Below are 231,764 nucleotides of genomic sequence, written 5' to 3'. Positions count from 1 at the left end.
ATTTTATGTTTTTTTATATTATGTTTGATTTAAAGAATAAATTAAATTTAAAATTTGTTGTTATAAAGCATTCTGGATTAGTTAATTTTTATTATTATAGATATCTTATTTATGTTACTTTTCATATAAATTACTTAAAAATAAAATCAAAGACACTTTTTGTTTCGTATATTTATAATATATGTGTTAACGATGAGTGTTTTTTATATGTGTGTGTATATATATATAATTTTTTTTTAATCTTAAATTTGCTTCAAGTAAATTTATATATACATATACACTGGTGTGTCCAAAAATAACTTTACTTTCTAAATAGCATGCTGATACAGTGACTGAGTATCTTTCTTATTACTGAGAAATTTACGGCTTAGAAGTAAATCTTGTTTAGTCTGTTCACTGCAACAATGTTTTTACTTGACTGAACAATGAGGTTTTTTAAAATGTTTTTCTGAATCGGTTTTGATGTTTATCCATACAGTTACGAATTGTTTAAATGTAGAACAGAATTAGATTTTATTTCCATTTAATGAATTTTAGACATTTTGTCTCTTAGTGACTGTACCAGTTAAGATAACTTTTATCTTATTTGATGGAGTTCATAAGTTAAAACCTGATTGTCATTCAAAACTTTTTTATGAGTAAAGGTGTGTGGAACAAAATATCAGATTAATTTTTTTTTTAACTTTTAATAGATAAATTTAGAATGATGTGTAATAGTATCACATTTCTTGGCAATTATCAAATTAATTAAAGAAAAAAAAGAATGAAATTTAAGTGTGAACTCTGTTATCATGAGCAGCATTTTTTGCCTTGAGAGTCAGCCAGGACATAAGTAGCTGTTGTTTGGCTTCCTTTAAAGTTCCATAGTTATCATTGAGATGAGCTCCTACCTTACTTAAATTAAATAAGTTTAATTTAAAATATTGGTGACTGTAATGTGTGTCATAACCTTCAAAAATGCTTCTAAAAGCCGTTAATAACATTGCCATTTCCAAGCAAAATAAAATTATTACATTATTTAAATTTGTTTTATTAACTCATCCTTCGGGTATGTGTATTTATATTCACAGTTAGCTTATATTTAATGTCTTCTTTAGATGCTTGTTCATATTATTATGTTATTAATTAATGATTGAAAATATATTGTAAAATTAAATATATTATTAAAATTTGGAATTTGAACTAATTTATTCTTTTAGAGTAAGTGGAATGTATAGAAAAAAAAATATTTTATTAAAATGTGATATATTTTATTTGTAAGTAGTAGAAATCTAAATGAAGTTATTTAGAAGAATATAATAAAGAAGTATCACTTAATTTAGTGATTTATATATATTGCCTTCTTTCCCATTTCATTGGAAAATCAAATTTTCCAACATTTTTAAGCGATTGAATTTTATAAGATTTATATGTATTTATTATTATGTTTTGTCTTGTTTTATAACAAAAGTTAGATATTTTTTTTTATCTAGGTTATTTAAATAAATGTTTATTGAATAAATGTAGCTTGCGTTTGGAGGAGATTGGCAACATGGAACTTTTGTTGTCTTAAGTTATAATTAACTATATTATACTAAATAAATAGTATTAACATTTATATGTGTCTGTAAATTAATGTTATATTGTTTATATTTCATTATTATTGTTATTATATGGAAGTTTTTTTATTATTATTTGTCTATCAGGAGGAGTATATTTGTATAGAAGAAATTATATTTATATCTGATTAAAAGAGAAAGAATCATTGTTCAAATTCACTTTATATATATTGTGTATATTGGGTTATTAAGTTGGAAATATTTTATTATTATTACTACATATTTGTAGGTTTAAAAGAACTATCTGTATCGTAAATAAAATTATGTATATTACATAAGATATTTAAGTATTTTAGATTGTCTGGTTTTTCCTTGTGAGATAAAAGTTTTTTGTAACAACATTAATTTTTTTATTTAAGGATTTTTTTTAAGTAAGATAAATTTGTTACAATGTGGAACAACGTTAAAGCAATGATGTATATAGATGTGTAAAATGTAATTTTTTCGTAACAAAAAATGTATATTTTTATAAATGTAAAATTTATTGATGACAAATATGGTCTATGTATAGGTATTTTCTTATCTATAGTTGAGTAGATTTTTTTTAATTGTAGTAAGTAAAGAGTTTACTTTTTATAAAAAAAAATTTGAATTTTCTTGTTTTCTGTCATTTTTCATTTGATATAACAGTAATAAAAGTGTTTCTGAGTGCTAGTCTTGAATGTTTCACTAGAATACATGCATGTTATCTTAAGGTTTGATTTTTTTATTTTAAATTATTTTTTTTATTATTAAAGAACATTCTGTATAAATAATCTGTTGTATTTTATAACATAAACATATAAGTACGACATCTGTCATATTTTGTCAGTATATTCTTAAAAAACTTTTATTTAACCCATTTCTACATGTTCAATTTTAGGATATTTTTGTAATTTCTGATATCTTTGCATTTTCAAACTGATTAGTTAATAAAAAAATGTAAATTAAACAGAAATTGGAAACATATTTATATTATTTTATTAAAATGCAAACATCACTCTAGGATGAAAATAAAATATATTTTCATCCTTAAGTGACCTGACAAGAATTAATTTCAAAAGCTGTTTCAAAACAATTTGAAATAGTTTTAATTGTGTTTCTATCACTCAGTCATGTATTTATTGTATTCTCTTTTTAAGTAAAAGAGAGTATAACATTTAATTTTTGATTTAGTAGAACATTTAACTACATTTTTTATGTAATATTATACACATTTTTGAACAGACATATATACACACAGTGTATTTAAAGATGGAGAAAGAAAAAAAAATTTCATTCAATACATTCAATTCTGCATATTTTATTACAGAATAAAGAGCTAACAGTAGAGACATAACAATATTAATGTACAGGTGGTGTTTTATATAACATGCGCTTTACCATTTTTGCTCTACCATCTATTATCACATCATAATAAGCTTCAGTACCTTTCCTTCTACTCTTCCTCTATCAGGCGGATATTAAAATAAAATTCATCTTTAAGTGTTGTACCTGTTTTTGTATAACCTCTCATAATCACAGTTATATAATATATGATACTAGCTTTTAAAATAATATTTTATGAACACAACTTTTGTTTTTTTTTTCATGAGCTTTTTCCTAGTTGTGAATCAGTTTTTTAAAATTGAAAAGTGGTTTGTATTAGAGGAAGACAGTTTAAAGAGAATTTAAACTCTAGCGAATTTGAACTTTGTGAAGATGCAGATTTTTCATGTAGTGAATTATGAGGACAAAGCAGATGTCGAATGATGATAATGTGGATGATGATCTTTTTCAGTATCTTTTTCAGTAATAAAAACTCGATTATATTAATTAAAATAAGACCCGCACTCTGAAATTTTAAATAGGAAATCATGAAAAATGCTGCGGGGCTTGTGTGAATAAATACAGTGTATGTATATATATAAAATTTTTTATTTCACAATCGATTTACTTTTCTTCAAAATTTCTTTAAATCAAAACATTAAAATAGCTATCAATTAATTATTTCATTCTGTTGTACAATTATGAATATGTTAAATTATAGAAGACAAGACAACAGATAATCAATTTTAATTCCTTAGTGGTTTCTGCTATATTTATGGAAAATTTTGTTATGTACATACTTAAATCATAAATCAATTCATTGTTATTATGGAAGACAGTATTCACTATCTGTTCACCATGGAAGACAGTATTTTGAAATAAAGTTAACAAAAATGTACACAAAATGCTTAGATAAATTTCTAAAGGTAATGAGACAACATGATTTGTTTATTTAGAAATTGTTTAATACATTGTTATAAAATATGTTATTTAACTAATATTAAATATGTCATTTAATTAATTTATAATAATATTTGTAGAAATTATATGCAAATAATTGAATATAACATAAAAAACATGTCAATAGTTAGCTAAGTTATAATTTTAATGTGTATATATTTTTGTCCATGATGTTAACAAAAAGAACTTTCAGTCTGTGGCCCTTTTAATTTTTTAAAGTCAAATATGTTTCGAATTGCTAAGGGATAAAGTTATATCAATTGATGAGAATTAGTTACTGGGTTCAGCTGTTATTACAAAAATAATAAATTGTAGCTGTTCTTGTTATTTTATTTTTAATTAATCTTTAAATTATCAGGTTATGTGGAAAATGATTTATAGCATCATGATTTTGTAAAATTGAATGAAATTTCCTGCGTGTAAATAAACCATTATGCGTGTGTGTATAATATTTAACATTGAGTAATAATGATGATTGTTGTAAGTACTTACAATACATTTGAAAATGACTATGAGAAGTTACATATATTTTTTTAGCAATAAAGATAAGATATAAACTTGTTTTTGTAGCAACAGTTCCTGTAATTATATGTATTTTATAATAAAAATAGGATGTAAAGTGATTGTATTATTTTTCATGTTGTGTAGATAAATTTTTAATGGTTATTTTTTCATTTAGATGTTATTATATATGCATTAAATGAATACAAAAGTAGACGAGCATTTATAAATCTGTATTTTATAGTTTTATCTATTATCATACATGTGATACATTAATGCGTCTAGCAGTAACCTTTTTCAGTTTGTTCTAAGCTGTTAACTGGGTCTATAATTTAATCATGTATTTTTGTTATTTATATCAGTTAATAAAAAAATTCCCTGTAGCAATCATGGCTTTTAGTTAAAAAATTTTATCATGTTAATTATTATATGTCGCTTATTGAAATTTTGTGGTTTTCGAGTGTCAAATAATATTCATGTGAACTCAGTATACATACATATCTTCTTTTTTTTTTTAAATAAAAGTTTAATTTACAATAATTACCAATGTTTTAATAAAAAATACTACAATTTGTTTATATTAATTTTAATAAAATATAGAAAAGTAACAGTTAAAATATTTTAAAAACAAAATTCAAAAATTTCAAATTAGTAGAAAATATATTTTAGATTTTGTGATGTATTTTAACATAAATGATGACAGTTTGATGATATAATTTGATATTTTTCTCTTTTATAATATTTTATTTCAGAATCATATACATTTCTTTTATAAATTGCAAAGTCTTATAAGATATTTCTTATGTTGCAGATTTTCTTTTTGTTCTGCATTACAAAAGTCTATTATTATTATTATTATTATTATTATATACTTGATATTACAGTGATTTAATTATTGTGAAGAAATAAAATAACAAAAATCCTAGATTTTATGACTTTGCATTTCCAATTTATAACTTTCATAATAATAAATGTACAAGAATCATAATAATAAATTTACTCATACTATCCAGTTATTTTAATCATCATTAAAAATCATTATTATGTTTTATAGAAAAATTATGTCGTTTTTTCCCCGTCTTTATCAAAAGTAATTTTATATAGATTTTTCTTCTGATTTCTGTTTCAGTTACTGCAAATAAAATCATCTAGTCACTTTGGTAAATATACTCTGTGATACATACACTTACCCACACACATGCACATATATACAAACACATATACATACATACACACATCCATACATATACATATACACATACATATACATATGTACATACACATATACATATACATACACACACGTAACACATACATATACACACTCACTCACACCTGCTGTCATTTTTTCACCCTCTGTCATCTGTGTGTTAATGTATTTACAGATTCCTCCTATAAATGTGATATTTTACTAAAATTTTGTTGACCACATTAGTGTATAATCTCTCTTACAATAATATATTTAGACTTGTGCTCATTACAGCAATTGTTTTTCTAAAGTGGGTGTTGTGTTCATCGACAAAATATGATAGATCTGTACTGTCAATTGAAAACATGCACAGATATGAAAATTAAAGGAATATTATGTTAATTTATTTTTTACTAATAATAACATAATTTTCTTTGTATCATTATTTTTGTAAATGTGCGTGTGTGTGTGTGTGTGTGTGTGTGTGTGTGTGTGTGTGTGTGTGTGTGTGCAATAAGCATATAATAATAATAGTAATGTTTAGTAGAAATTGTCCCTCATTAATTATAATTATACATGTATATATTAATTATATTGTATGTATAAAATATAACTTATGTGGTTTAGATAAAAATATTATTTATATATTTTAACACATTATGTAAATATATAGATTACTATTATATGTTATACATGTTTGATGTTAGTTTTGATTTTGATTTTTATTATAGTAAAAGATCCAACAGCTGATTTTGGCAGGTATTTGTTTTTTTAATGAAACTCAATTTAAATGAATGATTAATGATAATTTAATACATTACTGCCAGTTTGCACAGCAAAAATAAGCTGCAATTACCATTAATTATATATATTTTAATTTATTTATTTTAATGAATTAAATGTCATTTGAAAGAGAATTATGCAAAGAATGGAAAAAAAAAATTATTGCGACCACGACCTCCAAGTTGCCAGGTGTAAACAGGTATGTTATTGCTAATTATTTATGTTCATCATGTTTTTCAAAAAAAATTATATACTAAATTGAAGTTAATTTTTCTGTACATGATAACATATGGTTGCCTGTAAAAAAATGGCTGCAAGTAGTGGTTTCCATTATTTGACAGTCTGGATGAGTATGAATAAGAGGGAAGGAATGTGCATGCTGCTTCTTGTTGTAAACAAGGACACAATGTGGTATAGTTAAAGTAATGTTTTTTAATTTAACATGAAGCAGCATGTACACATACCTTCTCTCTCTCATTTACACACACAGACTGAAAGTAATTAGTTCAAATAATGGCAACCACTACTTGCAACAATTTTTTTACAGGCAAACCATCTGTTGTGTACAAATCAAAACTTTAGTATATAATTTTTTTTAAAAACACGAGTGTAAATAATTAACAATAACATACCTGTTAACATGTGGCAACTTAATGGTTGTGGCTGACTGAGAGCTGGCAAAAATATTTTTTTCTTTTTACATTCTTTACATCATTTTCTTTCAAATGACGTTTATTCATTTTAAAAAATATAGTTTCAATTTGTTAAAGTAAATTAATTACAATATATTTAATTAAAGGTAATTTGTGGCTAATTTTTGCTAGGCAATCCGGCATGTATTTATCATTAAGCATTCATTTAAATCAAGTATCATTAAAAAAGATATCTGCAGGAATCAGCCGCTGATCTTAGACTATTAAGAATGGTTATTTTTTTACCTCAAATCTTTTTAAATAGTAGTTAGTATGCTTTGATGCTGTTTTGAGTAGATAACATTTAAATGTGTGATATCTATTATTTCTTACAAGTTTTTATATCTATTTGCTATAAGAAAAATTACTTTTTCAGATTTTGAGTATATTTAGTTATTCATTCATTCATTCACTCATTCAAATAACATCACTATGGATCACAGTGCAATAATACAAGTGATAAATTTTATTTTATTGAACGTTTTTTTTTTTTTTTTATATAAATGTCTACAGTGTTCATAAAATAAGAAACATTTATTTTATTTAACACACTCTTGTTCATTACCTAAATTCTGGATTGTGGGGCATGTAGGTACGTAAGGAAATCCCAAAGGAATTTGCTACATGCACCTCTTTCCTGGTGCCTTTTTTCTTGGACATTCCTGTGTTGATTGCCATTAAAAGAAAAACCTATCAAAAAGTTAATTTCTTTGTTTGATCATTTCATATGAATATTTTTGATGATGCAAAAGCTGTTTATGATGCAAAATACTGTGTGGGAGAAGATCTTGAGTTTCAGCTGTTAATTTATTTATCATTTTTCCTGCGGCTTACTAGATAAAATTTATTTAAAGAATGTAATACTAACCTTATTCTAATAGTCCACATATCCACATAAGAAAGCTCTCACATTAAGTTCTTTTATTTGGGTTTTAAAGATTTACTTAACTACTTAAGGATCTCTGTAGCTAAAACATAAAATGGTCAGATTGGAATTTTTATTTCTTACTACATAGAATTAAAAATTCCATTATAGGAGATACCTAATTTGTCTGTATTTCTTCAATTTTCTGTGTTCCACATTTTCTTCAATTTCTGAGTTAATATTGTTTCTCATACTAAAGCACCATTATTACCATTTTAATGGGTAAAATAAAATGTGAACAGTAAAGTGTATTTGATGGCATCCCACAAATCCAGCTATTCAATGTCTGTGTCATTTAAAATACTAAATGCACAATGATTTTATTTTAAGACCACAATATACCAAAACTTACAATGGCCTGTAGATCTCTATCCTTGTTGGGAATATAAATTTTATTTGATTTTTATTCACTCGAAAATCACAAAATCCTTATAAATAATTTTGGAAATAACATTTAAAAAATTTTATGAAATCATTAACTGATGTCGTCTGGAAATATTGTTTTCTGCCTCATGTAAAATATGTTTGTTTCAAATATGGATTTTTAATTTTGTTTAACTACATTTTGTCGATAAGTACTGTATTGTGAATAATGTTTACTATAAATTGTGAATTTATATTCTAATCAGGAATATAACTTTTTAAAATTATTTGCTAAGCATTGTAATGTGATAATTCATCTATATTTGTAAAATATTCATCTAAAATGTAACTAAACTGGGAAAATTAGTATCATATGTTGTACTATATTAATATGCCGTACTATTATGCTGTATTAAAAAAAAAATGCAAACTTGTGTTTACTTTTTCATAGGATTAATTTTTTCTTTTTCTTTAATGATGTCATTTGTTATGAAAGTAATAAATATAAATTATATGAATAAATGTATATAAAATTCCATTTACTGGAAATACCGTCAATATAAAAGAAAAGATTTATAAAAAAACTATTATTGAATTTATTTTGTTTACAAAAAATTTATGTTTGAAAATTCTTCATTCATATAAAACATGTCTGTTAATTTATATACCATATTTCAAGCAGTACTTCAGACAGTCAACTTCTGTTTAAATCGATCACAAATTGCACCAACTGATGCATGTCATTTCTACAACAGGACAGATATCTATCTTTCAATCTGATTTAAAAATTGAAATGGAAAAAGATTTCTAAATTAGAAAGATAGAAATAATTTGTACCTCAATTCTTTTAAACCTATTTTTTCTCAGTAGCCTTAACTATTCTAACCTTTAAGCTTATCTTTGTGATCGTTTGCTCACCTGAATTTTTTTTCATATCAGTCTGCAGTTATATACACTTGATTCAGTTTAATTATGTATAAACTTTTTTGTTATCAAATGGCTAAAATGTCATCTGTCTTTCACCCTACATCAAGTTTGTTAATATTTAAAAAAAAAAAAAACTTAACTGCTAAAAACTAGCTAAATAACGGTAGAGCTGAAATACTAAATTTCATTTAAAAAAAAACATATACAATAAAACCTAAAATAATAAAAAATTCTCTAATAAAACACTATGCAACAAGAATTAACATTATTGATATAAGATGACTGAACTCGTAATGTACTGATAGCATTTTGATATGACCCAGTGAACTGCAAAAAGAAATTTCTTTTGTAAATAAATTATCATTTTTCGTAATGCAAAACAAAACTGGGCAAAATTCATGTGCCATTCATAGTCAGGACCTATTTTATTTTGCTGATAGCTGGAATTGCAGAATAAATTTTGATATAATGTATATATACATATACCCTAATGAAGAATTAGTCAATTAGCAGAGGTGATTCAGATTTCATTTTATATTAAATCAATTTACTACAGTTTACGTGAAAAAAATATACTAGTTATTATCTTTAGAAGCACCTAAATACGGAATAAATTTATTGAAATCAAGTTGTAGGAAAAAGGTGAAGAATATGAACTAGAATTATAAATACGACCAATCCAGGAACATTTTACAATTGCCCAAACGCTAAAACACTATTGCTCATCTGTAAATTGCTATTCATTAAGAATGAATGGATAATCTTTTCCTAAAGTTATATTTTCAGTTATATGACCTATTGAATTTTTTCAAATTAACTAGATTTTTTCTGTAATGATAATTGTATAAGATAATGTATAAAGCTAACTTACAGTATAAACTATTATTATAAAAAGGTATCTCTTTATCAAGTACAACGTATAATACATTCTCATAAGTGGAAAGCAAAATATATTATTTCTAAAATATTTTTGCAAGTTGCTTGCATACCTTAAAAGCAGTTTTAATCTTGATTTTCTCCCTTTTTTAAAAATATAATTATGTAGAATAAATGTAGCTTTACTATTTAAAAAAAAAATTGTGATAAAACCTGATTAAAAACTTAATTTTTCGTATAAACTGAAAAGAACCATTTAGTAGCTTTCTTTTTTTTTTAATTGTAGTTTTCCTTTAAGATTGTTAAATTTTTTTGCTGCAATTTTTGAATTAAAATATTAGGATTGTTTTATTTTAACTAGAATAATTTATATTTTATCTGTAACATTAGTAACTAAAAAAAAAATGGTTAACATGAATATTTGTTTTTGTTGTGTGTTTTTTGTTCCTTTTTGATGTAAGAAATATTTTTCTTCATAGTAAAATTTATTTATTATTTTATATTATTATTAATTATAGATATACAGGGTGATTTAATGTAATTATAAATTATTATGCTTTTATTTTCTTTCCTTTTTTGGTCTTGTGTGAAAATTATGTACGACCAACTTGAAAAATTAACTATATTATTAAAAAATTAAGGGAAAGATTAACTTCCATCACTTCATTGAATTGCACAATGATTTTTCTATAATTTTAAGTAACTTTTTTTTTAGCATTTCCTATTTTGATTCCATATAGCCTGATGTTTGTTAATTATATTGAAATTAAAACCAGTAGAAAAGACAACAAATTTTTGATTTCTTGGTCCTAAGCAAGGCAATAAACTACACAATGTTATCTATCACTTCTAGGTGAATTAACCAGAATTCTATACAAGTGAACAACTAATATTATTTGTAAGTGAACTTACAAATATATACATAAAAATAAAATTTTTTTTTACCTTTTAAACATTATGTTTGAAAGTTAAAAAATCAGTAACCGATATATAACAGAAATTTCTTATTGGAAAACATAAAATGTGAAAGTTCTATTTGTACAACGTTTTTTTATTTTTGTTTTACAAATATCGCTCGGTTTATAATTTAACGTAATGAATTTCTTTTTATTCTTAAAAAAAATTCAGTTTGAATCTTATCAATGTATTACCCCTGTACCTCCAATTTTTTATACTCTATAAATTTATGCAACATGCTTATCTTCCTGGCTTTCCTTTGTCTGTAAAACAGTGGATTTTCTAGTTGCAAAACTTCCTCACTCGTGCTTGTAACGGCTTACTTTTGTCAACTTTTTATCAGCCTTAATGAAGAAGAAAATAACTTGAATAAGTAAAGTTAGTATTTTTTGGTTTATTATTTTATTACTTTTTGATTTTTTTACATATATAAAATTAAATTTTTCTCTAGCAAAGAGTCCATGATGTTTTTGTTTTCTTAGTTAAAAAAAAAAAACCATTTCATTAATTCTTTAGTGAGTCCTCGCATTATTTTTATTTCCCTTCTGAGTTTTATGAATTTTCTTTGGTTTTACTGCTAACTGTATGCAATTTAAAAACAATTGTAAAAAGTGTATTTACTGTAAAAGAAAACTCATTTACAATGAGATAAGTGCAAACAAGTTAGGTTTTTGTGTTATTACTATTATTATTTTGTATAAAATTTTTCTTGATTCAGTTTGGTGTTAATTTTTCCCCCAACAGAAAGCTATTTTTTATTAATGTTTTGAATGATTAAATCACTTTGTATAATAATTTATAAGTAAATATTGTAATGTAGTCAATGTGTATGCTTGCATGTATGTTTGTTATTCATTATAATATAATATTATTATATATAAATGAATCATGTTGCACATGTAATTATATAATACAGATTATATTAATCACTTATGTATAATTTTTTGGTAAAAGGGGACGTACATATTGTATTGTATGGAGGATATTACTATTATTATAAAATGTATATACATATAACTATTATTACAAAATAATATATATACTTATATATTATATAAGATTATAACATTGCATGGTCAATGATAGTTTTAACGATTGTTGTCAAAATGACTGATAATTAAAATTAATTACTTTAAAAAAAAATGTTAGTCGTTTATATTACCCTGTTGCTTCCTTCTTTTCTTTAATCTTAAATCAATTCCAAAAGATTCACAGATTGTGGGCCAGCTTCATAACTGGAACATGCCTGCAGGCAGCACAGGCTGAATATTAATACCACAGATCTTAAAGGAAACATTTTGAACTTATATTTTTGCTAACTGGAATCTACACAGTCATTCCAATATAGATTGTGATCAATTATACCTTAGAATTTCATTAATGATTAATGATAACTGTTCTTTAAATTTATTGATAAAAGAAAATCATAATTATTTTAAATGAAATGGCATAACTACATTTATAATTCATTAGATATATGAGCATGTTTCATGAACATAAAACATATATATAACTAACCTTCAATTTTTTTTTTCTGAACTAGTTCAAAAGTATATTCTGTTCATGTTCTTCGTGTGATTTAATTATTTATAACTTTGGACATAAAGTTACTAATACTGAGGATGAAATATGTATTAAATATGAGGGTTATTTTTTTCAAGGTCCGATCGGTCGCGAAATAAAAACCCACGTAAAAATCTGTTGAACCTTTGCGCATATGTGTTGTGCAGCATCTCTAGTATGGCCTACAATTACGCCGCATCACTTCGTTTAGTTCTGAACATGCAGCTAGCACGTAAACATGTCTACAACAATAGCATCTCCCGCCAAGTGTAAAGTGCGTGCGGTAATTCGATTTCTTCAGGCTGGGGGGTGTAATGCAGCTGAAATTCATCAACGAATAAGTAATGTGTATGGTGTAACTTCAGTGAGTGACAGCAAAGTGCAACAATGTTGCAGTAACTTTAAAGCAGGATGTACAGATGTTCATGGTGCAGGCGGTCAGGGAAGGAAGCAAGTTGCAATCGATGATATCGTTTAGCAAGTGGATGAGGCAATTCAGTTCACAATTTCTGTATTGAGTGATTCGTTTCCTGAAATTTCAAGGTCAGTGCTCTATGCCATTGTGAGTGAGAGACTTCAGTACCGCAAACTATGTACAAGATGGGTTCCCAAGATGCTGTCCGACCATCACAAAACAATGGGAATGCACTCCTCCCTAACGTTTCTACAGCACTACCACAATGAAGGAGAAAATTTTTTGAATAAAATTGTCACAGGGGATGACACATGGGTCCATTTCGAAACTGAAGAAACAAAAGAACAATCCAAACAGTCATTGTCATTCTCCCAGTAAACCAAAGAAGTTCAAGCGAACCTTTTCCAACAGAAAGTGTATGGCTACTGTGTTCTGGGACCGGAATGGAGTTCTCTTGGTGGAATTCATGGAACATGGCACAACCATCACTGTAGCCTCATACTGCGTAACTCTTCAACGTCTACGAAGGGCAATTCAGAATAAGCGGAGAGGAATGTTGTCATCAGGCATTGTCTTTCTCCATGACAATCGTCAGCCGCACACTGCAGCTGTAACAAAAAAGCTCCTGCAGTGTTTTCGTTGGGAAGTGTTTGATCACTACCATACAGCCTGGACCTGGCTCCATCCGATTTTCACCTCTGCTCACATGAAACGCTGGCTAGGAGAACAACATTTTGGCACAGACATCGAGCTGCAGACCAGCGTAGAAACACAGGCGGCTCCGTTCTATGATGAGGGTAATGGAAAGTTGGTACCATGCTATGACAAATGTCTAAATTGGAATGGTGACTATGTAGAGAAATAGCGTAACTATGAAAGTACTTGTTACAAATAAAAAATTTTTTATTTTCACTCTGGTTTTAATTTCGTGAGCGATCAGACCTTGAAAAAAAAATAACCCTTGTAAAAATGAGTTACAGAATAACATAATAATCTATTAAGCAGTCTTTTACTTAATTTTAGAAATTATACTATAACAAATAATTTTTAGTCATTGAATCTTAGTTTTTTAAGTTAAACTTAATTTTAAAGGTGCAACAGTCTTGACATTGTATCACTTACGCACTAATTCATATCTCATACTGTACCTTATGTGATAATTGACAATAAAAAGAATTCAGTAAAATAAAATCATTTATAAATAACTTGTATGTTTTTGATAATGCATTTTTAAATTAATTTATTTTTATTTATTTAATTTTAATGAGGAACATCATGCCTTTGGAAACCACTCCCCCTATTCACCCACCCTTAATGACAAAGTATGTAAAACACTTTTATTCCACGTGTCGAAATTTCTTTGGACAGCTTATACTCTGTTTTGCGCTTTTCCTTCTATGTTCTCTATAGAGTTCATCTCGGTGTAACATTTAGCATAGTCTGCCATCATTGTAGTACTCTGTTAAATGTACAGAAACTTGGTTACTACGTCTATGAAGGCTCCCCCCCCCCCCCAGCCTACTATTTGTTTCTCAAAATTATCACCTTTGAGAAGTTTTCTAATGTCAGGATCAGTACACCCGTTTTTAGTTTGGTGGTTTATAAGACTGGAAATTTATCAAAGATATATTTAAAACATTTACTTTCTTTTGGTAATGCTTTGACAATTGCTTCTTCAAGCCTAACTTGATATGCACAGATGGAAGGAGAACTTTATTCAGATCTATGAGAGCTTTTTGTAGCACATTTTTGGTTCTAGGTTCTAATGAAGCTCTTTTTAGCAAATCTTTCCTTATCCAATGATTTTCTCTGTCTCTGCCTCTGCTATACCATTCACACAAAAAACAAGGAGACATTTTTTGAATTAATTAAATAGTAGTACACACTGATGGGAATGACATTTGCATTGGTAGCATTCTGGCTAAGGCAGACTGGAATATGTCAAAAGCTGAGGTTTTGAAGATGACCGCCGGTAAAGCTCATAAGGGTTAGGAACATATAAGGTGTCTTCCCCTAACGGGGTCAGGATGCCCTAGGAATATCAATATTATTTTGAGATGCTGCATGTAATCCACTTATGATTGTCGTATTTAATTTTATCAAGAACTAATTCCAAATTATCGTAACCCTCTTTTAAATGTACAGAATGTCTGACCTTTATTGACAGATATGTATTCCCATTGTGAAGGTCAACTTTGAGGCTTCTTTTGGACGAATCTATGAACAGTCCCCAATTGGTACGTTCATACGGAATATTAAATTGAGTCAAAAGTGCACATTCATCAGTGCAGAAGAGACTAGATCTCCTTCCAGAAAATGTGGAAAAAATCCTTTTCTCTGTATCTGAACCAGGAAAATGAGGTTCCAGCTGCTAGCAGGTTCTTGTTAAGCCTCGAACCAAGCAATTCTGAATTTTCTTTGGTCAGAAGTTTCAAACCAAATCGTTTAATTCAGACTGTGAGTAAAGCTCTGGTGTGCAGTTACCAACCAGTTCATATGCCTCGATGTTAGCTTCATTTAGATCACTTGTGGAAATATCTATTTGGTAAATTTTCTGGTGGAATTGGCACTGGACCATGAGGAACCAGACTTAAAGTGGATGGCATATTTGGATAGACGATTTTTTTTTATTCTTCGGACTAAAACTGTGAACACCAGCCGAACAAAAGTAACAATTCAGTGTGATTTCATGGATTTCGTCACACCATTGGAACTCCAAATCTGAATGCTTCTTGTTCACCTTTGACCACCATGTAAGTCCTTCAATACATGTAGTGGGAGGCCCAAGTTTTTTCTTGATCTCCCATTTTTACTCCAAAATACGTGATGTACACTTGTCGAATGAAACGTGTTATATTTCTTTTTTGCCTTTACACGATTCTCACCACAAATGTAACAAAAAGAATCTGCAGAATTTTTGCAGCCTCTTGAAGCCATTTTGATAACGGAAAGTTTGCTTTATGGCCTGAAAATATATTTTCCACCAACAAAATCTCTTGATCAAATAGGATGGAAAAAGCTCAATTTACACATGCCGATGGTTGAAACAGCAGTTAGTAGATGCATGAGTGGCACGGATAGCTGCCAATAAACATGTGACATCTTGATAAGTCACAACCTGTTGGCTAAGTTCTTTCACGGTCTTATCACCCCCCTCTGCTGTCCTCTTCAAACCACTTAACTGTTTAGGTATAAGAATGCGTAGTATAAGCCAAAAAAGTGAATATATTAATGTATTATTAAAAAAACCATTTTATGCCTATTTTATAGTATTACATTTTTACAATTTTTTACAAACTTTGCGATTTGTGAAAAATCCTGATGTGATAGAAAAATGAAGGTTATTTTCAGATTCATTGCTAAAAAATGCATAGAAATCATTTATAAAAGTTAATATTCCAAAACCCAAATTTGACAGGCTTGTGTGATTAGATTAATAAAACATGCTTGTCATCATTATTCAATATCTATCATAACTGCATTATAGTCGTCAATCTGAAATATAATGAAATCTGTTGAGGCTCCTTAAAAAGTGATTGACTTTTTAAGATACAAGTATGGGATGTAAGATCTTGTTTCGTATTCGTAAATATTAATCTTGTAGATTGATTTTTAGTAAATAAATAAAAGTTTTTATATAGGTTTTTATATTTATGAATGGGCTATCTTTGAAAATTTTAATTATTTCTGAAACATAATATCTACCTCTAACATATTATACTAACTTTATGACTTTTCATGTAATCCACCTCAATGCTCAACATTGATAAAATTATCAAGAGATAGTTTTATTATGCTTAAGTTAATTATTTTTAAAAAATAATGACTAAAAGTCTTTCTTTACTAATGTCAATGAATTTAAAAAATAAAAAATAAAAGCCATGAATTTTGTTCATCCTACTAAACAGTATAAATGTTATGAATGCAAACATTTTCTGTTGTTGCCTTTTCAGCTGTTATGTTTTGTATTTATTTTAATTATTTTGTATCTTCATTTATTTACTTTACTATTATTTCATACACCTTAGTTACATATACCTCTCCCTGTTTTATTTATAATTAAAATTGTGCGTTTTATGATATTTCACTGATCAAGAAGTTTTACCAACATGGTTTCCCTTGATCCATCCAAGCAAATACTGGTGTAATTTCATTTTGTTGTCTGTAGAATAACGTACCTATGCATTCCAGGCTACAATTGGCATGTGTATCAGTCTCAGTAAAATATATTTAGTATTTTATTGTTTTATATGTTTCCTTGTAAATATTTTTTATATTTATTGAACCAGTTTTACAGCTATTGCTGGGTCTGGATATGTGTGTATAGATAGATGCAATTACTGCTACTGGCTTGCCAGGCCTGATGTAACTGGGGATTAAGTGCGGTGTAAGTGTAAATGTACCGGTTGTAAATGTAAATGTACTACACTCAGGTTGCTTAACACACTTGTCAATTCACCTACATTCCGTAGAGAAATATTACACATTCATAAGACTTGGCACAAACACCAATTACATAACCACATATGAGGTGTGGTCAAAACATATCTGACATTGGCCCACAAAAATAGAAATACTTAACCTGTTTACTTCAATTATTTGGTCCCTTCTGATGTAACACACTTATCCTAGCAACTTTTCCATTGATGGAAGCATTTTTCAAAGTCATTTTTAGTGAGCACCATTAAGTCCTCTTATTGAATTTCTTTTGATCTTCAAATCTATTTTCTTTAAGCAGAATTTTAAAACTAGAAAAGAGTTAAAAATCGCAGTGCCGTGTTTGATCTGCTGAAGTTCAATCCTGTGTTTTGTCAAGAATTTTGGGAAAGGTTGTGTTCATTGACTGGAGTGATGATGAATTTTCATGACAGCATGAAGATCATGCCAACAGTGTTTTTTGACTGTCAAGGTGTAGTTCATTGTGAGTATGCACCTCAAAAACAGACTGTCAGTAAAGAGTATAACATCTTCGACTGAGAGATACAGTTTGATGCAAAAGATCACAGCTTTTGGAAAAATTCATCATGACAACGCTCCAGTCCATGCATAACTACTTATCCAGATATTCTTGATAAAATATGGGATTGAAACACTATTGCAAGTTTGTTTTTATTACCAGACAGGCTACCTAAAATTTTTGTCTCTTTCCAAGTTTAATCTTTAGATGTGTTTTGTTGTACAATTATGGCAGTGAAAATTCAGTCCCACAGTATTTTGCCATAATAGTACGCTTTGTGTATTGCTATCAGCCACTGCTGTGAAACATGACTTAGGCCCAATTTATTCCCCTACAGGGGAATAGTATCATTATGCTGTAAAATATTACTCATAGGCCTAATTTCTGTAACAATTCCTTTAGTGTAGTCTATTACTCCCAACACACTGCCATCATTCTGATTTCTGCTGCGTCGTTTAATGTTGTTACTCAGTTTACAGTTACATTTTTGCAATTTTTGTTATAAAAACATTTGTTTACAGTATGTTTTCTTTCCGTAACATAATTTATATTGTTTTTTTAGTAATGTTGTTTATATAAATTTTTTTAAATGTAGTTATAAAAACATTGTGTTTATAACGAGTTTTCTTTCTTCACCGTATTTTTTTTTTAAATTTAATACACTTGATTTCTTGCTTTCAATTTGTGTTTTAAGGATATTTCTTGTAGAAAGTAAAATAGTTCAAACATGGCAGAAAATAGTGCTTATTTGATTGATAATAAAGTAGCAAGGTTATTAGCGTACAGCATCAGACTCTGATTTCTTCAATGCTGAACATTTAGATATTGTTACATTAAATGAGACTGATGATGAGAATGAATTTGGTAGTATAAAGCATAATGGCTCTGGGGTGATGTAGTAGACCTGAAAGATGAAAATTTTTATAGAATGACTAATTTATTTTCTGGGGTTGCATTACAAGTCACTGATAACTTGGGATTTAAGTTTGATGGCTTGTTTAATTGTGAAACTGGCTTGTGCATAGATCAATGTTTTGAGATCTAACACTTTTTATTTTTTTTTGTCTTAAGTCATTTGACTGGTTTGATGCAGCTCTCCAAGATTCCCTATCTAGTGCAACCTGTTTCATTTCAGTATATCTCCTACATTCTGCATCCCTAACAATTTTGTTTTACATACTTCAAACGTTGCCTGCCTACACAATTTTTCTCATCTATCTGTCCCTCCAATATTAAAGTGACTATTTCAGGATACCATAATATGTGGCCTATAAGTCTGTCTCTTCTTTTAACTATATTTTTCCAAATGCTTCTTTTTTCATCGATTTGCCGCAACATCTTTTCATTTGTCACTTTATCCACCCATCTGGTTTTTAACATTCTCCAATAGCACCATATTTCAAAGGGCTACTAATCTTTTCTTCTCAGGTACTCACTCCGATTATCCAAGTTTCACTTCCATATAAAGCTACACTCCAAACATATACTTTCAAAAATCTTTTCCTGACATTTAAATTAATTTTTGATGTAAACAAATTATATTTCTGACTGAAGGCCCATTTTGCCTGTGCTATTCGGCATTTTATATTGCTCCTGCTTCGTACATCTTTAGTAATTCTACTTCCCAAATAACAAAATTCTTCTACCTCCATAATTTTTTCTCTTCCTATTTTTACATTCAGTGGTCCATCTTTGTTATTTCTATTATATTTCATTACTTTTGTTTAGTTCTAGTTTATTTTCATGCAGTAGTTCTTGCATAGGACTTCATCCATGCTGTTTATTGTTCCTTCTAAATCCTTTTTACTCTCAGCTAGAATTACTATATCATCAGCAAATCGTAGCATCTTTATCTTTTCACCTTGTACTGTTACTCCAGATCTAAATTGTTCTTTAACATCATTAACTGCTAGTTCTATGTAAAGATTAAAAAGTAAGAGGGATAGGGAACATTCTTGTCGGACTCCCTTTCTTATTACTGCTTCTTTCTTATACTCTTCGATTATTACTGTTGCAGTTTGGTTATGTAGATGTTAGCAAATGTTCTTCTATTATGGTTGCTATTGATGTCTGCTCCTGAATATGCTTTGCAGTCGATGAGTTGATTTCTAAATCTTTGCTTAATCTATCTGATACCTTACAATGTCATCCATCTTTTTCCATATGTATATTCTTCTATTATTATTTTTAAACTGGGTTTTGGCAATTATTAAATTATACTTTGTGCAAAATTCAATAAGCTGGTTCCCTCTTTCATTTCTTTTGCCCAGCCCGTAGGCATATTTGTCCACTTGTAGGCATATAGATGTTAACAATCGTTGTCGGTTTAGGTTTCGATTTTATCCTTATTACAATGGTTCTATCGTTATACATTTTGAAATACTCTACTCTCTTCCCTATATCTTCTTGTTCGTTACGAAACCTACTCCTCCCTACCCAATATTTGAAGCTGAGTTAATTATTCTAAAATCACCTGACCAAAAGTCGTTTTTCTCTTCCCACCAAACCTCGCTAATTCCTGCTATATCTACATTTATCCTATCCATTTCCCTCTTTAAATTTTCTAACCTACCAACCTTTTTAGACTTCTAATATTCCGCACTCTGACTCGTAGAATGTTATTTTTTAATTTTCTGGTGACCCCTTCCTTAGTAGTCCCCACCCGGAAATCTGAATAGGGGACTAGTTTACCTCCAGAATATTTTACCAAGGAAGGCACCTCCATCATTCTTATATGAAAATGCAGAGAGCTACATTTTCTTGGAAAAAAGCAGCTGTAGTTTTACATTGCTTTCAGCTGCGCAGTACTCAGAAGAATGAGTGATGTTGATATGGCCGTTTAAGTCGTCCTGACCTACACCCTTAACAACTACTGAAAGAGCTTCTGCCCTCTTTCAGGAATCATTTCTTAGTCTTGCACTCAACAGATACCTCTCCAATATGGATGCACCTTTGGTCCAACTATTCTATATCACTGAGCACTCAAGCCCCATCACCAACGGCATGGTCTCATGATTCATAGAGGGAGAAATCACATTAACCAAACCTTTTAAGCTAAGTGTGTACTTCCTTTTTCATGCTAAAACATTTATTAATCAGTATTCTAGAATGTTTATATTTAAGTTTGAAATATTAGATACATATCTTAAGCAGAATAAAGTTAATTCAACTAACATGCTTGTTTCTGTACTTTTATTTAAGAAACATCCCACATAGATAGGGGGGGGTCACAGTTATCTGCATAACTAACACATTAAGGGGTTAAACCAATGATCAGAAGAGATGCAATAACAGGACTTATGCTCACAAAAAATGCTTCCAATAATGGAAACATCACTGGGATAAATGTTACATCAGAAGGGAGCATACTTTGTAGGGGACAATTCATTGATCTTAAGTAAAGTTTTTTTTTTTTATGAGCTAATGTTGGATACCTTTTAATTCCATCTCATACTTGTTTATCAAGAATAGTTTTTCAAAATCAAGTAAGATATGCTCAGATCAAATAAGAAGTGTTGGAAGAAGAGAAAGAGGTAGGGTGTAAAACATTGAGGGAACTGTTTTGGTACTGAGATGTCTTGGGCACTTAGAGAAATGCCAAATTAAGTTTGGCTATGAGATTTTTAATCTAAAAATAATTAAAAAAATAACTAAAGGAGGATCAAAAAAATAATTTTATAAAGTGTGGATTGAAACAAAAAACATTAGTGGTAAAGTTTTTGAGGAGAAATCATGGAAAGAAAAAGTAGATTCATGATCTTCAGCCCAAACCAATGAGAAATGGCGCAAGTTTATAACATACAAAATAGTATCCCTTTTATAAGGGATAAAGAAAGATATGTGGCTGCTTTGAGATAATTTTCCTTATATATATATTTTTACAATATTTTATATCTATAATTCTTATTTTTGCAGCTTAAATAGAACAATTTGATCACAAATTCAAAAATTAAATTTTTGTAACTTACCATAATAGTTTTCAATATGAGAATGCATTAGTGTCTAGAAATGGCCTGGATATTTCTGGATTTATAAATACATATGATGTGATCCTGCTATGAAAGACATGTATGATTTTTGAATTAGAGGTTATAAAAGTTGAAGGAAAGTGCATTATTAATTTAATTAATAAATGAAACCTTAGTAATTTGTTTTTTGAATGAAGGACATAGGAGTAAACAGATAATTTTTCTAATTACAATGGTTAATTATATCAACACAAATTGATAAATAGAAAATCAATTTTTTCTTTTATGTGAACTGCACAATGACTTCAAGAGTTTTTGAAAACCCAGCATTTCTTCTAGAAAGTATCTTTTTAAATGTAACTAAAATCTTATATTTACTTTGAGTAAGTAGAGCGCACATTGCAACTGAGGTGTTAAGAAAATTATACTCTGAATGTAGGAAAAGGACTTAAAGAAAGATTTTCAAAAAATTTGTGTCAACAAATAAATATTCTAACGTCAAATCATTTTCAGTGGGCACCTGGCTGACTGTTTCATAATGCAGTTAGAAACAGAAGTATCTATAAACGAGTTTGTTATGTATCATCCATGCCATAATTCCACAGAGTACAATTCTGGGGATGGGTGGGGTTGTTTTTTTTTTAGGAATCCTATCTTTTTTTCTTTAATTTCTGAAGAAAAGGTATTTTATTACTTTATAAATTTTAGCTAATTATGCAAAATCATTTATCAGTAATCCACTTCTGATAAAAAAAGATTTTTGGAGGGATTGTCGATGGGATGGCAAGTACTGCCTAAAGGGAACTTTGATTTTTCTTTTAGAAAGGATTGTGAGTCTCTTATTGCAGTTCTTGCTGGGGTTGATCAGCCAATACATTTTCTTGCCCTAAAAAATGAATTCTGTATTTTTGGTTTCTAAAGGTGTAGGTCAGGTTTTGCCTAGGTCCCTGCTGCGTATTCTGGGGCTTAGAACCAGTGTATCCTTGGGTGCTTTAGTGGAGAAGCCACCTGTTAAATGGTTGTGTTTTTTTGTAAGATATGTACACCATAAACCTAATAGCTGAAGTTCTATTAGGAAAAACAGAGCTCTTAAAATACAAAATAGTTTTGAAAATACAAAAATAGTGTTGAAATTATCCTGAAGATTTCTAGTAAAAAAATCAACAAATTTATGAAGTATAAACTATAAATATCTGAAAACGTATTGAACGTATAAAAAAGTTACTTAATAAGAAATTTTTAACTTTTGGTCTGAATTATTAAAACTATAAATTTTGACAACTTAATAATAGCATGTAGTTCCATAAACTTAAATGAATTATTTTATGGAATCTGAATATTACAATTCTAAATCAAAAGTGGAATTAAAAACTGTTCCTTCAAGATAAAGGTTTATAATTCAAGATAAGGTTATCTATATTTAAAATTTTCAGAAATTCTGGTAGTACCCGCAATAATAATCTTAATGTTTGTCGAATTTGCTGTGCATTTACAATGTTTGTCAACTCTTAAGAAAACATTTTATGCATTCATTATTAATTTGTTTTCAAATAATATTAATTAAAATTAATGATCGGTGTCAAAAGGATTTTTAGAAGAAAAGTTTATTATTTTGAAAGTGAGTCATTTATTAGTAACTATTTTAGACAGTTTTCAGGGAGATTACTTTTCAATGAAAAATATGGGTTGGAATAACTGGTTGGTCATCAAATTCTGTTGGGTTGTATACGTAGAATTTCTCTGTACCTTAAGAATTTCTTAAGTTGTTTTTTTCAATTATGTTTTGTTTCATTATAAATTGTGAATCTTTTAATTTTTTTAAACTTATGTTATTTTCAATTGAATGTTTGATTTTTTCTTTTAATTGTATTTTGGCTGAAACATTTTGAAGATGAGTCAGAAATAAGAAGCCCAGCCACCAGTATTATCTTTACAACTGACCTGCAAAAGGTAGTAAACAAACTCTTATCAATATTTTATGGAGTTCCTTGTTGTGTGATTTGCTTTTATTTTTCATACAAATGTTTAATGTAAATGGAGACTTTTATTTGTTTAGACTTTTTGTTAGTTATTTAATAAACTGTTTTAGGCTTTTTAACATTGGAATTAATCTTTCATAGTGTCCTCTTTTAAATTCCTTAAGCACGTGTATGGTAACGCTAACTATAACCGAACAGCTAAATCCATATAATTTCCGAATTTAAGCATTTTGTTTTATTAGGAATGTTTTGATGATTTTTTAAAATATTTTCTATCTGTATTACTTGTAGGCTAGTATTGAGTAAAATCTTTTACTTTAGAGAAAATGTAGTTTCATTTTAAACATTTCTAAAAATTATTTACAGAGTGATTAGGACTATCGTCTCAAAATTAAACATTTAATGAACAGATAACCACTATTTTCTTAAAGTATTTTTAAATTTTTCCAGCGATTATATTTAGAAAATTTACCCAGAGATGGCGTACAAATCGTCATATTAGAACATTGACCCATCCGTCCATTGTGCTATTTTGCTTTGCACCAGTAGTAATGCAGTTGCAGATCAAACCGAGTACGTCGTGGTCTGATCTGCGTAGCCTCCGGAAATGTTTTCGTTTAATCCATCATTATTTTTAATATAACTGTTGTTATATATTATTGTGCGTATAAATATTCATAGACAGTATTATAATTGTTCGACGGACGTTTAGTTTAATTTATTTCTCGTGTAAAAATGGTGAATACAGTAATAAGTGACGATCCGATTGTCGGTCACCCGCCGCATTATTTCCATGAACTTCCATTGGAAGATGAAGAACGGCTTGAAAAACTGTTTAAATCATTAGATTTAGATGGTAAAGGGAGAATTGATATACACGATCTTTCAGTAGCATTGAAGGAATTCGGAGTCCATCATAGATATGCCCAGGTAGGGACTGATTGGACACTGCACTTGGCAGTGTAGGTTAGAATATTCAGTAAATGAGGTTATGACTGACCTAGACCCTGTAAAATTTCGCGAACATTTTTAAATATAGGGACCGTGACCATTATCTATTGATGTATGATGTAATAGAACCCCCCATATGTTACGCTACAATTTTTTTTTAATCCCGCCATTCGCTCGAAAATTATTACTGTAAAGTATTTTTATTACATTTGAATACTGCGAATCGTGCTGGGTTATGTCTAAATATATACATAAGTTCTATATTGTTTGGCAGCGGTAGAAATAAAAAAATCTTATCAAGATAATGGTTGTATTTAATATAATATTAAAGAAAGTGAAAATATGTGTTTGAGCCGTTTGAGTTCAATTTGCCGTTTAAAATTTCAGTATACCACCAGTTTTATCTTAACTATTATAAATAAAATATCCATTTGTTAAATAAATGCATATTTATATTAGTAAAAATAATATTTAATTTGTAATTTTGAAGTTACATTTTTTTTAATGAAGCCGTTAAGCGTAAGCAATGATAGATTAAAAGTTATCTTACTGTTATAATTAATGTAAAATTATGGTTGACCAGTTAATGAAGCCATTTTTAATTATAATTTAATTAATTTTAAGTTTTCTTTAAAATCTTTTTTTACATGCATTAAAACGTGAGGTAAAGTAAGGTATATTTTGAAAGTATATGAAAATAAATATCTTCATTTTATAAAATAATTGTAGAAGGTATTATTACTAGCTGTACCAGTCCAGTAATTACTTTATGTAATCTTAATGAATTTTATAAGCCCGTAAGAAAGCATAAAAAAAGCAAATCCAAAGCTGAATAATAATAATAATTTATATGTTGTATTTTATTTTATTGTATTTTGGCCTCCAGTAAGGAGTATGATAGTACCACATTTTTATACTTGTTTGATTAAATTCTATTACATTGTGTATAATTTGTATGCTTGCATGCCATAATTTATAATCACTTTCTGTTATGATTAATTTCTATTAAGAGTAATTAGGTATCATTTCAATGAAAACAATATTATTATACACTGCTGTCTTTTATTATATTATTAAGCAACTTAGGAAAAATTAAGAAGAAAAAATTATTTTAAATGATCATCATTGATTTTGAAATATACTATGTTCTGGTAAAAATCCTAATTGTACTAGTTTAATGTTAATTATTCAACATAATTTAATTAAAAAAAATCTTGTATCAAAAATTTCAGACATCTGTAATTTTATAAATTTTGAATCTTTTTTGTTTTTAGGTGAATTCTTTTAGTAAACTATTTTTTATTTTTAGTATAATGACTTCAAATATTCTTTAATAATGCTTTTCAAAGAAGTGAGATGGATTAAAAGTAGATAAAATGCCATACTATCCTTAGAATTTAACCTAGCCTGTATAGGTAAAATTGCTTATATAGTTCCATGAGAAATTTTTTATTAACAGACATGCTTAAAGAAAGGTATTAAAGAGATATGCTTAAAGAAAATGTTTATTGCTAGCATAGTAAAATAGCAAGTAGATCATTTTCTACTTTATCAATAACTCTCCTTCCATGTAACTAAGGAATCCTAATCTTCATCCTCACATCTGAGGTACAGTTTGTTACTTTTTAACCTCTTCTGACATGTAATAGCTAATATACTGATTATAAAAGGATGAGAAATCTGTGTGTAGGTTTGCTGACACTGCTGTTAATAAAATCTTGCACAGTATATAACAATATTAATAATTTTTTGCCATATAAGCTTATAATATTTATTCCTAAGTGCATTGTTTCCTCCCAGTTTTTTAAATTTAAATTATAATTTTGCTTTCCATTGCTTAGAGTGATATGTCATGCGTTTATCTGGTGTTGTGAGTTTTGTTAAAATTGTAGTTTAAAATGTAAATTATGCAGCAAGTATATTTATTTTTTAGTGAAAAATAGAGGTATATATTAGTCAGTTTTAGTAACTTATTAGTGATTCTTAAAAATTTTATTTTGTTTGTACATGTGTAATTTTAATAATTTACAAATTACATTATTTATTTAGTAATTTTTAATTGGCAATAAATTGCAACAAGCCTATGCCCAACTAGTAAGAATTTTTCTTTTTATTAAAAATTTGAATGTACTTTTGAAAAAATGAAGCAAATATCTAATATAAAAAGTAAATTTTACCACTTTTTCATTTCACAGTATAAGAAAAAATTAACCAGCTGAAATATTTTTTGTAAGACCCCTAATTGGTTGATAGTTCTCGTGTTACATAGATTGTAATTTAGGTAGATGGTTCTTTGTTACCCACCGGGTTGGTCTAGTGGTGAATGCAACGCGTCTTCCCAAATCAGCTGATTTGGAAGTCGAGAGTTCCAGCATTCAAGTCCTAGTAAAGCCAGCTATTTTTACATGGACTTGAATACTAGATCGTGGATACCGGTATTCTTTGGTGGTTGGAGTTCAATTAACCACACATCTCAGGAATGGTCGAACTGAGAATGTATAAGACTACACTTCATTCACACTCATACATTTCATCCTCATTCATCCTCTGAAGTATTATCTAAACGGTAGTTACCGGAGGCTAAACAGGAAAAAGAAAGAAAAGATGGTTCTTTGTTATAGTTAGATTTGTTACAGATAGTTCTCTGGCTTTGTAATAGTATGTAATTTACACTTGAAAACAAGTGAATGTTTTTTATTCATAGCAAATTGTGTTTAAAACTGAATAAAAAGGATTATTTTTAAGTGATAAATTCAACTTTGGAAGTATTTGAGAATCAGTAGATTAAGTGGTAAAAATCACTAACTGATCATTTTTGGTGGAACCATTGGTGAGTGAGATAAATATTAGCTAGTTGATTAATCTGGAAAAAAAAAGTAACATTAAGACTAATCATTCTACCAATAAAATTCAGTCGCTTGAAAGAAATTTGCTTGGAAGAAGTGAAAGTTCCTAATTAAAAGTTAAAAGAGTTGTACTATTTCATGTAAGTTGTAAAACTAATTTTATTCCAGACTGTTTACAATGAGGAAAGGAAATTCAAATAATGTTGATTATAGGTAGATATACATATTTCTAAATTAGTTATACAAAAATAAACTTTAATAATGAAAAAAAGTAAATAACTTACGGAAATGTTTAATACAGTATATCTTCAAGTTTCATTTACAATTGTTCAGTTTGGCTACCTTTTGTAACATGGCTGGTGTCACATCAATAATCAATTTCCTGCCAAATCCTGAGAAGCAGTCTTGCTCTACGGTGGCAGCTGTTTGTGTTGTCTAGTGCTGCAGCTCTCTACATTTCCTGGAATTGGAAGAACAAACACTCTGTGTTTAACCTAACCTTATACAGAGAGGTCCGTTGAAATTAAATCAGGAAATTGTCCCACCGTGTCCAATCCAAGTCAGCACTTTGCTATTGAGATACACGACAACTGCATGTTGATAATGTGGTGTTGTATCATCTTGCTGGAAAATGAATTCTGTGTCCATATCATGTTGTAATTATGGCATTAGATAATGTTCAAGTATATGTTCTGGTATAGTATGCCAGTTACAGTTAACTCTGTAAAAAAGAAAGGACCGTAAATTTTATGACAGCTTACAACACAAAAAATATTTATCGTAGACGAGTACATTATGTTGATTTACTTTACTGCTGGTGTGGAAGATCGCTTAATCACTGAACACAATTTTATTATCAATTTAATTATCATCAATCTCAATTTTAACACGTTTAAAAACAATTCAGTTCATTTTTCTTTATTACCTTCACCCAAAGCTTGTATCAGTTATAATTTGTATGGTTTAAATGATACAGTTAAACAAAATCCTCCATAATGTAACCCTAGGAATATTAGATTTTAAGCTGGCACGTCTGATTGATTTACCTGGACTACCAATGAATGTCTGCTGTACTTGTTCAATTGCCACTTCAGAAATTGAAGGTATACCTGGATCTGGCATCCTATGTGTGATATACAACCTGTTTTAATGAAACGATTGTACCATGCAATAACAGACTCTTGGTTGCTTGCAATATTTTGTCATGAATTGTCCCCAAACAGTAGCCAATTTGGAATCATGAAACCATGAACGACACTAAAAATGTCCTACATTGTGATTTACTCATTCGTTCATGTCATCTAGTGATAACATCGGGAACTAACAGTGTTAGGTGGGAATGAAACTTGAAGATATATTATATTCAGTGATGTACCAAAGTTATTTACTTTTATCATTATTAAAGGTTATTTTTGTACAATTAATTTAGAAATATTCTGTATGTAGGGATGAATGTTTTCACCTGCATCTGGTGATAGGCTAGATGCAATTAATTTGACTTACTAAGTTCGATTGTTATCAACCGCCTTTTATTTTCTGTAGTATGTTTATTGGGGTCGTTTGACATCAAGACAGCAAAATGAATGAGTTATCATGGAGAGAACTTATCATTCATCGGTTAACCGACCATTTTACTGTATCTGTGTGGTTATTATTTTTTTTAATGGTATAAAATTGACTCTATATCAAATATGCACAGTCAAATGTCAACCTATGTGTGTGTTTGTGTGTATATTATGCAAAGTTTCTTTTATTTATATCACTGTGTAATTGTTCTGATAATAATATGGAAATTCACTAAAACAATAAATTAATGTTACGCAACTAATCCCCTTTTTTACTGTTAATTTATTCATTGCTTTGGTGTATTCATAATTCTATCACACAAACATTTTATTTTATTAATTGAAAAAAAGAGTATATGCATAATTATACTTTTTTCATGATTATTTTCATTCTGCCCTGCTACTTTTTCAGATAAATAATAATACACTTGTGTAACTGTTAAAAGTTTTTAAAATAGAAAAATTAGTACCTTCCCTCAACCATTTGAAAATAAATACAAAGATCACATCTATATTATTACATGATTTATAAAATAATAAAAATTATTTTATAAAATTTAAAGCATTATTTTTGTCATGTTGATATCTGAATAAACTTCTATTTTAATGTAGAAGATGCAGCATCGTAAATTATAAGTAATGAATGAAATGAATAAATAAATGCAAATTTCTGGCACTAAACAAATAGAGCTAAGTGTTGAAAAGATTAAGTATACAAAACAAATAGCTGTATGTAAATATATTAAAAAAAAAAAAATGTATTAAATTCATTAATAACTGAAAAAAGTTAATAATTTTTTCCTTTTTTATCTCATTTTGACATTCATTTTAATTTGTTTATTTTTCAAAATATTATTTTCCTGTAAGTATATAAATAAACAAGTAGTATGAAATTAAAATTACTTTTTTTTTAATCAAATTTTTTAAATGTAATATTAACTATCTATTTTTTTTTGTTTCTGAAAAGATGATTTAAAACAGAAGTGATCATCCAGAGGTGATTAGCAAAAGCTAAATTTTGTCATTAATGATATTCTTTTTTTTTGACAATTCTGGATAACTTATTCTAATATAGATCAAGTTTAAGTTTTATATATATTGCATTGCCATTTTTTTTTCTTTTATCCTGGACTTTGTGTAATGTGATATTTGAATTTGTAAAACTATCCCATTTCATAAAGCTTGATCACTACCATTATCATTGTCAGATTTCATTAAAATCAGATACCCTTTTCAAATGTAAAAGTGTTTGCAGTAATGATTATAAAAAAGACATAAGATTGAATAGATAGGCAGACAGATGTACATTTTTAATGCACACTATTAGAAAATTAATTATTGTTATTAATAATTTATTTATTAATTATTAATAATAATGTTAATTTTAATAAATTAATTATTAATGAAATTATTGTGGTTGCTGTACCATACTACCTATCATTTGATAAAGATTTGATAATTGTATAAGGATTTAATGTATACTCATTCTGGTGATGATACTCAGGTAAATCCTGTATTATGGGTTTTCTTCAAATCTGTATGTCATTGTTGTTTGGGTTTAGTAACATTCTCAGGTTCCCTCTCCAGAACCAAACTCTGATTTTCTCATCTGTATCTACCATGGTAACCGCTTAACCTACCACTAACAATTGATAAACCATACATTTGTCCAGTACATAACCTTTCAGAGACTGTTCAATCTGTCTAAAGTTACCAGGAAATATGGTGTCATTGGCTGAGGGAGATGAAGCTCTGTTGGTTTTAATCCACAAAAAAATCATTCCATTTCTGATTGGGATTCAATTTGTGTGTACAAAGTATTAACTTTAGAATTACCACGTGTATCCAAATAATTGATATATTAACTAAGGAACTACAGTTGATTTAATGAACCTACTGCTGTTTCACCTTGTTCAGCTTGTGCTGAGATTTCTTAGCTTTTGTGATACATATGACCACTGGCAGAATCAACCAGGGAACATACAAATTTTTTTTGTTAAGTCTAGATATTTGTTACATATTGCATAATTTATATCCTACAGCTGTGTTTCAATTAGATAAAAAGAATATGTTTTTATCCAACTGAAGAAGTATAATATCTTTGATAATACATAGATACAAGTGGAACAGTATCCATATATGTGTGTGGTTTATATGCATTTGCTTCTGGCATGTTCACTTCAGGAAATGGCTCCCTTAATTTTCAAAAAAATAGTTTCAAGTAGTTCATCTTCTTTCTATTCGTGACTAGATATATGTAGCAAGTTGAAAAAACCAAACTGAAGGCGTTAGATGGTATTTTTTCTTAACTGAGAAAAACCATTATTATTGTTTGAAATTTATCTTGTAGGGTTTAAATAAAAGTTGTTGAAAAGAGAATTTAAAAAAGCATTTGTATTACATGGTTACAGAACAGTGTTATATTATGAAAAATAGTCATAAATAATTTAAAAAATATATTTATAAAAATTAATAAATATTAAGATATGGTTTAAAACAAATTTAATTTGTTTGTAATCTTTTAGGAATATTGATTTTACAAAATTAAAAAAAAAATTGAATTATTTCTATATTAAGGTAAAGCTATTTATTCAATCCTGACTGATACTGGGTTCATTTGGATTTGAAGAATATCTAAAAAAACCATGAATATTCTTAATATATTAAGAATATTCATGGTATTCCTGTAGCCTACAGGAGCTAATTCCTGCAGTTTCTAATGAATCCTGCCAATCAAAAATTATGTGACTTTCTACTGTTCCTATTTCATAATGTTTTATTTAGTCTATTCTTTCTATAGATATGCTGACAAAATTATATTGGCATTAAGTAATTGATGCAGCATGTATTGCTGATCTCTGTGGGGTGGTAGCGAATCAGCCTTTCATGCAAGGTGTAACGTTCAAATCTGTTAGGTGCAGAATATACCGATTTCATGACAAAGATTTCTATTTATATTCCCACATGCAAACCTACTAGTGTACGTGGTGAATTAATATTCTTAAAAAAAAACTGATTCCTGTACCTAGGTATTAAAGGAAGGAAAGTAAATTGTATGAGATTTGCAGATTGCATGGTGTTTTTGGAAGATGAAGTGCAGGATATTCAACAGATGATTTCAGAATAAAAATATGTTGCGACAGAATGAAAGTTAATGTTAAGAAAAACAAAAATTATGAGGATGCTCTCGTCCAACAAGAAGCCAGTGAATGTACACAAAATAAGAAAAAAATTGAAGTATAACATTACAGGTGCTTAGTAAGAATGTTAACCAAAGCTTGCAAAAGCAGAATGAAAATAAAAACCAAAATGGCATTAGCTAAGGAAGTGCTTAATAAAAAGAAAAATTATTAATGTAGATAGCAAATGAATTTTTATTAGGATTGAAGAAATGTCTCATGAAATTTTTATGTCTGGAATCTTAAGGAAAAAGAGAAAGAAAGGTTAAAGATACTGAAATGTGGGCATGGTGGAAACTGGAGAAATATAAATAGATATAGTCAGAAAAAAAAAAGATAAAATAGAAGAGTGAATGAGAATAGAGTTTAATGAGAACAATTTAGAAAAAGAAATACAATCTGCCTGAACACCATGAGAGATATTTAATTAAAATAGTACCAAAAGATATTTTGGTGATAAAGATCCTCAGTGGAGGGAGCAAAGAAGAGAAGATGGAAAATATAAAAAATTATAGACATTCCAGAGCAAAGGAAATGGATCTGTCAGGAATTCAGTAGCGGGAATAGAAGAAAATGGTGTTGACAAGGTGAAAGGAATTGCCTCAGGGCACAACACTATGAAACTATTATGTTGTATCATGTGCAATGAATCACAAGATGTCAAATATATTAAAAAATGTTTCTGACAAAGGTTTTTAAAGATTTTATTAAAATTTAATGTTATTATAATTTTTTACACTTCAGACTAAGAAAAAGTGATGCTCTGATATATTTTTCTAGTGCTTCTCTTCAAATTTCATGCATTGGCTTAAGTTTTTATCAGGATGTAGACCAAATTATTCATTTTCCTGTACATTAACAGTTTAATCTTTATACGAACATACTGTATTGATTCTTCTCTTGTCATTTGCTCTTATATATTTATTTCTTACTTTGTCCATTTAATATTCTCCTTTCGCTAACATACTATAATGCCATATGGCTTAAAACCTTCCTCTTACTATCTCCTGTTTAGTTTGTGAATCGTACAAAGTAGTAATATATACTACGCACAGGCTCTTCCAAAAATACAAGTAATTTTGGGCACTCCCATTTCTTTTTGTTAATCTTCATTTACTCTCTATACTTATTTAAATTTATAATTAAAAAATTGATTCTTTGTTGATCTGTTTTCTGATATTTCAAGACTTATGAGAAACACTCTTAATAATATATATGTTTTAAAATTAGGTTGTATTAATGTGTATAATGCAGTGTGTCTACACCCATTGCTTAATTACTGTATTTCATCTAATTTTTTTTTGTGTGGCATGTATTTATATTTTATTTTAAGATATTGCTTTTCTTAAAAAAAGATGAAAGATTAATATTGATTATAGTTATTAGTGTGATTTTATCATTGATCAGTTCTTTTTTTGGTTTCAATTGAGAAGTTGCTGCCTTTTATTGTTTTTATGATTAGATTTTTAATGTTCAGAATTGGAATTTTGTGTATGTGTTTATGTATTGATTTTTAGTTGTTAGGGAATTCGTTCATTTTATTTTGTTATGTTTTACTAAAATTGTTAAAACTGTGTCTTCTTGTATAATGTTGGCACAGTTTCAGTTTGGCATTGTCATCATTGTTAACTGAACTTTGTATTTAGTATTTTCATTTTTATCATCGTCATTAGTATATAGTGTTACTTCTTTATAATTATTTTGAAATTAAATTATTATATTGAATTACTTTTAAATTAATTATTAAATTACTTTTATATTGTAATGAAGTACTTTTTTATTCATTAAAGATTGTAAATGCTTATGTCGAGGTTACAATTCATTTCACATTATCAAATTTATTTTTAAAATGTACAGATGCCTTGAAGGTGATATTGCTTGTCTTAAGTGATTTCTGAATGATCTGAGGATTATAATCGTTTTCTTTTTACTCATTTTCTTTCTGAAACCCAACTGCATTTTAGTACACCATCTGCAGTACATTATGTTTTATTTTTAAGTTATTTTAGTTTGTACTTTGAGTTTACAAGATTAAAAGATTATGTTAAAGTCTCATAAAAAATTAAATAATATTTAATTGCTTCTTCTTTCTTCAATGTTATACTTTGTTACTTATAAAATAATTAATAATCATAATTAATACTCATAAATAATGTTTAATTGGTTCTTCTTTTTGCGATGTGATAATGTTATACTTTTTTTTTAATTTAACAGCATAAATTCTGTATACCAATCTGTTAAATTTATTTTCTTAATCAGTGTAGTAATTATGGATGGTATATCATTTAACCTTCATTTTTGTTATTCACATTTTATATAGTTGTATCAAATTCTGGCCTTGTAAAATCCTCTTGAAGTAATCTTCTTTTCACCCTCTGCCACATTATCCAAAAATTTTCTCTACATTCTGTCTACTTCTATTAACAATTGCTCTGTAGCAGTGGTCTGCTGTTGTCACTACTTACTAATACATTTTGGCATCATTCTCCAAAATTATCTGATCTAAATTGTTATTGATTTCATGGTTTGTAATCTCTAAGAAAAGCCAATGAAAAATTCTTACTGCAGAGCAAGATTGAACTCTGCATGTTACCATGGCATAAAGTTAACTACCTTTTCAAGTCGTGTAAATATAAATATTTTACTTCTGTTAGTTCACTTTTGTATTATAGTTATTATGTATAAAAATTAACCGTATTATATGTTTAATGTAATGAAATTTACATGGCCTCCTTATTAACGTAAATTCTGATACTTGGGCAAGTATGTAAAAGAAAACTAACTATGCTAATGAACTGTACCCTGTACATGTCAGTCAAGTTGATTTCCAGTGAACTACTGCAAACTTATTATTACTGGAAGCTGTATGGGAATAAAAAAAAGGTCTGTATTATGTCTTGAGCAAATACCCTCTGACAATAACAGATGTTTTACTGATATTCGGCAGGCAGCAGTTGAGAATGTATACAAATGGATCAATAGATATAAAAATCAGTATGGAACTGGAATAAATTCAAAACTTGTCTCTCCTTTTCAGATTTTAATCTGGCCAGTTTAGGGAAGAATAAAATTTTTTTTTTTCAGAAATAGAAGCCGTCTTAGACTAATCATACTTAACTCTACTCGCACAACTCCAAAAAATTTAATATATTGAAAAGCAGCAATAAACGATTTCACTTTTGTGACAGCAACAAATTTGTTAAAGATATACAGTAAGCTATAAATATCATGCAAAACATTACATGTTTCACTAGATTGGAAAGTGTTGGATATGGTAGTATCAGTAAATGAAGTTTCATATGTATGAACCAGCCAAGGCCTCTCACTCCACCAAAATAAACATATCCAGTGACATGACTGCAGAAAATTACAGCCAGAAAAACAGTGATTAAAAACAATAATTAGTCAAGAGAAATGGAATTAAAAAAAAATACAGAAGTAAAAGGTAGATTTTAATTGGAAACAGAATAAAAATAAATCAAGAAAACATTCTCTCTTGCCTTCTTTTTGTCTTTATACTGAATAACATTGCACTGCCACTCATTGAGAAGAATTAATATCTGCACTTCTGATAAATGCAGATTCTGTGTATTCCTAACTCCAAAAATGAACACAAAGATCGCAGCCTTCTCTACCAAAAATTAAATGATTGTCACCATACCTCAAAAAACATCAGGGTGGACCTGAGGTCCACTCGAAAGGAATAACAACAAAAATATATTTTGGTACATTATTATTTCACAATGACATCATGCAGTGATATCAGTTATTTAAAGAAAATTTAAATAATTTTTTTACTAGTTTATTTATCATTCTAGAGCAGTGATTCTCAACCTTTTTTACATTCCCAAAAAATAAAAAAAAATTATAATGAATATTTCCCCTCGAACCACAATCCAATGAAACTTAGTTAAAACTATTTAGCTGTGTTGTCAGCAACGGATTTGAACATGCATTTATGAAGTGTACAAACATGAACCTGTAAATTGGTTTCAACTTGATGTGTACATGCTCCTTGTAATTTGGTCGGCTTGCATAATATTCACTGTGAGAGAGTCATTTCCAAACATGCATATGATACGTTTGAAATTTGAACCCATTGTACTCTCAGCAGTATAAGGTAGGTGTAAGGGATTGCTGAATGTCAGTTTAGTTTCGAATGTGAAGATTTGTCTAGTGCCTTTTAAGTTTTTAAAAGCGTAGTTTCATTGAAAATAATAGTTGAAGTTTCGGTTTTTTACTGTGCGATCAAACAGTGTAACTGTTTTTTTTTTTTTTCAATTAGATTCTTATGCAAAATGGATAAATTTGTGGAAAATCGAAGTGAACCACCTACATACAGTGAATTGATTGGTAAAAAGACAAGATTATATAATAGTTATTTAAATTATAGTTTTATCTCATTGGATGGAAAGCCACAGTACGTTTTTGCATGAAGCCATCAAAATTAATTTAACACTGAAAATAAAAAAAAAACATCCGGATCATAAAAGCAAACCCTTGGAATTTTTCGAAAGAAAATGACATTTGGAGATATCAACAAGCTCCTGTTTGTAAATCAAGCTGTTCTGATAAAAGTACACTTGAAGCATCTTATCTTATTGAATTAATAATAATAATAATAAGTTGTCCAAACCCTATACAATCTCAGAAAACCCAATATTGCTTGCTGCAATTGAGATATGGTCAATGTTTTAATAGGCATGGAAGAAGCCAAAAAATTGAAAAAAATTTGCTTTCTAACAACACAGTGTATCAAGACAAATCGATGATGTGACTGCCATTGTGATCAGATAATTCAGCAAGTGAGTTCAAGTGAATTTTTTAGTATTCAGTTTGATGAATGGTAACAGACGTGCAAACATTTTTCAGTTCTTATGTTTTGTGAAATATGAATGTGATAGGAACAGTTCATGAGAATGAAACCTGGTCATGCAGCAAGACATTCTTTTTGTTGTTTTTTATGAAGCTACTAAAAACTTGAATATAGATTGAACAAAACAAATGCCATTCTCAATGTTTTTACAGAATAATGAGTATATGTTGCTGTTGGCTTACTTAGCTGATTTTTTTCACATTTAAACGATTTGAATGTGAGTTAAGGATGTGATAAAAACAGTTTATTAATGACAAAGTTCATTATTTCATTAAGAAGCTAATATTTGGATTAATATTTGGCCTTCAAAGCAGAAATTTTGATATGTTTCCGCTCACTTCAAATTATATTGAGAAAGAATTTGGAAGTAGAAGACATTCACCACACTTTGGATAGCATGAAGATGCATTTGCATGAGCAAAAGGTTCAGTAGGCGGAGTATTTCCTGGAAGATGGAAATGATTTCTTGAAGAGGTGGGTACTGAATCCATTTAGTGAAAACATTGCAGCTGCTAAGTTACCAGTTGAGATTCACGACCAGCTCATCAAAATTTCTGCCGATAAAAATTACAACTACAATTCACATTGAAGATTTTGATATGTTCTGGCTTGCATGTTGAAGTGAATATGGATATTTAGTCGCAGAAGCATTGAAAATATTAATCCCATTTGCCACGTATCTCCTCTGTGAAAAGGATTTTTCGTCTATGGTTGCAATAAAAACTAAATATAGGAATCGTCTTTTATCGCCTGAAAACAGTTTGCTTTTGTTGTTTATAAGATCTACAGTGGAGAAATTTTTAATTAAAAAAACAAACCCAACCGTTTCATTAATTTATTTACTTAACATGTGTACTTATAAATGTAAGTAAATTAACAAAAAAAATTTTTCTCATAAAATAATTTCATTATTATTTATGGGTAAAGTTGTTGGCTGATTTCATAACCCCCCTTTCATATCACTGCGGGCCCTGTGGAGGTCGTCATCCCAAGGTTGAGAAACACTGTTCTACAGGGTATAATTTAAAATATTTGTTTGAAATGTGATATTTGCTACAGTACATAAGATCCTACCCTTTTATTTTAATATTACAATTTATTTTAATTACTTTTTATCTTTTTTTATTTTTTTAATACTATACTAACAGTATTTCAGAATATTTATGGGAAAAAAATTCCATATATAGTAGTACTTCATTATAAACCCCTTTTGCAATTAACAAATACATTTTTATTCAATTACCCCAAAGTAATGATCATATAACCGTCGTTATTGGAATACATTTTTTGTTTAAATGTTTTCAAGAAGTTTATCATGTTGGCAAATAATAACCAAAAAGTCTATTTAAGCATTTAAAAAAAGAAAACTATCACTGGATGCAGACAATTAAGAAAGTACTTGGCCGGCTAAGTGATGGTGGCAGTATCAGAGGAGGAACTTCGGTTCATTATGTAAATTATTGTAAGGATGCAGGGAAAGATTTCAGCAAGATAAAAAAAAGTGATGAGAAAAAGATTCATTAAAATATATACATATGGAATGAAAAATTATAGAACAGATAGAGGTATGAAGTGTTTGAGAATCTTATGACTTGAAATGTAAGCTGTAAGAAAAGATAAGAATTCAGTGAAAATAACTTTTTGAAAGGAAACAGAATTATTAGGATCCATATGTAGAATCCTAATTCAATTGAAAAAGAGGTTTGCCAAATGCACTGTGTGTTTACATACATATGGATCTGTGTTGCAGCCGATCAGAAAAAAAGGAAAGGAAGTAATAGTTTAAAATACAATTTTGGAGATGAATAGAAAAGATTAATCTGAATAGACAAAATGAGAAATGAAGAAATATTGAAATTAAGAGAAGGAACAAAATTTGATGAAGTAGTAAGGAAGAGGAAAATATTTTTGTTGGAGGACATCCTATATGAAAATTTTTTTCAGTTAAGGATAATGCAAGGAAGGAGAGAAAAAGGACTGGGATACTTAGAGGCATAAGGAAAGAAAGATTCTCAGGACTAAGGAAAATTTACTTTCTATTGAAATATTTCAAAATCAAATTCACCAAATTAGAAGGGTAATTATATACAATTAGTCTTAGATCTTGATGAAATTTGTAATATATTTTATTTAGGAAATATGTCATTCATTACAATTGGGAAACGCACTTCACCCAAGGTATGTCCCTCGTAAATTACACAGTACCGTCACCAAAACTGTTGTAATACAGCGATGTATAAATGTATATACATTATTTTTGTACTAAATGATCGGTTATTGTATATAAGAATGGACTCATTGTAACAATCGACCAAATTAATATTTAAGATAAACGGGACAAGGTTTGTGGCATTAGAGTATTTTGATATCGTACAGTAAATGGAATCGTTAGTTACATAAAGCTAAATAAATTCAATTAAATTTCACGAGAATCAAGTTATTTACTCCATAAATAATGTATGTTACACTTAATTGAAACTTTTGGTAAGGGTACTGTGTTACAGTGGATGTAACTCAGGTGAAAGGTGATTATAACAAATAATTTCAGTCGTAACGAATAACTTAAGGTTCTAATTAAGATATATTATAAATTTTATCAAAATTTGAGGCGAGTCCCTAATGTTATATAATTATCATTAGAAGAATACAGAAGTGTAATACGTTGTAGGAAGGGCTTAAATCAGTAATCAGTATTGCTTGTAAATGATTTGTAGCTGAGCATATGTATTAAATCCAGTGTTAATCGGTACTCATCACAAACTCCCCAAAACAAATTGTGTAGTATAAAAATACTACATATTCCATAGAACAAAATATATTCTGTTCAAAACATATTTGACCTTTTTTGTTTTTGGAAAGGAGTGGACAGGCATAACCTTTGAGTATCAGTGGTCAATTTGGCCTTATCATTAAAATCAGTTACTCCCCTACAGACATTGTGTTCAATTACGTTAAACATTAATGTATTGTTTTATTTTAAAACATTTGCTATATGGATTATTTATTATATAATCAATTATTAACATTTTTTACTATTTTACGAAAACAGAACTATTAAGTGATTTAAAATTTTTTCTGCGTGTAGGTTTGATACTTATAACCGTAAGATATTTTAATATTATAGTAGCGATTGTATTTAAATAATTAGATAACAGATTGGTTTACATATGTTTACCGGATTGGTTCTTCATTGTTTGTAAAATTCATTGTAAATCTATTGTTCAGATCGTGTCTGTTTTTAAGTGTTGGTACCCTTATTTACATTATGTGTTGCTGTTTATGTTTACTAGTTGTTCTTTACTTAAAATAGACTGCATAATTTATATGTTATTATCATGTTGGATGTTGCTATAAGATCAAAGTAAAAATGGACACACTTAAAACCCCAAAAACACAGATTTATTGAATTTCAAATTTATTGCCGGTAAATAATCAATGTTAGTGTCTATTGTTTGGTACTTGGTTAGGTGATAGAATTTCATTCTTAAACTGTCAATAACATTACATATGAATTAACAAAGTTTTAATGGTTTTTTTTATCAGAGATATTAAATACATAGAAATGTAGAGGATGGTGTGACGATTGGAATCGTCACAAGGTCTTATACTGCAGTATGTCTGATAACTAAATCGAAACAGAATTTATACAAATCTGATTGAATAACTGTATATAGTCACTAAAAAAAAAACTCTGGCTTTTGATAATCAAGTGGTTGTTACACTTCTCACCAATAAAAAATCACCGTTAGTAATATTTGAAAAAATGTATTATATGTTTTTAAAAAACGCTATTTATGATATTCATATCTTTATAGGAAAGCGAGTATGGAATTAAAGTTTTAGATTACCTCCTATTTTTATTTCATGAGTACTGTAGACTTATGTAGCTAGAGCAAAAGTATGATAAAAGTATACCTCTATACTTAAAAGTATTACTTATGTGGTGGTGATAGGGAAGATGGACGATAAGGACTGGTGGCTGAAAATGTATTTGTAAAATGGGCTGCTGTTATTGTAGGGAAATGTAGCGAGTTTACTGTAAACTTATTCAGTAAATATAAATTATTAATTAATATATATATATATATATATATATATATATTAGAAAGCCGAAATTTGGCGTTGTTCTAAAGAGAGTTTGCAATAGTAGGAAAAACTATTTTAACTGAAAACCCCTAGGAATTAAGTTTTGGTTTCAACTAGAAGAAATCTTAAGACGTGGTAGGGATGTTTTATACTAGATAGCAAGGTAACTTATCACTAAAATGCAATATTTTCCATTTACAGCAACGTAATACAGAGTAATTTCCGCTCGAAGTACAGGAATTTCGTTTAAAAAACACCTTTAAGCTAATTAATCGGAATTAAAGTCTTGATTATCTCCTGAACTTCTGAAAATCACAATATGTGATTTTTGCTTTAAGCCGCTACTAAAAGTGCGAATTTCCTGTAAATGTTTGGATTTAATTGTGATGGAAGTAGAATTCAGCAAAGAAAATTAAATCCAACAAGACAAAGGTTTGCCTTTCTTAGAAAATAGATTGAATTTCGTTTACCAAAATCGTATATCCTCTTTTCGAAATCAGATTACATCGGAATTTTTTTTTTGCATCCTTTTCTAGGTGATCGAAAGCTTATTGTTTTGGAAAAATTAAGTATAGTACAAAAGCGAATTCTTATTTTTTTACGAAAAATGTTTAACTAGGAAACTAGAACTTTTTTAAAAGAATTTTATTTAATAAAAACTGTTCTACAATTTTCACCGTTTCACATTTGCAATAGTGAATTAATTTTTCTTTACGATTTTACATTATCGACATTTTTACCCCTGCTCGTTACCATGATTGAAGCTTACACTCGGAAGTATATTATTCTCTAGTTATTGGCAAAGAGCTGTGGTTACAATTGTAATGTCTTACTTAAGAATTATTACCCGTGAAAAAGAAAATAGCTTTAATCATCGGGGTAAGATATGTTTACGATAATAAAATGCTTCTAACATGCTGTTTGCCTTGTATACTTATTTTAAGGTGGCGCCGGTTTTCTTAACAAGTATCGATCTCTATTTTATTAGCAAAATTTAGTTGTAGTAAACTAGGTATCACTTAAAATGATTTTTTTAAACCCAACATTTTATTTTGAAAAAGATTTAATGTTAAATTTTTCAAGTAACCTCCGTAATTTATTGAATTGTTCGTTTTAATACAAAGGCGTACAGTACAGTATTTTACAGCTTCGTTTCTTGTCTAGGGATATTAATCGTCTTATTCGCAGACTCGAAATATTATGTATAAATAGAAAGCAGCAAGATTACCGCGAAAGAAATTTTTACATTGTGAATTTTTTTATGGTCATTTTATTGATATCAGAAATTCAAAAGGAATTTTGTTTTATTTTTTCATTGTAGGTTGGCGGGTGACCTTTTTTTAACCCTAATATCTGTAACACTATATACATTACATTGTATATAATTACAGTTTTCGATAAATTTCAAAGAATTTATTTATTTTTTCATGTTATTTTTATTTCATATAAAACCGAGTAAAAGCCATATATGCACTTGAAAATGTCTCAGTACCGGAACGTTTGATTTTTTTATTGCAGACGGTAAGAATATGGTTCCACATCCAAAGGCGGCTGGCTACGTAACAATGTTATGAAAAATGCGCTTCACTATTTACATTAAAAAAAGTAAAACATTTGACATATTGAACTTTTCTTCGTAAGTTAGATTTGTAAGACTTATTTTGCCTAGGGATATCCAAAAACAAGGGCCATTTTCGTGCGGTTTAATTTTTATAATTAGGTTTTAATTTGTATTTGCTATAAGTTAAAAAAAATTTCATACGAAAGGATAATTTTTTATTTCTTAAAAAAAAACAGTACTAGAACGGCGTTCCGGTACTAGTGCACCCTTGAGTAAAAGTTCATGTCAATTTTTTCCGTTTGTAAAGAATTACTCATGAATGGCAGGATTTCTTTAAAATCAGTTGCAGAACGAAGTATTTTTCACCCATTTGCAGCAGTTTACTTAATTGTGAAATCTTGGCAGCATTTGCCAAAAAATATTGGTTTTGGCTATTGGTTTTTCAGTCTGAAAATATTTCAGGTGATTACACTTTAGCTAATTCACCTAACCTCAAACAAAAAATAGATTTCTGATATTTATTCATTGAGAAAGCACTCCTAAATGTAAAATTAATAGTAGAAATATTAAATATGCTCCCGTTTCGGTGAACCTTTTAATTGACATATTCAGGATGTGGTTTAACAAAAAAAAATATCAACTGATAAAATATCTGCCTACACGTTATTGGTTTAATTTAATAGTTATATGCATTCACATGAAATAATTATATTTTATATAATATATAGGTGATTCCAAATAGCATGGCAACCTCTTGGGAGATGATTCTATAGTCAAAAATAAGAAAAAAAGTTCATATAAGTAGGTCAGAAAACGGTTCGTTTAGCGAGTTACCGTACTATAATTCTTGTGGTACATTTGATGCTTCCTTAGGGTGTTTGATGTAAAAAATTGAATAAAAGTAGTTAGAAAAACGGGATAAAACACGAAAACGTGTTTTGTCGTAAAATACACATTTTTAGGTTTGGAATAAAATAAGTTTGTTAATTTACCAATAAACAAATAAAAATTTTTAAATAATATTTAATTTCTAATAGAGAATTTAATTCGGAGGATATTGATGCAAATAACGTTTATTAAAATTAAACACAATTTTGAGAAGTTCAATTTTAATCAGAAACAAAACATACAAACTCGATCGGAAAAGTGATACGATTATAAACAGAATATTTTATATACAAATGCTAAAAATAAATCTGAAAGAAATCCTTCTTAAACATATTAAACTTTTTTTTTACCATATTGTTTTTAAACATATTTTACATTTTTTTCTAGTATTTGAATATTCATCGAGCTGTGTTTGTGCTGTTATTGTTCGGTCAGTCATTCACAATGAGTAATACTACAAATTTATTTTCATTTGGAGAGTTGACAGACATGTTGTTAATTTATGGTAAAGTAAATAAAAATGGGTCGGCCGCTGTGCATAAATACCATGAAAATTATCCAGATGAAGAATACTGGATCATAAAACATTTGAAGCTTTGGAGAGGTGAGTTCGAGAAACACATTTGGTTAAACCACAACAATTCGATACTGGTCGTGAACATTTTGTGAGAAATGCCAATGCTGAAGAAGCAATATTGAATACGGTACAATTATCTACCATATCAAGCACCAGAAAGTTGTCACATTACTTTCATGTTTTGCAGTCAAGTGTGTGGGAATGTTATAAGAGTACCAATTATACCCATTCCATACAACATGTGTTCAAGAGTTATTACCACCCAATTTTGAATATCAATAACCATATGTTGACGGTTAATTAGAAAATGTGAACATCATCCCAATTTCCTAAGTTATATTCTAATTACTGATGAACCTTGTTTTACAAGAAATGACATTGTAAATTATTGAAACACTCACATTTGGGGAGAAGAAAATCCTCAAAAATTGCTATAAGTCATTTCCAACGCACTTTTTCACTTAATGTGTAATGTAGTCTACTCTGTGATAATCTGATAGGTTCTTTTTTCTTACCACTAAGGCTCAATGGAGAGTGGCAATTGCATTTTTCTGCAATCAAATCTTATGGGATACTAGGAAGATATTCCACATGCAGATAGAGCGCAGATGTTGTTTTTCAATGATGGCGCACTCGCTCACTACTGTGGTGATGTGATGAATCATTTAAATAACAAATTTAGTAAGTAATGGATTGGTCGACACAGACCAGTAGAATGACCACCTCGATCTCACAACAGCAGACTTTTTTCTTTGGGGGTTGGATGAAGTTTGTAGTCTTTTCCGCTTGTATTGGCACACAAGACGAATTGAGTCATTATATAATTGAAGCTGGAGCTACTATTAGGAATAATAATGATGCTACTAGATGTACTTGGCTAACATGGATTTGCTGAGCTGAACTATGCAACAGAACAGAATGGTGGCCACTTTGAGCAACTGGTTTGAAGAAATATTTGCAGCTTTATAAAGTAACTATTTTAATTTTTAATCATTTTTAGAAAAAACCAAAAAGTATGTGATTTTTATTTTTTTAAATCTATTTTTTATTCATTGTATTATGTTATTAATAAGTTTTCTATATATATATTTTTTTCATTTACATTATGTTTTCAAGCATTGTTCTGATTAAAATCATAACTTTTCTGATTGAGTATGTATGTTTTCTTTCTAATTAAAGTTGATATTCTCAAATTTATGTTTAATTTTAATTGATGTTTTAATATTATCTAGAAATCTTTATTTGTTTATTGGTAAATTAACAAAGCTATTTTATTCCAAACCTAAGTAAGTGTATTTTCTTACAAAACTTTTTCATGTTTTACCCTGTTTTTTCTTAAAAACTAAGTGAGATGGGATGTAAGTTGTCTGGGACACCACCTTTATTCAATTTTTTAGATCAAAAACCATAAGGAAGCATCAGGTTTACCACAAGAATTTTAGTACGGTTTAATTTCACAGAGGGAGCAGAAAGCAGGGATAAATGTTTCATGAGCCTGAACTTGCTAACAAACTGTTTTCTGACCTATGTTTATATGAACTTTTTTCTTATTTTTAGCTATAGAATTATTTCTCAAGCGATTGCTGTGCAATTTGGAATTATAATGTATATATATAATATATTTATTATTATATTTTACATATTATTTTTACCAAATTACTGTTTTTCATTAACTGATAAGATAAGAGATAAGATTATCGTAAAGTAATAAAATATTAATAAAAAGCTTAGGAACATTTGGAATCAGCAGAGCTGATTGCAGCTATTTAATCATGCCTTAAAGATTGACTATTAGCAATTGGTTGATGTTTCATCTTTTGGTGAGAGAATGAAGTCTGGTCCTTACTTTTCAAAGTAAGTTGTAAGATGTTCCAGCAGTGTCCTTGGTCTCTTGTTTTTTTTACATCTGTAAATTATCTGTCTCAAAATATCAGACTGTTTATTGTTACAGTTTTCCAAATGATAATATTATATATCTACATTAGGAAATAATTAATTTAACAGAAGTAATAGATTCTGCGATAGCAATACAAAACATTCATTTGATGGATTATATCTACTTTATGTCAAATAGGGATAAAACCAATATATTTGACTCAGGAATGTGTATCATTGATAATTGCATTAATAGGAATACTCTTATAAGTAATATTGATAGTATTTATATTGCCTGAAATATAAAATTTTTAGTCATCTTGATAAATATATTTTCATGGGTTGATTAAATCAATTTCATCCATAACAAGGTCAGACCATTTTTTTCTCTTTGAAAATCTTAAAGCTAAGCATTACTATTACTTAATGCATATATAATTCACATCAGAAATGTAATATTAAATCTTGGGGCTTTTGCAAACATCAGAAAACATTTTCAGAATAAAAGAGTGGGCTGCAGGTTTTAGTTTAATGCTGAATGATCATCCCAACAATTTTTGTAAATTAAAAATAAAATCTAATATTTCCATAAAAGTGATAAATAAAAATTTCATTTATGCCTTAATCATAACAAAGAGTTCTCTTGTATCAACTTACTTACATAATGTTTTGCATTTTTAGTATTATCAACAACCTTTCATTGGAAGGTTCTGGATTCAAATTCCGGTTTATCTGGCATTTTACATATGCTACAAAAATTAATCTTTATTGAGAAACTATAATTGGGCATCAACTCGTATCTGTAGATAAGTGAATAAATAATAGTTCTGATTAAAAGAAAGAATCTTATTATGCTTTACTGTTTTTATTAACTGGCCAACTATCTAAATGATCATCTGATTAATTTATTTAAAATGTAACAGAAATTTTCCTTCTACATAAATAACATTAATCTGTTATGAATGTTTAAGTAATAATAATAATAAGATAAACCTAATTTTCTAGACTTAATTTGTACTTAAAGTACTCATACACACTCAACTTTATCAGTTAATGAGAACAAAATTGTTATTTTATTTTGTACCAGTTTTATTTATTTATTTAAACTTCTCATAGTTGTACGTTATTAATATAAATTAATATTTATATTATTTGTATTTATTAATATTTCTGTTTTTTATTCATTAATTTTCACTTCCTTGTATGAAGTAAAGTGTTGTGATCACAAAAAATTTCGGTTTTCAAATTTCAATGGAAATATCCATTTCGACCATCCCTGAATCCATTTTAACTAGTTTTGGTGTGATCTGTACATATGTGTGTGTGTATCTCAAAAACGATTAGCTGTAGGATGTTGAAATTTTGGATTTAGGACTGTTGTAAAATCTAGTTGTGCACCACCCCTTTTGATTTCAATCGACTGAACCAAAAGTGTCCAAAAAAGTCAAAAATCCAAACAAAAATTTGGATTTTGGACTTTTTCTTAACTGCAGTAATAAGTCCTCATTGAGAGCTTTTCAACGATATATCGTAAGTGATACTTCTTTTCATTGCTTCCAGAGTTATAGCCAAATAACATTTTAATTAATGAAGTATTTGGATCTTACTAGGCACATCGGTTCGAATCAGACTTCATCTCCTTTTTTTTTATTTAAATATATTGATTTATTATTATAATAATTATTAACCTCTGATTGTAAAAGAAAGGTTTATGGTAATTAAGTATTCAACAAAAAAACAATAAAAAAATTTAAAAAAATGAAAAAATATCATTAGTTATTAATGAAGTAAATATTTATGTGCTTTTCATTTAAAAAAAATGTGTGTATGTAATTTAATAGGCGTACAAGGAAGTAGTCATGTGGTGTTCACATCAGATATTTTATTTTATAAAGCTGCTGTGAGAAAGATTTTTCAGTTTATCTTGATCCTTTCAGAAAAATGCTGGAGTATTCTGTTTTATTATGTATAGATTAGTACACTTTTCATTTCCAATGTGACCTGTAATATGTATAACTATGTTCTGAACTGAATAAATTATTTAATTGTATATCTTGGGTCAGTAGATAGGGTATGATGAATTAAAAATTAGGTCAAGGACTATAAAGAGATAATAGTGAAAAGTTTTTTTTGCTTGAAGAATTTTTAAATTTTGAATAGGCTTGACCTCCTCTGCTTATTGTAAACGTTTTTCTATGTGTTCACAGTGATTCATGTAGTAAAAGATCTCAAGGGCAAATATTAAAGTAAATAATTTTTGTAAGAAATTTTTTGAAATGCGAGCTGGAGTCTCACTAAAATTTGGTTGAAGATGTTTAATGTATTTTAGAAAAAAAACTGTTTTGCGCAAAAGAGAGACCGGAAGTTTTATTCATCTCAAATGTGAAACGGGTTCCAGCTACCTTTTGGAAAAACTTTTTTTGTTTTTATTTACTGGCTGAGAAAGGATTTTTTTGTGAAAAGTGTTAAAAAGAAAATTAATAGAATTTTAGCCTTCATAAAAATATTTATTTTTTTTTTTGCAATTTTAAACAGAAGTACCATTCCTCTTGTGGGAATGCATAATTTTTTTATATTTTTTTTACTGAAAACATTTATATTATTATTGCTAACCTTACCACAAAAAAAGAATTTTTTTTCCAATTATGATACTGGATATTCAAATCTTATCTTCATAGTTTTAAACTACTTTTTTTTACTATACATTGTTGTAGACACTAAAAAAGCTGTTCTTTATGTTTTGTAATATCTTTGTTGTGTTATCATCCAATTTTCTGTTTAATTCTAACGTTCAGATCTTCAATCTTTGTAAAGCATTAGTTTTCCTTAATGTATCCCTACGGGCAAAAACCAGCAAATGAAAAGTTATTGAGGATTCTTCAGTCCTCATCAAAGGGAAAGATCAAGTACCATCAAACATATCATACAGAACCTTTAACAGTGTGTGAATCTTTTGAGAACAAATACATCTTAACATATTCTGTAGTTACATTGAATATTTCTCAATGTTTGTAAAAAAAAAAATACTGGCCAGTAATGCTCTCTCTACTCTGGCAGCACACCAAAAAGTAATCTTTTCTCAATGCAGTTGTCTTTCAAGCAGATCTTTTTAATGTGTTTTACAAGAAAAATTTCTTTCTACTTTATAAAAAACCTTAATCCATGAATATTAGCCTTATCAGACATCAATATTGTGTCTAATAGAAATAGATTTGTTTGCATTAACTCCTTTTTTTTCTGGCAAGAATAAAAATAATTTAATTTATCACAACCAGTCAATTTTTCTAAATTTTGCTTTTGTAGAGCTGAAAAGTAATATTTAAATGATGGATGCCTTAAATATTGTGATGAATTAAAGTGCAGTTGTGTGTGCTTACTGAATAATTTGATCTTTGTAGAATGACAGCTTTTACACTTAAGTGCTCTCTAGTATATGCACATTCTTTCAGTGGCTATAACTTTTCATATCATGTACTGAACCTGTATACCATTTCATTTTTTTATCCAGAACAATTTTTAAGCAGGAAATAATCTCTGCATCAATTACCATAGTGTTGCTGAAATAATAAATATACTTTCATTATTTATAAAACAGTTTAGTGCATACATATGATGTTGAATACTCCACACTGTTTTTGTTTATTAAAACCAAATGTAATTGTAAAAACCTAACCTTAATAACTTTAGCTGTTGCCAATTTCAACATAAGTTACTTCCTTTATCTCGCTCTGTATGTTTTTATACGTGGTATTATTAGACAGTTGAGTCTGAACCTAGATATAGTTGCTGACCTGTTTTAATTCCTTAAAAGGGTATAAATGAATATATTTAATATCTATTTATACTCGTATTTTAGTAATTTTATGTTTTGAAAATGACTTGGAAATTTACAATGAAAGCATATTCTTTTACTGATGAATGATTCTGAAATTAATTTGACTGTCTTGATTGCTATTTAATTTATTAAAAAAAAGATATTATTTCACATTTTAATAAATATACCATTAAAAAATTATACATTCTGGGCAGGTTGATAAAATCGGTACATAACGTTCAGCATATAAAACAATAAAAATAGACATTTTTCTTTAAAATATCTTTGAATAATTCTGTAATGTATATTAAACGTTTTATGTTTGTTATAGCAGGACAAAGACAAAATCTCTCTATTGAACGTTTGAAATATTTTGTTAGTTTAAAGACGTTTCAAATTCCACGTTTCACAAATTTACTGCTTATTTTGTGTTTATACATGAATCTTGTTATTTCTGTTATAAATCTGTTTAATTTGTTTGAAGTAACATTTGCATATTGAATAAAGAAAATGAAATAAGTGAATTAGCTTATGAATTAATGCTTTTTATTTTGCTACATAATTAAACATTAAGAAATTATTTGGTGAAATATACCAAACATATTCTCAGTTTGTTATACGTTTCATATACATTATAAACATAATAATCTTAGGCTAAAAGGACACAGTTAAATAAAAAAAAATTCTCATTAGTACTGAAATAATTTTTATTGACATTTATATTAAACTGGTAGGTAAGGAATAGAAATAAAAAAAAAAACAATTTAATTGATATTATTCTAATAGTATTTCTGTGTATTTGAGGGATTTATAGATAAATTGTGTAGGCAGGCCACGTTTGGAATATGTAAAACAAATTGTTAGGGATGTAGGATGTAGAGGGTATACTAAAATGAAACGACTAGCACTAGATAGGGAATCTTGGAGAGCTGCATCAAACCAGTCAAATGACTGAAGACAAAAAAAAAATAGATAAATTATGTTATATGAATGATAAATATGAAATAAACTTTTAGAATTAGGAAAATGGAATGTAGCACTTCATCGGAAAAAGAGTTCAAGAAAACTGAAAAGTCTCAACTGAAGAAAACCTGTCTCTTAATTAAGGCATGTAGGATTGGTTAATTTAGTATTGGATAATGGAAGTGTAGTTGGTAAAATATATTAGAGAAAGGTTAGAATATACAGGTGCACTGTTATATGTAGAGAAACTTTGGGAATAGGTTTCTCACTTAATAATCACATGTCCAGAAATGTTTAGTATTCCACCTGTACACCATTTTGTATTTTCACAGTATAAATTCTTAAATAAAAATAAACAGATATCTTTATAAAGTTCAGTATACATGTTTAAAGCAACATTCTCAATAAGAAAATAAATTAAAAGATTTTTTGTTAGCTAATCTCAGAATAGTGGCCGTATTAATTTTTAATAAATAAAATTAATGGTCTTACAACACCTAGTAACAATAAACATTAATCTAGACTGATCAGAATAATATCCTATAGAATAACACAGGAGTCTAGTAAAACAATGAATTGGTGCCAGTGAAATCACCAATTCATTGTTTTTATGGCAATTACTCTGCATTTCTTATGATTACAACCATTTTATTCTAAAAAAATTGAATAAATATATAATTGAATAAATTGAATATTTTGATAGGAAAGACTGTACAAGACTGAATTAAACCAGTCCTAAAATAAAAGAATACATTCATGCATAATATTATATTAAACTTTAATTGTCTTTTTTTTAACCACTGTTAGATATTGTTTCAAAGAATGAGATGAAATGACAATTTTGTAACATGTGAAAATGCCATTCCTCACTGGGATTCGAACCCGGGTCCTCCAAATGAAAGTCCAAGACCTTACCATTTGCGCCTTGAAGGCTGGCCCACTGGCTGGTCTAGTGATTAACTTGTCAAATCAATTGTTTAACAGTTGATTTTCAAATCCTAGTATAAGTTAGTTGTTTTTATATGGATTTGAATACTAGACATTGGATACCAGTGTACTTTGATAGAGTTCGATTAATCACATGTCTCAGGAATGGTCAACCTGAGTCTGTACAAGACTACACCTCATTTACATGTCATACATACGTCCTCATCTCATTGGGTCCATGGGGTTGAGGTTTGATTATTGTTCACTACTTGAAGAGATCGCAACTTCCACATTAAGAAATTAAATATTAGTTTTAAAATAATTAATATATCGGTAACTGCGTATATTTTTCTAAATTTTGTTTTAGTAAAAAAAAAAAATTAAATATGAACTAAATGATACTTCAGTTTTAAAATTTAAAATTAATAGATTAAAAACAACAAGTTATGGCAGAGACCATTAATGTGAGCCGGTCTGAACTATGAGTGATATTTCATTTCCTCCATTAAGAAACAAATAATGCTGAGATAGAGACATTTACAAATATCAAATATTCGAGGAAAATATTATTTAAAAATAACAATTTCCTTAAGATAATTAAATACTGAAGAATTTTCTAATAAAAGCTTTAAAAAACATAGTTAAAGTTATATCACAAATTACTGATTGAAAACTTAAATTTGACCCCATTTTCAAATTTGTTTAATGAATAAATATCTTATTTAATTTTTTTTTTAAGAATGAAGGTTTAAACATGTTGTGTCAGCCTTTATTAAAAAAAAATTCAAACCACATTTCAATTTTGTATTTCAGTTTCTTTTTAGATGTAGATTTATACGCAAAAACCAAAATTTATGACAGACACAAAACTAAGCATTTTTGGACATATGATTATAGTGACTTTTTTTTTAATTTTAATGAAAGGAATTTATTATAAAAATTTCTTTACATATTTCAGTAAAACCTGCATAAACAAATAATTGAAAATGTTGGTTACAGATTTACCGAAATTAAAAGAATCTAGATCTAGAATCTTGGCTTTGAATTCATAAATAGTTTTAATTTTCAATTTGATTTAATGAACTTGCTGTAAGGACCTGTTTTTGGAAAAAAATTGTAAATTTTCATATATAAAATACTGCATTCATACTTTTTTTATTATTATTTTTTTTTAATATTATTTGGCATCAGAATTAGCTTGGTATTTTATAACTAGCCATTAAATCTCAACATTAAATGTGGTTTTGGTCGTTGGGATCTTACTTTCTTTACACCTTTCAAGTTAAATTATATTACCCCATGAAATATTACTACTTTGGAATCTCTTTTTGATTTAATTTTGTTTAAAATTTAACATTTGCCATCATATCTGTGGCATATAAATTGTATTTACTTAAAGATTTATTTGAACAATAATAAATATTTAAAGGACTCAGTGTTTTTTAAACCTATGAATTATTCCCTTAAAATCGTTATTAGATTAGTGATATCTAAATTATTGGACTGAGATTGATGTAAAAAGTAACAGTACAGAACCTTCAAAATCAAAAATTCAAGTTGAATCATTATCATTTTGAGTGAGCTGTTAATTTTAACTAAATTTTATTCTTCAATGTAGACGTCATTTGAGCATAGATGTCATTTTTAGCATAAAATTCGTAGACATTACTATTTAAAAAATAAAAATTTGAAATATACTAAAAGTTGAAAACTGAATTCAACATACCTATATATTCAACTGAAGCAGTCAGTACAAATAAAGTAGCAGCCTGCAACATATTGTTATATACATAAGTAAGTAATACAATATTCCCATTAGACTATGTGTTATTTAACAACTACCCACTAACAAATTTCAATATTAAGTGTGATTAAATTTTAAATATATATACCACAGTTGTGATTACAACCTAAACCCATTAACCATAAGATACTGTAGATATTATAAAAAACTTAACTTTGAACACCAATATACATTTTGTAATTTCATTTTTGCTTAAATTCAGAACACATTGCTGCATGCAAAACCATATTTCAATCACATGAACACACAGCAGCAAACATTTAAGACAACAGTAAAGTTTGTTGTTGCATACAATAACTATCGCTAGTTGACATGTAAAATTCCAAGCCCACTTTTAGAATTCAATCCAAAGAATGGTTTCAATCATTAACAGGCCTCGGCTAAAGTTCAGCTTTTGTTTAATAATGAACAGATGTACTTCACAGATAATTAACATCATTAATTTCACTCAATACCATAATGCCGACCTGTGTGGCAGAGGGGTAATCTCTCTTTCTTTCATCTGGAAGGTTCTGGGATTGAACTTAGCATTTTTCATACGTTACAAATTTCATCTTTCATAAATAACTGTTGCTAGTAATCGCAAAAATAAATAAATAATAAAAGCGTAACCATCTTACACGATCAAGCATTACTAAATTCTAAACAGTTACATACTCATAAATAGGCATAACATTTGAGAAAATTATCTAATAAGTTGTTTAAGAAGGAAAGAAGTGACGATTTCAAGGACTAATCCTACAATTTAAATCTGACAACGTATAAAAAGATTACAGCAAAACTGAAGTTATGAAAAAATTATAATATCATAATTATTATTTTAAGTAAATTAGGAAAAAATCTTAGAACTATCATTGAAATATTCTTAGATTTCACAAATATTTTTATTATAAAAAATAAGGAAATATCAAAATTACCGCATTTTAAATTTGACATCTTGTGAATTGAAGTTTTCATATAGATAATTTATTCAGATCAGAATATAAATTATACATTATGTATATTATGCAAGGAATGGCAGGGTAGTGATTGAATGTATTCCATAAAGAAATTGCACCAACATTTGACTGGTAGGATCAAGGAAAACCTTGTTCAGAGCAGTATTACAACGTACAGGAAGAATAAAAAAGAAGTATTAATCCATAAAAATTATTGTATGAGTAATATTGATGCAACTGTGTAAGTAAAATCTGTACAGTATTAACAATTAAGACAGATAATTTAAAAAAATATTTTAGAACACATTAAGGAATACATAGAAATTCAGGTTTCCTCAATTACTCTAAGAACTCATCAACAGATTAATTGTTTTGGTAGAAGAAAAATCTTTCTTTCTATTAAATTTTAACTAAATGGTTGGAAAATTACTCAGATCACTTTGTAACTCACCAAAAGTGGCATCTGAAATCATAAGATTATAAAAAGGAAACAAAGATCTGAGACCCTGTTTTTTATAGTACTTTTCATTTTTGATCTACTTATAAACACTGTAATTTCTCACTTTGCATTGTTTACTCTGCTTCCAATTTTTTAATATTAATTTTAAAAAGTGAAAAATTTGAGAAATCTGCACATTGTGTTTGCATTTTGATTTTTAAAAATAAGTTATTAGAAAACTTTTCATGTTTACTCCTCAACTCTGCTTATTATTTTCCAAAATCTATTTTGTATTTGCAAGTTATCCTATTAATAATACTTTCTTAAAATGTCACTGGACGTGGTTATTTCAGCTTGAAATGATTTCCAGAATCAACTAAAAATGGTTTTTAGAAATCCATCATTTAATTTTCTTTTCTTGGGTTATACGTTGTTCAAATATTGCTAATGAAATGTTCCTTTCATTAGAAATAACCTCAAGAAGTATAAAATAACCTCAGAAAGTGTCGTACAGTTTATTTTTTGTTTTTTAAAAAAAAAATGTTTTCACTTAATATGTTGTTTACATGCAACACAAAAAAACTAAAAGAATTGCTGCTACAAAGTTAACCATCCTATCCTTCTTAATTGTTGTAGGCTGTTCTTCAAAAATATTATTTTGAAAGCCAAAAAACTTTTAAAAACAGTCTCTTGACTTTTCATAATTCAAAAGGTGAAAAGTGAAATCTTTTATAAAACAAATAACTTCTTTTTTTACCTTTTGCTTCATCCTACTTTTCAAGCTTTTACTTTTGTATTTTTTTTTACTTAAAGAAAATATCCGAAAAAAGTGTAATGTGCAAAGTACTTTCCAAAAATACGTCCCCGATATCTCATTTTTGTAATCTTACAACTCATTGACGTCTTGAAAATTAAACAATAGTTTTAAGTATTAAGTATAAAGATGAAAACCTTTCTGTTTGATAAAAACACAAAACAATGTGGTTTGATCGTGTTAAAAACTAAATTAATTTGAACATTCTAAGAAATTTGAATTAAATATTATCTTTTTCTTTTAGTGAAATATGAAATTTTAACTGCTTATTTATGTAGTTGATAAGGTATGCCAAACTATCCATAAGCAGCTTCACTGATTTCTTAATAATTAAATTTTACTTAGAAGTGTATTGTTTGTTATTTAAAATAATTTCTAAAAACTGGAAATAGCTGTTTGTTGAAAAATCTCAACCGTGGCCATACTGAAGGTTTATTTATCTGAAGAGATTTGAAAAATTATACTGCACCCTCAAAAGTTTTGTTAACAGAATCGTTGTTATGTAAGGAAACAACAATGGTAGTCTTTATAAATCACAAGATATATTTGATATTCTCTAGAAGATTCCGTAATTACATTTGATAAAAGTACAAAATAACATATGTGATTTCTTTTAAAATTATCAGAAATCTCGTTATGAACTGATATTTAAAAAATTTTTATAACCATAGTTCTAGTTTCATCCTAGGTATTAACTCATAAAAACGTTGAATCAACTCTATTATTCAAGGTCAACATACTTGTTGTAAGGGTTAATGTTATTATTCTTGGAAGTATCATAAAAGAATTTTAGCTTCCGCTACAAAAAGTAGAATACGTAACGGCAATAGTATAATAGTATTCCTGTAAATATTTTTTTTTGTGGTGTTTTACAAGGAATTTTATTTTATTTTTAATAATATCTTATATAGCTTTACGTTTGTTGTAGTCTTAGACTAAATCGTCAGTAGATGCCGTTATTTGAAACTAAATCATCAGAAATAATAATCTTTTAGCATTGCGAATAATTTACAGTTAAATTCTTTTGTAATATTTCAAGTAATTTTTATAACAAGTAGAATTAAAATCGGGCTGTTAATGATTTTAATTCAGCAGTCATTCTAGTTCGGAATAGAGCAACCGGCGCTGAAACATAACTTCAAATAACTATCTTCATTTACGACCTTATGATGGTCTTCGATTTCACAGAACGGTAAGCCGTTATTGGAATATTAAAGCAGCTGACATTTATCTTTTGACAGATTAATATTTATTAATAATATATTTTTAAAACGTATTACCGATTGATAAATAAAAAAATATATATTTAAAAGAGCCAGTTGCTTCTGAATATTTGCCCTTTCAAGATTTTTTTTTTTAATTTTAAGAATCGTGTTGAAAGATTTTAATCTGGATAAAATTGTGTTTATCGACTATACAGAATATTAAATTACTGTATTGATTTTACCGTACAGTACGTAGCAGTTAAATATTCTAAAGAGGTAGCAGTATGCAAATTAACTGTAGAAATATGAATTAACATCGGGTGAGGAAGGGGATTTATTCATGTGTTTTTATGTATACATTATGAAGTTCAAGGACAACAGACAAAAATGGGATATTTGTAAAATATTTTTTAAAAAATTGAAGTTGTGTTTTATTTAATTTGCCATGACGAATCGTAGAATTTTTGATGGTGACTGTTTCTACTATTATGTCTGCTTAAAATTCGGTAAGTAGCCTCCTTTCCAGAAACTAGACTAACCAACGGCTTTGGTCGTTGGTGCAGTATAATCGGCTCGTAATTAGCTCCCATTCAAGAAGTAACATCGTAGGAAACTATAGCATAATTATTTATAAATTAGGTTTTTTATCGTCTTATAAAATAGAAGAAACGTGTGTAAAAATATCCCCACTTTTAATTCCTTTTTTTTTAACTCTAGGGAATTTTGGACAGTTCTGTTTATTATAGTGTCATTTTCTAAACTTATTTCGTTAGTGTCATCTTTATTATTAAAATGAATGCATAAATACATGTATGAATTATTACAAATAAATTTAAAAAAAATTCAATTTTTATGCTCATTAAAATAAAATGTGTACTACTTTAAAAAGTTCAATAAAGTCTTAAATGTTACATTTTACTACAGAATCACATCTATTTAAAAAAAACCAGTCTATTTAAAAACCATTGTCATCCAGTCATATTTTATTGTGTTGTTTTGCTTAAAAGTAACAATTCAGATTTATGTCCTGAAACAGTATGATGAAAAAAATTGCATATGTAAATTGGCTGTTACACTCAACTCAGCTGAATATAGGATGCAGTTTTTGTGTTAATTGTATGATGCATAGTCTAATTTTGTTGTTGTTTTGCTGTAATGTTCATTCATTATATTTAAATGTATATTAAGAATACTGTAAAAAAAAGTTTGTTTTGTAGCAGCAGTCTGCAGCATCACCATTATGGCCTACTGAATGTAGTTTTTGTGAAAACTACTGCAGCTATTTTATTTATACTGTTAATAGAACGCTGGTTCTATTAGCTCACATTCCTTGGACTATCTATAATTGTCATATTTAGTGAGAAATGAGATTATTTATGCTTCTCAATCAATAATTGCTCATTACATTCCCAGTTAACATAGATAAAAGAATAGTAGGATAAAAATCTTCCATCTGAAGAACACTACTTTCTGCTTTCTTTTTCTGTAGCCTCCAGAATAACTTCAGAGGATGAATGAGGATAACGTATGAATGTAAATGAAGTGTAGTGTTGTACAGTCTCAGGTCAATCATTTCAGAGCTGTGTAGTTAATTGAAACCCAGTCACCAAAGAACACTGCTATCCACAATCTAGTTTTGAGATCCGTATAAAACTGTCTTTACTAGGATTTGAACCTCAGAACTCCATCTGAAGTACAAGCAGCACCTAGTCAGTATTGATTTATCTGGGAGTTGGATTTTCACATACAAGTACCTCCTGTGGTGAACAGAATGAAGGTGTCACTGTTAGAGTATCTCTTCAGTGTTGGTGGACTTGTTACATTGATGTGCAACAGTATATTAAATTCTGTGAAGAATTAATGTAAAACTGTTATACTTTTCTTATTTAATAGTAACCCTTGCGACTTATATTTCATATCAGGTCTCCTTCAACCGTTTGAGTAAGTTATCTAGTAATTTGATTTGGAACCAGACAATGAACTACTGATAGAAGTACTAAGACGTATAAATTGGAGAATTAATACATTTGAAAGAAATTGATTTGAAGGAGCTATTACAATAACATCCAAATTTGATAAGACTTTTAAAATATTAATAGTAAAATATTAATAGTTTTGAAGATGTGAAAACATTTTGTTATTTTATTAGAATTATTTTGCTGTTCAGGTAAAGTAATTCTATATACAGAATGCTAAAAAAACTCAAACCATAAGTTTAACATCTCGTGCAATAAAATTTCTATGTAGATTTATTTAAGAATAGAATAGGGTTTGGAATGAATATTAAATGAACAGTTAAAGTTATGGGCGTAAGTAATTTTAACCTTCATATTAATTTCAGAAACTGAATTGATACACAAACATAACATACCTTCACAGCATTGTAGATTGAGAATTTTTTCAGCATTAAAAATGAGTTTGTGTAATAACTATAAAAAAATTCACAATAATATATCTAATTTATGAAAAAAATCAGTTCAATTTTTCTTTTTTTTAAATTATTGTAACTGAAAATGATTTTAAGAATTTCTTTTGTGTTTTTTGCCTTTGTCTCTGTTCTGATAAATTGCTGAAGAAATGCTCTGGCAACAAAATTTCTTTGTTTTATATATTTGAATGAGGTGTATTGTTGATAATTTTTCTAAGTGTTTGTATACTTAATGCTTTTTTTATTGTTGTTTCAGAAATTTCTGGAGCGATCTGATTCAAACCAAAGTGGTGATGTCTCGTTGAAAGAATTTATACATTATGTAAAAGAACATGAAAAAAAATTAAGGCTTGGGTTTTCACATATAGATAAAAACAGAGATGGTATGTTTTAAAAAACAACTTCTTTACTTATATTTAGTAACTTCAAGGTAAAAATACTTATTGATTTTTAATAAAAAATAAATAACGTCATCACATATATTACAATGAAAAACATTTTAAAAGGTCTAAATTAATGATTCGTTTACTTCCAGATGATTATCCGTTGTTTGGTTATTGTTTAAAGTATTTAAGATTCTTGTAACAACTGTCTTGATTAGTTATCCTAATTTTAAAGAAACAACATTTTTTTTTGTCTTCAGTCATTTGACTAGTTTGATGCAGCTTTCATTTCAGTATACCCCCCACATCCTACATCCCTAACAATTTGTTTTACATATTCCAAACGTTGCTTTCCTGCACAATTTTTCCCATCTACCTGTCCCTCCAATATCAAAGTAACTATTCCAGAATGCCTTAAGATGTGGCCTAAAAGTCTGTCTCTTCTTTTAGCTATATTTTTCCAAATGCATCTTTCTTCATCAATTTGCTGCAACGCCCCTTCATTTGTCACTTTATCCACCCGTCTGATTTTTAACATTCTCCTATAGCATCACATTTCAAAAGCTTCTAATCTTTTCTTCTCAGGATCGTCCAAGTTTCACTTCCATATAAAGCTACGCTCCAAACATATACTTTCAAAACTGTTTTCTTGATGTTTAAATTAATTTTTGATGTAAACAAATTATATTTCTGACTGAAGCCTGTTTTGCCTGTACTGTTCAGCATTTTATATTACTCCTGCTTCATCCATCTTTAGTAATTTTACTTCCCCAAATACCAAAATTCTCCTTCCTCCATAATCTTTTCTTGTCCTACTTTTATATTCATTGCTCTATTTTATTTCTATTACATTTCATTACTTTCGTTTTGTTCCTGTTTATTTTCATGTGACAGTTATTACACGGGACTTCCATGTCATGCCATTCATTGTTTCTTCTAAATATTTTTTACTCTCAGATAGAATTACTTTATTATCAGCAAATCGTAGCATCTTTATCATTTCACCTTGCACTATTATTCCGGATCTAAACTGTTCAAATCATTAACTGCTAGTTCTATGTAAAGATTAAACAGTAACTGGGGTAGGGACATCCTTGCCTGACTCCCTTTTTTTATTACTGCTTCTTTCTTATGCTCGTCGATTATTACTGTTGCAATTTGGTTCCTGTAAATGTTAGCAAATGTTCTTCTATTATGGTTGATAATGATGTCTGCTCCTGAATATGCTTTGTATTCGATGAGTTGATTTATTTATCTTTGCTTAATCTATCTGATACCTTGCAGTATCACCTCTTTTTCCATATGTATATTCTTCTGTTATGATTTTTAAACTGGGTGTTGGCAATTACTAAATTATACTTCCTGCAAAACTCAATAAGTTGTTCCCCTCTTTTATTTCTTTTGCCTGGCCCGTATTCACCCGCAGTATTTCCTTCCTCGCCTTTTCCGATGCTTGCATTCCAATCTCCAACTATTATTAAATTTTCATCGCTCTTTATGTCTTTAATCGCTTCATCAATTTTTTCATATACCCCCTCTACCTCATCATCATCATGGGCACTTGTATGCATATAGATATTAACGATCTTGTTGGCATAGGTTTTGATTTTATCCTGATTACAAGGATTTTATCGCTCTGCTTTTTGAAATATTCTACTCTTTTCCCTATCTTCTTGTTCATCACAAAAACGACTCCTGCCTGCCCTTTATTTGACACTGAGTTAATTATTCTAAAAATCAACTTACCAAAAGTCATTTTCTTCTTCCCACCAACCCTCTTTAATTCCTACTACATCTACATTTAACCTATCCATTTCCCTCATTAAATTTTCTAACCTACCAACCTTTTTTAGGCTTCTAACATTCCACACTCCAACTTCTAGAATGTTATTTTTTTAATTTTCTGGTGACCCCTTCATTAGCAGTCCCCACCTGGAGATCTGAACAGGAGAGTAGTTCATCTCCAGAATATTTTACCAAGGAAGGCACTTCTATCTTTGTTAAATCTTTGAAAATTCAGAGAGCTACATTTTCTTGGAAAAAAAAAACAGCTGTAGTTTTCCATTGCTTTCAGCTACATGGTAGTAAGAAGATTGAGTGATGTGATATGGCCGTTTAAGTCTTCCTGATGTATGGCCTTAACAGCTACTGCAAGAGCTGCTGCCCTCTTTCAGGAATCATTCCTTATTTTGGCTCTCAACAGATACCACTCCTATATGGTTGTACCTGTGGTCCGTCTACTCTTTATCACTGAGCGCTCAAGCCCCCTCACCATCAGCAAAGTCTCATGATTCATGGAGGGGGGAAACAAACGTATATTAACATAATAAAACTCTTCTAGGTAATGTTGGGTAAACCCACGGGGTTGGTCTAGTGGTGAACGCGTCTTCCCAAATCAGCTGATTTGGAAGACGAGAGTTCCAGCGTTCAAGTCCTAGTAAAGCCAGTTATTTTACACGGATTTGAATACTAGATCATGGATATCGGTGTTCTTTGGTGGTTGGGTTTCAAATTAACCACATATCTCAGGAATAGTCAAACTGAGAATGTACAAGACTACGCTTCATTTACACTCATACATATCATCATCCTCATACATCCTCTGAAGTATTATCCAAACAGTAGTTACCGGAGGCTAAACAGGAAAAAGAGAGAGAGGTAATGCTGGGTAAAATAATGGGTTTAATTATTTAATTTATCATTTTTTTCTGAAATCTGAAAAACTAATTGTAGGAATTACCATAGAGTAAAAAAAAATATGAAAAAGCAAATTTATAATACAATTTATTTTCTAAGTACATGAATATATTGCTGGAATGTTTGTTAACTATTGTGGAGTTCTTTCATCTGTAGTGTTATTAATTCCTCAAATACAGTAGACTCCATTTTAACCAATACATTTAACCAACTCTGATAACGAAAATGAAATGAAATTGTGAAATTTATTATGTATTGTTCATTTTTTAAACAACTATATAGCTTAAAATGTTTGTACATAGTCAGTTTAATGAATTAAATTGCAATCTATTGTTCAAGTTGGTGAAACAATTAAAAGACTACAAAAGAGTAAACATAACCCACTAGCCTGTACTATTCCAGAAAATTTGAAATTTCTTTACACATTCCTGTTGTACACCAAAGAAAGCTAATTTGAAAATTTTGGATGATGCACTTCGCTATAGTTTATCCAATGGAGAAGGGTGAAATTAAGGTTTTTTTTGTTACTTTCCCAATAACATAATAGAAAGAGAAAGCATTACATAATGAAAATTCAAGGTTTATCTCGGGGTAAAGAAGATTTAATGTGTTTAAAAAAAATGAGTTAGCTATATGTTTTTAAAAAATTGTTAGGATATTAATCTGGAGCTGATTTGTTTTCAGAAGATTAAAAATAGTAATAGCAAATTTCTAGTTGTGTACAGATTAACTGTTTTGATGAAACAGGTCCAAATTCTAAATTACTAATACAAAAATCACTTCTGATTCAATGATTCACAACTGATTCAATAAGTCTTGGAAAATATTTGGCGTAAATTTATGTTTGTTAAAAATATGTACATGGAAAATAATGTTGATTGGTAGATTAATAAAAATGAAAATTTGTAAAGACAAATGAGTGATATAATAATTGAAACTATTATAAAATCAGATAGGGAAAATTCAATAATGAACTGAATGAAACTGTAGAAAATGTTTTGTACGCTAATGGATTTAGGCTTTAGAAACGGTTCTGTGATGTGTAAAACAGCCTTTTTCAACTTCATTAAATGACATTCTAATAAATAATATTTTAAATGTTAGTAATAACAAGTAGATGCATAAACTTTTAATAAATTTTAATAATATAATGATTAAACTTTATTAAGTGTTTACTTTTAACAAAAGTACTCTTTAGATAGACTATGAAAGTGTGTCATTGCTTGGTGTTGATCATTAACAGAAATAGATGCTTTAAGTTCTGTATGCAGTCATTAATTTATTCCAGTAATAACATTAATAATGAAAAAGTAAGTTTTGTGTGCTTGTACTGTGCATAAATAAATTTAATATGCCCTTAAAATCATAATTACATATATATATATTTTTTTTTTGTATTGTATGTTTTATATAACTCATTTAAAATATTGCATATAGGTGAGTTATATCAACTTAAGAAACTTAGATTTTATACAGTATCAGAAATAAATACAAGCTATCAAATGTGCACAGTGTGTTAAAACGTTGGAATCTAGTGTGTTCTAATACGAGTATTAATATCTAGTCTTGTATTTTATTAATCACTAAATTGTAAGGATAAAAGAAAAAAAATTGTTTTTCCACCTTCAGTTATTTTAATTAACTTGAAATGTCCTCAGATTAAAAATCTGTCACATGCAAAAGATTATCTTTGAAAAACGTTGTTAAGTATTATAATATATGGGTCAAAATCAAAAATGCATGGATTATGTTGTTTAAAAGCCTTTTCCATCCCTTTACAAATGGTAACAATACCATTAGCTCTTTTCACTTATTATAAAACTAACAAAATCTTAGAAGGTATACCTGAGATGTAAGCCTTTGAAGATGGGCCAAAAATCCTGATAAAAAGTGACCAAATTTAGTGATGAATTTCTCCTGACGTAAGATGCCAATTGATTTGAAACTGCAGGATCTCCTACACATAATTATTTCCTTTTTAAAATTACAAAGTCTTATTCCAATTAAATAATTAGATAAGGCAAAAGCTCAAACTTTGACTTCCAAAATGTTGTGACAAATTTTTGATTGAATTTCAGATGCTATATCTCAAAACCAGGTTCCAAAAGAAACTTGTGACTAACATATTCAGTTATAGCATAAAAATTTAACCAACAGTAGCAAAATTTGAATCTGTATCTTTATTACTGCCATCAAAATTGTTAGTCAAAGATAACAATTTTTATGTATGTCCACAAACTATAAGTAAGTACCCCTTTTTCAGGAGGCCACAAAAAATCAGCCATAACAGATAAAGGAGCTGCAATTTGGTAAAATGGCATTTTAGACCATGGGGAACCTCCACCCAAAATTTGATAATAATTGGAGATAGTCAACTGGGGACAATTTTCAAATCTTGACCACTTGACATGGATTGACCTATCCGTTATGTTTTATAGAACAATACGACAGATGTTATCCAATGTTTTGTTGTTTCTTAAGGGCGTGCATATTTGATTATAAGGGCACGTATTTGATTATAACTATAATGTTTCGCCCATGTATGCTGTTTATGTATGTTTTAATACTGTCTTTATTTGGTTTCATTTCACATTTAACATACTTTATAGGTGTTATAGATCTTTTAATTTCTAAGGTAAATTTTAGTTATTAATTACTACAGTAATTTTATGTCCGAGCACTGATAACTCTTTGCTGAGCACCAGGAAAAAATGTATTTAAAGATGTTGCTACAGTTTTAGTTTATATTCTCCTAAGTTCTATATTAATAAGCAATTGCTTTGTTATTATCTGATGTAATATTATATATTTTGTTTGAGGTTTTGAAAGTAAACATAATTTTTTTCCTGAAAATATTATTAATTTTGTATAAATCTTGGTTGATGAATGTTACCATCTGTATTTTAACCACTTGGTGTGTTTTTAATACTGTTTTATTATTTTTACATAACATGTTCTCAGCTGGGATGGTATATCTATTAAATGCCTATAACAAAAAAGGTTGTAAATGACCTGACCTGAAGTACAATTTGCTTTCCAAATATCATATCATTATCAATCTAGTAAGCAACCAGTACCAAACTAACTGTGTTTTATTCTGTATATTTTTGCATAAAAATTTAAATCATCGGATTTTTTAGTTTTACAATTTTGACTTTATAGCCAGATAACAGCCTGTGCTTGCCTCCTCAAGCACTACTTTTTTTAATATAAAAAGATCCATTTTCTCTACATACTCATATATTTTTTTGTGTGTTTTAACAGGCAAAATAGATTTGGAAGAATTAATAAGAGCATTCAAAGAGCTCGGTATAGAAATTGATAGAAAAGAAGGACTGAAGCTATTACAGAGGTTCGTTTAGTTTATTTTGCTTAACTCTGTCTGAGTTTTTTATTTATGTAATAAATTATCTAGTGCTAAATGTAGTTCTGTGTTTGTTATTAATATTTTTGTTGGCAAATTAAAATGTCTGTTCACAGCATCATGTTTTCTTTTTATATGCTTTTTTCTATATGTTTTTGTTGAGTTATAATATGTATATATAACTTTTGGGGTCTAAACTCATCAAATATTTATAGCTATTAATCAGATTACATGAAGTGTTTTATTTTTTATCTGTTCTCATCCTCCTTGGGGTTCTGACTGAATGGTTTATAGTTCACTTGAATACTTCCACATACCATACAATTGAGGGTATAGATGAAGAAGACCCACCTCTAGGCTTTGCCTTAAGGAAACCAAACCTTGTTTACAGACGGTTCTTCAGTATCTTGATGAAAATGAATTTTATTTGATTATACATTTTATAATTAACACAAAATTATAGATAAGTAAGGCTGCTTCCATCAAGGGTTAAAATCTCCTCAATCTCCTGAAGAAGTGTGGATGAGGTGGACATCCATTATCTGAAGGGGCTTTGAAATACTCCTTTGTGCTTTTTCTTGTCTCATTTTACACTAAATATATGAGTAAATTGTTACATTCTCACCATTCACCCCCCTTTCTCTAGTTCTTGATTACTTCTTATCTCAAGATGTTCTGTGAATTTTGGCTAAATGCGTATTAGATGTGCGAGTTGAGGATTGGCGGAATGTAGAAGTCCCTCCCAGTATTTCTACTGAATTTTTTGATTTCTTCTGTGTTCTTGATATTTGTGTAATTTATTAGGTTACCTGTTCCTATGAATCTGTCCAACAACTCTGTATCTTATGGCTGTATAAAAAATCTAATCTGGGACTGATAAATATCAGCTAAACTCAGGCCTCCTAATTTGTTAATAAGTATTTTGATGAATATATTTTATCGTAAGTTTTTTAACGAAAATTCCTTAACGTCATTTCCTTATTCTTTCTGACCTTATAGAAATAAAATCTAAACAGATCCTTATAAAAGAGTTAGGTGTCCCAGGTTAAATGTTTTGTAGATTTTTTCTTATGAAAGCCATTGTAAAGTTGATGGACTTGAAAAATTGTGTAGTTATAACATTTTTTAAAACTCATTCTAAATGGGAATCTAACATAAGAATATTTTGTAACTAGAGGTGCCACTATTAAAAAAAAGTTGGATAAAACTGATGCCAATTATAATGTCTTTTAATTTCAGTATTATCATTTCTTTTTAGAATGTTTCATGAGTGGAAAAAACTATCTATAAAAGTACATAATTTATATTTAATAACTTAATTGCTGGTGGATTAACACAAAGTATTCCAAAGGTTTTTATTTTACTTCTATTAAAAATAATTACTCATTTATATGCTCTTGATTCTACTATTATATTAAAAGGGTGAAATCATTTTATGAACACTATGTTTCTTGCAGTATACACGTTTATTTATTTTACAATCTCTGTACAGTTACAAGTAATGAAGAAGATACATAAATTATCCATAACTATGGTTAGTAAAATATTTGATTTGTAACTAGAGCAATTGTATATTCTAACTTGAATTTTGTTAATTATTTATGTTACATTTTGTTAATATCTAAGTTAATCTTTTTATAGTATAATTTGTAAAAGTTATACTTGCTTATCAAATTAGATGAAAAATTAACTTCCTTTACTATGCAAATTGTATGGTGGCTTTAGTTATCCATACAACATCAAGCTTCATGCTGCATCTTGTCTATTTAATGTAGCACAATGTATTATTTTAAGTTCATTTTATTGACTGAAGGTTCAGATACAATGAAATTTTATCTTATAGCTCGTTTATAAATTTTATGTAAGCATGGCTACTTTGAAGGATCTTATGCATGAGATTTAATAATAATAATCTTATTTGGTATTTATAGTAGTATATAGTGTATAGTATATATATATACTGCAGAAAATATAAATTGGCTTCTCTTAAAATTTTATCTTAAGCACATGTTTGTAAATGAATGTTGAATTGTTTAAAAAAATTCAAAAATAATTATTTTTTAAATATTTGATATACACAGAGTGATTCAGGAAGAAAGGGAGATAACTTGGAAATTGATTCTAGAGCTTGAAATGATGAAAAAAGTTCATACAAATATTGTCTGAATATACTTGCTTATCAAATTAATGGCTAACGAAAACGTTTGCCCGGATTTCAGTCCCCTGGTGAAATGAGGTCATACTGATATTTTTAAGGAGTAAACTTGATGGTATCTTTGACCTGAAAATTCAAATAAACAAGTCTAGAACTGTATCCTGTAATTTTCACGATATCCAATGTAAAACAGAAAAATTTGGTGAGAAAAAGACAATTTGATTACAGCATATGGATTTTCTTCAGATCACAATGTGAAATCCGTGTGTTGTTTATGCCATTACGAGTAAAAGTAGCTTTGTCAGAAAATAGTATGAACAGAATTAAATGGTAATTACTTATAACCCAGTAACAAAACTGCAGTCATCCGGCATGGTCTCAAAGTGCAGGTGTTGAACTTTCTGAACATGATAAGAACACAGTGTACACAGTGAACACAATATGGAGGACATGTAAATGTCCTCCAAATTGTATGTTGTGGATTGTTGAGTACTGTAAGAATCGTTTGCATGCTTATTGTAGGACAACCTGAACCATCTGAAGAATGTTTTCTCTTTCATCACCATGTACCTGTTGACATTCAGATGAAACATGAGTACTGGTAAGTGTACCATTCTCATAAAGATTATTAAAAATTCTACAAAGTATTTTACCGTTTGGAACTATTTGTACAAAAAACAGCTGTTTTTATTTTTTTCAAATTCGTAACATTTTTCTGTTCTATTTTGATTTTAATAATAAAAGTTGAATTTTTTTCTTTGTTTTTTATAAACTTTATTACATTAATTTTCTCAGAATTAAATTATTTACAAATCTAAAAAAAAAGTTTGTCACCAAATTTTTATTTTTTGTGTTGGATATAATCAAAACTATGGGAGATACAGTTCTGGGACCTATTTTATTTGATTTTTCAGGTCTAAAAACATAAGTTTGCCATCAAATTTACCCTCTTAATATAACACCCCTAAAATATCAGTATGACCTCTTTTTCACCAGGGGAACTGAAATTCCCCGGCCTTTTCTTTTTGCTAGCCATAATAATAAAGTGTTTTTCGACATATGTTTGTATGAATTTTTTCCTTATTTCAAGCTCTACAATCAGTTCCCAAATTTTTCCCTTTCATCCTGAATCATATTTAAATATTCTGAAAAGAAATAATTTAATGTTTTATTTCCTGAGCATACTTTTATCTGATTTAGTCGTAAATCTTAGAAGCCACTACCAGTCTGCCATCAGTGACATTTAAAACATCATAGGAGATTTTCTTTTTTTTTTTTTTTATTCATAAAGTTATCTCAATTATATTCTAAATCGTAAAAAATTCCTTTAAAACCCCAGATAATAGCTTTGTATCATTAATAAGTATGTTTATTTTATCAATGTTAAGTGTATTAAAAATTTTAACTTCCTATAAAACAACCCTTTTCTGTATTATGTTTACGTTTATACATAAAATGTAATTGTATGTATGTAAATATATTATATGTGCTATTATTGTATTATATGCATGATTTTAATAATTATTTTATTGCATTGCAGTTAGTAGAATATAATTCTTAGAGTGTGTTAAATAACAACCCATGTACAGATTAAAAAACATACAGATTCAATAAAATATACATTTTCAGTGAAATCTAAATGAAAAATGTTTCCCAAATAGAAGAAAGATGATACTGTATATAAAGGAAAAGTATTCAAATACAAGCACATGTGCACACACACACACACACACACACAGTATATTTGTATCTGCTTCATTTTCTGCCATATTTTTTTATCTTTATTTATTATTATTTTTTTTTATACCAAAATTTGCAATCAATGAATATAGTAAGATACACTAATAACGTTTGGTATACATGTTTATACCAGCAATCTCTTGTAAATTGTTAAATGCAGAAAATAATCTTGTTATTCCTAAAATGTTAATGACTTTATTGAAAAATGACATCTCATTTGTTTGAGTATCATATAAAGCAATTGAGTTAAAGCAGTAATTATTAACTTACATTCAAATTCTGAAGAAGAATTTTTAATTTTCAAGTTAAAAGAAAAAATCCAAAGACTTTATTATAAAACAATGTTTACCTTTTGTTTTACGTTAATTCTTTAATTGAGGAATCGAAAAATGAAAACTTAGAAATTTGAAAATGTATTTAAAAATTTGTTTTGTCTGACATAAAATTAAAATGTTAAATGATCTATCATTTTGTTCACAATAAAATTTATCATTTTATTCACTAACATTTTATCTAAAGAAGCAAAATTTATTAGAATTAACATGATTCCCGTATTAAAATTTAAACAGATTCTATTTATTTATGAGAGAATGTAAACCTATATTCATGTTGTATGTATATAAAATGTATTCCATGTATTATTAAAATGTTTTAAAGTAAAAATATTCATAAAGTTAATAGACTATTACAAAATAATAATTTTAAAAAATTAGCATTTAATTTCAGCGAAGCAACATCATCCAAATAATAAGTAAATGGCTTATGCTATAAATCATACAAATATTTATATAAGCCTTGATTTTTGTTTTAGAGTGGTGATTTCCATCTGGTATAAACAGTACCTGTAAAATCAAGACCAGCATTAAGGAATGCTGTAGATGGGTGAACTCTATGCCTGGGAAAATTTCTTGTAAACTGTAAATGATTAATTGATACTTAATTTGAAATATATTAGGCTTTAAACAAAATAATTTTAATCAAACATATTGTGGTAGGTATGCATTATTTTGTAGAAAGTGACTAATAATTTGGAAGATTATGTAACATTGTCTGATGATCATTTTCTATGATGAGAAATGTGAGATGTTATTTAGGAGGTAGGATAAAATGTTGTGATGTTTAATGTGAAGAGTAACTCTTCGTTTTGTTAACATTCTCAAACTCTATATTTTGCAACTATCAAGGAATGGATGTAGTTAAAAAATGTTTTTTTTTTAAATGCTAATTTCCCCAATATTATTCCAGTAATTTCTTTTGAATAAATCACATGAGCAAGTAAATTAAATATTGTTAAAGCAGCATCCAATTTGAAGGAAATAATTCTGAATAAGATTTTCCTCATTAAATATTATACAATTCCTAACTAATCTTGTGCAGTGATCAATGCTTCATTGTAATTTATAGAATTTTGTAAAACTTGAAATAATTATTCAATTTAAAACCGTTTTTTAGAATATTTGGTAATAAATAGATAAACAGAAGACTACTTGAATTCTAACCAAGGAATTTTTACACACATGCATCATATACCTTTTAAAATTTGCTTTTTAAAAGCATCTGAATTCTTAGAAAGTTTTAGACTATTAATAGTTGAACCATTCTTATCAATTGACATTTTATTAACTGAAGGGAGTTCATCATAAATACTTCTGTATTGTTCTAGTTGTCACAAATAGTCATCTCATTTGTGATAAATATGTTGCATAAATATTTAAAAAATATATAAAAACAATTGATTTTAGTCTAAGATGTCATAAATTGGATGAAATAACTGTCATTGCATAAGAATAACATTGAAAGAAATGTTTGAATTGCAGAAGCATCAGAAACTACTTGAGTTATTATTTAACATTAGGGATTTAAATACTGAATAATGTATAAGATAATGCAAGGTTTACCTTCTCTGGTTTAGCCAGTTACGTGTCCTAATATTTTGTATTCATGGAGAAATTATTAGACTAAACTGAAAATTGGATGTTGTTGCTCTATTTTGTTCCTAGAAATGTATGATTTAGAAAAAAAAATATTTCTCAAGTGCTTTCTTGAGGTAATGTAATTTGATGATGAAGTGAAAATTTTGACCTCCTATTATATTTTTAGAAAATATTTGTTAAATTTTCTCTTTGACAAAAGTTTTTTGTGTTACTTTTTTTTCAGGGACCAAACAAGCTTTTGCTTTGATGAATCATTTTTTATACATCATACACTGCTGCTTTGATCTGTTCAAAGTTCAGAGTTTTTTTTAGAACAGGATAACTTTTTGGATGTTAAATTTAGTTAAGATATAAAATTCTAATGATAACTTCTTCAGATTATTTATAAAGACTCAAATGTTGAAATATGTTGAGAGTTAGATTAGGGTTCAGAATCTGAGAATATTTTAGTGTATACAATTTATAGTCTTAGCAAAATCAGAATGATGGAATACTGTTAGTGTTTACAAGCTGCATTTGGATTCTGAAAAAATACTGTTAAAACATGATATAGAAAAGAAATTTCTAGATTACTTAAGCTTCAAACATTGAGTTCATTTTTCAGTAGCAATATTAAATTGAGAACTACAGTCTAGAATATGTGTAAACATTTTTAAAAAAAACTCGTGGTAAATTTCATAAGGACAGTTGCTTACAATATTTCTGTTTGCCTTATTTTATTATTGATTTGATTTCTTCTAATCATTTTTCTGTTTGTAGATTGAATAAAGTATTTTTGGTTAAAATTTAGGCTTGTATGATTAACAAATTATACTTAAAAATGTACTAGTTGTTTTTTGATTTATTATATCAAGGTTAAATTTTAGCAGTTAACATATAAATGTTTGTGTTTAACAAGATTAAATGATTTGTTTGGTGGTTAAGACAAACTTATTCGATTTTATTAATTATATAAGGTTTGTAATAACACAATTACTCAATATGCATGCTATTTTAATAGGTTTAGATTGGGGTTTATTATTTTGAGTGATTTGTAGTGATCATATGCCTCCATTTGCTAGGTTGTATTTTCTTCTCGTTAAAGAAATATAATTAATTGTGTTATTCTAGAAATTTGCAGATTGTGACAAGATGACAGTTTAAATGCAGATTGAGATATTGATTAATCAATTTTTGTATTAATAATAATTCTTCTAACGGAACAGATGTATGTAATACTTCTGTTGCATCTTTGATTAATGTTTAATTTGTTGATTAGATGTAATAATTTGGTTATCTTTTATTTGTATAAAGCAATGTTGAAGTAGCATTTTAACAAGCTCTCTAATAAAGTTTTCATTATTATAATGATGACACATTAGTTTTATAACTATTGATAAAATTGGTATTTGTTATTGAATTGGCTTTTTTTGATTTTTCTTTGAGTGAAGCAAAACGAAAGTGGATTTTTGGTGTACTCCTAAGTAATTATCACCTTATTATCTCCTAAGTAATATCACATTTTAAGTAGTTTTTTACTGAAATTGCTGCATGAATTCACTAGTTAGTGAGGATATTTTGATTTAAATAAATGAAGTTGTTTTAGTCTATGGATTTGTTTGTTTTAAAAACAGATGTTATTAAGAAGTGCAATTTAATGCAGTTGTTATTTGTGTAATTTTTAATATTTGTTCTGTTCCTATTAATAATTCTAATTTAGAAGAAATTGTTGTCTTCATATTTTATTCTGTAATGTGTGTGATCTTTTATGTTATTTATCTCTACTGTTTTGAATTTTGTCAGATTGTTGTTGATTTGTGGTAATCTTCTGTTGTTAGTGAATAATGTAACAAAGTATAAGATGATTCTGAGATTTGGTTATAATTATTGTCTTTAGTCTACTTAAACTGCTTTCAACTTTTCAATGTCTGAAATGAAAATTTACAATTTACTGATAATATGAATTTAAAAAACTTACATTATTAAAAAATAATAACTTAAACACAAGCATATATTAACATTTTAAGATAATTACTTCAGTAGTGGATAAAAAATATGTATAAAATTAAATTGATATCATGGAAAAATAATGACATTAATCCAAATGAATTATGAAACCTAACATAATAAAAATGTTTAAAATTATTTTTAGGATTGATAAAAGGAGTAAATACGTGGGGGTAATTTAGCTGAACATAAATTATTTACGTAAAGTTCATGTAGCAGCTATAAAAAGATTGTAACAAGTTGGTGATAAGCAGATGATGGGTATCTGAATATAAAAACAGCAGTATATAGAAACTGGAATTACTACTATTAATTTTTTTTTTAATGTGTAACAGTTCAGTGTTAAAATTAAAATTAACATATGTTAAGTACCACTTCAAAGTATTCTACAATAACTAAGAAAATAATATAACTCTGAAATTAGAACATGACAATCACCAAACACAACAATATGAATGGTGTTGTTTATACAATACGCATAAACAATACATATTACCATATAATATGTATTGTTTATGGATGAGCCAAAAACAATCTATATGTAAACTCAGTGTGAAACTTGATAAAAGGTTCAGATTGGTTGTTGTGATTAAAGTGAAACACTGATAAGATTTTATAATTTTTATCTTTATATATTGGAAAGTCTTTTAATAATATTGGTATCAAATAAGTAGATTTAAAGAAACCTAAGAAAGGGAACTATTAACTAATTTCACTTCACATTATTGTTTTTATTAATATAATTAATACATTTTCAATATGCTGTATGTAAAATATGAAATTTATATTTTGTGTATGACTGCTGAAAAATCTGGCAAATAAAACTTACACAGGGCTGCTTCATGACATTGACCGATTAAAAGATTATATTTTATTCCCCCCCCCCCCCCCCAGTGCTGTCAAATACTTCAACAAAAATTTAGTTTTTAAATTTAATTTAATTTAATCTTCCTCATTTTTTTTGGGAGAATTATTATTTAATAAAATAAAAATAAATACAATAGAATAAAAATGTATAGATCTTTAAAAATTGTTTTCTTGCTCATTTTTTAAAATATAATTTTTCTTATCATTTTTAATAATTTTTTCCTGAAATAAAATTTATTTTTAGAATTAGTTTTTTACCTTTTTAAAACTTGTTATAAAAAACTTAAAAAAATTTTTTTTTATGGTTAATCAGTTACAGTAAAACATCAGTTTATATTTTTAAAATACAATTTTGGTTTTTTTTGAGGGAATTAAAGTGACATTAATTACTATGGTCACTGGAAACTAAAAGTGCATGTGGAGAATTACACCCAGCATTCTGCTACACTCATCTATAGTAATTAATTTGTTAAATATGGCTGCGGTTACTGGGATTATAATCTTACTTTACTCCCTTATTATTCTAGGATGTTACTACCTGAGATTCTAGGTGTTGAACCATAATATTGAAAGGGATATAGTTTACAATCTGTTAATGTTATTTTATTCTGTCTTTCCTTTTCTTTTTTTGTGGATAGATATACTATATCAACTGTTTTTTTAAATTGTTTATATTTTAAAAAAAATATTTAAAAACTTCATTGTAAAAAGAAAGCTTATATTTTGTTTAATTGAATGTGTTTTTTTTTTTTGCTTTATTGTTTAAGAACAGTAGTGATGTTTTATAGTAAATCAATAATTTCGTACATAATTGATAATATAGAATAAATATTCAGCAGCTGTTATTTTAGGAAGTGTTATTATTATAGTAAATGTTGTGAATTTAAGATTCTTTTGTATTCTAAGTCAGATTATGAAAATGAAAATGTGTATAGTAATGCCACAAGAGATTGATGTATTAGTTAATAACTTGATTATAAAGAAACTGTTTAAAATTTATTTTTCAAAAGATGAATTTTTTTTAGCATTACAGTGATTTTTCTTTGCTGAGATTTTTGCATATTTGTTTGATTTCAAATTTTTCTATCCTTCAGACATCTGCTTCTGTACTATAACATAGAAGCTTACCTCCTTTAAAAAAAATTATGAAATAAGTGTGAAACAAATAGTTTTTTACCCATGTCAAAAAGCTGTAATAGATTTATTTATTAAATTAAACAATTATGATTTACTTTTATTTCTCAGTGTAGAAGATATGTTGAAACTGTTGTGCTGTTCCTTCATCAACCATTCTGGGGGTTCACAGCAACTCTTAATCTTTGACGATGAAATTGTTGTTTTTTATCGCCTTAGTTGCTATGTTACAAGAAGGAGGGGGTGATACAGTTATTGTCAACCTCAAAAAAAATTTGCTAACTGATTTTTTTCTTTCCACCCAAGATCACTTAGATACATGTTTGGTTGTTTACAAGGTCTGTTCACAAATAATTGAACATTTTTAATTACGCACCAACGAAGATATTTAGAGATGTGCAGTTAGCAGCATTGTGTTCTGCATAATCTTTGTAACCACATGTTCTTTTGGATTGTTGATATCTCATTTAGTTTTCGTGCTATTATTATTTGAGTGCAACTTGTTTAAGTGTTAGTAGTGATTTTTGTAATGTGCAATTTTCAGGAGAAATGATGCTATGTAAAATTTTGCGTGAAACTGGATAAAACTTTTACAGAAACATTTCAACTTTTGCAGCAAGCTTATAGAGGATGATGCTTTGGGTTGTATGCGTTGTTACGAATAGTTTTCACTATTTAAAATTGTCAGTTAATTGAATTTGACCCTCAACCAGGAAGGCCTTCGACTTCAACTGATGACACCCACGTTAAAAAAATCAGTGATCTGGCTATCTGGTGGTTCAGAAAATCACCAATTGACTGTCAGAGAATTTGCAGAAGAGGTTAGCATCTCGATTGAATCTGCCATAGCATTTTGACTGAAAAATTGAACATGCATCGAGTTGCAGCAAAGTTTGTTCTTCGTTTGATGATTGAACAGCAGAAAGAACATAGAGTGGATATTTGTTGGCAACATTTAAACATTTATGCATAGAATCATAACTGGAGATGAAAGCTGTGTTTATGGTTACGACATTGAGAAAAAAGTTCAATTATAATGGATTGGCAAAGGATCTTCATGCCCCAAGAAAGTATGCCAGTCTCTATCCATTGTCAAAGTGATGCTCTCTGTTTTTTCATTTTTAATGGAATTGGGCATTTTTAATTCTTGCCTCAAGATGAAACGGTTGACTGTGTGTATTATCAAGGCATTTTACAATGGTTACATGAAAAAAACGCGCAAAAAAGACCATAGTAATGGAAAGACAACTCATGGTTCCTTCTCCACGATGATGGGCTTGCAGACTCAGCTTTATCAGTTCATCAGAACTTTTGAGCTTTGTGCCAAAAATCGGATGATAGTCTTCCCTCAGCCTCCCTACTTGCCAGACCTGACTGCAATTTTTTCTTATTTCAGAACCTAAATAATGAAAGGACGCCATTTTGACACTATTGATGACATTATTAAAGCAAATTCTTCTTGGACCTTAAAGGCCATTTCAAATGAAGCTATCCAGAACTGCTTTGTGAAGTGGAAACATTGCTGGGAAAAGTGTGTGAATAGTGGATGGGAGTACTTTGAAAGGGACAAGGAACAAATAATCTGTAAAATTAATAATAAAGATTAAAAGAAATAAAGTTCAGTTATTTTCTGAACAGACTTGTACATCATTTTATGTGTGCTCTACTTCTGTTGAGAGTACTGACCATTATAATTTTGAAATATTGCTATGCAAAAGGTGACTGACTTGACTGAGTACAACTACATAAAAACTACTTTTTATATTTTTTGTTAAGATTGTATAAATCTAATAATGGTTTTAAAATTTTGGAATAATTACTTTTTTGTTATGTAATAGTTAAATGTTAAGCAATATTTGTGAATTAATTAATTTATACCGAAAAATTTAGTGTGACATTATTTTATAAACATTAATAAATTAATGTCGCTTTTTATTATTTTACAGTTTTTGTTTTTGTTGTAGATGACGACTGGGTTATGGACGAATGATACTTACACATACTATATTAAACGGTACAATTCTTATTTTTACTATGATATTAGCATTTTTTAAAAATAAAATATAGAATTTTATGTACATGATAAATGTAATTATGTGTGTGTTTAATGTTCAGAAATGTGACTTCATTCTATTTGAGTAAATGTCACTACAGTAGTAGTCCATCATTGAAAATATATCAACAGATGTGATTATTATTTAGTTTTACCTAAAATTTTAGTCAAAAAATCATAAAAAAATAAAATGTACTTGTAAGATGAAAATCATTTGCAGACACTATCCACTTTTTAAAAGTATATTATTGTTATTATTAAGCGTATAATGAATGAGCTTTACAGTTTTTTAATTTATAGAAGTAACTGTAATCTTTTAATTTTTATTTTTTAATTAATCGGTATATTATTTACTGAAATTAATTTTTTTAAAGATTCATATTATTCCTCTGTACTGAAAAATTATATTTAAAATTCTATTAGTATAAACCACCTAGTACAGAATATTGAGATGACACCTTAATTTTACCATGAAACTATTTCACAGGATCCCATATCCTTAGACGTGATTGAAGTATTTGATTAAATATATATTAAAAATTTAATTAAATATCTCATTCGTGACTGAGGAAACAGGATCCTGTGAAAGTACTTTTATGGTAATGTACTTTCATGATAATTAAGATGCGTTTTATTTCAATACTATGTATCAGGTTGTTTATACTAATATTATTTAAATGTAATCACTATATATACATTATAGCGTGTGCCGTTAAAGATAATGCTTGAGTTGAATTACATTATTTTGTACAAAAAATAAAAATGACAGACGTAGGTTCATTAATCCATTTTTTTATAATTTTATTAATTACATATTTATTATTATCAAAATATTAAGAATTGTGATTCGCACAGAAAATCTTTCATGTGTTTTGTTTATATTTTATTTATAAACAAGAGTTTTTGTACCAGAACCATCCTTAAACATTGTACAATTTATATGAATATTATTTTTACTGAATAAATATTTAAGAATGAGTGTTTGCTTGAAGGATAAAATGTGATATATGTATGTATACATTTTATCCTTCAAGCAAACACTATATATATATATAAATAAGAAGTTATAAAACCCTCATGCTGCTGTAAGAACAGTCACAGTCACAGTAATTATGTATTCTTTTTGTTTTCATTTTATCTCATGGGTTGGATCTTTCCAGAATCATCTGTTAGTTTAAATCCTTCTGTTAGTTTTCCTGAAGTACTCTCGAAAAAGCTCTTATCTCTTTTATATGAGACTGTGCGCCACATCCTTGTGGACTGCACATGTTATGCGGCCTTACGACACAAATTCAAATTACTGAGAAACATTCGTCATATTTTAGAAATTGATAAGCATGAACTAGACCGGGTACTGTTAGATCAAAGAAGAATCAATATATTTAATAAGACTTAATGATAACCATAAATTTTATTTTGTCATTCATGATACATATTTTATCCTAATTGTTACGTTTCTTCTATTATTTTAGTTTTAATCTTATTTATATCTTAGTTTTTAACTTTATTTTATTAGTATTTTAAGGCCAAGAAGGGGCCTTTTTATTACTTTTTGACCTGGGTGATGATAATGTGAAAACATTTTTTTCTCAAAGAAAAAATCTCATTATATCCTCTTTCATGTTTGTCAATCCATCTTTTCTGTAATCTTTTTGGCAGTCTTCCCTATTCCAATTCAACTAATATATTTTAAATATTACAGTTGCAAGTTACTTTATATTATATTAAGATTAAATATTAATTCCCTAATCTTAGTTATAGTTACACTGTTGTACAATTATTTTAAAGTTTTGATATTAACAACAATAAAAAGTTTGATAATAAGTAACTAGCATTGAATCTGTAAGAAATATAAATTGCTAATAAGTAAATAAATCAATTTTCACTTGTTAATACTTGTATAAATTAAAAAATCTATGGTTAAACTGTATAGTTAATTGTGTAGAAAAACACTTTGCCTCTTAATTTTGTTATTGGTGTAGAATGCTTATTATTCTTGACATAGAATATGGAATTTTTTAAAAATTGGCTTGTGATTCATGTCAGGTGAATTGTTGTGGTTGTGGCACTTAATGTACATGTTACATACAAGAACAAATCATAGTTTTCCCCCAGTGTTTTAAATTTAATATATTTTTTGTTTTTAAACTACCAGTGAAAATTATATGAATTTAAAAAGTAAGTTATCCTAAATATATTAACAGTATCTACAAAAAACCATTGTAGCCTCGTCAGCGATTTTTATTTGTTAATAAAAGTACTGCAGTTAGTTAAAAACATTATACTTAAATAGGTACTATTATTTATTTGTCAAATGTAACAGTTTCCATCCATAGTAATTGCTGTGAAGAAGTTAGTGGATTCTTATTTTATTTACGTTATATTTGAGAAGGTTCATTAATGAACCATTTGTACTTCAGTGCTATTGTCAGTTTATTTATTTCACAATTCCATTATAAAAAATTTCAATGAAATTTTTTTTTTTTAAATTTCAGTCAAATTCGTTTATGACATTAAACAGTGTCACTCTTTCTACAAAATATTCACTTAGTGAAAATTACACATACCAGTTTGTTATCTGTACTAGATGTAAAACATTTTTAGTTTAATTGATACTGGTTTAGTACATTTTGAATTATTGGTAGACAAAGATATAAATTGTACATTATACTAACTAAATTAAAAATTTTTTTTTTTTAATTTAATTAAATATTAGAATAATTAATTTATGCCGATTTGAATGATTGAATTGTCCTAATTACTCTTCTCTATTGCAGTGAAACTTTTATATGTTACATATAAGACTAATTGTTGTTTTCTCTTGTCAAATTCATTATTTATTTTTTTAAATTGATAAATCTATTTCAGATCCAATAAAATCCATTGCATTATATTATGGATCTGTACTGTTGGCACTGATTTTACATTTACCTTCTAATATTCCTAAAATTTATTTTTTCTGTTTTATATTTATTACAATATTGACTTTTAATTTAAAATGTAGGCAATAAATTTAAAAAGTATTACTCATTACTGTACAACAACTCATTGTTGTAGATTTTTCTTGTTGGCATTCTATTTTTATTTTATAGCTACTAAAATTTATAGCAAATCTTATAGCAGTTTCAGAGTATTCAGGTTCTACGCAAGTTAATTTTTTTAAAAAAACGTAGTTAATATGAAACACTTAACAGAATTTGACTTTAAAATGTACTCCATTAAAATCTTTGGTCAGTTTTAATGTCTCATCAAAGTATTTGATTATTAGATTATTCCTAATTTTTAACTAGCCAGTTTTAAGGAACAACATTGCATTAAGGTTAATTGTTACAAAAAGAGTCACATATTTTATTTCTATTTGTTACATTGGTGTATGTGAAATTATTAAGGGAAGGGGTAAAGAGGTTTTTCTTAATAGATTGCTCAGCCCCAGGATGGCTTCTTGAACAGCCTTCAAATAGGAAACAAAATTCCAGATCAGGTCGTAGATAGAGGCATCAACTTACAAACTACAGAAATATTATGGCTGCTGTCTTTTGCATATTCCCACGTTTTCTATCCTTTATATGGTTCCATTGGGGGTCTAGCCAAAACCCCAGCGAACAACCAAGGTTAAAAGGTCATGAGAAGGAGACAATTGATTGACTCAAATGTATAGTTTCTCTTCCTCCAGATACCAAAGTCACCTGGGGTCAGGGTCACGTGTCTGTAGGAAAAATTCTAATTCATCTCACAACTGTATGTTATGTGAAAAAATCCAACTGAACTGTAAACTGTTCAACCAGAATCCCTCTAGCGTTTTATCTGCTGTTAGTTACTTTATTCTTCTGAATCAATGGCTTGCAAGTAATAGACTCAAATTCTCATAGAATTTGAGCCATGTTACGGCTATTTCTGGGAGTTCAAAATTGAAAGTGCATTAGTATTTAAGTATCTCTGAGATAGAATTAAAACTATTTTATTTTAAAGAAATAATTAGTGAAATTTCTCCACTTACCTTACAGTTCTTTCCACTTTTTTGTTGTGGTGTGTTTTATGAATATTTTTCCCAATTTTTTCAGTTTTATTTTCAGTAGGAATGTAATGTTGAAATGAAGTTGCTCCTGTTAGCTGTTTTTTCCTGAATTTTTTATTTTTGCACTAGGATTTTGCAGCTTCCTTTTTATTCATTTCTAACAAAAAAATAAAAAAATATAATAAAAGTTGTGTGTAATATAAGCATATTATTTAAATTATTTTTTTATATTTTAAATTCTTTTGTGCAAATTAAGAAGTACAAATCTCTTCATGAAAATAAACAAATTTATATTGCTATTTTCTTGTAATTTTATAAAAGCTTATTCTTCTGTATACTGCTCACTACAAAAAAATATTTCTTGATATCATAAGTTTGTAAAGATAACCATCTGACCCAAACAGATCTTATTATAAAAAAAATACTTTAAATTTCACTTACCAAATTTGTAGGCTTCAGAAGTAAAAAAAATCAGAATTCTTCAAAATCAAGTTCATTTTGTATTTCTTCAGGTTATTTTTTATTTCATTGATTGCAGTCGAATGAGGAGACATTTCTGAAAAGAAATATAGTGGAGAGGGTTAAAAAATAAAAGAGTAAGTAAATATTAAATTTTAAAAAAATTAGTTTATTGCAAATTTTTTACTACCTATAAAAATATAAATATAAAAATAAAATGAGTTTATTGCATATCAAATCCTATATTCAGGATTGATCTAAGTGGAGAAAATGTAAGATATTAATTCATTATGTTTAGTTTTATGTTCTGCAAAATTTAAAGTGTAGAGTGTGATATTTGTAGAGTAGTACACTGTATTTTTCATTTTATACTTTTGGTATTGGAATATTTAACTTTATTGTTTATTAAAAATAACATAATCAAAAACAATCTTTGAGTGAAAATATATCCAAGTAAAAGTCAAAATTTCAGTTGCATATGTAACCATTTACTTAAATTAGATCTAGGATAGTTAAAATTAAAGCTGGCACAATGTGACTATATTTAAGTTCCTGCTCACTTTGCATGACTAAAAACAGGTCCTGGGTTTAGTCCCCTGCAATAGTCTAGATTTTTTTACTATTGTACACTTTCTTATCCAATAAAAAATGTTTTGTACTCAAACATAAAGCGTGTACATACTTTCTAACAAATTCAATTTTCAGATTCAAAATTATATTTATTCCAGTCAGTCAGAAATATTATTTAATATTACTTCTCAGGACTTCTTCAAAAAGTCAGAACAAGGTTTTTTAGGTGTAAAAATTGACTTATAGATTATTACTTTATATCCTTAAATACGAGTCATACAACCTCAATGGTAAAAACTACCATCAGTTAAGGTACAGAAATGGACTCTTAGAACACTGTTTGGTGCCCATAAATATGAATAATCTACATCACTAGTTCATAAATTAAATATTTAAAATTTTCTATGCATTTATAGTTATGAATCTACTACCTTTTTGAAAAAGAAAATCTTTTATTTCTAATAACCATATATATCTCCATCACACCAAACAGAGCTTTTTTCATGTAATACCATAATACTTTGGCTTTCAAGAAAAGACTTTTTAAACTTCTATTCCCATTTTTAATAAATTGCCCAACCCATTTGAAATAAAAGGACTTCCACACTTTTGTGTAAAATAAAATGAAAATATTTTCTTTTGACAGAGCTAACATTTTTCTGTAGATGAGTTTTTTTATTAATTTTTTTTGTATAATTTTTTTGTATTTACATAAGTTGAAGTAATGTCTATTAATTCAATTAATTTTTTATTTTATTTATTTAGTATATTTTAACATCTACTTCTGGTTTATAACTATTTCATTTATTATTATTGCTGTTACCTATGGAACACATTTTTTTTAGTTTATTTTGTTTTTATTTAGATTTTGTAATACTTGAAGGTTCTACCATGGTTTTTCTTGATCTGTCCAAATAGCATATAAACAAAACAGGATTATTCATTAATGGGAAATAAATATTCACATTAATATATCATTCATATCATTATATTAGCAGAAACAGTATTTCTGAGAAGCATTCTATTACTGCTGAGAAACACAATACTAAGCAAAGTATAAATTTATAAGTATGGCACTTCTAAACTTTTTAAATAGTGTAATTATATATAGCTTATATTAGTATCAAATGTACTTTAGAAAAGTATCGGAGAGGCAAAAAAATCATAAAAAATAAATAATACAATTAAATTTAACTTACTTGTTCAGAGTTAATGACGTCAATTATAAGTAATTGTTCACTAAATTTTTAAATAATAATTATTATTATATATATCTAAGAACTGTTGTGTTTTATATTGTAGTATCATAACATTTTGTAGAACAGCAGATATTACTCTATATCATTTCCATTCCCCTTAATTTGCCTTCCTTTGATTCACCCCACACTTTGTCCATTTTATGATCGTAAACGTTCATGTTATGTTGTTGATAAACCTTGGACATCAATAAGTGTTAACAAGTTATTTACTGCATCATATATATCTTGTTCGTCCATTCATTATATTGTAATATTCAATCATCTTTCTTTTTTTAATTGATTAACAGCTACCATCAGATAGTGAAATAAATTACATATTTTGTAATTATTCAATATCAGAGAAAAACAGTGCGTAAAGTTTGGTACTATTGTTACAATATTTTTTTTTTTACTAATAACAATGTATTTAATGTGATGTTACTAATGAAAATTTTGTGAAAAAAACATTTTTTTATATGAAGTGAAAATTTTTTTATATATGTATGTTTACTCTGACAATTTACATTACAGTTATTTTAGGTAATATAAAATGCTTAACACATCTGAAATATAATTTAATTTGTTCATTTACTAACTTAATTATATGAAGTATGATATTTATTATTGACTAGTAATAATAATAATAATAATATTATTATTATTATTATTACTGGATTATTTGTAGTGTTTAAATGGTAATAAAAATAATTACCATCTTTACTGATGTAATAAATACTTACCACTAACGGTAGACTGAATTCATTTTTCATATTTTGTGATTAATTAAAGTATATAGATTTATTATTTTTTTAAATTTTAGTTATATTTTCTATTAGTTATCTAAAACATTGTTGAATTGATGTTAATAGAACTTAGAGAAAGCTTTTTAGTTCAAATATTTGTTATTCAAGGTCTAGTCATGTAACAGGATGAAAAAGATTTGTTTGCTAGATATAAGGACTGGATGCTGCCTTCTAGCTGCACTGCACGCAGCCATATTTTAAGATTTTACTGTGAAATTGACCTTACAAAACATAAACCACAGACATTTATAGATGAGGGTCACATGAATCATTCTTTTCTTGAGGACGTGGCCACAAAAAAAAATTGAAGTTTCATTTTTCAATGAAAAAATTAATTTTTTTTTTCTGTTAAGTGAATCGTTTTTTGTTAGCTTTTATGAGTCATGATATCAACAGTTTCGTCGTTAAGTAATTGGAATTTACAAAAAATTAGCTGCCTACCCAGTTTTGTTCAGGTTGTCTCTCGTGTTGCTCCAAACATTGGTATTAGTACATCAAAATTTTCTTATTGAACGGGCTGAAGTTGATGCTTGTCATAACAACTTTCACTTTGGATAGCCACTCATATTAGAGCAGCAGATTTAAATTCTTCCACAGTCAGAAAATCAAATAAAAGCTGACACCAATCTCCCTCTCATAAAAAATTTGAATTGTGTAAGATTGCGTGCATGAAAATTATGATGTGTAAGTGAGTAAAAATTATTTCTTTCATTTTGTGTGGGTGTGTGGTGTGGTGTGAACTCCATTCAACTGGTTAATTCATATAGTCTTGTATTCACTATTAAAGAATATATTTTATAGTGTCTGTTTTTAAAAAAGGCTGATAAATTGAAAGCATACATATGACATACTGGAAGTATAATTGTAATACGTTAAAGTGTGGTTTAAATGAACTCCACAGATTATGTGTTTGCTTAACATTTTATTATAATTTTTTTTATAATACGCAATTTTATGTCAGGAAAAAATGACAGAAACTGCAGCTAACTGCTAATAAAAAATATTTCTGATTGTAATTACAATAAATTTAATAAGGAAATCTTTTGTTTAAATGAACTGTATACAGAATACTAAATAAAATGGTTCAGTAGTTTTCAAATTTTGAAACATCTTCCCAAATTTTCATGGCCCAGAAGGTTTGGTGGGTTCCTATGAATCAATAATTTAACTTGTATTTAATATGTATTAAAAAAAAGATTGATAGGTGCAGTAGTTTACAATCTTGGATTTCCTCCTTTTGGAGCCCTTGGGCACATTTTCAAAATGTTGAATGACCTGAAACCTAACAAGGATTAAGATAGATTCAATACTTCTGAGTTTCACTAAATTTGGTCAGGTGATTCAATGTGATGCTCTAACAGACAAACAGACTGTAATTTTCATTAATATAGATTACATTGTGTTTTAGAACATGGGTATTCATTACAGTTTTTCTATAATTTGAAATTTTAATAACTGTCCAAACACTCATCTTTTTAGAAATAGAATTTTTTTAATTATTTAAGAAAACTTGAGTTGAAATTTTATTATCCAAAAGTGTTTTCTTAAAAATTATTAATGATTTTTAATCATTATTAATGCATTTTTTTTGAGTCCACAATGGCCTCAAGTAAAAGGTAAATGGAGTGATTGCTTTGTTACAAAGTTGATGGAATGTACATAATTCTTTGTTACACAATAAAAAAGGGTATGTTAATTAATTTGCTGCTTACACTATAATGATGTTCAAGTAAAGCTTGTTTTTATGGTGAATAGGGTAAAGATGTAACTTTTACTTCTGACTGTCATCTGCACTTCTGTGGGCTTGGACTTTGGTGATTAATGCAAAATTATATTCAGCTTCAGTAAAGGACTCAAATCTTTTTACTTTTAAGTATTCCGGGAGGAATGTTTATTATTCTTGATATGCTGTTTCATTTTATTTATTTTCTAACCAGTATGTTTTTTAAAGATAGGATGTTCAAAATTATTCTACAGAATTTTCCATTTAATCTTATAAAAAGTATAAAATTAATGTTTTTAATTTACGCTATATAACTCAATGAATGTTTTGGATTTGGCCTAAAATTGCATTAATTTTTAAAAACAAAAAAGTAATTTATTATAATCAGTATATGAATAAATGAAGATTATTAGATGTGAGACCTAAACAGACCAGTTATATTCTACTACCATTTTTATGTGGTCTTCCAACAGTGAATTCTGTTATTAAGTTCTGATTAACCCTCTGGCCTAGCAACCCAAGGATATGACAAGCTAAAGATACACTCACTATATAAGCAATGCAGTTGGCCTATAGGCCCTGAATCAGTAAGCTCATAATAACATATCAATTAATTGAATAAATAATTTTTTTTTACAATATATAATCGATGAATGAAGGTTTCCTACATTGTAAAACAACTTATTTTGTCCAAATTATATTTCTTCTTACCCTCATCTGCTGTAATGTATTTTTTCAATGAAAAATACATAAAATTTTATTTCATTGGTAACTTAATGATATTTTTTCATATTTTTTTTTTTTATTGAATTATTATTTATCGTAGAAATTTTTTTACAATCAGAAGTTAATAATTATTAATAAATCAACGTATTTAAATATAAAAAAAAATTTTAAACGAAGTAGAAGTCTGATTTGAATGGTTGTGCTTGTAAGATCCAAATATTTCATTAATTAAAATTTTATTTGGCTGTAACTCTGGAACCAATGAAAATAAGTACCACTTATGGCATATCATTGAAAAGCTCTCAATGAGGACTTATTACTGCAGTTAAGAAAAAGTCCAAAATCCAAATTTTTTTTGGATTTGTGCTTTTTTGGACACTTTTGGTTCAGTTAAATGCAATCAAAGGGGAGGTGCATAACTAAATGTTACAACAGTCCTAAATCCAAAATTTCAGCATCCTATGGCTAATCGTCTTTGAGTTATGCGAGATACATAAATACATACACACGTACAGACATCACGCTGAAACTAGTCAAAACGGATTTTAAATTTTGTAGATAACAAAAAGATACAATTTTTGCTCTCTCAGTAAAACATTCCACATTGTTACTACATTTTCCACATTTTTTACTAATGAAAAAACTTAATAGCTATAGCATCAGATGATTGGTTAATTCCATATCTTACCAATCATAAAAAAGTAGTTAAAACCTCCTCTTTTGATAAAAATACAAAAAGTAGAATGTAGGTCCTCACTAAAGATGAAGAGTGTGAAACAGGAGAGTTTTCATAAGTTGCTTGGTTTTTTTATTGTTTATTAATGATCTCAAAATCTTGAGCCATCTATTATGGACAGCTCAACTATATCTGTATTAAAACATAACTATTTAATAAAACAGTTGAAAATTATACCACACCAGCTTAGAAATTATTCACTGGATGGATTGTAACTATCTAACTTTAAATTTTGAAAAGCCGTTGCATTGTCCTTCTCAGGTGTATATAACATTGCTGATCATGTGGATCAAATTCCTATTAATGATAATGATAGTAATTTTGTTGGAAGCGAAATTAATGGATGTTTTATTAAATGACTGATTCTTGTGGGGGAGATAAATTGATTTTATTTGTAACAAAATCAAGCCGTACTGCTCTGAGTACCTTAAGAAAGTAATAAGTTTTTCAGTGTTATTAAATATATATTATTCTTACATATATTCTTGTGTAAAATATAATGTCATCTCCTAGGGGCTCTCAAAAAGTTGTTCTAACGTTTTGAGTTAGAACATAAGTATGAATTGCATAGACCTACATTTAGAAAATTAAATGTGTTAACTTAACCTTATTGTATATATTTATGAATGTGCAATACTTGCTGAAAAGAATAGTCACTTTTTCTTTAAAAAAACATCCACATCTATAAAACCAGACGACAGAACTGTTTTCATGTAACTCAACACAATACTTTGGCTTACAAGAATGAGCTTTATTGCGCTTTTATTGCCAAACATGATTTATCTACTTCCCATTCAGCATTTATATAAATATGTGCTCAAAATAATTTTCAGTATTGGGATTTGAATTGAGAATTATTTTTTAGTAATTTTTTTATAATTAATATATTTACCTTAATGAGTGTTGGTGAGTGTTTGTCATTAAATTAAATGTCATTTTAATTAATATGACATTTAAATACATCTATTATTCACCTTATAATTTGTTTATATATTTATAATTTCTTTTATTGGTGTGATCTATGTAATCTTTTATATATATTATCAGAATAAAGATTTATTTATTTAAAACTGACTAAACTTTGATGTCTTATTTGTAGCCAACCAACCATGTACAAACTTCAGCTACAAATATTTCTTTTCATGTGTGATGTATATTGGTGGTACATTTTATATAAATTAACAAGATGTATTTTACTTAAAAATATTATCTTTATTAATCTCTTGGGTTAACCAATCAACTATACAAACTTATAAATTAACTATGTTTCACTTAGAATTCTCTAAGCTTCAGGTGACAGTATGTTCATACACACATACAAAATTCTCTTACATACTAAGAAATTAACTGGTCTACCCATCCTAGATAACAATATTTTATCCCAAACCTTCTTGTAATAGATCCCCCTACTCGTATATGACTCATCTTCAGATAATTACATGTGTTTCTTTATATAACCTGATTGCTATTTCCTGTGTATTGAAACCTTTACAATGCACATATTTTTCTCAGAAATTACAAACATTAAACATTATTTTCTTTAAAACTAAATTTACAATATAAATATGATTTTTAAAATTAAATTAACATGTATGTTGCTTAACGCGGCTACCTCCTTTCTATTGTTGACAGCATTTGTATTTTTCTTGATGTATATCATTTCTAGAGTGGCCCTCTTATATGTATTTTGTTCTTTGTCTAATATTTTGGTGCTGTTGAAATTGCATTTCAAAATACATATAAAAGGACCACTTCAGAAATGATATACATCAAGAAAAATACAAATGCTGTCAATAATAGAACAGCTATAACTTTAAGCAACTATTAAGCATAATAAGTTTAAGCATAACTTGCATGTATAACTTAGCATATTTATATACCTTTAAGTATAACTATTAAGCAACATATAGGTTAATTTAATTTAAAAAATCATATTTATATTGTAAATTTATTTTTTAGGAGAATAATGTTTAATGTTTGTAATTTTTGAGAAAAATATGTGCATTGTGTAAAGGTTTAAATACACAGGAAATAGCAATCAGGTTATATAAAGAGATACATATATTTATCTAAAGATAAGATGAGTGATTTATGAGTAGGGAATCTATTTCAAGAAGGGTGGGGTAAAATATATTGTTATCTAGGATGGGTACAACCCCCATCCATTAATTTCTTAGTATATAAGAGAATTTTGTATGATGTGTATATGAATGTGAATTGTCACCTGAGGAAGCTTAGAAAATTCTAAGTGAAATGTAATGAATTCAATTTATAAGTTTGTTTAGTTGACTGGTTAACCCAAGAGATTAATAAAGATAATATTTTTAAGTAGAATTCGTATTATTTAATTCTATCCTATCAAGAGGAAAACTCAAATAAATTACATTTAAGTTAATATATATATATATATATATGATACATAAAAAAAAGAACAAATACTGATTATATACCTATACATAAGCATATTTGTCTAGTTTTCTGATTATCACTTTATTGTTGCATTTATTATTGATTTTTATTCCTTATGATGGCTTCTACCTTCATAATGTATGTGTTTTATGTAACGTGAGAAATCTGTAATTTGTAATTATAATTTACAAATACAGGTGTGCAATTTATGTTTTTTTTAACATAGGGATATGTAGTAGAATAAAATTTGTGATAAGTACTGTGGGAGTGAATGAATGGTTAAGAGATTGCTGCAGCACTCTAAGATGAAATTATATGCATGAAGTGGACAGTTAATTTTGATGGGTGTGAGTCAGCAAAAAGTACTTTAGAGACTGATGTTTTACAATTTTTGCACTCACCTTAGTGTTTCTTGAGGTTTCATAATCTTTGAGCATGAAATTGTCAGATATGATTTAAATTATTGAAAATGTGTAGTTGTTGGGAGCCCAGAGTCCTCAGTAAGGAACCAGAACATCCTGAAGTGATTATCATTTTTGACATGTAATTGGAAAGAGAGAGATGAGTTTTTATCACATAATAATATTACATTAGACTTGGATTTCAGATATTATTCCTGCATCAAAATTATAACCTAATAGTGGAAGCATACCACCTCATGGAAAGCAAAAATGTTTTGTTTGCAACTAGAGAGAAAATCTTATTAAGAAAGATTTTGTAGATTGTATTTGGAAAGATATAAAATTCTCTTAGCAGAATTTCCATCCTGCCGTGACGCTCAGTAATAAATTTTCTTGTTTATTGTGAAATATGTAAAAGAAGAATATGTACTAACCCAGAACCAAGGGATGGTAAGTTGGCTTCTGACTTTCTTTTGCTCCACAAAAATGATCAGTCGTACTACAAAATCTCATCATTTCATTTAAATAGGGAACAATTGAATCAACTACCCCCTGCCAATTAGCCTTTACTGAGCATGTGGTGACTTTCACTGCAACTGCACCAGAAGAAGTTTCTCAGTGGTTAGTATTTTGATGATGATAATGATCTGCAAAATAGCTAATGACATGGATGGATGATTTCATTGACAGTGATATACTACAGCTTCTGTCAACATTGATAAGTATCTCAGTGTAGTTGAGACAAAGTATGAAAAATTAAAAAAAATGGAAGTTTGGTTTTTTTTTTAAAAAATAGATTTTATTATGTTTGAAAAATGTAAAAGATGAAACTTTTTTCTGGAAAACCCCATGTATGTAAACAAATTAGTTTGAGAATAATTCGTCCAGAATAAGTGCAAAATTCTGTTTTGTTCTGAACAGAATTTTGCACTTACTTCAGATATTAATTTAATATTCTACTTGTATCTGCATTTTTTAAAGAACAGTCTATCAAGTTTTATAGATCATTATTTTAAAATTTAATAACCTTTGTTAAGATATATCCACATTCAGTTTTGAACTTTATCTTGATAATAACCTGAAAGGGCTTCGCTGGTAAATTTTCTAAAAGTAAGGAAATTTGATTGGAATATTAGTAACTAGTTAATAATAAACTATCTTCAGTTTTTATATAAATAATATGTTTAAAAATAAATATAATTTAATATTGTTTATCAATTTTATTAAGTTTTATAAGTATTGTAAAACTTATTGTGCTTATTAAAGCTTATTGTGCTTATGATCATATTTTCCTTTATTCCATCCAGAGCATTAAAAGTAAACAAACTCCATCCAGAGCATTAAAAGTAAACAAACATAATTTTTCATTAAAAGAACGTAAGGAAATTAATGTACCTGCTGAACATTTTATGAAGATTAGCAGCCTGCAGTGGAAGGTTTTATTTACATAGATATAGGAGTTAACAATGTGTACAATATAAAAGAAATCCTGGGTATTATATTGTGCGGTAGGCTGACATTTAATGTATTTTTTCTGTGTATCGTAAATTTTTTTAACTTTTAATGCTAATGAGAAAAGCTGTGGAAAATTATTATTCACCAAGAAATTCACTGAGTAAAAGACCTAGGGTTAATAGTTAAGCTTACCATACGTCTGGGATTAGCATGGACAGTCCTTGTATTTTAGTGCTGCCCGGGTTACAAAAATGTCTGGGGTTTGAGAATTTTATGACTGGTGAAGATTTTTTTTTAATTTTAGACCTATATGCTTGACATTATGTTTTTAAGAATTCTCTTACGACCATGCATCTCTCACCAACCTTGGAACAAGCGCTGATGTCTATTTTGACGGAAGTGTGGCTACCGGTGTCGCTACAACTTTTTACTTAATCATTTGGTAAAACAACAGGGACAAAGTGTTTATGTTGTTTTTGTGTGTGAAGTAACTTGTCTACACATTTTTATCATTTTATCTCTATTTGTTTTTTGTTTCATCGTTTAGCAGTGGGAAAAAGAAAATGTGTGTTAAATGTTAACCTGCAACAGGAATACAAATTTTTGAAATTGTGTAATGACAGTAACAGTGAACGTGTTTATTGCACGCTATGTACTGGAGAATTTTCTGTTGCACATCAAGCAAAGTGTGATATTGAAGACCACGTGAAAATAGGTAAACATAGGAGTGTTATAAATGCTACTGCTTCAGGAAACATAAGAGATTCTTTTAAAGCCAAAGATAGGAATAACAATAACAATAATCTGGAGTGTGCTGCTAAAGAACCACACTGCTAGACACAAACTCAGTTTCAAAACATCAGACTGCACATCTAAACTGGTTAAAAACTATTATGACCCAAAATTTTCATCTGCTAAAACCAAAACCGAGGCAATTATTGTTAATCTTATTTCACCATTTATATTTGTTGTCTTGCACAGTAACAATGGATAGCTCAACAGAAGTGAAGTAAAACTTGTTCCGATAGTTATAATATATTTCAATCTGGAGGAGGGAATTCAAGTTAAACTTTTAAATTTCAATGAAGTGTCAGGTGAAACTGCCAAATTTTGTCTCTGTATCTTTTGCAGTATGTGAAAAAATACAGACTTGAAGAAAAGTTGGTTTGTTATACCGCTGATAACACTAATAGTAATTTTGGTGGTGTGAAGAGAAAGGGGAATGAAAATTTGTTCAGAAAAGTTCAAAGTTATTTTGATAGACCTGTTTTAGGAATTTTTTGTTCAGTCCACATCGTACACAATTCAGTGCAAACAGCATGTGATTTTCTATCCCGGGACATAGAAGTTACTGTTATAAAAATTTATAAATATTTTCACATATATACACAGTAAGACTAATAAAAGAGTTCTGTGAATCTGTGGAAATTGATTACAAAAAAGTATTATCTCATAGAAAGAATTCTTTCCATTTTTGATGGCCTGAAATCATACTTCTTCACAAGATTAAATTTGATTTTTTGAAAATCTAGAGTGAACTAACTGTTTTTGAAATTTTTATATGTTACTCTATAGTTATTTAATAATGTAATTCTGAAATTGGAAGCTAATTCTATTACAGCAAAAAAGCATTTCAGACATATTCTGAATTAATTTGCCAACTTCAGGAAAGAAAAACACACAAATTTATACTATCTTCTGACAAAGAATTGCTATGCATCGTAAAAGAAAATAATGATGTTCAGGAACAAAAATTCTTCTTAAGCGTAGATGTTTTTTTATAATTCTAGTATCCAATACTTAGTTGTGGAGAACCAGTTTTGATCATTTTAGTAAGTTTCAGTGGATAAATTTATGAACTGAAATTGTCTGGTCTGATTTAGAAGAGAATGAGAGATTTAGAAGAGATTTATAAGTTGTTAATGAAATTATAAAAGATTCCATAATTATTGATGACCTATTTGATGAATGTACATTGTTGAACCAGGTAATCCAAAACCAAAGGGTAGGTTGTGGTTCAAGTTCAGAAAAAAGTACCAGATACTATGGAAGAGAAGTGAAAGGCAATTTTTAAGGTGTTTCAAAAGACTGATATTTCATGTTGCAATATTTTTAAAATGGTTGATTTTGCGACGTCTTTGCCTGGGAGATCAGCTCCAGTTGAGAGAGTTACTTCAATTATGGGGAACATTTGGTCTGCAGAAAAGAGTAGACTTTCAGTATCTGCTGTTAGACATCTGCTAAATGTTAAAATTAATTCAGTACTTCCTTGTTGTAAATTTTAGTAATTTCAAAAATATGTCCTGGGTTGGACCCAAAAGAATAGGTAAGCCTATTAATAATTAACATGAATTCTTTATTAATGAATTGAATTTAATGTTTCAAACATATCTGATCATTAAAACATAATGAATAACCCAAATGAATTCTTAGTTTGCTTTGAAAATCACATATTTGTTATATAGATAATGAGTAATTTATAATATTAAATGGTATGGTAGAAGTTAAAAATTAATCAACTTAAAATAATTTAATTTGTATATCGGTACAATAATATAGATTTAAAGTACATAGTTCAAGTTATATCTTCTGCATATTATGTTTTAATGATGATAATATATAGGATTGCTAATTTTTTATTTGTTTTATCTATTTAGGATCAATTAATGTTCAACATTTTATTACAATTTTATTGTGCATGAAACAAAGTAATGCATGTTATTAAAGAGATTTCCTCATTTAATTTTTTGTTTCTAATTATCTATTTTTATATTTTTTCTCATGTTTTACAAACAAATATAAGAATACATACATATGAATTTATGTATTTACTCAAAATACTATTATGCAGCTTGTGATAATATTTTGCAGTTTTTCACATTTGTTTGTGAATGTGAATACATTTCACATTTAAATGTGAAAAACTGCAAAATATTATCAATACTTTGAATATTGATAGTATTATACTTTTATTGTCAAACATTTTTTTAAACAATTTTATGATGTATATTTTTCTCATTTTTATTTATTATTATTATTTGTTTGTGTCTATTGGTGTTGTCAGCCGAGTCATTATTTTAAATAGAATTTACTTTATATTATTTATTATATTGAGTAGTTTCCTTGGGATATTAAATATGTAATATAAATAAATAACCAAACGTTTATTATTATTTTCCTCATCATCAGTAAAGGAAACGCTCAACAAATTAAAAATTTAAGCTCTGTATTTGGATAGCAACCAGAAAACATAAAATATAAAAATATGATATTTTATAGGAAGATACATGTACTATATAGGGTTTGATTTAATTTTAAAATGTTCTGGGTTAAAATTCCAATCACATTGTGGTGTTTTCATATGCTGTAAATATTTCATATCGTATTCCAATTAACAAACCTTGAATTTGTGTGTTAAATTAATCATAAAAAAATATATAAAATACTAATAACTGCTTGCTAATACAAATTACAAAATTTGTAGAATTTAAAGGTAATATAATTTTAACAAAAGATTGTAATCGCTACTTACTTTCTTTCTCATTTATTCTTTGTGATTTTGTCACTTTAATATTGTTTTTGTGAATTTTAAAACGTATGAAATATATCCAGTTTAAAAGATTCATTAAATTATAATCCTCCAGTTGGTTTTGTCAAAATAATATAAGACCCAAAATAGCTAATTTGTTGCCTATATCAATAACTTTTTTCTTAAGTTTGACCATTTGATTGCAAAAACAAAAGTTACATTGGAAATCACTTTCTTGAATAATTGTTATTTCCAGTTTTTCAAAAACATTTTAACGTACAAATTTGAAGAAATTTAGTCATTTAGAAATAAAATGTTAAAGAGAAGAAAATTTTAAATTATATTATTTTGTAACTAAATAATAGCTATGTGAAATATACTTTATAACAATTTTTGTTAACATGTTATTGATTTGAAAACTGTGATTGAGTGTGAATTTACAGTATTCCTTGGATGTTATATTCTGATGGTTCCAAGTGCATAGCATCCAAGGAATGTCATATCGTAAAGGATTGTGTACATCAACAATGCAGTGTTCTAAATTAATAACTTGTATTCTTAATCCAATATTTATAATATTTTCTAGTGTTACTAATTGTTTCTTAGTGGGGCAGATGAAAAATGGTCAAACATTCACTCCCAATTGTTTCTCCCATAATTCTGTTTTTTTAATTGCATTCAAACAATGAGATGTCTTTTCATTCATAATAAAATACTTAAGATTTTCTTCTAATACAGTTTAAGAACAAAACAAACAGTTAAAAAACATAGTTACAAGAGATATTATGCTATAAAAGATATGGTTCCTATTTTGAGATTTTTTAACAAAAATTTACAAATTTTTTTCATTGAGATTGTCTATGTATTACTGAATTTTATTAAAATAACCTGTATCCATTTTTAAGGTACCAGTTTATACTGCAAAAATACAAAGTGGATACTGAAAACTAATTGTTTCTATACTATTGTTATAGGAATGTTATTTATTTTTATGATATGAGGAATCTACTCCCAAAGTTTCTCTGCATATTTCAGGGATATCTCTTTATAAATGTTTTTTAACTGTATATGTATATATACAAATGTAAAAAATTTATACAGGTAATAAAAATTTATTTAAAAAAATACTTATACCATTCATATGACTTAAAGGGAAATGTAATGTTTTTATATTTTGTTTCATATGTTGTGTGTGTGTGTGTGTGTGTGTGTGTGAGCGCGCGCATCCACATGTTAAACACATATAAAGTGTATCATAATAATAATAAAACGGTCTTTATTTTTGTTTTCAGAATGGATCAAGATGGAAGTCTTGAAATTAGTTTTAATGAATGGCGAGATTTCTTACTTTATGCGCCATCAGCTGACATTCATGCCCTCATCCATTACTGGAGGCATTCAACTGTAAGTTTTATTTCTTTAGTCATCCTTATTTGAATACTTACTTACTAACTTTATGTTAGTTATATTGATTCTATTTTCATTAAAATCTCTCTTTTCAGAGTTCTGTTTTGTTTTTACTTTGGTTTGTAATAGAAATCTTTGTTGTATGTAATCAGTTTATATCTTCCCTAAACATTCTTTGTTTATAAGTTTAAAAACTATTTTAAAAAGGGTTGACAGGGTCTTTTTAAATTAACAATGTCCATTTGAGTTTTGTTTACTGTTATCTACATATTAAATCTTTTAACTTTCTGATTAATTTTCTGGCATCTACCTAATTGGTAAATTGTAGTAATATAAATAACATACATTGTTTGAGGATGAAAGAACCTCTTTGGCCAGTTTTAATTGTTTAACTAAATTTGCTAACCTTTCAGCACTACTAATTTCTTAAATCTAGATCCTCCATGCTATATTCAGCATTATGGTCAGTTTTAGGATGATCTTAGATGTTTCATCATCATTTAAGGGCTCATTAGAATTAAATGAGCTAACCTGCCTTCACAGTGTGGTTCAATTAAGTGAAAAGCTAATAAAGTCATTTAAAAAATAACAGTATAGTTCAGTGTTAACTGTCAGGTCTTTTTATGTTTTTTTTCATTATTAAAGTTTCAGTAGAAACCATTTTAGTGTTCAAAATAAGATGCCGCTTTATGGAGGTTCAGTAAACAAAACTATAGTCATCAGAGTTGTAGAGTTGTAGTCATCAGGTATTAGAAATCAAATCAATACAATGATTTGAAAATGAGCCTAAAATTTCTTTGTTTTATTTTCTCTAAACATTCTAATCGTATCCACAAATATTCTATAATTCATTTATAGCAGGAAATGCCAAAATTGATTTTTATAATTTTCTGTAAATTTCTGTATACCTAGTGTTGTTCTGTTGTTCACGTAGTATGTGAACCTTTAGCTTATTACACATAAGCTAAAGGTTGTCAGGCTTTTAGGATGTGTTGTTAATTAGAATCCAACAAGAGAAGGTGGTCGGGCGACAATATTGAGGATCTTTTGAGTTATAATTCAGCTGATATGATCAGGTTTCAAACTGATGATGTCTTGCTTATTACGGCAAGCATTAACTTTCTCTTCTCGCACATATATGAACTACATAAATTACACAAAAGTATGACAATTAAATCAAAAATATAAATATTTGTTTAGAATCCAGACACATATTTCTTGAAATTTAGGATATTTTTTATATTAAATATATTCTACATAAAGTTTTTAAGGTTTTTTAGACTGGTTTGTATATGTTACAAATCTGCTAAGAAGTATAGTTTTGAGTGATACTCAGTTATAGACAACGAAGTCATGAATTTTAGTAGATAGGAAACTAGTCCAAAATATGTGGGTAGAAATAAACTCATCATGACGTAATTTAATTACATTTTGTACTTCTAATTAAAATATGGTCCTTTCTAAAATCGATCATTTCAAGATCTATATCACCTCTTTACTAATAACTCAAATATGTATGATTCAATGTGATATCCACCCAAGTACAGAAAATAAATAAAATGAAATGACACTCACCTTATTTTTTCATATGATTCCTACAAAAGTACTTTTGCAGGAACCTGCATCTTCAGTATAGATATGTTTTTTTGTTTTTGTTTTTTTTTTTTTTTGTAAAATACTTTGTGTAAATTTACATATTAAACATAAAAATTAAAATGAAAAGTTAAAAATAATAATAAAGTAAAATAAAAACATACTGCATGTATATGGCCAGCCAGCACTATTCAATATTACAGTACTACAGTATTGGCTGGTTATATACATTTAGTATGTTTTTATTTTACATTATTTTATTTTTAATTGATTTCATAAATTTTATATGTATAAATAATAACTTTTTTAAATAATTTTAATATTTTTAACATTTTATTTTAATTTTTATGTTTAATATGTAAAAAAGCACTTTAAAAAAAATCTACAACTGAAGATGTAGATTACCGCGAAAGTACTGTTGTAGGAATCATTTGAAAAAATAAGGTGAGTGTCATTTTATTTTCTGTACTTGAGTGGCTCATATTGAATCATATATATATATATATATATATATATATATATATATATATATATATATTAAATTTTTTGTAAAGTTATTTTAGTTGATAGAAACTGTTTAAATAATCAAATAATTATACACATGAAGATTTTTAGCATCACAGTTGTATCTTGTGATTTGCAGTTTTCCAGTTACAGATTTAATTTCTTCTAGACTTAAATGTTTTAAAAGCTTACATAAAAGAAAATAATATAATTATAATAATATAATTACTTAAAAACTTAGGTTTATTTATTTGTTTACTGAAAACACTGTAGTTGTAACTATAGTGCAAAATATCATTTGTTTTCATTGTTTGTCATACCAGTTGATTTCAGTAGTACAGTATTAATGAAATAAAGCCCGTTCAATTTTTTTGTCATGTTTAATTGTGACTGTATGAAATGATTGTGTTATTTTTAATTTTTCTTTTTTTCCTGTACCTTTATTAATAATTATTATTAAGTTCTTACAGCCACTTAAAATCCAGTTCTGAGTCATTCTAACATTCCTAAAGTTGTTATCCCTTCTCCCCACCCCTCTGAAGGTATTCACCCACCACCACCAGGTGCCCATACTAACTCAAAGCCATTTCTTTCTGAATGGTCTAATACTGAATCTGCTTTAATTCTCTGATAATATTATTTCTTCTTATATTTCTTAGATATCTCACTTTGCTGCTTAATCTACTCCTCTCCTTGGCCTCTATGTGTTCTCAACTCCATACAGAATTGTAGGCATATAAATTGTTTTATAGACTTTCTCGTATTTTGATTATGATCTATCTTTCTCAAATGAAATAAAACTTGATTTGACTCTGCTCCCTTATGATTCTTCTCCTTCTTATTTAATCTAACATCTGATGTTATTATGGAACTCAGATTACATATTTTGTTATCTCTTCTTTTGCTTTCCCAGCCATTGTCATTTTTTATTTACATAATTTGCATTTGCTAAGATTAACCTATATTTCTCTCAACTCCTGTTATTGCACTCACCATTTTCATCTGTTTTGCAAATTTTCTTTATTAGTTTATTAATGATTAATAATGCTACATCATCTGCATATATCACTCTGTTCCTTGGGTACCCAACAGTTACTCAAATGAATTGCCATCAGTTTTTAATGAGATAGGAAAAACATTTTTCATTAAATCTCGCTGATTTCTTTGGTGGAATGGTGTAATGCCTTTAATCCAAGGGTGCCAGGTTCAAATTCTGGTTAGGTATGGCATTTTTCATCGCTACAAAATTCCATTGCCACATTCCCACATGCAACACTTCAAAACTTCTGTGGTTAAAAAAAGAAAAAAAATACCTATATATGTGGAAGGATACAGCAGGAAAATTTCCAGTTGTGGGAACCAAAATGTTTCTTTTCATGTTTTTATCAAGATATGCTTTTATGTATCTTTCCTAAGTTCTTCCATTTCCAAATTTTTTTTGGGTTGTACTTCAGAGTAAAGTTAAGTCTTGAGTGTTTTCTAATTTTCCCATTAATTTCCAGTTATATTCAGTAAACAAGGTCATCTTTTTTGTAAGTACAACCCCAAAAAAAAAATTGTCTGGTGGAATGTGTATTCAAAGAGTCAGTTTGGAGTAGTGAGAAACAAAGCAGATTTTTGTGACATTTTCACTGCAAGACCTCTTTATGTATAAGAATTTGTATTAATACTATCCAATTATGTTTAAAAATGTTTTCTTGGAGGGAATCCATACCCCCACCCCTTAGTTGTTTAAATTTCTTATTTTAAATTTTGTTTCAATATTGCCATAAAAAGAGACCTGTACAGAAACAACATTAAATAACTGTGACTTTGAACCATGGCTGTCTGGAATGTGGCAATATCTAGTGTTATTTTAGCTCAATTTTTTTATATTATTTGTAATTTTGGGTGAAAATATGTTGAATATCATTAAGACCAGGCTATATATAATTCTTTATAACATAAAGAAAATATTAAATATGAAGTTTATTTAAAGGAAAGAGTAGAAATTTAACTGAAATAAATAGAAGGTCAGAAGTATTTGTTGTACATCTCTAGTGACTGTATAAGATGCACAGTGACGTCTTAAAATAATAATAATTGACATCGTTGTCGTATATTGCAATTTATTTATTTGTTATTTGTAATGCATTTTATATTCATTGAATTAGGTATTCCTTAATACTTACGTTCATCTATAGTATTTCTGTTACTAATTCTGGTTTGATCCAGTGAGAACTAACAATTTATATGTTTGTGTATTTAATGTATAAACTATATAAAAGCAAATATATGTGTCTATTTAGTTTAGTAATTGAGTAAAGGATTAATAAATAAGCAAGTGGAGGTAATACGTAGTGAAAGAAAAGCAAAATTTATTTTTTATTTTTCTGTGTGGTAGTCTAATTATTTTTATAATTTTTCTTCTTATTTAATAATAATAAGACTAAAAAATAATTTAGTCATTTTGTGCTTCACAATTTCAATGGATGTTTAGTATATTTATTTTAATAAACTGTTTTAATGTTTCAATTACTTGTATGCATTTCATGAATAAAGAATTCAGTGATGATTTTTCTGCCATAAGTCAGTTTAAACTAGTGTTGCACAACTTGGTGGGCGTATTTAATTTGCAGCTTCCTGCCTTTGGTTCTTTTTGATTCGATTTCAGTTTACATAATTATTCAGTAATATGTTAATGGTTAAGGAAAATGTATAACTAGAATATCTTATTTTATGTATTGTGGAACAATTTGGTTTTTTTTATTCTTTTGTATATTTGCAATAAAAATAATTTATTATTGTTCTGAATATTTACTTTTTTGAAGAATATCTTACCATAATTACATGTAATAAAGATATAATTATTATTCTCTTCATTTATATTGGAGCTATTAGTTTCACAAATTAATAACAAATTAACATTTTTAAACAGTTGATTGTTGCTTAGTTTCCGGCTCGTAAGAAAATATCCAAGTTTTGTCTCCTTTTATGATATTGTATATGTATTTTGCATTTCCTCGGTTGAATTTTTTGACTATTTCCTTACATTGATTGGCATGAACCTGTTTTTGAGCTTCAGTCAAATTATGCAGAATCTATCGGGGACATGATGTAGGTTCCCGATGATCTATATCGTGCAAAATCTTCATAGCTAAATGTTCGTGCAAAATCAAATGTACTGCAGTCTTTGATATTCCTAAGGATGCCTCTATCTCATGGTAAGTCGCATGCCGTCCCCTTCAATCAAAAAACTTGTTATTATCTTTAAAACATATAAAAGTTCCTAACAATGTGGAATCAAATTCAAGTTTCATGAAAATTATTCTTTTTGAGTTATTTATATTACCTCATTCTTTAGTGGGATTAAAGATAATTTTTTTTTTTTAACGGTGTTTCATACTACACGTTAAATGGTTACGAAACCTCTTCAGTATATAATTTAATATTTTCACATTTCAACAAAACTGTTATCACAGTTATTACTTTTCCATATATGTGGAGTAGAGTGGTTATGTATGCGTCTTTCAGACTCAAATTCAAACACCAAATTAATGTTCAAATTCAAATACCAATTATGAATGGCATTCTCTTTTATTTGTTGAATTTTTACATCAAATTCTCTGTAACCAGTCAGTATCAATAAGGACATACAACAATAAAAATCCTTTCTTACTCCAGAAAAGTAGGCATAATGTTAGTAAAAACGAAAAATTGTTACTTTCTGCATATGGAAAAAAATATCGGAAGATACCTGTATAATACTATAATAGTAATGTTTGTTAGGATTTGACTTAAGATATACATCACTCCCAAAAATGGTTGCCGTATACAATAATAATATATCATTCTAGGCATATTGTGTATAGTCAGTAATGGAGAGGTTACTCACTTCTTCACAAATTAATTATATTTTTGTTCTTCAACATCCCAAGCCCACCAAAACAAAGATGACATTAAATCCTCCAATTGATCACTATCATCATCATCATTATCATCATGTAATTATTGTTTCCTTTTATAATTGTGAATAATGATATAATAAACATAACTGTATTTTATGGGAAAATATAATATTTTAAGTGAACACTGCTGATGCAAACCAATTTCATGAATAAATTTGTAATCATTAATTTTGTTAGTATAAAATTCAATATTCTACTTTCATGAACAGTCTGTACTACATCCAGTTCAACAAATTTAATTTTCTATTCCTTGAGATGTATTAGGTTTCATAAGCTGAAGCTAGTACTGCATTTTGCAGGGTAGCTGGAACGTATTCATAAACCGCAGAATGTGAATTTTTAAAATAAAAGTCATCTGCATGTATTAATAACACTAGTTCTCTATGGGGTACAACCTAGTCTGGAACTTATCTTAACTTGTCTTAATTACCTTCTAGCACTTGAGTACGTACATACATATCCTAATTCCATTCCACTTATCGCCGGGTCTGGGTGTTCACTAAACTTATCCATCTTTGTCTATCTTCCTACCATCTCTTCTTCCACCTGCTGCCAATTGTATCCAATTTTCCACACTCCTCAATTCTATCCCTCCATCACTCTGAGTCATCCTCTGGGCCTTTTTCCATTTATTAAAAGCCCTTCCATTCTGATTGGTAGTCTCTCTCCATTCATCCTTTTTTTACGTATCATACCATTGCTAACTCATATTTTTACTCTTCTCGCATATTCTCCAATCCCAAATCATTCCTTATGTCTGAATTTCTCACTCTTTCACTTTTTGTTTTACCTTTTATTGCCCATAATAACTTCATCTCAGCAGCCTGTTACCTAGTCCTTTCTGTCATCTTCCATAATTTTTGCTCTTTCTGGTATCTTCCTGTTCCATAACAGATGTTTCACACTCTGTTATTTCCTCCCTTTTACAGCCATTTTGATATTAATGTCTAAATTTTCATCCAGTACAAATCTTGGTCCATCCTCTTATCTTTTCCAATGCATCACCTCACTTCTCCCTACTGATTTTTAGTCCACAGTTATTCATTACTTCCCTCCAAATATCTAAGTGGATCATCTGTACATCCTCAACTTTATCATCCCATATCTTTATGTAATCAGCAAACATTATTTTCTTATCTTTTTCTCCCACTCTTTCTTTTACCTGTTGGTTCATTTCTTCCATCCCTACATTAGACAATGCTGGTGATTAAAATACTTGTTTAAGACCATTTCTTTTGTAAAGCCATCCATTGTTACCGTATGGTGTTCTTACTCTACATTTATAATCTCTGTGCATTTCCTTAATAATATTAACATATCTTTCCTCGATGCCCGTTCTCATCATTTCCCCCTACTATTGCCTTGAAAAAGGCATTCTTCTGATTTATTATCAGAAGCGTAGATAAAACTAGGGAACAAAGTACAATTTTTTTTTGTCTCTGGAAGAAAAATATGTGATTCTGATAGTATTTTTTCTGCTGAATTCAAATGATAACAGTTTTTCCCCATCACACAAGGTTTCCAAGAGACAGGAATTTATATTTTCAAACATTTTAATACTTTCTGCATTCTTAACTACACAACATTCAAACATTTGACTCGCCTAGAAAGTACAAAATGACAATTTTCTGCTACATTTCATCTGTGGAGCATCCCTCTTTATGATCCAACAATAATTGGGCTGCATATTAGGATTCCATTTACCTTATACCTCTTTCTGTAGCTGAAATCACCTGATGAAAGTGTTCCCCCGTGCTCATCGCTCACTGCGCCAAGATTTTCCGAGAAGAAATCTAGGTACAAGTGCAGGAAGTGTACTTGTAAGGACATGTTTTTATAAAATATTACAAGATTGTTGACATCACAGTAATTTTCTGCCTTTCAATTTTCCAAGAAAACTCTGAGTAACATTTTTGTATGCTTGCCAAGCCGCTTTCTCCAGTAGATTCAATATTTCCTTAAACCTTGAATTGTGCATTAGTGATCGTATTTGTGGACCCACAAATATTCCTTCTTTAATTTTTGCATCACTAATTTTAGGGAACTTCTGTTTTAAGTACATGAACCCAGGTTATTGTGCATAGCCTTGACAAAATTCTTCATTAATCCTAGTTTGATATGTAACGGAGGTAGATACATATTTTCAGGATTATGCAACGAGTCATGTTTCACATTTTTGTGTTCAGAAATGAGTGATTCGTGTTTAGGCCATTCTTTTCTAATGAAATGTTTTTTCTGTCCCTACTACCCCATTCACATAAAAAGCAGTGGTACTTTTTGCACCAAGAATAAGTGTAATTACCTTCTAATCACCATAAATATTCCATTCATACACTAGCATATAGAAACTTTTCCAATGTAAATTTAAAATTTTCATATGTTTCTTTCATACTAGCAGAGTGAACTACAGGTACTGATGGGAATTTATTGGCAGTATGCAGCACAGCTTTAAAACTAACTTTAGAGGAATCAATGAACAAGCACCATTCTGTTGGGTTATGTTCGTTACAAAATGTCTCCATAAGAGAAGAAATGTTATTACAAAACACTAAGCCATTTTCTCAGAAAAATAGTTTAAATTCAAAATGATGATTACAATAAATACATACCTTTGTATTCTTCTGAAGAAGATTCCATACTTTTAGCCAGGAAGCAAGCATTTCAGACAGTTTTTGGGATAACTTTAAATCTCATATGAGGTCATTAAGATTTTCTAGTCAGTAAATGAGGCTCAGATGAACTGCTTTGGTCAAAAGTTGTGTCACCAGAATCTGTTTCTTTTGCTTCCTTACTTCCGTCAGACTCTGAGTTCTCTTCATCTAATGTCACATGTTCTAGAGGATTTGGTATGGGCAATTCTTCGCAGTATGGAACTGATCTCATTGCTGATTACAAGTTAGGGTACACCACTGTATGTTTTGATTTTGATATAATCCTTTCAATGTTTGTTAAACAGGAATAACAGTCAGAAGAGTGATCTTTGGGTTCTCTCCAAATCATAGGGATAGCAAATGGTATGTGGTGTGTGCCATTTTTCCATGCAATGAGAAGCTTAGTACACGATAAACAACAGATATGTGGGGCCCAAGTCCTTGTTTGGTCCCTAACTTTACATCCAAAATAAAGTTCATAACACTTTTTTACTAATGGAGTAATGTTTCGCCTTTGGGACCTGAGCATCATTTCACCATATCCATAACAAAAATTGTTACGATGATTTAAACAAACTCTATGCATTTTGTAACTAACAAAATTTTAATTCTCATTGGATTAAAAGAAATAAAGTTGTAAATATGTAATACACAATAATTCAGACACACAAAGCACTCATAACGACGTGTTTACTGGTTCACTACTATCTCACAACTCGCATCGTTCTGATGAATGTGTGCTACACTAGATCACATTTGTACGTGTCTATACACATCTGAATCTGCACAACAGTAGCAACGCTACCCTTTGAGTTGCTCATTTTGTTCCATCATATTTACAATGTTCTAGGAGCTTTTACTTGATAATGGACAAAAAACCATTTTAAAGTATTTAAAAAAATTAAAATCAAAAAACTGTGGCTGATGGAGAAATTCCCAATACATATTTGAAAACAGGATAAAAAACTGCATTGTACAACTATTGGTACTTGTGAGACAAAAATCATGGTGACCAGTGTAATCTTTGTGTGTAAACAAAAAAATAAAAGAAAGGTAAAATTAAACGAAACTTAATAAAAATTAAGGTTAAGTTATAAAAAGAAAGGCTAATTTAAACCAAGTTTTAGTAAAAGTTACAGAACTGTCGACATAACTTGTTGTCCAAGAGTCTGTGAATGCTTCACGATTCGGGCATTCTTACATTATTCACCAGTTCGTAGAGCAGTAAACAAAAGTTTTTACGGGATGTATTTGACCGTGTTTTGTACAGTCCCGATTTGTAGCCGGGTAATTTATATCTTTTCCAGAAATCAAAAGAACTTTTGAGGGTGTAGACTATTGTATAACGTCTACTAAATTGTCATTGACGGGTTCAAAGAATAGACGGCAGAGTTTTTCCGCGAAAGGATCATTAAATTTGTCTCCCGATTAAAAAAATGCTTGGATGTCATGGGGGATTTTTAAGTTGTAAAATAGTTAAATGTATTTTCATTGTAAAAACAAGAATTTTCTTATGAAAGTGTAGTGTTTTGTAATAAAACGATTTACTCTGAAATCCTCGGTATTTGGGTACTTTCTTTCATCGATTTAAAGTGTAAATGATAAGCGCTAGTTTAAACCCACTTTCTTTTGATTTCAAAGGTCATTTCTAATGGAAGTAGTCTACAATGCCGCAAACATTTCGCATTTTCTTCGCGGTAATGCTGTGGTTGTTGTGACCATAAAGTAATACAAAGTTTATAAATATTAGGTTATATCTTTTCTTTCTTTAATACTTATTTTCCTTAACAAAACCGGAAATTTTTTGCCTGCTCTTCTCTGATGTATCGTTTTCAATCGATTCCGCCGATCGAGAAAAGTATTTTCCTAGTTATACGTTGCACGTACGAATTGTATAACAAATTTTCAGGTCGTTCCATCTCTGTATATTTAGGCGTGCATGTGTAGCTATGTGTATGCGAAAATTATCAACTGAAATTATATAATAAAATTTCCTTGAATTCTTCGCATTTTAAATTACATAATCTAAATTTTCAAGGTGAAATTTTCTAACCTTGAACTTACTTCTTCATCGTCCGGTCGAATTAGTTCTGTCAACGTTATATCTTATTTTGTAAATATTACGTAATATTACATTAATTATGATAAAGAAAAGAATTAATGAACTTTAATTGAAACCGGTAATAGTGCGGAATCCTAGCGTACACATATATAAAATATTTCTATAAATTGACTGCGATGAGTTTGATGATGAATTTGACTATTATCTTTATGAAAGAAGTTGTTAAAAAAGTGTGAATGTTAAAAAAAATTATTTTATTCTGATCTACACAGAATAATCTATTCTGTCCTATTCCATTAATAAAAAAAAGAAGGAATTTGACTAGCATGGATGGATCAAGCACGGTAAAGTTTGTAGCAGAGTCACAAAATTTACAATTATAAAAAAATATACGCGTTTAAAATTGATATTTTAATTATATAGTAAGTGAAATAGTTGAAGATTACTAAAATATTTTTAACACACATTTATGTAACCCACCGGATTGGTCTAATGGTGAACGCGTCTTCTCAAATCAGCCGATTCGGAAGTCGAGAGTTCCAACGTTCAAGTCCTAGTAAAGGCAGTTACTTTTATACGGATTTGATTACTAGATCGTGGATACCGGTGTTCTTTGACGGTTGGGTTTCAATTTATCTCGCATCTCAGGAACGGTCGAACTGAGACTGTACAAGGCTACACTTCGTTTACACTCATACACATATTATTCTCATTCATGAAGTAATACCTGAACGGTAATTAACGGAGGCTAAACAGGAAAAAGAAAGCACATATTTATGTAAACGTTATAAGGAAATGCTGAAGTGCAGGTGTTTTTTTTTTAATTATCACTTAGTTAAAAACACATCGCAAGAATTCTTTCGATAAAACTAGACGTACCGACTAAACATTACTGATTTCTTATAAAATCGTTGAAATTACTTTTTGTAAATAGAGATCTTTTTACTTCACCAGTTTTGATTTTTTGTTGTTGCTTTAACTAGTGTATTTTTACTTATAAAAATGATAATAAATAATAAAATGAAAATACAAAATAAAAACATAAAATTATGCTTTATATACAAAATATAACGATATCAAAAAAACATGTTAAAAATAAGTGATGACCAGCTCACTATTTCTTGTCTGACTGTCGACAAGTCAATACGCATCGGGTCACACGGTCGAATAACAAGCTCATGTGATTTCGTGTGCCTCAGTGATTGTACATCTTTTTTATTCGCCTAGGCGAATTACAATCTCCCCTCTGTTTAGAGCATTAAGCTAATAGTATTTACAAACTTCAACCCGTATATATATTTAAAGCGTATAAGATTATTTACAAGCCTTTCGTGATCAAATATTCAACAGATTTCGATAACTGTTCACCAGTACGAATAAAAAGTTGATCTGTTATTATAGTAGTAAGTTTGTTCCAAATTACGTAGGTGGAAAAATATTTTAACGAAAAATTGTATAGTAATGTGGGAAGTTTGCTGTATTTTTCTTTTTTACAACCTTCATTATTTAGTATTGAATTGTTCTATTTTATAGTCATTGATTTTCAAAGTATCTCGTATGAAAATTGGGAAATTTCAAATTAAAAATGTACATAGTCGCTCATCAAGTTAGTACAGGTCATCCAAAAAGGTTGCAGCAATTAAAAAAAAAAAAAAAATGTATCCCAGAAACTACTAGAAATAATCAAATGAGTATTTTTTACACACCTTAGAATGTTTTAATATGAGCTTCGCTGGTCGCTCTGCAAACACCCAGCCGATAATCTACTTCTGCCCACGTCTGCTGGATCACACTCGTTTGATTATCTTTAATATCTGAGATAGGATTTTTTTAAATTGCTGTAACCTTCTTCGATGACTAACATTAGCTCACCCAAAAAAATCATTATTTAATATCTTCTTGTCAGAATCCTTTTATGTAGTATCAAAAAACACAAGGTTTTACACTTTTACCCGTATTTATTTTAACAGCTTTTTAATTGGCATTATTATGGCTTGTTTACCCAAATTTTATTTAAAAAAGTAAAATAATAATAATAAAAAACATCTAAAAAATTATATTACTCAATTCTTCTGAAAATTTCTGAAGTTTGCTCCAAATAAAAGGTTAATAAGTTTTTATTTGGTGCTGATTTGAAAAAGTTTATACTTAAAGACGAATTTAGAAAATAATATATAATATATATATATATATATATTTTTTTTTTAAAAATGATTTTTATTTATTACTTTTTAATAATTTTTATGAAGTTTAACGAACAATAGGGGAAAATATTGTGTTAATTTTTATTTAAACAGAGCATAGTGATAATTAATTATCATTTTCATGTTACAATATATTGTGTAATTCTCATAATCCTGTTAATTAGACTATTACTCTTTGTTGGTGAATTGTTAAAATGATAAAATTAAAAGCTAGCGTAAAGTTACCTTTTAACAACAAGAAGTATAGGTTATTCAATTTTTGTAATATGCCTGTCTTTGTTTAGACAAAAATTACAGTTACTTTTTTAAAAAGTTGCCATGTAATGATGGGAAATATGTATTAATGATTCTACGGTACATGTATGTAATAAAAATTGAAATATTATGCCAACATAATCATAATAATACGGTTGGTTATCTCTTGCACCATACCCATCTGCATCTCTTGTATTCCTAGCTGATTTTTTAAAATCGTAATATTTCTCACTTCCTTTTAGAACATCTGGAATTACTCTTTTGCAGTATCTCTTATTTTCACTGCCTTCTAATTCTTCTAGCTCTCTGTTTTAGTCAATCCTCGTCTCATGAGATATCGGTTAAATTTGCTTGTCTATTTTAAATTGTTCAGCTTAATTATCTATTGTTGTTCACTCTACTCATTATTTCTTATTTTTTACTTTCTCTGTTCATTTAATCTTAGTCTCATCCATGCGTACATTTTAATTGTCTCCCATCTTTTTCTCTTAGCGTCTACGTTTCATATTCATAAAGACATATGCTTCAACAAGTCTTCAACTCTCATTACGCGTTAGTTAATAAAATATTTCTGTTAAATTCTTCCTTAGCAATTTTATTGTTGTTTTTGTTATCTTCTGTTAACATGTTACTTAGGTATCCGTTTTACTTTTAAAATCCTCCTTTTGTACAAACATTCATAGACTTATTATCTCCTATCCTCGTTACTTTAGTTTTGATAACGTTCATTTTCATTCCGTATTCTGTCATAATGTACTGTAATTTTGAAATAATTTGTTGATTATACTGCTACTTACTTAATAAAATATTTCTGTTAAATTCTTCCTTAGCAATTTTATTGTTGTTTTTGTTATCTTCTGTTAACATGTTACTTAGGTATCCGTTTTACTTTCAAAATCCTCCTTTTGTACAAACATTCATCGACTTATTATCTCCTATCCTCGTTACTTTAGTTTTGATAACGTTCATTTTCATCCCTTATTCTGTCATAATGTACTGTAATTTTGAAATAATTTGTTGATCATACTGCGTATTGTCTTGTACAAATACACCTGATAAAATCTAGAGAATTTTTATCGTATTATGCATATTAAAAAAGGTACCTGACAGACAACACGCTTGTCTTACTCATTTTCCTAGGTTATGATCTGTTAAGTTTTAGTGCGCTTTAGTATCATAAACATTTTCTAATTCAGGTATAATTCATTAAACCCACCAGGTTGGTCTAATGGTGAACGCATCTTCCCAAATCAGACGAGAGTTCCAGCGTTCAAGTCCTAGTAAAGCCAGTTATTTTTACACAGATTTGATTACTAGATTGTGGATACCGGTGTTCTTTGGTGGTTGGGTTTCAATTAACCACACACATCTCAGGAACGGTCGAACTGAGAATGTGCAAGACTACATTTCATTTACACTCATACATATCATCCTCATTCATCCTCTGAAGTATTATCTAAACGTTAGTTACCGGAGGCTAAACAGGAAAAAGAAAACATTTTTACATTAATCGATTTAATTAACATTAAATCGACTAATTTTAATATTAACATTACATCGATTTTAAAAATTTTTTAACCTATATCGATTATATTAACATATTACATTTATGTGCTACATTGTTGATTAAAACTATTCCATTTTCATCCCATTGTAGATTAAAAAAAGAAGAAAAAATTCCTAATAATAATTGTGGGATGTATTTGTCGATTAATTTAAGTATATCGTCACGTTAATAGCGTGGATTTTAATTATGCATGTCTGGATTCTTCTTTTAATAACGTAATTAAAAAAAAAAAAAATACTTGAATTAATTGGATTGTTTTGACCCGCTAAATTCGTTCATAACAGTTACGTATCGTGAGTATATTCCTTTTTTAAGGTTGAAATGTATCTAGTGATGTCACTGCCATTTAACTATATTATACTTATTAAAGAGTTGCATCCCTATAAGTGCACTAAGCATGTGTCTCTATCGCACAGGTATGCTATAATAAAATTAAACACGTTCCGGGAATACCTGTGCTTATGAGCGCGGTGAAAATCAATGTATTTTACCTGTAAAATTACTTTCCCGTTCCATGATGTTAACCTTTTATCGTTGTAGATGCATTAGTATGAGGTTACGATTGTCTAAGTACGACGTGTCGTTGCCAAAGGCGAGGATGCTAAACTAAAATAGAACATACGATAGAAATAGGAACGTACGGTAGACAAATCTAGCCGGCCTCCGATTACTGTTTTACGTTCCGTTTTTAAATAAATAGCCTGTTTTTAACGGAAGTCATTCATTCAGCTTACTTTTATTTTTTATATTTTATGGGAATATATAACGTTTTTGCGACTGTATTTGTGTTTTTAGGTGACAATCTTAACGGTTGTAGGCTGACGATGCCTTTTGCCAGCTCTTAAAATGTAATTCTCAAGCGTAACATAAGCGTTCTCAAAATTAATAAACATCCAATGTTAGGCTTAATAGAAAGTAAGAAGTAATAGGTTTTCCCGATGACTTTTTTACAGAATTTAATATTCTGTTACATATTAAAACGTCAATATTTATCAAAATGCAGGTCTTACACTTTCGCTATGTTTACCACATGAACCGACAGTTTATAGAACATTATTGATCCCACCAGAGAATGTAACTCTTGATCGGTGCTTCTATTCCTCATGAACATGACTCATTCATGAGACCGGGAGAAATAACAAAATTGTTAAGCAACATATTTACCATTTCTGTTGTGAAACTGTGTATTATATTCATCGCTTCAACTTAATATCGAATAGCTACCGTCTATGTTCCTTCTTTAAGTCATATGCCTAAAGTTCATACGTACATATATACGAGGCTCGGCTGATAAATTTTGCATAAATATGCGTAGCGTGGAAATGAAAAGAGATGTTGGAATGAAATAAAAAATGAATAAAGTACAATACCTTCGCTACAAAATGCAGTATTTATTTTTCAATGTAATCCTCGTTTACACTGATACACCTTACCCAACGTGTGACAAGTTTTTGCATTCCATCACTGAAAACTTCTGGCGGTCTTTCTCGGATCCATGTAGCCGCAGCTTCCTTCACCTCATCGTCGGTGGTGTAATGGTTACCTTTGAGATTCCTCTTGAGGTGAGGAAAGAAGTCGCACGGAGCCAAATCCGGCGAGTATGGCGGATGCGGAATAGGCTAAACTTCAGCTTGCAGAGAGTCTCTGTAGCGGCGTGCGCGGTACCCATCGTGCACAGATTTTACGGTAACCCGATTCCTCGAAAATAGGCCTACTCGATCTTTAGATAACCGAATGGCGATGCGTTGCTAGGTGATTCGCCGGTCACTTTGAAGCAAATCGTCTACCTCTTTTCGATGTTTCTAGTCGTTCACAGAAAGTGGTCCGCTGCGAGGTGCGTCCTCGGTTGTCGCTTTACCAGCTTCACATTCGCGAAATGTCAACGCCCATCTATTCACAGTACTACTGTCAACAGTTTCACTTTTTCCTGTTAAAAATTCGATCAATGCGTGCTATTTTAACCTTGTTGACATATTGACCTTACTCGACTCCCTGCTACTGAAAACAAACCGGTAAACGGATTCCAACGCATTATCGCAGGTTTGAAGAGAGGGATTAGTTGGGTGTGGAATTTGCTGCCACGCCCAACTCGGTAGTACCTTTCGTCTCTAGCACGCTAATTTTAATCTTATTTTAGCGCGTCTTTTTTATCTTATCTTTTCATAACTTCTGATCTAGTGTGGATTTTAATCAATCATTCACTGTCGGAAAGCTTAATTATCTGAAGAAAAATGTTTTTATGCCATTTTTTATTTTGGGTTATTAAAAAATAATTATGGAACAAGATTTATAACTCGTACAATTTTTTAAATCTTTTTTGAAATATCTTCCCGCGCGAGCTTTTTTTATCTTAAACGGTTTTCCGTCATTATTCTATCATTTTTAAGTTCATATATTTTGCTCTAGTGTTTTGTCTTAATAGATTTTTTATCTTATTTATGAGAAAGGTCTTCGCTAATCGCATAATAAAAAGTATTTTTTACTTAACGTTTCCTTTCTTCATAGCATTCCTATCATAGCATTTTATCTTAAAATTAATTTCCTTACAAATTTAGCGGATCCAAATAAATTTGTGTAGTTTTATTGTAATTTTTAATTACTGTCTGAAGTTATAGTTGATATCATCTTACATGATAACAAGAATCCTTAATTGTGTTTTTTTATAACTCGTTTATAAAAAATAAATATAAATAAAATAATAAATATTATGTAAAATAAATATAAAATAATTTTGTTAATAATTTTTTTGTTAACAAAAATTTAACTTTACACACATTCAAAATCCTGTTTGTAATGACGTAGTATGAGGTCGATTCATGTACTGTAACACTACTGCAGTTATTTTTAAACGAGCCAATAGTAAATTATGAACTTTGAAAATAAAACTAATAAAAGCAAAAGCTAATTACAAAAATTGGGGGGGTGGGGGAAATTCAGAACAAATTTTCGCGGTTAATTTTAGTATATGAATCCGTGGAATATTCTTTTGTTAGAATAAATGACCGTTGTAAAATTATCAGATTTTCGGGCCTTGCGATCGTTAGTAGAATATTGTCAAAACGTTTTTCCGTTATTTGTTAATTATAAAATATTACTAAACTAATTGTTCGACAAAAAAGCATAACGATAAAGAAAATATTTACTTCATTATCATCTTGTTATCCTTTGGTTTTGCTGAAAGTGGCAGCTGTTGCAAGTAAAAACAGTTTGCTTCCACTTTCCTGTCAACAGATTTCATGAAAATGTGTGTTGTAACACTAGTTTTGTTGGATTTCAATAGTTATCAGGATTAAGTAAACATTAAATGTTTTGGAATATTGTTGTACGTCCACGCACCCCCCCCCCCAAAAGTTTTAATTTTACTGGTAATCTATCCGTTGTGATAATGTGTTTTCGTTTCGCAGATAGCACCTGTTAACACTGTACTCTTGGATGTTAGATGCCGTAACCGTAACTGTTCTAACTGGACGTGAATCATTAGATGACCTTAAAATAACATAACTATTCTGAAGAATAAAAACCGTCCTGTTTTAGCTTTACTATTGATCTTCCGATTGGTCGACGACACTTGTTTACTTCGAACAAGTTTGTTTCTTTTGTGTTATCAAAAATGAACGAATAATTGTTCTGGATAAAATAATTGGAAATTTTACAGTTAGGGAAATAAACATTAAAGAGCGGCCATTATTATTTTAACGTTCATGAGTTCCATACGCATATAATACCATTAATAACGTAGTTACAACCTTTCTAATTTATAAATTAAATAAAAAGAGACCTTACAAATGCGGCCAAATTTTAATTAATCTGTCGATTTGATAGTAGCGATCACTTTATTACCCTCTTGTTGAAATAAACAGATGAAATTAATTCTTTGCAGTCGATCAGAGTCCATCTTCAATTTTTATTTACGAATTACGGTTAAGTGTTATTGTTAGTATCGACCGATTAAATTATAAACCCTTCAGACAGACGGTCTGTAAATGAACGCGGTCATGCGAATGACTATGAAAAACTTCAAAGAAATAGGTTTTTCGACGTAATTCATTTTCTGAAAATTTATTTTAGTTGATAATTGAATTTTATTGGAAGAATATTTATAGAAAACTAGCAGACTCGGCAATGCTTCGCTGTTGCTAAATTTGAGTATATATATATATATATGTAGAGAGAGAGGGAGTTTAAAGGAACACAATTGAAAATTTGATAAAAATATTAAAAAACTGAACATTACGGAACTTCACAAAATTTTACCTAGTACTTATTCTCCTTCCCCTTTTCCCTTTCCAGTTTCAACCCCTCCATTTCCCCCTTCTCTCATACCCCTCTACCAGTCTCCTTTTTACCCTTTTCCCCCGTTTTCCCTTTTGCCCGTGCGTACATAGGTCCATTAGTTTTTTGATCTTTAGCGGACACACATACAAACATTGTATTTTATATATATATATATATAGAAATAAAAAGTCTGTATATTTGTTTGTTTCGTAAATATCTCGACACCGGCGCCACCTAGCGAGTATAGTTTCTGCAAAAATATTTCTTTTCGCGTAACTAATATTCATATTCTGAATATGAACCAAATCGGCCCGTAAATATAATTTTTCTAAATATCTCAATCCCAGCGCCATATAGCGGGTCCATTTTTTGCAGAGATAATTCTTTCCGTGTAACATGTATTCTAAATGTGAGGCAAATCGAACCGTAAATACAATTTTTCGAAATATCTCGACGCCCCAGCGCCACCTAGCGGGTCCAAACGAATTCAGAAACCTTTGCGAACGTGTACACAACAACTCACCAAAGTTTCATCGCAATCGGATGAACAGTTTAGGAAGGCATAAGACAGATACAGACAGACAAACATTCATTTTATATACGAGGGTTACTTTTTTTTCAAGGTCCGATCGGTCACGAAATTAAAACCACAGTGAAAATAAAACATTTTTATTTGTAACAAGTACTTACATAGTTACGCTATTTCTCTACATAATCGCCACTCCGATGTAGACATTTGTCGTAGCGTGATATCAACTTTCCAATACCCTCGTCATAGAACGGAGCCGCCTGTGTTTTCAGCCGTGTTTCTACTCCGGTCTGCAGCTCGATGTCTGTGCCAAAATGTTGTCCTCCTAGCCGGCGTATCATATGGGCAAAGAGGTGGAAATCGAGTGGAGCCAAGTCCGGGCTGTATGGTGAGTGATCAAACACTTCCCGACGAAAACGCTGCAGGAGCTTCTTTGTTACAGCTGCAGTGTGCGGCCGACGATTGTCACGGAGAAAATTAGAAAACCCACGTTGGAAATCCCTTTAACCCTCGTACCCTCACCTTATGATTAGTTAAAAAACAAAGAATACGATTGGTTGGAATTTTGTGCCTGATAATGAAAAGAATTAGCTCACCTTACGATTGGGTAAAAAACAAAGAAAACGATTGGTGGAATTTTGTGCTTGTTTATGATAAGAATTACTCTCATCTTATGATTGGTTAAAAAACAAAGAAATCGATTGGTTGGAATTTCGGGCCTGATAATGATAACAATTACCTCACCTTATGATTGGGTAAAAAACAAAGAATACGATTGGTTGGAATTTTGTGCCTGATAATGATAAGTTACTCTCATCTTATGATTGGTTAAAAAACAATCTAAGAAACCTAGCCAGCGTTTCATGTGAGCAAAGAGGTGAAATTCGGATGACCGATCGCACCTTGAAAAAAATAACCCTCGTATATAGATATATTCTTTTATCGACCTAAGTAATGTATACCAACCTCTCATTGGTATGTAAAACATTTGAGGTATACTCGTATATTGTGATTATGAAATAATTCAGATAATTTTTAGCTCTCGTACAGTATAATATTGACTCAAATTTTTAAGCTTTAAAATTTTCTCTTGTAATATGAATTCAAACACGAGATTGACAATTGAAATCTTTATGCACTAGATAAAAATAAAGTTTACATAATAGCCTACGGTTATATTCGTAATTTTAATAAAATTTTATTACAATTACGTTCTGTGTATCAACGAAGGAACAAAAATTTATGTATTCCATTTGCAAAAAAGAAAATATCGATGCAGCCAGTTAATGGCGGAATGGTGTACTTTGGTAAGTAAATACAAAGAAGGGGCAATTGGAAATTAGAAAGACTGTTATCAATATTTGTAATTAAAGTGGAATTTTCAGAGCACAATCTTCTGCTTGAAAAATTAAAATAATTATCTAATACCGTTTCAAAATCAAACTCGCTGTTTGTAAAATATTTTTCAGTTAATTTTATTTTATAAAAATTAATCTCTAGGTATATAAAGTACTTAACAAAATCAAATTAGTTGCATTTAAAAAATTTAATTCGATTTTTTTTTTTTTTTTTTTACGAACTGAATGATTAGTAAAAAGTGAAAATATTTAGATGTAATACATACATTTAAATAAATTCCATTAGATAATTTATTTTGAAGTACTGCTGCGTGATTATTGGAAATATTCCAAAAAATTTGTTGGATGTTGTACTGTATGACTAAAATTAATGTCGTCGCCAATCTTCCACTCGCTGAACGGTTTACGTTACATTAGGATATTTACATATTTCATTCAATTTTGAACGGCAAAAGAACCTTCCTTTAAAAAAAAAGTCTTAGCTTGTTCTTTGCTGGCTTTTTATTAAAAAAACAATAAACGTTTTTCAGTCTATGATTTAGCAGCTCAACACAAAATAGTTGGTGATAAATGTATTTTTTTCATTCTGGGTTAAGAAAGCACGCATGACTTTCCGTGGAATTAAAATTGTTGATGAGATCGGTGTACTTTGGGAGAGGGGTTGAACGCTGTTTGTCTCGTTGGTCGTAGTCCGTTTTCCTTATGATTTATTTTTACCCGAAGTATTGTGTTTCGTAAATTTTCCAGTATAAGAACCTTTGATTTTGTATTACAACAGACTGCAAGGTTATGGTGCTCAGTCGCGGCTGGTTAAAAATCTGATGTGGACACTACATGACTTTCTTGTACACCTATTAAATTATATATACATTTTTTTTTTTTAATGAAAAGTACATAAAATTTTATTTCATTAATAACTATTGATATTTTTCATTTTTTTTATTGTTATTGAATTTATATATTAGTTATTGTACATTTTTTTACAGACTTTTAATAATTATTAATAAATCAATATATTTAAATTAAAAAAAAAAATAATAATAATAAAAAAGATATCTCAAAATCCAACTTTCTTTGGAGTTTGGGTTTTTGGACACTTCTAGTTCAGTCGATTGCGATCAAAAGGGAGGAGGGTGTGCACAACTAGATGTTACAAGTCCTAAATCCAAAATTTCAACATCCTACGGCCAATCGTTTTTGAGTTATGCGAGAGACATATGAAAAGCGAAAATTTTCGCGATTACACCGTTCAAGGAAATAAAAATGCACATTCATTTTAATTTTTATATTGATAAGCTTTTTTCGTGAAAATTAGATTTTTAATGACTTATTTTCTCGCCATTGGCGTACGGATATTCAAATGCAAGGAGCATTTTCGTTGGTCTGATTTTTATTAAAGACTATATTTTTTAACCGCTCATAATTTTTTAATAATATATCAATAACGTAAAAATTAGGTGAAGGTTAGGAATCAAATCAATAATTTTATTATTCACCAAAAACATTTAATTCATGATTATTTCAATAACTTAAAATTTAATAATTGAAACATCAGTTTTCAAACTGTTTGAAATAGTTCACCCTTGGTACGCCCACATTTGCATAGAATTACAAAAACTTAGCAACCTCCAAGCGGTTAGTTTTATTTGTCTCGTTCGGGTATCGTTTGCAGTCTGATGTTTTTTGGAACTATGTTTATTCATATGGCTCTGGGTCCTAGCCTCTCAAATTTGGGTGTGCTAAACGTAAAAAATGGATCGCTAACTCACAATGTTTGTTCAGTATTATAGGATATGTTTAGGCAACAGCAGTGTCCTTTGTCACACACAATTTAAGGAAGCGATAATATATTTCATTAAGAATTATAACGGTGAATACTTAATGTTAAAATAAAATGTAGGCCAGACTCTTCATAAATTAAATCAAATTTTTTGTGAAAGGATAATTTGTACGTATTTCTCCCAAAAAAGCATTACCAGAACGGCGTTCCGGGTCCAGTGCACCTCTGGCTGTAGGTTTTCTTCGCCTTAATGTCCGTATAATCTTATTTAGATACATAAACCTGACTAGGACTCTCTATCCTAATCGATATCTAAAAATTAGAACCGGGGCTGTGCTTATTACTGATCGTTGAAAGCTTTTAAATTCGTAGGTATATGCAAACACAAAAGAGAAGAAAAACACAAGGAAAGACAAACGAGTGTCTTTTACTGAAATGTTTAAGCTTTTTACGAAAAAAGTTAATGAACTTTTCGTTCGCTAAAAAAACATGCACTAACATAATAACCGGTAATACCGCTTTGTTTTGCATTTTTTCTTTATATTAAAACTATTTTCACTAATAAATATTCATTAATCGGCACGTCCACATGTTTTTACTCTTTTCTCACCTCGTAAAATGAAACCGTCATTTTTATTCTTCTTCGATAGCAAGCGGCAGCAGACGTACGTTTGTTCGTACGTACTATAGTTCGTCAGATAGCGCAAGCTACGAGTATCAGGGTTCAGAAAATACTAGAATATGTTTTAAAAGTTTGTTATGGTAAAACTGTTCAATAAATTATACATATAAATATTATTTAATATAATAATTAATTATTAACAAAAAAATACCATATATATATTTATTGGTAATTATATATTTTGTGTCTTATCAAGATGAAGAGTAAGTATAGTAAAATTACAGCTGAATTAAGGAAATGTCAAACTTGAAATTGTCAACATAAAGGTCAAGGTCAAGAGGAGTAGAGCAAGGTCACTCCCAGTATCTCGAGATTTTGCGTAAAGGTCATATTTTTCTTAGGCACATTCGTTAAAAAATAACAATATTTGCAGAAAAATATTTTTGTAAATTCTCATCCCCACCTGAAAAAATGCTCTAATTAGCGGCTAAGTGGGCATATTGTGTCAATAGAGTACCACAAGGAGCTCTAGTGTAGCACTGATGTACGGTATGCATGCGCGCTTTAGTTAGCATCATTGAATTAAACGAAAAACTATTATATTTATATAAAATTATAACTATTTTAAATTAAATTGAGTGTGTAGGCTGTACATCAGAAACAACCCACAGTTGTACGACTCTCTCGGAAAGAGGCTTTTAGTCACGCGACGGGAAAGTCCTACAACTCTGTTGTCAGCTTTTTTTAATATCATTCTGTTTTTGTTGGTATTCTGGACAAACAGTTATTTTTTGGGCCTCTTTCAATTAATTTCTTCTTTTTTTGCGGAGGGGAGGAGATTCACTAACACTTTCACACTGAAATTGTTTTTTGTCGGTTGTAGAAATATTTTTTCAGGATAAATAACATCGTTGTAACAATTGCTCTTTTCAAACAACTCGTTAAAAAATTCAATAGTGTCTGTGTGGAAAAGTGATGCAAATTAATAAACTTTTTTTTTTTAACTATTTCAACGTTGTTGTGTCTAATTTGTAATCCGTCGATCCGGCAGTTTTTTTTACATTTAACACAGTTATGAAATAAACGATAAATCAGTACGGTTTTTGCATTCAGTATTACGGTGACTAATTGTATGGAAATGTACAGATAGATTTAATTATTGTTTATTAGGTCATCGTACAAAAATTTATAGAAAAAAAAAATTGAACAACGCTTCTTTAACGAATGACACTTTGAATTTAGTTAAGTATTATTCTGAGTGTTACTCTATAAACCGTAATTATTTGGGATATTAATTATTTTGTTAGCGATAAAAATAATATTGGTAATTATAATAATTTAATTAATTAGTCCGCCGATAACAAAGGCAATATTCTTGTTGAAACAAGATAAGAATAATTTCACATGATACGGATAGTATGGTATTTAATAAATTCATTATGTACTTTTCGATACACACACAAATAAAAGCTACAATTATGTAAATTAATTAATACCTCTTAGATAATTTTTGTTATTGCAAATAAACATATTTTTTCTTTTTACGAACAGGGTTAATATTCGCACCCGTGCGTAGGGATGAATGCTATGAGTCATACTAGTGTTGGCCAGCCTACAGTAGTATCCGTTAGAAGCGGCCACTGACATTTAAAGCAACAGTATCTAGAATCTGGATAGGGTAATAGTTTTTGTGATTGAACGATTATTCTAAAAAAAGTACACTTAGGGCTAACGGCATAAATCAAAATTATTATCTGCAGGTAGTACTTATTTTTATTTGAATCGGTACCTTTAATCGTTAATACACAAATATGACGTAGAATAAAAATGAGGAAAAGGTGTTTAGTTTGTGTGAAAGATCTGAAAACGAACGCATAGATGGAGAAAGTATTCGAGAAGAAATGGTAGCAAAACAGAGTACGTAGGTCCGAACCAATAACAATTGGATAAGGGTAAAGAGATTAGATTACCGAAACGGATCCGTAGGCAGAGCTACCCGCCACCCTTTTATACCGTATTCAGCATTGCGAAGGACTACAGTAACTACAGATCCCTGAGTTAATCCCGTGAACATCCAGCTGCAGATAATCCGGAGAAGTGATTATCGATAGAGAAATGAGCGAATGTTAAGGTAAGAACGATCCGCATGTAGAGGGACCACAAACTGATTTAAAAGAGTGCTTCAAAATCTCTCCAAGTGTCACCAATTTCTTCAGAAATCAGGGTATTTCATCTTCAGTCAGGAACGTCATATTATACTCATCAATCGTTTTTTGTTTAACAACTGAAATAGCTTTTCAATCATTTATTTTTTCCAACTAGAAGAGTCATCTTCTTAGTGATGCAAGGTTTTTTAACTGTCTCTCGCACATTCCCAGGATTATGTAATTTGTGAACATACACTACTGAATAGCGACCATATCGAATAAACTGCTGGAAAAAAAAAAATGTTTTTGTCCATTCCTGTAATATTAGGTCTGCTGAGGAAAATAAGATTTATATGTAGCTTCCCCGTCACGGCTTCCCCCGCGCTATGTGGTTACTTGCGTTTCCCGACACGATCAGGGAATGCTAAGCCAGGAGGCTCTGCCCTCTGCACCCCCTGTGTTCATTTAAGCCCGTGCTTGTGAGAATAATAATATTAAATAAAAATTAAAGCCTGTTAAGTTTATAAAAATTATCAGTGCCACAGTCGGTTAGTACAGAACCCACTAATAGGTTTTAGATTTCCCGTCGCGGATTTTCTCGTGAAATACACAATCAGTATTATAAATAAATTTACCATCACAACGTTACAAAATCTCTTTAAGATTGATTCAATAGCAGTAGCGTAAAACGGCAAAAATGTAAAAATATTAAATATAAAATTTAAAAAAAACCCGAAAATTCTTTTTATTTATTTATCTGAAGAGTATTTGCAAGCCCAAATCGAATGAATATCTCTCGTTTACTGTAGCGGAAATGAGAAAAATTTGCAATCAATGTTCGAAATATTTTTACTTTTCCTTTACCCTTTTCAAGGTCGAATTTCAAAATTTAGTTTTATTTTAGATATTCAGTGAAGATTACATACACGAAAAATTAAGTTGATATCTTTATTTGTTACCGAGAAATTAAAAAAAAATAATAATTTTCATTGTTACCCCATTTTAACCCTTTAAACTCGGAATTTCAAAAAAAAAATCTTTACTTACTGTGAACTTACACCGTAAGAAGAGCGTGGATACAAATTTTCATCAATTTATTTTTGGTAGTTTTTGCTGGGTATTGATAAAATGAATCATCATAACATGTTTTAAATTTGCATATAGTTTTCTTAGGAATAAAGAAATCTTAAATTTCTTTGTTATAAAAAAATATATATATTTTTTTTAATAAAAGCGTCGATTAGCTTGATTATGAAACATTCGCTATTACGATCTGTAATTTTGTTTCTTTCGAAATAATTATTAAAAACAAATTTTATCATATAAATTATCGCAAGAACAGTAATTAAACTCTGCAATAATAATTGAATTGAGAGATTTACTTTGTCGATTGATTAATTAATGAACATTTATGTTAAATGATTAAGCAGATTGAAAAATAAATCTTTTATCAAATACTTCATTTATCAATTTGTATAGTGTTCAATAAGTTAAGGTTTGTGTTACAAGTATTCGGCAAATTAGTGGCTTTTCTTTGATTGTAGATTTTTTTATAATTGTTAAATAAGTAAATATTGATCCTATAACGAACATCGTTTAATAATAAATCGAGTATTTAATTTTCAATATATATTTTTTTTTTACTTTTCTGTATTGATTTTGAATAATTATTAAAACGTTTTGAAAAAATTCTTATGAGAAAAGCAGAGTTTCCGCAGAAAATATTTACGTCTACACTATTATGATTTTATAATAAATTTTTGGTCAGCATATTAGTTTAGAGGCTGGACACCTTTGAGGATACCTTACAGTATAAAATATGGGATCACCTTATAGAAAGAATACTGTGTCGGTAACCGGCCAAGCGAGGAAGTCTCATTGTACGATAGCGGAACCTCGTAATTTGGGTTTTTCCAATTCTAGAAATTTATTTCTTTCTATGAAGGATCAAGTTGGAACTTCTGTTCTTCTACGTATGATTTTTTCAGATACAATAAAGTTAAAAATGTTAACAGTTCGCCGATTAAGTAAAGCTATACAGCTCGATTAGTAGTCATAAGAATTATACAGAAAAATTATTTCAAACCGATAAGGACAGATTTATGGAAAAAAAACGTTTAATTAATAAATGTATAAGCATGTTTTTTATTAGGCATCGATTATATGATGTCTATTGACTATACCGCATGACTTCATTCTACGCCTATTAAATTACATATACAGATTTATAAAAGTACATAAAATTTTATTTCATTAATAACTTCTGATTTTTTCCATATTTTTTATCGTTTTTATCGAATTACTATTTATTGCAAATTTTTTTTACACAGGTTAATAATTATAAATAAATCAAAATATTTAAATTAAAAAAAAGGAAATGAAGTCGAATTCGAACCGATGTGCCTTCTCCTTGTAAGATCAACATATTTCATTAATTAAAATTTTATTTGGCCATAACTCTGGAAACAATGAAAATAAGTACCGCTTATGATATATCGTTGACAAGCTCTCAATGAGGGGGCTTATTACTGTGGTTAAGAAAAAGTCCAAAATCCAAATTATTTTGATTTTGGGCTTTCTTTGGATATTTTTGGTCGAGTCGATTACAGTCAAAAGGGGAGGTGTACAAGTAGATGTTACAACAATTTTAAATCCAAAATTTCAACATCCTACGGCTAATCGTTTTTGAGTTACGCCAGTTCACGTACGTCTCGCCAAAACTAGTCAAAATGGATTCAGGGATGGCCAAAATAGATATTTCCGTTAAAATCTGAAAACCGCAATTTTTCGCGATCACAATACTTTCTTTATTTCGTACAAGGAAGTAAAAACGATAACAAACCGGCAACGGTTGACATTTCGAATCTAAGGATGTCTGTGGACTCTTGCCTTAGGTACTGGCGAGGGTTTAAATCAGCTTTATCCGACAGAATTACTCTCGCTCAACCCCCAAGTCTAGAGGATGAGATGATTGTAAATCAGGGTGTTCCTCCTATTTTCTTTTATAAAAAAAACATACCGATTGCAAGTCAGCATTAGCCGTTACTTTTCGGGAAGTATTTCATCTCTATCTTACCTCCAATATCGTCTACTATCCGTTACGCGTGAACAAATTATCTAGAGTTAGCTTATAGGTTTCTCCTATGATGTAATTCAATGTAATAGTTGAAAATCAGCTGTCTTAAATATTAAAAAAAAATCGAGCAAAGTGACTGACAGAAACAGATGTTAAGAAGAATTGAAAATGAACAGACAAACTTGAAAGCTACAAAATTCTTTCAGAAATGCCTTAAGCAAGATCAGGATTCTGATAAGTTGCTGCTAAAAAAATTGCGGAAATTTTAGATAAATTTTTTGATGCCAGTAAAAGATGGCCGGATAAATTTCAAAACGCATACTCAACACGTACTAGTCGAAAATCAGCACATGTAAATGAAAAATTCCCTGTTATAATTTGGATACCAGGACTGAACGATATAACTGTGCAACATAAGGACAATACAGTTTATTACTATTACCAGATTAAATACACCTACTCAATATGCGATCAACAAATGCGGTTCCTTGTTTTACAAGATTCTATTGTAAACTTTTCTGTTCTACTCAGATTCGTCTGTAAATTTCATTTAAACGACCCGTTCAGTTTTAAACCTTCTTTTGTAGCGCCACATTTCTATATCCTTTATTATTTTTTATTTATTTACTTATTGTCCGTGTTTTCTGATCTGTTTCTCTTACGTCATTACACATTATATTGCGTTTCTTATGTTCTTTACTTACGTAATGTATATCTGCTTCGATCTCTGATAGTATTTATTACTTTATAAACCGGGAAAAATTGTAACTTTTTTATGATCGCACTTGCGCTATGCGATGAATTTAAACCTTGTCGATCAGCACCGTTATTTTTATTGGAAGGGAGAGTTTAGTATCACCGAAGAAGGGCCCTTTCGTCCTTTTAACTTAAAAGCTTTAAATTGAACGAATTCATTTTCTAATCATTAAGATCACTATCGAGAACTATTCGATATACCGCATTATTTTTTATATTCTCTTCAGTCCTACTTGTAAATTTATATATATAATCTTTTAATTGTTTATTCAAAGCAAAACATAATATCTAAAATGAACATAAGAAAATAAATAAGAATATAGAAAATAAGTTTGGAGCGTAGCTTTTATACGGAAGTATAAAGGCTACGCTCCAAATGAAAGGCTAGAAGCTTTTGAAATGCGGTGCTATAGGAGAATGTTAGAAAATAGTCGCTTTAGTATTGGAGGGACTGGTAGAAGGGAAACACTGTGCAGGCAGGCGACGTTTGGAATATGTAAAACAATTTATGAATTATAATAAATATGTAAAACAATTATATGGAATATGTAAAACAATTTATGAATATGTAATAAGAATTTATGAATTCTTATCAACAATGATAAGAATTCATAAATATGAGCTGAATTGGATTCAAGCGTCCGTCCAACGTTTTTTTCCCACTCATGACTGATACACAACTAATACCGAATGATAAAAATCGCATCTTTTGAAATAATCTTTGTAAAAAAAATATTGATAAATTGTTGTAAACTAAACCAGTGTCAGTAAATTATAAAAATGTTTTTTTTGTCTTCAGTCATTTGACCGGTTTGATGCAGCTCTCCAAGATTTCCTATCTAGTGCTAGTCGTTTCATTTCAGTATACCCTCTACATCCTACATCCCTAACAATTTGTTTTACATATTCCAAACGTGGCCTGCTTACTCAATTTTTCCCTTCTACCTGTCCTTCCAATATTAAAGCGACTATTTTCTAACATTCTCCTATAGCACCGCATTTCAAAAGCTTCTAATCTTTTGTTCTCAGATACTCCGATCGTCCAAGTTTCACTTCCGTATAAAGGCTATGCTCCAAATTATACTTTCAAAAAGGTTTTCCTGACGTTTAAATTAATTTTTGATGTAGATAAATTATAATTTTGGCTGAAGGCCCGGTTCGCCCGTGCTGTTCGGTATTTTTTATCGCTTCTGCTTCGTCCATCTTCAGTAATTCTACTTCCTAAATAACAAAATTTGTCTACCTCCGTAATCTTTTCTCTTCCTATTTTCCTTTCAGTGGTTCATCTTCATTATTTCTATTGCATTTCATTACTTTCGTTTTGTTCTTGTTTATTTTCATGCGGTAGTTCTTGCGTAGGACTTCATCTATGCCGTTCATTGTTTTTTCTAAATCTCTTATTCAGCCAGAATTGGGAAGATGTATCGCTTATATATATATATACACACACTTATTTTTCCATCATGTTATGGACGATTTTTCTTTCTCAGTATAATAAATAGAGAGAGTAAATTGGTCAGATGTACAATTTTATAAGCCATACATTTCCTTATTAATCTGTGTTTGAGTAATAATTGTTATTTTGATATTAAACAAAAATAATTTTTTTTTTATTAAAGAATACTGCGATCTGGACTGATTGACGATCCGAACCTTTTTTATGTCATCGATAAGAATTTGATCAGACCGTATTGCGCTGAATTGTCGACTTGGACGTTGTAGGCTTACATAAAAGTAATAATTCGTGTAATCCTTATATAAAATTTTCTTATGTATAATAGTGTGTATACAACAAGAAATGATTTGTCATATGACGTTTGGAATGCTCTGTTATCAAGGTTATATTCCTTGGTTTTATAATTATCTGTTAAGAATAGAACTATTACGGATACAGCAGACGATCGTGGTAGGGGTAACGGAAGCCGGTCTGTCTAAAGTGGGAGGTATTCCCGTATGTGGTGGGGATACGTTAGGGGAATATCGGCTTCGTTGCCCTCGTGGCTGTGCGAATTTCAGTGTTCGGTAACCGCTCGTTGGAGTCGTGTGGTGCTGTTAGCGCTCATTTTTTTTGCCACTGTTTCCCGTTTATCTTGCTTTTTGAAAATGCATCTACAAAATAATCCTGGATCTTTAGTCTACGCGCCTGCACCGCCAAACTGCGAAATATGTCTCGAATTTATACGCTATATAAAACACCAAAAAACTTCGGTGGTAGGTTTTTTGTTAATTTTTTTTTTATATAACATTACTGTTAATCATACGTTAAAATATATATATATATATATATATAGTAGTTGAAATGTTTATATTATGATTGTAACTGTTTGTATTTACATAAAGTCGGTTCCTTATCAACTTCCTTTATTAATCACAATATTTACATTGTAATATAATTTGTAGCTATTGTGTTAGATTTTTTTTTTTTAAATTGGTACAAAGTTTTCTAAAATAACTAGTGCCTGAATTTTTTTTTAATATTTGAACTCCTTCATAAAGTTGTAACAGTCACATATTTTCTTGTTCAGTTCAGAATAATACGTTTTTTTATTCTTTTTAACAGTTTCTAACGTTAAATTGCCGGTAATTGAAAAATTTTTCTTATGAAAGAGACCAGTTTTGCTTGGAGATGAGGAAAGGTTATTTATTAGAACTTAAATAAGGATATATTTGATTTTTTTTAACTGCACATTGGTGTAATTAAAAGCGAGGTTAAAAAGTAATCTAAAGAGGGTATTTTTTCAGTTTAAATAAGCTCAAACTCGTTTTGTATACTTATTATGAAGGTCGCATCGGGAAAAATTATTGGAACTAGTATAGGCATATTTGTTGTTCTTTACAAATAATAAAATTTTTGAATCGTCGGAATTCATAATCAAGGTGTATAAATTACAATTTAAAACGTTAATCTGTTGCTATGCGATTAACATAACTGCGTTATAAATTAATCAAGTAAAAATTGTTATATAAAAGGTGCGAACTAATCAAACTTGATTTTCCCTATCGATTTAAGATAATACACAGACACATTGTTTATTGATAATTCGAGTTACGAATTTTTTTTCTACTTAAATGCTTAACATGTTTTCTCAATGACATCTCAATTGATTATTACATTTTCAACTTCGTTTTAATCTAGGGTTTCTAATTGATAAATACTGTTCGTTTAAATAGTTTTAACAAAATGTAAAATTGTCGACTAGATATTATTAACAACATATCACCTATTTACTTAATTTTTGTTCTATGAATAATTTATGTTGATATTTTATAATTTATATTCAGTATTATTATTTCAGAGCTAAATATTTTTTATATTTTTATATTTGATAACATTAGTTTGTTTTAATACAGAACAGAAAATAGGCTTAGCTTAGGTAGCTTTTGTAATGCCAACCACGTTTTGGTGCAATAAGGAATATTTGTTTTTTCTTTATTGTTTACGTTTTTTCTCGACGTTTAACTTTGTAAAAGCTACAAGAAATTCTTTGTATTTCATTAATATTCGATCATGCTGACCGATATTAAGGACAAATTAGTTGTTAAGTAAAATTTAATTTTTCAGTGTGAAATAAAAGGAATCTTTGCGGTTTTTGTTGAATTAATGTTAAAAAAAATAATTTTATTAAAGTGACTTTCAAAATGTAGTGAAATAAAGAAAACATGCCCAGTTGTGTTAAAAAAAAATATTGAAATCCGCCGATATCTGTTTGCTTTTTGCGATTTAATTTTTTAATGAATGTCATATTTTGCCATGTTTTAATTGCTCTAATCGATAAAGATTTCCGATTTTTTTTGTTAAGAGGTGAACTTGGGGAGTTTTTCCCATTTAATATTACTCCCTTTTTTGTAGATGAATTAATAGAATACGGTAATTATTTAATTTTTGTTTATTGAATGGGGCGAAGCGGGGAGGAATACCAAAGCATTTCGAATTCCTATAACGCATTTAACTTTTCCTCTGAAAATAAATATAAAAAACTGAATATGAAGTTCACTTAGAAAGTTCTTTGGGATCTAAGTTGCTAGTAGACCCAAAATATTTGGTCAATACCATTACGATTAATTAAATGGGCTCTAGAATCTGATATTTTTGAAAAATATGAAGGGTAAAAATATTAGAATCGTTTATTTTTTGTTAATTACATTAAAAAGGGGAACTCGCACGTTTAACACAATTAAGTTTCTGTACTGTTCCTGAAGATGAACACGTTTTAGAAAAAAGTTTATCTCCTTCACTAGTAATAAACAAAATCCCAGTTTGGTAAGTAGTTTAACCGGAAATCAAAGAGAGAAGAAAAAATATACCAGTAACCACTGTGCAGTATAACGCTACCCAACGATACCGTATATCTTATATAACATATCTGCTACCCGTAGTGAAAGATTGGTTAATTATGGCAGCACTTAACTCCCACCATTATATATATATATTGTATTTATTAAGAATACGGTAGAAATTTTACATGCAGAAATGGATTGGTCAACCTATTCTGGAATTAGAATACCCGCATTAGCCTTAATTTTTTTCATACTTTAAAATTCTCTGAGCAAATTATAACATTTTTAACTCTTAAATGAAATTATTCGTTTAAATGAACCCGATTTCCGTTAATTATCAATTTATATATCGAGGGATTAGATGAATACGAAAATCTATTTTACGCGAAGTGTGTTAAATGTAAAATACGTAACGTCGTTGGATATAATATAAATATACGGGTTTGATAAAATCCGTTGTTAATTTAGTCATTATTGTAATCAGTTTAATGTTTTGATCTAATAAATTTAGAAAAGTGTTCACGTGAAAAATTAGTATTAAATTAAATAAGTACATTATGCGTAAATTTATAAAAATAATAACTTATGTGTGTGTTTGTGCATGTGCTCTCGAAACATTTCGGACTCGGCGAAAAGAATTCAATCGATCAGTAATTTTTATACTTACTTTTGTAAATTGTTTTATTTATACTTGAATACTTTTATGTAAAATTACGGTTTAGTGTTGCAATTAAATTTTTTATAGGTGTGTTTAGTTGTTAAGTTTACTTTTTATTCACGGACGGTAGAATTAATTGTCAGAATATTTTTTATCGTGGAGCAATTACAAACTGTGTGGGTGGGTGTCCTGCAGGTGGCTTCCACATACAGTTGTTTATTTACATTACTTAAGTGTAGATTTACATATGTGGTAGTTTCCTTGTTGTGATACCATTACATTGCTTGGAAATGAATCACGTTTATACCTTTACGTTGACCAGTTCCAAGTAATCGTTCTCTTTACTCAACGATATTTTTATTTCTCTTTTTTATTTATTCTAACAGAATCAAAAATAAAAATCCTGTAACATCGGGTTTTAATCTTATTTTTCCATTGTCACTTATATTAATATTGTTGGTAGGTCGTTGGTATTTAATCATTTTATATTCATATTTGTAATATATATATATATAGATAATTTTAAATATATAGATTAATGTATATAGATAATTTAATAATACATATTAATATTTTAATATAAAATATTAATATTTAAATTAATTAATTAAAATATTATAATATTTTACATATATATATATATTTCAACAACAATTTTTGTATGACCTGTGCATATTTATGTTTATTTTATTGTATGTTAATTTTTTTTTCATCCTGTAATTTAAATTGGATTAGACTGTTTCACACATTAACTGTTGTATCCTTGTTATGCTGCTTCCCAAGTTTTATTTCTATTATTAATTTTAATAAATTTTTCGTCAAGTGTAATTACGTGTAATAGGTATACTATTGTAAAAACTTCTTTTACCTGTGTTATTTATCATTAATTAAATCAAAATATTTTACGAATGCGTTTTAAACATATTATTTAATTACATTTAATTAATATAATAATAATAATTGTAAAAATTGTTTTAAAAAAGTTATGAAACGAAGAATATTCAAGATAATTGCTTTGGAAGCTGGGCTGTAGCTAAATAATTTTATTAATTACTACATCTGTTTCAGCATAATTTGTTGTATTTTCTCCTAGCGATTGTAGGCGTACACCAAATCACAGTTTTTTTTCTTAATGAATGATGAATTTTGTAGGATGTGGAAAATGCCATATCCCATATTTTGTGTAGGGTGCCCGAATCCCAAACCGGGATTTGAAATCTGAACCTTTGGTATAAAAGATATTATAGACGCTACTAATTGTAATAAGTATTACTAGAATATTTATTGGTAATTAAGTTGTTGATACGGATAAAATTGAAGAGCATTAAGTAACCTTGGGAGATTTATTTTCGAATTGAATACTGAAATTTACACATCATTTGTTTTTTTTTTTTGTATATTGTAGATAACTACGTGTTAAGGATACGTGATATTTTTTTGTACATTTTTAATTATGTACAAAAAATCATTTTGTTAATTAACTCTGTTGTATAGCTGAAATGATGTAGGATGACCGGCGTGACCGTTAAAATATATCGATAAACAATATAATAAATTATTCTTAATGTAATAAACACATGTGATATATTTTTTTTTTTTGTTTTTAAAGAATTGGTTTAGGCCTAAATGCATGTTTTATAGTTTTAAGTGAGGGCCGATTTGATATTAAAATTGAAATAAGCCAAATAAAAATAAACAAAATAAACTTACATTTGTATACTATTTTTCTACACATTCACCAATCGTTGCAATAAATTTTTGATATCGGCTTACCGGCTTCATTCTTCCGTTACTGGAGAATTCTCCCACCTGTGATTTAAACCAATTAATTACTCTGTTTTGAAATTCCTCATCATCTTTAAACTTCTGCGACGCAAGCCGTTATTTTAAATGGAGAAAATGGATCACCCAGTGCAAGATCCGGATTGTAAGGCGGATGTTGTTGGGAAGATTTCCCAACGAAATCGTCGGAATTTTTCAGTAGTTTGATTTGTCGTGCGTTATCGTGGACAAACAAAATCCCGTCGGTTAGCTTTCCACGCCTTTTGTTTTGAATTGAACGTTTAAGTTTTGTAAACGTTTCACAATACGTATCGGTAATAACAGCTTTTCACGTTCAATAAATTCTATCGGCAATACCTCTTCGACGTCCCAAAACACCGTAGCTGTAAACCTTTTCATTAAACGTTTTGAGCTTCGGGGACGATGAATGCTGCCATGTATTGGTTGCTACCTGTCTCAACTTTTAAATAAGATTTCCACTTGTCACAGCGTATTTCCGTAAATCACCACCTTCATTTTTGTAGCGCCTCAAAAATGTTTGAACTGTAGCAAGACGTTTTTCTTTGTGTTTTTCTGTCGACATTTTTGGTACCCGTTTGGAATGGAACACAATCTGTTTTTTCAGTTAAAATTTCGTAAATTACTGATCGCGGAACAAGAGAGAATTCAATCGATAATTTAGAAACAGTAAGCCTTCTGTTTTGCATTCAAATTTTCAGTCGCTTATGTGTAGCGACACTAGGACGACCGCTATGTTTTTCGTCGTGATCATGCGTTCTTCCTCCACGAAACAAACACCATTGGCGAATTCTACCTTCGAACATAACACTGGATCCGTAAACATTGATAATTTCCCTATGAATATCAACAGCAAACTTGTTTTTCGCCAGATAACGAATTAGTGATCCACCTTACAACTATCGGATTATTTATTGTACCACTCGCTCATTTCACCCAGGCTATAGACCAACCAACGCTAATAACGTTAATCTATTATTGCATAAGTATGATAGTTGATATAAATCAACATGCTACACTAGCGCCATCAATTTCCACCGCAACTAATGACGGAAAATTTATAATGGCCCTTACTTGAAAACACGCCTCATGCATTAGAAAAAATAATAAAACAGACTTAATACGGAAGACTAGACACATTAAAATCTAGAAGATAAATACTTTTACAACTATTTTTCATTTTTTTAAATCTCCATCAATTATCAGCTTACTGCCTTTTTCTTTCTTTTACTGTTTAGCCTCTGGTAATTACCTTTCAGATAATACTTAAGAGGATGAATGAGGATATGTATGAGTGTAAATGAAGTGTAGTCTTGTACAGTCTAAGTTCGACCATTTCTGAAATGTGTGGTTAACTGAAACCCAACCACCAAAGAACACCGGTATTCACGATCTAGTATTCAAATCCGTGTAAAAATAGCTGACTTTACTAGGACTTGAACGCTGGAACTCTCGACTTCGATATTATATGTAAATGAAGTTTATATATTATTCCAACTTGCTCCGCTCAAATTTTTCCCGCCTTAAATTGAGCGTAACTCATGATAATCTCGACCAATCTTCATAAAATTTTTACATGCACGACTTCAGATACACAACTACAATATATTTAAATTTCAGTAAAATTGATTTAGTAGTTTTTGAGATTTTCGAGCCACAAATATTTATTCAGGAATGTTATTTTTGAGATGTTTGAGCCGTAAAATTTGATATGTTAATGGTATTTTTGTAATCTTCATACTTCAAAAAGTAAAGAACATTCATTTTCACCTCCGTTTCCATTTTGCGACCGAAAGTAATACCGTACTTCTAAAATCTGTATAAACGAAAATTAACGCAGAGGTACATCGTAAAAAATACCGTTGATGGGTGTGACGTATGACTAATCTGGATTTACATTGTAAATTTTCCCCTTAACTAGAATTTCCAGTTATTATTTTCCCGCCTAGCACTATAGCAGAGACTGTAGCTTTAGAGATGAAAGTATTGTAATCGGTCCAATTTGGGCACATGCGGTTTTCACCGATCTTGACGTTTTGACACCTAAGAAACCCAAACTAGCGGCCAAGTGGGAATTTTGCGTCTATAGTTTCCTTCTTACCACAAGGAGCGCTAGTGTAGCACTGACGTATAGTCGCTGAGTCGTATGCTATGTTGTGACGTTACAGGTGAGCGGTACAGTTAAATAAATAATATTTTAATTGTAAAAAATTATTTGAAATGGTCTCTAGTACCGCCACATCCGCGCGAATGAAATACGGTATGCGCGCGCGCTTTAGTTAGAATCATCGAATTAAATTAATTTGAATAAAATTATGAATATTTTAAATTACTTTGTGTGCGCAAGCCTTGCATCAGAAAACGTGTGACGAGAAAGTCCTACGACTATACGACTATGTCGTCACCTTTTTTTTATTTTTTTGCAATAGTTCTTTGAAAGTCAATCGGTAATGATATTAGTCTATTATTGGGCAACCAAAAATTAAACAATCTCGTCTCAAAAGATTAAATAAATATCTTAATATTTCATATGAAGACGACGTAATTTATCGTTTAAAAAATTTTCCGCTGAAGCTAAGTAGAGAAAAAATACATCGGAGACCTCATATTAAATAAAAAAAAGTTAATCTTTTAAAATCTGTGAAGATTAAGGGCATCGATAAAAAATTCTCGATTTCTCCGTCCGTGTTGTAGTAGTAGTGCTTTTGGCGTTAATCTGGAGATTACGAATTTCAATCGCGGTCAGGGATGACATTCTTCACAAGCTACAAGATTAGTTTTCATCCATCAATAAATGTTATTTGGTCAAAGTCTGTTGCTTTTCATAATTAAAAAATAAAAACAGGAATACATATGTTTTTTAACATCCCATGCTAAGGTTAGAAACTTATTTCTTATATAATCTTTTGACGATTATACATCGTATATAAAACGGTTTTAAAATGAAATATTTTTCATTTTAAAATATTGACTGGAAATGTTATCGATTGGTTTATCAAAATATTGCTTAGTCAGTGTGGAAACATTCTGTCATTAATAAAGATAATAAAATTTGTTTTATTGAAATTAATTACTTGGATAAAAGATTATGAACGTCATAAAATAGCGAATTTTTATCTTAAAAAAAATTACGTACGCCTATCCTGTACCATAAATTTTCTTATTTTTTTCAGAGATTACTTAATATAATATAATTGTTTTGGCTGCTAAAATGTTCGCCTCGCGCTTGTTAAGATACTGTAAAACTTTGATTTGATAATACAAAGTTTTTTAGAATAATATGCAGTCTCTTACATTTATTAATTTCTATTTAAAATTGCAATATGCTTGAAATGAATTACGTAGCATGTGAAATATGCTGAATCTGAAAGGAATTCGAACTTTTAGGCCTTTTGGATAAAAAACTGATGTAATCGTGCTACATATTGTATAAAAAATTATTGTTTCCCTTTAATTACGGCCACTTCTTTTTCCTCTTGTTTCGCGCATTAAATTATTTTTTTTATTGCAATTGAAAACCATATCGATACATAAGGTTAATAAACCACCTTTCCATCTCTCATTACAGGAAAATTCACAAAACACTTTCGGTCTCTAAAAAATAACTTTTTTTTCGAATGAAGTGTTAATAAGGAACAACAGAATAATTTTATAAAAGAAGTAAGGATAATTTTATAAAAAAAGTGTAAACCGTAAGGTTTACACTTTTTTTTTTTCAAGTTATGATACTTAAGATCAACTTAGCGTAGGATTAAATTGTGCGAATTTATTTTACAATTAATCGAACCTACAAATAATTATTACAATTTTTTTACAATAAATAATCGAAAATTAACCTACAAATCTTTAGATTAATAGAAATGTAAATGTCTGTAAAACAGCAACATTTTTAAATATATAATTTTTTTATTTTACAATCTGAATCTTCAGCCGATTTTCTTGCTGTGCAAATTTTATCGCTTTTGAATTACAAAGTGGAATGCAATCTTTCGAGATTACATTGAAATTTGTTCTGCGTTTATTATTAAACAAATATTAATTTTCAACCTAACGCGTTATGACTGATCGTCCAATGATTTTGTCAAAATTTTCATGTCATTCGACTTAAAAAATAATTTAATTTGTATTTTTTATAACCGGTTAACCGATCTGTTTTTTATGTTGTCGTAGATTATGTTCACGGTTTAAAATCTTTGCCGATTTAAATAATGTTAACTGTTTATAAAGCAACGATTTTTTTCTTACAAAAAATAAAATGTATTTGATTCCGGCTTGTTTTATCGTATAGCTAATATAATTTTACCAGCCGGTAGAAGCTATGGTATTTCAAGGCGTAGTTTAAAACAAGTTTGCCTTATTCAACCGTTTAAGGTGAATTAAAGTTGTTGCCGAATATTCGTGATTATAATTATTCGTATTATATATTATATTCTTATTATAATATTCCAGTTCGCATTTTGATGAAGTTCAAATGGTATGCTTTGTTTTTTGTAGTTACGTTTCGGCTACCTTTTCTTCGACTTGTGTTTACGCTGCGAAAATAATAAGATTTTCATGAAATATGTTGCGATAGTATTCTACCGAATTGTGATAAAACTGGTGAATTGTAGCTGTTTTTTGTACGCAATTTGGTTTTTTGTGCACCGATCGCTAAACTTGTGGAACATTTTTTTTGTTGAAGTTTTTGATCCTTGCTCTTATACCGATTACGTAACGTTAATTGTAGAAAGAGAATCTTTTTTTTAGAGAAAAGATAATTTTGAATATTAAATCCTGCCTGGTTTCCAACTTTCTCTGTAAAAATGTGATTTCTTTTTTTCAGTTATTACATTGTTTAACAGAATATCGCTGTCTGTTCGCTAGATTTTATTTAAAGTAATTTAATCCCCAAGGTAAAAAATATAAAATTCTATTATACGAGTAAAGGCGGTTGTTCATCGGTTTTAATGTCGGTGTATAATTAATACGTAACTTTTTTAAACGTATACAGTTTGAAGAAACGTTTTCCATATGGACCGGTAATTGGACTGTTAAAAAAGCGGTCCGATGTACCTTTATTAATGACCTATGTTTTTCAACAATTATTTTTTCGAGTACTGTTTTTCACGTTTTCATAATTCATACTTCCAATTTTCCTTCATTTACGTTACAAATATTCTAATGAAACGAGAGACTTGAGAGTTACTCCCCTTCTTTTTGGCGGCGAGAAAAATGAGATTAAGTAGATGGTTATTCCAATAAGTACTAATAAGAAGACAATTATTTCAAAAGAATTTTTTCAGTATTCATCTTGAGATTTTTTTAGTTCCGTACATATTAGATAAATTAATTTTCAGAAATTATATATTAAAATTTAAGATAAAAAAAACACGGCTACACCTAAAAATTAAGATTTCCATCTTTTTCTGCTAAATGAGCATCTTTGGCTGAGTGATTGATATTTGTCATCGTTAAGAAAAAATATTGCCCGTCGTAGCTTTATTGTTTTTTAATACGGATGTTTACTGTATCATTATCCAGGATTTTGAATTATTGAAATAAAATTAATAATTAATAAATGGACAGTTATAAAATCGATAATCTTGTCGCGTGCCTGTTTTTATCTTATTTTTTATTATACTTTTTTTATTGTAGTGTAAATATTTAAACGATCGTTTTTGATGTTTTGTTGTCATTAATCAGTTCTAGAATATTCTATCGGTCAGTGTTGTGAATTAATGATGTGTCACTGAACCGTTTAATAACGTTGATTGAGAGTGTACACTTCCTTTCATCGTATAGTTCGTTATTCGTAAACTAAGGTTGATATCTAGAATGTTCTACACCAAGCGTTCCCAAAATTTTCCGAGTCACGGCGCCCGTTTTCAATTAAAAATGTTCAGTGGCGCCTTACCCTAAGTAAAAATATGACTACTCGTAAGAGATAAAAATAAATAAAACTCGTGTATCTTCGTTATTTTTTTTTACTTTATTAACATTAAGTTAGTAATTGAAAATGTCTTTGTTCGATTAATTTGAAGCTTATTTCGCGGCGCCCCTGTGAAGAGGCCGCGGCGCACAGTTTGGGCATCACTGTTCTACACGATGAATTCTTCCCCTCCTTCCTAGTTATCCTTCTAGATTGTAGTATCTCTTCTCGTAATGCGGTCGCACTCGCACGGTTCATCTGCACGTCCCGCAGTCGAAGCGTACCCTCAAGTTCTTCACAGTTGTATGCTTATTTTTTGTACATCCAACTTTCAGAAATACCCTTACCTACTACTATTTAGATGAAGCTACCGATAAAAATTCTGAGACGTTTCTTAGTAGTTTTATCGTTTAAAATTTTGCTTTTATTAATTGCGGTTCGTTTAAATTAGTTATCAAAATGTTTCTTCGAACAATAATTACAAAAAAGTTGCTGATAAATTTGTTACACCTTCCTGGCACTGGTTATTAGAAAAAAAATTATACGTTAAAAAAGTTTTAAAAATCGATATTTTTTCTTTTAATTGCTAAAACTTACCCCCCAAAATCAAAGATTTTCTGATTTGTCTACGTTTACTATATTAAATTGAAGAAACTAACAAAAGATTTCACTGAAAAATGTGCAACCAATAAAAGGTTACGTAACATCTCTTTTGTGGGTGAGGTGATTATGATGAATTTTTTTTGTAATATCATTATTAAAACTTTAAACGCATCAAAAAAGTTTTAAATCATTTCCAAAAATATTTATTAAACTTTCATCGGTTCCCCTACCCCAATATTGCCCTCAAAGTATTTTTTTGTCTTTGGCCCTACTACTACGCTAAGGAAGACATTAAAAAAAATGGGTTAAAAAATGTGTAATAAATAAAAGATAAGCTTTTTTTCAATTTTTGGGGAAGGGGAAAATTTGTGGACAAATTTGTTTTTAAATGGTAAAAGAAGCACGATGAAGCACGAAGAAGTACGATGTATAGCTTGTCAAAGTCGAATTGGCACAGATGTTATCTGGGCGAAGGTTGCCTAGCCAGCGCCGTGCTATAATATACTTCTTGTGAAAGATAGTATTATATATACGGTACAATAGATTTTACGGTGTATATATACGGTATAATTTTTTTTTATTTGATAGTAACGTTTTTATACTAATTTAAACTGACTCGTTTTTTTAACGTGTTCGCAACATTTTATCCAGTCTTCGACTGAGAGTTCTGTGAACTTTTTATGACAAATTTCCATTGTTGCAGCTGTCGTAAATTGCACATTTTCGGCTGCGAGCCGGTTCTTCACTCGAGCCCGTATCATCTCGATGGGATCCAAATCGGGATGATATGGGAGTAGGCGTAAAACAGGACACGCCTTCCTCCATATCTTATATGTTTTCAGATTTTTACTTCTTTTAACTGTCTCATACAGTTGAACCTGCGTCAAATTTGTCCGCAGCCTCACAATCATTGATTTTTTGTCGATACTGAATTCGGTGCTCGGCTTTCTTCAGCATTGTGATAAGAAGTATTATCTAAAATAACGACACTGTTTACCGGAAAGTTAGGCTTTAATTTTTCTCGTATCGTGTGGGAATGATAATCACCGGAGGAAGATTTGGGTTCCATACTGTCAAGCAGTTTTGGAACAAATCCCATTTCACCACCGGCGTGGATAACTATTATCCTTTCTCCTTTTGAAATCGGCACGGCAAAACACTCGATTGCATTTGAAGGTTGCCAACAGAAACGTCGGCAATGAAAACTTAAAATATGTCTTATCGACGTAGACGACCGGTCTTCCTTCAACTCTATATTGTTCAACTTTCTTAAGTACACAAACCGTCTGTACTGTTATGTTTTTCAATAAGAATTGCTCTGTTATTTATGAATCTTCCATTTGAAGTCCGCGCTTAAAAAAACTGTCCGTAAGCTACTCTTTGGGCTATTAAATACTCCATCGCTTTTTAGTTTTGCGGTAAGTTTCCTTAGAGAAAGCAAGCAGCCCTCGGTTAAGTAAAATTTTAACTCTACGTCGTATAGCATTCAAAACTGTCTGGGTTTGTTACTTCCATTCTATCGAATTACTGGTGAAATAGCTTCGGAAAAAAATTCAGTTCTCCTTGCAAAGAAATGAAACGCAAAGTATTCTTTTTGAGACTTTCGTTCTACAACATTTAGTAACAGTTAATAACATTCCAACGGCAGCTTCTCCTGTCATGTAATTAAAAGCGTTTATAATTTCTTTCCGTCGGCGGTGAACGTCTTTTCTACGTAAATTAGACATAATATGCAAAATAATATACTCAATTCATTACCATAAGAATGGAGCCGACAAAAATTTACTAATATCTGCAAATAATGGACCCCCCCTAGATGGCGCTGGGGTTGAAATATTTGGAAAAATTGCATTTACGGTCCGATTCGGCTCGTGTTTAGAATATATATTAGTTACACGAAAAGAAATATTTTTGCGAAAAATGGATAAAGGGAAATAGGGAGAAAGGGGAAAAGAGAAGAACGGAAAAAGGGAAGACGAGGAAAAGGGAAAGGTTAAATTTTGTGAAGTTCCGTAATGTTGAGTTTTTTAATGTTTTATCAAAATTTCATTTGTTTCCATTTAATGTACATATATACTCAAATTTAGCATTGACAAAGCATTGCGGGGTCGGCTAGTTCAGTATAAATTAGAACGGAATCATTTACAAAAACAAGTTAGTTTCTGAATGAATCAGGAACGGTTTGTATAAATAGAGATTTAATTGAACGGTTATTATTCATACAAACCTGAATAAGGAAATTTTTCTTACATCGATTCATTGCCTGGGCTAGCGTAAGGTTGTTCGCCACTCCCAGAACTATTGACGAAGAGCGTAGCATAAACAGTAATCAATCTTGTGCTTTGTTTTGATTTTGGTATTATATACGGTATTATATGGTACTTATTTGGTATAAAACTATAAATAAATTATACTTTGGCTAAACAGTATCAGTAATAGCCGATTAGTCTGCGATAAATATAAGACGAGGATTTGTTTATTGATTAGAAAATCGTACCGTATACAGACCGTCTTTAATCGAATACTATTACAAACCCGTGCTCATTAGACAGCAAGTTTTACAGATATGCTGTTCATCAGATCTGACTCGATTAGGCTTGGACAAGCTATACTTTTATTAAGTCGGAGTATTAAGTCTTACTATTATGTTTGCTATATTTTGAGGAAATTAACCTCAAAGAAACTTATCTACCCCCGCTTCCTTGAAATAGTGACCCCCCAAAATTTTACCAAGAAATTGCCCCATATACACGATTCTGTACGGGATTTCATAAAAATCTGTTCATCCAATCAAAAGTTATTGAGCTTCAAACACGCCAACACACGAACATTACTCTCCAATTCTTTTTTTTTGGGGGTGGGAGTTCCCTGGGTCATGAAACGTCTAGAAACGCTGAAAAAATCCGTACCCCATTATTTGACTAACTACCATATTTTCATTTTTGCAGCATAGCTCTAAGATCTAGGATGCCAGGAAAGTAAAAAGGAATACGACTGGTGTAATTTAAAAAAGCGTTTATATTTGTATAGCTGTTTTCTCGATAGTCTTTTTTTCTTAAACATCCTGATTAAGTAATGCCGAGTACATACTCGTCTTCAATAAGTGTTGTTCTCGTGTTTGATACATTACCTAAATTTTAGGCATATTACGAATGATTATTTTATTTTACTAGTATTACATCCGTTATTACATCCTCGATTAATAATTATTGTACTAGTATTGGTAAAAATCGATTTGATCTTTATTCCGTGATTGAAAAATAAACATTGACCAATAAGAAGTCAATAATCAGGAATAATATACTTTTAATTGGAATGAAAGAAACAATGTATAGAACATAATCGTATTATTTTTGTGTAAACGCTGGTATTAAAATTATCTATTTTAAATTGACTAAACATTATATACATTCCGTTATATTTAATTATACAATTCCCAATGCGTATAAGTTAAGCTTTTTTATAAGTGTCAATATATAATACAACACATTCGTACGACACTTACCTAACAATTAATGAATGATGGTGAAAGTTACTAAAATCTGCTGGATTAGAAAAAGCTTGAAAGTGAACTAAATGTTTTGTAGTGTTTTATCAAATCTAATCTAACAGATGTACAATTTGCAACTTTAAAAATAGATAAAGATGCTTATTATAATAATAATATTTGCTGTGTTTGTATTTGTATGTCCAAACATATTTTTATTAATATCAAATATAATCAGTAAGAACGCTTGGAATTAATGCGCGAACGTTTTCGTGCCATTATTACATCCTCGGTTAATGATTATTGTACTAGTATGATTAAAATTACTTTTAGTAACAGTCGATTGTTATATTCAACATTTGAATGTTTGTAAATATTTAAATTGAATGTTTTACGGATGGACTATATTTGTTTTACTGTGGATCGTTTGCACATCCTAACCCCCTTAGGGGAAGCCGCCCACCTTGCGATATTTCGGTCGCCCCCCCCCAGATCCTAGCCCTGATGGGCTTTAACGGGAGCATTGTTTGCGCAGCTTGATTTATTTTCTATTTAGTCTCGTTGGAGATAGACTTCCGTGAAGCTGAGCTACCCGACTGATCTTCCTGTTCTCCGTAAGCCGCTTCGACGTAAATCCACGATTTACGTTTCTCGTTGTCTCTTTTTGTACTTCCACGTGATGCGATGCCTGACTCTTCTTCTTACCTACCGATAATTGAAACCTAAGTGTTTTTCCTCAGCGGCGTTCGGTACCTTTCAAAAATTATCTCATTCGTTATCTACGTTTAATCCTTAGTTCATTGCCGTTTCATAAAAGTTATCTGTTCTTTTAATTACATTTAATTTTCAATAATATCCTTATTCCTTTTATAAAAACTCGAGTTTTCTCGTATTTGTTTTAGTTATCTTACACGTCTTAAAATAATTTTTGACATTGGATTTCATTAATGACATGAATACGTGATATATTCAATTTTCAAACATTTAGTTTAAATTTAAATAGAGAAATAGTTGGAGAACACGTCGAGAATTGGTCCTTTTAAATTGTACTAACTGGACTTGTAAGTATGCGCGCGCGCGCACACACACGTGTTGCTCGAAAAAAATACAACAGGCTCTTTCATTCATTAAAAAGCAAAATGCGGAAACGCTTTTCTTTCTATGGAAAAAGGGATGTACCCGTATTGTGTTTCCATATTATACGGTTTCATTTTTTTGGTTTTTATTATTACTTAGCACACATTATTTATATAACGGATTGATTTATGATATTGTAAATTGTTACAAGTCGAAAGATTACTGTAGCGATAGTAAATTAACTCTACCACTTAAATTTTGAGCTAGCTGGAAATTGGGTCGACTGAAACTGCGGGGAATAATTGTTACGGGAAAGAACAAATAAATATTATTAAGGAAAGGATTTTTTCAAAGGAAAAGCAGAAAATCGTGTCTTATCGATTCAAGACATTTTTTAAAAGGTTTTTCAACAAACTATGGATTTCACTCTTACTTTTTATCACAGTGAGTTACCAATTTTCAGGATCAGGAAGTCGGTTATAACAGGTTCCAATTTGATATTTATAACATTTAAGAAATTAGGTTTTTTTCTGTTTCCGCTTAAATTTTCGAGAAAAATTGCGCTAAAAACTTCTGGAAAATGTACTCAGAAAAGTAAGATATTTTAAGGGCATATAAATTGTTAAAATTATCTACGAATAATCTTATTTTTGTCTAATTCTTAGCTTTGTAGAATGAGATATCACTTATGCTAAAGATATCGTGTGTCCTTCATCTTAATTTATAATAAATGTCGTGCATTATTTTGAAACGTGTAAAAAAAAATTAATTATTAATATTGTGTATATAAGATTAATTAATTTGACCTTAATAGATCAGATTAATAAAAAATGAGGAAGACGTTTTTATTTGTTATATTCTTGAGTCCTACAAAAACATCTTATTTTCTTTAAAAAAAAAATTTCTCGAATGCCTAATTAAAAAGTTATTGGATATGGATCCCACCGAAATTTTAAGTGTATATTTCTGTTAGTATATAAAGTAAGTATATATTTTTTTTATTCTATCCATTCGTACGACAAGTAGTGATAATTACGTATGTTGAATATTTTCAGTAATAAGGAAAATTAATTAAAAAACTACCTATGGATAATTTAAATAAACCATTTACTTATTGAATGAAAAGTTTTTATTATTAAATACTCTATAACAATTGAAGTTTATTATTAAACAAATTTTATTGTAATTGACAAGTAGTCTTTCTATGACTTTTGCAAATAAATACTAAATATATTATTTTACAATGTAATAATCCAAAATATCATTTTATTAATATGTATATGCGAGTTCTTTTTGTATATGTACAGTATAATATGTATATTTTCACTGGTAAATATATTTATTATTAAATTACATAAATATTTTATTTATTTAAATGGTAAGTGTTCAAATATAGTCTGAACATTGTTTAGCAACGTGCTTCGTATTTTATAATTTTAAGGTGTAAATGATACAGTAATAAAGGTAACGAGAAAATAAATTAATCGCTCACTTTTCCTTATACGCGTGACGTTGTGGTTGTAATTAAAAAAAAAAAAAAAAAAAAAAATTAATAATAATTAATGATTACATTTTTGTGCCTCTTGACAGTTTTCCTGTAAGCGCTTTCGTTACGATAATGCCTAACGTATAACGTGTGATTAAAATTTTACACCGTGAATTTTTTGTACTACATTAAAAGCGTTTGATTACGTAAAAATTATCGGAAATGTACGAACAAATTTTATTTTGGTCGTAGATTACTGCTCGAGCCCAGACGTCGGATAATGCTTTTTCAAGGTAACAGAGAAGGTAGAAAAGTGTGTAATTTATTAGCAGTTATATTCGTGTTAAAAATAAATAAATAAACCGAAACGACAAACTTCATTTCTTTCAACCGATTAAAGGGTTTAAAATCGGGCAGTAATGCAAACGTACTGTCAACTCTCTCAATCCGTACTATTGGATCGGGGGGTTTCCGTGATTTAGCGCACACCGCTTAACCGATTAAATTACTTTGGATTTTACGTTTTATTTTTACGTATTTAAGTAATAATATTACAAAATTAAGATTTTAAGCGTTTAACGTTTGCACTTTTTGAGAAATTCTGAAAATAGTTTTAGATAAGAAATTATACCGTATGATGATATGTTAATCGTAACGCCCCCAACCTAATCTAATTAACCTATGAATGAATGCAATTCAAGGGTCGAGAACGCGTGAATATCTGCCCTCGAGTTGCAAATAATTTTGTTGTCATATTCCCGCGGATACTTCTAAGTATGAATTCAGTGGAGCCTTCCATGCCTATTTACATCGTTTTGAATATATACTGTAGATATCTCATCAAAATATTCTCGAATCGATCGATCGTAAAATAATTGACGATCAGTTCATCCTCGGTCGGTCGGGATCAACCGGTCACTTATGGACTTCGTTATAGATTTTCCACAAATATAGAATATTATTTTTTCCCAGTAGAGAATATAACCTATGATCGCGTCAATCAAGGCATAGGCAGGCTGGCGTAGAAAAACTATTTTTGTCTTCATTACATACATCGTCAAACACTCAGTTCCGGTTTTACACGGTCGTATTCAAATTTTCTACCGAAAAATACAAACCTGTTTCATCTTATTTCGGCAGTTTTACGGGATCTTATTAGTCTACTCTGAAACAGAAAATTAACACAAACTTAGTCCGTATAATTTTTCCAACGCGAAATAATACCGTTCAGGGGTCAGCCCTAGCGTTTTTGCCGCCGTAGGCAAACCCAAAAAAATGCCGCCCCCAAGCTTAAAAAAAATTAAAATTGAAAAAAAAAATTATAAAGAACCAGAAAGATGACATATAATTGAACAAAATTTACATTTTTAACGAGCTAACGACAACGAACTTACAACTAGTACCTACTTTTTTCATAGATAATTTAAATATACTTTTAAAACGATAAACAAAACTACTAATAAATAATATTATTTTCTAGATTAAGTAATCGAAATATATTTTTGTGCGTTATGTTTATTAGGTAGATTTTATAAGAAAGCAACCTATTGGAACGGGTACCATGTACTACTTCCGAAAAATTATGAGATATCTTCGCATTTCACATCCCCTAGACCCCAAAACCACCGTCAGTTCAAAAGTTTATATATATATATTTCACTTTCATGTTGACACGATAACTGCCGTAATTTTGCGCCAGTCACTTTCAGATTGATACATAAACCCAAAATCTCGGTCGAGTTTGTTATTGGGAAAAATCGGGCCATGGGGGTGGAAATGGGGGGGAGTTTTCGGAAAAAACAAAATATCGCTATAACTTTCTTAAGTTATAAGTGTCTACTATTCTTTGGATAAGGGCCTAAAACTTATCTAAGTAAAGTTTTTTTATATCACCAACCGTTGGCCCACGGGGTGGAAAAAATGGGTTTTTCGAAGTCCAAAAAATGTTACCTCCCTTAATAGGCGCAGTATCGAATCGGTTTAGCGTTTGTTAGTCCTCTAAACATTACCTAAAATGAAACAAAATTTTGTTATGACCTACCCTTACGGCAAGGATGACCAAATTGTTGCTGGAGTCGTAAGAAGATGGGGCTTGTATGCTAAACATGTGAAATATTTTTCACGTGCAACCGTTGTCTCGCATTCAGTAAATTTAAAGTTTTTCTTAACTTTAAGGTGGAAATATTTTTTATCCCCTACTTAGCACCGATGAAATCTACCTCCGCCTTCCGGCGTGCCGAGAGGGATTCTTTTTTTTGCGCTCTAGTTCAGGCGGTTTTGCCGTCGTAGCAGTTGTCCTAGCGCCTAGGGCCGACTCTGTGAAAGGTTTTGTGACTTAATTCCGCTTTAGTTTAAGTGTACGTTGAGAAAACGACGATTTCTAAAAGTAATTCTTATACTGCTGTTAAATATACTGCTGTTACACAATGTAACTCCCACAAGTTGTTTTACAACCGCTATCGGCTTTTTAAAAATAATGAAAGTAAAATTTCAGGACCGCATTCGTTACGGCTACTAACGACGCTAAAGATCTCTTTTATACAAATTTAACATCGATAAATCTGTTTATTGTAACATCATGAACTAACATTTCTGAAATTGAAAAGTAAGATATAGTTCAAAATTGTTTTTGAACGATATCTTATTTTTGTAAGGAAAACAAACGTTTTCCTTAAAATCTAAACCTAGATTATCCGTTTAGATTTTCCTTCCGTCACAAAGTAGACGCGTAATAAAAGTATTATTTCTTCTTTCTTATTAACTTTTACCGCAATGTCTACTGATGATGATAGCCGATCAAAATGACTATGTAGGCTTAAATGTGTAGGTAAACGGAGTTTATAAAATGTTTTTTTCTTACGTTTAAAAAAAATCGTAATTGTCGTCTTGGTTTAGATTTTAAATTAATGTTTTGTAAACGGTTTTTGATCCTAATCTTGTCTTCCAATTTATTGTAATAAGTGTTAAGCGTAACTCTGTATTTGTATTTGTTAATAATACCTTAAAGATATAAAATTTGAAACAGAACGTAACTGTATAGTATCTGTTTTCGATAAAAACCTACTATGATTTTATAAAATCGAGAAAATTTAAAGATTCTTTTTTGTTTTTCAGCGGATACCGCTGAATAGCGGTATCCCAACAAAAAAGACCTTTTAGAAAATCGTATAAAACATTTACATCAAAAGGTAAGGGACCGATAAAAAGTGTAAAAGTAATACGATTTTCTGTATATTTTTTGTCGGTTTTTCTTCAATAAAAAACCGATTTTTAAAAGTTTTTGTTTAATTTTTATTTACTGTATTTACATAATGTTCTCAGAATGAAATTTCTTGCAAGTTTTGTTACTAAATCTTCTGCATTTATTAGTCGTTTAACAAAGCTATTCTGCTAAAAAAAAAAAACTTGTTTTTCATCGAATTTTGTGTTTTACGTCAGGTATCTTAGAAACTATTGGAATTACAATTCTGGTTTCTGTTTTATCCTAATTCCCTGCTCAGATTACATAAGAAACCACCGACTTTACTCCTTCATTTGGATCCACAACATCACAGTAGGGCTTGTTTTTATTAGAAGAGTTGAAATCCGGGCGAAATCTTTCGCTAGCCGTAACTCGAAAACAACGCGTTTCCAGACCTATGTTTATTATAAACTTTTTTCACCAGTAGAACACGTCTGAAAGTTTCTCCCTTTCTTCGTGGGACTTTCTGTATATTGTAGTATTTTGATCTAAACGAAACGATTCACCCAAAATAATCTTCGGTAATTTTTTTATAAGCGGTAATAATTTAATGAATAAATAATAATTACGCCGGTTCAGAGAAATACTACTGGAGGAGAGCTCTTTTGCAGCAGTTGAAATCTGAAACAAATATTTTACAATGAAATAAAATCTTTTATTTTTATTATCCTAACAGCTAAAAACGTAATCTGTTGTCCGAGGTCATACAGTTCTGTAGAAATAGATTGTGTTACGGTTATCGTATTATTTGTTGGTATTTTAATTATTATTACTTAGATTTCAGGCGCCAAGGTATTTAATATCAAGATAGGTACTTAGAAACAAGATCTGTCTAAAACAAGGTCGCTCTTCGTCTAGATGTTCTTTTTTTGAATAAAAATATCTTAAAAGAATAAACTTATTAGCGTTTAATTAACAGGACTTTAATTGCGGAATCAGGATAAAAATATTTCCTACTAGTATTGTATTACTTAAATTGCGTGTACTGTCCGCGTGTCGTTAAAATGTACGAACTTAAAGTACTTGAAATACGTTAATGTAATTGTACTTTTATGTTTCTCGTATTTTATAACTGTACGACCACATTTTCTATTACAAAAAGGAATTTTTAAGTAGTAAATACGTAGTATTGTATAGATAATATTAAAAAATAAATAAATAAAAAAATATCGCTGGTTACAAAGTTTTAAAGATGATCGAAGTACTTTGCACTGTTCCCGTTTCTAAAAAAAAAAATAATTAGGCTTATTATTTTGTCTACATAAACAGTTAATGATACGTGAATTTGTTTCAAGATAATGTTTAATTGGGTTCTTTGTATTTTTTTGTTATATGTATGTATTTGTTCTTCGGTAGAATATATCTGTATTTACATGTGCATTTCCGTACATATTAATAAAATTATAAACACGATTTTTTTATTTATTCTTATTTATCGTGCGTCTTAAAATTGACGTTTTGTGTGTACACTACTGAAAGTATTTTCCGTCTCTAATTATACAATTTTTTTCTTATAAAATGGATACAAGTAAACCCGTTATCTATATTCGTATACATTATTTTTATTATCTGTTTATTCTAACATCGCTTAATTTTAATGAAACTTTGGTGTTTTTATATAATAGAATCCTGGCGTTACTCGGTAGGTACTTTAACCGTTAAGCGATTCTCATAAATTTCAAAACGGGAAGGTAAGAATTATAGATAAAGAAATGAGATGAATAGTAAGAAAGAAACAATTCCCTACATAAGAATTTCAACAGAAATATTCAATTTTAAATGAAGGTTCATGGCTTCTCCAGGCACTGTTCTCCATTCCTTTTTCCACAAATTATGTGGAGAGCGTGCCTTTGTTTTTACGATAAATTACCGATCGATTATATTTCTTATTACGTTTAACAATTAGAATATACACTGAAAAAAAAATATAATCCAGAAATGAAATTACTACCTGAGAAAAATTCCAAGCTTTTAAAAAACTCCTTGTCCAAGGAGGTTTACGGGTATAAAAATTACAAACTTTATAAGTTCAATCGATATCCTCTTACTGGTCTTTTTTTATAGTTGTATCGATAAATTAATTAATTTTGCCAAAACATATTTTCTAAGTTAAAAGGAAAAAATAACATAAAATTTAAAATAACCTTTGAGGAAAGATGACATTAAATATCGAAGAGATTTATTAGTGTTATTTCAAAACATTTTTTATGATGTTTTTCTGAGTATGTATGGCAGATAAAAAAATAAATATTCAGTGGGTGAAGAAGATTAAGCAAATAAAATTTCTACTTTATTTGTAATTTTAAAGTTGATTCGTTTTCCTCCCCTTACTCTTTCTCTCTCTATCTATCTATCATATATATATATATATATATATATATATATATATATATATATATAGAGAGAGAGAGAGAGAGAGAGAGAGAGAGAGCCTAAAAATCAGTATCCATCATAAACGTTTTTAGGACTGTTTGTAATCATTTTTGAAAAAATGTAAATTTTTCTTTTTATTATTGTGTAATATTTTATTTTTGTCATGCTGTAATGAAAAAGAGAAATGTTGTTTTTTAAACGGCGCCTATACGTGTTCGTGTGTGTGGGTGTTTTGCCTGCGTGTGTATTTACGTTAAATTTGGTACAAACTGCTTCCTTTATATAATGGGTTTTTATTTTGTCTTTTTTCGTTATGCTTTAAAATCACGTAATTATAAAACTGTCATTTTGTTTTAAAAGTGTTATTGATACAAAAATTCTGTACGCATTATATTTATTAATATCATTTAACTTACTGCGTGTGTATACGTATTGGAATAATTTATATTCCGACTAGAACCCCCTGTCACGGCTTCGCCCGCCCTGAATGGGTGTAGAACTTCAAATATTGGAAATAGTTTTTTAGTAATTGTGTACGTTGTAGCGATAACTTTCACAGTTATCGCTATTCACAATTTAGTGGATAAAATAAATTAATTTTGATGAATAATAATTTTTCAGTTAAATGTGTCGATAGCGGTTATTCCCTTCGATTTTATTAGCGTACTAGTTTGTTTTTACGTATATTATGATTATAATGCAAATTGATCTTTTATAGACAAATATTACTTACTCATAAAAGTCTGAAAAAAGTATTTATATATTTTTTAAGCGTGGAAAACTGTAAATATTTTTTAAGTTATTTATTTACAGGGTTTTTTATGATTTATGTAATAGTGAGATTTAAACTACGGTAAACATTCCGGGGATTTTAAAATAGCTGCTGTTAAAATTTCGTAATGATTGGTTCAATAGTTTTCGAGATGATCGGAAACAAATGTAAAACACGTCTTTTTATATAATAGTGAGATAATGTTATTATATCATTTAGTGTTTATTATTACAGTCACCGATCGGACAGTCTCAGATTAATCTCCGTTTTTGAATAGTCATTCGAAATCTTCAGATTTCAGGATTAGAATTCGATCGGTTTGTAAACGCTAGTAAAAGTTAGTATATTTACGTTAGGGATCTGGGTTTGAATGTTCCTATCGTTGTAAATGAAGATGTACGCTGTGAAGAAGCTTCCTCAAAGGTAAGGACTGCGAGAAATGTCGTTCCAAATAAGAACTTGAAGTGTAAAATTATAGTAATGTTATTAATATTTACTTTCGGCTTTTGCAATTTTGTTTCTTAAATATACTTATTTATAAATAGTAAAATCTAGGATATATTACAAAGTAATATAAATATATTAGAAATTTATTATATAGAGAAAAAATGAATAAAAAATCGTTTTTATAAACGTACATATGAAAAACTATTTATTTTCGAGCTGTTCAAGGAAATGAAATCGCTCAAGAAACACAGACAGGATGATTCACAGTTTACATTGTCAGTAAATTTCTCAGTAAAGAGAGAAAAGACCTTAAAAAATTAATTTTTAATGCTGAATTAATGTAATTATTACAAACAATACACATTTTATCCTATTAAAAAAATAAGGGAATGAAGTTTTTGTTTAAAACTAACAAAGATGTAGGCTTTGTTATTTTTACTTTAAAATGTTAAAATAATTTACGATTAATAAATATAAATTAACTAAAACGAAAACTGTAATCACACTTAAAAATAATTTACCTAATTAAGAATAATAGAAGGCATAGTTAACATACTAAGTACTGAATTAACCAGCGGTTATGTTTTTTCGTCGAAATATGTTTGTTTTATTATATTTATTAAAATTTTTATAATTCGTGAATTTCCTACCTTTATCTTGTTTGCAACTCCTGATTTGTAACATTAAAATTTGCATTCTGATTACCTATGTTAAAAAAAGAAATTTAGTAATAAAAGCTGTTTTAAGGAAAAATCTTAAATTAAAGTTACTGTTACCAACCTACTCGTGTAACAAACGAAACTGTTGTTTTATTTAAACAAACTGGTGAAATCTAGTCAGATCCAGAAATCCTAATAACTTTTTTTTTGTACCTTATTGTTCGTAATTGATACTAATTTAGTTTTTTGAAAAAAATGGTGTAAATCTGATATATCAAATTGATGGTGATATTTAAAATACAGGAGATTTAGTTTCAATGAAACCTTCAACCTGCTATTTATAAATATCGTTTGTATAGTTTGTGTGATAACTAGATTTTACTTTTTAGTCGTTTTTATTGTCTTTTATTTCCCGTCGTTAGACAAACTTTCTTATCTATTTAATTTTTTTTTTATTTCGTTGTTTAAGTTGTATGTTTCTCTTTATTTGCAAATTACAAATATTTTAAGTCGCTTGCCGTACATATATATATAACACAATTTTGTCACATTTATAGATTTTGCACATATATCGTTTTGAGAATGGAAATATTAACTTTATACAAAAATTCCCACAATAAAGGTTTTAATTTTTATTGTCTTTTTTTTTGGTAGGGGGCATCCGTATAGTTATATGAAAAATCTGTAGTAGAATTAAGTAGGCAGTGTTTAAAAAGGTGACAAAAAAATTATAATACTTTCCTGGAATTGTTTATTTATTCTTATATAGTGGAAAAATTATGAAAAAAAGTTACCTAAGATTTCTTTTTTGGGGTAACAAAGAAATATGTAAATAAACCAAAATGTTTAAAATTCAAAAAATATATATTTTTGTATTTTTTCTGCTCTTCCACCTCAAAAACCACCATCCCATAAAATTTTAAAGGAAGAACTAAAAAATAAAAATCCACTGAAAAATGTACGACTAATGAAAAATTAGCAAAATTTTCTGTTTTGGGGTGAATTATGATGAAATTTTATTGTAATATTACTCTAATAATATTAAAAATTTAATAAACTTTTAATAATTAGTATTTTAAGTTCAAATAAACCAAAAAATGTTTTGGCCGAGTCAAAAAATCTATATTTTTTAAATTTTATCGGCTCCCTCACCCCCAATATTGCCCCCAAACTATAATTTTTGCGAAAGAGGAATCCTTTTTTTGGGGAATATCTTTTTAAGTGGTAAGATAAGCATGTAGCGGGGTTATGTTTGCAAAGCCGCCCCCAAAAAACGATCTACTCCTTATCCTGAAAATATTGCCTCCAAAATTTTACCTCAAATCGCCCCCATATACATGAGTCTCTCTACAAAATATCACTAAAATTGGTTTATTCAGTGAAAAATTATTAAGCTTTGAACACCCTAACACATGTACATACGTACATTGCCCCCACTTTTTTTGGCGTCCCTAAATAACGAAACGTCAAGAAATGAAAAAAAAAAACCTGTATGGTATTTTTGACCGATAGTCATATTTTCCTTCTTGCAGCAAACGTTTGCGGTAACGCCTCCTTGTGGGCGCTGAAGGCCTTCAGGTGGCGATTGAAGGCTCACTGAAAATTTAGGGCGTTCAGGCGGTCTAGGAAGCCGATAGCAGATTTTAAAAAAGGCAAAAATGATATTTTCCTGATATTTAAAACTAAAATTAAATACCTATTAGGCTACACTAATACAAAAAATTAAAGGAACACCTATATTTTATAATAAAAAATCATTGTATTCAACTACTTTAACTTTGCAATTAAGAGATTTAGAGAGACGGATAAAAAAAATTACAAGCTTTAATAATTACTATACTTCAGATTTTAAAAATCAGCAAGAAGAAAAGTTTTAAAAAATCGGAGTTTTCTTTCGAATAGATTTTTTTCCTCTAATCGAGCGCACGGGGAAACAACATTTTTCAGTAAACTGCATTAAAATCGTTTAAAAGCTTAAGACTTTAGCTTTCATTTCTTATTTTGTATGTGTGTCTACGATTTTTCTGAGCCGAAATATTCCACTTCAAAGAGAAAAAGCCACTTTTCTCTTTAATGCTGCATATCTCCCGATTTAAGGAACGTATATAATATAAATTATATTTATATAAATTTATAGTATTTATTGTAGCACTCGCTCATAACAGCCACGCTATTCACAGCAGCTAACGTTAATCTTTTGTTACAAAACGACGATTGTTGATACACATCAACGATAGTGTAGCGCCATCAATTTCCACCGCAACTAATGGCGGAACATTTATAATGGCCGTTACTTAAAAAACACGCCTCTTACATTAAAAAAAAATAATAAAACAGACTTAATACGGAAGACTAGACACATTAACATGTAGAAGATTTTTACAACTATTTTTCATTTTTAAAAATCGCCATCAATCTGTCAGCTATTGCCTTTTTTTATTTCTTTTCCTGTTTAGCCTCCGGTAATTACCTTTCAGAGGATGAATAAGGTTGATTTGTACGAGTGTAATCTTGTACAGTCTCAGTTCGACCGTTCTTGAGACGTGTGGTTAATTGAAACCCAACCGCCAAAGAACAACCGTATCCACGATCTAGTATTCAAATCCGTGTAAAAATAACTGACTGTACTAGAACTTGAACGCTGGAACTCTGGTTTTCCAAACCAGCTGATTTGGGAAGACGCGTTCACCACTAGACCAATTAGGTGTTTTAATCTCAGCTTAACCCAAGATCATGTAATGCCATGTTTAACCCGGTAGGATACGCCACATTAAAAACAATAATTGCAATCGCTGTTTTTAAGAACGCATATTAAAAACATCAATTGCAATTATTATTTTTAACAGATGTTAAGTTTAAACATTTTTTGGGGGCGCTAGAAAATGTTTGATACTCAATGTGGCCGATAGGCGATAAAGTTTGAGAATCAGCGCTCTAGTGCTATGATGCCAGGAAAGTAAAAAACGAGAACTATTGTTTACAGCTAAAATGAATGTATCACTTTTTATCGAGGTTAAAAATTAACCTTCATAAGGTCTCAAAGCATAGATGCTTTGAAATAGTTCCTTCATTTTATTGATATTGTTATAATTAAACTTTTATTTAAAAACACGAATACGATTTATTGAGTAAACTTTATTTTGATGGATTAGTATTATTGTGTTTAGAAGAGATATAAACAAACTGTTTCGTCTTTTATTGGCGGATTGTGGAATAGAGGATTAACTAACACGACTGCAGAATGAAATTGTGTGAAATCGTATCATATAAATAAATAAGATATTAATTTTAAATTTGTAGTATTTTCATATTGACTGCTGACGTGTCTGATCGTAGTAATAGACAATAGCAAACATGTTAACAAACGTTTATTGGCTATGAATGAACGGCTTTTCATTCGTAACAGTCGATGTGACGCACTTGTTGCGTCAGATCGACCGTACGTTCTGGCTGAAGCGCATATTATATATGTCTTTCAGTAATATTCAGTAGTACGGTGTTAATCTTCTTATGCCTTGTAAAACAAATAATTGAACGGTAATTGCAATTTTACGGGTTTTCTTTTTATCTAAGTAACTACTGCAGATAAAAATGTGCACACACTTTGCCTATCACTAACCGATGTGAAATTCCGTTATAATATATCTTTAAATCTATTTAAAAAAAGCGGGAACTTAATACCACTTAATAGAGCATAATTGAAATTAATTGTTGTGGACAAAAAAATGTAGGAAATGAAATGCGCTAAATTGTTCACTTCGATCAAGATAATACGATATTTGCTTACTTGCTAACCCGACTTGTATCCTGAAACTAAATATATATCCTTTCTAAACAAGTTACTTGGATCATAAATAACAGGTATTATTCACCTGTATCTTTTGGGTATTATAAGAAAAATAACTGATGTGGACACCTCATTACTTCCTTGTACACATTTTTAAAAGTACTTACAATTTTATTTCACTAGTAACTTCATATTTTTTTAATATTACTTTTTTGTTGTTATCGAATTATTATTTATTGTAAAAACGTTTTTGCAATCGCAGGCTAATTACTAAATGACAAGTCAATATTTTAAATTAAAAAAAGGAAAAGGCAAAATCTAACCGATGTGCTTTCCCCTTGTAAGATCAAAATATTTCATTAATTAAAATTTTATTTGGGTATTAAAATAATGTATTTGGGTGGTAAAATAAGTACCGCTTATTTAGCTTGAAAAGCTTTCAATGAGGGCTTATTTACTGCGGTTAAGAAAAAGCTCAAAATCCAAATCTTTTGAATTTTGGGCTTTTTTTGATAATTTTGTTGTTGTTGATTGCAATCAAAAGGGGAGGTGTACAGCTAGATATTACAACACTCCTAAATCTAAAATTTAAAATCCTACGGCTAATCGTGTCTGAGTTATACGATATACATACGTACGTACAGACTTCATGCCGAAACTAGTCAAAATGTATTCAGGAATGGTCAAAATGGATATTTCCGTTAAAATATGAAAACCGAAGTTTTTCGTGATCGCAATATTTCTTTTCTTTACTTCGTGCAAGGAAGTAAAAATTGGATACATGATTTTAGAGAGAAACTGTACACTATGTTCATCGTAAGAGCTGTTATTTGTGGTAGTGAGATTTTACTGCAGTGTGTGCGATTGTGTTAGTGCTGTAATCAACCGCGTGACTAAATTTGTTAGCCCTGTCCATTATTTAAGTAATAATACTTAATTGTTTACGTATTTTTATCAACGATGAATAAGTTTAAATATAGTTACCTTGTAATTAATTCCTAAATAACGCGATTCAGTCGGTGCCGAATGAAAATGTCAAGTATAATCAATCGGTTCATAAATCAAACATTAAACATCAGTACACATAATTTATACGCTTAACTTTCGGGATAGTCTATTATTACTACAACGCCACACTTTGTTTACATCTTTTCTTTCTTTTTCCTGTTTAGCCTCCGGTAACTACCGTTTTAGATAATACTTCAGAGGATGAATGAGGATGATATGTATGATTGTGAATGAAGTGTAGTCTTGTACATTCTCAGTTCGACCATACCTGAGATGTGTGGTTAATTGAAACCCAACCACCAAAGAACACCGGTATCCTCGATCTAGTATTCAAGTCCGTGTAAAACTTTGTTTACATCTGGATAGCTGTAACTGTTTAAACTGAATCGAGTGTAGAAAATGACGGTACATTATTTAAAAAGTATTTTAAATGTAGCGATATAAATAATAAAAAGACAAAAAAATTTTGACAATTTTTCAATAAAATACTAACAGCGCGCATTATCGTGTCGGTAAAAACAGAAAAATATCGACAACTAATTTTAATTTTTGCTCTCTTCTCACGTTTTGCGCGCTGTATGGTTTTGTTATGGGCCTATTTAAACATTTCGATTATAAAATCAAGATTTTTTTTATTACTGGCACGATGGAATTTCAGTGTATTATGAGAACACAACATTGCATTTCCGTATTTTGACTGTGATAGTAAGAGTAATTTATTATCAATTAATTAAATTAACGGTACAAACGTTCTTGTAAGAAAATATATCGTGCCTAATAGGAATCTTCAAATATAAGTATCAGACTTGATCGTAATTACTGCCCCGCATTTATAGAGGCATCATCAATACGGTATTCTACTTACGTATACCTTTATTTTTATGTTAATTCCTTCAAATTGTTCTGTTGAATTATACTTTTTTCTTTTATTTTATACGTTTGTTTCTAATGCACATTTTACCAGATTTTTAAAACATTTAGGTTTTGAAAACATACGTTTCTAAAATTTGTGAAAAACTACAAATAAAAATTTGTGGTGAAGTTTGTAAAGTTATATTTTTACTTCAGACGTCTCTTTGTATTTACGATAGAAGTGAATGTAGTTATACCTTTCCCTGAAGTCCTGGTGATTGATCCTGTTTCCTAAACAATCTACAAAAAAATCGTAGCTTTTACAAACGAAATAAGATTTAATTTTTATCGACCAACATTTATCAGACTATCTGAAATTAATTATTAATTTCGTTTGCGTTATATTAAATTAATTTTCTTATCGGTTAGTCGTTTATTTGTTTGTTTAATTTTTATCGATATTTATATATTGAATAATTAAGGTGAAAAAAAAAATTAATTATCGATTTTAGCGTATTCAAGGGATTACTTATAAGTACTATATTAGAAAAACATTATACTTTGAATATGTAATATTTTAAAATTATTGCATTTTATTATTGTTAATCAACGAAATCATTTTCAGTAACTTCTCTAAATTATCCAAATTTTTCTCTAATGATGATATTTTATAATTTATAAAGTATATTCTTCCAAAATAAAAAAAAAAGGCGTTATGATTTGAATCGCTTTTTAATTTAATTTCTAGGAAATAAGTTTCACTTATAAAAAAACATAAAATAAAAAGATTAAATATAGTTAAGTTTGTTAGCAGAATTATGCGAGAAATTTTGTAACTTTTTTTTAGCTTGTTTAAGGCCAGAAACTTAAAAAGAACAATAATAAATATAAATAATGGAAAATCGGGTGCAAGGTTAACCTTCAGCGGTATAGTATATATATATATATATATATATATATATATATATATATATAACAGCAGCAACTTTTACTGTTCGCAATTTTAGTTAAAAAACATTTTCTCATCCAGCGCCTCAGCTTATGGTAGGAAAAGATATATAAGCGTTTTAAAATTCTTATATTCTTTTTCCTATCCAGAAGTGAATAAAACATTACTTTTGTCACGAGCCTATTTAAATATTTCGATTATAAAATGAAGATTTTTTTTGTTACTGGCACGATGGAATTTCCCTGGATTATGAGAACACTTATACGCCGGGTTAGTCTAGCGGTTAAACTCGTCATAGGAAGAGCAGTTTTTTTTCTCAAGTCAAGATTTCTAAGGTTCGAGTCCCTTGCAAAGGCAGTTGCTTTTATACGGGTTTGAAGGCTGGTCTGTGAATACCGTATTCTTTGGTAGTCGGGTTTAAATTAACCAGGATCGGTCGACCTGAGACCACCGTGTAACGGTTAATCTTCGCAAAGATTAACCGTCATGTAGAAACAAGAAAGAGAAGAGAAACGAGTACTGGCCATATTAACTGTTATCTAGGATAGGATTAGTCGGTAAATTTGAAGCGGGCTATTACCGTTTCTGAAACAAAGTATAGCTTAATAAATATACGAAAAAGTTGAATTTTAGTTGGAATTTTCAAATCGGATATTTTCATGAAGCGGCTACAGCATAATATTTGCAGGTTAGGAATTCATAAACTTATCGATCTTCACATCGAAAGGAAAGCGGTGTATGCAGCGGTGTAATGCATAGTTTAAGAAACTGGTCTTTGAGATCGGTTTCGATTCGAAAAATGATGGGTTGTCAGATCGCAACTGAGATATTATTTATAATAGAATTCTCAACGGTTCAGCAAGGAGGTTGAACGCATGCATAAAGTATTTATGGTGGTTACTATAACATTAGAGAAAGCTACCCGACCCAACTAATGTATCAGTGAAAGTATGAACTTTTGCGAATAGATTGTAAATGAGAGCGGTTGAAATAATCAGTTCGCGACATTCTTGAGACGATCTGACTGTTAAATTGCTCCGTTTACACTGATGCTTATCTAAATTTTAAACCGCTCGATGTTCGTGTTTGCTGACCCGTGTTATTTAATAACTAGCGCGTAGTTGTAGTCCACATTAAACTGGACAGCTATTTTAGAGAAAATATTGTTCATTAAACTCGAATTTATCGTAAAACAAACGGTTACAAACATCTTTCCATAACTCAGCCGATGTATATCTGCTTTAACGAAAGTGGTCTTACCGTTTTTATTTATTCTAGGTCGTTTTATGTAAGGAACAAATTTTTATCGGTTTAATTCTGAATAAAGATATCCCAATCTCCTCAAGAATGAGCAGGATGGACATATACTGCCCGGAAGGTGTCTGTACTCTTTTGGATGCAGTTTGTCACATATGCGATTTCTCTACCGGTGGATGATTCATTTGTCATCCACCTCTCTCCCATTATCATCGATCTTATTCTTCCTTAGTGTTATTAAGTCGGTTTAAGATAGACGCCTTTGAATCTGTGTTAATGATATGAGAACACCCTTTAAATTATTTTTGTTATTGGAGTGGTTTGATAGGAAAAGTTATATCTGTAGATATCTGAGGATGTCTATGTTTGGAAGCGTAGTTCGTGAATTACCAAAACAAGCAGAAAATACTTTAAAATGGGTAGAGCGAACTTTAATAGCGATTGGAAACTTTGGGATTCAGTAACTAAACCGGTGATCTTCAACCCGCGGCCCGCCACGTGATTTTGTGCGGTCCGATGTTGGATTAGATATTTGCCGCTTGACTTAAATATTTAACGATCACTTTGCCCTTTGTATACGCACGCTGCAGTCCATGTGCCGGAAATTATCGTTGCGTACATTTGACAGAACGATTTACTGGTATCTCCACCGCTTTAGACACTCCAGTTCTATCCCCTACATTCGTTCATTCTTTGTCTTTGTTTAGTTTTCGGTTATTTTGCTTTTTTACTTGTTACATATTTTTATGTACATATTGTTGTTTTTTGATTTATTATTTTCGCAAGCTCCAGCAAGAAACGGAAGGTTTCTGATGAAAAACGGTTGTTTAACGACAAGCGGAGGACATGTGTATTTCTTTGTTGAGGTAAAAGAAAAAACCTGTATGTTTGATATGTAATGAATCTGTATCTATGTTGGAGTTTAATATAAAACGCCGTTATGAAATAAGTACGCTTGCAAAATAGACCGATATCAGGGACAATCTCGTTTAGATAAAATGACAAATTTAAAGAAAATACTGCAGATTCAGCAATTTCATTTAAAAAGCCAAATGTTGAGAGCGAATTAAATGTAAGGCTAGTTACCTACTATCCGAAAAAAATTGCCTCTAAGTCTAAACCCTTCTCTGATGGCGAGTTTGTAAGGAGTGCGTGGAGTCGGCGGCTGAAATTCTATGCCCGGCACAGAAACATTTCGAAAATTAGCTCGTCTGAAGTTAAAGAGAAGGAATAAGGAATCGGTCGAAGACGTGGAAACTTTGAAAGAAACAACTTTCAAGTTCTTGTATTATTTTGTAGCTCTTAATGAGAGTGTAGATGTTACAGACGCTTATCGGTTGTACATTTTTATCAGAGGTATTGACAAAGACTTTAATACTACTGAAGAGATGGCCGCTCTGTTTCCCATGAAAGGCACCGCAAGAGGAAGTGACTTATTTAAAGCTTTATCCTCAACTTTATAGAGATTCAATCTAACGCTGAGCAATCTCTCGGTAATTGCTACTGACGGGGCTCCATCAGCGGTTAGCCAGAAAGAAGGCATCGCTGCTGTAATTCATGATAAAGCAAATTCTTTTGTAAACATGCGGTTAATGCAGTATCTGTATTCTGCATCAAGGACAATTGTGTGCGAAAAATGTTATTTCACCAAATAAAGCGTTTGAAACTATGTTACACGTATGGGAATATCAGATAAAAAAAGAAAAAAATGACTTTTCACACTTCCCTACAATGGCTCTCTGTGAAATTACCATCAAAGAGAAATTTTTGGATTCTATTGTTTTTTCGAAGTCTAACTTTGGCAATGGTTCCAAGATTTTAAATCAAACGAACATTATTTCATGATCTTTTCTGCACTGTTTAGAGTTGAAGATGCGAAAGCTCCCACCGATATGCAAATGGAACTAATTTAATACGGATTTGCAAGAGATGTTTACAAATACTGGATTGTTGGATTTTTATTCGTAGTATGTCGGTGAAGACAAATTCCTAGTAATTCTAAACCGCGCTTTGTTTGTAGCTTCACTTCTTGGCACCGCATATACCTGTAAGGAGTTTTCTAAAATGATGTATGCAAAATCAAGTGAGAAATCACATTTAGAGAACACCCTTAGAATTTCTTCTTCCAACATCAAAGCTGATAAAAAATTAGCGAAGAGAAAACAATGTCAGATGTCTCGCTGAAGTCTTGAAAACTTCCACCGGTAATTATATGAAAAGCTTCATCCCCAACTTTTGAGAGATTCAATCTAAAGCTGAGCAATCTCTTAGGAATTGCTGCTGACGGGGGTGGGCTCCATCAACGGTTGGCAAGAAAGAACGCATCATTGCTCTAATTCGAAATAAAGCAAATTCTTGTGGAAACATGCGGTTAATGCAATATCCGTATTCTGCATCAAGAACAATTAACAGTTAACTCTTTAGTTTAACCGTCTTGAGTAGTTATTCAATTTTAATTACTTGTAATTTGTACGCATATTGAAATAAATTTAAAACGTAATACTTGATAACTCATTTGATTTCCTTAAAAAATTTAATCAAACCAAACATAAAACATATATATAAATTTCTGTGTGGCAAACCCATATATATAAACATACACGTTTACTTTCATTTAATGGTATATTACCGTGTATGGCCAATATTTACATAAATCGTTTGCTGTGCGGCCCGCATCTCCCGTCAAATTCAGTATTTTATTTCATAAAGGTTGAAGAACTCGATCTAAACGGATGAATTTTTAAATGCAGGAATGCAAAGACCTTTTGGGCTAGTAACTGTTAGGAAACAATTCTGCCCGACAAAAATGTCCAACATCCATCCAGGTCTGGGAGGTATATAATTAATTCCTACGTTCTAATTACGACCGTTATTTGAACAAAACTGTAATTTAATTCAAACCGGTCATAATGAAATTGTAGGAAAAATAATTTTCCAACATTGAAATGATGTTTAGAAACAGGATAACGTATACTTTCACCGTTGTTGATGAAATACGTGTTAAAATCTGTTAAAAAATATCTCAAAATTACAACTGCAATGCAGTAATAATAAGGTTACATTATTAAGAAAACAAGAAAACTTTCCCGGTTCCCCTCATTATTTTCTTGTTCAACTCTCTTGACCGATTTATTAGAAACAGACAGTTATATAATGCTAGACAACGGTGATATTAATGAATAAATTGTTATCAAATGAGGTCATTAGTCACATTAATTCTCTTATCACTGTGTAATTTTTATGGAGTATTTTGTATCGTTTGACGTAGTCAAACGTTGTCTGTACTGGTGTGTTAGTATTTGTTTTGTCTTATTACAATTTTATGTGATTTTTGTTATGTTACATAGCAGTTTTAAATCCTACCATGAATCGATCTATTATGAAATTTAACAGTTACTAGGCTTATAATTTTCTGTGTAGTAAAAACGTCCGCCGAAGTCACTCTGTAAGGATCGAGATCGTATTTATGGAATCAAGGGAAAAAAAAAATATACAAACCGTCAATTCATCACGAAACGATGCTGTAATAAAAGTGTTTTATTACAGGAAAAGCTAAAGTGGGGGAGGGGGGGGCGCTATCTTGGCATGATTAGAAAAGATTACATTTTATCTACGGTAGACTTAAGTGAGGATAACACCGATGACAAACGAGAACAATATGATTTTGCCGACGTAGCATTCTAGCCTTATAAATGTAATAATCAGTGAAAGTAATTAATTCTTCGCATTCTTCAGTTATTTTGATGTGCTCGCGCTGCGTCTGCTGCTTGCTTAGCGTGTCTGAAAAATTGTAAAATATAAGTGTAATTCACATGCATCCCAGCATCAAGACACGTGAATAGTTTGTTCTTATATCATATGAGCAAATAATACGCGGTTGATGGTTTCACATTAGCCGCACCTATTCTTAGCAATAATTCAAATATTTTATTTCAAACTATACATATTTAATTATTTAAAGTAAAATTATCCGATTCAGATAGACAACAATTGAATTATGCTTAGTAGGGGATGGATCAATTGATGAAAATTAATATTAAAAAAATTTCCTACAAATTTTATTTGTTTTCATATTTGACATGGCATACTTGACATCATATATTAATATGTTTTTTTAAATATGTAGGAAAGTAGGGCAGAGCTTCGCAGTTAGATTTTTTCCTTTTGATTATCCTGAATGAATGCATAGTTGTTAAAACAGCCAACACAAACCTAAATTATAAGTCTAAATTTACACATTAATCTTCAGTTTAATTATGTAAGCAAAAAAACTTCAGTTTAATTATGTGAACATTATACTGAAAATTATTTGATGAATTTCAAACCCTGCAGACAGAAAATATCTGATTATCGTTATTTTTTTAATTGAATTTTATTAACAACGAATTTTTAAAAAAGATTAACCGTTAACATTTTTATTTTATTTAATTATGTAATATCGGAAGCTTAATGATTTTTAATTTTAAAGCAACACCTTAGAAAAAATATGCACGATTATATTTTACCCGATTCAGTAGGAATAATTAATTTTGCCTGTAGAAGTAAAGTGCAAGTCCTAATAAAGGCAGTTCCTTTTATACGGATTAAATTAATAGATCGTGGGTACCGGTTTTCTTTGGCGGTTGGGTTTCAATTAACCACACATCTCAGGAACGGTCGAACTGAGACTGTACAAGACTACACTTCATTTACACTCGTACATATCCTCATTCATCCTCTGAAGTAATACCTGAACGGTAATTCCCGGAGGGTAAACAGGAATTAAAATTAGTAACGCGCAAAAATTAAACTAATCTTACTTAAGTACAGCCCATTGTGCGAAAGTAAAAGGAAATTTCACACTACTAATACCAATAGTAGATTTATATATTTAAAAGATTAATAAATAAATAACAGATTATAAAAGTAAAATACAATAAAATGTATAAAGCTAAGTCCACTAAGTCATCTCTTAGGGTTTGTTAAACACTTGATAAAATAAGTAAACGATAAAATTCTTTTGTTTACAATTACGTTGAAGATAAATTATATTAATAAAAAAAGGTCCATTATATATTGAAAACCAAATGATTAATGACAGTTGAACAAATCATTTAGCCGAATCTGCTACCTAGTGAGTAGCGAGTTTTTCATTACGTTTTCATTCAATCTGATATCATTTTGATTACATAGCCAGAGTTATACGAGAAGATTTATCGATAGTGAGTAACGATCACGATCGGCCAGCCTATATTATTTCAGCAGTAATAGGGTGTGTCGAACTTTGGTTTGTCTTTACTAGATAAAGATTCTCTTGGGATGAATAAATTGATCAGTTTATAAGATTGATCCGCATTATATTTAAGTTTGACTATGTATTATTAGAAGCTGTTTTAATTTGACGAATGTTAAAATGATCAAGATGATTATATATATAAAAAATATAATAAAATATTGTCTTAGATCTCAGAAATAAATTTGAACCGTGCTTTCATGTTTATAAAAATAAAATCAAAATTAGGTAAACATTAATCGTGTTGACAATATTTATTAAATTAAAAAATTCTTAAATTTCTAAGCATTTATATTCCTAAATTTGCTACCTTTGCTAAATAATAAAACAAGTATTTAACGACTGTTTTCAATATATTCAGCAGCATAATACTTAAGCGTACTAGAAAGGCTTCGAGAATTTTCATTCTTGCCTTTTTTAAAATGCATATATATCTCCCTCCAAAAAAAATTATCTTATTTTTTTTTTAATTATCTCTAAATTTTACATTTATTAAAAGTATTATTTGGAAATAAAATTACGCTCAAAAATAGTTTACGGGTTTTTTTTACCGACTTTTAGAAAAGTACGGCATTACTTTCGGTTTCACGGTAGGTTTGAGGGATGATTTGAATTTTCTTAACGTTTTGAGATATGACGTTTGCGGAAAATATTCATGTATAAAATTTTGTCAGTCGAAAACGTCAAAAAAATATACGATCAATTTCATTGAAATTTAGATATGTTGTAGAAGTCTATCTGAAGTTGTGCATCTGAGAATTTTATGAAGATTGGTAGAGTAGTTCTTGAGTTACGCTCAATTTAAGGTCGACAACATAACCTCAAATTGAAGTCGATTGTGTATTTTTCATACGCGCTTATGCAGTTAGTCACAATGGTGAATCGGTTTAACCTTGATGCTTGTGTGTTATGTCTCTCTCTCTCTCTTTTCCTGTTTAGCCTCCGGACTAACGTTTAGATAATACTTCAGAGGATGATATGTATCATCCTCTGTAAATGAAGTGTAGTCTTGTACGTTCTCAGTTCGACCGTTCCTGTGTGTGGTTAATTGAAACCCGACCGCCAAAGAACACCGGTATCCACGATCTAGTATTCTGTGTGTTAGGTCTACTCGATCGTTAATCGAACGTTTGTAGTAGTGCGTTGTACTCAGAAGATCAGTGTGTTTCTGAGTGCGAAATATTGTGGGCGTCGGAAATGAAGACCCCGTCTTCTTGCGCAGAAGTGCGCCAGAATTTTTTTTTTATTACCCCCATTATAACTATTATTTTATTTTGCGTTGATTTTTTGATTATTTATTTATAGATTTGTTATGTAGCCTTTGGTACACTATTATTTTTGTAGCCATTTTTTTTAATACAAACTAAACGATTAATATTTTTTTACCTAATAGTAATTTTACGGTTTATTATTATTTGTTGTAGGTTTTCCTTTATCCTTCTAATGAATTGAACATGTTAAAAAATATTTTAAAAAAATGATGTTATAATTGTATTCAGAGTTTCCATTTTTTATGGGTTATTTAATGTTTTCCAATATGTAAATAATAAATTCTATAAGATGAAAACTGGGAGATTGAGTCGTGAATTAAATGATTTCACAACACAAAGCCAAAAACTATAACTTTATTTTTTTTCTAATTTCTGGAAGCATGTTATATATTTAAGTTTGTAATCGTGATAAAAATTTATATAACTGACTTTATTTTATTATTGTTAATGTATTTGCTATATTTGAAGGCTATTTTGTTATCTGTTTCGTTTCTGCGTGACGTAGTCCTAATTGTTATCTTAGCTTTTTTTTTTAATAAATATGAATTCGTAACGATTCGTTTCGTCATGATGATGTTTTTATGTAACGGAATTCTTCGGAGAATAATTAACAAATGGCGTGAAAGTATTTCGTCATTGTTATTCGTAATATTAATTATCAAAGTAAATGTTTATTCTGAAGTTACAATCGTGCTGAAAGAGGTTTGCCTCGGTTGTAAATAAGTAACCGAATAAGCTCTTGCGATTACTGGACTATATTAATTTGAAAAGACAACAGAAGAAAGCCGATATAAAAGAATGCAAATTACGACATCAGTATGGTTATCTATCTAATGAATCTTAAGCATTTTCTGTGAATGTACAAAATGTTCAATATAAAACGCAAACAATCTATGTCAGTTGGTATATTAAAAAAAAGAAGGAATTTGTAAGTTATTTTAAATATTTTATTTCGAAATTCACCGATACCTTAAATTCTAGAGTAAATGCTGGAAGCTACTTCCACGAAGACGACGGCCACCGCTAACATCATGAATACTCGCTTTTTCATCCTTTTCATTTTGTTTCTTGCAACTGTTTTTGGAATTTGCGGGTTGATATTTAAAACAGCTTGTTCGATATTGACCTTCACTTGTTCGAGTGTTGTTAAATTCCAAAATTTAACAACACTTTTGTTTTTTGCTGTAGGTGTTTTCTTTGAGGTAACCGTAAAGGAAAAAAATCTGGAGATCTTGGTGGCCATAAGCCACGACTAACACCGCGATCGCCAAAGAATTCGTTAACGAAATCAAAAATTGAATGAACGGGCGTAGTATGAGTTGCACCGTCATATAGGAACCAGCAGTATCGATTTCCTCTTCCAAGTGTGCAATTAATTGCTATAAAATATTCTGATATCGTTCTGCAGTAATGGTGTGCTCGAAGAAAAGTGTACCGATACTTTTTTCCTGATATCACACACACCATACGCCTCTCTTCTGCGGGTGCATGTTTTTCATGATACGCGTGGGAATTTTCAGCACTTCAAATCCTTCTGTTTGGACGGCTGTTTACGTAGCCGTCCAAATGAAACCGCAAAACGACGAAACCAATGACAGTATTCTAGCCGTTTATCTTTGTCTGAATCAAGAAGTTGATGAACTGTTTGAATTCGATGTGGTTGGTCGTAAGTTAAATTTTTTGTCGCCCGTTGAACGGTTGATTTTGGTGAATTAATTTCAGCTGACAAGCGTCTAATTTTTTTTTTTTGTCGAGGCAGTTAATCGGTCTTTGATTTTAGCGGCTGTGTCTGCATTCAACTTTAAAAAATTTCGGTAACTTTACTAGATTTGCAATCAACAACAGTGTTGAACATTAGTCAAGATGATGGAGATGAGCGGTATAGTAAGATACTTTTTTATTCAAACGGGTCCGAGTGAAATTATTCTTTAAGGAATACTACCGATCTCCTGAGGGACTACAAACAAGACGGCCGCCTTTTGCCAAAATTGGAGGAAGAGACCTTCAGCTATTTTCTCGGTAGGTTTGTTTGGCCGTATTGAATTCTCTCCTTGCTCTTTTTTCTTCCTCGTTTTAAATGTTTTGGGTGTATATCAGATCATTGTAGAGGTCCAAGTCGAGAGTGCTACAATCTTAGCGTGGATGCGTATCCTCTGTAACAGGATTGCTTCTGTACCTGCTGTCCGAATTAAATTCGATGGCTTCAATTTGTATTCAATACCGGACGATGAGAGTAATGTACTTACTGATGCAAAGTTGTATTGATAAAAGAGGGAAGTGTAGAATATTTTTTTATTCACCTACATAAAAGTTGTAATAATTGTTTACCCAAATCAAAACCTTCGCAGTTTTTCTTACTATTTTAATACTAAAGTAGGAATTTTATAGTATTACGTTTTATATTGATCAAACCGTAGTATTGTGTAAGTCTGTTTTTGTTATTTTATTTCTATTGTCCTGTACTAGTATACCGATTATATATATATAGTCACGTGTTCGATATATTGACATTTCAAGGTCAACTTTGATGTTATTATTTTAATAATAGAGATTCTTTTCTTCTTTTTTCAATTATATACTAACAAATCCCATCGCTTCCGCCTAAGTTTGTTTTTTTTTTTCAGCGTCGAGACAACTTTTATTGTCGCTCTACAATATTTATGAATGCAAATTCACTTTGCTGGTTTTTTTTTGTGTTTTATAGCTGTTTGAATTGAAAAATATGCTACGGTTCTGTTATTTTAATTGATCATTCGTCGTTGTTTTTATTATTTTATTTAGTTTTAACGCGTTTTAATGTTTGAAATTTTCGATTTTATATATTTACTGCTACTATTATTATATTACTTACGTTTTTAGAAATAATTTTATATACTCGACAATCGATTACATTTACAAGATAATTGTGTAATCCTAATATAATTTAACGATAGGAGTATAGTTTTTTGTTATAAAGATTTCTTAAGAATATCATCTTAGTATAAGAATAAGTAAACGCGTTAGTAAATTTAATATCACGAATCTTTCGAGTCCGCCTCGAAGATTTGGACACCGGGTAGACTAGACGACTTCAGATCGTTATATTTCATATACGTAGTAGATATCGATTGAAATTTTAAACGAATGAAGCGATAAAATTATATTTAAGTGAGCGATTGCTACGCTATTTAACGATGTTCTTTTTTTATTTCTCCGGAAATATGCAGTTAGGTTACTGTGTTGTACGTGTTTGGAAATCGTTACGTTTATGCTTTCGAAATCAGCGTGTAAATTGACTGCATTATTTTATCGCTTGGATTTAAAATGTTCATTTATTTCGGCTGTGAATAGAGAACAATGTATTGTTTACCCTTTACTGTATACAGCTGACCGTGATAGATTTTTTTAATCTTTGCCCTTATCTGCATTACACAAAAGGACGTATCGAGACTGTCTTGTCGTTATCATTTTTTATCGGTTCAATAGAATTACAGAAAAGGTTTCTGTAAATAGGTTTTATAAATTCTGTAATTTTTTCAAGGTTATATTTTAATGAAAACGACTATCTGTTATAGTAAATAATTATTTCAAGCTATTGCCGCTTCTGTTGCGTAAATAACAGTTTGCGTTTTAATAATGCGATAAGAAATTTTTTAGCAGTAAGTAAATGTAGAGGAAACAAATTCGTGGAATCTTTTTACCGTTCGCGCATTATTAAGCAGCCGATGGACGTATTAACCGTAGAATGCCTGCATAAGTTATACACTTATGAATGGACGCATTAAGTAGAGAATAAAATTGTAATACAAATAGATATTAGTTATTGAACATAGAAAAACTTTATTCAAACGTTAAGAAAACATCATTTAATACTATTATTTACAGTGTTAATATAAACTAAGCACGTGCTCGTTATCGGTACATTACTTTAACAAACGCAATATAAGTACGAGGGTTATTTTTTTTAAGGTCCGATCGGTCACGAAATAAAAACCCGCGCAAAAATTGGATTAACCTTTTGCGCATATGTGTTGCACAGCGTCTCTAGTATTGCCTTCAATCATGCCGCGTCACTTCGTTCCGTTCTGAATACGTAAACATGTCTACTACAATAGCATCTCCCGCCAAGTGTGAAGTGCGTGCGGTAATTCGATTTCTTCAGGCCGGGGGGGGGGTGTAATGCGGCTGAAATTCATCGACGAATAAGTAATGTGTACGTTGAAACTTCAATGAATGACAGCAAAATGCGACAATGGTGCAGGAACTTTAAAGCAGGACGTGCAGATGTTCATGATGCAGCCGGTCAGGGAAGGAAGCGAGTGTCAACCGATGATCTCGTCGAGCGAGTGGATGAGGAAATTTGAGAAAATCGTCGGTTCACAATTTCTGTATCCAGCGATTCGTTTCCTGAAATTTCAAGATCAGCTCTCTACACCATTACGAGTGAGAGACTTCAGTACCGCAAACCGTGTGCGAGATGGGTTCCCAGGATGCTGTCCGACCTTCACAAAACAATGAGAACGGATGCCTTCCTAACGTTTCTCCAGCGCTACCGCAACGAAGGAGAAGATTTTTTGAACAAAATTGTCACAGGGTACGAGACACGGGTCCATTTCGAAACTGAAGAAACAAAAGAATAATCCAAACAGCGGATGCATTCTCATTCTCCCAGTAAACCGATGAAGTTCAAGCGAACCTTCTCCAACAGAAAGTGTACGGCTACTGCGTTCTGGGACCGGAATGGAGTTCTCTTGGTGGAATTCATGGAACGTGGCACGACCATCACTGCAGCCTCATACTACGCGACTCTTCAACGTCTACGAAGGGCAATTCAGAATAAGCGGAGAGGGCTTTGTCCTTTGTCCACAAAATTACCCGTTGACCAAACGTACTTTCTGATATTTAGATCTTGCGTTTTCACGATCCTAAATATATCTACTACGGTGTATTATAAAAGTACGTACAAAATTGAAGTCTATCAAATATTTGCTTAGAATTACCTCCCGATTTTTTTTCTGAAAAAGCGTATGCTAATCGTTAAAACGCAGTCCAGTTTACGTAACGTAGGTATTTTTTTCTCGTTCTTCCTTAAAATAAAAACACATAGTACGTATGTAATTTTGTACTATTATCAAAAATTATTTGTTTCATTGGAACACTTTTAACAATAGGTACACAAAATGTAGGAGCGATAAAGGTTTATGATTCTGTAGCCAATTATAAAATGTATAATAATTAATTACTTCCCTCAGTAACAGAGCAAGAGGTAAAATATATTGAGATATATTTTTTAAAGTTTTTTCTTAAAAAAACTTTTATGAAATTTAGAAAAAACTTCCTAATTATTTTTTTTTCTATCAGAAATTTCAAAAGAATTCATATTATCAATTTTAAGTAATGCTGTAAAGAAATTAATAAGGTGTAATTTCGAGAAAAGCGGTGGGTGGGGGGGATCGGTAAATTGTTATTCTTCACCGGTCTAATTTCATTGCTCTCCTTTCTGATGATATATATAGCATATGATTTTTTTTCTATTGCAGAAATGCGTATCATACTTCCGAAATTATATTCATTAACCGCTTTTTTAATCTGGTGCTGCATTTCTCACAGTATCTTTCGATTAAGTTGTGGAGATTCTCGTAAGCATTCTGTGTCAGTCGTTTCACCTATCTTGTCAATTACACTGTTACTGTAAGAAAAATACACTTATTGGTGTTTTTACATTTTTTGTACTTCCAGCTACTGATTTGGTTAGGAATATTTTTTTAAAGCACAATTATGTAGTTTTGGAACGCTTACGTGCTTCGGTATTTTTCATCGGTTGAAACATCGGTGAAATATTACCGTTATTAAAATTAAGTTTTTTTTAGTTTGCCGGGCGCTTCCCCCAGCCCTATTTTGTTTTTTCAAAATGATTGGAATAAATTACGCAAGGCAGAGTCTATAAAGGTGTTGTCATGTGTTTATATATTACTGTTTAAATTTCAGCCAATCAGATAACATCATATAAATAGCTCTGTTGGGTAAAAATATTAAAACCATCTAGATTGTTCAGGTAAAACTATTTAATTTTTTTTCATTTTTATTTCTATTTCATGATTACGTAATCGTAATTTTATAAGGTCTACAGTTGGATTTTTTAAAATTTATTACTTTTAACTGTTTGTAATCCTTCGCAAAATGAATACACGATTTAATGATCGTACTTAACATTCGGAATTCGTGCTGCTTCATTCTATAGCGGATTAAGTAAAGCAGGATCGAACACCTTCGTCTAATTTAATGTCACCGTACTCCTCTTCTTTTTTTTCTCCGGAACTACCCTAAGGTATTACTACAGAGGATGAAATATATATGAATGTAAATGAAGTGTAGTTTTGTCGACCGGTCCTGAGATGTGTGATTAATTGAAACCCAACCGACAAAGAACACCGGTATCCACGATCTAGTATTCAAATCCGTATAAAACTAACTATCTTTACTGGTATTTGAACTTTAGAACTCTCGACTATGAAACAGCTGATTTGCGATGACGAGTTCACCATTCTTTCTTTCCTTTCTTTTTCCTGTTTAGCCTCCGGTAACTACCGTTCAGATAATTCTTCAGAGGATGAGATATGTATGAGTGTAAATGAAGTGTAGTCTTGTACATTCTCAGTTCGACCGTTCCTGAGATGTGTGGTTAATTGAAACCCGACCGACAAGGAACACCGGTATCCACGATCTAGTATTCAATCCGTATAAAAATAACTGGCTTTACTAGGACTTGAACGGTGGAACTCTCGACTACCAAATCAGCTGATTTGGGAAGACGCGTTCACCACTAGATCAACCCGGTGGGTGAGTTCACCATTAATGTTAGTTAACTTTAACATAAAGTTCCTTTTCGTACTCCTACGAAATATTTTTCGTAATCCGGAATTAGGTAATATATCCGTAATATAACGTTAATTTGTTATTAAATACTTTACTTTTTTTTAACATGAACGTTCGCAAAAAATTGTGAAAATGATACTGATTGCAAACTACGAACGAGTTGGACTTATAAATTTTTATAAGTGTGACAGATATTAAATATGTGGTTTTAATTGTGGTGCGTGATCTTTCCGTGTATAATTTTAATTAATATTTCCGTTATAATTCGGGATATTCAATCAAAATATGGGCAGAGCATTTATTTTAATAGTTTCATAATTTTAAAATGCGATAAGTTATGACGAAAATATTTAAACTAACTGAAATTTTCATCTCGACTTATTGCTGTTAAAAATATGTGTAGGGTAGGTGAGTGGCCTTTTAATACAGAAGTCGGCATATTAATGTTTGTGTGGTACATTCTGTAGTAATGGAGTAATGAGCAGTCAAGTTTGTTGCCAATATCATATGGCACGTTGCCCCAAGGTCACCGATTATTTGATTTTATTTTGTAAATTGCATGTAAACGTTACGTACAGGCAGACTAGTAGTATTCCGTCCATTTATTTATTTATTTTTCTAATCTTAAAAGAACATTCGACCGTGAACCCCGTCGATTAATAAATTGCTCATCAGAGTATTGTGGAAGTATATTCATTTTATTGTGAGAATTTTTATCCGGTTAACATGATAATTATTAGCAGCTATTTTTTTATTTTTGAGGGAAAGGAACTGTCCGTCTCAAAAAATTGATCTACTACATACACATCTTTGACTTTATAGAACCTAATGGTCGTATTAAATACTTTAACTTTCAACTAATTTTCCGTACTTACGGATATACATAAATTATACGACGCTAACATAATCACACGTAATCCAGAGGTTGTTAATTTAATTATTTAATTCCTTCACGTAAAATGTTTTCTGCTATACCAATCGCGTTATATGTTTACCCGATAAGTTTGAAGCTTAATAAATTTGTTTCATAATAATAGTAAATATTAAGGGATAGTCTTATAAACTCTATCCTGAAAACCTACATGTTTTCATTTCTTTAATGCAATTTATATTCTTTTAAACAAAAAAGAATATCTACTTTTTACTAATTTTAAACCGCTCGAATCAAAACCGATATACCCAACAAAACTTTCCAAAAAGAATTATTTCTTCTTAATCGCCAGTCTTTTCTCATTTTCTTCTTTAAATGACTGTTTTTGGAGCCTAAATTGGATGGGCAATCGTTGGATAATTTTTCGGTAATTTTCAAACACTAAAAAAAATCTTGTTTATGTGTCTTTTGATAGCCTGAATAAGGAAGTGCAGGAGGGTATTTTTGTATACAAGCTGTAGAAATTTTTTTAGGGACGAAATTTGAATTAATTTATTTTAAAATAATTGATACGTTACAGCAAAAAGAAAAATACTGTAACAAGTATTAACATAGTTTTTGCAGACATGCTCGTAAATTTAGGCTCCGACTAAACATTTTATAGTAAAGAGCGTGAATCTCGAAGCTCAGCACTGTAACTGAACCTGCGCCAGCTGACATTCTATTACCTATTTAGCGTAACATTCGGTTTTCGCTACGGAACCTCTGTATATTTATACACTAAGCAAAATTAGCACTACTAATATTTATTATTATTTCATTCATGTTAATATTAATCATTTCAAGAATTAATATTAAATAACATAGTTAATTCATTTTTAATTCATATAGTTATATACCTGTAAAATGTAACGAATTAAGTAAAGTTTTTATAAATTGTTTTATAGATCTTTAGAAAATTAAACGCTAAGATACTGTACATTTTACACAAATTTAAGTTATATACAAACTTTGTAAAAATTAAAACAACACTTTAGAAACTAAAGCGGTTGAACGTTATCATCCAAATCGCTAAATTCAGAATTTCCGTGTCGTCACTTCCACTATCACTGTCGTCTTCTAAAGACATTTGAAAAGATTCTGTAGTATTGTCAATTATATGCTTCTGTGTAATTTATTTCATTTTTTGTACTTTTTCGAAATAAGGTTTCCGATGCGAAATGTCCATTTTAGAAAATTTATCCTTGGCAATCCGTTGAACATCGTTAAAATTAAAAGTGACATTGTGGCTTCCAACGTACCATTTAACTTAAGTAGACCAAACCATTCAATAGGGTTTAAGTGTGCGTGGTACGGGGGTAGTCGTAACACTTCAGGTACGTTTTTCTTGGCAAGTTCATCAGTATAGGTGAGATTTCAGCATAGTAGATAAAAATGGAATAACCCATCGGGTTGGTCTAGTGGTGAACACGTCTTCCCAAATCAGCTGATTTGGAAGTTGAGAGTTCCAGCGTTCAAGTCCTAGTAAAGTCAGTTATTTTTACACGGATTTGTATACTAGATCGTGGATGTCGGTGTTCTTTGGCGGTTGGGTTTCAATTATCCACACATCTCAGGAATGGTCGAACTGAGACTGTAGAAGATTACACTTCATTTACACACGCATATCATCCTCTGAAGTATTAGCTGAACGGCAATTAACGGAGGCTAAACAGGAAAAAGAAAGAAAGATAAGAACGGAATACCTACCGGTTTGATCTAGTGGTGAACGCGTCTTCGCAAATAAGCCGATTTCGAAGTCGAGATTTCCATCGTTCAAATCCTAGTAAAGGCATTTACTTTTATACGGATTTGAATACTAGATCGTGGATGTCGGTATTCTTTGGTGGTTGGGTTTCAATTATCCATACATCTCAGAAACGGTCGAACTGAGACTGTACAAGATTACATTCATGCAAGTCATCTTCTTTTATCCTCTGAAGTAATACCTGACGATGATTCCCGGATGCTAAACAGGAAAAAAGGATGAGAATGAATGCAGTAATTACGTTTTCTTGCATTTCATATTTTCTTCTATCGGATGTGGATTATTTTTCTTTTATTGAATTTTTCAGACGTAGCAACGATTTTGGAATTGCGGGCAACTGTTTTATTCGAGATGAAATTCGTTTACGATCCTTCTGACTACGCACATGTCAAAATTATCTGTATATTATCGGTTTGTCGTGGATTTTATATTTTGTCGGTGTACTGAAAAAAGTAGAGGGGTCAGATGAAACTCCTTTTTCTGTTTCCTTCGTCTTTGAACTTCATATTTTACACGCAGCTGCGTTCTCTCTTCACATTTTTGAATCGGAATAATATGCTTGCCGTCATTTCCCAACTTTGAAAATTTACTTGCTTCTTTTATGAATTTGTACACGTTATCGATTAACTCCCTAGCTTGCCGACTTAATTTTTTACGAGTACAGTGGATTTAAGGTCATTCATTCTGCTTGCGACTACAGATAAAATGAAAATTTAACGTATACTACATATACACTATTATAAACCGAGAAAAGCAAAACGTGGCACTGGCAAAACGCGCTCAGCAAACGAACAAAAATGACTGAACGTTATTGTTACGCTAAGCATACAACTTTAATGTATTCTATAAATAGAATAAATATAATACTTGTTTTTATTTTGTATATGATGCTTGCTATCGATGTATGTCTTTATTGTTAGGCAGCTAATTAGAACGATTCATTTATTATAATAACTCTACTTAACAAAATCGTTTCATTTAAAAAGAAGTGTTGACTTTATATTTATCAATTTTATCAACATATCGTAATTTAGATTTTGAAATACCCATAATATTTTCAAACAAATACAAGTGAAAGAATTCAGGATATTGTAATTGTAATTAATGTTATAAAATAAATTATTTATTAATTTTTTAACATCGATTTGGAATAATAGTTTCTCTTTTAAAGAAGATTTACCTTTAATGTAATTTGTAACACAATAGGAATTGAGATTGAATCATGGACAGATTTAGTTTTCCGTTTTGTGAACACCGATACGAGGAATGTTTGTAGAATCGTTGATATACAGCATATTAGCAGCTGCTTGACTACAAGTTCAGATTTCATGTCCCCTACTACACAAAAGGTTTTTCGTCCATCATTTTCTCTGAAGCGAAATATTTCATCGCATTTTTATTTATAAAATATAATTTAATCGATTCATAGGTTATACAGTAATGATTGTTTTTATATCTATTTATATTATGGTTAGTTATTTATTTATTTTCTCAAAACAGACAATAGTTTTAGACTGCTTAATGGTTATAAATGACAGAAAACCGTCGGTCTATAAAAAAAACCCAAAATTTGACGAAGATAATGTGAAAAGATGAGATTAGGAAAAGCCGTTAATAAGTCGTGTTTTAGAATCCTTCTTTTCCTTATTTCACACGAGCTAAAATAGTGTTAGGTTTTGAAATTGTCTAAAAATGTATAATATTATTTTTTAAGAAGGTTTTCAGGAAAAGATGTGATGAAATTTGATCATCTTGAACGTAATAAATGTAAAATAATATAAAATCACATTAGGTTTATATCATTATTACGAAGCCATTTATTAAGCGTCAAACTCATCAACAAACATAAAACGCGACTTATATTCACTGACGCTGAATCGGTTGCGTTGGCACGCGTCTGTGACGTTGATGATCTCAACGTCCTTGACGTTAGTGTCATCAGCTAAAAACAAGTGTGCAATGAACGCGTCGCTCTGCTCACTTTTTATCGGGTATTTGTGTTTAATTCGTGTATGTTCAAATTTTGTCCTCCGGCACACCCATCATCCTCTTTTCCCTCTTTTTCTTTCTCTGCGCGCGCTCGTGTGAGTGAGCAAGCGAGAAAGAAAGAGAGAATTAATTGTTCAACTTGAGTAGAAAATTGGATTGCAGGGTCCTCCATCGGATTTCTAAGCGGTTAAAGAAATCGTACATTTTAATTAGATTTTTCATAATTTCATTTTCGGGATGACATAGTTTTGGTTCCTTAAAGAACCTTGAGCGTGTTCTCAAGTGGACGTTTGGTATTTATTGATTTATTGCCTACCCAAATTATAGGAATAAAAATATATGACTAGTAATTTACATTAATTATTGTGGAAACTATGTGTTTTATTTGAAATAATATAAGTAAAAGTCTTCCAAAGTAACTTGTACTGCTTTGAGAGGAAAATATTGTTACGAAAGCGTAATAAATTGACATAATAACTACTACTGTAATGGATTGTTGCTTAATTTAAGGTGTCGGTTACAGCTTTTTTATTTACAAATATCTCTTCATCCGTAACGGTAATAATGATTGTTTTTTACGACAATATAACAATAAAAAAGTTAATCAACACATCGTCTCATATACACGAATCTCATACTCGGTTTATAAAAAAAGGAACATAGAACATTCTTGGGTTTTGTTTTTCTGGTTGAAAAAAATTCCGAAACGGCAATTTTTTTACCCCTTCGGGTAGGATAATGAAAAAAATTAATTATTATTAGTGTATCAAAAAAAACACATGCGAATTTCATTTCTGCGTCTTCATAGTTGAGTATACGAAAATATTTAAAAAGCAGTAAAAAGAGTATTTTTTACTTTTCTGGCATCATAGCTGTCAAGAGCTATGGTGCAAGAAGGAAATATGGTAATCAGCAAGAAAATCGGTGTGATTTTTTGCATTTTTCTATGTTCCGTGCCCAGGTCATGGTTTTTCCCAGGATAAAGGTCGGGATAGTACTCTTAAGTTCGTATGTAAGTACGTGTGTTGGGGTGTTTGAAGCTCTTTTGATTGGATAAATCGATTTCGATCAAATTTTGTGTAGACTAGTGTATATGGGGCGATCTGTTGGTAAACGTTTGGGACCAGTATCTGTAGGGTGTCAGCAAGTGGGGGTAGGTAGTTTTTTGAGGTCAATTTTCTCAAAAGTTGACAAATATTAACCCTTCTTTTATATTAAGTTCAGTTCGTGCGTGCATGGTTATCTCACCATTTTGTTTTAATTTTCCCCAAAACTCTTCCCTTCCCTAAAAATCAAAAAAGCTATCTTTTTATTGGATATTTTTTAACATAATTTTTATGTCTTCCTAGGCGTAGTAATAGTTTAAGTGGCCTTAATAAAAAAAGTACTGTGGAGCTGTTGAAGCCGATCAAAGTTTAAAACTATTGAGACGCAGCTCGCTTCAATTATTGGTGAACGTTCTGATTTTTTCAAATATAATTTTATTTTTAAAGTAGTACTATGTTGTGCGAGGGGAGGTTGAAATACCTAAATCGGAGTATTTTCCTACAGCCTTTTTCTGCAGCTTTAAAATGTGCGGACCAGTCGATCGAATTTATTTCCAAATAATATTCCCTAGCGATAATTCTTAATATATACAGTGAATGTAGATAAAATAAACGGTTCTTATTAGAACTGTTTCGGTAAGGTTTCGCATCGCGTAACTTAAAATTAAAACAAAATCTTTTCACTTTGTAAAATCGGTTTTATTTGCAAAAATAAAAAATTTGTTTACAGAATATAAATTGTTAGGATAAAGTTAAAATTAAACGTCTAAACTGAAAATTTTTATATTAGCTAGTTATCTATTTTGTTATTTTTAAAGGACGCAAAAAAGATTTGACGTTACAAATTAATTTTCCGAATATTATTTTGTTTTACAGGCCGGTAAGTAACCGCCAAAAATTACCTTGCTCCTACTGCTGATAATTTTTTTTTTTTTTTAATTTAGAAAACAGTTTTTTTTAGTATTTGTGGTGTAATTCCCAAGATTAGAAATCAAATAACAGATAAATAAAAATTAATTGCTTGATTTGTTATGAAAAAAATTTATTGCATCGTCTTATTAATGATGTATGCTCTTTCATGCGCATGCACTTGTTAACATAGGTTCTGCTAGTATACATAAATCTGTTTGAAACTATCACGACTTCAATGTCATTCTGACGTCACAGCGTAGGCACAGAATTGTGAATGGTATCCAAGCCTTTAATCAGACCCCCTCCACTACGTCACAATTAAGGTGTCGAGTAGACAACTTAACTGTGAGCTCACCTATTGTTCTGTTGAAAGCCTTTTAATTCATTAGGTTCCAACCTATTAGTATATATGGAAATAACGTATTAGTATAGTCACTTGAACTAAGAGCCTCTTCCGTATTCATATCCGACCTGTAGTCTCATCGTGATGTCACATCCAAAAACGCAGATAGCTTTTCCACGTGTGTGCGCGCGCGTGCGTATATATATATATATTTACTTATTCATATTTAATCGTCTTAAAAAGAAAAGTATAATGACATTAGTTCTTTTCATTTCATATTTTATAAAGAACATAATTATCAACATCCTCTTTTAACAGCAAATTTTAAAGGTCTCTATTCCTTTCCTTTGTACTTTTCCTATCGTCTACGTTTGGCTGTCATAAAAAGCTTCATTCCAACAAAATATTTTTAAGGAATTCTTTCTAATTCTTAGATTTATATTACAGACTAGTAAGATTTATAAGTTTTATTAACTTTTAGCACAGAGACGACTTTATAACGTAAAATAAACATTTAAAACTTTCAAGAATTAAAATGAAAACTTTAAAATTAAATTAATTCTGTTAATTAAAGCAATAAACACACAAGTACTACAAAACGAAATAAATTGTCGCTTAACAATTTTTAATCGTCGTTATATATGGATTAAATAAATATATATACACAACTCTATGGTAGATTCTGAAACATATTTCGGCCGGCTAAAATAAACGTTCTTAGGCACTGAACTTTACAAAAAACAGTTTCTGCATCTTTATTTTTATCAGTGTTTCGGTGCTGTAAGATGTCATGTCTATCACTTTTTTAAACAAAAGTAGTTGCTTCGGATACAATTCATATCGTGTCCAAGCTAAGCGTCGATGTCATCTTCGACTGGATTATTTATACTTTTATAAGTTTGTTTCGTGCTTTTTAACTATTCTTTTGCATCTTCAATCCGAGAGAAACATTCTTTATTCCGACTTTACTTTTTTGAAACCCGAAAATCGAGTGAATAGTACATCTTATTTAATATTCTGTTTTATCGTTTTTATTTTGAGTCCGATGTATTTGTATGCGTTTTCCCTGCGAAAGACCGTAAGTTTTTTCTGCATTGTAGATTGAAATAATGGAATCTTGTACACACCATGCTAGTGTTATTAGATTTTATGGTGTAAACAAAAAAACTTTTCTTTTATTAGAGTTTTTATCGTCAAATTATATATACATATAATCACCAGATTAAAATTTGTTCATAAATATATTTGAAAACGAATATTTGTTATCTAGTTACGAATGAATAGAAAATTAAAATTCCACAAGTGAAAAATGCAGAGCATTTTTGCGTTCTTTTTCATAATTTTTACGGGTTTTCTTTAATTATTTTGTAATTGACGACAGTAACCCAAAAAAGATCAAGTATTACTTAATAGTATAAATTTACTTTTTTTCTGTCAAACGATTCGTAAACCGTAACTCTTCAAAAGCTAAACTTTCCTTCCGTGACGCGTACTGTAAAATTTTTTTTTTATACTTCACGTAGCTGATGATGTTTTTAGTGGTAATACCCAACTTTCTCTAACTAAATCTGGGAAATTGAAGGTAATTTTTTTCGTAAATATTGATATTGTTCTTAATGAGATGCATTAAAAGAGTATCTTAATCTGTGAGAAATACAGATACAATTAGTTGTCAGAACCCTAAAACTTTTAACTCGTATTTTGTTTTTTTTTTTACTTCCTTGTGCGAAGTAAAGGAAGTATTGTGATCGCGAAAAATGTCGGTTTTCGGATTTCAACGGAAATATCCATTTTGATAATCCTTGAACCCATTTTGACTAGTTTCGGCGTGACGTCTGTACGTACGTATCTCGCACAACTAAAAAACGATTAGCCGTAGGATGTTGACATTTTGGATTTAGGACTGTTGTCACATCTAGTTGTTCCCTCCCCTTTTGATTGCAATCGACTGAACCAAAAGTGTCCAAAAAAAGCTCACAATCTAAAAAAATTGCATTTTGGACTTTTTCTCCAATAATAAGTCCTCATTGAGAGCTTTTCAACGATATATCATAAGCGGTACTTATTTTCATTGCTTCCAAAGTTACAGCCAAATAAAATTTTAATTAATGAAATATTTGGATCTTAGGGGCAGGCACATGGGTTCGAATCAGACTTCATCTCCTTTTTTATTTTTTATTTAAATATATTGATTTATTAATAATTATTAACCTTCGATTGTAAAAAGGTTTTTACGATAAATAATAATTCGATAACAACAATAGAAAACAAAATATATGAAAAAATATCAGAAGTTAATGAAATAAAATTTTATGTACGTTTAAAAAATGTGGACGTGTAATTTAATAGGCGTGCAAGGAAGTCATGTGATGTTCACATCAGATTTAAGTAGATTTCATAAGAACATTGTAACGGGTACCGTGATTCGACTTCCGGAAAATTTCGACATATCTGGGCGTTTCACATCCGCCAGTCCCGAAAACCACCGTCACTTCAAAAGTTTCACTTTTTACTTTCACTTTCTTGTGGACACGATAACTGTCGTAATTTTGCGCCGATCACTTCAAATTGTTCCTTAAAAATAACTCGTCCCAAAATCTCGGTCGAGTTCGTTAACGGCCAAAATTGGACCATGGGGATGGAAATCTGGGGCTTTTTCGAAAAAACAAAATATCGCTATAACCTTTTTATTAAGTAAAATATCGAATTCGTTTAAGTTCCTACTATTCTTTGTATAAGGGCATAAAACTTACAACTTTTTTAATATCGTCAACCATCGGCCCAGGGGGTGGAAAAAGTGGGGTTTCGAAGACAAAAAAGAATCATACCTCCTTTAATAGGCACGGTATCGAATCGGTTTAAAGTGTTCGTCAGGCCTCTAAACATTACCTAAAGCTTTTATCAATAACAATTTTTGATACGACTAACCCTTACGGCAAGGGATGATCAAAATGTTGCTGGAATTGTAAGAAGATGGGGCTTGCCGTATTTTGTTTGTTAGATAGTTTCATTTTTTTTTTTAATTTTATGAGTAAATGTGTATGGCTTCATCCGATTTTGGCCGCACAGTAAGCGGGTTTGTAGTAGGATTTGTGTTTGTGTTAATAGGTTCTCTTGTGTACAATATAAGAGTTTTAAGGTTAAACTAAATTTGCCAACTTCCCGTTTCCAAAAAAAAAATGTGCGGTGTTTATTAAAAATCAATCAAAAGTTTCTTATTTAGACGTTTTCAAATTTCAGAATTTTTTAAATAATAGTCTAGATGAGTAAATATTATTTGTCATTTTTCGTATTTACATAAATGATATTGAGTTTAATAGGATAAATATTAATTTTATTTGCAATTTATAGTCAAATAAATTAGATTTTATACGATGGTTTAACCTTACAAATAAATTTCTACGTAATGTTAGCTTTCATATACAAGAAATAATGCCGCTTATTTTAATAGAAACATACTTTCATCTTTAGAAATTTTTTTTTAACGGCAACAAACTTAGTTGTTAATTGTAGTTAAACTTCAATCGATACACCATCGTAATTCATATCTACGGTACAAATGCCGTGGTACGTGTCGATATGAAAATTCCTTTTAGGATAATAATTCAACTTTTATTATGTACAGTTGTAATTAGAAATAATAATTAACCTTTTATTGTGACCTGTGCGGCGGAATGACAGCTTCTTAGCCTTTCATCCGGGAAGTCCCCGGGTATGAATCGCGATCGGGAGTGGCATTTTTCACACACACTCAAACTTTTGATTCCGTATTCAACGCACAGCTTTTTTCATGAATTAATCATCACCACAAAAAAGGAAATAAATATTTCATAACGGTTAAATTTACTCGACAGATCAAATAATAGCATTATTATTAGGGCTTAATTGATAACAACGGTTAAAGGATTTTCCGATATCGTTTATTAATTTTACCGTATCGGGTGTTACGGTAGAGTAGTTTCCGCTCCTGCAGTATAAACCGGTATTTCTCTAGGGCTTAATTCGGACACTGCTTTTGAGCAAACGTTTACCTTCAGTTTACATTGTTTATTCCAGCTTCAGCGTTGTCGAGTTTTCTCTCAGCAATACTCAACTTTCACTCTCAGCAATAACTGTAGCTATTTTTCTATTGGTGATTTTTTTTTTCTATTGATGCGCAACATTTATGCGCATAGTGATGTGCTTCTCATTCCAAGAAAAGAAGTAAAACGGTTATAAATCATACTATAATAAAATATATTTTTAAATTTAAATAAAATGGTTTCCTATCGAGGAAATAAAAGTAATTGAAGTAATTATAGTTATAACTGTATTATAGTTATAATTATAATTATATTATATTCATAAGTATATGAATATTTTTGTCATACTAATAGAATACATTTAAATTCTCCAATTTTTGTACCTGAAAACAGTCTACGGTTTCGGTATAGATTGGAGCCCAGTGTCTGGTGGTGATTTATCTGTCGTAATGTTAGATTAAGTCCGGTTATTTAGCGAGATGTCTCCGTCTGTAATTCTATTTACTACTTCAGAAAGTGTAGGGGGTTCACCGGTCATCGTATCGTCACGTGGTGGTGGATAGTCGCCGATAGCATCTCTATTTAAATATTCAGTCGGTATTATTTTAGAATCGCGCGCAGTTCTCTCCTTGCCGCGTCTCTATTAACATTTGTGCGTCGTCGATGGTCCACTCTTATCTATTCAATTTAATCGGTTTATATCGTTAACCGATATATTATCAGTACTTATATAGTTGATTTTATTTTACGTTTTCCATCGTCAAATAAAAAATTACATAAATTAAAAATGCAGTCGTCAGTAGCTGTAATGTTGGATACTTTGATGGATCAGTTTGATATGGATTTTTACCTCGAGTTCTACGTTAAGGTACTTTGCCTGTTTTGCCTGTTAATTTGATTTGTTAGAGTAGCATGCGAACACTTATTAAAACGAGCTACAATGCACGTCACCCCAATAGTTTTTTTAATGAATTTCTCCATCGAGTACTCTGTAAAGCGCATACAAACACGATTTTTTTATTTTTATAAAATTTCTAAAGACATCAAAGTATTACAGGAAGGGAAACCTTAAGATCTTGCGACCGGATTTTTTCTGTAGACAATAAATTCGTTTTCTGTATAAGATGTATTTTGTTCTACAAAAACTTTCAGATTGAGTTTTGGTTCTGTACAATTATTTGTAAACTAAGATTTACTGAAATTAAATTTGGTAAAAATCGTTATTACTTTTTTCAAAATATTATGGACTTGTGTAGCCAACAGCTGTTAGCGCGCTCTTTCACATTGACGACTATTAGTTTACTATTGCAGTTAAAGGTAGTTTGACATTCCATTCCGTTAAATTATATTTTTCCCCCTAGAAAATGCCTGATGTACACGATGATATTGACGACTAGTTTGTATAAAATATTATTAAAGATGTTTCTGTTCAAATAATGTCACCTAGCGATTGTAAATTAAAGTAAATTATCTACGTGAAACATACCTTATCTAATTACAAAGATACTAACGAATTATAAGAGAATGGGAAATTTTTTTCCGTAAATTCTTCATTACATGGTATCTGAACTTCCCGTTTACTTGATACTAGTAGAAAAACATTTATATTACCGGCATTCTTTTCCCTACTAATCTTTTTCATTTATAATTGAATGTGCTTGCTGCTACGTAAATTTTTCATAATTTTTGAACGCCCGCTCTAACTGCTTGAAGCTAATTCTCTTATTAATGTTGTATTTAGGAGGGGATTAGAATGTCTAGCATTTCATAGGCGTATAAGCCGTCATATTATTGCACCCTTTCTCGCATGATAACACCAAGAAAGAAACTGATTTATAGATAGCAAATCTTAACCGCTTCGCTCAGCAAGGACATAATTTTAGATCATTAAAACTACAACAGAAGAATTTATCGAGAATTATGATAACTGGTGTTTAGTGAGAAAGCTGCTGAGGTAGGTAAACAAAAGTTACATTCTCACCGAAGAAGTAGCTTCAAGGCTCACTCTCTGTCCTTCTTTTTGGATGGTCGGGGTGTCATTTTCTAGAAAATTACTAATAAATGGGTTTGCCTTTACAAATATATTTTGCAGCACAATTATATATATATATATATATATTTTTGTATTCTAGGCATAAAATACTTTCTAGCTTGCTATTAAATCGAGGGTTTTAATTAGGTTTGTTAACATATGATCTAAAATCTTAACGAATTGAAAATTACTTTTCAATTGTTGTTGCCCGATGGAATGTAGATTCGTTAATCAGACCCAGTGCTCCTGGTGGTAAGTGCTGCTCAGTATTACGTCGCATTTATCTTCTATGTCGTCTTAGTAGGAAGAAAAATTAAGAACTTATTGACACGGTTCAAGGTTTTTACCGACGTAATACGCTGCGGCGATTGGTTAATTGAGTATGGAAAAAAGGCGAGCCCACCGCTGCATTTGTACATAACATCTATTAAGCATCGTACGCGGCATCGGTTGTTATGAGCGGTTATCCAATTGAAACGACTTATCGAGTGCAGGGACAAGCCCCCGATCGCTCTTGTTGTTCGACTTCATTGCCTTCATGATGATGTCATCTGTATTATTACGTCATTGAATGTAATGTATCTGTCAAGGTTCATTGAGCTTCAGCTTAGAGGTTCAGAGATTTGTGTAAATTTTGATCAAATTCTTGTTTGATCTTTTCAATTGCAATAGTTTTTTTTTTAAATTAAAAACCTCTTATCGTTTAATGAAAGAACATTTAAATCTAAACCTTACTATTATGGTAATCGTAGTGAATGTATTTACTTCAGTCGGTGTCGGTTATGCTACGCCGTAGACATTTTGTTATGCTTTAAGAAAAGCAAATTTGATAGACCGATTAGCATAACAGCTATAAAGATAACGGGTACGCACAACTACGCTATCAGAGGATACTGTAGCGTTGTGATAGGCGGGAACTGAAGGTATTGCAAGATCACAGGAAGATTTTGGGTTAATCCCTTGTTCGAATAACTTCTTTTCGTCCCGACCTTAAGCGATATATTAAATTGTGCCCTGTTCTTGGCGATCGCATTAACCTCATTAAAAATTATTTTCCCTTCTCTTTTTTATATTATCTACGTAGTTTCTTCCGATTTTCTTCTACTTCGCTTACCCTTTGATCTCGCCTTTTTAACCGATTCGACCTTTTCCTCTCTCATTCTTGTCACACGATCGATCCGTTTTTAAGTATAGTTTTCTCAATTGTTGCCGTGACTGGTTTTTTATCCGTTCTTAGATTTCTGCAATTATTATTTCTCCTGTTTTTACCTGTAATCCTTAAACGCTTTATCTCAGTAGACGTTCACCAAATTTTTAACTTTTTACTAGCAGCTTCAGACTTCCTATTCCGTAAAGCAAGGGATTGATTACAGAATTGTCCTCTTCATTTTGGATTTTTAGCTTACTTTTCTCTTCTCAGAATCGCGTTACTAAGGTGAAAGTATATTTTATTAATTTTTTTTTTATGTTTTATATTTGTGTCTCCTTTATCGTTCGGCAATACCATATTACATTTCATTTAATAGATACGTAACGAACAGTACCGGTATGTTGAATTTCTTTATGTACGGTAATTTTTTTTTTTCAAAGATTTTCTTAAGATACCAGTTCGAGTTCATCTACTTTTAATGATACACGTCAAATAACGTTCTATGTTAAAGTATACCGAATTAATTAGTCGTACTCCAGGTTATCTATTGTATTATAGTCGGTTGTGTTCTGGGTACTTTTTCGAAATCAGACAGCCACTTTTTTCTTCCAAATCAACGGGTATTTGGAGGGATTTGAGAGAAATTATAAACGCCAGTCAAGATTAGCGAGCGTAGGTTAAGTTTGGTTAGATTATATATTTAATTTATATCTATAATTATAAGCATAATGCTTATATTGGAGCTCTCTCAGGTAAATTTGGAACACTCATGTTTGAATAAAATTGACGAGTAGAAATAAAAAAATAGGTTAGCGAGCGTAGGTTATTTAGTTGAATTATATTTATAGTTTCCCTGCAATACCTCCAAATACTCAACGATTTAGAAGAAAAAATTGAAAAAGTGGCTGTCGGATTCCGTAAAAAAAACGTATTCTGATAAAAATATCCAAAAATATTTTTTAAAATCGCCTTTAATTGTGTTAACTTTAAATTTTCTCTTTTGAAAATATTTTCTTTAAAAATCGAAATCATCCTTTAAATTTTTTCAGATTCACTGGAATTTAGAGTATAATAATTAATATTTCTCAATGAGACCGGATTTCCTGTTATTTGTGGATAACCAGAATGAATATTTATTTTAATTTTAACAGATGTTTTTTTTTATCGGCGCCATTCTTGTAGGTTTCATGTGATAGGAAATAGTTTGAGTTATGAATGGATATAATTAGAATGTCAGGTGTTTTGAATAGTTTTCGTTTTGTACGTTTGATTACTAATTTATTTACTTATTTTTTGCATATTATGTAGTTAAAATTAAATGTATCGGCTAAATAATAATTAGAAGTCATCATTCGGGAAGTGATTTCATTACAGATTGATGTGCGTGTATACGTATGTTTTTTTTGCGAATATTTTATCGGTTTGTCGACGTAAGCGTTTGATAATCGGGTATTGAAGTAGATAAGGAGAAGAGACTATTTGTTAACTGAAGGAGGCATAGGCCGTAGTTCACGCGAATCTTTTTACATAATTTATAATCGATTTCAGTCCGTGTGCAGATAGCGAACGAGGCGGTTCAGTCGCTTTATTTTATATATTTTTAATTCTTGTTACTTGTTAAATAGGTGATGTGTATGGCTGAAGTAAAGATTTTGGTATTCACTTGCTTCTTTTCTTTTTTAAATTTAAGACAGTTTCTTCGAACTTATTTTCCTAGTGATATTTATTACTTTTCTTGTGATAAAAATGGATCTTTGCTCGTATTATTGTTTAACGGATTTGAGAAAAGAAATGTTGGACCCGGACCCGGTAGTGAAGGTATTGTATTTTTTTTTTTTTTTTTTTTTTGTTTTAAGAGATCTTGTTTTCAATTTTGTTTTTCATTAATGTAGTTGGTTTTACTATGCTTCCTAATTTTAACGTGATTTAAGTTCGAGACCGAATCGATTTTCATTATATTTGAACTTTTAATATGCAGTTTTACTTACTTCAAAAGTTGTACTGCTCGGTGTTACCAGAAAGCGGTAAAAAAAAATTAATCACAGAAATTTTAATTTAATTACGTAAAAATGAAAGTTTATGAATCTGTTAGAATATAATTTTTAATCGACTTACTTATTTTTAATTAAATCTACAAGCGGTACCGTTCTTGAATCAAATTAATACGTACATTTATAAAAATATTCAAGGCACAGCTCCCCTCATGTTCAGAAACTACTTTTTTTTGTTGTTGTAATATCTTCCTTGAATGTTATTTCAGTAAAAAGTTGTTTGTATAACTTTTTTCTAAAAACACATTTTTTTATATTGGTGTATCGGTCACCGAGATAGCTTCTTTAGATCGGCCCGGTCTCGGATCGGTTCCCGCCAAGGGTTTTGCACTATTCTTTATTCGTAAAATTTTTCTTGTTAAAAGCGTGTATAATTTCTTAAATACACATAAAGGATGTGCGTCTTTATTCGCTAGTAAACCTTTTAACGATATCATATTAAAGTCGTGCCTTACGGCTGATAATAAATAAGCCCCTCTGGTGTGCGTTTCGTGTGTAGATTAATAAAATAAGATTGTGTGAGAAGTGTTTTGGTTTTACGGTCGCTTATCGTAACTAATTTCTAATAAGGTTCGAATTTATTTTAATTTAGAAAAATAACTCTGACGTACGATTTATCTGTTAAAAAATAATTTGACGTTTTCGTTTTTGATCTTTTCGCCTAAATATTATAGAATAAACCTACTTTACTCCCATTTAGGCTAAATAAAAATAAAACAGCTGATATATTTGTTACGGTAACTCTGGTTTTCTTATTGTTCGTTTTATTACTGTTGTGTTATTTTAATGACATTAACAATGTTTTATCGGAGCGTTTTCCAAAAAGAAAAAAATGTTTGTTTTGGAAAATCGGGATATAGTATTAAACAGTAAGTTATTATCTTTATTATTTTTAAGAAATGTTTATACGTTTAACTTTAGTATTGCGCTCAAATACCGTTTACAAATGGAAACGGTTTGTGCCTTACTATTTACCATTATCTTAATATTTCTTCTATTTTAATGCTAAAATTACGTGGAAATCTAAAACCAGATGGACCTTTATTTACAATTTAACAGTCATCATTAGTTAACGTTGCGGAAAAAGTATATATAAGAAAACGAGTAAAAGAATGAACGAAAAAAAGAAGAAACAACAGTACGTGAGTACAGATATTTGTATGATATCATAACCTAACTTAAAATAATTTTATTTTCATAGATTTTGGTGAGCAAGGCATTTATTTATCAATAAAAAATAAATGATTTATAAATCTGTTAATATTTATAAACTGTAAAATACAGTAAATAAATAATAAAATATTTATATATTTTTATATGTTTACTGTTTATAAGTAGTAAAAAAAAAAAATTAGAATCACTTAATCGTAAATTTTTTTTTATAACTAGAAGTATTTGCGATTAGGACGTAAACTTCCTTCTGTTTATGTTAACAATAAAAAATAAAAAAAAACTGTAATTATTTATGCTGGCTGGCCCTGCTTGTTTCTAAATATCCCCAGACTGGTTGGACCGATTTGAATGAAATTTTGCCAATGATGTGTTTATATATAATGTGGCATTGATGCCATTTAATTTGCCATTTCATTTTGGTTGCAAGCGAGTGAAAAGAATAATTTAGGGACAATTCTAAGAATAGAATTTTTTTAAACAAGTCGTATCGTCTATTAGCAGGCTTATGTACTTTTTGTTTGTATTGTATCTCATCGGTTTAAATATTGAAAGATTAAAGGCAAAAATTTTAGTCGGTTATCTGTTTTTTTCCGGTTTTCGCTTCATGTTCGATAGAAAGTGGATATTTAAATTCAAAAAAGAAATTAATTTATAAAATAGGCTGTCGAGTAAAAACGTCTTTCACTATTTTCTTGTAAGAAACGAAGATAGGGTTATGATATGAATCATTTCCAGGAGTGAAGTTTAGTTTGAAAATCAATAAGATTAAAAAAAAAAAAAAAAATCAGATAATAAAACTGATAAAACAATGAGGAATTCAATTATTACTGTAGTATTACTGTATTGCACGATTGTTTACGTTGCAAAAGTCGTTATGATTTTTAATTACTAGTGTTCATAATTTCCTTATTGTGTCAATACTGACCTTATCGCTTGAATTTTATTTACAGACTGTTAGTTGTAGTTCTGCCGATCATTGAATTAAGCCCGTTCATTGCTTGTATAACCGTGAAATCATTGTTAAGTACAGTGATAGTAGTTAATATAACAGTTTATGTAACCTACTTATGATCTCCTGATCGTGGATTACAGACTTTACAAGATTTCTCCCAGATATGTGATCTTTTTTTTCGTAATTTATACGTAGTTCAGCACCTTGCTAATTTATGTACCCTGTATTATTTTGTTTATAAAATTGCATATTTTTCTTAATATCAAGTTGGTTTATAAAATGAATTATTTTGTATAACTTAGTTGATAGCTTAGTATAGCTTCGATTGCTTACGATCATACGGTGCTACTAATAGATAAACATGCAGTGAAATGCCAATTGTGTAACTACTGCAAGAACTTTTAAATACGCCTTTGCTATTGTCATTGTATCTTTCCCTTCAATTTTCAGGACATATATTCCACTTGTTACAGAGTTGTTTAATCATTACTACATTAAACATTGCGAAACGGCTTTTTAAAGCGCGATGGTAAATACCGTATTTGCTCAAATCGAAACCGCGCTTTTTGGTCTTCTTTTTAATATTCCAAAATCGATATGGCATAATCACACTTTTTTCTAATAAGAAAAAAGGGACTATTTTAGATTTATTTTAAATCCTCTTAATTTTTTGTTTTGTTTACGATTTAACATTGAATATAAAAACATTCGACACTTTACTCGAATCGAAACCGGGCTTTTTAATCCTCTTTAATATTGAACAAAAATCAAGTGCAGATTATCAAACTTGTTTTAATTCAGAAAAGGTTTATTATAGTTTTTTTTTTCAGCAAGTATTTTTTATTTGCAATTTAACATTAATATTTTTAAAAAAGTTAACAGTTAAAGAAAACATTTTTCCCTAAATAATTAATACATTCTTTTCATTGAAAATACGTAGTATAAATTTATTTTCTTAGTCAGGGAAATTTTTCAGAATGCTATCGGGATCATTGGTGCCAGGAAAGACTTCCAGATTTCAGAATATTGGAAATGCGAATGAAACTCTTCTTTATTTTGATATTTCACGTAATTATATAGCAACTGCAAAGTATGTAAAAGAATGAAAATAGTATATGTAAAACAACCCGTTGGTGGCAGAAATTGAAAACTGTGCTCAAAAATGAAAAATTTTCCCATCGTGTGATAGTGCTGCCCTACAAGTATGGTTGTATAACTTTGAAAATAATGGAAGACTGGGGATAAATGCAGTGTGAAACAGATACAGGAATTCAATAAAACCTAAAAACATGGTTGTAATGGATGCGTTTGAAGGACATGAAAAATAAATTAAAGGAAGAAATGACTTGATAATCCCAGGCGGGTAGCAGAATGGGTTTTTATCACCTGGAGTAAATTTCTAATGAAATAATATCTCGCTTCTTTAAAAAATGTAAACACAAATGTCCTGGATGGAACAGAAGACAACCTAATATGGGGTAATGATGATGCTGACGACACTGCTTTCAGAGTCAGTAGTGATAGTGCTGTTACTTAGTTTTTTGTCAGATTGTGAATATGGAATTATGTAATGTGACTATTATCTAAATTTTATTTTTACTAGTAATTAGTTTATCAAATTATCCTTTTTAGTCCTTTGAAGTAATTCTTTATTATTTTTTCTTGTAAAAGATCTATGCAAATAAATTTTATTTTTTATTCTTATCAATTTTTTATTGTAAAAACCCTTTGAAAATTTATGGTACAATTTAGATTCGAGCATTTTAGTTTGTTTTTCATAGGTTGTTATTATTTTCTTCATTTTATAAATTATTCTAATTTTCTGATTATTACATTTCATTCTTGGGTCTTTGATGATCTTATAGTGAGGTGTAGTTAATTTGACCATCTCTAAAAAATTCTATGTTGTTTGCTATCTTGTATCCCCTCTAATTCAAAAAAAAAATATGTTCTCTTTTTTTGTATTTTTCAAGAACTTAATATTTGCTTACCGACCTTTATTATCAAGCAGGAAAATTAGAACAGTAGATGTGTGATTCTATAAGTAGTATTCCAGATGTGACTGACGTAACATATAACCTGCTATTTTTTCTTCTGCTGAATGTATGATACATGTACAATCATAGACTTTACAGTGCAGTGGGCTAATTCTAGGGAATTTAGCCGACAGATTTATAAATTTATTGTAAAAAACTGAAGAAACTTGAGAGTTCCAAAACAAAGGTGTAGTATATATCATAGTCATATTGGTTTTCTTTATATGTCAATGCACATCCTGACCCTATATATACACCCTTGACGTGATAATCGCCACGCCACCCCCTCTGTACCTAGCCCCTATGGGCTTTACTGGAGGTCATCTTCAGTACCTTGGCAATGACATCTTTCAGTCAAGCCTCAGCCAGGATGCCACCGACGTGAATGCCACAAACAACATTCCCATCAGTGTCCTACTAACTAAAATAAACTACAAACAAAACATATCTAGCCAAGTCTCAAACAAGACAGAATGACATTCTAAGAACGAAGAAACTGAACTCTACCAACCCAAATGGTAAAAATCTGTTTGACTCGCAATGAATCATAAAACGCAACACAAAAACACTAACAAAACAACAATAAAAATTGATAATGTAACATAACTAATGAAAAACAAACAAATCTATAATCAAACAGAAACAAAAACAGCAACAGTTTAACAAACCATAAAACAAAATAACAATAAAATCAAATGTAAAAACAAGAAGGAAAGTCCAAGCGAAACACCACACCCCTTCAGCAATACTTTCTGTGATCAAACATTCGGTCTGGCTTTTCCAATTAACACAGAGATCAAGTGTCGACCGATAATATCAAACCGACAAATGGACGTGTGCATTAAGTCATACCTAGCACATTCATTTAACGCATGATAAGCATCATCCAATAATCCGCATTGCGGACACATACCAGAGTCTGCCAGGCCGAATTTCTGAAGTCTTGTGCTGAAAAGCGCCATGCGTAGAAAGAAATTGCGTTACATACTTTACATAACCTGCAACTCACTCGCAGTACAATCTCTCTTAGGTAATTGGTATATAGCAGAAGGCCACCATAGGTTATTAAATTCCCAGGACATATTCCTCCCAACTGGAAGTTAACACACTCGTCAAACGAAGTATGGCATCAACAGTACCCTTTGCGGGACAAAACCTATACTGATTGTACCTTAGTAAACCACACGAGGTCAACCTCTCATTTATACGAAGGTATAGAACCTTTTCAAAGACTTTACCAATTACCAGCAGTAATGTGAAGGCCCTACATGACTAACTAACAGCGGGATCCTTGTTGCCACCTTTAAACAATAATTTCACAATCCACTTCTTCCAACACCGGGAAGTATCCTCCAAACAAGAATTTATTAAAAACCTATATGATAATTCTCACACTTATCCCCACAAAGCGAACAAGGAGCTCTGCCGTATGCCATCAAAGTCAGGAGCCTTACCTCTATCTAGACTGCATATAGATTGACATATCTCGACTATAGTAATCTCCAAGGAGACTGCACCCCTGCGAAACTGAGCAACCTCTTGCCTCACCTGCTGATGGTATGCAGTCTCACTTACTTCAGTATCATCAGGTAGCAAATCATCAAGTAGTCTGTGCAAAATTTCAGACATGTCTGAAATTACACCGACCCAGGTCGAGAGAGTGGACAGAAGAGCATCCTTTCATTGTTTTTGTCCTAAGACCCAATACACAATCCCCCAGGGATCCTTGTTCCCCTGTTTGTGCACAAAGGAATGCCAGGAATCCCTCTTCTCTGTCTGAACTTTATGAAAATATAAAGATCTAAGATCTCTATATCCACTAACAAGAATGGCTCGCCGTTCCAGATTGTACAGTTACAATGTAGAGCTCTGTGTTAAAATATTTATCCTACTTATGAAGAGAATAAGTAGTCCTCTAGCAATGGACTTTGTTAATAAGAGTTAGCTTATTAAAAAAGCTGGTATCACGGTATGAAAAGTGCTGAATGTAGATTGCAACTATTGGAGAATTATTGTGTCTCAGGAAGAAAATATAAATTTTTCGATAGCCCTTTAAAAATTGTATGTAATTATATATTTACATGATATAATTTATTATATTATAATAAGCTGTAAAATTAAAAGTTAACATTAGAATTTTAATAAAGTGTTTGTAGAAACACTATTGAGAGATTTCCTTATAAAGTTAATATTATGTTTAGCAAAACGTCACAGACTGCATTTTCGGTTATCATAGTTAAAATCACTATGTGGCTGTAGATATTTTTCCAGAAAAAATTCATTTTGTGCATCATAGTATATCATATAAAAAAGAAATAAAATTGCGGAATTAAAATTCATTAACTTCGATTTGTTTATTATTCGGTAGAAGAAAAAAGTCACTATCTTAGTGAATTTTTTAATAACAGTATATTAACAGTTGGCAGCCGTAATACACAACACAGCCGATTATAAAAAGTACTTGAATAAGTTTTTTGTAATAATTTATTATTTAATAGTTTAAGTTTTAGTTAGAAAATAGTATGACAGAATGTCTAACAAAGATTAAGTGTTTTTAAAAATAGTGATGTAACTGATTTGTTATACCTATGCTTGTTGATGAAAATGACATATTTTTTCTGATGTCATTCGATAAAGTATTAACCTTTTTTGGTATCATAAAAAGTTAACCTTTTTTTGTGGAATTAACTTCATGAAAGAAGGGGAAGCTTGGAAATTTTGCTTACACTAAAATTGATATCTATGTTACATAAATTTTTATGTTTTCTGACTCGTGCGGTGGCCAAAACATAAACAGAAATCTGGCCGCTGCATTACTGTATGCCGATCGACAAACAAAACCTTCAGTTATTAAAAAAAAAATTGGGAAATCTGGTCATATTTTCATGGAATACAATTCAAGCTTTCTGGCATAGAGCATGAAAGTATAAATAAGAATGCATTTGCGACAGGAGGTTAGGTTGACATCTGCAAGAATGTTTGACATTCACATTCACTGCTAAAAAAAAGGGTAGAACTCCTTCCTTACTTTGAATTGCAGCTGAAATTTTTTAACTTTTACAATTTTCAGGCATTGTGATAAACTAATTTAAAAAGTTAATGAAAAATAAGGAAGGAGAAACTATTAGTTTTCTGAAAGAATCTCCAAACTGCATATTTTACGAAAACATGATACGATCACACTAATCCATATAAAGAAATATTTATTAGCAAAACTCAAGGTAGACCCAGAAAAAATATTAAGTAGACACAAGCTTACAAATCATCACTTGTTAAAGTTACATTCAAAAGAAATAATTTCACTCTTGCTTACAGGTAAACACAAAAGTACAAGTACTAGAGCCACACTAATATTTGGATGATGAAGAGCAAGATAGATCGAATGAGTGTAATGAATAATTTTTGTTTATGCAATTAACTGCTAGTGTTTTAACTTTATACTTAAGTAAAAAAAAAATATTATGAGACATTAGTAGATAACTTTTTGATATTTTTTTTATGAATAAGTACATTAAACTAAAGTAAGTAATGATGTAAAGGGTATATTTTTATGAATTTTTAACCTATTTACATTTTTGTAGTAGTTCTTTAAAAGTAGTCAGGTTTTGTTGTGCAGTAATTTTTAAATAAAAAAGTAAGGTAGGAAATTGCATCGGTTATATTTCTCTATTTCACTGATAATCTTTATCAAAAGTAAGTATGAGTGAAAAAATACTATTACTGAAACATTTTCTGTTATAAATTGGATGGTTAACTTTACATCAAATATTATCACAAGCTAGCTACTGATATTGAAGTTAGTTTTCCAGGAAAAAGTCACTAAATGATGTTTTAAAAATATTTTTTGTGATAAGAAGTTATTTATTTATCCTACATTATTATGAAAACTACTCTAGATCAAAATTAAAGTAAATGTGAATTTATTTATTAAAATAAATTAAATTAATGTGATTTATGGTGAATCTTAAAGTCAAAATATTTCTGAAAATTGCTTTTGCTAGTTAGAAATGCTGAATACCGATGGTATAAAACATTTTAATTCATTTTCTGATATTTTACACATAACATTGCTGCTATAAAATTAACATGAACATATACATAAATAACATAAATATTTTATAGTATATATTTCTTTTATTTTGTATTTTCATGAGACTCTACATAACTTAATTTGTAATTTCAGTATCTTGACATCGGTGAGGACATGAATGTCCCTGACGATTTCACACAAAAAGAAATGATAACGGGGATGTGGTGGCGCCATTTAGTTGCAGGCGGTGTTGCAGGTGCTGTTTCACGTACGTGTACAGCACCATTAGATAGGATTAAAATACATTTACAAGTAAGTTTTTTTTATTTACTGCATTTTTTAAATAGTATTTTGCAAAAAACAATGTTTTCATATGTTTTCGAAAAAGATAAACTTGAAAATGCATCTTAATATTGTGAATACGATGACATAATAGTTTATTGCAGTTAAAACAGTGTTTTGTGGTTTACTTTACAGTTTTCTTTTTTTTAATAAAAAACATAATTTCCATACTGCATGCTGATGCCAACGCAGCACTGTTAACATAACATATTTTTTTCTATTCATTATATCTACACAAAACTTGTTTATTTCATTAATTTCAGATTTTTTTCTAAACTTCATATTGATTTGATATAAATACAGCATTCTGCATTTCGCCCAGTTTTTACTCATGAAATTGCATGACATTAATTTATCTTGAATTAGGTTTCAACTTACTGTGTTTCAGAACTGGAATTGTATTTTTCAGAATTTTCTTTTTTCCATGAAATACTAGGAAATGATCATCTTAATTTCCTAGTATTTTAGTATTTCTCTAATTGATGATAGTTGTTACTCTTCAAAATGGATTTTAACTAGTTTATTCAGAATAAGTGCATGCTTTTGTGAAGTTTGCATTCACCAATTTATTTGTTCTTAAAATGATTTATCATAATTATCAAATTCATTTAAATGATTTATTTTTTTCTTTTAAATACTAAATTAATGTAATTTAATTATACTGTTCGTATATACATCTATTAAAAATATTTCCGGATTTTATTTTATTTTTAGGCTATTTGTTAACACAGTTTTATAATTTAACTTTTAAAAAATTATTTTATTCTTGATTAATTTAATTTTTACTCCTTTTTAACTCCAAGGACTCACCAAGAAGTTCTTAGTGAAGGTGTCACTAAAAGATGAATTGTCAATCCCTTTATATATAAAGGGAATTTTCCTGAGTTTTCATACTTCAGCCTTTTATTATTTGTAACAATAAACTTTTTTTTTCTATCATAACTAGAGAAATACTTAACTTAAGTCTTAATGCTTATGCATTTGATATTTGATAATGCAGTATGATATCGCTTTCCAACTGAATGAAATCCAAATCAGTTTCAATATGAGATTCTAATGCAGTTATAGTTTTATTGATATCTTCACTTTTATTGCACTTTTAGGTTTTAGTTTATTCTGGTTTCATGGTTTTACTTTATTATAAGTTTCCTCAGACACATTTTCACTTGTAGACTTTATAATATTTATTAGAGAACTTGATAATATGACCAGTACAAAATTTTCTTTAATTTTGATTTTATCTTGTAGTGGAATAATACTTTCCTTTAACTATGCATTAAGATCCTTTAATATAGTATTTTTATCACTTAATTCAGAATTAATTCATATTCAGTTTCCTTGATAAATTCATTAGCTTCAGTTTCAAAGTATTTCTAAATTATTGTACAAAAGTAACCTTTAATAATGAAAAGGTAAATAACTTTACCACATCTGTAATCAGAGTTTAAATGACATTCGATTTTGCAATACCCTCCATACTGTAACCTTTGGAATATTCAATTCTAAGCTGGCGAGTCCTGTTGATTTACCTGGACTGTGAATGAATGTCTGCTGCACTTGTTAGATATCCACTTCAGAAGCTGAAGGTATACCCTGACCTGGCATTCTGTGTGATACACATCCTGTTTCAATGAAAAAATAGTATCATGCAATAACAGACTGTCTTTGAGGTGGTTGCTTATTATATTTAGTCATGAATTGTCTCCGAATGGTGATAATAGCAGATTTGAATTCATGAAACCATAAACAACACTGAGCATACTCTGCACCGGTATATGACTCCATGATGACTGATGGAATTACTCATTTGTGTGTGCCACCTAATGAGAACATTGGGAACTTATTGTGTTTGGCAGGAATGAAACTTGAAGATATACTGTCTGTATTCAATGTTGTCAAACATTTCAGTAAGTTATTTAATTTTTCAAAATTAGAGGTTACTTTTGTATAACTAATTTAGAAATAACTATAGTATATTATACATATATTTTCATGTATATTTTTTCTAATAAAATCACTTATGTAGACACATTTTTACATAGAATATAAATAACTATACTGGAAATTTGATTATTGTGGCATGTAAAAAAATGTTGGGAGGCATTGCTTTTCCTGGCAGACTCCTTGCCATCATAAATACTAAGTATAAATTTATATATAAAAACTAGTAAAATAATGTACAAGAAAAAATATTTACAACAACAAATGCAAAATCACAAAAAGGCCATACAAAAATAAAAAAGGAAATCCACATAACCCTGATGAGTCACATTTTTATGTTCCAAGGGCAAAGGGTTCCTATATTAGAAAAGCATCAGATGAAAATACATCACCGGCTTATATTCAACAATCAGTTACATCCCCAGAAAAAAATGTTTTGGGGTTTCACATTTGATGGTCCTTGTTCATTACTTTGAAGATTCTGAAGGAAAGGGTTGTGACAACTTCAAAACAAATGTCCACAAGACTGTGGAGTGTTCCAACAAGATTTTGCATGGAATACTGCCCAAAAAAGTGGAAAAGGTTTTTAAAAGAATGAAACAAAGTGCTCACATGACCAAATAAAACTCGTATTTAAAACCCAATTTGAAAATCTTAGGCAAACATCTTAGTCTTGATCATTTAATGCCTCTCAAAAATGACAAAAATTTATCTCATTGATATTCACAAATATCCTCTACATATTCACAAACTGTGTACAGGTATGATTTTTTTTCTAAATAGTTATTTTTTATTAAAACCCATCTGTGTTCAGATTAATTTGCACGTTATTGTAACTGGGTAGGCATATACTGCCAACCCATATTTTAACAATATGCTGACTATTTTTAAACATTGTATTTCATATCTGAAATTGCATAATTTTTTTAATTAAAATTGTTTCAAAAAAATAGTTATCCCCACAAATTTACATCGATCTTCTAAAATTCTGCAATTTACAAATTTTAACACTGTTTATAAGAAGTAGTATTAAGTTCAAAATTAAAAAAAAAAACTGTTCTGATATATCTAGTTGATATATCAACAGAATTTTTTATCACATAATTTATCACTAAAATTTACCGTTTGAGAAATACCCCTAAGCTAACATGTATGCTATGAGTAGCATGTTTAGATATTGCTTTTTCCTCCACCTTTGGTTACTTGTTTTGTTTGTAATTAGAAGTTTTTTCAAAGAATTTATCTGCACCCGTACTATCAGCACCTCGCTGTTGTCTAGCTCCTTAGTTGGCAGGAGAGACACATACCTCTCCTAGAAAAAGATTTTAAAGGAATATATAAATTCAGCACTATGCGGCCAAATATTTGCTGCAATGAAATTTGCTGATAACAGCAGTACTTGTTTCTTTTGGGTTTTTGCTCATTACCCCAACATTAGAATGGCATTTTTTCTTTAACACGTTCTTGTTCAAACTGGAAATGTTACGTTTTATATCTGGTGGAATATTTTTTGATTCATACGCAGTGTACCAGATATGAAGTGGACTTATTTTAAATAAATTTATATTAATATCAAATATTTGATAATTAAATAATTTGACAGCTGTAAATGCCAATCCTTTTTCTTGAATTTGTTTTTCAGACCCTTTGACACTTTTATATACAAAAAACTTTAAACGGTATTGTGATAAAGTGTCACATATTCAAAGTTATATATCAAACCTGTGGTGTTTTTTTGAACTGTGTTTGAGCAGTTTATTGTGGTTTTTAGTCCCAACCTTGCTGTCAATAGAATACTGGTCTGGAGTAAAATAAAGTTTTAAGTGATTCATGTGTTCTCCAAGAGGCTGGAACCATGCGCATGGATTGTAGTTTACTTGCCTTGTAGCACGTATGCTAGCTGTATCAATCGTGTTAAAGAACAGTAACGGCTTGAAACAGATTCCTAGAAAACATATGTGCAAACCAGAGTATGTACTGGCTACTGCCTGGTTCACCAGTAACTAAAATTTGTGGGCTTTCTAAAACTGTTTTTATAAAACTAAAAATAGACAGTATTACTGCATTTTGAATTAGATGTTTGAAAAACATTTCCTAGTGGCCTGTTTTCAGGAGTTGATGCTTTTAAAGAAAAACAAAAAAAAAACTGGAATATTTTAAACCTGAATCCAACCAAAATCCAATAAAAAACTACTCATAATAAACAAAAATCACAACACACAAAACGACCTAAATAATCCAGAATGAATGTATTTATATATTTTTTTTTGTAAAATAAATAATTACTTTATTCAAATATATAAAAAACAATACCCAATATACATGGATGAATAAAGTAAGCAGCTCCCTTATAGGCTGCTGTGTAACATGATTATTCATCATTTTAATTACTTTATTTGAATAAATTAAATCATTTGTTTACTTTTTTTACACCTGGAAGTTTATTAGAACAGTTCGAATCAAAAGGTGATTCATTCTAAGATGATTGTTTATAGAATTTGGAAATGGATAGTAAATTCAGTAGATTATACTAACTGCCAAATTGTGGGATCACTAAATATACAATATCCTGTGAAGATAAATTGCATTACATTAATGAAGTTATGAAGTGTGATCAAAATCATTTAATTGTTTCAGGTTATTGTGAGTTTTTATATCTAATTTTATTGCTAATCTATTTTACTATGCTTATATTTTATGAATTTACTCTTTTGTTTTTTGGTTTCAAAAAACTATTGGTTGTAATTTAGTATGATTAAGAAATTGCTTTTCTTATTTTTAGGTTCACGGAAGAAATGGTAAAAGTATATTAGGGATTTGCAGAGATATGATACAAGAAGGGGGTATCAGAAGCCTTTGGCGTGGCAATGGCATCAACGTCCTTAAAATAGCTCCTGAATCGGCAATCAAATTTATGACATACGAGCAAGCTAAACAACATATTAGCAATGTAAATAATGCTGAACCTAATATTGGTGAAAGATTCGTCGCCGGTTCTTTTGCCGGAGCAGTTAGTCAATCTGTAATCTATCCATTAGAAGTAAGTTTATTTATTATAAAATCAACTGAATTTATATAGAATTTGACCAGTAGAAATTTATTTAGAGTTGTTTGTGTGAAAGACCAGTAGTAGTCCAGTGTTTCGATTGTTTTTTGCTCAGAATTAATTTGGTCAGTAATTAGGGAATAGCTCAAAGAACAAAGGTTATATAGTGCTGATGTGTGCTTTAACCCTAGTGCGGTGAGGGGGGGTGAACCACCCCTTGGCGGGGGGTGGTAATTATTAAATTCAAAATAACTGCAGAAATCGATGGATGAATAAATTCTAAGCAAAAAATGTTCTATAAAATTTTTTTGTAGAGTCAATACTTTTTGAGTTATTTGTGATGAAAATGTTATCATGACCCAGATAGTACTGCCGTTACCTGAACTCTGATCCAGTAGCAATTTCAGAAAAGCTGTTTGACTTCAGAGCTGTTGTGATATTATTTAAATTAATAAATATTGCTTTATATACTTTTTGAAGGATTTTTCTGTTTATGCTTCCCCCTATTTTTTCTGTTTAAAAACATTGTAACATATTTCTAGTTACTGAAGTTTCTTAGAGAAGATCTATCATAAGTGTAATTTTAAGCCGTTATCTATCTATAGATAACCAGAAATTTTCTTAATAAATGATTCAAAATAGGTAAAGTGAGAATAGGTTATACAGCAAGAAAAAACTGATGAATTTCGTTATAATTTTATGCCATATCCTTTTACTCTGATCTCTATTTTTTTTTTTTTATAAAATGTAATAATGGCTACCATCTTATTCAGTCATGTTTAATCATGAGATTCATACTATATTTTGCATACTTTCCTGTTTACATTTACATTAAATGCAGTTTAAATTGCATTATATGCCGTGTAAAGTTTTTAATATTAGTTTTTAAAAAATGTTTTTCCTCTACTTTCTGTTTTGAAATATATACAAGAGCTTTTTTGTATACGTAATTAAAAGAATAATTTTTTAGATAGTTCAAATTTGGACCAGTACAATATATTAAGTTATGTAATATAAAACAGCAATTGTAAAATAATTTATAAGAGAAAGACAGTTTGGAAGAGCGATTCTATTTCTAGATTTGAAATTACTGTTTGTAAAGTAATATCAATAATTATTTAATTTCCTTTGTTAGGTAGGTGTGTTTTTAATTATGTATATCCCATTAATGTTTAATAAAAATTTCTTCACTTTTCCTTAGTTATTTACATTAGTAATGATTAATTATCCATGTTTGTAAATGTTAGTATTTTGAACTACAGTAAATTATTATAAATTAATTGAATTTGTTCTTAATTTTCAATTATTGTTCTTAGGTATTGAAAACTCGATTAGCTTTGGGTAAAACCAATGAATTTCGAGGAATAGTTGATGCAGCAAAAAAATTTTACATAAATGAAGGTATAATTTGTTTTTACCGAGGATATGTTCCAAACTTGCTTGGTATTGTACCATATGCAGGAATAGATCTCGCTGTATATGAGGTAATTTTTCAGTTTTTATATCTTTATTATTTATATGACTAACAGATCTCACTTACAACATTGAGTCATGATGTTTTACTGCACTTAAGGGCTACATAATTTTAAAAGATACTATCAGGTTACACTCACACACAGAGAGAGAGAGAGAGATTGATTGAGAGAGAGAAAGAGTATTTCTATCCAAAAAGTTCAGGGAAGAATGGCATTTTAAAATATGCTTAACTGTCCAGGTAATTCATCCATTATTATTAAAAGTATACGATGACAGTTATTGATTATCAGCCTGTTGATACCTAATGCATTGTTTTCTGACTTTATTTATAAGTGATAAATTTTTTAATACCTGTCTTAGTTAATTCATCTTATAACTTCATATTAATCACAGTTACAGTCTGTTTTCTGTAATCACACTTAATAAAATTTAGTTTGTTTTTTTATTTTTATCTATCCTGTTCAAATTTTGTGAAAATTTGTGTAAAAATTACATACATCTTAATAGTGCAACTTGTGATGTAGCATTTTCTTAAATAAGGCTTTCAGACAATGACCATGATTGTTCATCGTTCAGAAAAAAGGTTAACAAAATTATTTGGTGCCAAGTGGTGATGGGGGCGCTTCTTTTCGAGTTATTGCCTCATGGAAACCGTGCAGAAATGAAAAATCATTATTTCTTATAAACTTTTCTAGTTGTCAATGTCCTTTTATGTGAAATTTTATAAACATTTTTAATGCTTCAATAATGTGATCTATCTGTTATCTGATGACAAATCTGTAGTCATGGTCATAAAAAGGAACCTTATGGCAGTAGAAATTCTTTTATTACTGAAGTAAATAAATCTGAGGTTAATAACAATAAAAAGAGATTAGGTAAGAATAAGATTGGATACTTTATAATGGTTGCGCTGATCATATTGTAAACAATGAAACCTTTTTTGATGAATATACATTTTTGGAAAAACCATTCAATGTAAAATTAGGAGATGGTTGTATGTTAATTACCACTAAAATAGGCATAATTATTTAAATATTTAGGCAAAAATGAGTTATTAATTGGTGTACCAAAAGAAATAAAATCAGAATATATGAAATGCGCAATATATATAAAAACTGAAATGCTTAATTTACCTTTTGAAAATGTAACAGTAGGCAATTATGGTGAAAGGTATTATTATGTTAAATAATACGTATTTAAGATATAACTATTTATACTTATTTAAGATACTCTTATTTAATAAGATATCAATATTAAATATTAAAGCCTGAAGTTTAATTGTTTCATAGATTGTCAGTAGTTAAATTTTATCAGCAAAAAAATCTAATATTTGGTAATGGTAAGTGCAATTGTATGTCCAGTTTGTTAGGAAGAAGGATATATGTATGATTCTCCATATCCATCAGTTTAAATGGCATAGCAGATTATGGATATGGCTAAGGGTGTTTGTTTGGTGAAGCGAAGTTAATAATATTTTTGGCTAGAAGTAATAAAAACAGCAGCTTACTTGAAAAATAGAACTCTAGCTAACACTGTTGAACATAAAAGACCTTAGGAAATATTTTTTTGGGGAAAAACCTTAGTATCAACGTTTTAAAGTTGTACAGAAGTCAATTAAAAAAACCAGATCAATTAAAAAAATCCAGTGGTATGAAAGCAAAATTAGGAATATTGTTAGGATATACAGAAATAGGCTATCAAATTCTAGTAAATAAGAAAAAACTCGAAAGATATGTAGACTATATAATGTCTTTAACTTGCACTTGTTGTATTCTTTTTACAATTGTTGGCGATAAAAACAAATGAAACCAAAATAAAAAATCAGATCCAGGCAGTGAGTCTTAATAAAATAAAATATAGATGGTAGAATATAGAGATTAGAATCTAGATGATCAGGTAGAGTAAGAAAGCCAGCTACTAGATATGTAATCAGTTGACTGGGAGTCGTGGCGGCTCCTGTAATCCAGCTACTTGGAGGTCGGGTATTGTGGACGAGTATGAATTGTGGTTGCTTTATTGTACGTTTCTTGTTGTTGAATATTATCCGCATTATGTTCTCCTAATCAGCAATCGACTTTGTTGTTTACTTATGTACATTACTATATTATAATATTCCTCTGATGTAAACCTAAAAAAGTGCTTCCGAGTTCTAATTTAAATAAATAGTACTGTACAAAACATACATCAAGGAGGCATGTCGAATACATAAAGGAAATAAAATACAAATTTAAAGAGGCATGTATGTTGAGTATGTAATAAATTGATCATATGTAATATTTAATAAATTTGTTTATTTATTGGCAACACTGTGGATGAGAAAAAGATAAATAATTTCACTCTTAATAAAATAGTCAAATGGTACACATCAACAACGGACTATTAATTATTATAATCTTATATAACTTTTTTAATGTTTGTGATTATTCTAATTAAGCATATATAATCTAATTTAATCGTTATATTAACAGTTGATATATTTAGAAATTCAGTGAAATATCAGTAACTGTATTATCTATTGTAATTGACTAAATATTTTAATGTTTGTGATTATTTTAATAGAGTAATTTTATTCAATTTAATTTTAACTCTTATAACAGTTTTCATGTTGAGAGATTCAATGGAAACTATACATTTTATAAGTAAGAGTACATAGCAGTTATTGATACTGATTGTCCAAATATTTTTATCTGAAGAGGACAAGGATGGAAATTTTTAAAAACTATTTTGAGTAGAAAATACTATCATAAAGATATAAAAATGTAAAAGTACAGAAATGCTTGTGTACTTACCTGCTCTGCAATATATGAAACATGTTGTCTGGTCTGATTATGCATGCTTAGTGACATTTTTATTGGTAGAAATTTTGCAGAATAGCTAGTTGACAATTGTAACAGAATATTGAAGCCAGTGTGATGAATAGTCAGTACAGGATAGTTGCCATAAAGAACTTGTCCTATGTCAATTGAGTTTTAAGGCACATAACGTTAATACAGGGATACTTGTTGGCATCTGGGTAATGTTCCAATATATCCTTCATTATTGTTGCATTAATTACTTAATTTTGTACATTATGCAAAATTGAATCAAAAGTTAAACTACCACATGAAATTGATATTTTAATTAATGCTGATATTACAATTTTGTCCTAATTTTAGTATAGTTTTTAGTTGCTGATTTTAAGTCCTTTACACACTTTTTAGTACAGTTATTCAAAGCTTAATAATATTTATTAGTTACTGTTAGTTTTACTGCAACTATTTTAATTTGATTCTAAATGCTTATTTGCATTAGGAAATATGGGTATTCACATGAAAAAGGTAAGAGAGACTATAACATTTCAAAGAGTAGCATCCTGGAAAATTAAATGGTGTGAAATAACAAAATGTCATTGGCTGAATCTACATTAACAGTTTTATTAAATTAGTTCTCATACATTGCTTTAGTTAACACTGGTTTGCAGTTTACGGTTGACATTTTTAATGGTCAAAGACTCATACAATCTATTAGTACAGCTATAGATCAGCTGTTGATCATAGATTAATTATAGGTCACTTTTTTTTATTTCTGAATTTATTATATTTATATATATTTATTTTATTCTTTTGTTTATAGACATTAAAAAAGTGTTACCTAGATAGATATGGTGGTGAAACTCCAAGCACTTGGCTTCTACTTGGCTGTGGGGCTGCATCTAGCACCTGTGGTCAAGTTTGTGGCTACCCCTTGGCCTTGGTGCGAACTAGAATGCAAGCACAAAGAGGTAACTAAAGTAGTATATTAGTAAAAATAAATAAATAATCTGAAAAAACTTATTAATAAGCTACATAGACACTGATTTGTAGTACTCCCCACCCATACTGAATGCCCCAGATTCTGTGAAGTAAATTTTCAGTGTTTTATATATATAATCTCTATTTGTTATTTTTACAAATGCTTGTTGGGTTTGTTGTTAAAGTATGCCCGTACTTTATTATTTGGCCAATTTATTATTAAAAAGATAGAATGCTGAAATATATTAGGTTTAAGACAAACGAAAAATTATATAATGAAAAGTCAACTAGCAACAAAAATATTGTGAAAATTATTTACTACTAAGATTGGAATGGAACCATGTTAAATTATCAGTTTCCAAGACGTATAATTTACAGAAGATAAGACTACAGAATAGCAGTATTTCAGACTTTCATTTAGAAGGTTGTGGGTTGAAATCCTGATCAGGTTTGGGATATTTTATATACTAAATTCCCATTCATCTGCTATGCCTATGCACAAGCATCAACCTCTTCTAGTGAATTTTCATGCATATGTTTAAAGACAATGATAATTTTATACTATAATAATAATTTATACAATTGTAATAATTTTATACAATATAATTTTTTTTATATACTCAACACTTTGCTTGTCATAAGAGAGCTGCTTGGCAGAATTTACTTGGGGCACCTTATCTGTGGTTGCTTTCCAACTTCTTGGAAGGTGGCTTTGGTGAGGGTGCTCTTAAAATCAGGAAAGGATTAGAGTGAGGTCGACAGTTATCGGCCCTTCAGCCTCTTGCCAGTTATTGGCAATCTGCTTAAAAGGCTGGTTGTGGACGGCTCTGGGAATGGATCGATATGAACTGTCTTCTAAATCAAGGCCAGTATGGCTTCATGAAAGGGGTTGGCACCGAGGATTGTTTCTTAAATGCTTCTGCCGAGGTGGAAAGTGCCGACTGTAAATATGTTTTGGCAATTTTTATAGACATAGAGGCAGCATTTCCTTCCTTGTGGAGTTCTTCCTCAATGAGTTGGAATGCCACAATGTTCCCATAACTCTGCAGGCCATAGTGCGTGACTATTTATCTAACCATGCAACTCTGTTTAAGAGATGTGCTCCTGGCTGTGGAAAAGTCTGTCACCAGAGGAAGCTCGCAGGGTTTCGTTCTTGGTCCGCTGCTGTGGAACCTGGTATTTGACAGATTTCTGGGATTGACATTCCCAGAAGGAGTCATGCATGGCCCAGGCTTTCGCCAATGACTGTCTTCTGTTAGTTTGTAGTAATTCACGACCGAAACTGGAAGACCGGGTGCAGGCAGCTTTGTCGACCGTGGAGGGCTGGATGGACATGCAAAATTTTAAGATTTCTGTGCCCAAGATGAAGTATATGCTTCTCAAGGGTGCAGACAAATTATTGTACAGTCATAATCCCCACCTTAAGTATAAAGGCTGTGTGATCAGCCGAGGTAAAGGTTCATAAGTACCTAGGTGTTTTGTTTGATGAGAAGTTGCTGTTTAGCAACCATGATAGGCAAGTAGCAGCAGACGTCGTTTCTGTGATGCACAAGCTTAGGAGGATTGATTATGGGCTGTCATTTGTACATTTTGAATCGAGGTGTCTTCAAGAGTATATGGCCTCTTATGCTGTGTCTGTTTGGGTGCATAGGTTGGACATTAATAGAGCACTTATTCAGAATTTTAGGAGTGCCCAGCTCCTTAAATTGAGAGGTGTTTTTAAAACAATCTCTCTTACAAGGCGACCACTGTAATGGGAAAGGCTCTCCCAATCGATGTAGTGGTGAAAGTTTGGGTGGCCGTGTGAAGTTGCGAAGAGGCAGGGAGGCTGAGGTATTTGGGATGTGGTTTTGAGCCAGGCCTGTACCAGAGTAGAATGGTGATCACAATGCAATGGTTCTAAATTTTGTTCCCACCTCCCACCTGCAGAGGAGGCTTTACAGCTTCACGATGGATGCATGGCAGCAAGAATGGCACACCACGACTAAGGGAAGGTCCTTGTATAGATTTATACAGGACTTGGGGATATGGTACGCCTCTCCTTTGTTTTTAAGGGCAACGTGCCCAGGTGCTCTCCAACCACCCGAACTTGAACCAATATTTGTTTTGGTTCCGTCTGGCAGCTGTTGAGCTGTGCGTCTGCAGGAAGGTACAGTCAAACGGAAGATATGATATTCGACTGCCCAGCTCTTGGGGGGAGGGGGCAGAACTCAGGCCACCTTGGAACGTGTCAAGGGGAAAACTGGCCACTCATAAGCGGCGAGTCAATGTGGCATAAGCTGCATTGTCGGAATGTCGGAACGTGTGGGTGTTTCTTGATGCCGTTTTTTGTCCAACCGGCATCAGTAGTTTATTTAGGGAAAGAATCCTACCTCACTGCTGTGGGAAGCTACAAGATAGTTATGGCTGGCCATCATTCAATTAAAGCTCCAAGCACTTTTAATATTGATGGACAGTTACTTGCGCTGGCATTCAGCAACCTAGGCGTGGCAGTGAATTGCTGTCTTGACAAGATATTTAATTTATTGAATGTCATATATATTTCAGTAGTTGATGGATGGACTTACCTATTTTAGAATACATGACAAGTGAGTGGTGAGACACAGAAGCAAGTGGTGTGTGGCACTATGCTTAGTTTGCTCACACAATTAGGTTAGCTCTAAGAGCTAGTTATATGGCAGTGGTCGCTAAACTGATTTAAAACAGACATTCTTCAGTCTTATGCTTTAGGGCGACCGAATGGGGTGGTAGCAGGAGCATTTTCATGCAAACCAATACTCGTAACTCAAAAATGGGATACAAATACTTTAGACTTTGAGTATATAATTTATGCAGCATATGAGTGCTTTCAGTTTGTTATACCAAATTTTGAACAAATTAACCATTTGTTATATCTTCTTAGAGCAATTAAAGCTAGTGCACTTTTAAAACTAATTATATTCCAAGTACAACTATAATAATATGATCAGAGTTTTTTTGGCTGCATGTAAATTTAAAAAAAAACATTGATCATATGATTTAGTGTAGAAATGCTTGTCTTTAAATGTTGTATTTTTTTCATCAATTGTTTTGTGGACAGAAAGTGAATAAGTTATATATAAAGTATGTATTTGAATTAAATAGTTATGGAGTGGTTTTGATTGTTTAATTTACTATAAAATTTAGTAATCCTTAGTTTTTTTTTATTAACATGATTTTTTTTTTTTGGTTTAGTGTCAGGGGGTAGCACGACCAGCATGATTGCAATGATCAGGCATATAATTGTAAGTGAAGGATTTACTGGATTATATACTGGATTAACACCAAACTTCATTAAAGTAATACCAGCCGTCAGCATCAGTTACGCCGTCTATGAACATTGCCGAGAAGCCTTAGGTGTACAAATGACATGATACAACTAATCAAACGCTTAATGTCGCCAATCAGAAAAAAGAAATGTTTTGCCAATTGGCATTTTAAACTGTGATTTTAAGTATAGGTTTAATTGTTTATTTATTTATCTTTTTTGTTTTGTTATTTTTCATTTTGTTACTTCTTATTTTTTCATTCTTCTTTGTTCCTTTTTTCAAACTTTTCAGTTTTTATTTATTTTTTTGTTTTTTACTTTCATTTTATGTTCTTTATTAATTTTTATATTTTTTCATAATTTTTTTTTTTATTTTTAAATATAAAATTTCTGTTTGTTAAATTCATTTTTGATTTTTTTTAATAGTATCTGCTGCTGCACGGTTTATTAGAGGCTAAACCTCTAATAAATGTAGCAATCATTAGTGCTTTGGCATCAGTTACTGTGGTCATTAGTCTCTAATAGATATTTTTTCATATTTCCTTACTAAATTTAGTAAGAAAATTGTTAATTTCTTTACTAAAATGTTTTCTTATATGGTCCATTACTTTTAAATTTTTTGTTGAAGTATCAACATTTACAATATATATATTTTATTCATTTAACTTAGTTTTCTGTATTCATGTTGTAATTAATAATTTTCTTTTTATATTAATAATTATTTTACTTTGTTTTGTTTGTGTAAAAATTTGATTTACTTATTTTTGAAGTATTTAATTGTTGTGAGATAGAAAATGTTTAATTTAAATTATTTTCTAGTTGTAAGATATGTGTTGTAAATTTTCTTCCAGAATCTTTCCATGGAAACAAAGATTTTAGTTGTATTGTTCCACTAAAATTTTTCTTTTAAAATGTGTAAGTGTATAAATGCTAATTATTTCTATTAAGAAAACTGGACAGAACGTTATGCATTCATAAGTTTGCAGATAATTAAAATGTTGTTTTTTTTATCAAAACAGCTGTAAAAATAATTTTTTCCTATGTAATACATTTTCCTAAATACACCACTTATAACCCATAAAAATAAGAGTGTATTGAGTTTTCCCCGTCATTTCTGTTAAGAATGAATATATTTTCAAAATACAATTTTATTATTGAGGTCTGGGTTTCTCAAGTTTTACGATTAACTACAGTCTTTATTAAGTTTTCTTAATTATAAAATATTTTAAATCGGTCTTAATATTACTATTTTCTGTTAGAAAAAAGCCTGCTACTTCACTGAATATTAGGCCATACTAGGAGCTCAGTAATATATTTTATAATGCACTTATAAATTTTGTTTAGCTGTGGCAATTATCAGTTCTGTTATTACACATCTGTTTGGCAAGTCACTTTATCACTTAAGTATTCTCCTTAAAAGGTATCCATTTTCCATAAATTTCAGTGTTACGAGAAAGAATTTTACTTAGTTTGAATGATGTTCTGCTCTTATCTGTATCAGTATAAATATGAAATTATTTTATCCTTCTTTTAGTTTCTACAGTATGAAAATCATATCGCATTATGAATATTTGTGATTTCTAGTAAATATGATTCAATGGTTCTATATATATATATATTTCTCTTAAGTTAATTTAATCCAATAATAATCACAATATGGATTCAGAAATAAATATTAAAATTGGTTATTTTGAAACAATGTATGAATAATTTAATTTTTGAATGGGTTATTAGAAAATATGTATTAAGTTTTTATTTGTATTGATTGTGCAACTCTTGTCACATTTTTTTATCATTAAATCGTGCATGTTCTTAGGTATTGATCATCAGTGTGCATAATTTGTTTTACTAGTCTTAATCATCTACATGTGTATAAACGAAGTCTTACATACAAAAAAAAATGATATAGTACAATGTTTCAAATTTAACTTAAAATTTTAATATTTTTAATACTTAAAAGTAATTCTTTTTATTGTTTTTTTTTTTTTATTTAAAACATTTATATTTATTGTTATATATACCATAACACTTTATTCTGTATTTCAGTTTGTTTTCCTGTAACTTGTTAGGAGATTTTAATTTTTTTAATCAATTTTATTGGAATATGTTTAGTGTTTCCATTTTTTCTTTCTTTAGAATTCAGATATGTTTATACTTAAGTATATTTGATTAAGCATCCTTAAATACATCAAGTGTTCAGTCACATAAAGTGTATTTGAACAAGTATTTTGTTTTTCTTTTTTAATATTTACATTCAGAAGTGATATTATAATGTTAAGTTTTAAATTAATTCCAGGATATATTATCTGTTAGAAAAGAATTAAACTTATACAGTAATGTAATTTTTAAGTTTTCTATTTTCATTTGTTATAGGATTTTACTCTTTTAATTCTTTTCCCTAAATATTTAAATTCTTTCTCATTTGTAATTTGTTGGTCACTTATTATTCACACCACTTATCTTTTAAAGTAGGTTACAGGGGGTTACCTTGTAACCCTCTTGTCTATCCATATTACCACGCTCTTCTTTGTTTTATATATATACATATTAAAACAAAAGACCTTACCGAATGTTGTTTGTTCCTTTCTTATTACATATACACACCCCCACCATTAAATCTGATTCTACTTTATCTAATGATTACAAATATTATATATAATTCATTATTAGAAAGCAATATTAATATTTTTAACAGGATTTTTAATTTAAAATTTGTTCTCATAAAATTAATACATTGAAGTAAAATTAAATTGTTAAATTACGTGTAACAATTAAAATGAGTTTTAACTATTGATATGTTTATGAAAAAATAAGCAGAAAAAATTTAATGAAATAATACTTCAAAACTATATTAAATTCATTTACTTATGACATATGACATGTACTTAAAAGTATGAAATGACAAATAAATGTATATTATTAAAACTACATGATAATGCAGAATGTCAAAAGAAATATGAGATGAATTTAGTAATAGGAGTATATCAAACAAAAACTAAATCCAATATCAACTTCTATAACAGATCAATAGCATCTGTCTTCCATTTGTAAGTTCTAGGTTCGACAGCAATCTTCACAGAATTTAGAATCTTTTCATGTACATGTACAAATTTAAAGTTTATTTGGGGAATCAGTGATTTAATGCCATTATTAAAAATACAAATGTCCAATAATTAAAAATTACTATTAGATGCAGAAAGAGGAGGTCCTGTGTTTATGAACTTATATGAATCAATTATTTAAAATTTTTAGTTTGAAATGTGTATTTAAAAATATACATAAAAACCTTATAAATATTTACTTACCTGTTACTGAATAATATGTAATACAACTTGTTTTGTATATTGATGTTAAAAATATAAGATTATATTTGAAAGCTATTTATTATACTATATCTTCTTTATTTAAAAACAATATAAGTTTTTTCTTGTAAATGGAATATTAAGCGCACTACGAAAAATAAAAGAGGAAATTATACTTTACATATTGAAAAAGCAACTATGATGATTAATATAAAATAATTCTTTAAAAAAAAAAAATGAAACTAAATTTTAACTTAAGGCTATTGTGAAAGTGAAAACGTAAAATTTGAAAATACTTAGAAGAAAGAAAATACGTAAGATTAAAAATAAATATTTATGAGGATGATACTTCTAGAGATAAAATTATGAACAAGTACAGAGTAATTAATACTAAAAAGACCCAAAATTATGAACAAAGACTTTATAAAATTGTCAAAGTAGGATTTCACAAACTGTCAAGGTAGGATTTCAGATCTTTGTTGATGAAAACATTGATGATGTTCTAAAATGTTAAGTAAAGAGCTCCAGAAATGAAAGGGTTTGTAGGAACTTAGGTGATTGATTTATTTTTGGTGTATGAAAATTTTGAGATTACTTATGAATGCTAGTCTTAATTGAATTCTGTTATATGATCATTGAATTGTTTGCTCTTGTATAATAAAAAAGTTAGAGTTTTTTAAAAAAGTGCTAAGTATCCCAAGTAACTGATAATTTCTATCTGCCTATCATTCCTATTATTACTTGCACATTCCTGTATTTTTATTTATTTTGTATTCTGTTGTCTAAAATAAGATGAAAGTTATCAGTATTTTATTTATGTATATTTAGTAACAATGTACAATTGTCAATCGTTGATGTAGAATTGTGGTTGAATTGTAGAATTAAAGTGGTTTTCTTAAAAGAATGTTTTTTGTCTTTTTGTTTCTTAAAAGTGTTTCCTTTACTTTTAGTTCATTGATGTTTGTCGCATGAGTTCTTTGGTTGAAATTGTGATGTTACTTTATTGTACAGGATTGGATGGTTGTGCCCTCCTTATGTCTGAGCTATTTTGTCATATTAAACAAAATTTATTTCAGATATTATTTCTCATATTAATAAATACAGCTAATGTGATTACATGTGTTTTTATGGTACTCAAAACTTGAAGTTAAATTACCTTTTTTGTAAGGTAATTTAGTCAGAAGCCAAGATTTATAGTGTGAGCCAGGTTTCTTCTACAGAGTAATAAATAGTGCAATAACCTAATAAAACTTTTCACTACAGGATTAATATAATTAACCCCATTGGCAGATATGTCAAGGTCAAGGAAAGTGAATTTTATTATTTTACATACATTCAAAAGAAAGTACTTTGAATTTGATCACATGGTCTGGTTATTTTAATATTTGCTGTTATAAAACAGATTGTTAGATATTATTTAAACTAAAAGAATTTATTAATACTTTCCAGCCTACCAATACATAGTAAATTGTTAATCAAATGCACTCTCATATTCTAACAGTTTATCAAAAGATTTCCTTTTTTCATCATTCATATAATATTCTTATATTTTATATTCATTGTAAATGTATGGCATTTAACGCAGATCTGCACACATTACAGTAATTTCATTTTTTTTTTTTTGTAATCGCTTACTTATTGTTTCTTTCTATCATGTTTGAGGTAAGCATTTTATTAAAAAAATTTATGGAAAATTTTTACCAAATCCAAAAATAATTTGGATTTGTAATTATAAATAATATGTGTTTCTCACTCTTAAATTTTAAGAAATATTTTCATTTACAGCCATAGTGCATGTAAAAATATTAATTATTAAAATAGGATTTTGAGTTAATTTGTTTAACCAGATTTTAGGAAAAATTCATTTGATCTTTTTGTCAGCAAGAAAATCCTATCTTGGCATAATCTGTAAAAAAATTAATATCTGGGTAAAAAGAATGTATGTAGCTTTTTTTGCAATTTCCTACGTTTTAAATGTTCTATAATGACCTGTTAAACAAGTTTTATTAGTAACTTCATGGTAATGCGGTGCTAGATGGTATTTATGTATTTATCATCGTCAGTAATAGTGAAATGGTAAGCCAATTATTGTCTGTATGATAAATTGTTTTGAGTTTGAAAAGTTCAAAACAACTTATTGATTGATGCTCAGTAATACAGCCTCTTCATCGTTCTCATCATAATATTTATTAAAAGTAAATATTGAAACCTAAAGATGCATTGCTTTATCATCTTGGATGATGTGCTTCATTTAATCTTTTGTCAATCACTAATCTTTTATTGTTACTATAACATTAATCCTACTAAAGTTTTCAATGGATTGTAATTCTTCCTTATTGTGGAAGAACTACATTAATTTTTTTTTGTAACTAATTTTATTTACATAATTTGAATTTGTGCTATTTAAAACACTATATTTTTATATAATTTTTTTTCAAACGTAATGAGTTTGAAAAAATATATAGTATATAAAAATACTTTGCATTCTGCGCAGTTAAGTGAAAGTCAATGGACTATATGTGCATTTATTTATTTTGTTTTTTGATGAGATAACTTATTAGTAATAAATGTGAACAGAATTCTTGCTGAGATACTTGTCAGTTACTTTATTGTCGAATGTATTCTGATTTTGTGTGCTTATTAAATGTGAGATGCATGAGAAGTATTTCCTTGTATTATAAATTAAATGCATTTTTAATTACATATTTATTGGTATTATGTTGAAAGAAAGTGTTGCACTAATTTTTTTTATGATTTATAATATTATAACAAAATGTCTAACATCAATTAAAATCTCTTCTTACAAATTTACCTTATAGTAGTTTCTATGTTTGTAGTATAATGATGCTTCATACTTTTTTAATAGAAAATTATGGTTCTTGACTTGTTGAAGCCTGATTGCATACCAGCTAACATGTAATTGTTTTTATAAAGATTTATATCTTAACAATAATACAATAACTGATGGGCCAGTTTGTAATGTCGACATTATAAATTGGTGATGTTAGTGGGGTCTTGTGTTCCATTCCTGGTAAGAGTGGAATTTTTTCACCTGTCATTTCATCCATTAAAAGTTCCGAAATAATATTTTATGTGACCAAATATATTTAATCATGGTGCATGATGAACAAAACTATATTTATTCAGAATTAAATTTATGTTTCATATTTCAGAATCAAAATTGCAGTAAAAGAAATTGGTGAAACACATCATTTTTAAGTAACCATAAGATAGATATATTTGTTATTTATACTGTGTGATTGTTTAAATATATTATGTGCTATGTACTTAAAATTGTTTGAATATGTAAAATTAACTAGTGTTTATTAATGTTAATAGATACTGATACTAATCATCATGTGAACGTGAATATTTCCTGTATTTTTATAAATATTTAATCTGAAATTGTTTTTATTTTTATGTTGATTGTTGTATATAATAAAATTCAAATGAAAAATTTTTGTTTTCATGCAAAGATTTTACTATTATTATTATGTAGTATATATATTAAATAGTTCTTACCAATATTTATTTATTTATATTGTTACTATTGAAAAACTAATTAATAAGTAATATTCTCTACTACATATTATAAATATTACTTATTAAAGTTGCAGGTATTAATATAAATATGTTTGTTTGTGAAAGGAGTGAATAATGAATAAAAATATAAAAAATTAAAAAAAATAGTAAAAAAAAATACCAAAAATTATGTGATGTTATTATAATTAATTGTTGTTTAATATTGTTTATTAGTTGTTAATATTTATTATTTTAGAATTTTTGGGAGAGAAGTCATTATTTTTATAAATAAAATCATAGAGGGCAGCTAGAACTCTCATCTAGCTATAGAAGGAACAAGAATTAAAGATAGCCTGTCTTTTTTTATTAAAACTGACATTTTATAGAAAGATGTATAAATTTCATAGAAAAAAGTTATTATTAAATTATCTAGCTTATTTCTGTATATTTTTTATTGAATATATATATGTACCTTGTGCTGTCTCAGTCTTTCATTCAGAAAGTTATGGGTTTGAATTCAAATTGGCATTTTTCATATGGTACCATTGGGCCTGTAAAATTTATATATTTTTAGCTTTTATTTTTATTTTTTTTACATGATGCATGCAACCTACCTCATATACTCCTTGTACAAATTTTTATTTAGTCTTATCAAAGAAGTTTTGTTATATATTTTTTTTAAGCCTAACTACTTGAAACAAACAAATTCTTTTTATTTTATTATGCTAACTAAATAATGCTTCATCAAATGTAAATATGCTGAGCAATATGTGATTCTTTGATCATTTATGTGTTCTGATTAATTTAACTCTTAAAATGTGTTAAAATTTTTTTAAATGTAATTCTTTTGCTACTCATAAAAATTTTTTTATATGTTTATTACATTGTAATTTCTTGTTGGCAATGCTTATATATATTCTTAATTTAATTACGTATTTCAATGATTGAGTGATTAATAAGCATTTGAATGATTAAAAATTGAAATAATAAACAAATTTAGGTTGTGAAAGTGTACCGTTGGTATAATAAAGCCTTATATATTTTTTTCATTTTTTTACTTAATGTTATACTGGAAAAATAGTGGGTTTAAGATATTAATGAATATGTATGCAAAAAATGTCACGTCATCTGCTTTTGTGTGTGATGGACAGGCTGAAATAAATTAATTTTAAAAATTATTTACACATTGCAAATTTTAATTTTTTCTTTTTTACTTTTTGCTCTCCCATTCCCCATTTGCTGTTGCTATTTTTTAATTGTTAATTATAAATCCATTACTTTAATGAATGTATGTGATTAAATATACAGCTAATTTGATGTACTATTCAATAATATTATTACAACTGTTGTGTATATTTATTTTTATATTATATGTTTTATATATTGAGATTTAGAATATATAAATTATTGTTATTTGTAGAAATATTATTAACTGTAATTACTTAGTGATTTTTCATGTGATGAAAAATTATTTGTAAAGATATAATTTTATCATTAAAAAACATATAAAAAACATATATATTTATAACCATTAATAAAATAATTTTTTTTAAAATATTTTTTTATTATGTGTGTTATTTAAATTCAAAAATATGTACATGCCCATATAGAAAAGATTCCCTTGCTAATTTCATTATTCATTAATAAGTATAGATTTGTTGTAACAAATACTTAAAAGGATAATCACCGCCACCATCCCTGCAGCTTCTAGCCTAAATAGGTTTGGCAGCAGTTATTTTTCACTTTCAACTTAATTGAAAAATGAGTATTTTAAGCCTTATTCATTTTCAATTGTAATTACAATGTTTTATATAAAGAATAATGATGTCAAACCCAATATAATAAAATCAACAATATACTAAATATCAAATCATTTTAATGAAGATAAGATAATTAATATATGCAAAAAACAACTAAAATACTATGCATGCAAAATTATTTTATATTAGAAAAGAAAATTAATTAGATGTAAAAACAAGAACTAGCTATAGAAAATCTACTTTATTAAATTATGAAGTGTGTGTAAAAATAAAAACTTGCCAAAGAATAAGGGTAACTGTTAAATGAATTTATAAATTTGAAAAGCTAACCATATAATGTTTTTGACTAATTAAAAAAAAAAATATAACCAGCAAAAAAAAAGTAAATAATTTTAAATAAATTAAAGGATAAATGTGTTTTTGTGGAACATATTAAAATATAACTAAATTTACATTGAAATTACTGAAAGGTTCCAAAATGAAAACTGTGTTACAAACATCCAGAACAATTAAGTATTTAATTGGTGATGCAAAAGAACTGTTTAATATGAAAATAATAAAATCCGACTCAACTGACTCCTTCACAGCCACCCCATTCATAAACTAAGAACATCATAGAGACTAATCTGGTACAGTCATCAAATAAGAACTGTAAAATTAGATTATAATTTTACAGGCATTGGGATATTTATAATGCTATACTTTAAATTACAGGCTGTGGCTTCTTCAACATATACCAAATATATTTATGCATATATATGCCAAAATTTTATTTTTACTCCCCCTGATGATTCATGACATTCCAAAATTTCACTTCTCCATACAGTACAAATTGCTTTTTTGATTCATGACTCGTATTAGTTGTGAATTCTACTGATAGTAGTAGTTGCACTGATTAGGTGCACTTATTAAATGTTTGCATAATTAGGACAGATTTACTTTTCCTGGATTATATAATAAAATACTAATTTTATTTAATAGAATAATTTTATTATTATGATCTAACTTGTGTGCTAAGTGTACAATTTTTGTTTTATTTTAATCGTGTTTAAATGTGGCCTAACTAAATGTTATTTGGAAATGTATCATAATTTATGAAATATTTTTATTAAAAAGAAAAATTGCAATTTTTTTTGATCCACAGTTTTCATATACGTATGTGATTGTTTTTTGGCTTTGGCTTTTTTCAGTTTATGGAAGGTAATTTTTTCACATAAGTGGACATCATTTAATTGCAAATATGTCAATTTTAATCGATGCGATAACTTATTTGTAGTAAAAGAGATATGTCTCTATTTAATATGTTAAATATTACATATGTTAATATATTAAGCTATGTATTGTCACTGACATTCTATATATATGAGATATATCTCATATATATATATATATATTTTAATTTTCTGAATTGTAAAATGCACTTAAAAACAATTTTATATATATCTATCACTGCCTTGCTGCTTAATCAGTGTTCTGGCAGGACCCATCTAATAATTATTAGTTAATAAATGTAAATTTTTAACTTTTAGATTATATTATGCTGCTTTTTAAATAATTTGTTAAAATTATTGTTTACTGCTAGAGTATGTTGTACTGCTTCTACTAATATGATACCTACAAGTATCTTGTAAATTCATCATTTGATGAAGAATAAGATTTTCCTTGAAAATAAATATTTTTACCTGAAACCAGTAAAATTATTGTTCTCTTTCTTATTTATAAATAAGCACTTACGTAAGAATTACAATTAAAAAAATTCCCTTTTCATAATTTTGAGATTCTAAAAATATGTTTTTAAACAAAATACAGTTGGGCAGTATAAAATTATTTATAAACCTTTTAATACATATTATATTCTATTGATTACATTCTGTGTATCTGTCCACTAATGTGAAAGGATAAGCTCTAACAATATTGTGTAATATTGTCAGATATGTGTAAATAAATACAATTAATAAAAGAGTCTATTAATTTATTTGCATAGTTTATTAATGTATTTCATTTTCAGACTACTTTTATGTGCTATTGTAACTATTAAATGGTGTTTGAATGAATGGATGGAAAAAAAAATAATTCAGTTACATTTTTTTAATGTTAAGATTTTTTTTTTTAAATGTGATTTATATATTTTGGTATGCGTTGCAAATGTAAAATAAGGGTATGTGTTTTTTCAAGTTAAGAAATTTCTGATGAGTTTTTAGAATTATGCTTTAATGAAAAAGCAGTTACTTACATTTTTAAATTACTTATTTTGCCCTTACGCCTTGCTGATCCACCTGCATATCCAGTACTATATTAGTAAACATGAATTTAGTAATACCTAATTTAAAATAATACCTTAAAGCATAATAAAAATTAAGTGTATGTGTGTTTTGCCTTTGTTTACATACATATTTACATATACACCAAATACATATTGTAGTTGCCAACTTTTCTAGTTTTTTCTATGTGTGTATTTGCTTTCAATTATTTTTCTAGAAATATAATACCTGCTTTATTTTAAATTCGAGAAGGATGATACTTCTGTGTATTTTTTCCAAATTTGGTTTCTCTCAAGCATACACCCAAAAATAAAGCAATTTAGTCTTAAATTTTGTAACAATATTGTTACAGTTAATAAAAAACCTTTTTTTATGATTTTTTTAATAAAAAATTTTATTAATTTTGAAAAGTTGGCAAAGTACAGCATAATAAAGGACCTATATATTATTTAAATAAGTTACATTAACATTTTTTTCTTAATTTAAAATTACTTAATGAAATGAATGTTAAACTTTGAACTATGTAATTTAATATAAATAAATATTTATGAAAAATTTCTCTTGCATATATTGTGATCTTTCAAATGAAAAACTGTTATTGTTTAATAAAACTATACCGCAGATGTTCAGAGTGCTTGTTTTATTTTTCCTGTCTATCTGATTTTATATAACAAATTCTTACCTTTCTGCTGCCCGGAGAAATAAGAATTTTTTTTCACATAAAATTTGTTATAACCTGCATATGTAACTTAAGTCTGCCAGTGTTCATAAAGGTGTTCCAACTTATCCAGCAATCTCACTTATCCTCTTGCAGTAAGGCTATGAATTGTACAATCTTTTTGGTAGATCTGCCCATATCTCAGTTTAATGGTATGATATTCTAACTAAAGATAAATTTGTGACATAGGTTAACATTTCTTGTCGTTTCTTCTAAATTCTTCTTTGTGAAACCTTTTTTCCCTGTTAACTAAAAAATATTTCAAAAAATTATGATGTTTAGATTTTTGCCTCTATTTAAGTAAATTGCCTCTATTTTTATGTTTTATTAGTAATTTACGGTTTTATAACTACTTAACTGTATAATAGGGAAAATCAGATTATAATTTTACAAGAAAGTAAAATTTCCTTGCTGGACAGTGGTAGCATCTCATACTTTTTCATCTGGAGGTCCCAGGCTTGAATCCCAAGTCAGGCATGGGTGTTTTTCATATGCAACAAAATTCCATTTCCATATCCCATTGACAAGCTTTAGACTTACATGGTGAAATCATAAAACAAAAAAAATGTACCAGATTGAATTAAGCATTTACCTGAATTTGAACATAGCTCAGGACATTGCATATCATCTTATTAGCTGCTTAGTGACTACTTCATGAGTTTTGGAAAAAGTATGATTGTTTGGGAGAGTATTCAACATAAATAGATTGCTCAAATGAATAAAAATCTGCATTTGTAAGCTGGTTTCAGTTTTATGGATAAACCCCTGGATTTTATATTTGCTATTATGAAGAAGTCAACATGAATTATTTATCTGTGTAATTGTAGTAGCACCGTAGTGTATTTATCAACAATATTTAGATTTGTACTTTTTTTAGTTTTGTACTAAAACAAGGTACGGCCTTGTTTTATCAATACTACGAACGTATTGATAAATACAATACGTTCGTAGTGTATTTATCAACAATATTTAGATTTGTACTTTTTTTAGTTTTGTACTAAAACAAGGCCGTACCTTGTTTTAGCCCACCACTAACTATTTTTAATAAGCTAATTTTGTGTTTCAATTTTAGATTTGTTTGCTGTTGCAGTGCCCTCAGTCAATGCTAATACTTACTGAAAATTAAAAATTAAATTGACAATATAATATTTTATACATTATATATTTTTTGTATTAATAAAAAGTAATAACATAATTTATTATACAATTAGAAAGAATCAAATGCTATTTCGAAAGTTTTTTCATTGACAGCATACTTGTTTGTTGAAATGAATTCATTTCCTTCTTCATTGCTGATATGTATATTATCTTGATTGTTGAAGATAGACTAAGTATATTAGGTTGGGTTGAATAGATAAAAGAGCTTTTTATATGTTTATAAGCAGAAACTAATTTTAAGTCTCGCATTTGATTTTATCATCAGCTGGGTATCAATTACCAGCTATAATTTTTAAATTTCTTCATAATTACATTCCTTATAAAGATGATTGCTAGCGGAAGTCCTCAAACCTGTCTACAATTGCAGCAGATAACACTTTTTTTCTATCATAAGTAGAGCGTTCATCTTGTTTCTTTCTATGAACTGAAAGAAATCCAATGCTCCAAATTCTTCATAGATTTCAGTATCTTAATTTCAATTTCAATACGTATATACACAGATTATAATTCAATTAAAATAAATAAATTAAAAATTTTTTTAATTTTTTTATATCTTCACTTTCACTGCAATATTGTACTATAATATTGTTATATATACACAGTATGTCTTAAAGTTCCTGAACTAAATTAAATAAAAATACAGTTTTAAAGAAACAAATTTACTTGATTCATCGCCGGTAGAGTCCGTCAAACGCTCTGGAGAAATAACTTTCTGGGAGCCTTTAACTGCTCGGTGCAAGCCTTTTGGTGGCTGAAATGTCGTCAAAAAAGCGGTCTTTCTCTTCAACTTTCGAGAACAGAAAATAGTCTGTTGGAGCCAAGTCGGGTGAATACGGCGATCTGATGGGTGGCGTAATAACATACTAAAACTCTTGCCATGTGTGTCGTGCAAAAGTCCAACTGTCCAGATCCCGGTACTCGGGCCATTTTTGACGAATGCAATGTATCAGGCGTTTCATTGCTTTCAAATAGAATTTAAAATTCATGATGAATCAGACCCTTTTGAGTCAAAGATTGCAATCAACATAGTTTTCACTCTTGTTTTTTGCTACTTGACTTTCGCCGGTCTTCGTGCTCCAGGACTCAACGAAACGTTTTTGAAGTCGGCACAAAATTTTATCGCTCTTCTCTGTTCCATGTCGCAAGCTTGCAAAAACCACATTAACATCCATTACTGAGCTTTGTGGAAACAAGCATGTTTTGCCGTACTATCAACATGCTCATTTCTTGCATTTCTAATATGGCTAGGGATCCAGCTCAAGCACTCATAGTTCTGTTATGCTGAGTTATTTCAGAGATAACAGACTGTTTATTACAGACAACAGGGTGTCTGGAATTCATGACAACTACCTGTAATGCACAAAGCAATTCTGTCATAGGCCTTTGATTGAAATTGCATAATGCTCTGTGACAATCCCTTAGTGCACTACTGCAGTCTTTGTCCCACCAAGGAACAGCAGGCTGCCTTGGCTTGCTGTTAATAAATTCACTTGTACTATTGAGTATCAAATGTGTCAACTTGCGAAGTCAGTCGATCTCACTACCACTCTTTTCCAAAGAAATCATTGTATCCAATGCAGTCTGCTTTCCTATAGCTATTGCCAGCAATGATAATGGTCTGTGATTCCTTCCAAAGAAGTTTTTGGTTAGGTACCAGGTAAGTTGTGGAAGTAGGGATGCTGAAAACAAGGACAGATTGATGCATGAAAATATACCTGATGAAAATGACAAACATACAACCTATTGTTTAACAAGCAAAGATTCAGAGTTCTGCCTTAATCTATCAACTACAATGCCTTTTGAAGAACATGATGTGATGAGCTCCACAAATAGTGATGGACAGTGAAATCACTAATTATTAGGTAGGGTAACTGAAAACAGATTGGACAGATCATCCTAACTAATATTGGAATTTGGGGAAAGGTATAATTTTTTTTGATATTCATTTTCAATGGCACCAATGTTACCTTTTCAAGAGATCATACAGCCTGAATAATTTGTGATCTTTAAGGTAGAGATCTGGTAGTGGGGATAATGATCTCTGCATCATATTTGTGAATGGAGTACCTAAAATTGTCAAGATTTCAAAAAACAATTTACTCTCAAATACTAAAATCTGCATGTCTACTACCAGATTGTCAATGGGCTTCGTACCAGACAAGACCTTAAAAAGGTGGTCTTTGTGTGTATGCATGACATTGGTTCTTGCACAGACAAATTTAACTCCCAATATAAATGATTGAGTTTGGCCTCACTGGTTTTAATGTCTTTAGGAAAAACAGATCCCTAAACTAGTTCTAAGAGTAGTGGTGGCAGAGTACTCATTGCCATATTATCTATGTTAAATACTGGAGTTATTTAAACTTCTGCTCTTGATACTGAATTTGTATTTGTATCCATTGTTACCAACTCCTCTCCTATTTAATTTGTGGCACATATATATAACCTCAACAGCTAGCTGATGTAAATGATAGTTTTTGTAGTGCTGCTGTTGAAGTTACATCTACCTATACCAGCCTTAGTTCGGTTTACCCCACCGGGTTGGTCTAGTGGTTAACGCGTCTTCCCAAATCAGCTGATTTGGAAGTTGAGAGTTACAGCGTTCAAGTCCTAGTAAAGCCAGTTATTTTTACATGGATTTGAATACTAGATCGTGGATACCGGTGTTCTTTGGTGGTTGGGTTTCAATTAACCACACATCTCAGGAATGGTCGAACTGAGATTGTACAAGACTACACTCATACATATCATCCTCTGAAGAATTATCTAAACGGTAGTTACCGGAGGCTAAACAAGAAAAAAAAAGAGCCTTAGTTCGGTACTTTTTATTGGCACTTCAATCTACTTGAAGTTGATTGAACTGTCTATACTTACTCCAAGAGATAAAAGTGCAGATCATCATAGATATGGCCTCTACTTTTGAGTTCTCAAATTAATAAATGCGTAATGCATATAATGTTACCCTTGATTTGGTATTCAGCTCCAACTTCTCTCTTTGTGAAGGACCCACTCAACCTTGAGATCATCTGTGACCTTTTGCTTCCCAAACCACTACCTAATGTTCAGCTTAATGTACCTGACTTTCATCGTTGCGATGGCTAGGCTTTCATCGTTGCGATGGCTAGGCTTTCATCGTTGCGATGGCTAGGCTTTCATCGTTGCGATGGCTAGGCTTTCATCGTTGCGATGGCTAGGCTTTCATCGTTGCGATGGCTAGGCTTTCATCGTTGCGATGGCTAGGCTTTCATCGTTGCGATGGCTAGGCTTTCATCGTTGCGATGGCTAGGCTTTCATCGTTGCGATGGCTAGGCTTTCATCGTTGCGATGGCTAGGCTTTCATCGTTGCGATGGCTAGGCTTTTATCGTTGCGATGGCTAGACTTTCATCGTTGCGATGGCTAGACTTTCATCGTTGCGATAAGATCTTCAGCACACTGCATCATCAGCTTGGCCCTGTTTTTTTCCATATAACCAATGTTTTGGAATATTTTAATCACTTAGTGGACATTTCGCACAGCACTGTACTTTAGTACAATCCTATGAAGAAAATCTGTAAACCTGGATTTCCTTGTCAGTTCTCTGCTGAACTTATGACATTTGGTAGTTAGAAAGAAAATTGGCTATAAGAAGTTTAAATAAAACCTCAGCTGATCAATTGATTACTTTGAATTTCATTGGCTGCGATCATTGTGCAGGGAGCTGAGCTCTAAGTGTTATGCTGATTACATCTCTCATATTAACAGCATCATCCCTCTGAATATCAGATCTTTTTGGAGTTTTTTTTAATAGCATAAAAGATTCCGCAAGTTCTACTGCAACTTATTACCTCAACAACTGCCTTGAGTCTTCCCGTACTGGAATCTGCAATCTTTTTGCCGACCATTTCTCCTCTGTATACTCCTTGAACAATACTCCCACTCTTCATTATCTGTTTGAATTTTCTTTAAATTTCTTTAGATGTGTGCTGGAGATTGATGTTGAACCTAAACTGTGTTCCCTTGATCCATATAAGGGCACGGGGCCTGATGAAATACCTCCACAGATTCTCAACCACTGCAGTAAGCTACTTGGACTCTTAACAATAGTTTTTAATATTCTTTCTTCCCTGAGAGACTGGCCAGTTATGTAGTTTCTATTCATAAATCTTCTGATGATATACAGACCCATTTGTCATCAGTCTTACCTTGGGTAAGGTTTTTGAGTCCCTTGTGCTTGATTGCATTGATTTTGTTGTGGTAGTATCATGAAGCAAGAACACCATTTCATTTGAACACAGTTTCATTTGTGGTAGATCCACCACTATTAACTTTATGAACACTACATTCATTCTTCTTTCAGAGAATGTAAGCAGGTTGATAGTGTTTACATTGACTTCTCTAAGGCATTTGGCAAGTCAGCCGTGCACATCTCCTCCTTGTTAAGTTAAAGTCTTATAGAATTTTGGGCAGTCGTCTTCAGTGGTTTCACTCCTATCTTGCTGACCAAATACTCTGTTAAATTTCTTGGTGCTTCTTCACATATTTTTTTTGCAACATCTGTTGTTCCTCAAAGCTCTCACATGGGACCCTTCTTATTGGCCATCTTTTTGAATATTATGGACTACATTAATAGTGAATGCCTGATTGGTGATGACATCAAGATCTACAGTTCTGTTAATGAGGATTAATATTGGCAAGTGCATTGTCACTTTTCGTCACTCTTCTGGTGCCCTTTTATTTGACTGCACACTTGATGGATCTATACTAAGGCATGAATCATCCATCTGTGACTTGGGTATTACTTTTTCAATCTTTCAATCTCAAACCTGAAGATCATTTTAATGTTATTACTAGCAAGGCTGCTTGAGCTCAAGGCTGGGTCTTATCAGAAACTTATTAAAAATGGGTCTGAGTGTGGAGGCTATGAGGATTGTTTATTCTGCTCTTGTCACATCAGTTCTGGAGTTTGGGAGTGTTGCTTGGTCACCTCACCAGCTTGGACACATCCAGCATCTCCAGAGGATACAGGACAGAATTTTTCAGATTTTTGGGGTCAAGGTTTGACTTTGATTACTGGTCCTTGCCACTGAAATCCTGTGGAGGAGGTCTTGGGGTTGGAACCATTGCTTAGGAGATGACAGCTGCATGACGTTATATTTCTCCATAAAGTTCTTATCAGTGAAGTGGACTGTCCTGAACTACTTAAGCTGCTTGATTTCAGAATTCCAAGTCATATTCTGTCACACCTGTCCATCATGTGTTCTACAAATTACAATCTTCATAGTAGTATTAGTAATCTGCAACTTTTCACAAGCTTAGAATGTTGGTCTCTCCGCTCCACGAGTTCTTTCATGATAATTACCTAAGAAACATATTTAATTCCTTACACTATGCCATGTTCTCTTTGTGAATTTATTTATTTTTTCTGATTTACTGACTATTATCACATCCTTGTTTTGTTGTGCGTTTGCTTTTCCCTATTACTACTATTGTTGCATTGTTTATTATATTGTATCTTTTGTGAATTGGCATATGCCATTGATAAATAAATGTCTCCTTAAATTTACATTTGCTTTTTGTAAATGAATATTGCTCAGACTGGTTTTGAATTTACGTTTCTCCCTAAAAACCCATTTTACATCTAACTTATTTGACTTTTCAACTAGTTTCATCATCAGTTTTTTCATCATTAGTTCTATTTTCTTCATACTCTCTACTTGAATCTGATTTTTTACTTTGGTTTGATACACTTTTTATCAAACTCTGAGCTCTAGGTTTTTCACCAAAACACTATTTCATAAGTTTTATGTAAATCAGTGTTAGCTAGAGATCAAGTTTTCAAGTAAGCTGCTGTTTTAATCATTAGTATAACTTTTGCTTCGGCTAACAAATATCTAGCCATATTCATAATTTATCTGTTTATTTCTGCTACACCATTTAACTAATAAGTATATAAGGTGAGCAT

The 231,764-nt window shown here is 29.6% G+C and overlaps 1 protein-coding gene and 1 long non-coding RNA gene across 5 annotated transcripts; one reads left to right on the top strand and one right to left on the bottom strand.

Moving 5' to 3' along the window:
* Positions 1-24,498: 24,498 nt before the first annotated feature.
* On the top strand, positions 24,499-224,562 carry SCaMC (Short Calcium-binding Mitochondrial Carrier). Its single transcript, XM_075374084.1, has 9 exons — positions 24,499-24,870; positions 59,933-60,059; positions 66,021-66,108; positions 97,346-97,457; positions 199,394-199,552; positions 204,306-204,563; positions 205,886-206,053; positions 209,658-209,805; positions 213,029-224,562. The coding sequence occupies exons 1-9, from the start codon at positions 24,676-24,678 to the stop codon at positions 213,205-213,207; spliced, it is 1,434 nt and encodes a 477-aa protein (XP_075230199.1). The 5' UTR covers positions 24,499-24,675; the 3' UTR covers positions 213,208-224,562.
* Positions 27,891-84,438, bottom strand: LOC142329446 (uncharacterized). 4 transcript variants are annotated; one of them, XR_012757501.1, is made up of 6 exons: positions 84,233-84,438; positions 82,446-82,560; positions 81,987-82,161; positions 64,602-64,713; positions 53,775-53,817; positions 49,014-49,181 (listed from the first exon to the last, which is right to left on the bottom strand). It is a non-coding gene; the product is annotated as an uncharacterized LOC142329446 (long non-coding RNA). The 4 variants fall into 4 exon arrangements; XR_012757503.1 differs by lacking the exon at positions 64,602-64,713; XR_012757502.1 differs by lacking the exons at positions 49,014-49,181; positions 53,775-53,817; positions 64,602-64,713 and adding an exon at positions 27,891-28,458.
* Positions 224,563-231,764: the final 7,202 nt, after the last annotated feature.

This window comes from Lycorma delicatula, chromosome 8, assembly GCF_047948215.1.
Source record: "Lycorma delicatula isolate Av1 chromosome 8, ASM4794821v1, whole genome shotgun sequence".
Classification (NCBI taxonomy): Eukaryota; Metazoa; Arthropoda; class Insecta; order Hemiptera; family Fulgoridae; genus Lycorma; species Lycorma delicatula.
The sequence above is the reverse complement of the archived record's forward strand: the minus strand, read 5'-3'. Positions and strand labels throughout refer to the sequence as shown.

Bases quoted from the DNA above. Each gene is read 5' to 3' on its own strand.
- SCaMC (XM_075374084.1), top strand. From the start codon at position 24,676: ATGGTGAATACAGTAATAAGTGACGATCCGATTGTCGGTCACCCGCCG. The intron at 97,458-199,393 runs GTAAGTTTTATT...TTGTAATTTCAG, and splicing joins ATTACTGGAGGCATTCAACT to TATCTTGACATCGGTGAGGA. The intron at 209,806-213,028 runs GTAACTAAAGTA...TTTTTGGTTTAG, and splicing joins TAGAATGCAAGCACAAAGAG to TGTCAGGGGGTAGCACGACC.